A 288,358-nucleotide genomic window follows, 5' to 3' on the forward strand; every position below is an offset into this window, starting at 1 on the left:
AGAAATGACTGCCCTATGGGGGCTGAGAAGACGCCCCTTGTGCTCCATGGTTGGCATCTATCCCATCCTATGGATTGGTTGAACTTTACGCTGGTGAAAAATGTCTACCTTGTAGGGACTGAGAAGATGTTTGGCCTCTATTCTTTCCTTTGTGTTGCATGGACTTTTGGCTGATACAGAAGGCATCCCTATGGGGCTGAGAAGGAGCTCCATGGTTGGTCTCTATTCCATTCTTTGGACTGCATGAACGTTTGGCTGGTTAAGAAGGACTGGCTTATAGGGGTTGAGTAGATGCTCTTTGGTGCTTGTAACATCCCTGGCGGCGTGCTTGCATGGTGCACCACCTCCTACCATGGAAGACCGCAATCTTACCTGTCAGTCCATGCTGCACTCTTTGCTCCAGTACCTGCTGTGTCCATGTCTCTTGTCTGATTGCTTAGGGCGTCAGTGCGGCTTTCTGCTTGTTTCTTATAGCTACTGTGTGCACAGTCCTAATGCGTCCCCAGCCTATTGCTGTGAGTCACTGGATACTTAAACCCCCTCCACCCAGTAGGAGGTGCCTGAGCAACACTTTCACTCAGTTTGTCTTTTGCACCTGAGTTGCCAGGTCCTGCCCTGTATCTAGTCTGTTCTGCCACCCTGGGGGCTGAGTACCCAGGGCCGCTACCTGTATCTCTGACTTCTAGTCTGTTTCCGCCACCCTGGGGGCCGAGTTCCTAGGCTCGTTCCTGTATCTTGTTCCCAGTTCAGTTCCTGTCTGAACAGTGTCCTAGCCCGTTACTTGTTTCTCTCTATGTCCGTACCTTCCCTTTGCCTGCAGTGTCTGAAGCTGCACCTAACACCAACTCGTTGTCTCTGTACTTCTGTTTGTGAGTTTTGTGTCCACTCGCTACTTCATTGTAAGTACCTTGTGTGTATCTTGTTCTGCTTGTCCCCTTTCCCTGCCTCCGTATCTACCTCCTGTGTTCTAACCATCTTCCTGCATTTTCCAGTCTGTTCCATGTGAACAGAGCCCTGTCCTGTCTGCCTTCACCTTCTGCTCTGTTCTGCTCTGCTTGTTCACCACTCCGGCAGTTCCGCTCTTCCTGCTTGTTTACCGCACCTGCGGTTCTGTTCTGCCCTGCTTGTTCACCGCTCCGGCAGTTCCACTCTGCTCCGCTTGTTTACCGCACCTGCGGTTCTGTTCTGCTCTGCATGTTCACCGCTCCGGCGGTTCCGCTCTGTTCCGCTTGTTTACCGCACCTGCGGTTCTGTTCTGCTCTGCTTGTTCACCGCTCTGGCGGTTCCGCTCTGCTCCACTTTTTTTACAGCACCTGCGGTTCTGTTCTTCTCTGCTTGTTCACCGCTCCGGCAGTTCCGCTCTGCTCCGCTTATTTACCACACCTGCGGTTTTGCTCCGCTCTGCTTGTTCACCGCTCCTGCAGTTTTGCTCCGCTCTGCTTGTTCACCGCACCTGCGGTTCTGCTCCGCTCTGCTTGTTCACCGCTCCTGCGGTTTTGCTCTGCTAGTCCACCGCACCTGCGGCTCTGTTCCTGTATCCCAGTCTGTACTGGTCCATATCCAGCCTGCGTTCATACCTGCCAGTATCTGCCTGTCTGCATTCCAGCCGTGCCTGTCAGCACCCGCCTGTCTGCATACCAGCCGTGCCTGCCAGTACCCACCTGCCTTCATAGCAGCCGTGCCTGCTAAGTACCCACCTGCCGTCATACCAGCCGTGCCTGCCAGTACCCACCTGTCTGAATACCAGCTAACCTGCCTGTTCCTGCATTCCCCGGTGTGGGTCAACAGCTGTGACCGGGGTCTGACCTGGAGTAGCACCTGGTCTCTCTGCTCGGTTCCTCCCTGGTTCACGGAGTCGACTGAGCCACCGTGCGACCTTGGTCGGACCGGGTTGATAGTTAGTTACGCCCCTCCAGGCACTCCTCGGTTCATGGTACAGTGGGATCACTAATCACGCTCACGCCAGTCAGTCTGGGCGCGAGCGTAACAGTGCTCCATGGTTATCCTCAATTCTTTCCTTTGTGCTATATGGAATTTAGGTTGGTACAGAAAGCTTCCATATGGGGCTGAGAACGTGGCCCCTGGTGCGCCCTGGTTGGCCTCTATTCCATCCTTTGGGCTGCATGAACGTTTGGCTGGTTAAGAAGGACTGGCTTATATGGGCTGAGTAGATGCTCTTTGGTGCTCCATGGTTATCCTCAATTCTTTCCTTCGTGTTGCATGTAATTTAGGTTGGTACAGAAGGCTTCCATATGGGGCTGAGAAGGTGGCCCCTGGTGCGCCCTGGTTGGCCTCTCTTCGATCCTTTGGATTGCATGGACTTTAGTCTGATAAAGAAGGACTGCCCTATGGGGCTGAGAAGACGCCCCTTGTGCTCCATGGTTTGCCTCTATCCCATCCTTTGGGTTGCATGAACTTTAGGCTTGTGAAGAAGGATGTCCCTAGAGGGGCTGAGTAGATGCTTCCTGGTGCTCCATGGTTGATCTCTATCCCATTCTTTTAGTTGCATGAACTTTAGGCTGGTGAAGTTCTGCTTTACAGAGCTAAGAAGAAGGTCTGTTATACAAAGGATCTTGCTACCCATGGGGAACTTCAACAGCTAATATCTGGGGCAACTATTTGCTATGGGTCCCATTGCAAAGTCAGGATCTGTTACTATGATACATAGGCGGTAAATCAAGTGGGGGTGTGAGGAGATCTGACTTTATAGGAATGGTGACCTGGATTGGGGAGGTGATAATAAATTCCTAAACTGTTTGACATTTAATCCTTCCAGTAACAGAACGGCGCTCATCCAGTTTTATGGCGCCGTCACAGCAGCTCTGAACTAGTGCTGAAGATACTCAGTGAACCTTACAGCTTCGCTCATTTACATATCATGAATAAATTATGCAAATAGTAATCATTGTTTCTTAATCTTCAAAGGGGTTTCTTGTGTTCTGTGATGTAAGGTTAAACGTGTTAATCCATTAACTTCCCTTTGCTATTCCACTTGCCGCCTGCTACATGTCCTGTGCACTCAATTAACAGCAATGGCCTGGATTCCCTTACATCTATAAAACGGATTACAAATAGGCCCGGCTTTTACACACGTGTGTTCTAAAGCAATACAAGACAATTCTTTTAATATATTAATTTATTAGTGATGTAAGCCATGGATCCATCGAGAATAAAGGGACTAAGAGAGAGGCCTAATTTTCTCCCAGAACTCCTCGATCGGGTTCCTCCCGGTCTAACCACTTACATGCCATGGCTGCTGTTCATTGAATCTAAGCGCAGTGGCATAACTAGAGCCCAAAGGGACCCGGTGCAAAATTTGGACCTGGGCCCCCTCCACATGTTGGTCAGATATATGGGTCCTTAAGCGTTCTAAATCCTATAAAGACATATGTGTTGCTCCATGCTCCCCATTATGTAGTAATGTCCCCCATCCTGTACTGATGTCCCCATCCTGGTATATAGGTTCTCCATCATGGTATACATGTCTCCCATCTTGGTATATATGTTCCCCATCCTGGTATATATAACCCCCATCCTGGTATATATGTCCCTTATCCTGGTATATATGTCCCCCATCCTGGTATATATGTTCCCCATCCTGGTATATATAACCCCCATCCTGGTATATATGTCCCTTATCCAGGTATATATGTGACACCCCAGGGGTCTGGTTGCCACAGTAATAGAGATATTATGTCTGAGAGCAAGTGGGAGGTTTCTCTGGTCAGGATCCCTAAACATGCAACACGGCCCACCCAGACCTGGGAGGGGAGGAATCTGCCCTTATAAACTGGGTCTGGGGCGGGATTAGAGAGTGAAGCTGCAGACAGAGACAGAGCCTGCAGAACAAGCAGAGCAGTCAGAGCCTGGAGTGAAGTTCCAGACAGAGGGAAAGTGAGATCAGGAGCTCTGGAGGAGCAGTAGCTGAAGTCCAGGGGCTGGAGCTGAGCAGAGCTCGCCCTGGACGAAGACACTAAAACTGGACACAGGAGTCCGAGGCTGTGGGGACTGATATACACCCAGCAGCAGAAACCAGCCGGCAGGGGATTCCAGGTCCTCTGGCCATAGAAGCCCGGAGGCTCAGTCACAGAGAAGGGACCAGCGCCGCCATCCAGGAGCGGAGGCTAACAGAAGGCCCCAAGTCACCAGCCATACGGGTGAGCACCACACGGTATACTCAGGGACGTGGGCTACTTCTACCCGCTTACAGCAAGGTAGCCAGAAAGAGTGCAGATAGACGGGGAGGCCTACAACTCCATCTGGCCAGGGGAACTCCTGCTTGCTCGCAGACTGACCAGGCCCCTTATACTAGCCAGTACTCCCGGGAGGGTCTGCCTTGTACCATCAGTAAAGACCCTGAACTGCACCTCACGTCTCTGTGATTCCTTGCCGCACCAGCACCATTAGCACTGGGACCCTCACACCATCACTCCCATCATCTTCCACATTAGCTGCCCTGAGGCAATACTCCTCCCGTGGGGAGTTATCCCATACTCGGCTGCGCAACCAACATCAGCCTCAGCGGTCGGCAGTGCAGCGGCGGTCCCCACTGACCGCAATCCACGGGTGGCGTAGTCGGACACTTATTACAACATTTAGACTGCCACTGGTTTGACCACCCTGGGCACGGACCGGGTCACCGCCACACGGAGACTACAACCCCCAGCATTCTACAACAGGCCCGGTTCCGGGTTCCCCTGCACAACACAGGCCCAGGGGGCGCTTCAACTTTGGCATAGTCGGCAGGATTTCATGCCCGCAACCACCGGGTACTGCGTGCCTGAAAAAGAGACTTTTATACTTACCTGTGGTGAAGTTTCCCGCCATCCGGAGCCGATTCCCGCCATTAGACGCCATCTTGGACCGTTTCCCGCAGTCTTCTGCCTTCTTCCCGCCATCCGCAGCTGCTTCCCGCCTTCGGACGCCATCTTCGGGACGCCGCATGGGAAGAAGAGGGGCGTGGACGCCGAAAGCGCGCGAGATCCGAAGCTCCGCCCCACGCTCCGCCCCACGCTCTGACGCTGCGCAAGGTCCTGGAAGGGAGGAAGAGCGACGCTGACGTCATCGGAGCGCGACGCCAGGTCCTCAACCCCGACGATCGACTGCGGAGCCGCGGCCTACGGAAGAAGAGCATCGCAAGGTAGGCCACGGTCCACTAGGGGGGAGGAGGATGCCGGATACCGAGGGGAGCTCCACTGCCACAGCCACCGTCAGCGCAACCGCTGCAGCAGTCATGCCATTCACCATGCCCTATATCCCGGGGGCAACCTGGCTACCCCAGTACTCAGGGGAGTCACATACTCTAAATGACTTTAGAGAAAGACTGGATAGCCTCTTCCAGGTGTACCCCCTCACAGAAGAGCAAAAAGTGAGCATCCTGGTGGCCCAATTAATCGGGGCAGCCCAAAGGGAGGTAAAGTCCTGGCCACCTGGGAGGAAGAGGACTGTCAGAGACATACTAACCCGGCTGAAAGACACATTTGACACCCGCACCTCAGCCGAAATAAAACTAAGATTTTATGGGTGCAAACAACGGGCACATGAGAGTATAAGAGACTATGCTCTAAACCTACAAGAGGCCCTGAGAGCCACTAAGCAGGCAGACCCTGACAGCGTGGGAAATGAAGACAAGCTGTTGACTGAACAATTTATTGAGGGTCTACTGTGCAATGCCCATCGAACCCAGTTGCGGGCAATGGCCTTACAGGACCCTGACCTGGACTTTGCACAGTTCAAGGACAGAGCCATCCGGGTGCTCCGAGAACCGGCACCAGGTGGCGCTGTGACCCACAGGCGCCCTGCTATCACTTACCACCAGGAGACGGCGCCCTTGTCTGCAGGGCCTGTGGGAGCTGATGCGCAGGCTTTAAACAGTGACCCGGCTACAGACCTGCACCATCAGGTCCAAGAGCTGACTAAGAGCGTTGCCACGCTAACCAGAACTGTGCAGTTTTTACAGGTCTCTTCTCCAGGAAAGATCCAGCTGGCCTCCGGACCGGAGGACGTCCCGTGGCGCCGACTGAGGAGGACCCCACCGGCCAGAGGAAGACCCAGCGACAGATACAACGAGGACGGACGACCCATCTGCCGCCGCTGCAATCAACCCGGACATGTGGCAAGGTACTGTCATTTAAACGGGCACAACCTGGGGTAGAGGGCCAACCCCCAGGCATAAGACCATCAGGCCCATCAAACTGGCGTGATAAATACGTAGGGGGACGTCCAATCTTGCCTGTGGTACTGGATGGCATTCCTATGAGTGCCCTACTAGACACCGGGTCACAGGTCACCACCATCCCGTACGTGCTCTTCAAGCAGTACTGGAATGACTCGGACATAACCCGCTACCCAGATGATGACCTGAGTATCATCGCCAGCAATGGTCAGCCCGTGCCGCAGGTGGGATTCAAAGAGGTGACCATTAAGATCGGTAAAGTCGAACTGGCGGCACAAGGACTGATAATAGTGGACATAGACCGTCATGAGAGTCACCCTAGAATAACCTTGGGAACTAATGTGATTGAAAATTGTCTTGCAGAGGTGATTCTCATTTTACAGCAGGTTGCCAAGAACGCCAGTTCCGGCCAGCAGCGTGTGCTCCAAAAAGAGATCCGGGCACTGATGAAGCGGCAACAGGTGGAACTATCTGGTGGTGAGATAGGTAGCGTGAGAATGTGTGACCCGTTCCCTATTGCCATGCCCCCAAAAAGTGAGATGATGATTTGGTGCCGGGCAGCTATTGGTCTAAGAGGTAGAGACTACCAAGCAATGGTAGAACCCGTCTACTCAGACAGTAGGCCCACCATTTTGACAGCACGGGGGGTGGTCGATGTACGCCATGGGAGGGTGCCCGTTCGCATCATAAATATCGGGGAGAGAGAAGTACACCTGCCCCGGTATGCCACGCTAGCCAAATTGTTCACCATAAACCAGAATTCTGTACAGGCCGTGGAACCCTTGCCTCCATCTCAACAAGAGGAAGGTAACGGCTCTAAGAAACCAATGGAGGACTGGTGTCAGCAACTGCATTTGGGTACTGACTCCACTCCCTCACACCAGAAACAGGGAGTCTATCGGGTGGTTCGAGAGTACGAGAGAGTGTTTAGTAAACACCCGCTAGACTTTGGGCGAGTAAAGGGGGTAGAACACCACATCCCCACGGGAGACCATCCTCCCATAAAGGAGAGATACCGACCCGTACCCCCGGCACACTACCAACACGCCAAGGGGATGCTTAGAGACATGAAGGAGGCTGGGGTAATCAGGGACAGCTGTAGCCCCTGGGCAGCTCCACTAGTCTTAGTGAAAAAGAAAGACAACACCATGAGAATGTGTGTAGACTACAGGAAGGTCAACCGTATCACACACAAAGATGCGTACCCGTTACCAAGGATAGAAGAGTCCTTAGCTGCATTAAAATCTGCTAACTTCTTCTCTACTTTGGATCTCACTAGCGGGTACTGGCAGGTTCCTGTAGCAGAGGCGGACCGGGAGAAGACCGCATTCACCACCCCGATGGGTCTCAGTGAATTTAACTGCATGCCGTTCGGGCTCTGCAACGTACCAGGAACCTTCCAACGGTTGATGGAATGCTGTCTGGGACACCGGAACTTCGAGACGGTTCTGTTATACCTGGACGATGTCATCGTCTATTCTAAGACCTACGAGGACCACCTGAAACACCTGGCAGAAGTGTTCGAAGCTCTGGCGAATTACGGCCTAAAGGTGAAACCCTCCAAGTGTCACCTCCTGAAACCAAAGGTGCAGTACCTGGGACACATGGTGAGTGCTGACGGAGTGGCTCCCGACCCTGATAAGATCACTGTGATTAAGGACTGGCCAAGACCCTCCAGCATAAAGGAAGTGCGGCAGTTCCTCGGGTTGGTAGGCTACTACCGAAGATTCATTCCCGGTTTCACCAAAATGGCAGCCCCTATGCAGGACCTCCTGATAGGCCAATCTCGGAAAGCCAAAAACCAGAAGCCGCCCTTTAGGTGGGAAAAGCTGGAAGAGGAGTCCTTTTGCCAGCTGAAGATGGCCCTCACGGGGGATGAAATCCTGGCATATCCAGACTACAGCCAGCCCTTTATCCTCCACACAGACGCAAGCAACATCGGGCTAGGAGCCGTACTGTTCCAGATCCAGCAAGGGAAAGAACGGGTAATCGCTTACGCCAGCCGAAAGCTACGGCCCACGGAGAGGAACCCTGAGAATTATAGCTCATTCAAGCTGGAGTTCCTGGCAGTAGTGTGGGCAGTGACCGAACATTTCAAGCATTACCTTGCCTCCTCCAAATTCACCGTGTATACGGATAACAACCCGTTGACACACCTGGACACTGCAAGGCTCGGTGCCCTGGAACAGAGATGGATGGCCCGCCTGTCCAACTTTGAATTCACCATCAAATACCGGGCAGGACGATCAAATGCCAACGCGGATGCCCTGTCTAGAATGCCGAACTTACCGGACGTAGGGGAAGATCCAGAAGATCTGGAAGAAGTTGAGCTCCCTGCGTTCCACCGTCATGGGATTACCCTGTATTCCCACCGTGTGAAGGACAGGCGCTCCGTGACGTTCAATCCCTTGCCCCACTACAACTGGGCGGAGACGCAAGACAGTGATCCCGCAGTCCATTTGGTGAAGGAAATGCTGACCCAGGCCGATGCCCGTCTTGACCCAGACGCTCCGGAGGAGACCAAGCAACTGTGGAAGGAGAAAAGTAAGCTGTTCCTCTACAGGGAGAAGCTGTGCCGGAGAATGGTTAACTCTCGAACACATGAGTTGACCTGGCAGGTAGTGGTCCCAAGACGAGACGCGGCTATGGTTCTGGAGGCATACCACAACGGAGCAGGGCATTTCGGATGGAAGAAGCTGGAGTTCTTGTTGCGTGAACGGTTCTACTGGGTAGGCATGAGAGGAGCCATCGAGAGGTGGTGCAGAGACTGTGGCCCGTGCCACCTGAGAAGAAAAGACCGTGCCAGCCAGAAGACTCCCCTGCAGCCCATCATCACCAGACAGCCACTGGAACTGGTAGCCCTGGACCATGTGAAACTGGCTCCAAGCAGATCTGGGTATGTCTACGCCCTCACAATCGTAGATCATTACTCCCGGTTCCTGGTGGTGGTTCCGGTCAAGGACTTAACGGCTCAAACAGCAGCTAGAGCCTTCCAGCAGCACTTCTGCCATCCACACGGGTACCCGGACCAAGTGCTGACAGACCAAGGACCAGCCTTTGAAGCGGAGGTCTTCCAGGAGTTCTGCAACCTGTATGGATGCAAGAAGATAAGAACAACGCCCTATCACCCTCAAACCAATGGACTCTGCGAGAAGATGAACCAGGTGGTGATAGATCTGCTAAAAACATTGCCCCTGGAAGAACGCAGTCTGTGGCCTGAGAAACTGCCCGATCTGGTGGACCTGTATAACCACATCCCTGTAGGTTCCACCAACTGTTTCCCGGCTTACCTAATGAGAGCAAGACCTGGTAAGCTGCCTATTGACCTGGATATGGGAGTCCTGACGCCTGAGGACACCTCGCCAGAGGCAGACTGGGATACAGAACGGCAGCAGCAGTATCGGAAAGTACAGGAGAGCGTCGAGCGAAGTCTGTCTCAAGCTAGAGAAAGGCAAGAGAAGGCTTATAACCAGTATGCTCCCGCTGTTCCCCTGGTACCTGGAGAGCAGGTCTTGAAGAGGAAGAGGCGGCTCCACAAGTTGGACGACCAGTGGGAGAAGGACCCGTACACCGTACTGCCATCAAGCCATGAGAACCCAAAAATCTGCGTAATCAGTAAGGATGGAGGAGAAACCACAGCCATTATCTCCAGAGACCACCTGAAGAAGTGTCCCGAGCAGCTGCAAAGCCCTGAAGAAGATCAAGAAAACCCTCAACCCGCAGAGGAAAGGGAAGAAATGATCAGTACCGTACTCGGAGACTTACCCCGGTCTTGGACACAAGTAAACGGCGCTGTCATAGTACCCGTCCTCACCTTTCTCCAGCCAGCCCCGCAAGTGCCTACAGAGGAACCGGTAGAGCTGGAAGAGCAGCTGGCCCAAGAGGCAGAAGAGTCCACACCAGCAGTACAGGAGGATCAACCCTCTGCTAGTAGTGAGCCTGCTGTGCCCCTAGTGAGCCAAAGAGTGCGCAGAAAGCTGCCCAGCTTGCCCATAACATCCCCTACACCCTGTAGTGCAGAACCAGTTAGTGAGCTCCGTAGGTCCACTAGAGTCACTAGAGGTCAGATGCCCGCTCGCTGGAGAATCTAAACCAATGCATTGTAAAGTTGACTGTTTATTGAAAAATGTTTATGGTTTATGTTTGTTGCCTGTTACTAATTATGTTTCTCAGTTACCCTGCAGATTTTTATGGACTAACAGGTTATGGACGCTGGATAACCGGAACAGTTTTGTAGATAGTTGCACCTTGGTGCCTCTTGCGTAGACGGCCGCGGAAGAGAAAACCTGTCTGGCGTGGCCTACTTGCGGCCCAAAGTAGCTAGCACTACCCTTGCAGCCACGCCCAAGGACAACGCAAGGGGTTTGCTTTGGACAGGTCCCCTATTCTGTGCCAAGACTTCGCCTTGTTGGGTGACATGGACACCCCCTTTGTTTTCATAAACTTCACCTTGGGTGATATGGACACCCGGTCACGGAAACGCTGTGACCTCTACAGACTAAAGTTTCTTGTGAATATGTTATTGTATTATTGTTATACCTTGTATTTATGTTTCTTTAAAAAATGTGTTTAGTCCCGGAGTACTAAAATTTACTAGGGGGGAATGTGACACCCCAGGGGTCTGGTTGCCACAGTAATAGAGATATTATGTCTGAGAGCAAGTGGGAGGTTTCTCTGGTCAGGATCCCTAAACATGCAACACGGCCCACCCAGACCTGGGAGGGGAGGAATCTGCCCTTATAAACTGGGTCTGGGGCGGGATTAGAGAGTGAAGCTGCAGACAGAGACAGAGCCTGCAGAACAAGCAGAGCAGTCAGAGCCTGGAGTGAAGTTCCAGACAGAGGGAAAGTGAGATCAGGAGCTCTGGAGGAGCAGTAGCTGAAGTCCAGGGGCTGGAGCTGAGCAGAGCTCGCCCTGGACGAAGACACTAAAACCGGACACAGGAGTCCGAGGCTGTGGGGACTGATATACACCCAGCAGCAGAAACCAGCCGGCAGGGGATTCCAGGTCCTCTGGCCATAGAAGCCCGGAGGCTCAGTCACAAAGAAGGGACCAGCACCGCCATCCAGGAGCGGAGGCTAACAGAAGGCCCCAAGTCACCAGCCATACGGGTGAGCACCACACGGTATACTCAGGGACGTGGGCTACTTGTAACCGCTGACAGCAAGGTAGCCAGGAAGAGTGCAGATAAACGGGAGGCCTACAACTCCACCTGGCCAGGGGAACTCCTGCTTGCTCGCAGACTGACCAGGCCCCTTATACTAGCCAGTACTCCCGGGAGGGTCTGCCTTGTACCATCAGTAAAGACCCTGAACTGCACCTCACGTCTCTGTGATTCCTTGCCGCACCAGCACCATTAGCACTGGGACCCTCACACCATCACTCCCATCATCTTCCACATTACCTGCCCTGAGGCAATACTCCTCCCGTGGGGAGTTATCCCATACTCGGCTGCGCAACCAACATCAGCCTCAGCGGTCGGCAGTGCAGCGGCGGTCCCCACTGACCGCAATCCACGGGTGGCGTAGTCGGACACTTATTACAACATTTAGACTGCCACTGGTTTGACCACCCTGGGCACAGACCGGGTCACCGCCACACGGAGACTACAACCCCCAGCATTCTACAACAGGCCCGGTTCTGGGTTCCCCTGCACAACACAGGCCCAGGGGGCGCTTCATATATGTCCCCCATCCTGGTATATATGTTCCCCATCCTGGTATATATGTCCCCCATCCCTGTATATATGTCCCCCATCCCTGTGTATATGTCACCCATCCTGGTATATATGTCCTCAATTCCTGCATATATGTCCCCCATCCCTGTATATATGTCACCCATCCTGGTATATATGTTCCCCATCCTGGTATATATGTTCCCCATTCTGGTATATATCACCCCCATCCTGGTATATACAGTATGTTCCCCATCCTGGTATATATGACCCCCATCCTGGTATATATGTCCCCCATCCCTGAATATGTGTCCCCCCTCCTTGTATATATCTTTTCCATCCTAGTATATATGACCCCCATTCTGCTGCGGTTCTTTCATGCATAGAAAAACCCAGATTCCCCTCTCCTTCCTCTGCCTCCACGGCGTCCTCTACTGTAGCCGGCAGCTGACTTCAGTGTTCAAGTGACAGGCAGCTGATGATGTCGCTGCCATGCACCGCCAGTAACTTTCACACTGACGTCAGCTGCTGATCTCTGATTGGCCAGCGGCATGCACTGCAGTGTAGGAACACAGCGGGTCCCTGCAGTGCAATGCATTTCAATCGAATGTGTGTACTGGTGTCAGTGGCCCCCTCCCTCATGGACCACATCCTCTGCGACCGCCATAGCTTTGCCTCTGTCTAAGCCGTTAAACTGCTGCAGTCAAGGCTAGCTCCAGTTGCAGCAGTTTCTGGTGGTGTCTGTTGTGTAAAACAGCTGCTCCCACTGGGTATGGAGTGGGCTCAGAGCGTGAACCTGCTCTCCACAGATCCTCTATACTTCTGCCTACATACACGGAAGATGTCAGAAGTGGGCTGACGTCCGGCAGGTTGTGTGAGTTAATATTTATAATCCTTGTAAGGTGCCCCAGTGAGGTAGTCGTGGGCGAGCTGTAGCCCCTGCTCGCTCTGTTACCCTACAGACAATATGTGTCCTCCCTCTGATGTGCTGCACTGTATGTAGTGCTTTCCGCTTACTTTAGACCAGCCGGTCGCGTCTGTCTCCAGGCATTTCTCTTCTGGAACCAGGGCAGCAATAAATTCAGAGGACACAAGGTTCATAACCATAACTGGGACTTTACTTGGGGAAGAGGACTATGTACAATATTTACAGGCAGATATAATGGATATGGCCCAACAGGTTGTCATCTTTCCCACTGGTGCTTGATACAACTTCAGCCCTGGTTCCCAATTTAAGTGAAGCATCTCTGTTGCTCTATTCTCTAGCCCTAGAGAATCTTCCTCACCAGTGACAGTATATCCGGATCCTAGTTCTCCCCACATCTTAGGTTTGAGTCCTAGCTTCTTCTGCAGCCTGCAGACAGAATGTGCCCCGGGTCCTCGATACCTCTGTTAAGTTTCCCAGGCCTGCTAAGGGGACTCTTGTGGAGGGATTCTTCTCCTTTGGGATCCACTGTCTGGGGTATGGGGCTCACGTCTGCCCTAGCAGCCACAATACCGAGTCTGCCCGTACTGTCCCAAGTACTATCTCACACTGAACTAATCACTTCCTGCTCCTGGAAAATAACCAGAGATTTCCCTAATGTGCCCACCCTCTATGGGCTGTCCTCACGCACAGTTAACTCCCTCACTGCCCTAAATGCCTGCATTGCTACTGGCAGACTTAACCTGTCATCTGCATCCGGGACAGTGGCATCTTGAGGCTGGATTCCAATACTACAGCCCACAAGGAAACATATTAGAAACAAAGCATTTATTCACATCCTGTGCCTAACCATAGCACTGGGTTCCCCTTTCCTCTACTGGGCTGGATTATCACAGCTAACCCCTTAGCTGGACCTAACTGCAGCCCAGAGAGATCTAAGTGTCAGGAACATACTCTTTAACTCTTTTAGTGCCAGAGGGAAGCTACTTCCTTCCCAACTACTACATCCTCTTGAAAGAACAATGTCGGAGTAACTTTTATTAGAACTCTACATTGCTCTGATCCTCTGTTATTCCTCCTGGAAATGTATGAATAAATCCAGCCCTAGTTGTATAAATCCCTACCCAGTTTATTTATTGGGTATATGCAAAATAGCATATGTTTCTCCTTAGGCAACAAGCCCTTTAATGTAATTCTATATACAAATCTACTCTAAATAGGAGTGTGTATATGAGTATATTTACATCCCTAGCGGTGGAGCCATTAGCCTGTGCGCTCCCATAATATTATTCATTTTAGTCACTCTGATGTATGCATAACGGATCCGCTTTAATCAGCCACATATACATATGTATGAAGGCAAATAGTCAGAGATGTGATTTTCCTGCTTATGAGAAATTATGCTCAGATCTTATAGTAAATATATGGATGTGAGAACAGAGGACGCTCTCTGCTCGTAGCTCAGTAACTGGTTGCATTTTCCTGATTTCATTTGATGAAGTTGGTCTTAGATGCCGCAATTGGTCCATAATCACATTGTGGGGGGAGATAAATGTTACAGAATCTCGGAATTAATGCAAGAATCTCAGTGATGGCAATGAATGTTTGCTTGTTGTCAAGTGATGTTGTCCTCGAAGAGGCTGGGTGAGCAAAAAAGACGCTCTTCTCCTGCTAACCGCATCTCCTTCAAGAGAGAAGAGCTCGTTGAGCCTTTCTGCCCCATAAAGGCAGATTTTCTTTTTATTGCTCATTTGCTGCCTAAGAGAACAACTTTCTAAATAGCCTTCAGTAAAAATCTTCTAGCGTTTTGCTGCTACAATATGATCTGCAAAAAAAGATACAAATCAATCAAAGCTTCTGCTCCTGGTTCTGTCTGCGCTCTCTGCTCTCCTCCTCCCTTCTCTCAGTGTTAGTGATAGCAGCAGGGAGGGGACAAGGGAGAGAGTATCTCAGAGGGCACAGAAAACGGGTTATAGACCAGGATAAAAGCACACGTTGTGTTAATACATCAAGACCCTGGATACACAAGCCTCACATCCAGCCTATATTACTGGGAGAAACGCTCCCCTCAAAAGTAAAATCAAAATCTTGGATTTGGCTGCAAACTGCATATTAGCGGGTCTGAAAATGAAGATTGCAGACAGAAACTTAGTATAATTTTATTAAGAAAAAGGTATCCACTTACAAGGGTCATACATAGAAATTACAGGAACAAATAGCAAAAATCCTAATATGTATTCAGGCATGAACATTGTAATTGTGTCCCTACTGAAGCCCATTAATGTTCTCACTCACTATGATTCCCCTTTAATTGCCCACATAGAATATGATGCCAGCAAAAATGCCCTCCACACATAGTATAATACCCCCATAGTGAATTCCATCACACAATTTGACCCCCCCCCCACAGTATCACGGACATGCAGAGTATGATGACCTCACAGTGCCCCCTGCAAAGTATAATCCTGCCACAGTGCCCCCAACATAGTATAATTCTTCCACAGTAGCTCCAACACATGATACCCCACAGTGACCCCCAACAAGGTATAATGCCCCTAAATTGCCCCCCACATAGTATGTCAACATAGTTACCCCACACACAGTATAATTGCCCTTATAATCATCCCTCACCTGATATAATGCCCCCATAGTTCCCCCACACACTATTATGGCCCACACAACATCGACACACATTATCATGGCACCCACACACAGTGTGATGCCCCCTACAGTCACCCCCACATAATAAGAAGGCTCATACATATCCCACACACAGTATAATGCCCCCCACAGTTACCTCCCCAGAGCATGAAGACCCCTACAGCCCCCTACACAGAATGATATCTCCACAGCACACCACACACAGAATGATGCTCCAACATCTCTCCACAAAGAATGATGCCCCCCCAAGAGAATAATGTCCCCACAGCCCCCCACACACAGTATGATGTCCCCTACATGCAGTATCATGCCCCTCACAGCTCATTACACACTATGATGTTCCCCAAAAACTGTATATTTGCCCCAAAAGCCCTCTCACAGACAATATAATGGCCCCCAAAACACCCACACAGAGTACCATGGACTCCACAGCTCCCCCTATAGACTGTATCTTGGCCCCCCACACGTGGTATGATGCCCCCACAAGTACTGACAACATTAAACAAACTACTTAGCCTATCTCGTTCCCCCGATGCTCCGCTCTGTGCACTGTGTGGACTGAAGCTCTGTAAAGCAGGGGCGATCTAGCGATGTCTTTGTGCCTGACGCAGTGAGACTGATGAACTCCCCCTGCACCATTGTTTTCAATAATGAAGCGGACAGGGGCTTGGTGCACTTCAGCAGTGGACCCCTCCAACTCACTGGCCCCATAGTGGTCTGCTGCTATTAGTGGTACGTCATTGCCGCTAACCTATGTAAAAATATTTTTTTCATGTCAAAGGAGTTCATAGCCTTTATTAGTAGCCATCGCTTGGGGTCTTAGTATCCGCACCACCACCAAGCAGAACTTCTGACATGCCGCAAAAGTTTTTTGAAAGTGCAGTTACTTTCTAAGTGGTCTCTGTTCATGTATTACTCCTAAAAAATCACTCCAAAGTGCGGAGGCTAGGTGGCACCCTTCTGTCCATCTGCTGATGCCGCCTGTTGTCAAGTCTAATCCGCTCCAGCACCAGTGACTCAGAGACAGATTACAGGGAAACAACATTTTCTGATGACTTCTACTGGTGGTTAAGGTCTAGAGAGGCAATTTTCCATCCTTGCCTCATAAAATGGCATTTACCAATATCCATTACATTATATTGGTTGTATTGTACTGGTTGCTTTGTTTATGGACGTTTTTTTGTCATTATTACTTGTTTAAGTTGTTTGTTTTGAAACTTTCTATACATTTTTGTACTTCTTTTTCATTATGGTAATTATGTTTATGCCGTACAGAATATGTTATTTTAGGAGGTAACCAAACAGCATGAGAAGGTATTTTTTTAAAATGCTATTATTTGGATATACATGAAAGTATGCAACAACTACTTTTTGGAATATTGTATATCCATTGAGTAATTGATTTGATTTTCCCACTACAGAACTTTATACTGATACATGAGATAGCAGAATCCCGGATGCACACAAACCTCACATCCAGCCTATATTACTTAGAGAGACGCTCCCACGGAAGAAAAATCTGAAGCAAGGATCAGGCCTGCGAATGAAATCAGGGAAATTGGAAATGAATGAATTAATGTAGATTGCAGATTGATACTTAATGCAATTTGATTATTATTAATAATAATAACCACTAACTTGGGTAAAAATATTTAGAGATAGATTTTAATCTTAGTAAAATGTCTGATTGGTATGGCATAAAATGGTCCCTCTCTTATACCACATGGGAGATACAGAATTAGGGGGCAGACAGACGACCATATTTCTCGCATTGCAATCCTCGGACTGACTGTTGGCTATCCTGACCTGAGCGTGACAGCTGCATAGAAATACATCACGCCATCACGCGCAGGTCAGGCCGCCAACTACAATGCGATCCTCACACGATAAATACGGCCTCCTGTCTACGCCCTAAGTCAATCATACTCAACTATGTTCTCAGGATCGGAGGTGATCCAAAACTAGAGCCATTGATATAGAGGTGCAGGGGTAGCAGTCACACCCTGATCACAGAACCGTACGCCCCTCTATCACATAAAAAAGTATGATAAATGTACATTGGAAGTTGGGGTCCTTGTTAAGATTTTGCAGCAGGGCAAAATACATTGATATCAAGGGGTTGTCCAAGACTTTGATGGTCTTTCATCAGATCAGTTGGGGTGGCGTCAGACATCTGGTGTGCCCACCTGAGCTCAAGGACCGGAGAGCGGCCACCACATAGTGAATGAAGCAGTTCCGTGCCGCTTCCGGATCTGGGGGTGCGATTGTCCCAGCCCCCGCTGATCTGATATTGATGACCATCAACCATTCTAGTATTGGACAACCCCTTTATGTTTGACCCCCACCAATCAGACATTTATAGCATATTATTAAGTCTGGGGGGCTTTTATAGCAATATTATGCAGGGTGCACTACCTCGCTGACAACGGCCCCATGGCTGGAAGGGTCTGATATACAGAATAGTTCACATATGAATGTTATGCAGTTTGATGCAATAAATCATTAAATGCTCCATGCTGGTAATTGGCCGGCTAGGGATGTGGGCATCGAGCCTGGCGCTCCTGTCTTCTCCATTCTTTGAAGTTGCTGAATTCACAAACACTCGAATCTTACTCGCATATAAGCTGCACACCGCTGAGAAGCAACCCTGCGCCTTCTGTCTATAGTAAGTGTATATCGCAGGGAGGCAATGGAATACTTTGTCATATATAAAAAGAAATTAATTGGATGGAAGGTTTTAATGGTGGGCAGATGGAGGAGGGGGCTGTCTGTAGCTCTGGGTATATATAGTAATAGTCACAGGATTTTGCGCCCCCCCGTGCATATTACATTAGCTTTTTTTTTTTAATAATTACATGTTTCGCATGTTTTTTGAATGTTTCTGCCATTACCAGCTACAGATTAGCAGCCTTAGGTGGTCTACTAGTTTATATGTTGAGGACGGATGTAGGGGGTTTACTTATTTTTTTAATACATGGAAAATGAGATTCATGAAAGATGGACGAGCAGAAGAACGTAAGAGATAGTTTAGGAAACAGAACTAACAATAACGGGCACGGGGGAGGCTGTAGAGGGTGCAAACATGGCACTTGCATCTGGGTTGCTCAAAGGCCACATAAGAATGACAAGTGCTAGGTGGGGGGCCCTTTTGCTAATTTTACATAGAGGCTCAGGAGCTTGTGTCTTGCCATTCCTTCATGGACCCTGCAGTAGATCTCTATACCAGTTGTGCAATCAGTGCTGACAATAATATAAATTCACCATAATGGGTATGCTTACCTCTCCTCCCTCATCTCCATCTACTACCCTACATGTGCTCTCCACAGTTCAGCACCGCCCCACATCTCCTCCCTCTTCTCTTTCTATAACCCTACCTGTGCTCTCCACAGCGCTGCACCACCCCACATCTCCTCCTCATCTGTCTACCAACCTACCTCTGCTCTTCTCAGAGCTGCAACAACCTACATCTCCTACTACCATCCTACCTGTGCTCTCCACAGTGCTACACCGCCCTACATCTCTTCCTCATCTGACTACAACCCTGCCCATGCTCTCCTCAGTGCTGCACCTCCCTACATCTCCTCCCTCATCTCTGTCCACCACCCTACCTGTGCTCTCCACAGTGCTGCACCGCCCAAATCTCCTCCCTCATCTCTGTCCACCACCCTACCTATGCTCTCCACAGTGCTGCACCTCTCTACATCTCCTCTCTCATCTCTGTCCACCACCCTACCTGTGCTCTCCACAGTGCTGCACCATCTAACATCTCCTCTATCATCTCCTTCTACCACCCTAGCTGTTCTCTCCACAGTGCTGCACCACCCTACATCTCTTCCATCATCCCCTCATCCCTGTCTAGCACCTTAGCTGTGCTCTTCATTCTGCTAATGATCTAAGATAAACACCCTCCATAATCCGAACATCCTACTCCAGTCTTCAAGTCGTCTCTTGTGCTGCCTCAGCTCTCTGAAATGCGCTATCCAAGACAATCAGATTCATTTCCAATGCCTCCAGTTTTGTGTGTTCCTTGAAAACGCATCTTTTAGCCAGTCCTCTCTCTAATTTTACTCCTTTCCTTTTGCCTCCTCCCTCTCACATTATCCCTTAAAAACTGACCTCCTCATTCAACAGTCTCCCTCACACTCCTTGTGCATAAATGCATGCATAGTTATTGGCTTGCTGTAGTACCCTATGTTGTAAAGTGCTTTAAACTTTGTTGGTGCTAGATAAAAAAAAAAAAAAATTATTGATAAGGTTATCCAAGGCATAATTATTATTTTTTTAACCATATCAGGTTGATGACATTCAGTGAAGAGGAACTTTCAGGCTCCATATCTCACCATCCACTACAGCTTCCAACATGACACTACCATCATTTTATAGACAATCATCTTGGCTATCTCATACATAAATTGGGACTATTTAGCATATGATTAGTTCTGCAGATTCTTGTCATGTCTCTGCATTGTTACTGTTTTACTCCTGATAGTATAAAAATCTTTTTCTTCCTGTATATTACAAAATACAACCTGTTCTCACATTCTCTACTAGCTCAGTGTGTTATCAGGTTGATTCCCAAGCGAAAGGTCACTGGTTCTAATTGAGGAGCAGCCATGAAGAAGATTTCCCAAGAAAAGAGAAGCAGCATCATCCAGCTCATCGATAGCGGTCTATCGGCCAAGAAAATTGCCAAGCTGCATCATATGAGTGCCATGACAGTAGGAAGAATACGAAATGAAGTCCGTCTATCCATCCAAAAGCCAAGAGGTGGACGTCCAGGTAAAATATCGGAGTCAACAAGTCGGCTCATCACAAGGTCTATCAGTTCTGGCGCGACAAACACAGTAGTGGAGGAGACTCGTATGCTTCGTAATAGTGAGATCACAGACGTCCATCTATGCATTGTGCAATGCTCGTTACATAAGACTGGAATGGTGGCCCAAAAAAACATGAAATCTCAGCTTCAATATAGTTTATAATATCGAGTTTACAAAAAAGTATGAAAAGTGGACAGTAGAAGATTGGAAACGGGTGATTTGGAACGATGAGATGAAAGTCCATAGACTAGGCTCTGATGGGTGCAAAGGGATCTGGAAGAAATAAGGGAAAATGGGCTAACAGATCGAGATATTGAAGGAAGTGTCAAGTTCGGTGGAGGAAGCCTGATGATATGGGGTTGTTTCACAGCCAAAGGCGTTGGATACTTGACCAGGATCGATGGTGGTCTTAATGCTGAGCTATATGTGACTATCCTACAAGAGGAGTTACTTCGTACACTCGAGTATTATGGCTATGAAAAGGATGACATAGTGTTCCAGCAGGACAATGACTCGAAGCATACGTCAAGATTGGCGAAGAAATGGTTCAATGACAATGAAGTAGAGGAGCTGGATTGGCCCCACAGTCCTCAGACCCCAACCCAATCCAAAACTTGTGGGTAGACTTGAAGAAAAAGCTGTATACATACCCAAGTGAGGCAACCACTATGCACCAACTTTGGGAACGTGCAGAAGAGACCTGGGATCAGATGTCGGTCGAGACAAGTTTGAATCTGATTGAGAGCAGGAAGGATTCAGACAGTATTGAAAGCCAAAGGTGGATTTACAAAATACTAACAAAATAATAAAAATTACAATTTTTAGGAACAAAACAGTACAATGCAGAGACATGACAAGAATCTGCATAACTCATCATATGCTAAATATATCCAAGTCAAATTTATGTATGAGATAGCCAAGATGATTGTCTATAAAATGATGGTAGTCTCATGTTTGAAGCTGTAGTGGATGGTGAGATATGAGCCTGAAAGTCAGAAGTGCAAAACTTTGTTACCCTTTTGCTCATCACTGTATATTAACATGCAGGGGACGAGCACAGACATTGGTTTTCCAGATAATGGAGAAGTGCCCAAACATTGAATACCCTTGTTATTTCTTGCTTCTTTTTTAAGAAACCATTAAAGGATCACTATTAGTCCTTTCTGTTCCCAGATCGGGCATCAGATATGGAGAGGCATTAGCTACATGGTACATTTGCCGGGGCACCTGCACCAGGGGTGGATAAAGACTGAAGACGACCCCTGTGAAAGAACAATATAAGGGCCCTTTGCAGTCCAATATCTCATCATAATGCACAATTTCTCCTGCTTTGGTGCTGGATGTGGCCCCCGAGCTCTTGGGCTCCTGGGCGGCTGCACAGGTTGCACCAATGATATGCCCGACCCTGGTCTGCTGGTCAGCACGAAGCTAATAAGTAGGAGCAGCGCAGAAGACTCTCCAGGTATCTGGCGGTTCCAGCGTGTTCCTTGTGCCGCTCTCCATCCCATATCAGATCCTGGTGGACAACAGTCTAACACTGACCCTTTTATGGGCGTGCACATCACATGGCGTCATGACCTGGAGTGGAAAGCCAGTGGGGACGGAGCTCCATCTGAATTTGCTTGAGACTCTCAGGACTTTCATTATCAGCATTGTGTTTTATAATGAGTTTTAGACCAGATAAGAGAAGTATAATGACGGCCAGGATCCGATACATTTCTGGGTGCTGACGTGATGGCTATAATGAGTAATATATCTAATATGTGGTCTTTTAATTACTTGGATTAAGTGACCTTCTGTCATTTCGCATCCACAACTGGAAAAGTAACATGTCAGCAATAGATGTGTGTATCTGATATGTGTCACATTACTATATTACCATATATATCAGCAAGAAAGCAATTATCTCTTTGTATGACGCTATGACGTTAGTCTTGTATGGCTTTGGGCAGTGGTCTTGGCTGCGTTGTATGTTATGTTGCCATTTCATCCAGATTTTACTTTTTTATTGGATTCAAAACTAATTCCATGTTCTGTGTTTTTTAGCCCTGTTATTTGTATCTGTGGGTTGATTTTTGGGATCCTTTTGGCTCTGACGTCTACTGAGCCCAATGATTGGCGGCAGCACTCTTGACAAGACGTCACCAATGCAGCCAGTAACAATCATCGGGGCAGCATCGGAGATGGACCTGGGGAGGGTGAGTATCAGATGATTTTATCATTTATGACATACACTAAGACCGGTGTCAGTAAGCGATAGGAATCGGGCGGCTGAAGTCACATAGATCTGAAGTATTAAAACTCCTTCCTCTCATTCTTTCTCATCTTGAATAGAGTAACGCACTATTAATCGATCTACACGTCATTAAAGGGGACCTGTCACCAGGTCAAAAGTTGTCAGTTTTTATCCATATTTTATTCCAGTTGCTCCCCTGGATATTACATTATTTGTTGTTGTTTTTTTTACAATCTACCATTGTAGATCCAAAGATATGAACCCTTTTATTTTTTGCTAATTTTTATGGTCTTTACAAAGGAGGAGTTGCTCATAGGGTAATTATGCAGATCAGCCTAAAGACACGCCCCAGAGCATCATAAAAATGAGCACTAAATAAAAAGCCCCTATCTCTGGAAACGTATCGTGTCTTTAAAAAAAAACAAAAACAAATTGGATACTCAGGGGAGCAGCAGGAATAAAATAAGAGCAAAAACTGTCCACTTTTGACCTAGTAACAGGTCTCATTTAAAGTCTCTGTCCAGTCGCTACACTGTTGCCTCCATCCTGTGCCAGTCATTGCACTGGTTGCCTATTCGCTATGAAGTACAATATAAACTTATCAATCTCATCCACAAAGATTTCCACAGTGCTGCACTGCCCTAAATCTCCTCCAACATCTTTGTCTACCAGCTACCACCCTACCTATGCTCTCCACAGTGCTGCACCATCTTACATCTCCTCATCCCTGTCTACCACCCTACCTGTCCTCTCCACAGTGCTGTACTGCCCTACATCTCCTCCCTCATCTCTGTATGCCAGCTACCACCCTACCTATGCTCTCCACAGTGCTTCACAGTCCTACATCTCCTCATCCCTGTCTACCATCTTACCTGTGCTCTCCACAGTGCTGCACCATCCTACATCTCCTCATCCCTGTCTATCACCCTACCTGTCCTCTCCACAGTGCTGCACCATCCTACATCTCCTCATCCCTGTCTACCACCCTACCTGTCCTCTCCACAGTGCTGTACTGCCCTACATCTCCTCCCTCATCTCTGTATACCAGCTACCACCCTACCTATGCTCTCCACAGTGCTTCACCATCCTACATCTCCTCATCCCTGTCTACCACCTTACCTGTGCTCTCCACAGTGCTGCACCATCCTACATCTCCTCATCCCTGTCTATCACCCTACCTGTCCTCTCCACAGTGCTGCACCATCCTACATCTCCTCATCCCTGTCTACCACCCTACCTGTGCTCTCCACAGTGCTACACCGCCCTACATCTCCTCATCTTTCTACCAACCTACCTGTGCTCTCCACAGTGCTGCACCATCCTACATCTCCTCATCCCTGTCTACCACCCTACCTGTGCTCTCCACAGTGCTGCACCGCCCTACATCTCCTCACTCATCTCTGTCTACCAGCTACCACCCTACCTGTGCTCTCCACAGTGCTGCACCATCCTACATCTCCTCATCCCTGTCTACCACCCTACCTGTCCTCTCCACAGTGCTGCACTGTCCTACATCTCCTCATCCCTGTCTACCACCCTACCTGTACTCTCCACAGTGCTGCACTGCCCTACATCTCTTCATCCCTGTTTACCACCCTACCTGTGCTCTCCATAGTGCTGCACCGCTCAACATCTCCTCATCCCTGTCTACCACCCCCACCTTACCTGTGCTCTCCACAGTGCTGCACCGCCCTACATCTCATCATCCCTGTCTACCACCCTACCTGTGCTCTCCACAGTCCTGCACCGCCCTACATCTTGTCATCCCTGTCTACCACCCTACCTGTGCTCTTCTCAGTTCTGCACCGCCCTACATCTCCTCCCTCATCTCTGTCTACCAGCTACCACCCTATCTGTGCTCTCCACAGTGCTGCACCACCCTACATCTCCTCATCCCTGTCTATCACCTTACTTGTGCTCTCCACAGTGCTACACTACCCTACATCTCCTCATCACTGCCTACCACCTTACCTGTGCTCTCCACAGTCCTACACCACCCTACATCTCCTTATCCCTGTCTACCACCCTACCTATGCTCTCCACAGTGCTACACCACCCTACATCTCCTGATCCCTGTCTACCACCTCACCTTTGCTCTCCACAGTGCTACACTACCCTACATCTCCTTATCCCTGTCTACCACCCTACCTATGCTCTCCACAGTGCTACACCACCCTACATCTCCTCATCCCTGTCTACCACCTCACCTTTTCTCTCCACAGTGCTACACCACCCTACATCTCCTCATCCCAGTCTACCACCTTACCTATGCTCTCCACACGGCTACACCACCCTACATCTCCTCATCCCTGTCTACCACCCTACCTATGCTCTCCACAGTGCTACACCACCCTACATCTCCTCATCCCTGTCTACCACCTCACCTGTGCTCTCCACAGTCCTGCACCGCCCTACATCTTGTCATCCCTGTCTACCACCCTACCTGTGCTCTTCTCAGTTCTGCACCGCCCTACATCTCCTCCCTCATCTCTGTCTACCAGCTACCACCCTATCTGTGCTCTCCACAGTGCTGCACCACCCTACATCTCCTCATCCCTGTCTATCACCTTACTTGTGCTCTCCACAGTGCTACACTACCCTACATCTCCTCATCACTGCCTACCACCTTACCTGTGCTCTCCACAGTCCTACACCACCCTACATCTCCTTATCCCTGTCTACCACCCTACCTATGCTCTCCACAGTGCTACACCACCCTACATCTCCTGATCCCTGTCTACCACCTCACCTTTGCTCTCCACAGTGCTACACTACCCTACATCTCCTTATCCCTGTCTACCACCCTACCTATGCTCTCCACAGTGCTACACCACCCTACATCTCCTCATCCCTGTCTACCACCTCACCTTTTCTCTCCACAGTGCTACACCACCCTACATCTCCTCATCCCAGTCTACCACCTTACCTATGCTCTCCACACGGCTACACCACCCTACATCTCCTCATCCCTGTCTACCACCCTACCTATGCTCTCCACAGTGCTACACCACCCTACATCTCCTCATCCCTGTCTACCACCTCACCTTTGCTCTCCACAGTGCTACACTACTCTACATCTCCTTATCCCTGTCTACCACCCTACCTATGCTCTCCACAGTGCTACACCACCCTACATCTCCTCATCCCTGTCTACCACCTCACCTTTTCTCTCCACAGTGCTACACCACCCTACATCTCCTCATCCCAGTCTACCACCTTACCTATGCTCTCCACAGTGCTACACCACCCTACATCTCCTCATCCATGTCTACCACCTTACCTGTGCTCTCCACAGTGCTACACCACCCTACATCACCTTATCCCTGTCTACCACCCTACCTATGCTCTCCACAGTGCTACACCACCCTACATCTCCTCATCCCTGTCTACCACCTTACCTGTGCTCTCCACAGTGCTACACCACCCTACATCTCCTTATCCCTGTCTACCACCATACCTATGCTCTCCACAGTGCTACACCACCCTACATCTCCTCATCCCTGTCTACCACCCTACCTATGCTCTCCACAGTGCTACACCACCCTACATCTCCTCATCCCTGTCTACCACCTTACCTGTGCTCTCCACAGTGCTACACCACCCTACATCTCCTCATCCCTGTCTACCACCTTACCTATGCTCTCCACACTGCTACACCACCCTACATCTCCTCATCCCTGTCTATCACCTTACCTGTGCTCTCCACAGTGCTACACCACCCTACATCTCCTCATCACTGCCTACCACCTTACCTGTGCTCTCCACAGTCCTACACCACCCTACATCTCCTTATCCCTGTCTACCACCCTACCTATGCTCTCCACAGTGCTACACCACTCTACATCTCCTCATCCCTGTCTACCATCTCACCTTTGCTCTCCACAGTGCTACACTACCCTACATCTCCTTATCCCTGTTTACCACCCTACCTATGCTCTCCACAGTGCTACACCACCCTACATCTCCTCATCCCTGTCTACCACCTCACCTTTTCTCTCCACAGTGCTACACCACCCTACATCTCCTCATCCCAGTCTACCACCTTACCTATGCTCTCCACAGTGCTACACCACCCTACATCTCCTCATCCCTGTCTACCACCTTACCTGTGCTCTCCACAGTGCTACACCACCCTACATCACCTTATCCCTGTCTAACACCCTACCTATGCTCTCCACAGTGCTACACTACCCTACATCTCCTCATCCCTGTCTACCACCTTACCTGTGCTCTCCACAGTGCTACACCACCCTACATCACCTTATCCCTGTCTACCACCCTACCTATGCTCTCCACAGTGCTACACCACTTTACATCTCCTCATCCCTGTCTACCACCTTATCTGTGCTCTCCACAGTGCTACACCACCCTACATCTCCTTATCCCTGTCTACCACCCTATCTGTGCTCTCCACAGTGCTGCACCACCCTACATCTCCTCATCCCTGTCTATCACCTTACCTGTGCTCTCCACAGTGCTACACCACCCTACATCTCCTCATCACTGCCTACCACCTTACCTGTGCTCTCCACAGTCCTACACCACCCTACATCTCCTTATCCCTGTCTACCACCCTACCTATGCTCTCCACAGTGCTACACCACCCTACATCTCCTGATCCCTGTCTACCACCTCACCTTTGCTCTCCACAGTGCTACACTACCCTACATCTCCTTATCCCTGTCTACCACCCTACCTATGCTCTCCACAGTGCTACACCACCCTACATCTCCTCATCCCTGTCTACCACCTCACCTTTTCTCTCCACAGTGCTACACCACCCTACATCTCCTCATCCCAGTCTATCACCTTACCTATGCTCTCCACACGGCTACACCACCCTACATCTCCACATCCCTGTCTACCACCCTACCTATGCTCTCCACAGTGCTACACCACCCTACATCTCCTCATCCCTGTCTACCACCTTACCTGTGCTCTCCACAGTGCTACACCACCCTACATCTCCTTATCCCTGTCTACCACCCTACCTATGCTCTCCACAGTGCTACACCACCCTACATCTCCTCATCCCTGTCTACCACCTCACCTTTGCTCTCCACAGTGCTACACTACCCTACATCTCCTTATGCCTGTCTACCACCCTACCTATGCTCTCCACAGTGCTACACCACCCTACATCTCCTCATCCCTGTCTACCACCTCACCTTTTCTCTCCACAGTGCTACACCACCCTACATCTCCTCATCCCAGTCTACCACCTTACCTATGCTCTCCACACGGCTACACCACCCTACATCTCCTCATCCCTGTCTACCACCCTACCTATGCTCTCCACAGTGCTACACCACCCTACATCTCCTCATCCCTGTCTACCACCTTACCTGTGCTCTCCACAGTGCTACACCACCCTACATCTCCTCATCCCTGTCTACCACCTTACCTATGCTCTCCACACTGCTACACCACCCTACATCTCCTCATCCCTGTCTATCACCTTACCTGTGCTCTCCACAGTGCTACACCACCCTACATCTCCTCATCACTGCCTACCACCTTACCTGTGCTCTCCACAGTCCTACACCACCCTACATCTCCCTATCCCTGTCTACCACCCTACCTATGCTCTCCACAGTGCTACACCACCCTACATCTCCTCATCCCTGTCTACCACCTCACCTTTGCTCTCCACAGTGCTACACTACCCTACATCTCCTTATCCCTGTCTACCACCCTACCTATGCTCTCCACAGTGCTACACCACCCTACATCTCCTCATCCCTGTCTACCACCTCACCTTTTCTCTCCACAGTGCTACACCACCCTACATCTCCTCATCCCAGTCTACCACCTTACCTATGCTCTCCACAGTGCTACACCACCCTACATCTCCTCATCCCTGTCTACCACCTTACCTGTGCTCTCCACAGTGCTACACCACCCTACATCACCTTATCCCTGTCTACCACCCTACCTATGCTCTCCACAGTGCTACACCACCCTACATCTCCTCATCCCTGTCTACCACCTTACCTGTGCTCTCCACAGTGCTACACCACCCTACATCTCCTTATCCCCGTCTACCACCCTACCTATGCTCTCCACAGTGCTACACCACCCTACATCTCCTCATCCCTGTCTACCACCTTACCTGTGCTCTCCACAGTGCTACACCACCCAACATCTTCTCATCCCTGTCTACCACCTTACCTTTGCTCTCCAAAGTGCTACACCACCCTACATCTCCTCATCCCTGTCTACCACCCTACCTATGCTCTCCACAGTGCTACACCACCCTACATCTCCTCATCCCTGTCTACCACCTTACCTGTGCTCTCCACAGTGCTACACCACCCAACATCTCCTCATCCCTGTCTACCACCTTACCTTTGCTCTCCAAAGTGCTACACCACCCTACATCACCTTATCCCTGTCTACCACCCTACCTATGCTCTCCACAGTGCTACACCACCCTTCATCTCCTCATCCCTGTCTACCACCTCACCTTTTCTCTCCACAGTGCTACACCACCCTACCTCTCCTCATCCCAGTCTACCACCTTACCTATGCTCTCCACAGTGCTACACCACCCTACATCTCCTCATCCCTGTCTACCACCTTACCTGTGCTCTCCACAGTGCTACACTACCCTACATCACTTTATCCCTGTCTAGCACCCTACCTATGCTCTCCACAGTGCTACACCACCCTACATCTCCTCATCCCTGTCTACCACCTTACCTGTGCTCTCCACAGTGCTACACCACCCTACATCTCCTTATCCCTGTCTACCACCCTACCTATGCTCTCCACAGTGCTACACTACCCTACATCTCCTCATCCCTGTCTACCACCTTACCTGTGCTCTCCACAGTGCTACACCACCCTACATCTCCTCATCCCTGTCTACCACCTTACCTTTGCTTTCCAAAGTGCTACACCACCCTACATCTCCTCATCCCTGTCTACCACCTTATCTGTGCTTTCCACAGTGCTGCACCGCCCTACATCTCCTCATCTCTGTGTACCACCTTACCTGTGCTCTCCACCATGCTTCACCGCCCTCCATCTCCTCATCTGTGTGTACCACCCTACCTGTACTCTCCACCATGCTTCACCGCCCTCCATCTCCTCATCTCTGTGTACCACCCTACCTGTACTCTCCACCATGCTTCACCGCCCTCCATCTCCTCATCTCTGCGTACCACCCTACCTGTGCTCTCCACCATGCTTCACCGCCCTCCATCTCCTCATCTCTGTGTACCACCCTACCTGTACTCTCCACCATGCTTCACCGCCCTCCATCTCCTCATCTCTGCGTACCACCCTACCTGTGCTCTCCACCATGCTTCACCGCCCTCCATCTCCTCATCTCTGTGTACCACCCTACCTGTACTCTCCACCATGCTTCACCGCCCTCCATCTCCTCATCTCTGTGTACCACCCTACCTGTGCTCTCCACCATGCTTCACCGCCCTCCATCTCCTCATCTCTGTGTACCACCCTACCTGTACTCTCCACCATGCTTCACCGCCCTCCATCTCCTCATCTCTGTCTACCACCCTACCTATGCTCTCCACAGTGCTACACCACCCTACATCTCCTCATCTCTGTGTACCACCCTACCTGTACTCTCCACCATGCTTCACCGCCCTACATCTACTCCCTCATCCCTGTCTATCACTTTACACCTGCTCTTCATTCTGCTAATGATCTAAGACTAACACACTACATAATCTGAACCTCCTACTCTCATCTCCAAGACTTCTCTCGTGTCACGGCTTATGCATATGTCCATATAGAGGAACTATGTATGTTTATCTATATTATCATTGATGATACCATTCATTTTCAAGATTCCAGCTGTCAGGAACAGACTCTATATAAAACTTTTTGATGTATTGTTAAATGCCCATCTTTGGCTGAGTGAAATGAATAAATGACAACCCGACACCATTTCCCTCCTATAAGAAAGGTAAAAGTTTATTAAGATTCTCGACCCAGTAGCAGAGAAGATGAGACACAGTAACAATGGAGATTGAAAGAAAGTCAAACAGACAACCCACAAGAGAAATCAAACACAAGTCTTTCAGCCCCCATCTACTCACTGAGCCTGAGAGGTGGACCTGGAAGGCACCACTGCAATGAAGGATGGATGCTGAACTGGAAGGACATTTGTGGGAGCGCTCATTAGGGGTAAGAGTTCCTTCTCCTCATTCATGGTGGTAGGTATGGCGTTACACGCGTTTGTGGAATTAGCATTTCTCTGTATTTTACATTTTCGAATGACATTAATAATTGCGGAAGTTCAATTAATTTCAATTATTGAACTTGTTAACTTGTATGTACCTTGCTTCGGAGAAACCCCCAACATTAATCTAATCTCAGCGATTGGCTGTAATCATCTGATAGCTGTTCAGTTTCCCTACAGCACCACCGCAGGAGAAATCAGGCATTGCACGGTACCTACTTTATTAAAATCAATAAGGCTGTGTGTCTAAAGAATGGAAACGGTGGGTCCTTCAAGGCAAGAGATAGTTTTTCTTTTGTAGTTCGTGACCGTGAGATGTCTCCATATAAAGGTATATGTTTTATGTTAATGTCAAGTTCCTTTCTATGTCTAAATCTAATTAATACGGTAAAAATATTTTTTAAATAAATTTGTGTGGTCCAAGGGTTTGGGAAAACTTAACGAGGACCTGACACCTTCAATAAATATAATTTTTTTTTAAACCTGGTGTAAAGGCCGCTGATCTCCTGAATCCAGTGATGTTTTTCTTTTGATTCTGCTCCTCTTCATTCCTGAGATATGGCCTTTATTCCGTGTATATAAATCTAGTAGTCTCCTTGGCCAACAGTGTGTGGTCCTCAACTCTTCTTCATAGGTGTCTTCTTGAGGACCACACCCAGTTACTTAAAAGACTATATTATATACAACAAATAAGGGGTCATATCTCAGGAACGGAGAGGCGCAGGAAGAAAAGAAGAACATCGCCAGATTCAGGAGAACCATGACATTTACACCAGGTAAAAATTATATGTATTTTATAAAGATTATATAATAAATACATATTTATGGCAAGTGACAGGTCCTCCTAGTGGCAGTGAATACCGTGAGGCTAAAAGATTCATCTTTCAAGAAATCTCAAAATATTTTGCAAAATTTTTAGCACAAAAATTCCACTTATAATATTATAAGTACATACGAAAGATATTTTATTAATGCAGGGCTTATATTCTGCCTTATTGAAATATCATTTAATTATGGTATTTCATTCAATGAACAGAACATCGAAACAAAATGAAACTGGTCCCATCTCCTCACATGCATATTTTTTGGCTATCAGGGGGAATATTATGAAAGTTTGTGCTAATGTTGTAATTTACCTATTTTTGTCTATGACAAATGACAAAAATGACAAATTGTTGTTTTTTTGCTGTACGTATTTGTTCGGAAAGGCACTGTCCCTTTGCTTCCTCCACTCGTCCTATCAAGTAAATCAAGTGGTGGATTCAAAGCTGAGAAGAGTAAAAAGCCCAGCAGGGTAGAGTCATTCAATGAGGGAGTGAAATTATGAATTAATTAGTAGTGAGCAAAATTTTATTTTTGAAATGTAGTTTTTTGAAAATGATAGGAATAGTTTAGGAATTTTTTAATTCTATTGATTTTGCTGAAGGGGATATCCCACAATTACAACTTATCGCCTGTTGACAAGATGGGGGTTCCTCCACCTTTTGGGAGAACTTGTGTCCTGTTGTCCTACTTTAATCAAGCAGTGGTCACGCATGAGCGTTGCCCCTCTATGATGGAGATTACCGAGTACAACGCAGTCCCATAAACTATGAATGGGCACAAAAACCTCCATTCTCATGATGATTGGTGAGGGTACCAGCAGTGGGATCTCCACCGATCAAACACTTATTACCTAGCCTATGGATAGATGACAATTTATAATTGTGGGACAAACCCTTTGAGTTTTCAGAAACACCATGGCCAGAACTGACACATAGTGTTGTGTATTGATTCCCTGTGTCAGTCAACGCCTCTTAAGGTCCTTAGTGGTCCTTAGATAAAATTTTAAAGGAAATGATACTTAGAAGTAAAAAGATTTGCAGGATCGTGGTTCAGTGGCCTCGTAGGAAGTCCACGGCCACCGAACCAGAGCTCTGCAGACCTCCTACATGTCGGCATTCCTGCTGCCTCTTCTGATTAGTAGGACAGGCACAACTTTATGTGGGCATCACACCTATTAATCAGAAGATACGCTGGGGATACTGACGGGTGGCAAGAGATTCACAGGACTACTGGCGTGCCCGCCGAACCGGGGTCCTATGAATCTTTTCACTCAACTCTCATAGTTGACAGAACTTCAATGGTCGTAAGTTGCAATAATTGACACAACCTATTGACCAGCGTTGTGATTTTTCTGGGGAAAAAAGATATGTGTATATATATATATATATATATATATATATATATATATATACCGTACACATTTTTTGTATCACAGGCAACATAATTTACTTAGAATAAGAGTTGTTTGGGCACAATGAACCAACAATATTACTCCATTTTTAAGGTTGCTCATCTTTCACAGTGCTAACGGCTTGTAAGCTTTGCCTTCGGATGGAATTAATCATCAGAAAATGACTTATTGTTTAAATGTTTTTTTTTGTTAGATGCCTTTTCATTTTTTTTTTTTCAGATCACAATCTCTATTAAAAGACAAAATTATTAATCCTGAAATTTTGACATTGCTTTTCACTAGACTCCTACTTTCTGTCCTTTCAGGAAGTGTTTTCCGCAGGCTCCTCCTCATCATCGGCAGGATTACAATAACCTCTAGACACTGCTGATAACACAGGATCCACCAATTACAATAGGCAATGTCACAGCTGAAGTGAAGGGATAATCCTGCCGTTTTTTGGGATAAAAAATGTACAAAAAACTTTGTTCCAATTCAATTAAAATGAGACATTACTGATACTTGTAAATTTATATATGAGTTTTTCTTACGCGTTTTCAGGCTACTAAAACCCTGTCCTTGCTCATGGATAACGCAAACGGATATTATCCTTCACACCAGACCCGGCTACCCCTGCCTTCACAATGAAGTTTGCACACACTCATTAGATACTTCAGTTTCAGGGTATGACAATTGTGGCTGTGTACATGTGTTGTTTCCTGAAACAGGAAGTTAGAATCTAAAAAGCCCGAGTAGCCAGTGTGAGAATTGCATGATTTCTATTTTTTATTTTTAATACAGATTGTGATATGCAAAAAAACCCAAAACATTGCCCCCTCCAACCCTCCAAAAAATCCATTCAATGCTAAAACCTGATTTAGACAGTAGGTCATTTTTTTGTGATAGCTTCCTTTTAACAAACACTAATTTGTTCACGTAAGGGATTTTTTTCTGTCTACAGCATCCTGCAATGAGATCTCATTTTCTCAGTAGTGCTTTTAAAATGAGTGACCTAGAGGACACCAGCTGATGGCGGTGAGATGAAGATCACATTTATTGTCACGTCTCATCTTCGAGAGCCATCGTGGAATCTCCAGATTAAAAAAAAAAAATGGACAAAGAAAGACCTTCTGCTCCCAGCAAAAATACCTCCATGTCATGCACCTTTTGTACCAGACTCACCACTTTCCTCTCTCTCAGGCTCGCACATTCAATGTCAAACAGAATCGTGGAAACAGAAACAGTTTTTAAAATCAGATCCCGAGATCACAATCACGTTGGAAACAATAGACAATTAAATCCTCTAAGACGTGAGCCTGCACAACGCCTTGTAACGAGCAGTTGTGTCCACAAGATAAAAGGCAGATTCTTTATCCAAATCTCGTAACGACCTCCATCCCTGTGCTATTATTATTGTTCTTCATCAACAAATTGGACATTGTCGATGTTGCTATGTTCTCTTTCACCACCAGGGGGCAGCGTTTAGTCTCTCTCTTTTTTTTCTTTTTTTTTCGTATTTAACCAGTTCCGTAACCATATTTTTCAACAAAGCCATGTAGAGGGACCACACCTTTTAGAAAGAAATAGCCTTGGCAAATGCAAATGGTATTCATTCACCCATTGGATTTTAAAAAGTAAATTGTGCTGTTTTTCATTCCAAGCTGGATGATGGATTGACTTATCCGCCTAGTTGCTTTTACGTTTTTTTGTTTTTTTTTAATTTGTATTTTTTTCTCCACCGCTGGACCAGTCCAGAATCGAGAAACTTTAAAAATGTCTTTGAAGTTGTGAAATCTACAAGCAAGAGCTGGTTTGAAAGTTAACCCTGTGTTTTAAGTACCTCTTAGATATCCCCCAAAAGACTGAGGAAAGAAAAAAAAAAAAAAAAAGATCTAAGAAAATGGAACTGAATGGGAAAACATAAAGAGTAAGCGAGTCTCCAAGGATGGTTGGTGTGGCACACAGACAGAAAGTAGAGAGGTTCTGATTTGGCAAGGATTGCTTGGCGTTTTGGATGCTCCTCAGACTGTGGTAACGGAGAGCAGGGGATTGTAAACCCGTTTTCCATCAGCTGAGCGTGTCCCATGAGCCAGCATTTCTTGGATGGTGATCCAGTTATCCAAGATCTTCTTATTACGCTTCTTCATAGTCTTGCGGTGGCTGAGGGCAATGATGCTCATCTCGCCTTTGCCGTCTGCACCCTGCTGCTGTTGCTGCTCTCTCAGGCAGTCCAACCTGCTCTGCATCATGAATTCCCTTCTCTTCCTTTGCTCCCGAGCTCTCATGAGATGTCTTTTCCTGTCTTCCTTACTCCAGTAACGCCCCATCTTCATCTCGCTTACAGCATCGTCATCGGTGGTCATCCCGCTACGCTCTTCTTTAATCTTCATTGCTCTTGCTTTCAGGAGGCGATCTCTGACTGGACGTTTGGCCACATAACGGGTACCATCACTTCTTACTTTTACTTTCCATTCCATTCTCGGCTCTATATGGGAGTGATTGCCTTGGGAAGCCCCCATAGTTTTTGTACACGTGGGGTCTATATCTAGTTCATCAAGACTTCTTGGTTGGGCCAATTGGAGGCAGCTTCGGTAACGTTCTCCACTTTGGGAGCGTTGGCGTCTGCTGAGATATGGGCTGTTCTCACGACTTCCCCGTTCTAACTCGCTCCCTTGTTTTGTTGCTCTTCTTAACCTTTCCTCTGTTGTATGCCTCCCTTCCCGACACAAGGATCGAAATTTTGGTGGCACAGGCTCAGGACTACCGGGATATGGAGGCACTTTCTTGCCATGTCCTCTGTTCATGTTAGCATTAGGTGATATTCCTTCTGCTGCTTGGGAAAATGCACCAGAGGGATCATTAATCCTCCGTAAGGGACTGTCTAGTGGTAATGGCGGTTCCATCATTAGTGGAGTACTCCGGCAACTCTCGCCAGTGTTATATGCACTGGTACTGTCCTTATCTGACCTTTCAGGGAGTTCTGTGATATCTGGAAGTTTTGTGGAACCATCAATGTTCCCACTTCCCCCACCCACAAACTCATAAAGACTCTCCTCTTCCTCTAAGAGCCAGGCTTTCATGCACCGTTCCCGTAATTGTTGCATCTTTTGGGCTCTTAGGACATTACGAAACTTGAACTCCAGGTGCCGCAGCTCTTCCTCTAGTACCGCCATCTCACGTAAAACACTTTCATTGCGATTCACATCTAGACCACCCTGTCGTGAAGCATAAAGAAAAGCAGGACCATTTCCATTCTCCATGTGGCAAGTAATTTCCAGCAGTTCTCGATATCTCTCATACTCCTCATCAGTTAATCCAGCACCTGGTGGAAGAACCTCATTGTAAGGTGCAGATCCATCAGCTGCCAGCAAAGAGTCCAAGCTATGGTGAAATTCACGACACTGAAGAGGATGCTGTGCGTCCGCCCGTAGGAAGCGTAGACGACGTTGACTGCCTGGTGTATTTGCGCTGCTGGTTTGGTCGTCACCCAAAATATCGTGTTCCGAACTTTCATCATTACGTGTGCTTTCATCTGTCCTCCCTACACCACTGTCCAGTTCCTGACTACGGCTTAAACCTGCTGGATGAGGAAAAGGTCGAGGAGACTTAGGGCTACCTTCAACTTCATCATTCTCAACCTAAAATAAAAAGAAAACTCATCATAGTAAGGAGACAATAAAACAAATATGAAATATTTAAAGGGGTATTTTAATTTTCATTTCCCCAGGTCTGGCGCCAAGTTTGCACCAGGGGACATGGGTTTTTTTGACACCAGAAAAGCCCTTTAAGGTGTCCATACACATGAAAATAGACTAGTTATGTTTGTTGGGTGAAATTAAGGAAATTCTAGTTTTGACTAACTGATGACACACTAGTTATGGCTGGCCATACACATCACATAGCTGTCAGCTAAATGATACCTCAGCCAACAATAATCTTTACCAAGCCCCCAATCCCATATCGAAGCGCATTCAGGTGGGCCGAACATGCATGTGTTCTCTCATTAGAAAAAAGGGAGTAAGTCGCTGGGTGAAATCTCTCTTAGTGGCTTATCTCCCAAAGAATGAAAGGAAATCCAACAGTCCTATGCTTTATCTCCCCCAACATCCTTCATCGGGAAGAGTCAGAAGGCTTCTGCTTCCACATATGTCGGATTGAAAAACTTTTTAACGATTTCAGACTTGATACCACAATGTTGTACATCTGTACCTGTTGTTGAGGTGGAGAGTTTAGCCTTTGTGCTTGTAGTTCCTGTTCATTTTCAGATACCAAATCATCCAAGAAGTCCTCTCTGTCACTATCCTTCCATCTTCTGTCCATCTAAAAGAACCAGAGGAGAATAATGGAGACTTATCTTCCCTTGAATCCCAGTAAGCAATGTTTCATATACGCATTCTTTGCCCTGTGATATGCCAATGAACTTTCAGAGGATGCCATGACTAGTAGCAATATTAGGGGGCAGTATGGAGGCACAATAATATGTTATCATAATTTTACAATGTAATCATTCTGATTTGAGGTGATGACGAGCTCAAGTTATTTCTTAGACACTGCTTGTCCATAGCATCAGCTGTGTCCAGTGTAAAGCCCGCCATACACAACAGATGGCTGGTGGCCGAATGGTGGTTCAGCCGATCAATCAGCTAGCAGCTGTAAGAAATATTCCCTGGTGACAAATCATTAACTATAAAATCAGTTCCAAATAAGATGGTGTTCTACTAGACCTTGAAGTCCATTTTTGTGTAAGAACTTGGCCAGTCCGACCTGGGTACAACCTTGGACTATCTATTATTGGGGATTCAAATGACTCAAGACAAGAGAAGATCTCAGCTCATATGTAAGAAGAAACCAACAAGCTAAGAGTTTTCATGATTGTTACCAAAGACTGGAGTGACTTCTACTTTCCAAATTACACAGAGCCTTAGGGACTGATGGAAACTGGAAGGAACAATCTTACCTCTGTCTCTGGACGGGCAACAAGCAAAGAAATATTTGTGCTTTCCTCTTGTGTTAGAATTGCGACTGCTTCTTCCCTGTTTTGCACATCCATTCCATTAATCTGTGGGAAAGGAAGAAAATACATGTAATTCACGTTGCCAGTAACTTTTTGTTAAAATCTTGATGTTGTTTAAATACTAGAAGGAGGTTTTCTAGTTTACACAGTTTTGGTCCCATAACTATAGTCAGAACAAGGAACCCTGACATTCATTTGGATGCCAGGAATGACCAAATGCGATGGTGACTGTACAAATGCAGGGAATTACAAGTGTGCAGTGTGTAGATATGCTGCACATGTCTGAAATAAATGCACCACCAAAAGTGGCTTCTTTTTTTCTTCAATTGTTTCCTTATTTGGAAAATGATTATGCTTATTGCTGTTGAGCTCTATTATAGAGATTAGGAGTAGTAGCTGACAAAAAAGACCAGAAAGACCAGACAGCGGTTCTTGAGTAGATCACTAGACCATCTATTACAGTGCATGCGTCCTTTCCATTGACATTTCACAATAAGATGTCGTGTGTATACATTTCTGCCTTTTATATGACTTGTATCGCACATTTTTCATTAGTTTTTCTCTATGCAGGCTCTAGGTTGGATTTTCAGTTGTTTCTGAGCTTGTGAGTTGAGACAGGAGAGAAAACATGAGGGATTCCTGCTCTTCTGTTTTCTATGTAGCACATATTTAGATGCTATAGCTATATGGAGGACGATTATACAGCATTACTGAGCAGTAAGGGCCTCAGGTGAGAAAAACACTTACTAGGAAGCTGCAGTATCAATTTTCTGTGTAACTGTGCGTCTCCCTCTCACTCTGCTTCTCATTTTACTCTTCCCTCCCTTCCTATCTGCGTAGACTTAAATTGGAAGCAGTAAACTAATCTCTCAAGTCAGCAGAAAGTCTGTCTTGTTTTGACCAATTTTGCATTCAATTCCATAGCGTATATCATACAAAGAGAAAGACAGTGATCTTAAAGGTGTATTCTCAAGTTTGGAAGTTGTCCTCTATCCCTGAGATAGGGCATGACATCACGATCGCTGGTAATAATCAGGCCACTGGGACCCCTACTGATCTCAAGAATCGGGGCACATGATAGACCTCAGTTGAAAATGCTCCACCAAACGTCACCAAGCATCTGAAAGGCTTTTCTCACTAAGGAAGCCATTCAACAAAAAATCAAAAGGAGCCACTTCAAAGTGGTACTCTTTAGAGCCCCGGTTGCCTTGATCGGTTGGATCCCAAGCGATAGGGAAGTTATCCCCTATCTAATTGGTAGGGAATAACTTCCAAACTTTTGAATACCCCTTTAAATAAAATTTCCAATACTATATTGATATTTCTCAGATCATAAATTAATAGTTGCTTGTCTACGTCACATGGTCCAAAAAATGTTGATTTGTTGGGGCAGATCAAGATGAGTCGATGAGTCTTTAAAAAAAATGAGCTGGAGCTTACCATCTGTAATGTGATGCTGGGTATGTACTATGCTCACCCATTCCTGTTTCTCATATTGCAAATTCTCCATCAACCCTAACCTCAGATTTGTATACCTAGTCTTCTTCCTATCATCTCTGGTACCATTCTACAAATCTACAAATCTCCATGCTGGTCAGATGATGCCATAAAAAACTACTCTGGGGGAACAACTTGAGCATTACCTTCAAGAAACTCTCTAACTTCTTGTTTTAATGGTGAATAACTGAGAATTTGTTGTCAAACCAGTGGGGTCCACAACCAGATTTCTGGACAGTCATGACATTATAAGTCCACATTTTAGCAATAGGATTGTAATCCCATATTGCGATCACACATCTTATTTTGTAGACACTTTCTTCATTATTACTCCTGGTGGACTCATCCTTTAAACTCGGCAAAGCAATAAAATGGTCCATGTTATATATGGTCTATGTCGCCATTACCTGTAGAATTCTGTCCCCTTCCCTTATCCTCCCATCTCTTGCCGCAATGCTGTTTGGATTCACCTTTAAGAGAGAAGAGAAAGATAAAAAAAAAAACATTAAGATGAGATATATAACCTTTCTGTTTCTTTAGCTGCATAACGACTCAACGTTCTATCAACTTCTGCAAATCATGTACTTGTTCTTAAAACTCCCACAACCTGCATAGATAAAAGTCTGGTGACAGATGAAACTCTTAGCAAGCTTGGAAGAGTAAAATACTAAAAGGCTGAGATGAAAGGAATTAACTCAATAGAGTAAATGTGGTAAGAGCAGAAGTAACACAGTTTGAGGAGGATTCACAGTTTCCTACCTCTCCGACATATATTCCCAAGTCTTCTTCATCATCAGTGCGATAGCAAACGGTTAGGCCGAGCTTGTCTTGATGGTTTATTTTACACAGCTCTACCTCCTGGTGGAGAGAAAAAGATGACCAGCAACTTAATCAAGTCATTTACTTTGGGTACAATGGTGTCTCTGCACTAGAGATCTTAGATGGCCACTTTCTGAAGGACCTGTCATTTATGGTTGGTCTGTCAAGGTTTCCGTCAACTATTGGCCGATTGAATACTTTGCACTGATAATGATATGAATATTTGTAAACTCATTTCACACCATATATGATCAACTTAATCAAGTCATTTGCTTTGGGTGCAATGGTGGCCCTACACTAAAGATCTTAGATGGCCACTTTCTGAAGGACTTGTCATTTATGGTTGGTCTGTCAAGGTTTCCGTCAACTATTGGCCGATTGAATACTTTGCACTGATAATGATATGAATATTTGTAAACTCATTTCACGCCATATATGATCATGCCCAATGGAGCATATCTTAGGTCATGAACGAATGTCCAAGAATGCCAACGACAGCACACGACAAAGATCAAACAAATCCAAGGCAGCAGATCATCTCTTCCATCAATATCTGTCCAAATTGGCATCTGTTATTCTCTTTCATGTCACAAAAAGCAGTGACCAATGACAAATTATGGCTTAAATCAACCTGCTAAAATTTCTAGTAAATGGCCAAAGTAAATCCTAATGTTGGGTTCCAATTATTGGACTAAGGTGGGTCATAAAAAAGCAACGATCATAGTCAACCAGAGTACAGAAGACAATAAAAATAGTCACGTTTTCAAGAAACATGGACATTAAAAAAATGGAAGTTATCCATTGAATAGATTAGACTGAAGATCACATATTATGACATATAGAGGGGGTCTCAGAACAGAACGGCTTGTAGAGCTTCTATTCTGGTGGACGCTAGTTGTCCAATGTATAACATGGATGGGCACTGTAGGGAAATGTATGGTTGATGCAGCTTTTCTTCCTTGGGGATGTTGGATTGATATTACACACTCTTGAAATCCTGATAGAAAAAGATGAGCTCACTAACATGCTGGCTGTTCAGGGAAGGAGGGAAGGGAAGGAGGGAAGACCACAAAGAACCAAGAAGAACATATGGTGGTCTGAGGGGAGCAGTGGGAAGAGTTAGCCATAGAATTCATGTAGAAAGAGGTGATGATGCACCAGGACCAATATATAATCAAGACCCAAGCGAATGCTCGATATCTACCAAAATCTGTGGCATTGAATAGAGTTAATCTTATTTACCGCTACCATAATCCCTAAATAAACAAATAAAAGTCAAATAAATAGTCAAATTTAGAGATTTGTTCAAAGGCCAAAGTACAAATTAGATGAAAGCAAAGGTCTCATCATAAAACCCCTATATCCGTCATATCATAAAGGAGGACCCTTTACCTGGGATCCCCAGAATGAAGACTCTCGCTCTGGAAGATTTGACTGATCCATGGACTGTCATGTTATTCTAATGGTATCAATATATAAAATGGATGTAAAGCACTATAAGGAAACTCACTTCATACTCCAGCTCGTCCGTGCGCTCTCCCTCGGGTTGTACTCCATCCATGAACTCAGACTGCTCGTAGAACTCGTTTCCAATTGGTGGCCTGTAAAATGGAGAAAAATTCACTCAGTAAGTCCCTGTGCTGTAATGCCTAAATATACCGGTCTATAATAATATACTTATTTATTACATTTCAACTATTAGCATTTGCTCACTGACACCAGATCGTTTCTCATGGTCATTTTTTCACCCATTAGGATTCTGGATGTCTATCTTACTTTTGGTTCCTTGTTCAGACCTATCATCTGCTCAGTGGGGCTACAAACAGTGCTTCTTTGGAGCACTAACATACTGTATCTATGCATTGCACAGACAGCCTACTAACTTCATTAGAAACTCTGTAATACTTCATTTCCCCTGCGGAGGTGCTATGAGGAAATCGAGATCTAGCTGCCAAATTCCCCAACTGATTACTGAAGCGAATATTGGAGCTAACTGTTGGGCAACTCCAAGTGATAACCATTTTCTTTGACAATGACCTACAGATATATGTAGCGTCGGCGTCCCTGCCTCCTGCTAGGCAGGGACGCTGTTCCCCTCACCTCTCCACTCCGTGCCCGGCGTCCTCCTCCCGCTCTGCTGGCAGCGCGCGCTGCTTCCCGGCCACTGTGCTTAGGGCGCGCGCGCGCTGCCCCTCTCTTAAAGGGGCCGCGCACGCCGTCCTAAGGAGTCCCCGGCCAATGGCCGGAGGACCTCACCATATATAAGGCACCTCCTCCAAAATGGAGGTGCCCGAGCAATGTTGTTGCAAAGCCTTCACTCTGCTTCAGCCCTCAGGTCCCGTTACCAGTTCCTGCCAGTCACCTGCCAGATTCCTGCTTGATACCTGCCTGATATCCGTTTACCTGCTTGCAAGCCTGCGGTCCGACGGTCTGCCTTCCGACACCTGTCAGTCTGTCTATGGACCAGCCTGCCCGCTCACCTGGGAGCGCTCGCCTGCTACCTGTCTGCTAGCCTACCTGGAGGCTCCGCCGTCACTTGCCGTGACCACCTGCCTGCCCAGAGACTCTTGCCTGCTCACCTGGGAGCGCTCACCTGCTACCTGTCTGCTAGCCTACCTGGAGGCTCTGCCATCACTTGCCGTGACCACCTGCCTGTCCAGAGACTCTTGCCTGCTCACCTGGGAGCGCTCACCTGCTACCTGTCTGCTAGCCTACCTGGAGGCTCCGCCGTCACTTGCCGTGACCACCTGCCTGTCCAGAGACTCTTGCCTGCTCACCTGGGAGCGCTCACCTGCTACCTGTCTGCTAGCCTACCTGGAGGCTCTGCCGTCACTTGCCGTGACCACCTGCCTGTCCAGAGACTCTTGCCTGCTCACCTGGGAGCGCTCACCTGCTACCTGTCTGCTAGCCTACCTGGAGGCTCTGCGGTCACTTGCCGTGACCACCTGCCTGTCCAAAGACTCTCGCCCGCTCACCTGGGAGCGCTCACCAGCCACCTGCCTGCTGTCCTTCTACCCAGAGACTGTCCCTGTCACTTGCCGTGAGAACCCGTCCTTCTACCCAGAGACTGTCCCTGTCACTTGCCGTGAGTACCCGTCCTTCTACTCAGAGACTGTCCCTGTCACTTGCCGTGACTACCTGCCCTTCTACCCAGAGACTGTCCCTGTCACTTGCCGTGACTACCTGCCCGTCTTCCCTGGGAGCCACCCGCTTCCTTACAAGGACCGCCCCCTTGTATAGTTGCTCAGAGGTTCCGCCTCCCAGACCCGTTACAGTTTGCTCGGGCCATGGAACCCGGTGGCACCCAAACTCCCTCGCTCTCGGACCTATGTCATGAACTGTCCCGTCAGAGGTCCCAACAGGAGTCCATCCTGAGTCATCTGTGGAATGTCAACTCTCGCCTGGACACTCTGACTGCTCCACCAGCAACCACCGCTAGTGTCATGACTCGCAGCCCGGCAGCGCCGCTGCCCACCAATACCATGGCTTCCTGCCCTGGACCCCGGCTTTCTGCACCTCCACGCTTCGGAGGCGACCCCGCTCAAGCTCAGGGCTTCATAAACCAGTGCACCCTGCACTTTGAACTCCTGTCCCACCAGTTTATCTCCGACCGGGCCAAAGTAGCCTTCATCATGTCCCATCTCACGGGGGAGGCACTGGCTTGGCTAAATCCTCTATGGGAGAGAGGAGACCCCCTGGTGTCCAACCTGCCAGCCTTTCTCACGGCTTTCCGGAAAGTCTTCGACGAACCCGGACGGAAGACCTCATCCGCATCATCTCTGCTACGCCTCCATCAAGGAAATCTCACCGTGGGCCAATATGCCATACGGTTCCGTACCCTTGCTTCGGAGCTGGCCTGGGATAACGACGCCCTGGTGTCTGTCTTTTGGGAGGGTCTGTCCGGCCGTATTAAAGATGAACTCGCCGGTCAGGACATACCTACCACTCTCGACGACTTAATAACTCTTGCCACCCGGATTGACATCCGGTTCCAGGAACGCGCCAAAGAGGTCACCCGTGAGAGGAGGTTTCCACGTCTAGCGTCTACCTTTCAGAAACCTGTCACTTCTCCCGCTACTCCCCAGGCGCACTCACCTGAGCCTATGCAGGTCGACCAGACCAAGATGGTCAAAACCCGTCAAGAGCTACGCCGTGCCGAGGGGAGCTGCTTCTACTGTGGCAGTAAGGAGCACCGGATCCGTTCCTGCCCGGAGAGGTCGGGAATCGCCTGTGTCTAGGATCGCTCAGAGAGGTCGTCCTAGACAAGAGTAAACCCTCTCCATCTCTGTTGCTGTCGGTCTCTATCATCTGCGGGGAGAACCGTTATTTTGAACTAGCCCAACTTGACTCTGGAGCTGCCGGAAATCTCATTTCTCAGTCTCTGGTAGAGAAATACCGCATTCCCACCAAACCTCTAGCTGTACCCTTATCTGTCGCTGCCGTGGATGGGGGCCTCTTACCACATCCCATCCAACTCATCACCGAATCCATAACCCTGCAGGTGGGAATGCTGCACTCTGAGAGCATCTTCTTTCATGTTCTGCCTGGACTCTCTCACGCTCTCTTACTAGGCCTACCTTGGCTTCAGAGACATGCACCCATGCTTGATTGGCTGACTGGAGAAGTCCTTCGCTGGGGACAGGACTGCCATAAGACTTGTTTAGTTCCCGTCCATCCTGTCCGTCCTTCTCCTACTCCAGCCAATCTACCTGGTCTTCCGGCTCCTTATTGGTCGCATGCGGACGTCTTTAATAAAAAGGAGGCAGAGACATTACCCCCTCATAGACCATACGACTGCCCAATCTACCTGATGCCCGGCGCTACTCCTCCCCGTGGGCGCATTTACCCTTTGTCCGCTGCTGAGACCCGATCCATGTCAGAATATATTGAGGAGAATCTGGCCCGGGGATTCATCTGGAAATCTACTTCCCCGGCGGGAGCAGGCTTCTTCTTCATCAAAAAGAAGGATGGCTCACTCCGTCCCTGTATAGACTATAGAGGCCTTAACCAGATCACGGTGAAGAATAAATACCCCCTTCCGCTCATTTCGGAATTATTTGACCGTCTGAGGGGGGCTAGAATCTTCACCAAGCTGGACCTCCGTGGGGCGTATAACCTGGTCCGTATCCGTCAGGGGGATGAATGGAAGACGGCATTCAACACCCGGGACGGCCACTATGAATACCTGGTAATGCCCTTCGGTCTCTGTAACGCTCCCGCCATCTTTCAAGAGTTGGTCAATGACATCTTCCGGGACCTTCTCTACTCCTGCGTAGTGGTGTACCTGGACGACATCTTGGTCTTCTCTCCGGATCTCCCCACACACCGGAGGGATGTTCGTCAAGTTCTGCTCAGGCTCAGGCAGAACCACCTCTGCGCTAAATATGAGAAGTGCCTCTTTGAGCAGACCTCGCTTCCGTTTTTGGGCTACATAATTTCTCAGACCGGCCTACGAATGGATCCTGAGAAACTGTCTGCCATCGAGAAGTGGCCTCGACCAGAGGGGTTGAAGGCTATTCAGCGGTTCCTGGGCTTCGCCAACTACTACCGCCTCTTCATACCGCACTTCTCTTCCCGGACCGCCCCAATCTCTGCGCTCACCCGTAAGGGCACTAATCCCAGAGAATGGCCGCCCGAAGATGAGGAAGCCTTTCTTTCCTTAAAACAGGCTTTCTCTTCCGCCCCGGTGCTGCATCGCCCGGACGGCAACAAGCAATTCTTCCTAGAAGTTGACGCCTCCTCCTCTGGAGCCGGAGCGGTACTTACCCAAAAATCGTCTTCCGGGAGAATGGTAACATGCGGCTTCTTCTCCAAACTCTTCTCCTCTTCCGAGCGCAACTATTCTATAGGAGACAGAGAGTTATTGGCCATTAAGCTGGCATTGGAGGAGTGGCGTTACCTGCTCGAGGGGGCTCTTCACCCGGTAATAATTTACACGGACCACAAGAACTTGGCTTACCTCCAGAGTGCCCAGAGACTTAACCCGCGCCAAGCCCGGTGGTCCTTGTTTTTTGCTCGCTTTGATTTTGTTCTTCATTTTCGCCCGGCTGACAAAAACATCAAAGCTGACGCCTTGTCCCGATCCTTCCTGGTGTCTGATCTTGAGGAGGAACCTAAACACATCATCGATCCCGCCAGAGTAATGCAGGTGGCCCCCGTGAGTCTAAATCGTCTCCCTCCCGGTAAGACGTTCGTAACGGTACCTGATCGGGAGAAGATCCTACACTGGGGTCACTCGTCTAAGCTTGCTGGCCATGCCGGTCAGAAAAAGACCCTCCAGCTTATCACCCGGCACTACTGGTGGCCTACCCTGCACAAGGACTTAATAGACTTTGTTTCTGCCTGTGTGTCCTGCGCCCGCAACAAGGTTCCGAGACACCTGCCAGCCGGTCGCCTCCTTCCTCTTCCAGTACCTGCTGCCCCCTGGCAGCATATAGCTATGGACTTCATAACAGATCTCCCTGTCTCTGCCGGTTGTACGGTCATTTGGGTGGTTGCTGACCGCTTTTCCAAAATGGCTCATTTCATTCCCCTGCCAGGCCTCCCGTCTGCACCCGAGCTGGCTAAAGACTTTATTCGCCACATCTTCCGTCTCCATGGCCTGCCCCTCCACATCGTGTCGGATCGTGGGGTTCAGTTCACCTCACGCTTCTGGAGAGCCACATGTAAGCTGCTAGACGTCACCCTGGACTTCTCCTCCGCATACCATCCACAGTCCAATGGTCAAGTGGAGCGGATCAATCAGATCCTGACCAGTTACCTCCGGCACTTCGTTAATGCCCACCATTCAGACTGGGTGGATCTCCTGCCATGGGCCGAATTCTCTTACAATAATTACGAGAGCGAATCTTCCTCCAAATCCCCGTTTTTTGTAGTCTTCGGTCAGCATCCTCGGATCCCATTTCCCGTCTCCACCTCGGTGGACAATCCGGCTGCAGAATCTCTCGTTAGCAAATTTTCCTCCATTTGGGAGAGTACCCGATCCGCACTCCTTCAGTCGTCTGAGCGGATGAAAAAACACGCTTGTAACGGGTCTGGGAGACGGAACCTCTGAGCTACTATACAAGGGGGCGGTCCTTGTAAGGGAGCGGGTGGCGACCAGGCAGGCAGTCACAGCAGGTGACCGGGACAGTCTCTAGAAGAACGGGCAGGAGGTCACGGCAAGTGACCGGGGCAGTCTCTGGATGAACGGGCAGATGGTCACGGCAAGTGACCGGGGCAGTCTCTGGGTGAACGGGCAGATGGTCACGGCAAGTGACCGGGGCAGTCTCTGGGTAAAGGGTTGGTACGACCTGTGGCGGCTGATGGTAGACGTGAGCTCCCAGGTGAGCAGGCGAGAGTCTCTGGATAAACGGGTGGTCACAGCATGTGACGGCGGAGCCTCCAGGAAGACCAACAGACAGGCGACAGATGAGCGCTCCCAGGTGAGCGGGCAGAAGTCTCTGGACAGGCGGGTGGTCACAGCACGTGACGGCAGAGCCTCCAGGTAGGCTAGCAGACAGGCAGCAGATGAGCGCTCCCAGGTGAGCGGGCAGGAGTCACTGGACAGGCAGGTGGTCACAGCACGTGACGGCAGAGCCTCCAGGTAGGCTAGCAGGCAGGTAGCAGATGTGCGCTCCCAGGTGAGCGGGCAAGCTGGTCCATAGACAGACTGACAAGAGTTGGAAGGCAGACCGTCGGACCTCAGGCAAGCAGGCAGGTAGTTGATGTGTGCTCCCAGGTGAGCGGGCAAGCTGGTCCTTAGACAGACTGACAGGAGTAGTAAGGCAGACCGTCGGACCTCAGGCTAGCAGGCAGGTAGCAGAATATCAGGCAGGAATAAGACAGCAAGCTGGCAGGAATCTGGCAGGTATCTGGCAGGTAACTGGCAACGGGACCTGAGGGCTGAAGCAGAGTAGTGAACAGTGCAACAACATTGCTCGGGCACCTCCATTTTGGAGGAGGTGCCTTATATATGGTGAAGTCCTCCGGCCATTGGCCGGGGACTCCTTAGGACGGCGCGCGCGGCCCCTTTAAGAGGGAGGGAGAGCGCGCGCGCCCTAAGCACAGTGGCCGGGAAGGAGCGCGCGCTGCCAGCAGAGCGGGAGGAGGACGCCGGGCACGGAGCAGAGAGGTGAGGGGAACAGCGTCCCTGCCTAGCAGAGGGCAGGGACGCCGGCGCTACAGTACCCCCCCCTTTAGGCCCCCCCTTTTTTAGGCCAGACAGAAATTTAGCAAGGATGAGCGGGGCATGGATGTTCTCCCGGGGCTCCCACGTTCTCTCCTCAGGACCAAACCCCTTCCAATCTACTAGAAAAAAGGTCTTTCCTCTTACCCTTTTGGTGGCAAGAATTTTCTCTACCTCAAACTCGTCCTCAGCAGAAACCGGAGCAGGAGGCGTACCTGTAGACTTGGAAAAAGAGTTAAGTACCACAGGTTTGAGGAGAGATACATGGAAGGAGTTAGGGATCCGTAAGTTGGCCGGGAGTTTCAATTTATAGGCCACCGGGTTGATCTGACTGATGACCTCCAGAGGACCGATGAACCGAGGCCCTAACTTGTAAGAAGGTATCTTGAGTCGGACATATTTAGATGAGAGCCAGACTTTATCTCCAGGACGAAATTGTGGAGGATCCAGGCGTTTTTTGTCAGCGTGTCTTTTCATCCGTTCGGACGACTGAAGGAGTGCGGATCGGGTACTCTCCCAAATGGAGGAAAATTTGCTAACGAGAGTTTCCGCAGCCGGGTTGTCCACAGAGGTGGAGACAGGAAAAGGAATCCGAGGATGCTGACCGAAGACTACAAAAAACGGGGATTTGGAGGAGGATTCGCTCTCGTGATTGTTATAAGAGAACTCGGCCCATGGTAGGAGATCCACCCAGTCTGAATGATGGGCATTAACGAAGTGCCGGAGGTAACTGGTCAGGTTCTGATTGATCCGCTCCACTTGACCATTGGACTGTGGGTGGTAAGCGGAAGAGAAGTCCAGGGTGACGTCTAGCAGTTTACAAGTGGCTCTCCAGAAGCGTGAGGTGAACTGTACCCCACAATCCGACACGATGTGGAGGGGCAGGCCATGAAGACGAAAGATGTGACGAATAAAGTCTTTAGCTAGCTCGGGTGCAGACGGGAGGCCTGGCAGGGGAACGAAATGAGCCATCTTGGAGAAGCGGTCAGCGACCACCCAAATGACCGTACAACCGGCAGAGACTGGGAGGTCAGTTATAAAGTCCATTGCTATATGCTGCCAGGGGGCAGCAGGTACAGAAAGCGGAAGGAGGCGACCGGCTGGCAGATGTCTCGGAACCTTGTTGCGGGCGCAGGACACACAGGCAGAAACAAAGTCTATTACGTCCTTGTGCAGGGTAGGCCACCAGTAGTGCCGGGTAATAAGCTGGAGGGTCTTTTTCTGACCGGCGTGGCCAGCCAGTTTAGACGAGTGACCCCAGTGAAGGATCTTCTCCCGATCAGGTACTGATACGAACGTCTTTCCGGGAGGGAGACGATTTAGACTCACGGGAGCCACCTGCATTACTCTGACGGGATCGATGATGTGTTTCGGATCTTCCTCGAGATCAGACACCAGAAAGGATCGAGACAAGGCGTCCGCCTTGACGTTTTTGTCAGCCGGGCGAAAATGAAGAACAAAATCAAAGCGAGCAAAAAACAAGGACCACCGGGCTTGGCGCGGTTTAAGTCTCTGGGCATGCTGGAGGTAAGCCAAGTTCTTGTGGTCAGTGTAAATTATTACCGGGTGAAGAGCCCCCTCGAGCAGGTAACGCCACTCCTCCAATGCCAGTTTGATAGCCAATAACTCTCGGTCTCCTATGGAATAATTGCGCTCTGAGGAGGAGAAGAGTTTAGAGAAGAAGCCGCAAGTTACCATCCTCCCGGAAGATGATTTTTGAGTAAGTACCGCTCCGGCTCCAGAGGAGGAGGCGTCAACTTCCAGGAAGAACTGCTTGTTGCCGTCCGGGCGATGCAGCACCGGGGCGGAAGAGAAGGCCTGTTTTAAGGAAAGAAAGGCCTCCTCTGCTTCGGGCGGCCACTCTTTGGGATTAGTACCCTTACGGGTGAGCGCGGAAATTGGGGCAGTCCGGGAAGAGAAGTGCGGTATGAAGAGGCGGTAGTAGTTGGCGAAGCCCAGGAACCGCTGAATGGCCTTCAACCCCTCCGGTCGAGGCCATTTCTCGATGGCAGACAGTTTCTCTGGATCCATTCGTAGGCCGGTCTGAGAAATAATGTAGCCCAAAAACGGAAGCGAGGTCTGCTCAAAGAGGCACTTCTCGTATTTAGCGAAGAGGTGATTCTGCCTGAGCCTGAGCAGGACCTGACGAACGTCCCTCCGGTGAGTCTGGAGATCCGGAGAGAAGACCAAGATGTCGTCCAGGTACACCACTACGCAGGAGTAGAGAAGGTCCCGGAAGATGTCATTGACCAACTCTTGAAAGACGGCAGGAGCGTTACAGAGACCAAAGGGCATTACCAGATATTCATAGTGGCCGTCCCGGGTGTTGAATGCCGTCTTCCATTCATCCCCCTGACGGATACGAACCAGGTTGTACGCCCCACGGAGGTCCAGTTTGGTGAAGATTCTAGCCCCCCTCAGACGATCAAATAACTCCGGAATGAGCGGAAGGGGGTACTTATTCTTCACCGTGATCTGGTTAAGGCCTCTATAGTCTATACAGGGACGGAGAGAGCCGTCCTTCTTTTTGACGAAAAAGAAGCCTGCTCCCGCCGGGGAGGTAGATTTCCGGATGAATCCCCTGGCCAGATTCTCCTCAATATATTCGGACATCGACCGGGTCTCAGCAGCGGATAATGGATAAATACGCCCACGGGGAGGAGTAGTACCAGGTAACAGGTCGATAGGGCAGTCGTATGGTCTATGAGGGGGTAGTGTCTCAGCCTCCTTTTTATTAAAGACATCAGCATAAGACCAATAAGGAATCGGAAGTCCAGGTAGATTAGCTGGGGTAGGAGAAGGACGGACGGGATGGACGGGAACCAGACAGGTCTTATGGCAGTCCTGTCCCCAGCGAAGGACTTCTCCGGTCTGCCAGTCAAGCACGGGTGCATGTCTCTGGAGCCAAGGTAGACCTAGCAAGAGGGCGTGAGAGAGTCCAGGCAGAACATGAAAGGAGATACTCTCAGAATGCAGCATTCCCACCTGCAGAGTAATGGATTCGGTGATGAGTTGGATGGGGCGTGGTAAGAGACCCCCATCCACGGCAGCAACAGACAAGGGTACAGCCAGAGGTTTGGTGGGGATGCGGTATTTCTCTACCAGGGACTGTGAAATAAGATTCCCGGCTGCTCCAGAGTCAAGTTGGGCTAGTTCGAAATAACGGTTCTCCCCGCAGACGATTGAGACTGACAGCAGCAGAGATGGAGAGGATTTATTCTTGTCTAGGTCGACCTCTCTGAGCGAACCTAGACACAGGCGTTTCCCGACCTCTCCGGGCAGGCACGGATCCGGTGCTCCTTACTGCCACAGTAGAAGCAGCTCCCCTCGGCACGGCGTAAGTCCTGACGGGTTTTGACCATCTTGGTCTGGTCGACCTGCATAGGCTCAGGAGAGTGTACCTGGGGAGAGACGGATTTCTGAAAAGTAGGAGCTAGACGTGGAAACCTCCTCTCACGGGTGACCTCTTTGGCACGCTCCTGGAACCGTAGGTCAATCCGGGTGGCAAGAGTTATTAGGTCATCGAGAGTGGTAGGAATGTCCCGACCGGCAAGTTCATCTTTAATACGGCCGGACAGACCCTCCCAGAAGACGGATACCAGAGCGTCGTTATCCCAGGCCAGCTCCGAGGCAAGGGTACGGAACCGTATGGCATATTGGCCCACGGTGAGACTTCCCTGACGGAGGCGTAGCAGTGATGATGCGGATGAGGTCTTCCGTCCAGGTTCGTCGAAGACTTTCCGGAAAGCCATGAGAAAGGCAGGCAAGTCGGACACCAGGGGGTCTCCTCTCTCCCATAGAGGATTTAGCCAGGCCAGGGCCTCCCCGGTGAGATGGGACATGATGAAGGCAATTTTGGCCCGGTCGGAGTTAAACTGGTGGGACAGGAGTTCAAAGTGCAGGGTGCACTGATTTATGAAGCCCCGAGCCTGGGCGGAGTCGCCTCCGAAGCGAGGAGGTGCAGAAAGCCGGGGTCCGGGGTAGGATACCATGGTATTAGTGGACAGCGGAGCTGCCGGATTGCGAGTCATGGCACTGGCGGAGGTTGCTGGCGGAGCAGTCAGAGTGTCCAGGCGAGAATTGACTTTCCGCAGGTGACCCAGGATGGACTCCTGTTGGGACCTCTGACGGGACAGTTCATGACACAGGTCCGAGAGCGAGGGAGCTTGGGTGCCACCGGGTTCCATGGCCTGAGCAAACTGTAACGGGTCTGGGAGGCGGAACCTCTGAGCTACTATACAAGGGGGCGGTCCTTGTAAAGGAGCGGGTGGCGACCAGGCAGGCAGTCACAGCAGGTGACCGGGACAGTCTCTAGAAGAACGGGCAGGAGGTCACGGCAAGTGACCGGGGCAGTCTCTGGATGAACGGGCAGATGGTCACGGCAAGTGACCGGGGCAGTTTCTGGGTGAACGGGCAGATGGTCACGGCAAGTGACCGGGGCAGTCTCTGGGTGAACGGGCAGATGGTCACGGCAAGTGACCGGGGCAGTCTCTGGGTAAAGGGTTGGTACGACCTGTGGCGGCTGATGGTAGACGTGAGCTCCCAGGTGAGCAGGCGAGAGTCTCTGGATAAACGGGTGGTCACAGCATGTGACGGCGGAGCCTCCAGGAAGACCAACAGACAGGCGGCAGATGAGCGCTCCCAGGTGAGCGGGCAGAAGTCTCTGGACAGGCGGGTGGTCACAGCACGTGACGGCAGAGCCTCCAGGTAGGCTAGCAGACAGGCAGCAGATGAGCGCTCCCAGGTGAGCGGGCAGGAGTCACTGGACAGGCAGGTGGTCACAGCACGTGACGGCAGAGCCTCCAGGTAGGCTAGCAGGCAGGTAGCAGATGTGCGCTCCCAGGTGAGCGGGCAAGCTGGTCCATAGACAGACTGACAAGAGTTGGAAGGCAGACCGTCGGACCTCAGGCAAGCAGGCAGGTAGTTGATGTGCGCTCCCAGGTGAGCGGGCAAGCTGGTCCTTAGACAGACTGACAGGAGTAGTAAGGCAGACCGTCGGACCTCAGGCTAGCAGGCAGGTAGCAGAATATCAGGCAGGAATAAGACAGCAAGCTGGCAGGAATCTGGCAGGTATCTGGCAGGTAACTGGCAACGGGACCTGAGGGCTGAAGCAGAGTAGTGAACAGTGCAACAACATTGCTCGGGCACCTCCATTTTGGAGGAGGTGCCTTATATATGGTGAAGTCCTCCGGCCAGTGGCCGGGGACTCCTTAGGACGGCGCGCGCGGCCCCTTTAAGAGGGAGGGAGAGCGCGCGCGCGCGCGCCCTAAGCACAGTGGCCGGGAAGGAGCGCGCGCTGCCAGCAGAGCGGGAGGAGGACGCCGGGCACGGAGCAGAGAGGTGAGGGGAACAGCGTCCCTGCCTAGCAGAGGGCAGGGACGCCGGCGCTACAACGCTGACAAAAAACGCCTGGATCCTCCACAATTCCGTCCTGGAGATAAAGTCTGGCTCTCGTCCAAGTATGTCCGGCTCAAGATTCCTTCCTACAAGTTAGGGCCTCGGTTCATCGGCCCACTGGAAGTTATCAAACAAATCAACCCGGTGGCCTATAAATTGAAACTCCCGGCCAACTTGCGGATCCCTAACTCCTTCCATGTATCTCTCCTCAAACCCGTGGTACTTAACTCTTTTTCCAAGTCTACAGATACGCCTCCTGCTCCGGTTTCCGCTGAAAACGAGTTTGAGGTAGAGAACATTCTGGCCACCAAAAGGGTAAGAGGAAAAACCTTTTTTCTGGTAGATTGGAAGGGGTTTGGTCCTGAGGAGAGAACGTGGGAGCCCCGGGAGAACATCCATGCCCCTCTTATCCTTGATAAATTCCTGTCTGGCCTAAAAAAGGGGGGGCCTAAAGGGGGGAATACTGTAGCGTCGGCGTCCCTGCCTCCTGCTAGGCAGGGACGCTGTTCCCCTCACCTCTCCACTCCGTGCCCGGCGTCCTCCTACCGCTCTGCTGGCAGCGCGCGCTGCTTCCCGGCCACTGTGCTTAGGGCGCGCGCGCTCCCCCTCTCTTAAAGGGGCCGCGCGCGCCGTCCTAAGGAGTCCCCGGCCAATGGCCGGAGGACCTCACCATATATAAGGCACCTCCTCCAAAATGGAGGTGCCCGAGCAATGTTGCTGCAAAGCCTTCACTCTGCTTCATCCCTCAGGTCCCGTTACCAGTTCCTGCCAGTCACCTGCCAGATTCCTGCTTGATACCTGCCTGATATCCGTTTACCTGCTTGCAAGCCTGCGGTCCGACGGTCTGCCTTCCGACACCTGTCAGTCTGTCTATGGACCAGCCTGCCCGCTCACCTGGGAGCGCTCGCCTGCTACCTGTCTGCTAGCCTACCTGGAGGCTCCGCCGTCACTTGCCGTGACCACCTGCCTGCCCAGAGACTCTTGCCTGCTCACCTGGGAGCGCTCACCTGCTACCTGTCTGCTAGCCTACCTGGAGGCTCCGCCGTCACTTGCCGTGACCACCTGCCTGTCCAGAGACTCTTGCCTGTTCACCTGGGAGCGCTCACTTGCTACCTGTCTGCTAGCCTACCTGGAGGCTCTGCCGTCACTTGCTGTGACCACCTGCCTGTCCAGAGACTCTTGCCTGCTCACCTGGGAGTGCTCACCTGCTACCTGTCTGCTAGCCTACCTGGAGGCTCCGCCGTCACTTGCCGTGACCACCTGCCTGTCCAGAGACTCTTGCCTGTTCACCTGGGAGCGCTCACCTGCTACCTGTCTGCTAGCCTACCTGGAGGCTCTGCCGTCACTTGCCGTGACCACCTGCCTGTCCAGAGACTCTTGCCTGCTCACCTGGGAGCGCTCACCAGCCACCTGCCTGCTGTCCTTCTACCCAGAGACTGTCCCTGTCACTTGCCGTGAGAACCCGTCCTTCTACCCAGAGACTGTCCCTGTCACTTGCCGTGAGTACCCGTCCTTCTACCCAGAGACTGTCCCTGTCACTTGCCGTGACTACCTGCCCTTCTACCCAGAGACTGTCCCTGTCACTTGCCGTGACTACCTGCCCGTCTTCCCTGGGAGCCACCCGCTTCCTTACAAGGACCGCCCCCTTGTATAGTTGCTCAGAGGTTCCACTTCCCAGACCCGTTACATTATAGACCTACTACTCTATTAGAGAACCCTTAGATGGTTAAAAGGGTAGAGGTGGTGTGTTACGTCGCTACAGACAAACAGACACGTTAGCAGCCGAGTCTCTACTCACAGCTCTGATAGTACATACGGTTCTAGAACGACCATGGCAGGGCTTGGAGGTCGAGCTTTGCCCATTGTCATGATGTGCTCAAAGGTGATATCTGTTTGGGTTCCACTGTCCACAAATTGTAGGTCATGGGAAGAAGCTGTCAATGTCGCTCCCTTCATACGGGGACTGCGTCTCAGCACTTGAATCAGTAGAGGATCTTTACTGGCTCGTAAGGTATCAAGTGTCTGCTCTTGGGAGAGTCTCGAAAGTTCTTTTCCATTCACCTGTAGAAAAACAGAAATGGAAGCATCATGTCAACTTTTCTTCCTGAATAGTTTCTAACACTTCATAAAGTTTGTTGTTGAGTTAGATTTTCATAAAGGTTTGAGAAAGAACTCAACAAAATTAGACCCATATGACTGCATGAATCTTACCACGGCCATATCTATAGGGAGTTTCAATGTTCTTCCCATTGGGTTTTCTCCTTGATATCCTTCCATGCTAGAAAAGTGACATATTTATATGGAGTTTGGATTTTCTCCCAATGGTTAATTGGGTTTCCTCTGTGTATTCTCATATACCCACACACCGCCTGTTCCAAAGGGGCCATATTTATAGGGAATTTGGTTGTTCTCCATATGGATCACTGGGATTTCTCTGGGTCTAATGATTTTTTCAATGTTCTGAAAAGGCCATAAATAAAGGGAGTTTTCATTTCTCCCTATGGGTTATTAGCTTTCTACTAAATACTCTGATGTCCTTCCAAGATATAAAAGGACCCGAGCCTGAGACATAATTTGAACTCCTTGAGCCACAACGCTTAATCTATTACAGGACCCCATAAACTATCATATGTCACTTATAATACTAGTCTCATCATATCGACTTGAGGAACCTTTTGACAGTCTCTAAGTCCTGGGTGAGACTGCAACCTCCTCACCCTCTTTAGTTATGAACATAAAGCTGTAAAAATATGATTTTTCTTGTCAACCTTAGATGAGCCAATTGGAAAAAAATACAATATTGCATGTGAATAGGAGACAGCTTGGGGGCATAACTTTTGAAATATTCACCCTCAAGTTTTTTTTAGTTCTGGTTCAGATTAGAACAATTAATTAAATACTTCCATTCATATAGAGAGTTCTCTTATAAAACTCAATCACTGCTGGTATGGCATTGAGTTGGCACTTCTATAATTGCAAACCAATTACCCAATTAATTTCCATTGTTTAGAAGTCTGTTTTTTCTTAGAGTAAAAGGGTTAAGAATGAGCAGTGGAGCACTAATGGAAATAAAACATTAGTAGGAGAACGTTCCATGGAAAATCAGTGCTGTAATTTAATTAGGGCTATACAATATCATGCAGAGAAATTAATATTGCAGTTGGCAAAGTTTGGCGGAACATTACAAACAGCCGAAGAAGCTCGAGGTAGTTGGCACCCGATAGTGCCCTGAGTTTTTAGAGGAGGGACAAAACATTCTGTGAAAACCTGTTAGGATTTTTTGGCATAGGGTAGAGTATGATGTGATATGAATGCATCCTGCCTGGATCGTATCTGCATTATAACACTCTGAATTCTTTCTGTATTCTATAAATCTAGTTCCATCTACATGGCATGTATCCCCGGCAAACACACTCCTACAAGCTGAGAACTTAAGAGTCCCCGAGAATAGGGCTGAGCTGCAATACCATGTACAGCAATGTGTCTGGTAAAAGCTATAGGAGTAAAGATCTTTCCTGAGCACAATAGTCTGTGTTCTCATGATCTATCCATCATCTATTTATTATCTATCTATCTATCTATCTATCTATCTATCTATCTATCTATCTATCTATCATCTATCTATCTATTATCTATTATCTATCTATCATCTATCTATTATCTATCTATTATCTATCTATCTATTATCTATCTATTCAATATGTATTTATCCATTTATTTCATATCTAGCTAACATTTATCCATCTAGAGATAGCTAGATAGAAGCAGGACTTTTCCATGCAAAGATAGGTGGCAAAGCTCCCAAGGTTATCACCAACTCCTCTTGCATGCAAAAACTCAAAAAAATCCACCTATCCATCCATTCACACACCCACCCATCTATTTACCTATCTATCCATCCATTAAACCATCCAGCCACCCACCCACCTATCCATCCATTCATCCACATATCCATCCATTCATCCACCCACCCACACACCAATCCATCCATTCATTCATCCACTCACCCATCCATCTATAAATCCAACCATCCATCTACCCACCCACCTATCCATCCACTCACCCACCCACCTATCCATCCACTCACCCATCTACTCACCCATTCACCCACCCATCCACCCACTCATCCATTTGTCCACCCATACACCCACCCACCCATCCATCCACCCACCCACCTACCCATCCATCCACACACCTATCCATTCATTCATCCACCTACCCATCCATCCATAAATCCACAAATCCACCCATCCAACAATCCATCCATCCACCCACCCACCCACCTATCCATCCACTCACCCACCTATCCATCCACTCACCCATCCACCCACCCATCCACCCACCCATCCATCCACCCACCCATCCATCCATCCACCCATCCATCCATCCATCCATTTATCCACCCTTCCACCCACCCATCCATCCATCCAAAACCCACCTACCCATCCACCCACCCACCTATCCATCCATTCATCCACCCACCCACACACAAATCCATCGATTCATTTATCCACCCACCTACCCATCCACCCACCTATCCATCCATTCATTCATACACCCATCCATCCATAAATCCACCCCTCCAACCATCCATTCACCCACCCACCTATCCATCCACTCACCCACCCACCTATCCATCCACTCACCCACCCACCTATCCATCCACCCACCCACCCATCCATCCATTTATCCACTTATCCATCCATCCACCCACCCATCCAAAAACCCATCCACCAAACCACCCATCCATCTATCCAGAAAAAAAGATAAAATAATAAATTTATTTTTTAACACAGAAGAAATCCTGTTATTTTATTGCACAATTTCTATAAATATTTAACTGCAAAACCAGCAAATATTTCTAGGACACAGCAACATTTACAGCCGGAAATTCTGGTTTTATTTTAATTACAACTGAATGCTTGAAAGTCTTGGTAGGCGAAACCAAACAACATATGTATTCTGCCACAACACGCGCTATTACTGAAATGACTCATCAATTACAATGAACAAAGCTGCTAATGCATCTCGCCATCATCAGCCATCTTTACTACAGGATACGGGACCGGGAGGACTGGTGAAGGAGGGGGAGGGGAGCACATGGGGAAAGGTAGATAATAATGAGCTCTTTAAGGTTGTCAGTGGCTTCTCCACTACTGGAAATGACCCTGCACTGCATAGTAAGACAATTACTGCAGCCATGACTACCGTGAACTAAGATCTTTTCTTTGTGCTGCCATTTAAAGAGGTTGTCCAGCGCTGGGGAAATTTGCAGCAAACACTGCGGCTTGCCAATTCCTAACAGTGTGCAATGCACACACTGTTAGGATTTAGCTTTGCTTGCCCATTCGAGCGGTCATCTTATGATTGCAAGTTTTCGATTTTCTTGCAGTCCTCTGCAGAGTAACTTCTCTTCCTACTTCTCTTAATGTGCAATTGAGAGAAGCGGATGAGAAGCGGAAGAGATTCATCACTTGACCATAAGTATGCAAATTGGAGCTAAATCCTAACAGTGTTTATATTGCACAGTGTTAAGATCCGGCAAGCTGCACTGCTTGCCAAAAAATTTTCCTTTTTTTTTTTCCATAAGCAGTGTTATTCCTGTTCATTTTTAGGGTTTTTGTTGATCAGTTGTCCTGATGTGTGAAAACTTATCTCTGTTTTCTCTATTATATTTATATTCTTTACTACATACTAACATTTTAGTAGCAAAATTTAGGACATTTATATCTTGACCTGAGACATCCTATATGCACCTGGATTCACACTTTTGGGCAGGGATTGCCTACACCTGCCCCCTTTTAACTTCGGATGCATGGGACTATCCTGGCAATATCAGGGATTTTGCTATATATACTTATAGGGTGTGCAGTATACAGTGTTGGACTATACAACATCTGCAGGCTTATTCTACGGCAGATTGTGCTGTTACAGCCTGAAGATATGTGTGTAGTTCCTCTATATACTGTATTGTATGATCTTCTTTGCTCCTTATTAATTGTGCCTTATAGTCAAAGGCTATGTTCACACATCATGGTTTTTTTTTGCGTCACAAATCTGCAGCAAAACTTTATCTTCAGGGGCATTTTGTTCAGTATTTTTCTTGCAGTTTTGGTGCTTTTTTGATGCGTTTTTGGTGCGTTTTTTCTGAGCTTTTTTCACTGCCTTCTGTCTCTATTTAAGCATGTACATAAAGTTCTGTGGAAAAAAAAAAATCTATTTTGCCATCAAAAACAGTGAAAAAACGCTGATGCAAATTTTGATGCGTTTTTTCAGCATTTTTTTCACCACCCATTACTTCCTATAGATGAAAAAACCCTGAAAAACACTGAAAGAAGTGACATGCTCTATTTTCCGAAAAACCATGCAAGGCACAAAATACTCAACAACAAAAAAGCCATGACGTGTGAACAGAGAATTCTGGTTTCTCATAGACTTTGCTGGTACTGCAAAAGGCAGATGAAAATTTGCATAAAAATCTGCAGCAAAAAAATGCTGAAAAAAACATGATGTGTGAACATGGCCTAAACCTTTTTTTTTATTTTACCAATTTTTAGGCTTTTTTTAAGTCTTATTTTTTTTTTCTCAAAAACTTTGCTTATCCAGATTTTTTAGACAAACTCATGAAATGTGACTTTAACCAAATTTCGCTTTTTTTTTTTTTTGTTGCACATTTTACTCCAGTCTACCCTGCCTGGAGTAAGGTTTCTGGAAGAATTTTTCAATTTGTCATATTTTTCTGACTTTTTAAAGGGTTTGAAACTTTTGGTTCCTAAAAATTCGCAAACACTGGTTAAAGGAAAATATATAAAGATATTTTTTATTTCATAAACTGCATGTACCATTTTGATTAGAATTTCGTGCAAAAAGACATCAAAGACATAAGCTGAGCCCGCATCTTTCCCAGCAGATGATGACTATGTTATTCACCCATCATCTGCCTCTAACAGAGCCTGTTAAACTGTTAAATGCTGCACTTAATGTGCGCTGGCAGGGGTGCGCGTCATTTTATGCGCCTATCAGCATGCCCATGACGTGATCGCGGGGCTCTGATGGGCTTCCATGACAGCCAGTAGTCTACTGAAGACCCCCATGCCTGTCATAAAGGTTCTCCTGTGAAAGCCATCCCATAGCTGGCGTTCATAAAAGACTGTATTTTTGCTATATATAGTGTGGTATTGCTGTGTATAGTACAAGTAGTCAGATGATCGCGGCTTCAAGTCCCCTAAGAGGACCAACAAATACAGGAAAAAGTGAACCAAAAAATAAAAAATGACCAAAAATGACCAAAAATATACATAAAAGTTCAATTCCCCCATTAAAAATAAAGAAATAAAAATGCACATATTTGGTATCGCTGCATTCGTAAATTTTCAATTTATCAAATATAAAATAAATTAACCCAATTGGTAAATGATGTAACGAGAATAAGAATTGAAAAGACAGAATTACAATTTTTTTGCCCGCCGCAGCATTGCAATAAAATGCAATAAGAGGCCATCAAAACATTGTATCTACCACAAAATAGTACTAACAAAAACATTGGTTTAGGGCGCAAAAAATAAGCTTTCATCACAGCCCTATCAACCAAAAACTGAAAATGTTATGGCTCTTGAAAAATGGTGACAAGTGAAAATTTTTTATTTTTTTTTTACAAGTTTCCAATTTTTTTTCAACACTTAATTAAAAAATAAACTAGACATGTTTGATATCTGTGTACTCGTACTGACTTGGAGAATTATATTGCCTGGTCAGTTTTACCATATAGTGAACATGGTAAATAAAAAACTCGAAAAAATTATTGCAAAATTGCGCTTTTTTCACTATTTTGCCACACATGGAATTTTTTTTTTTGCTTTCCAGTGCATTACATGATAAGATGGATGGTGTCATTCAAAAGTATAACTCGTCCCGCAAAAAAACAAGCCCTCATACGGCCATGTGGACAGAAACATAAAAAAGTTATGGCTTTTGGAAGAAGTGGAGGAAAAACAAAAAAGGAAAATCGCCCCATCAGGAAGGGGTCAATGATCATCGAATATATTTCTATATGTCCATGACGCGCCCCCTGGGCCAGCGCTGTTAGGGATACCCGGAGCCGGATCAGATGGGGGTTGTAGTCTCCGAGTGGCTGTGACCCGGTCCGTGCCCAGGGTGTCAAACTCAGTGTGTGGCAGTCCTTATAGATGTTACTAGATGTTCTTTTATGTCGACTACGCCACCCGTTGATTTGCGGTCACTACGGCCGCCGCTGCAGCAGGGTCCGCTGAGGCTGGTGGTGTGTGTGCAGCTTTGGGTAGTATAACCCCCAACGGGAGGGGTATAGCCTCAGGGCGTCAGCCGTGGAGGATGGTGGTTGTGAAGGTGCAGCAAAGAGACTCAGAGGCATAAAATGCAGTTCCAGGGTTTTACTTACTGGTGTTGCTCGGGTCACTGTGTACAGCAGTGACCACCCGAGCCGTGCTGCGTCCACCAGGTCCTGGACTCGGTCAACTCCCAGGCAACTCCGGAGTGTGGTCCTGAGCTCCTTTCTGACTCTCCCTTCTTCTGGCCGTTCCCACCAGGGATCCACCTAAGTCCGGCTCCCTCGGGCCTCTTGTTGGTAAACCCTTGTCTCTGGGTTCCCTGACCCTATTCTTGGTCTGCCTTCCGGGTGGATTTAGTGGGTGGTCGTGGCAGATCCTGCCCACGACCTCCGGTCTCTGGCTGAGGATTAGTGCTGTAGCCTCCACCAGCTTGGGATCCGGTACCCTGTTGCCGACCCTTCACCCTATTAGCTCTCTTATGGGCTCTTGGGGTCCCCTCTTCCTGCGCCTCTGGGTCCCTCTTCCTTCTCCTCTGCTCTGCTTCTCAGGCTCTCAGACAAACTGACCCTGATCTCAGATGGTGCCCACCTTATATACTCCCTCTATGTGTGAGCTCAGGTGACCAGCACCCAATGAGCTCCTAGCTTTACCCAGGCTGCTCCCCCTATCTGCCCCTACACTACTGGGATGTTCCACCCCCCCTCCCACTCCAGCCAAGGACAGACTCGGTCGTACCTGCACATTTATTAAGTGGGAGTACCGTCGGTCTGTCCCCCGGAAATGGGATGTGTGTAGTGCATGCAGCTAACTGAGCTCAGTTCCACACTCCATCCTTACCCGGGAGTGGAATATCACACCTCTGGGTTGAGGTGCAATACCCCTGTAGCAGCCGAATCCTCAGGGTGCTACATTCCCCCCTGGTAAATCACAGCACGTCCTCGGGCTGTAAAATAACAAAACATCCAAAAACATACACATTTTTTTCATAAGCATCATAAACATATAAAACAATATATATATATCATAAAACTTTTCATATAAAACTCCTCATTAGAAACATTCTTGTTCCTCCGGCCACGGTGCAACTTGTGACCGGGTAAAGTGCGACAGTCTCTCTTGGAAGAAAACAGTTTCCTATAAAACCGGTAGGGGGCGCTTTAGGAAGCGCAACTATATACAAGGGAATTATGGCCGCTCTCAGTCCTCGGCCAGGTATTAGGGAGGATTGACCGCTCTCAGTCCTCGGTCAGTGGGAATAGGGACACACGGGTTTCAGTTCAATCTGCTGGTCCCAACGGGGACTATATTTTAACTAGAACAGTTCTTATACCCTGACGGGTAACTATGTACAGTCTCTCTCTACCGTACTTCAACGACGGCGTCCTCCTGCTCCTTCTTTAGATTCTTCAGACCCGTCCGGGTCCTCTTGCTCCTCCTCACACCGCAGCTCCTCCTCCGTCAGGCGATGCACATGGAGGGCGTAGGGTCCTTTGGCACACTTGTGCCGGGTGAAGGTGACCTCGTCCCCTACGTACAGGTCACGACCTCTGTGTCCCTCCGGCAGATGGCTTTCTACGTCTCTGCGGGTTACAAAGACGTCGCCGGGGGTCTGATGGTCTCTAATAAAGCCCCATCCGTGCTGCATATTGAATTTTATCACAGTCCCGGTGGCACGGGGACCATGAGCTGCACGGGGTTTCCTCCTGGTCCGGCTCTTCTGCTCCGCGCTCCTTATCTGCATTTGCTGTTCCCGGACCCGCCTCTCTCTCCGCTCCCTCTCGAAGACCTCGAGCTGCTGCCGGCAGCACTCTGCACGCTCCGCTGCGGCCGCCCGAGTCTCCTGAGTGAACCCCATGAGGTCTTCTCCGGTGGGGTCCCACTTGAACTGGATCTCCTCCAGTGGGGGCGAGGTCCTCCTTACGGGCTTCGGAGCCGGAATCAGGGACTCGAACATGGGCCTTGCTCTCTGGAGTTCCAGCTGAATATACTCCTGGGGCCATACAAAGGGCTGCCCATCCGGGCACGTATGCTGGGCAAATAGATTTTCACCCAGGTGCGGCACTCTAGATGTTGAGGGCGCGTTGATGGTAGCGGCGCCCGGGTCGACCAGGCCTTGCGACCAGGCTTGGGGCACCCTAAAGGCAAAGGGCACCGTAAGAACGGCGGCGCCCTGGGTTACTCGGCCCTGCGACCAGGCCGGTGGCTCCGCGGAGGTAGGGGGCGCTGTTGGTATTGCGGCGCCCGGAGGTACTAGGCCTTGCGACCAGGCCGGTGGTATTTCCTGCTTTGCCACGCTCGAGGTCGAGGCGTGTGACGTCACAGGGGTCGCGGCCGCGGTTTCCGGTTGAGGCCTAGTCGGCGGCGGTGACGATGCAGCGACGGGCACGGCAGGGGGAATTTCGGGCTCTGCGACGGGGAGCTGGGGCAGGCGCGCGGTTTCCCGGCTCGGGGTAGAGACGTCCCCTTTACCTGCCTCCGTCCGTTCAGCTCCCTTCTCGGCGCCGTCTCCTGCCTTCATTCCTCCTGCGCCATCCTCAGAGGCGGTCTGTCTCCTCGTCTCGGGCGGCGTGCTCCGCTGACGGGTGCCGGTCTGCTGGGCCATCTCTCGGCTCCACTCCGCCAACGTCTCCCGCTGCACCCGGGCCATCCTCCGTGCGAGGCCCTCCAGCGCGGTCTGTGCACACTCCCGGTCTCGGGGGAGCTGTGCCAGGACCTCCACTAAGCCTAGTGGGGTTGTTGCTTGCAGCAGGCTCCTGACCACTGGGTCGGTGCTGCCTGTCTCTCCCTCCATCTCCGGGTACGCTTTCTCTGGACTCTCTTCCAGACGTCTTGTCTCCGGGTGCGCTCTCTCCAGACTGCTCCAGGCGACACCCATCTTTGTTCTCTTGTTCTGTCTCCGCCCACATTTAGGGTGGTCCCGGGGCAACTTTGTGATTGTCAGTTCCAGGGGCAGTTCTCTTACGCTGATGGACACTTCCAGCATCACAGTCTCTGTTGGTGGGCGCGGTTTCCGCTTTTGGCGCCATTCTTCGACCTGGCCCACGATGGGAGGTGGCCTCTTGCCACCCTCTGGCACGCCCATAATGGCGTCCGCTCTTCCAAGGCGGGAAATCTTCGGAAATGGCGGGAATCGTCTCCCAGTGGCGGGAAACTCCATGGATGGCGGGAAAAAGCTGCAAATGGCGGACAACCGGCGGGAAACGACCTGTGATGGGGTCCGTTGGCGGGGACCCTCCGGAACCGGCGGGAGACTTCTTTTTGAGGTAACGGTGAACTTTTCTTCAGGCACGCAGTACCCGGTTGTTGCGGGCACGTTATCCTGCCGACTACGCCAAAGTTGACGCGCCCCCTGGGCCAGCGCTGTTAGGGATACCCGGAGCCGGATCAGATGGGGGTTGTAGTCTCCGAGTGGCTGTGACCCGGTCCGTGCCCAGGGTGTCAAACTCAGTGTGTGGCAGTCCTTATAGATGTTACTAGATGTTCTTTTATGTCGACTACGCCACCCGTTGATTTGCGGTCACTACGGCCGCCGCTGCAGCAGGGTCCGCTGAGGCTGGTGGTGTGTGTGCAGCTTTGGGTAGTATAACCCCCAACGGGAGGGGTATAGCCTCAGGGGGTCAGCCGTGGAGGATGGTGGTTGTGAAGGTGCAGCAAAGAGACTCAGAGGCATAAAATGCAGTTCCAGGGTTTTACTTACTGGTGTTGCTCGGGTCACTGTGTACAGCAGTGACCACCCGAGCCGTGCTGCGTCCACCAGGTCCTGGACTCGGTCAACTCCCAGGCAACTCCGGAGTGTGGTCCTGAGCTCCTTTCTGACTCTCCCTTCTTCTGGCCGTTCCCACCAGGGATCCACCTAAGTCCGGCTCCCTCGGGCCTCTTGTTGGTAAACCCTTGTCTCTGGGTTCCCTGACCCTATTCTTGGTCTGCCTTCCGGGTGGATTTAGTGGGTGGTCGTGGCAGATCCTGCCCACGACCTCCGGTCTCTGGCTGAGGATTAGTGCTGTAGCCTCCACCAGCTTGGGATCCGGTACCCTGTTGCCGACCCTTCACCCTATTAGCTCTCTTATGGGCTCTTGGGGTCCCCTCTTCCTGCGCCTCTGGGTCCCTCTTCCTTCTCCTCTGCTCTGCTTCTCAGGCTCTCAGACAGACTGACCCTGACCTCAGATGGTGCCCACCTTATATACTCCCTCTATGTGTGAGCTCAGGTGACCAGCACCCAATGAGCTCCTAGCTTTACCCAGGCTGCTCCCCCTATCTGCCCCTACACTACTGGGATGTTCCACCCCCCCTCCCACTCCAGCCAAGGACAGACTCGGTCGTACCTGCACATTTATTAAGTGGGAGTACCGTCGGTCTGTCCCCCGGAAATGGGATGTGTGTAGTGCATACAGCTAACTGAGCTCAGTTCCACACTCCATCCTTACCCGGGAGTGGAATATCACACCTCTGGGTTGAGGTGCAATACCCCTGTAGCAGCCGAATCCTCAGGGTGCTACATCCAGATTTGGTTTCTCTCGTGCATTGGACCCAGACCTAAAATTTAAAAGACTATGATCACGTTAATATTCTGTGGGTATAAGCTCCAATCTGTCCCATATTTGGTTACAAAGGGTCATCATTATCCTTCATTTACCCCCTCGAGCTTCAGTTGTTACCGGCCGCCCCCTCACGGCTCGCTCATCACACCCCAATCTGCCATTAGACTGTGACTCTATCAGAGACCGATCAATGGCGTTCTTGCTTACTGCATCTTATTGATACACAGCAGCCGTTGCCATGGAAACTGGGCCTTCGCTGAAGGAACGAAACACAGTCGGGAGGCAACAAGGAGGATATTTTCTTCTCTTTTTCTGTGGGGGGATGGGGGACACGAGACGAGACTTGGGCCGAGGTGTGTGGCGGACAAGGGAAGGATGAGGGCACTCTGGTTGTGTAATTATTAGAAGAAACCGTGTAACACTGACAGCTTCAGGACACCGGGAAGAGGAACAGTGACAGAGAGAGTTAATGAGCACGCAGGAGAGGGGGGAAGAAAGACGAAAAGATTGAAGAGAAGACAGCAAGGACACTGGAGGCAGAGAGAAGAGAAAACAGAAGAAAGGCAAGACGGGAATCCTGGAGATTTCTAGGACTTGAGAGCAATTTTACCTCCGTCTGAGGTCGTATCTCATCCTTGCTTGTCTGGAAGTTATTTTTTAAAAATAAGGTTTTAGGTTAAGACTTTAGTGTTAAACATATGGGCTTCTATAGGATGAGGACATTCGAGATGAACACATAAGTGTATGGCGCTTCAACCCTCTCAAGAAGGTGATGGAAGATACGGTCATCAGAAGGTGACCTCTGACTTATCAAGCAATCCTCTTTCTACGAGCTGGAGAATGGAGACATCTGGTTTGGTAGAACGTAGAAATGATGACCAAAGTGTTCACGGGTATGGGCTTTACACCTCATTTAATGAAGTAGTCTGAAAAAAAAAAGGGTCTGAAAAAACTGTCCTGTCCATTGTTCTGTCCATTACGGCTCAGTCCTATTCATCAGAAGGTGACCTCTGACTTATCAAGCAATCCTATTTCTATAAAGTGGAGAATGGAGACATCTGGTTTGGTAGACCGTAGAAATGATGACCAAATTGTTCACGGGTATGGGCTTTACACCTCATTTAATGAAGTAGTCTGAAAAAAAAGGGTCTGAAAAAACTGTCCTGTCCATTGTTCTGTCCATTACGGCTCAGCCCTATTCACTTGAATGGCACTAAGCGGCAATAGTGGGCACAACATGTAAATGCGTAGGAACGGGAGAACTAGAAGCCATTAAGCTAATTCAAAATATACCCTCCCCTACACTGAAATTGTAAACACCAAGAAGGAAAAGTTTTGTAATGATGGAAAGCATAGGATGGATAGACATGTTAAGGATCTGCAAATGATGAAAAAACAGAATCAATATTTTCAAAACATCTCAATTTATTCAGTATGGAGTATGAGCCACATGCATAAATCCCGGCATCTACAGCCTTTTCTGCTATCACTGAGGTTATTAATTGTTATCTGAGGAACGTTCTGCAGCACTGAATGCACTTGGACAAATCATCAAGCTCCGCTGCTGGCAGCTCCTTGTGAAATTGTCAACCGATGACGTCCTAGATGTGCTTGATGGGAGACACTGCAGACCATGGTAGCATATTTAGACCACGCAGGCTGCTCACAGTAGCACAAGCAACATGCGGCCTGGCTTTGTTGTGTTGAAAAATGGCTCCTGGGACGCTTTGGAGAAATGGCCGGGGCACTGGTTCCACCAACAAATCAATGTAATGCTGGAATAAAGACTAGAGATGTCCTGCTACCGTACATTATGTCACTACAAACCATAATCCCGGGAGTAGGACCAGTGTAACTTTCCCTCGTGAAGATATCCTAATGATGTTGCCCATGTGATCTTCAGACCAATTTCCTGCAATGATTGTCGGATGAATTTAGTTGAAGAGGACAGACCTTCACTCTAGCTTCCATTGCTCCATTGATAGTACATAAGTGCAGGGATTTCTGTATGTGGCGCTCATACGCAATACGTAAAGGGGTTGTCCACTACTTGGACAACCCCTTCTCATTCCTTATCTTTGGCCCTGTTAAAATAAAAACACTTATACTCTCCTCTGGTGGCGGTGCCGTACCAGTGGTGTCGGCACTCATGTTCCCGGGACTGTGCCCAATCAGCGCTGGCGTCACGTACCCGCCTTCGGACAAATAGAACATCAAGAGGAAGATAGAAAGCAGCCGTAGCCTTGATTTCCTGTTAATGTTCAATGCGTCCGAAGGTGGGGATAGTGAAGCCAGAGCTGATTGGGCTCAGGGCTCGTGTGATGTAACAACCTCACGTGAGACCCGGGAGTGCAAATGCCGACACCACTGGAATGGCGACAGCACCAGGGGTTAATATAAGTGTTTTTATTATAACGGGGGCAAACATGAGGAATGAGAAGGGGATGCCCAAAGTAGTGGACAACCTCTTTAATACATTAATATGTTTTAAACATTTTATTTTTTTCAGCATTTGCACATCATTAACATGTCTATCCATTGTGTCTTTTCCACAATTCTACTTCTACGGACTTTTCCTTCTTGGTTCTACAATTTCAATGTTGAGGAGTGCACATTATAAAAAAAAGTATCACAAAAGGCCAAAGTGGTTAAATTAAGACTTAAGCAATAAAAAAGCAACTGGTTACAGTAGAGACTGGGCAATAATTCCACTTTTATAAAGGCATTCACAAAAATGCATGCATTAAAGTGTGCGGAGACTACTAATACAGAGAACAAATGCATCATACCAATATATCGATTGCCTTACTCGCTATATGCTTGGCAATTTCTCACCTGCCACTGACCTGAACACATGTTTCGCATATGTAGCTTCATCAGGTGATAGGATTATCTTAAGTAGTGCCCCACTCCAAATCACATGATCAGAGGTAGACCAACTGCAGAACCAATATCGGCACATGTGCGCTGGACCTCTGATGCACACTGCCCCGCTTCCATCAGTCAAGTTGAACTGTGCATGCTTGGGTTGTGGACAGTTTAAATCCTAATCAAACATGCACAGACACCATAGAAACAACAGATCTGGGCAGGGGAGCATGCATGTCCACTGATTACCATGACCTTCTAACTATTACAGCGGTAGCACTGGATCCTACACTTAAGTGACAGACTAAAGTGGGAGTAATAAAAGACATGAATCAATGGAAATGAGGGAAAAAAATAATATAAGACAATGGTATATAAATAATAATGTGACCATGGTTAGCATCTATAACCTAAAGACAAGAGAGAGAAAATATGTGGTTTAAAGACTTACAATACAGGACTATTAGTACGATACTTTGAAAAAGTATTCAATTGCCATGCAGATGTCAACTGTTTTGGCTGGTGTCCACAGTTCGAGACCCCGTCCTTTGTCTGCCTTATTCACACAGAGGTCAACTTTGACACATGGTAAGGTTTTTAACATAAGACAGAGTAGGACTATCCTGAACGGGTTCACCTTGTCATGGTGGTATAGCTTTCATACTATTTTGGATCAAAAACAGTGTTACTAAGAACCCTATTTTATTTAAGTGCACTTTTGCTTTTTATTTATTTACAGCAGGGTTTCTGTTCATTTTGCTTCTTGTAGTTTTTTTTGTTTTTGCATATTTGTTGCACTTAATGGTTACTGATCCCTAAAAAGAGGAACTTTTGGATTGGCCCAATCAGTATCCTGACTTGACCTCAACGGAGATTTTGTGGAAGAAATAGAGCCACCTCCAAAAATATCTAAGCTTCAAACGTCCACATAACCCCAATTGTGGTCATCTTCTCTATTACATACATTTTGGTGGACATTTAATGAGGGTATTATCTTTCTTCTCAAGCATTGATTCGCTAACTTTGAAATGTAGAATATTATTATCTTCATTCAGTCCCCAAGGGCCCTATCACATATCTATATGAGTCCATTGGGAGGAGGAAAAAAATACTAATTGGGACTTATATATTTGCACCTTTGTGAAGTGAAGGACACTACGTTGGGAACCAGGTTTGCCCACTATTACGTTTACTAATTAGCGCCCCTTCAATTAATGAGCTAAATTTTTTCTAAATACTTGGAGGCAGCAAGATAAGTATGTTTGCCTGGGACCATAAATGTACTTAAGTGGCACTGGACAGAACCTTAAAATGACATGAATTTCAAAATTGAATCCAATCTGAAGAAAAGTGGTCTACGGAGTCAATGGAAGGGTGCAATATTCCTGCTATTATAGCTCAACTGTCTTGAATCCTCTTCATAATGATCATCTTAAATCAGACTCTGTTATTAGAGACGATGGAAAAAATAACCATCAAGATGTGACCACTGCTAGCGATGGCTGTTGAATTCAGTAACCAATCTACTGGAAGATTGGAATGGGCGATGAGCAGAGATGAGCAATTTTTGCAGCTTACTGTCATTCAGTTCTTGACTTGAGTGACAGAATTCCTCTATCTCAAGATGATTTGGCCTGCAATTTAGTCAACCCAAACATCCATAATTGCGTATGTCAAACCTGCACATTAATCTCTATGAAGGGTAGTCTATTGACTGCTAATATTTGGTGAGATGTCCCGCAAGAAATGGTGGCAACCATCGACATTAACCTAATTTTACTAACGGTTCAAGAACAGTTTTTATCCAAACTTGCTTTGGGTGTATTGTGGTGAGGGTATACTTGGACAATAAGGTGGCAGAGAGTGTGTAGGATCATCCAAGAATAAAAATTCATGGGACCTCCAAAAGCAGTAAAGGGATGGAAGAGTTGAGTTGGGTTTCTCCTCACTTTCAGACATTTAGGGCTTATTCTATCTAATGTTTACCAAGGTGCTGTGGGACATTACTGTCAATAGACTCCATGGCACAGCTCTATAGCCAGGATAGTCAAAATATCACTGCATTCTTAATTCGTTTCTGCTGCTCTCAGCACAATTTAGCTATACTATGTTCCTGTGCTGTCTTGTTTCATATGCACATGGCCACCACATCTTGCTCTGACAGGCAAAGCAATGTCTAATCCTTCCAGAATCTCAACTTCTGTTATATAACTATAGAATAGCTAGATCCATTTATTAACTTCCCAAAGGTCACTGTACAGTGCACAGAACAGCACCTGTACCTGCTCTCATCTGGCTCTCTGTCCTTGTGGACCCTGCTTCAAGTCAGTTTGTTCCAAATGTGTTCCCAAGTTGTACCTGATTCTAAACTGTTCTTGACTACACTCCTAATTTCTTCCCTGGATAATACTTGATATTCTCTCCCTGTGATGACTCTTGGCTAAGTATTAGACCACTGTCTCTATTGTGACCTCAATCCAACTCTTGGGCTTGCTCCTGATTCTGAGCAAGACCTATTCTTGGTCAACACTATTGGTATACATTGGTGTCATCAGAGTCCTGGTGCTTGTCACTGCTCTGGTAATTCTTGGTTCCAACCAAGTCCTGCCTCTGGACATTGCTCAGGGTAACACCTGGTTCCAACCAAGTCCTGTTCCTGGACACTGCTTCTGTCATCTCCTGGCTCCAATTTCCATTTCAGCAATCATGTTCTGGCCCCCTGACCAACCAATGGTGCTGTGGTCATTCTCTGGTCCTGTGATTACCATCCAGACCTGTTTTCCTGTCAACCAGTTGTCGCCACAAGGATCTGCATCTCATGCCACAAGAAATGTTACCATATTAACATTAAGACCTGATGGCTCTCTTATGTTATCATAATCCATTTTTTCCAGACCCTAGACAGAAAATTGATAAATTGATGAAGTGAAGAATGAAGAATGTATTAGGATTGTTTGTTAGAATGGTTTGCCATTCATCAGCAGGGGAAAGCTGGGTGAAAACCACTAGACCAGTCTCTTTAACAAGGTTCTCCCTTTTGATCAATGCTTTTTTTGTTAGAAGGACCATCAGTGATAAGTGTTAGAATGTATGTTGTTTTTCTTTCGCCATCTTGTTGTGGTTTGCTTGCTCCTAGTCTTTTCCTCTGGTGCTGGGTTTCTTGGTCACGTGATCTCTGCACTCTTTATTACCCAGCACCTGGCCCCCATTCCCTGCTGAACATCAGTGTTGTAACGCTCGTGCTCTGGCTAAGCCTGGCTTAGTTCTTCTTGCTTTGGACTATTGTTATCCTGGGACTTCCACCAGTTTTGTTTCCTTTAATTTTTGTTTCTGCAACTAACTTTTCTGTTAGGAGGTCTCCTGCTTTTGCTCCCAGTCCTTAGATCTTTTAGGGACCCCTTTCCCTTTCCTACAGGTCTTCGTTTGAGTTCAGTGCAGGAGTTTCAGTGGGGCTATTCACAAGGAATAGGGCACCCACCCCAGCGTAGGGTAAAGCTGAGTCTCAATGCAGGGACAGCTTTTCCCTCCTATTCCTTAGTTCTGAGTTGCAGAACATAACAATAAGATGATCACAAGGTGTCTGCTCATATACTCAACAATCAGCTGTAATCAGGGGCGATCATTGGCACTAAGTGTTCCGTTTTTCTGTATCGCCAACACTGGGGACATTAAGTATCACATAGTTCATAATGAAATCAAACCCCACATATACTTGGTTCGCCAATCATTTGGCCGGCAGCTGTCCCACATACAGGAGCGCTCGCTTTGTTGAACGATCCTGTGTTCTCTATGAGAGAGCTGCTCCTAGACTCCTCTGATGGTGGCTTATCTCTTAGAGAACAAAAGGATCCCTCAGTCCAAAATCGGACATGTCAGATCTTTCTATCCCTCAACATCCTTTATTGGGGAACCGTAGGGTGGCCCCATACACACTAGTCTGTTAGCCAAGCCAGTCGATTTCAGCTGATTTTTCTGAAATAAGCCTAATTTGTATGGGGGCCTTAAATATGCAACTTTCCTCTTCAGAGAGGAAGAAGACTTGAACTCTAATGCCACCTATTGGGGGGTAACAATCCTAAAAGTCAATATTGTCCCTTTAACAAGCCTTGCCACATGACTTAGGATAAAAGACAGACCAGAAGCTCCATTTGCAGACACATGTTTAGGGGTGTTTGCCTCTCATCAGTGGAAAGCAAGAGGTCTGTTTTGGCTGGATTAGAGTCTAAAGGGTAATGTCTCTCCTTGTGGAAAGTTTGAACTCTAGCGCCACGTATTGGAGGTAGGCAGTATTTGACAGACACTTTATAAGACTATATGACTTACAGAGGAAAGGTATTTTATCTACATATAGATTAAATTGTCTTTAAGAAATAAAAACACATACGATGCCACAATTTTCTGTGAATGGTTCCTAAAATTATCCAATGCCCTATTAAAGGGAGTACAGTGTACACCCATAAACATGAAATAGCAAACATGGCAGGGAACGTTATCCAGCGGCACGGGATCGCCGTGTATTATAACAACAGGCCGAGTGACATTTATGGTGATGACATTTTTCCGTAAGGATCCTAACTGAAGTGTGCGGCTGACAAGATAGAAAGGTATAATAATACAGGAATAAACCAGGACCCCATCAACTGAAACAAATTGATCAAGCAGCAAAAACTGAAAAATTGTAATCATAAGGGTCTACATCACATGCGGGACCGACAGAGCATTAAAATAGTTTATAGTCAGCTTATAATACGGAAACCGAATTTAAATAATATGTACAGTAAAAATGTAGGAGACAAGGAAAATGTGAGATTTACAAGTACATTAGGAACCCCATAAATAATATTAAAAAGGGCCCCTTATGGCACAATCCTAACCATGTGGAATCAGAGGACTTTGTTTTTGTATGTCACCTCCATCCTTCTATATAAAAGGCAAGTAGAGAGGGGACACCTGCACAGTCTCTCACCAGAGGTGGCCCCTACTCTCCCAAGAGTGGTGCCCAGTGCAATCTGGACAAGCTCTTTTGGTGTCCATCAACACTGGATATGGAATTCCCACTCAGCCAATCACTGGCCAGAGCAGTGACCCGCCTCTGACAGTGATTGGCTGAGCAGGAAATTCCATCCAATTAAAGTGTTCTGAGGACAGGACCAGGAAGCACAGACCAGCGAGGATCAAAAACAGCACCAAAAACAGGTCCTGTAAGGAATCAACAAGGATAATAATCATTTATTTTTGATTTTTAACCAATCTGAGGCCTCTCAAGAATATGTCTCAATGCCTAGAAAACCCACTTAAGTGATTTTATGCTGCACTAATAATAGGTTACATAGTCTTCTTTTGGGTCTATTTTAGTAGGTTCCGGAGATGAGATTTAACATACATGGAGGTAATTTTTTAAATTTGGCTAAAGCCAATGATGATCACCATGTTCCGGCTGGTGAAGCCCTAGTAGGAAAAGATGTAGAAGCCACGCTCTAATCTATGATTTTATGTTTATTAATGCATTGATAATTATTTTGCCTCCTTCCAGATTTATGTGTCATCTTGCAAAAAAAAAAGAATGAAACTTGTGCTCAGTAATAGCTAAGAATAAATCTAGCATGAACATACCAGCATGTGTGACCTCCACCCACGACGGAGGTCAAAGAGGACACCGAGCAAAGTGGTGTAAAACCCTATTGTGGAGCGGCATTTGGAACAAATCTGTTTGGGATATGATCACTAACTCCTCTCCCTAAAAAGAAACTCTCTGCAACTATTTGTCCCAAAAAAGATAATACTCAGAAAGAAGCTCGATGTTTAGACCAAATACAACATAAGGCAAAATGATTGGAATCTGTAAAGCTTCACCGTATGGCGCCTGTTTTATCCCATAATTAAAAACAAACCCCAATAAAATAAATTTCCTATCATGCCTCAGGTCACTATCCTATAAGGCTGGAATCCCCTAAACTTGTGGCTCCAATGCAATCTGGGTAGACATGCTCTATAATTGTCAAGGCCAGGACAGGTTAGATGGACGCCCAGTATGAACTTGTCTCTACCAAGAGCCCAGAAATCCTTGGAATTGGATATGAGTTAATAGGGTATTTCCACCTCATACATTTATGGCATATCCCCAGGAAAAGTAGATAATAAGGATCCCCCATTAATGGGACTGTGATGTGTGCTGCTCTCAATGGAGAGATGGTCAAAATTCCCATTTATGTATATAAGAATTCAAATCAATGACAGAAGCGCACAACATGGCCCTTGTTACGCACCTGTCCCTGATCTGTGCCTTGCTTCCCTCCACATCAGTGACCCTTACAAAAAAGGCCTCCACCATTGACCTGGCACCCAAGACTTGAAACTCAGGCTGATCTTAATAATAATAATAATAATAATGTTGCACCCATGTTAATTAGGCTGTCCTGAGTCTCCTAAGCCGAAAGGGAGCTGGTTTCATACAAAATCTTGCCCCAAAGTGGATGTTCCCGGATGGATCCGAGGCGTTCCGGACAGAACTGTGGGCACGGTTTGGGCATGACTGAAATATTCTTAGAAATGTTTCCAAATATTTGAGACTCAACTTAGTCTGGACCATATTAGACACCAAGTATTTAGAGCTAAGAATTTACTGGCCTTCACCTGCTGTGATAAGAGGATGGTTTTCGGGACTGTAGGTCACTGAAGTCTCTCATTACAAATAATGGAGCCTATGGGTTGATATGCTTTATTCTCCTGCCACGGATTCTCCCACGGAAACCACTGAGGGCTGCGTGCTATCACCTAGTCTCAATGGACCCTCAGGGTGAATATGACATGTCATAGAGAGACAAGTTCTGTTAATATTCATAGTACAAGTGTGTAATGACCATGATATTGACTTAGAAGAACATCGAAACCCTACATAGATCTGCATTGGACAAATGTTTAATGACAAAAGAATTAATGTGGAAAAATCTACAGAAAGTAATGATGATCTGAGCGTCTCTGCACATCCCGGCTGATCTGGGGTAAATGAGGGTCTACGTTATTAAACCGGATTATAGATATTTCTATCACGTCCGGGCGGCGGCAGCTCCCCCAGGTCTCTTCTCAATGAGGCATTTCAATAGCTGGGAAACACTAATGACTGCCGCTCAGCCTGCTGCATTCGCTCCATCTCTGCTGCCATTTTACTAATGATTTTATTTCATCAAAGTACCTTAACATTACAAACACAAGGATGAATTTTCTGTTGTGCCTGTGACATCTCCATACACCGGCACATGATGTACCCAAATTCATCACAAGGGGAGTGGAGGACATTTAATGATGTTTTTATCTCCCAGCACAGAAACACTGAGAGGGTGTATGGGTACATTTCATTCACTTAAATATTAAGTCACTATATGGTCAAAAGTGTTTCATGTAGACCCATTGCCCTCGATGTATAACATTTGGTCACTTGGTTCCAGGAAAGGGAAACTTTAATGTTTCAGCACAAGACATATTGGACAATAGTAGCTTTCAGCTTTGCGGGAACAGTTTGGGGAAGGTCCTTTTCTGCCCTCCATGACTGTGCCCAGTGCACAAGGTCCATAAAGACATGGAGGGGGAGTTTGGTTTGGAACAACGTGACCGGCCTTACAGAACCCCAAGCCCAGCCCCATCCAAAACCTTTAAGCTGAAATAGAATGGAGACTGTGATCCCGGCCTCTCCCCAACATCACTGTCTGACCTCACAAATGCTCTTCTGGATGAATGGGCGATAATCGCCACATACGCCTCCAAAATCTTGTAGAAATCCTTTGTGGAAACTGTAATAGCGGCAAAGGGACCAACTCCATATCAATGTCTATGGATTTATAATGGAAGATCATAAAAGCTCCTGTAGATGGAATGTGTAGGTGTCCTAATACTCCCGTAGATTGGACTGAGATCACATGCGCAGCCCCCCTCAATTCAGAGCAGTGCCAGACAGGTATAAATGAGACATACTGTATATGTTTAATATAGGAATACCCCTTTAGCTGTTTGCAATATGGTTCCCATTACTCTGCTTCCAAGATTAGTAAACTTATAACTCAACTTTCTTACATCCCACACTGCTGTATATTAGACATATATGCCTGTACTAGGTCCAATTTCATAGGAAGCCAATGAATCTATTTCTATTTTTTTAAAATGTGGTTGGAAAACAGAGTGCCCATAGGAAACCCAGCCAAACATGGGGAGATTATACAAACTTTCTGCCAATTGTGTTTTTGATCAGATTGGAAATCGATTGTCTGCGCCGTGACTGCTAATAGCATCTATTACATCTTGACTGAAGCAGTCAACGCTAGGATTTTAGCAGGCAATGTTCTTTGTCTAAAGGTTGCAAAGAAATAACTAAACTAAAAACTAAAAATGATACAAATGATTCAATGAAAACAAAAAATGCCAAGGACTTTACTGAACATTCAACTTCACTGGGAACTTTTTGACTATGCATGTATATTGTCCTCCAAGGCTGGACTTAGCCACCCAAGTAGAAAGATTAAGGGCCCTGTGACGAATCCGCACCTCGCCACCCTGCCTAATGTCACTATTACGTCAGACGGGTCACGTGACACGGATCCGCACTTTGCACCAACGTGACATTCCGCACCCTTCAGGGACACGTAAAGTCAGATTGGTACAGTTTTACACAGGCACCCCCAGTCCACATGGGCCCAGGAAGGCACAGGGAGTGAGAAGAGGTGGCCCAGTCAGTCACTGATGTGGCACCACACTTGCTCACACACGGGACAGCCGGAGAGGAGAGACCCCTTTCACTAGCCCCAGTAAAACAGAACCTTATCAGCCTGGTAGAGCCGCCACCAGTTCCTTGTTCAAAATAATTCCGGTCTGTTAACGGGAATTATATCGGGCCAGAAACCAGCCACGTTAGCATGAAAAATTAAACCAAGCAACAGACGTGTGGATATGTGGATCAAGATAAAAGAGCAGCCCAAGGTTAAATTATATATTTAATCACCTTAAGAGCACACTAGACAATACACTATATGCACAAGGGTTATATATATATATAATGGTCAGATATTCAAATACAATAGTGATAGGACAAAAGATATAAGCAGATGAATTATGTCAATTACTGGTGCGACGTCCGACTTTGTGTGTGGGTTCCTAGGTCCTCCACAGCACTTTACCTGACATGAGCCCCCCTGTTGGAAGTGGACTGCATGCATCAGAGAGAGAGCCACATGGCCTTACTCTAGCTTATATCTCCCTTGGGTAACTCCCCTCCTGCCCTCTGGGCTGAACCTGAGTCCCCTCCCCGTGCCCATGGCAGATAATAATTCAAAAACTTCAGATGGGTCATAACTCCTTAATGGACGGTCCTAGGGAGGCAGTTTTGGTGACATCGGATCCAGCTGGACCCCTGCTATGCGTGGAGACTAAACAAGCTGTACTATTTGTTTCCTACTAGCTATTCTATGTATCTACCCACCCTGTGAGACCAGAACAGATCGATACACTGGACGGTGTGCGGTCTGAGGATCTCGAAAATATACACGATGTATGGCTAGGACATATAGTATTTCCATAACTCCTTATGAAATCATAGCTGTCTGAAATAAAGGACTAAGATCGCATGGCTTGGATCTACAGGGGGTCTTCCTGTAGAAGCACAGATTCCAGCTGGCTGGTGGGGGTGTGAATCCATCGTTTGAAGCTGGCCAGCTGTCTTGTGACAGCTGCACATGCTGAAAGGGGATTGTAAGCTGCCATTACATCCCCCCATCCGTCACAGGCCCAATTCATCAATGCTTTCACACCGAAATTCTTGTGTAAAAGCTTTGAAAAATTGCAAAATTTAGGCGCAACTCAGAGCTGCACCTGAATTTTGCGACTTTTAACATCTTCACGCTGAAATGGATGGAACTGGGGTGGAACGGGGCGTGACACCACAGCTCGTCTTATTCATGACAAGCTGTGTGGTTCCCTACTCCAGAAATCTCACTCCAGCATCTGAGTGGAGTGAGATTTCTGGAGTAGCTCACTGAAGCGCACGCCACTTGTCAGACGCTCCAGATTCATGTCGAGGCGGGCACCGCTTCATGAATCAGGAGGGTCTGACTCCAGCACATCCCCTCATCGTGAACAACACCAGTCTTGTTGACTTGGGTCCTAAGTTTTCTTCTTTAGAAACATGGCAGAATGTAAACACTTTTGATATGCATCTGGCCTCCGGGAGAGTCATGGCTTTCAAATGATTGTGATCTGATTACCTGACAGTCCATCCTCTCATGGCATGGCCTGTTTGCCTAGATATGACCTCAAACCTCAAGTCCCATCCTGGCAGCAAAGCTGAGATAACAATTCAGAGATCCCATGAGATGAAGAATGGAACCAATGAAGACACTAAAACCATCTACGTAAGCATAAGTCTTGGTTATAACAGCTTAAGCAAGTACACTTTCCTTTCCAATAGAGTTATAAAAAGAACTTGTAAATACATAACAGGTGTGAAAATGATCAGCTTCTGCTCTGCACTTCACAAAATTTCCTGCCTACACAATAGATGAAGATTTCACGCTGAACCTTCAGATGACATTTTTTCCCACACAGTAAATTGCTTCTGTTATAAGTACATCCTTCAGTAAAACGCACCCATCAGCCTCGATGGAAAAATAGCAACGTATTGGAAAGCCATCAAAACAAGGGTTTTACAAAACAGCAGTAGACCATAGCAAAAGGAGATGTATCTCGCGAAGACGACCTCCTCCTATTATTGAACTATAACCCCATAACCATTTTCTTATTATGGGATGGGATGGGAGATCAGGAAGTACCTAAAAAAATCATAGGGTCAAGAATGTGTTTGTCCACCTGATATAATATTGGCACGGTCACCTTGGATCGGAGTGGCTCCAGAAAACTTCCTAATCTGAGAGAATCGGGTCGATTATGCTAATAACACTCTGGTCCGATTTTCTTGGATGAGGAGAAGATGGAGAAAAAAAATGTTTCCATCTTCTCCATTCTGTCTTTCCATGGAAATAGCATTCAGATGTCAACCTGGTGGTTCCCACAGATTCATTGACTTGCATGGCTGACTGCGATTTGAATATTGGATCAAACTCGGGCATGCAGCGATTTTTTCCTCGGAAAAATTGGACATGTGCACCTCCCCATAGAATATCATTGATCTGAGTACGATCCAATGTTTTGTTGGATCGCACTTGGTCCGAAAATACCCTCATCTGCACTTGCCCTTAATTTTAGCGGTCAGTGGTGGTCCCAGGATCAGACACCCAAGATCAGCGAGTAATGGTGAACTTTGGAACATGTAGGATATTACTTTTGGATCATCAATTAAGATTTCACACCTTGTTAATAAACTTAACGGGGTTGTCCCCTTTTATGAAAATCTGGGTCTCCTGGTGGAGGTTGTTATAATTACTTCTCCTTCTCTGGGTCCACCAGGTGTCTGATATTGGCTGCATTGCTGATGTCAGCGCTCATCTTCATTAAATACATCTATGTAAAGCATGTCATCCAATTGTTCCATCTTTATTTCATTCCTTTCCCACTTTTCCAGACTTCTGATCCACCATTTTCTGGGATGTAATATGGACAGATGTAGACGGCCCACCACACTTTAGCTCCTCCATCTGCCATCACCTCTAACCAGATCGGTCGCTCCCAGCAATATCTACAGAGCTCCATGTAACTGACAGGTTCTCCGATGTAAAAACTCAATACAGTTACAAGACAGGGAACCCTCGGGCTAAATGCATCATTAATCTTAATATGTTAATTTTTGTCTCTTTCTGCCACTCAAAACGTCCGCATGAGTGACAGGCGAGGAAGATGAGCATCGCTTGCTCAACGTCTTCCTCCTCCATGTCTTCTGCTCCATTTCTTCTCGAGCTAAACCCAACAATTGTCGATTGTATTACCAGATTATTGTTTAAGGAATGCAATATTTGTGCTTTCCTTATTATCTTATAAAAACACATTTGTTATTTTCTAAGATTCCCCCTAAAGAGAACCTGTCAGTTTCTAGATAATTTATTCTTTACATAACGCAGCACAAAAGGTGCATGATAATGAAATGCGGAGAAATACATGAATAGAGCTTTACGTGTCCTCTACGTGAAGATTGCTTCCAAAGTGCATCGCGCAATACACAACAAGCTATAAAATGATGATAAAATAATTCATTCCTTTAACTTAATAACATAAATTTCATATTGTAACATGTTCATATTCATTCAATGCAAAAAGTTGAGTAACTCGGCGCCTCGTTTGCATGGATGTTCAGCTGCTTTGTGCCTTGTATAGCCCAGAGCTCTAATAATACTGCACATTACTAGTGAAACCATTCAATGGATCGTCGATGCAAATCCAAGCTCCAACATCACATCACTTCTACTCTACAAAGAAAGTCCGTCAATAGAGAGATCGTCTCCAAAGACCCCAAACAAGCAATGGATGTTGGAACATTCATATTTGGGCATAACTATAGTAGATAACATGGAGCCCATGGTTGCCCAAAAGGTACCTTTGACCCCTTTAAGACTAGTACTATTTAAGGGAATCTGTCACCAGCTTTTTGCTACCCCATCTGAGAGCAACATAATGTAGCGGCAGAGACCCTAATTAAAGCAATGTATTACTTACTGGGCTGCTTGCTGTAGTTTTGATAAAAATCTGCTGCAGGTCTACCAGTTCACTGAATGCTGAGCTGTGTATAAGCCCGTCCACACCACTGATTGGCTGCTTTCTGTGTGCAGAAGGCCGCCAATCAGGGTTGAGGGTGGGGTTGGACTACCAGGCAAAACGTTTACGAGTCCTCTTAGTAATAATCTTCTGCTGATAAAACAGTAATTTTATAAAAAATACAGCAAGCATCCCAGTAAGTCTGGAATCAGGGTCTCTAGCGCTACTTAATGCTCCTCTCAGATTACATATCAAAAACCCTGCTGACGGATTCCCTTTAAATGGAATTTGTCAGTAGGTGTTTGCCACCTAATCTGAGAGCAGCATAATGTAGAGACAGAGACCGTGAATCCAGCGACGTGTCATTTATTAGGCTGTGTGCTGTTGTTTCCATACAATGAATGTTTTATCACCAGAAGATTATCAATGCCTGGACTTCAGCTCATGTGAGCACTGGTCCGACCACGCCCCCTCCTGTGACAAGCAGCTCACTGACGATATACAATGTACACATAGAGCCTGGTGTGAGCGGGGGTAGCTTTCTTAGCTCTGTTTCATCCTTAAAACTCTGATTGTGTCACAGTTGCTGCACCCAGTAAACTAAGTAATACATCGTTGGAATCAGGGTCTTTTTTCCTTCGTTATGCTGCTCTCAAATGAGGTGGGAAAAACCTGGTGACAGATTCCCTTTAAGGACCCGGTTGGAGATTTTGCATTGGGAACCACAAGGTTTAAGTTACACTACTGCTGCAGAATGTACACCAGATGCATAATGTGTCCCAATGCAAAGTCAGGACCCCTTTCCTATCATGTGCCATTTATAATACTCCTCTAGACCCCCCGAGGCATCAATGGCGGTACCTCTGCATTGCCTATAGCTACCCCATAGCTGTAGTCCGTAATATAGGATTCATCTAATTAATGTAATTTATCTACAAAGCTCCTTAGCTTTCTAATGGGAATTTATGTAATGCACCCTATAGAGGCATTCCTAGACAATAGAGATAACAGATTTTATCTCTTCCTTTGGAAGACCTGACTTGGCTTTTCATGGATGACAGGTTGATTTCCAAGGACACCAAGCAATGCTCTGTATCCTCTGGTGTATGGCTGCAGAATGGACCACTGAAGGTCCTAGCAAGGGAAAACCCTGTGATCGACTTCTATTGGTAGACACTTCCAATATAATGGGATGAAGGGACATTTAGTGGGAAGTCTGTGAAAGTGGAATTTTATCTTGCAAACAAGTTAAGGTAGAGTGAAAGTGGTCAGCTAAATTCAGAAACAAAATGACGGAACATAAGTAGTGAAGATTTTGCCTCCAGAAAAGCTTAAAGGGAACCCATCACATTGAAAAGAAGTCTGATCTGTGGCAACATAAAGTAGAGAAGGAACTAAGCAGATTGATACACTTATTTGTGAAAAACAATTCATTATATTTCTTTTATTTAAACCTTTTGATCATTCTTGGCTTAAGAGTCCAGGGGGCGGTGTAGCTTACTGATTGACAGCCTTCCCAGTATAACTGTGCATGTGGAAACAGCTGTCACAGAGGAGGACCACCCTTGTGACTCCTAAGCTTAAAATGAGAAGAGGTTTAAATATAAAAAACAACTACACTCCTTAACATTGAAATTGCAATATCAAGAAGGAAAAGTCGCAGAATAAAGTAAATCCCAGGATGGTTAGACATTGATCTGCAAATGATGGAAAAATGGAAACTAAATTTTCAAAACATCTTGATTTATTCCGCATTGAGTATGAGCAGAAATCCCGCACTTATAGCCTTTTCTGCTATCAGTGAGATTATTTATGGAGGAAAATTCTGCCACTGAATGAACAAAGATCATCAAGATCCGCTGCTGGCAACTTCCTTTGCAGTTTCTTATAAATGACATCCTAGATGCTACTGTGCTACTGGGTACAGCCTGCGTGGCCTAAACATGCTACCATGGTCTGCAGCGTCTCCGGACTTGTCTTCCATCGTCCCATCGAGAAGATCTGGGATGTCATTGGTCGGCAATTGCAGCGGGAGCTGCCAGCAGTGTACCTTGATGATTTTCCCAAGTACATTCAGTGCGGCAGAACGTTCCTCAGACAACCGTTAATAACCTCATTAATTGCAGCCAAGGCAGTAAGTGCAGGGATTTCTGCCTGTGGCGCTGATACTCCATACTGAATAAATTGGGATGTGTTGAAAATTTCGTTTTTGTTTTTCACCATTTGATATTGGTAACTTTTTTTTCTTGGTGTTGCAATTTCAATGTTGAGGAGTGTAGATATATTGAATATTTTCCTACAAATATATGCTGAAATTACTTTTGATCTAAAACAATTTGCCTGCTGATTGGATTGCAGGTTCAGCTCAGAAATCAGATGGATCCCCTAATCTTCATCATATTTTCTTTAATGAAGAGGCACTGGAAATGTAATTCCAATAATTTACTTGACATATTTAAAAGTCAAACTGTTTGCAAGATCCGTGAAGTTATGACTGGTTCGCTAAACACCGGTATTTGCAAGGTGGTGCCACACATTGCCCTTTTACGAATTCTTGATAGGTCATTACATTACCTACATTATCATTACATCACTGACATGTGTAATCAAAACAGGTTGTTTGGATGATTGGAGTCACTCTGTATCCTACTTACTTTTAATTAGTCACCTAACATATATCATTTAATTTTGTCGGTAATTAAAAAATCGCACCAGATTTTTATGCACCTTTAAATACTTTACCTGACCTTGTTTCACTACCAAAATAAAGTACCTTGAAGCCGTAAAATATTTATGTTGTGGTTCATACTAAATCAAGGGAACTAACATTTTCCAACAGATAATACTTTTTCAATTCATATTCTACCAATCTAACTCTCCCGAATTAATCTACGGCAATACATCACAACCATGAACAAGTCCATGGATGGGTTTTAAAGGAGTTCTCTGAACCCACGGTCATCTTCTCTCTCAACCTCCAAGTATTGTAATATCTTACACATCACATATCTTTTATGATCAATGCTCCCTGGCTCTCACTCCCTTTATCTGGAGGGATCATGTTTCACATGCTGGGCAGCAGGTAATACAGTCAGTGAGCAAAAGGATAGTACATTAGATATGGTGTAATTACAGCACTTTTCTACTAATTCTAGGCACAAATCAATTTTGGAACAAATCAAGTCAGACATGTCACTTGAAGCAAGGATCACCAAGATACGATTTGCCTACTTTGGACACATCATATGAAGAGAGCAATCACTGCAGAAGGACATCATGGTTAGAAGAATAGAAGGAACAAGAAGAAGAGGAAGACCGGCATACGAAGAGAGCAATCACTGGAGAAGGACACCATGATGAGAAGAATAGAAGGAACAAGTGACGCGCCCCCGGGGCAATGGGGTACTCTGCAGCCGGGCCTATGGATGCTGGGGGGGCGGGTATGTCACAGTGGCTGGCCCGGTCCGAGCCCCAGGGCGGTCAACCAAAAAAGGGGATTGGAACTTGGATAGAGATAAAAATAAAATAAATAGTTCTTGACGCCACCTGTGGTACCTGGTAAGGATTACCAGCGCTGCTGCAGACCTCCGGGGGGTGATAGGATGGCAGCCGAGGTGTTTCTGCTCCCCACAGGTGGAGCGGGCCCCTGGGGCAGTGTGGAGTTTGATGGTGGGTGGTGATGCCAGGGCTTGTAGTGCAGGTGGGATGGCGCAGCAGGAGTAACTGACAGAGACAGGGGATTCGCTTCAATACCTTTACTGGTGCGGATGTCAGGTACGGTCCAGGGTACTCAGTAGGATGGGTGCACTTCAGGACTTCTCCCCAGTGAGCGGGTATAAGGCCTCCTGGTCCGTGTCTGCCTCTCTGTATGCTCCTGGCCAGCCTGCAACTGGGCCTAGCTTATGTGTCGTGCTGTTCCTTCACCTGTCGCTAGTAGGACCTTCTGCTGGCAACCACTCTCCCTGGACGCTGGGGCCTTGTGGTTCCTGGTCCTGTAATGGGTCTAGCTTCAGGTCAGCCAGGGACTTGTAGTCCTCCTGGAATGCCGGTGATCCCTACTGGGTATAAAGGGACCCTGTAGGCGCGGACCCGGTGTCCGGTTTGTATATCGGGGTGAGCCTATGATGCTCCTCTGCCCCCTAAAGTCCTCTCTCCTTTCTCCTCTTGCCTTCAGCCACACTCGGGGCCCTCAGAACTCAACTCGTGCTGTAGGCCTTGGCTCGCTCTCAGCGTCAGCACACTCTCCAACAACTAACTCTCTGACTGAGCTGCCTGGCTCCACCCTCCATATATATGTCCCTAACAGGCTCCCTCTGGTGGTATGAGGTGGAAGGGTGGAGGTGTTTGTATGTAATGAGGGCCTCTTGTGGAGAAGTCCGTCCATGCACCCTGGGTCCTGTGTTACCTGTGCGCAGCAGGGTGCCACACAAGAAGAAGAGGAAGACCAGCAACCCGATGGCTTGACAGAATCAAGATAACAGCGGAGAAGACCTTGGTGGACCTAGCTAGGCTGGCACTAGATCGATCTTTCTACAGATTATTCATCCATCAAGTCACCATGGCTTGAGATCGAGCCAAATACTAATAATGATAATAATAAAAGAGGTAAGCTTACCATAAACATTAGTTGACCGTTAGATGGCTGTTGGCCAAAAGATTGTTTGGTCAACAGCCATCTGAGCCGACACCCCAAACACAGGAGCTCTTGTTCGGCCGAGCGCTCTTGTGCTCTCTATGAGAAAGCTGCTGGCCGACGTGTTACAACAAGTCTTGGATTCTAGGAGACCGGTAGTGCCCCCTTCATTAAATACAGCTGGTTAACAAAGACCACTAAAATTAAAATGACCCAGGCCTGATGGCATTTAAGGGACAAAATGCCAAATACAAAGTATCCTACTCTGTAGTAGCTTCAGGTGCCTTCTTGAAGTATTAGAAGATAAAGTATCTACAATCTGGAACTCTTCGAGCTCTTGCTGGGTTTCACAAGTATGCTAGTGTTCAATCTACTGTATCGTCAGCTGTTTGGGTTGACGGCAACTTATTGCTATTCTTTTTCTGTATGCAACTGCTCCCCACAGGGACTGTGTTATGGGTGTTTTACAAGACCACAATTTTCTAACCAGGAATCCTGATATCCTAAAGTGATGATATGCCCATTCAGCATATCCTGAGAGTGAATTGCACTTGCCATTTTCTAGTGTGACAGGGATGCAATGATTTCCATTCATTCCTGATAGATGCTGACTGAGTGTATATTCTCTTTAGAATTGCCTGACTTTCTGGAAGGGCTCATTTACTTAGATCGCTTTGCATAAATCTTCACAACCAATAAAATACTTGCTAGCAGGCCAGATTTATATCAGCTAGAGCTACCATAGCTAGAAGTATACTACTTTATACAATTAAATAGAGCCTGCAACCAGTAGATACTGTATCACCTAAACCCTTAATGAACAATTTTTATTTTCATTTTTCCCTCTCCGCTTTTCAGCAGCCATAACTTTTTCATTTTTTTACTGACGTAGCCGCAGTGTTTTATGCATGACAAATTGGATTATTATTTTACCACTTCTTCGGGATACAAACAAATTCATATAATTATATTTTGTGATACATATATATAAAAAAGCTCATTTTGATTTACTTTTTAAATTCTTTTTTTACTGTTTATATTTCACACTAAATAACCTGTTGAATAAATTCTCCAGGTTTTTACAATTATGTGGATACCTAATATGTGTAGTTTTTTTCCTTACAAGTATGTAGTAAAATGTATTTTAGATGAAAGAATTAGATTTTTTTCTTGTATTATTATTATTTTTATCATTTTTTTTAACTTTATTTATCAGTTGTTTCCACTATAACTTGGTAGCCCCAGTTACAGGGGAAAACAACACACTACAGTGTCATAAGTCATTGGCAGAGCTGAACTAGTTCCTACAACATCTGATATCCAGGTCCTACAGAAGTATGGGCACTCAGTGCCGATGCCTCTGTACACTACTCATTGAGCGCTATGTAGCCGACAAAATAGAAGACAGAAGCAATAATAAACCACTCCTGTCTTCTATCAAGGGTCAACGGTAGTGTCTGACAACCAGAGACCTGACCTGCTCCTGATAGATTACAGGAGCTTTAAAAAGGTTGTCTGGTCTTCTGTCTGCAGTCACTCTAACAGGATTATCCGGTATTGCCGACGAGAACGGGTGGTCATGTGACCACAATTATACGATTTGCATGTTTGAAGCCACATTTCAAATTTTATCAGAAGACTGGACAACACCTTTAATCCTGCACCATTAATTTTCATTACAGCGGGGTTAAAGCCCAAGACAAAGCCCCACAAATATACGGCAATTGACAGTGGCGTAACTTGAACCTCGTTGTAGTCTGTAACGGTAGAAACACATCAGACTGCTTAGGAATTGTATACACATAACTGTAAAATATTTTGCATTAATTCGATTTTCAACGTTTTTTTTTTTAAATTTTAGACACTTAAAGCACTGCTTAAGTGTTTTGTTTTCAGCGCTGGAGTGGCGCTTTAAATGTAAGTCCACTGCCCCCGGCCATATACTCACCCTTTGGCATCTTCACTGTTTTTCACCACAGCTCCGGTCCCATGCTGCCATTTTGTGAAGCTCTCATAGACTTGTACTGAAAAGTGATCTCCGCCCCGCTCCATGAAACACTGGATCTGCCGGCAGGTCACTTTTCCCCCGGAGACTTATGGGAGCAATGCTGGAAAACGATGAAGGCGGTGGCAGGTGAGTATGAGACCGGTGGCAGGGGAATTACATTTAAAGCACCACTCCAACGGTGCAATAAAAAAAAAAGCTGGAGTGGCGCTTTAAGCAATTAAAAATGTTTGCGAAGATGGATATACCCTTTGTAAAAACTGCATGGCTCCCAAAAAAGCCAACAGGGTACTAAACTAAAGTGTACCCTGTATGCCTATACCCCTCTAAATGAATTTTGCCCTTTATGTTAATGCCATTCTCTACCCCTCAGTGAGCTAAGATATCAGAATCTCTCTCCCCTTAGATCTTATAGAAAATGTATTGCTTTCAGAGAGTATTGAGAGATTGATAAGTCACCATTGACGTAGAAAGACTCAGATGCCTAGAGCAGCACTAGGCTGGAGGATACATAGGCAATTGATTGTGGCAATCGTTGACAATAGGAGACCCAAGAGACTGGGGAAAAATGGTGCATGTACCTCTTGTGCCCAACGCTGGCAACATCAGTGCATGCACCCAACTGGCATGTCCGAGTGATTTAGAAATATAACAATGGAAGGGACCTTCAATATTATATGAGACACAGTTAAACCAAAGGGTCTCTTGTTTTTTTTTGGCTTTTTTTTTGTTTTTAGAAACAAACTGCTTCACAGATCCATGGGATGTGTTTGGTGTTGTAGCTCACTGGCATGGAGATGAGATGCAACACTAGATCCATTAATGGCATGATGTAATTTCTGGAAACGAATCTTCAACAACCATTTTTAGTTTGCCACTTTAGGCTCCTGGGTGCAGTTTCATTTCACCAGCTTTGTTAGGTCTTACAGATGGCATATTTTAAAAGGGACCATTCAGTCAACAGAAGCGATTGTATGTCATCTATTTTGCTCAGTACCATAGGCATGATTTTTACATGATGTAATTACGTTCTTTTTTTTTGTTGAATTAGATAAATGGAGTAGATTAGAATGTGGAACTGCTGTGACAGGTTTTTCAGATCTGATCTAATGATAGAGAGGAGACGAGCATATGGAGAAGGTGGGCTTTGAATAATGAAGAGTAATAATGTATGGAGAGCTGAACGATAGAAATGTGAGGAAGTTTATGCAAAATTTGTGAGCATAAGGAGTGAAAGAGTTTAATTGGCATCGGATAATTCTTTATGGATTGTTTTGCAATTAAAGGGACATTCCAGTAGAGTAAAGTCAAGATACTAGCTACTAGATCAATGGGGTTCAGATTGCTGAGACCCCCTTTGTTAGCCACAACAGGGGACTTTGCCCCATTTGAACATAGTGGGGGGTCATGCATAAGCAATGATGCTCCTTTCTATTTAAATATAGCAGCAGCTGCAAATATTTACGCATGTCTGAATGGAAAGACAGCGCATGTGCGAGAGCGCCACTTCATTCAAGTTAGAGACTCAAGCCCTGTGCTTAAGATCAGTCAGAATCTTAAGCTGGCCATAAATCTTAAATGTCCATTAGATGGCTGTCGGACCAAAGATTGTTCATCTGACAGCCATCTCAGTCGACTTTCTCAGCCGAGTTCTCCTGTGTTCTCTTTGAGAAAGCCCCCGAGTGACAAGTCGGGCTGTTGCTTATCTCAAGGAAAACATTGAGATCGGCAGTTCGCAATCGGACATGTGTGATCGACATCTTTCCGACCATAATTTGGCCAGCTTCCCCATACACTTTAGACCAGGGGTGGGTAACCTTTTTTCTGCCAGGGGCCATTTCGATATTTATAGCCTCCATTTGAAGGCCGTACAAAGTTATCTGGTCAAACAATTAATTAACTCAACCTTATTCTGATGGCTGGAGCTTCTTCTCTTTGGTGCTGCTATGATGTTAGGTGGTAATGATGATGTTGCTACTCACAACTGCTTTTCCAGATTTGCGTCGGTCTGGAGCGCAGGCGGCTCTTTACAATGACTTTTGAAAAGAAGTCCCACCAGTAAGTTCTGAACACAGATGCATATTACACTCTGGGTTTCCTTACAGGGGGAAATCACTACTCACATTACATTTATAGAACTCAAGCAGTGGGGGTTTTCCGTATACATCACATAAGAGACACCGAGACTGCTCTATATACATCACTTAGGAAACACTGGGGAATATACATCACATAGGAGACACCGAGACTGCTCTATCTACATCACTTAGGAAACACTGGGGAATATACATCACATAGGAGACACCGAGACTGCTCTATCTACATCACTTAGGAGACACTGGGGCTCCAGCATTTACATCACATAGGAGACACCGAGACTGCTCTATATACATCACTTAGGAAACACTGGGGAATATACATCACATAGGAGACACCGAGACTGCTCTATCTACATCACTTAGGAGACACTGGGGCTCCAGCATTTACATCACATAGGAGACACCGAGACTGCTCTATATACATCACTTAGGAGACACTGGGGAATATACATCACATAGGAGACACCGAGACTGCTCTATATACATCACTTAGGAGACACTGGGGCCCCAGCATTTACAATCACATAGGAGACACTGGGACTGGAGCATATACATCACTTAGGAAACACTGGGGAATATACATCACATAGGAGACACCGAGACTGCTCTATCTACATCACTTAGGAGACACTGGGGCTCCAGCATTTACATCACATAGGAGACACCGAGACTGCTCTATATACATCACTTAGGAGACACTGGGGAATATACATCACATAGGAGACACCGAGACTGCTCTATATACATCACTTAGGAAACACTGGGGAATATACATCACATAGGAGACACCGAGACTGCTCTATCTACATCACTTAGGAGACACTGGGGCTCCAGCATTTACATCACATAGGAGACACCGAGACTGCTCTATATACATCACTTAGGAGACACTGGGGCCCCAGCATTTACAATCACATAGGAGACACTGGGACTGGAGCATATACATCACTTAGGAAACACTGGGGAATATACATCACATAGGAGACACCGAGACTGCTCTATCTACATCACTTAGGAGACACTGGGGCTCCAGCATTTACATCACATAGGAGACACCGAGACTGCTCTATATACATCACTTAGGAGACACTGGGGAATATACATCACATAGGAGACACCGAGACTGCTCTATATACATCACTTAGGAGACACTGGGGCCCCAGCATTTACAATCACATAGGAGACACTGGGACTGGAGCATATACATCACATAGGACACGCTGGGGCTGAAGCATATACATTACACAGGAAACGCTGGGATATATATATCACAGGAGACGTTGGGGCATATACATCACAGGAAATTCTGGTGCATATACATCACAGGAGACACTGGAACTGAGGCTGGAGTACATACATCACATGAGACACTGGGGCATATACACCACAGGAGGAGCTGGGGCTGCCACTGTTGTTGTCATAGGTGGAACTGGAGCGCAGAGCTGCTCCACTGAGTATTCCTCTTTTAATTTTTTGTAAATCTGGTATTTGGTTCTAGAGATATGGGCCTTTTTATCTAGTCTAGCCTTTTCTGTCCAAGGGGGAGGGGCTCATGGGATCCTCTGGGGTGTTTCTTTAGACTGCTTGTTACTTTTTTACCCTGTGAGTCATGCTTCCTTGTACAAACTATTAAAACTAGTACCAAATAAAAAAGGACAATATCTCTGGAACCCTATGGTGGATTTAAAAAGATCCGTAATAATCACGGGAGTAACGGGAATAAAATAAGAGCAAACACTGGCCACTTTTCACCTAGTGATTGATCCCTTTTAAAAGGCATGTATGGTTTTATATTTATAGCACTATTATACTTGTTTTGATATAATCTAACAATAAATATAGGAAGAAATGATAGCAGTTAATAGCCACAAAAATGCAAAAAAAATACCTCTTCTTTCTTACTCTATTGCTAACGTCCCTAAGTTCAGAGCTAATATTTAACACATGGTGTTATAACAAAAAAAAACATGAACAACATAAATTCTTTAAATTGACTGGAACTAATCTTGAAGCTGTAGTCAATAGGGATCATGAATTTCCATACAGCAGCTTACCCCCGGTGTATGCAATCCATCTGTCCAAATTAGGGAAGCGCCACTGCTGTATTATATCAGATATGAGTAGATACACTGCATAATAGAATACAATGTAAGACCCTCAACACTTCACGAAAATGTAATTGCCAGCCACCGTGAGTCTACCCCACTGAATATCAATGGTGACCAATTTAAGCCGGCCGTACACAATAGATGGCTGTCAGTTGAACGAAGCTTTGCTCGATCTATCGGCCATCGGTCATCTCGGTTGGAACTCCCTTACCTCCAACAGACATCTCTGCCGGCTACTTATCTCCAGAGGACAAAGCGATCGGCAGTTCGAAACCGGAATGGAACGCCTGGTCGACATCTCTCCCGACAATCCGGCGCCCCCATACTCATTAGACTGTCACCTAAACTTGTCAATATCAACAGGTTCGGATGACATTATCCTAATTTCTAGGGGTGGCTTAAAGGGGTTGTCCAGTCTTGGGGTACAAGTCTGCAGTCACTCTATGTCACAGCGTGCTGTCAGGATTCTCCGGTGCCAGCGCCGGGAGCAGGCAGACATATAACCACAAGTATGCAATTTTCATACTTCCGGTCACATTCCAACTAGACATGTCCGGCCTTGCTCAATATGCTTGTATTGAGCAAAGCCTCGCAAGTCTAGTTGGCATGTGACTGAGTGTGCGTAAATCACATACTTGTGGCCACGCATCCACCTGCTGACTGCAGACTTATACCCCAAGCCTGGACAACCCTTTTAAGTCTGAACATACTGTACATCTTTCCCTTTTATGCAAAACTCCTGATGAAAAGCAAATATTGCCATCAAGACACCTATAAGAGCAAAACCTCTTCCTTCCAGCCACTTCTCTTAGAAGTCAACGACTGTGTCTACAGTAAGATAAATCCGCCCGTATCTTCCTAGTATGGGTTACTATGGGGCCATCACTCCTTCATACTAATCTAGCTAAGAAATCTGTCCTCTCACCGACAATCAATTGCTCCATTCACCACTAACCTTCAGCATAATGAGCGAGTCTTCCCAGCCACTGAGATACCAGAATAGATTCTCTAATTACAACAAGACCTTTCTTACCCTCAATAAATTAAAATCCCCCGTCATCAGCCTCATCTCTACTGGGTGAATATTGGAGAATTCCCATTCCAGGGTAATAAATAACATACCCAAGTGGTTTAGCCGCTCGAGGAAATGAAACGCAATCAACACCTTCTTCCCCAAATCATTTGCAAGAGATGGCCTAAATCTTTCTAAAAACTGTTAGCTATATCACGGGCGCACATTACAGTCACTTATTACTGTGGGGGGGGGCAAAAATCCCACCAGTAATTAGATGCATGCTGAATGTCTCATATCGGGCAGATAATATCATTTATACTATATCTAATGCTCCCTCATCAGTCACGGAAATGCATCTCTGGAGATAATCATGGGATGAAGATGTCTGAAGCCTAGCAGACATCTAAAGTTCTCCAAAGGAAACGTACCACCACAGTCTTCACTAAGCATCTACACGGAGGGCATGTATAGTGGTGCCATGCTCAGGTCATCTGCTCTTTATAGAGGTAAATCACCTTTCAAACACCAGATTCTCCGGCTTATTGTTGTCCACCATTATTCTGAGACAGTAATGGGCTCTGTACTGGCTGCAATATGAAGCCTCATTGAAGTGTAACCATCGTGTTTGAGTACCTCTTTGGAGAAAAAGTAAAACTAGTTCAAAAAGGACCAGTCACCAGGTCAAAAGTGCAAATCAGGCTGAAGAGCTATGGTAGATCTGAAGCCTTTGTCACTCCAGCTCTATTCCTTACTCAGTGCCACCTCCTTCTGCTTAGGAGGGCTGTGCGGCGTCTTTATCAAGTGAGAAAACCAAATGTCTCCTTCTGCTTGACTGACAGCTGTGTGACTTCAGGCAAAGGAGCTGACAGTCAAGCAGGATGGGGTGGTGTTATGTGGGGAATAGAGCTGGAGTGACGGAGGCTTCGACTTCAGTTGTATATCAATCCAAATACTGATTTCTCAGTAACAGGACTGGACTGGCCATGTAAAGGTTTTGCTGAGCTTGCTTTTGTGCATATAAATAGTCTGGAGTATGAAATCCTCATGACAGATTCCCTTTAAAGTGTAACAGGACTTTATGGTGACTTTTTACAAAATGTTGTCATATGTGTGTGCATGAGGAATAATACCGTTTCTGGTCATTGTATTTTTACATCATTCTCCATGAGTCATGTCTACCTATATAAGAAAAGCCCTTCACCACAATGGCTGTGATACTATGAAAAAAAGGGAAAGAAAAAGAGTTCTGTGTGAATTACCACATATCCCCTTCTTATACGTTCTCCCGTTCTTGGATGGAGGGATGTTTTCTGAATGTTGTCAGTGGCAATCATTTTTAAGGTAGAAATGGCTATTGCTCCCGAATGGAAGCTTGCGAACAGCCTTACAATTATAAATTAGCAAGAAAATATACCGGAATACATGATAAAGAAGCAAGGAAGCTGTAAGAACTATAAAAACTCTAGAAGAACCATAGACAAGATCTAGAGAATGAGGGCTCCATTTCCAGATGTTCCAGTCCTTCCTGTTCACGAACTATGTGAAACTTTGGAACTTTCTGTCAACACAATTCTAAACTCTTTAACCCCATTCCTTGAAGATTCACCCAACTTTGGAAGAATAGACGGCTGGAGATATTATGATCTTGAACCCATTGATATTTTTGCTATCAATACAGCACGCTATCCTGAGGAATTTGCACCAGATGAAACCATATCAATCTCAAAGTTTTGAAACTTTTTATGTTTTATTTTTTAATGATATATTATGAGTGCAAAGGATTCATAACTTTGTTTGATGTGTCCCCCGGAGTAGCATTCCAAAGGTTACTTACCACCTAAGATTTTGATAGGAAAAATCCTTATTGTTTGTATCCTTCAATACGTGGAGACGTTTCCTATTTCTCATAGATGAAAGAAACACTCTACTTAGACATGGGGCACCGAGGGATTCGACACATAAAATGGGAAAAAAGGACGCCACTCTGAGAAGTACTGGTACAATTTATCAGACTCAGCGTGAAATAAAGGTCCTTATATCCAGGGAATAGTCTTCTCTACTGTCCTTAGCCCAGTTATATTCTTCTAATTTATAATTTAATGGAAATCTCTTCAATTAAAACTCTTCTTCTCTTCTTCTCTTTACACTGAGATCCACAGAGACGTAAACAGAGCCGAGAAGACTTTTAACTCAGGACTTTAAGATGCATGGAGATTGTATGTAGGGAGCATCCTAATGGTGGCTTGGCCCATCAACATGTAGACCATCACCTCCAAATTAAGTCTGTTCTTACATAGGAAAGTTCAGAGGTTACCAGGATCTTCAGCAATTATTTGGAATATGGGGTCAATACTGCCAAGATCCAACCACAATGTCAGTGCTGTATACTGTATACCACCATACAGTACATAATAACACTACCACAAATAGTGCCAACTGTAGCGCCGGCGTCCCTGCCCTCTGCTAGGCAGGGACGCTGTTCCCCTCACCTCCCTGCTCCGTGCCCGGCGTCCTCCTCCCGCTCTGCTGGCAGCGCGCGCTCCTTCCCGCCCACTGTGCTTAGGGCGCGCGCGCGCGCTCTCCCTCCCTCTTAAAGGGGCCGCGCGCGCCGTCCTAAGGAGTCCCAGGCCAATGGCCGGAGGACTTCACCATATTTAAGGCACCTCCTCCAAAATGGAGGTGCCCGAGCAATGTTGTTGCACTGTTCACTACTCTGCTTCAGCCCTCAGGTCCCGTTGCCAGTTACCTGCCAGTTACCTGCCAGTTACCTGCCAGATTCCTGCCTGATTATCTGCTACCTGCCTGCTAGTCTGAGGTCCGACGGTCTGCCTTACTACTCCTGTCAGTCTGTCTAAGGACCAGCCTGCCCGCTCACCTGGGAGCGCACATCAGCCACCTGCCTGCTTGCCTGAGGTCCGACGGTCTGCCTTCCATCTCCTGTCAGTCTGTCTATGGACCAGCTTGCCCGCTCACCTGGGAGCACACACCAGCTACCTGCCTGCTAGTCTACCTGGAGGCTCCGCCGTCACGTGCTGTGACCACCTGCCTGTCCAGTGACTCCTGCCCGCTCACCTGGGAGCGCTCATCTGCTGCCTGTCTGCTAGCCTACCTGGAGGCTCTGCCGTCACGTGCTGTGACCACCCTCCTGTCCAGAGACTTCTGCCCGCTCACCTGGGAGCGCTCATCTGCCGCCTGTCTGTTGGTCTTCCTGGAGGCTCCGCCGTCACATGCTGTGACCACCCGTTCATCCAGAGACTCTCGCCTGCTCACCTGGAAGCTCACGTCTATCATCAGCCGCCACAGGTCGTACCAACCCTTTACCTAGAGACTGCCCCGGTCACTTGCCGTGACCATCTGCCCGTTCATCCAGAGACTGCCCCGGTCACTTGCCGTGACCATCTGCCCGTTCATCCAGAGACTGCCCCGGTCACTTGCCGTGACCATCTGCCCGTTCATTCTGAGACTGCCCCGGTCACTTGCCGTGACCTCCAGCCCGTTCACTCAGAGACTGTCCCGGTCACCTGCTGTGACCTCCTGCCCGTCTTCCCTGGTCGCCACCCGCTCCCTTACAAGGACTGCCCCCTTGTATAGTAGCTCAGAGGTTCCGCCTCCCAGACCCGTTACAGTTTGCTCGGGCCATGGAACCCGGTGGCACCCAAGCTCCCTCGCTCTCGGACCTGTGTCATGAACTGTCCCGTCAAAGGTCCCAACAGGAGTCCATCCTGGGTCACCTGCGGAATGTCAATACTCGCCTGGACACTCTGACTGCTCCACCAGCAACCTCCGCCAGTGCCATGTCTCGCAATCCGGCAGCTCCGCTGCCCACTAATACCATGGCATCCTACCCCGGACCCCGGCTTTCTGCACCTCCTCGCTTCGGAGGCGACTCCGCCCAGGCTCGGGGCTTCATAAATCAGTGCACCCTGCACTTTGAACTATTGTCCCACCAGTTTAACTCCGACCGGGCCAAAATTGCATTCATCATGTCCCATCTCACCGGGGAGGCCCTGGCCTGGCTAAATCCTCTATGGGAGAGAGGAGACCCCCTGGTGTCCAACTTGCCTGCTTTTCTCACGGCTTTCCGGAAAGTCTTCGACGAACCCGGACGGAAGACCTCATCCGCATCATCACTGCTACGCCTCCGTCAGGGAAGTCTCACCGTGGGCCAATATGCCATACGGTTCCGTACCCTTGCCTCGGAGCTGGCCTGGGATAACGACGCTCTGGTATCCGTCTTCTGGGAGGGTCTGTCCGGCCGTATTAAAGATGAACTTGCCGGTCGGGACATTCCTACCACTCTCGATGACCTAATAACTCTTGCCACCCGGATTGACCTACGGTTCCAGGAGCGTGCCAAAGAGGTCACCCGTGAGAGGAGGTTACCATGTCTAGCTCCTACTTTTCAGAAACCCGTCACTCCCTCCGTCTCTACCCAGGTACACTCTCCTGAGTCTATGCAGGTTGACCAGACCAAGATGGTCAAAACCCGTCAGGACTTACGCCGTGCCGAAGGGAGCTGCTTCTACTGTGGCAGTAGGGAGCACCGGATCCGTGCCTGCCCGGAGAGGTCGGGAAACGCCTGTGTCTAGGTTCGCTCAGAGAGGTCAACCTAGACAAGAATAAATCCTCTCCATCTCTGCTGCTGTCAGTCTCAATCGTCTGCGGGGAGAACCGTTATTTCGAACTAGCCCAACTTGACTCTGGAGCAGCCGGGAATCTTATTTCACAGTCCCTGGTAGAGAAATACCGCATCCCCACCAAACCTCTGGCTGTGCCCTTGTCTGTTGCTGCCGTGGATGGGGGTCTCTTACCACGCCCCATCCAACTCATCACCGAATCCATTACTCTGCAGGTGGGAATGCTGCATTCTGAGAGTATCTCCTTTCATGTTCTGCCTGGACTCTCTCACGCCCTCTTGCTAGGCCTACCTTGGCTCCAGAGACATGCACCCGTGCTTGACTGGCAGATCGGAGAAGTCCTTCGCTGGGGACAGGACTGCCATAATACCTGTCTGGTTCCCGTCCATCCCGTCCGTCCTTCTCCTACCCCAGCTAATCTACCTGGACTTCCGATTCCTTATTGGTCTTATGCTGATGTCTTTAATAAAAAGGAAGCAGAGACACTACCTCCTCATAGACCATACGACTGCCCTATCGACCTGTTACCTGGTACTACTCCTCCCCGTGGGCGTATTTATCCTTTATCCGCTGCTGAGACCCGGTCGATGTCCGAATATATTGAGGAGAATCTGGCCAGGGGATTCATCTGGAAATCTACCTCCCCGGCGGGAGCAGGCTTCTTTTTCATCAAAAAGAAGGACGGCTCTCTCCGTCCCTGTATAGACTATAGAGGCCTTAACCAGATCACGGTGAAGAATAAGTACCCCCTTCCGCTCATTCCGGAGTTATTTGATCGTCTGAGGGGGGCTAGAATCTTCACCAAACTGGACCTCCGTGGGGCGTACAACCTGGTTCGTATCCGTCAGGGGGATGAATGGAAGACGGCATTCAACACCCGGGACGGCCACTATGAATATCTGGTAATGCCCTTTGGTCTCTGTAACGCTCCTGCCGTCTTTCAAGAGTTGGTCAATGACATCTTCCGGGACCTTCTCTACTCCTGCGTAGTGGTGTACCTGGACGACATCTTGGTCTTCTCTCCGGATCTCCAGACTCACCGGAGGGACGTTCGTCAGGTCCTGCTCAGGCTCAGGCAGAATCACCTCTTCGCTAAATACGAGAAATGCCTCTTTGAGCAGACCTCGCTTCCGTTTTTGGGCTACATTATTTCTCAGACCGGCCTACGAATGGATCCAGAGAAACTGTCTGCCATCGAGAAATGGCCTCGACCGGAGGGGTTGAAGGCCATTCAGCGATTCCTGGGCTTTGCCAACTACTACCGCCTCTTCATACCACACTTCTCTTCCCGGACTGCCCCAATTTCCGCGCTCACCCGTAAAGGCACTAATCCCAAAGAGTGGCCGCCCGAAGCAGAGAAGGCCTTTCTTTCCCTAAAACAGGCCTTCTCTTCCGCCCCGGTGCTGCATCGCCCGGACGGCAACAAGCAGTTCTTCCTGGAAGTTGACGCCTCCTCCTCTGGAGCCGGAGCGGTACTTACTCAAAAATCATCTTCCGGGAGAATGGTAACTTGTGGCTTCTTCTCCAAACTCTTCTCCTCTTCTGAGCGCAACTACTCCATAGGAGACCGAGAGTTATTGGCCATCAAACTGGCATTGGAGGAGTGGCGTTACCTACTCGAGGGGGCTCTTCACCCGGTAATAATTTACACTGACCACAAGAACTTGGCTTACCTCCAGCATGCCCAGAGACTTAACCCGCGCCAAGCCCGGTGGTCCTTGTTTTTTGCTCGCTTTGATTTTGTTCTTCATTTTCGCCCGGCTGACAAAAACGTCAAAGCAGATGCCTTGTCCCGATCCTTTCTGGTGTCCGATCTCGAGGAAGAACCTAAACATATCATCGATTCCGCCAGAGTAATGCAGGTGGCTCCCGTGAGCCTAAATCGTCTCCCTCCCGGTAAGACGTTCGTATCAGTACCTGATCGGGAGAAGATCCTACACTGGGGTCACTCGTCTAAACTAGCTGGCCACGCCGGTCAGAAAAAGACCCTCCAGCTTATTGCCCGGCACTACTGGTGGCCTACCCTGCACAAGGACGTAATAGACTTTGTTTCTGCCTGTGTGTCCTGCGCCCGCAACAAAGTCCCGAGACACCTGCCAGCCGATCGCCTTCTTCCGCTTCCTGTGCCTGCTGCCCCCTGGCAGCATATTGCTATGGACTTCATAACTGATCTCCCCGTCTCTGCCGGTTGTACGGTCATTTGGGTGGTCGCTGACCGCTTTTCCAAGATGGCTCACTTTATTCCCCTGCCTGGTCTCCCGTCTGCACCCGAGCTGGCTAAAGACTTTATCTGCCACATCTTCCATCTTCATGGCCTGCCCCTCCACATCGTGTCGGATCGTGGGGTACAATTCACCTCACGTTTCTGGAGAGCCACTTGTAAACTGCTAGACGTCACCCTGGACTTCTCTTCCGCTTACCACCCACAGTCTAATGGTCAAGTGGAGCGGATCAATCAGAACCTGACCAGTTACCTCCGGCACTTCGTTAATGCCCATCATTCTGACTGGGTGGATCTCCTACCATGGGCCGAGTTCTCCTATAACAATCACGAGAGCGAATCCTCTTCCAAATCCCCGTTTTTTGTAGTCTTCGGTCAGCATCCTCGGATTCCTTTTCCTGTCTCCACCTCTGTGGACAACCCAGCTGCGGAATCTCTCGTTAGCAAATTTTCCTCCATTTGGGAGAGTACCCGATCCGCACTCCTCCAGTCGTCCGAACGGATGAAAAGACACGCTGACAAAAAACGCCTGGATCCTCCACAATTTCGTCCTGGAGATAAAGTCTGGCTCTCATCTAAATATGTCCGACTCAAGATACCTTCTTACAAGTTAGGGCCTCGGTTCATCGGTCCTCTGGAGGTCATCAGTCAGATCAACCCGGTGGCCTATAAATTAAAACTCCCGGCCAACTTACGGATCCCTAACTCCTTCCATGTATCTCTCCTCAAACCTGTGGTACTTAACTCTTTTTCCAAGTCTACAGGTACGCCTCCTGCTCCGGTTTCTGCTGAGGACGAGTTTGAGGTAGAGAACATTCTTGCCACCAAAAGGGTAAGAGGAAAGACCTTTTTTCTAGTAGATTGGAGGGGGTTTGGTCCTGAGGAGAGAACGTGGGAGCCCCGGGAGAACATCCATGCCCCTCTTATCCTAGCTAAATTTCTGTCTGGCCTAAAAAAGGGGGGGCCTAAAGGGGGGGGGTACTGTAGCGCCGGCGTCCCTGCCCTCTGCTAGGCAGGGACGCTGTTCCCCTCACCTCCCTGCTCCGTGCCCGGCGTCCTCCTCCCGCTCTGCTGGCAGCGCGCGCTCCTTCCCGTCCACTGTGCTTAGGGCGCGCGCGCTCTCCCTCCCTCTTAAAGGGGCCGCGCGCGCCGTCCTAAGGAGTCCCCGGCCAATGGCCGGAGGACTTCACCATATTTAAGGCACCTCCTTCAAAATGGAGGTGCCCGAGCAATGTTGTTGCACTGTTCACTACTCTGCTTCAGCCCTCAGGTCCCGTTGCCAGTTACCTGCCAGTTACCTGCCAGATTCCTGCCTGATTATCTGCTACCTGCCTGCTAGTCTGAGGTCCGACGGTCTGCCTTACTACTCCTGTCAGTCTGTCTAAGGACCAGCCTGCCCGCTCACCTGGGAGCGCACATCAGCCACCTGCCTGCTTGCCTGAGGTCCGACGGTCTGCCTTCCATCTCCTGTCAGTCTGTCTATGGACCAGCTTGCCCGCTCACCTGGGAGCACACACCAGCTACCTGCCTGCTAGTCTACCTGGAGGCTCCGCCGTCACGTGCTGTGACCACCTGCCTGTCCAGTGACTCCTGCCCGCTCACCTGGGAGCGCTCATCTGCTGCCTGTCTGCTAGCCTACCTGGAGGCTCTGCCGTCACGTGCTGTGACCACCCTCCTGTCCAGAGACTTCTGCCCGCTCACCTGGGAGCGCTCATCTGCCGCCTGTCTGTTGGTCTTCCTGGAGGCTCCGCCGTCACATGCTGTGACCACCCGTTCATCCAGAGACTCTCGCCTGCTCACCTGGGAGCTCACGTCTATCATCAGCCGCCACAGGTCGTACCAACCCTTTACCTAGAGACTGCCCCGGTCACTTGCCGTGTCCATCTGCCCGTTCATCCAGAGACTGCCCCGGTCACTTGCCGTGACCATCTGCCCGTTCATCCAGAGACTGCCCCGGTCACTTGCCGTGACCATCTGCCCGTTCATTCTGAGACTGCCCCGGTCACTTGCCGTGACCTCCAGCCCGTTCACTCAGAGACTGTCCCGGTCACCTGCTGTGACCTCCTGCCCGTCTTCCCTGGTCGCCACCCGCTTCCTTAAAAGGACTGCCCCCTTGTATAGTAGCTCAGAGGTTCCGCCTCCCAGACCCGTTACACCAACATAGTAATGCCATGCTGCAAAGACATAATATTACCAAATTCTGCCAAAACAAAAGTTCTATAAAGTGCCCAACTAATGATACTCTATCGTTTCTAAATAATACCATAGTGTCATTGGACCATTAGATGAGTAGTCAAGGCCCTTAAAGCGGACCAGTCACATTAAACTTGCGGTCGGATCCGTGGGTGGCAAGCCATAAAGCTGGAGGGACTAATCAGATTGATATCCTTATAGCTTCTGTGGGAAATGATTCAGTATGCCTTAAAGGGAAATTCTCAAGTTTGGAAGTTATCTTCTACCCATGGGATAACTTCTCATTCTCTGGAGGTCCGACTGATGGGACCTCCACCGATCCGGAGCACCAGAGCCCCATGTAAAAGGAGTGGTGGTTGAACATGCTCCATTCATTCTTATAGGTGTGCCGAAGACCAGCTGAGAGCAACGCTTGGCTATTTCCAGTGGTCCTATGTTATTGGAATCGATTAGGTGTCCCAGCTACCGGACCCCCAGCGATCTATCAGGTTTTAATAGGGATAACTTCCAAAGTTGAGAATATTTGAGAAAACTTGAGAATAACCCTTTAGCCTTGAATTCCTGCTCATTCTGGTTTTCGGAGAAGGGTTTTATCGGTGATTGAGAATTTGTGTAAATGTACATATAGATATGTGTTCATAAGATACAAAAACTAGAGGAAACTGAGTACATGGCATCAAATAGAAAAAACTTTATTAAGAAAAAGAGTCACATTAAAAAATACATATCTCAAGTATATGTGAGTTGCAGAACATGTCAAGGTAGAGAGACATATGAAGAAATGGCCATAGTCATGCTTCAGCCATGGGGGAAAACGTACCTATACACATAAGTGGTCAGGAGATGATCCTGATATATACACTAAATGAAAAGGTCTTCCCAAAGCACCGGGTTAGCCAAGTTTCCATACATGGTAAGACATTGGGGTGGGAGCAAAGAGTGGGTTATTTAAAGAGTCAATAACATTCTGGAAGTACAAAGTATATATATATATATATATAAGCTGCTACAAACATCAAACATTAGGAGGAATAACCCAGATATGTATTGCTTCAGACATAAGTAACTCACCCGTATAAATATCAATAATAATTAAAGAAGAGGGGAAGAGAGAGGTAAGGAAGTGGACCAACGGAGCAGGAGCGAGCAGATGTAGGGCCCGCAAGCCTCGACGCGCGTTTCGCGTGATATGTGTTCATAAGATAGTAGAACCGCCCACTGGACTCCTAGCCAAGAATGAACAGGAATAAAAGTGAAAAAAATACAAGTTGCATTATTTCTTTCCCAAAAACTATTTGTTAATTTTCTACGGTCTTTCTGCTCTACAACATACTCTACCTTTAATACCCTTTAATTCATGAAAGCCCCAGCTATGATCCAACTTTATGAAGAGAGGAAACAAGGTCTGACATTTAAAAGTTTCTTTAATGGGTTTGGTGCTGATACACAATCAGGTTTATTCGTGTTTACACCTGTAATATGGTGGGGAAAGATCTTCCAGCCGTGAGCGCCTTGAGTAAGCAGCTCCATCCTTGCAGCCGACTACATGACTGAGGCAGGCTAACTATGCAGATTCAGTTCCTCTTAGGATTCCCTACAAAAATATAACTGATAAAAGAAAATAAAAAGACAACTGAACTGTGATCTAGTCATATCAGCCCAATCATTGAGAGAACTGCTGTACAGTTGTTTATATTCTTTTCTGCTCCTGTCTAGAATTGAAACCAAGTGCCTCTTATAAAATAAATTACATCCAAGTACCCCTAGAGCTATCATTATGTCATGTATTGCACATTTAGTGGAGCATGTGGATAGTAAAAATACCCATTGAAGACATGGCGTGGAGTCCTCTGGATTAAACATGGTTGACAATCTAGGTTGTAGACCACCAAGGATGGAGATCTCACTTTGGACCACCTAGAACTTGTATAATAAACCAATCTTCTACCTTAGACCACAAGGGACTCAAAAATTAAACTCTTTTGATACCCTAGATTACAATGTAATCAAATATTGACTCAATTTTTTACCCTAGACCATCAAGGAAGGGAGGATTACCTTAGATCACCAGGAAATCCCATATTAACCCCTTTAGACTACCAAAAGAAAGACAAATACCCTGCTCTTCTGCAGGTCATGTGATCATGACATCCTGGCGTCCTCCCATGAGGTCACATTCCCTGGACGGGTAGGTTGGCTCAGGTGGCTGCACACTGACTGAGTAGTCAGGCCATTGGCTTCCACACTGTTACTATGGACTGTTTCCTTGATTAGAACTTCCCGACAAACACAGCTCTGTTACATCACAGGGTAATTCTGCTATACTAATGGCCTGTTTTTCTTTAAACAAAGTTTAGTTTTGCCTTACCTTGTGAAAAACCCAGCTCTGCTATATTCTGCTATACAACTGGCCAACAGTGCTAACAGTTCAGCTTTGGACTTTGTGGCAAACGTATCTCTACTATATTGCTGATTTACTCTGCTTTATTTCTGGCCAGTTCAGATTTGGACTCAGTGACAAACTCAGCTCTACTATGTCGCTGATTCATCTCTGCTGTACCTCTGCCAGCTCTGCATTGGACTCTATGCCAAACTCAGCTCAGCAATATTCTGCTATACCACTGGCCAACAGTGCTAACAGTTCCGCCTTGGACTTTGTGACCAACTCAGCTCTGCTATATCGCTAAATCATCTCTGCTGTACCTCTGCCAGCTCTGCATTGGACTATCGGACAAACTCAGCTCTGCTGTAATGCTGAAGCAACTCTGCCCTACCACTGCCAACTATGCATTGGACTCTGTGACAAACAAAGCTTTGCTATCTTGCTGAGCCAACTCAGTTATGCTCCACTAATTCCCCATTGTTGAGTCTACTCTGCTTCCTAGTGGATTACAACTCTGCTACATGTGTGTAGACATAATCACAACTTGCTTCATCAGATCCTGTTTGCTCCTCAACTTCCTTTGTTCCATCTGGATCTCCCTGTTGCACCAACATCATCTATCCGTGCTGCATAGGAACAATTTATATGGATCAAGGGCTTCAAGGGTCCACCTCATCAGGGAAGACATATCCGTCACAAATATTTATCTCCTTTTTTGAATTATTTTGTCTTGTTTGTATTTTGCTCAAGCATAGGCAATTTTTATTTTTTTTTATTTTAATTTTGTTTATTATTATTTATTTTATTTGCCTTTGTCGTGAAAGAGAATGTATCTATATCACATTGTGTTTTCTATATTTCTCTTCTTACTGTTGTCACACGCCGTGCCAGAGGTCACAAATGGATCCATAGTCTGAAGAAAATCAGAAAAATCCATTATCCAGCCCTCGGTCTGCAGTCACACAAGGTTTTCTTTTCCTTTTAAGAAACACCACCTCCTCAGAGGTTACACTTTCTGACCTTTTCCAAGTTATTTTTGTTCATGGCGCAAAATTAGATTTGGCCGTAGTTTTTTGGGATTAATTACAATTGCGTTTCTCCAGGATGGAACCCAGTGATAGATCATATCAAGACCCCCTGTGTTATCCTTGTGGGATTCTTTCCTCGAGCACTGATTAGTCAGAGATGTTTGATGAATTATACTTACAGTAATGTGCCATGAAGGAATGGCGCGTCACCATTTCTTTATTAATCACAGCGGAACAATGAATATTCTGTTTGTCTTTTCTTGGAAAAACGAGGGTGGGATCGGGACAATGATTGATTCTTAAAAAACGAAGGGGAGCGAATTGACGGTAAAAGGCTACAAGGATTAAAAATAATGGAGGAAAATGTGAAATGTAAATGGAATGTTTCATTCGAAAAAGATCTCCGGTCTAAATTAATGTTTTATGTGACATGTATTGTATTATGATAAATATTAAAAATACGGAAAAGAAGAACAGAACCGGAGATAGAGAAACAGCGGGGGACCAAGCGGGGAGCTGCAATTCCAAGGCAGGTAAAGGGTGAGATGAGTATAATGCTTTTGGATTTTTTAACCCTATCCCAGCCCTAAAACGAATTAAACAAAATGGCAGCCATCAGTCCAGAATTTTTGTTTGATTCGAGCAAATCAGATTTTTTTGCGACATTGGAAGTGACTTCAATTCGAGACCTTTCTTTGAAACCTTGTCTGGTGGGGGGATAATGAGAGATCCGAAAAGTCTTCTGTAAGGAACACGAGGAAAGGACTATAATATACGTCTCTAGTTACCTTTCATTTAAACCCTGTCTGTGAGGATAGTGAGACATCTGAAAAGTTGTCTATAAAGAACAAGAAAAGATGGTAATATACATCTTTAGTTGTATTTCATTGAAACCCTGTCTGTGACGATAATGAGAATTCTGAAAAGGTTTCTATAAAGAACAAGAAAGGATGGTAATATACATCTCTAGGTGCCTTTCAATAAAACCCTGTCTGTGAGGATAATGAGACATCTGTACGTTTGTCTGTAAAGAACAAGAAAGGATATGTGATATACATTTCGCGTTGCCTTTCATTGAAACCCTGTCTGTGAGGATAGTGAGACTTCTGAAAAGTCTTCTGTAAAGAACAAGAAAGGATGGTAATATACATCTCTAAGTGTCTTTCATTGGAACCCTGTCTGTGAGTATAGTGAGACTTCTGAAAAGTCTTCTGTAAAGAACAAGAAAGGATCTAATATATATAATCGTCTTATCCCGTCTGTCTGTCTGTCTGTCCTTCTGTCCAGGAAATCCCGCGTCGCTGATTCTTCCGGCCGCGGCCAATCAGCGACGCGGGATTTCAGAAAAAGATGGCGGCCGTTAGCGGCTCATCTGCCGCACAGAGGTCAGCGGCGATGCAGCCGGGAGATGACTGGTGCTAGCCAGTCATCTCCCGGCTGCTCGCAGCAGAAGTACCCCGACCGGCGGCGCCGCTGACCTCCATGCAGCTACCGTCGGGAGCGGCTAGGGCCGCTGATCTCCCGACGGCAAGTGTGAAGGGTGGACCGCGGAGCGGCGCCGCCGATCGGGATACTTCTGCTGCGAGCAGCCGGTCATCTCCCGGCTACTCGCAGCGGAAGTACCCACACAGGCAGCGCCGCTCCCCGGTCCTCACTAATACGATTCGCGCCAAATTTAAACACCGCTCTGCTGATTGGTCGCGACTGCCGGCCGCGACCTATCAGCGATATTGGCACCAAATTTAAACACCGCTTTGCTGATTGCGCCCGGTCGGCCGCATACATATTCTAGAATACCCGATACGTTAGAATCGGGCCACCATCTAGTGGTAATATAAATCTCTAAGTGTCTTTCATTGAAACCCTGTCTGTGAGGATAGTGAAACTTCTGAAAAGTTGTCTGTAAAAAACAAGAAAGGATGGTAATATACATCTCTAATTAACTTTCATTGAAACCCTGTCTATGGTGATAATGATATTTAAGGCCCAAGCCATATGTTTATTTTTTGAGAATCTTCATCCAACATTGATCATTTAATAGGACTGCTAAAATATAGACCCTTTTACAGTATGATAGACAGTGATTCAGTGCCATGCTTTATTTGTTAATGGCCTCGTCACCGAAAAAGAAAACAAGGACTGTTGTCTTACTTATTAAAGGTAACAATTCTAAAAGTCAATATCCACCCTTTAAGGAGCTTTGTCACATGACGTAGGAACTTGAAGTTCCATTTGCAGACACGTGCTTCGGGTTTTTGCCCCTCATCAGTGCAATGAACTAGACCTGTGACACAAGGGTTTGGTCTTCTAGTAGATCTTCCTGTTGTGATCATGGACAAGAATTCACATAGAGACATAGAGATAGAGAACAGAACAGGGAGGCTCCACCGATGAAGCAAGGAGCAGTTATGGGTGATGGCCACCACTTCCGGTCTACGTTAGAAGGATGTGGACTTGAACAATGGGACAGAAGACATGGTAAGATACGGAGCGTTGGATGAGTCGGTTTATTGGATTGGGAAAGGGAATCAATGAGGGGGAATTAAATTCTAATTTTTTGTAAGATTGTCAAAAAGACACTGCAGTTTATAGGGGGGTTGGCAAATCTTGTGCCTCAGATGTTCAGTGATAGCGAGCCATAGGAACAAGCCAACATGACTAAGGTATGTAGATACTGGGCTAGGGCAATCTCTGCGCCAGGTAAAGAAAAGCACAGGTGGCACACTGATTCTGATCTTTTATAAAGGGAATCAGTTGCCAGGTTTTTGATACCTAATCTGAGAGCAGCATGATGTAGAGACCGAGACCCTGATTCCAGTGATGCGTCACTTACTGGGCTGCTTGCTGCAGTTTTTACAAAATCACTGTTTTATCAGAAGGAGATTATCACTAGAGGACTACTAAATCTGCTGCCATGTAGTGCAACCCCGACCCCACCACTGATAGGCAGCTTTCTGCCTATGCACAGTGTACACAGAAATCTGCCAATCAGTGGTGTGGGCGGGGCTTATACAGAGCTCAGCATTCAGAGAACTGCTAGATCTGCAGCAGAGAAAACAGTTTTTAGCTAAAACTGAAGCAAGCAGCCCAGTAATGTAAGTGATACATCACTGAAATCAGGGTTTCTGCCCCTACATCATACTGCTCTCAGATAGAGTAGCAAAACCCCGGTGACAGATTCCCTTTAAGATGGCATACAGCAAAGCTTTATGGGTTTTCAACTAAACTATTATCAAGTTAAGCTCGGAAAATGGAAATCATAATAATAATGTGTAATATTGACTTTTACCTACAGAAATAATATTATATCTGGATGAATGGAGCTAGGGGACAATGCAGCGGGGCACTGAATATTCACAGAATGTACTGATGCTTATTAGTCTGTAGATTTGGTGTCGCGCAGTCACGAATTTCAAGGCACTTTGCTTCTATTTATATTTATCATGCAAAAATACTGAAATATTCAAAGCTTTCCCCAAACTGTGGTGTCTCTAATTGAATGCAAATGTATAGCACTTATGTGGAGTGGTATAAGCAATGAAACAGTGACTGAATCACTTTGACTGTAATGAATGAACCCTTTAAAAATAATGGACTACAGCTGCGGAGCGGTGGACTTAATCTATTTGGGTAGACTTTATGGGGTTATGTTTCATTTCGCTTTCTGGAATTTTAATAAAGCACAATGTATTTTTTTTTTCAAAATATATTGCATTTTGTAAGAATAATCAGCTGGTATTAAATGGGAGAAAAAATAAATATATTTCACTACTGAAACTTTTTTAGCAAATCACATCCATGGGAACAGCAACTCATCAGCCAGTGAATATGGCAGCTCTCTCTCCCCTCTCATAGCGGAAAGTCATCATTCACAGACTGTCCATATCCTACAATTTTAGCCTAGCTTCAGGTCACAGTGGAGCATATCAGACCCCATTCTCTTGAAAAGTAAGATTCCTACGCCCATGCATTTAATGCTTTTCCTTGAAACCCCCAAAATCAATGAAGAATCAGATTTTATCACAAAGCCTCTTCATAATTAACAAAACCTTTATCCGAGTAGAGGCAGGGACAATACGCCATTGGCCATAAGGCTAAATTCTCACTATTCACCACCAACAACCACATAGATGATAAATAACTCACAACAACATATGTTTGACATAAAATATTATTGGTTAGCTGCTCCCTTTATTAATCATGATCAACGCCGATAGAGCAGATGCAAGGAGTCTGACCCAAACGATGACTTGAGCCAGTGCCAGCCTGCCATTGACTCATATCTTAGGCCAGGTCTGCCAAAAAAGCCATACGGCCTTGATGACTGCCAGGCCCAAACCTTGGACCCGCCATTAATCTCCTGTCCCCCATCCAGAATGTCTCAGGGCTAGTCCTTAAAGAGGTTGTCCACTACTCTTTCATTGATGACCTATCCTAAGGATAGGTTCTCAATGTCTGATAGGTCGGGGTCCGACACCCGGCACATCTGCCGATCAGTGTTGGCGGCAGCTGGAACGGCTAGATTGCGGATTTGCTCCGTCTTCTGGTAGTGGCCGCGGCAGGGTACTGTACTTCCGCCTCCTATTGATTTGAATAGGAGGTGGATGTGTAGTACCCTGCCGCGGCCACTACCAGAAGACGGAGCAAATCCGCAATCGAGCAGTTCCAGTCGGCGCCCTCCACCATCAACAGCGAGAACAGCTAATTGGCAGACGTCCTGGGTATGGGACCCCAGATGAAAAGTAGAGTTTGCTTTCCCCCTCCAGACTACCTGACACCATTGGCCACGTGGCTGGCTCCACAACAACTCCTCTTCCAGCTGTACTAGTATCGATAAACTATATCCCCCACCCCAAAAAAGCAATCCTTGTAATCACCCTGGCCCTCCCTAGGTCTATTTGAGCTACAGTATATCCTAATAATAATAATAATAATAATAATAATCTGCATTTATATAGCGCCAACATATTCTGTAGCGCTTTCTCCTATGTCGCTAGCTAGAAAGGCTGCGTACCAGTCCTCCATATATGCCATTAATCTAAAACCTCGGGTACATTTTCGGCAATCATGCCCCATTTTAGGCTGATAGATAAAAGAGATCAACATAGACAGGGAACGTTACAAAGACACTTTAAAAAAGATTTGTTGTTATAGAAAAGACAGAAACCAAGCTGTGAAAAAAAGTCACCGGGGAAGGCGAGGCGGGTGCTGGGAACGCAGAACGGAGCACATCAGAAAGACAGGTTGTCATTAGGGAACTGAGGACGAGACAGGAGAAGTGGCGGCTTCAGATATAGGGGGGGGGGGGGGGGATTACCAGCCTTGAGTTACATGTGAATAATTACCCAATTTTAAAAAATACCATGAAAATATTTACTCATCCCCCTGAGCTCCTATGGTGGTTATGCCACAGTACCGTCCCCGTACCCGATGCTTTGCACTCACGTAGCGATCCCCTTGAGGCCTGAGACTGCAACGAACATACAAACACGAAGGTAAAACACAGATCACACGTATTATTAACAACAATGGCATTGGAGACGTGCTGCGGCGCAGAGACCTATCACACACAGACTCCTTCCTCGCATCGCTCTCTCCCAGACATTACACCGCTCGGCTGCTCAGGCTCTAAGCATGTAATCCATTTAGGACACTTTAGGAAATGAAGATAATCGGTAATGAGATTTAATAGCTGTGTTTGATTGTTTGCTTTTCTTTTTCCAATAAAGAGCCCCCTTCCCCCCCGTCCGGAGCCCCGCGAGAGTACACAGTGCAGGGCAAAAGCAGAGCTTTATCATCTCGTGCAATGCTATAGCTGGCACTAGTTCAATTTATTTTTTTCTAGGCGCTGTAGATTTTATTATTTTTTTTACATGAAACTGATTGTGGCTTTTTAAAACCTTTATCTTTTTCTAAATCTTTATTCTATCCATTGTACAGTGATTGCACATTGGGATAGCCCCATCCACATTCCCTATTAAAGTCAATGGGTGCATTAGAGGGTGGTTAGGATTTGCCCTCTGGTAGAAAAAATTGCAAATGTGTTGGAAAGACTAGGACTTACTGCAGGATTCTACATGACATGTAGCAAGAGAGTCCATTCATGTGCATGCAATACCATGTTTCTCCTACAGTGGGCGCTGCAGAAGAAATGTGCATCTACCAGCGCATCACCAGCGGGATTGTATTTTTGGAGCACTATAGACTGCATTGAAAGTTTACCGGCAAAGTGCACTTCAGTCTCTGCTCCACATTGGCCAGGAACGTTCAAGAGCTTGCAGGCACCATCTGTTATTTGTCATGAACTGATTTATCAATTACGCCAATGACCTCAATCGACCAATATAGAAAAATGGCCTTATTGTACTTTTTCTTATGTAGACTGTTACTAGTTTTGCCCTCTGCTTTGGAGGTCTGAGCCTTAAAGTTTCATACAACACTTACATGCACTTACTATGGAGTCATAATTGGACACCCATGGAAGTCTACATGGCCATATGGTACCTCTGCGTGTCTACAATTCTGTATGGTACCTATGGGAGATGCAAGGGCATGGCTGGAAGGGGGCAGCTTGGACATCCACCCTGGGCATAGTTTGGGGTAGAGTTGTGAATGGACAGTCAGAAAATCTGGAGGTTTTGCCTTCCTTCTCTTTCATCTCTCTATGTTACTTTAAGTTACAGCAGCCGAAGCTTCTTATCAGATGTTGTAACTTGATTCAAGAATCTCTGTCAGGAAGAACAGAATAAAAAGTTGTGTTATGGGTGGAACTTGTATGTATCTCACACAGCCAAAACAGACCTTTTGCTTTGCACTGATGAGGGGCAAACCCCCCTTAGCACGTGTCTGATTTGACTTCTTCTCTAAAATAATGTGGCAAAGCTCTTTAAAGGGAATCTGTCACCTGGAAAACGCTATTAACCTGCAGATATAGGATTTATCTTCTGCTAAATGGCATTAAAATTCTGCCTCACCGCCTTACTGAAAGTGCAGCTACTGGGAAAAAGCTAACTTATTCCCTCCCGGGAGGCGCTGGTCATGAGGTCTGTGAGCGGCGGCTGTAACCACGCCCTGGCACTTTGATTGACAGCCGTCTCTGCAGAGCATCTGTGCACAGTGAGCTATCAATCAATGTTTCGGGCCGTGATTACAGCGGCCGCTCACAATATAATGAGCAGTGACTGTAATCGCTCAGAGCACCGCCTGCACTGAAAGCCGGTGGCTCCCAAGAGGAAATAAGTTCATTTTCTCCTAATAGCCGCACTTTCATTAAGGTGGCCGGACAGCATCGTAATGCAATTTACCTGCAGATTATCCCCAGATGTGCAGGTAAATAGCGTTTTCTAGTTTCCTAATGTGACAGGTTCCCTTTAAATGATTGACGTTGACTTCTAGTATTGCTACATCCAATAGGTGGCATAGTGTTCCCGACCTCTTCTCTTAACAGTCTATTTGCATACAGTACGCATGTCTGTGTGAAATATAAGTGTGCATTGTGCAAGCGTGTGTGTAATGTGTATATATGTGTAAGTTTATATGAGTAAAGTGTATGTATGTGTGTGTGATATATGTGTATGTATAAAAATATGTTTGTAATAACACGTGTGTGTAATGTGTTTGTGTATGGTTTCTATGTCATTTGTGCGTTACATAGCAGAACTATTGATGTGTGCAATATAGAACTATAATGCGTTTGAGCACTAGAGGTATGTTACATTACATGGGGTGACAAATTTAATTAAAGTGAACCTTCAGTCTGAAACAAAATATGACAACACATGTCATACGTGTAGCCAGCGTACCTGCGCACTCGAAGGTCCTCCATTTGCTTCATTCCAAAACGGAATGCTGCAGTCTCATGGAGAGTGTTCTGAAAAGTCTGAGACACCTCCTTTTATTACTGTCTAATACAGACAGAATCTGGCCCCTGTGCAGGGACAATATATGGGCCCTTTCCAGTCTATTAGCTCATCATAATGCATAATTTTCACCTGTTTTGGAGATGGAAATGAACCCCCTTACTTATTGGGTCCCTTTGGCTGCACAAGTTTCACCAAGGATATGTCCGACCCTGGTTCGATACATCATTTTTCTAGATGTGCTTGGGGTGGTACTGCATTGCATCTTTGCTACAGGTAAGAAAATGCATCTCTGCACCATATATTGCAAATAAGTGCAGGACATGTGCACCAAGTATCAAATATTCATGTTTTTCCTGCATTATTATGCCAACACATTAGAATATAAGCACAAAATAAAGCAAATTCTGAAACCCATAGAATTGTAGTCCATTACTATTAGAGACTGAGTAGTATTTCTTATCCATAAGCGATCTGGACAGGTTGTGAGCCTCTGGATCATCAGAAGGACCTTTGAATTTTCTTTATCTCTATTCTGACAATAAACAGATTCATGAAATTCTTCCAAGACTGAAAGAGCGATGGATACTGTATAATGTTTTATCATTTCCCAATATTGTGCCATTGTTCCTTTTCATAGCCAAAAGGACAAGCTATATATTCCGCTATGATGTCATTGTCTGGAATAATGCACAGTTGGATTGGCCAGTGGTGCCGTATTGCCCGATAGGCAGGGTGACACGTGATGTGGTGGATGCGCAAGGGGATTAAGCAGCACCTTCCAGCTGTTTCTCAGAAGTACCTTGAAAGGCAAAAAAATCTGTGTTTCCTTTTCCCCAGAGATTTCTGTATCCTGCAGTGAGATTTATAATAGCTTCAGTAGACCGGCACAAACAACCCACTGTAATGTGGTTACCAGATACTCAGCGGAGCTTCATGATTGCAAGGGCAAAACAAACAGGGGAATTTATGAGAAACAAAGAATTGGGGGGAAAGACTCTTTGGCAATCGTGTTATTTGCTACATAATATCCAACAATGAATATTTATTTTTTGTATTGACAAGTCTGTAAATAATATTTGTATAAATATCACAATCTGATATGGACAGATCATTGGTGCAACCTGTGCAGCCGCAAAGGGGCCCAAGGGCCGAATTTGGTGGGATTTTGCATTATGATGAGTTATTGGACTGCAAAGACGCCATATATTATCCTTGCACAGGGGATCTGTTCTGTTTGTGTCCGCCATTGATAAAAAACAAGATGGTTTTACTGCTTCTCCCGTCAATTAAAGTTATCAGCTATCTACTCTGCTATCCTGGGGAGTCCCATAAAGAATGAATGGAGCGGTGGCCACTGCTTCATTTCATTGAGACATATCATAGCCTCATTCTTAGGCCACGTTCACACATTCAGTATTTGGACAGCATTTTACATCAGTGTTTGTAAGCCAAAATCAGAAGTGGAACAATCAGAGGAAAAGTATAATAGAAACACGTCACCAATTTTGTATTTTTCACCCACTCCTGGTTTTGGTCAGTATGTAAAATACTGAAAAATACTGAACGTGGCCTTAGGATCATTAAATTCTCACCAATCACAAAGTTGTTACCTTTCCTATGGATAAGTAATACTTTTCAATGCTGGGACTATCTCTTTAATTTCTGCAGTCCTTTACTTCCTCCCTGCTGGTGTCAGATAGAGAAGATGTATATGTAATAACCAGGGAGAAATAGAAAAGAAGAATCATTAGACCCCCACTAATCACAAAGCAAAGCTGTTACCTATCCTATGGATATGTGATAACTTTCAATGATGGGAAATATTCTTTCATTTCTGCAGTCCTTTACTTCCTCCCTACTGGTGTCAGACAGAGAAGAAAGATATGTAATCACCTGGAAGCAATAGAAAATAAAAGAAGAATCATTAGACCTCCACTAATCACAAAGTTGTTACCTTTTCTATGGATAGGTGATAACTTTCAATGCTAGGAATATCTCTTTAATTTCTGCAGTCCTTTACTTCCTCCCTGCTGGTGTCAGATAGAGAAGATATATATGTAATAACCAGGGAGAAATAAAAAATAAAAGAAATGTAACTACTTTACTATCTTATCTAAACAGTAAATTTCAAGCTCTCTGGGTATCTGCAGTTAACATGCTAGTTAAGAAAGTCATATTATTACAGCAGCATTGGTACTGATACAAAAAGTGTAAAGGTACTAACATAAGTGTAAATATAAAAGTGTACTAGTTGGGAGGCTGTGTCAGAATCCCTCTTGTCCTTGTACAGTTTTACCACTAGTGGCTGCTATTGTTCATCTTAATAATTGTGCTGCAATTCCACTCCTTACCACTGAAGGCTGTGGTTGTGTTCTGCAACTGCGCTTTACTAATATGGCAGATTCTGAACCTGCAGAATCCATCTTGTTTCCTGTTTGGGCCTACTTAAAGCCGCATGGATCTCTCACTCATTGCTTGAGTATTGTGCCTAGCCGTTAGCTTAGTTTCAGTCTCAAGCTCCTGACCATTCTTACCCAGACTGTTCTCATTCATCTACGGATTGTGTCCTACAACTCCTTTGCTTTTTCCAAGAACTTCTATTACTGTTCCTGCTTGTGCTCCTTCGGCCACTGGTTTATGGTACTACGCCAGTATCATAACAGGCTGGCAAGTTTATTGTGATTTAGTGGTCTTGTAGAAACAATGACTATCCACTATATTTGTGACATGGCAGCAATGACAACTTCCTGAAGTTGCTTTAATTTTTTCACTAGTGAAGGCTTTTATTAGCAACATTGGGAGCACAACCAGGTCTCCTCCATTGGAGTATTGATATCTGCATCTTCCGTTTCATCTGTTTCTTACGAGTTTACATTTTCCTTGTTTTATTATTATGTTGATGATACCAAGGCTTACATATTGAGTTTTATATAGTGACTGTATTACACCACCAAAGAGCAGCCCTGAGTCTCATCATGCCAGGCGCCAAGGAAATGTGAGCCTTGATGTTTTTCTAATTCTGGAAATCCCATTAATAAAAGAAAAAAATGCAGTTATGGGAGTCCAAGAAAACCTTCCTGTGTATGGACTCCTTTAAGAAGAAAGAAGTTGCGTAGTGATAACGACTTTCTTCAGATTCCAGTAGGAAATGGAAAAATGCTCATATGAGGAACTGACTTAAAACTGGCTTCATAAAGCAAAACTGTGCAATCACTTTGCCTTTTGTGATACACTGTACCAGCTGTGCTCATCCGTAGGGCGTTTTGGGGAATTTATTTAGCTTAAATCAATGTATTTTAGGTTAAAAACTATTTTTGCAAATGGGTTTCACTAAATATTTTGCACTTGCTGCCTTCTGTTGTCTCTGTATTGTAGGCTGCAGAATGGGATAACTGAGAATCCGTCAGTGAGCTTGTTCTGATTGGAGAATTTGTAACTCTCTTATCTGTCTTTTTCTGAGCTCCTCTCAACAGATTTATGACCACAGACTTGTAAAAGCCAAACGATGCAATATTTTTGACGAAAATGATTTTTAGCCCCCAAATACATGTATTTACTGGTCCCCAAAGGTGGACAACCCCTTTCATGTCTTATATAATTCTTGACATGCTGAGGTTAGTTTTAACCTCTTCATTACCAGGTGTACTAGTAGCTGGAAAGTCAATACCCTACCACCTGCCCCCCAACCTCACATTTATTACGAGCTCTGGCAGGTAGGATGCGTTCCCTAAGAGTGTTGTCATGCCCCAAAGCTTGCCTTTGAAATGAAGCGAGCCGCCTGCGCCGTGCATTCGAGATCAGACAAATAAACAGGAAACCGAAGAATGAAAAACTAATTTACTGCTTTCCATTGTTTGAGGATCCCAGTCTCTTCCCAGGAGCGAACAGAACATCTCATCCCATTATCGTCTGCTCCAAAATTAATCTCGGCACCGGCATCTCACGCTTTAACCTCTATATTGCTGGGAAGTCTTATTTGATACGATATCTCGTCCTATTCACCTCCTCGTTTCTCTCTTCTTGTTAACTCATCCTGATCAATTGTATTTTTCCAATCTCAGCTGAAATCTAAACGCCTTACACAGCAAAATGCTTGCAGGGTACGTGCGAAGGTTCAAGGCTCCTGACAGTCATGAATAGCGCGTCTTCACATTGAGTTGTGTTATGTTTCCCGGATAGACAAGAGCTTTCTATTCCACACGATGCATTCAGGTTTAATCTTTTCTTACTTGCTATATTGTATCCATGATGCTTTCTTTGTATATGTTGTTCACTGAGGATTGGGAGCAAAAAAAAAATAAAAAAAATGCACATGCAAACCCTTCCTAGTGCTGGTTCATGCCACCATATGCCCAATCAGGAGGCAACCAGATTCCTAAATGTGAAACAAATTGATTCATTGATTCTCTAGATTAAAGGATATGGCTTTAAATGCATGTAAAATTCTAGTAGGGATAGCAGAGGAATCACAGAACACAGAGTTATAAATCAAAAGATGCTACAAAATTATTATTATTATGGGAAGAACAATTATCTACGAAAAAGAAATGCCGGGGGGAAGTGGGGGTGAGAGGTTCCCTGTAAAGAATGAATTAGCATTGGGATTAGTGACACCATTAGGAGGTCCTTGCTTGGAAGTTTGGGGGATATTCAGTTCCTCTCATGGTCTGGAGTCTATAGGATTAGAATTGTTTGGGATATAGTATATTTTAAAGTAATGAAGGAGTAAAACCACGTAACGACACATTCAGACGTCTGGGCAAATCTGTCCTAAGTCGGACCACAATGCACAGACGGGCCGCGGGTCTAACAACCTGAGTGTGAGAGCTTTGCACTGATGTCTGAATGCGACCTTAAGGTCTCCATACACATTAGATCATCCGACCATCTCATATTTATTGGGGGTCTCTTGTCTAATCATCATCATCATTTGTAAGGATCTCACAAGGATCGGGCATCTTTATCTCAGACACTTGATCCTTTTGCTTCCTCAGAAGATAATTCACCACCCGAGGAGTCTGGCAACCAATAACCCCAATCTCCCCATACATAACACATGCTGAACATTCCTGTGAGTGTGAGAATAAGGAGATAGCTATCTGTTGACATGCATAAAAACTTTATCAAGCGATTCACTCTCCCCTTGATAAAGCAATGCTATAACCAGCGAAACGCGCGTTGGGGGTTTCCTTAGGTGTTTCTTGGGACCACTTCTGCATAATGGGTAAGAATTGGCAACTTTGGGCCTAATTTCTGACTTTTGGTTGGGTTGTTCTGTGAGGGTTACAAATACCATGGTGGTTCATATGCTTGTTTCATTTCCTCCTCCATACTTATCCACCTCATTGCCTGTGGTTCCCTTGCTGCCCTGATAAACCTCCATTTCAAATTTTTTAGTCTACAATAGTGAAATTTTAATTTAGAGGTCAAAAGCAGACTGTAGCATCGCATTAACAGCTCGGATCTGGGTGTATTCTTGCTATTATACTAAATGCTTCAGCAATCTCTTGTCTCTATGTGTCCACATCCCTGGGAAGGATCTCAGCAGGGCTTCTTACAATCCAACACCTTCCAGCTATGTGCTATGTCAGTTACATCTATTTTACCGTCTCATTCTATAATTTAGGGATGTTCTTTACAACCTGCCTGCCTTGAATAACAACAGATGCCGGCTTCAATCTTCCTACAGCTCCATATCTCAGATTGTAAGATTTCGAGCAACAAGTTACCCTGTCATGTCGCTGCCATTCCTTTTCAATACTTTTGAATTTACGTAGCTGAGATGATATCTGTATGATTTCCATAAGCTGTATACAAGAACATCGTTGTCTACAGCTTACTTGTGGGAAGTAACTTGTCAAGAAGAAGATTTTCTAATCTCAATGTTGGGATTACACGTATACTTTAGGTACTTAGGTTGCGTCAGTGGAATTTTTTGGTTTAAAGTACCTTCTTCATTCTTGATGTCCCTTCACTGGTCAAAGTCTCCTGGACCCCAAGAGTGGTCCATTAGCTATCATCTGGTCAATCATTCACTTAATTAGCATTACGTTCTCACCAAGCCCATGTTTTTATGAACCATTTACCTCCACCTTATCTACTCCACATCTGGGCAGTTCTTCAGTTGACCGATGGCCACCAACCCACGTATCTGGTGTAGGATTCATTGGCTCTTGGGGTTCTTCTGCCAGTTCTTCTCTCCAACATATAACATAGAATTCCTTGTACCAAACAATTACAATGTAGTTTTTAATACATAAGGTACCCGTACCCCTCCCTGAACAGTTCTTCAGGTGGCCGCCATCCCAGTCCTGTAGGACTAAACAAGTCAAACCAGGCTGTTCCAAAGCCATGTTCTTGAGCCATATCAACAATTTGAAGACTTTGGGCAAACTTACAGGATTTTTTTACATCCTTTGGTAGATACTAGAGAAAATAATCCAGCCTGATGGTGATAAATCTCAACATCTGACAAATTTAGTTGGTAAATGCCATGTTTTGCTACTTTTTACATCTCTAATGGTTTTAAGGTTCAGGATAATCTGAGGAATCACATGAAGAAAATGTGGCGCCAGTTGGCAGGCAACTTTAATTTATAAGATTGTAAGCCTTACCTATGCTAAAGCAAGTAATCCAAGCTTCAGTAAGTACCAGAACTGGGGTATTTGTAGCATTTGGGCTACATTGTTGCACTTTAGTGATGAAGAAAATCAGTATTGACAGCCAGTAAAGATTTTGCTATGAGATCTCTCTAATCCATCAAATCCCATCCTTCCTATAAATCACTAAAGTCTAATTAGTAAAGACCGGATTTAGTTCACAATAATATTTTTCCCTCTAACAAGGAGACCGAGGCATTGCCCAGTGTCACATATCAACATTGATTTATTAGTTTTGTCCAAATCACAGCGGGTATAAGGTGAAGGATCTGGGTGCAATGGAAATTCTGAAACATGGCCCCCTACGTACCATTTAGGTATATGTTTTGTGAGATCTAGATATATGTTATATTTTGGACAATCTCCAGCAGCTATTAATCACAAGATCTCCTGCTATAAATCCTCTTTAAAGATAGAAGGGTTTTAATTGGATAGAAATATAATTAAAAAAAAAGCTAATTTTGCGCATAAACTAAAATAGTTTAACTGACTTTAAAGGGGGCTGTCTGCTATTGGGACAACCTCGTTTTTAATCGAAGTAGTCCCCTTTGTAAAATAAGAAAAACATATACTCACTTCCCAAAGCACCAGTGCTGTATCAGTGATGTCGGACTGCCAGGGTAGTTCAGCGGAAGAAGCGAGAGTGCAGCAGCCTCTGATAGCACGTGAGCACTGCAGCCAATCAGTGGCTGCACTCTCACTTCTTCCGCTGACTGTCTGCAGGGCTCACGTGGTTGGAGTGGAGCTGTCGCAGAAAAAAAATATGTTTTTTTTTTTATTTTACAAAAGGGGTCTACTTAATTTAAAAAGGGGTTTTATCAGATAGTGGACAACCCCTTTAAATGATTTTTCTTTTCAAGGACATGTTTGTCACTGTTTTTAATTTATTGTACTTAAAATTTGTAATTGACTTAAGTTTACAAAAATGTCCCCATCAAGGCACAATGTGTCTCATGATGTCTAGCCTCTACCAATTGTGAAGGTGATGCTCATCTCTAGAGACATGCCTTGCAGAAAGTAGTCAGTTAACAGCAGGGAATGTGCATGCACAATCACAGCTGTATGTGCTATTCACCCACTATAATTTGCAAGGCAGGATGGGAAATGTAGTCTAAGCATGAAGCTGAGACAGCAGGCACACAGGTGGACAACAGAGTTGAGCAATAAGATGTACGCTGCCCTGATCCGGTGTCCGGTCCAATCCTTGTTGCAGCCGGAGCAGGGCAATCTTCACTTTAGCATCCTCAGCCTGGCATGTGTCACGCAAGGTGTGGGAAAGACTAAGTGCAACACACAAAGGGAAGAGGGGAAGAGAGCCCAGACTCTAGGGAAAGGGGGGGGGGGAGTGGAGACCCCCTAGGTTGATCTAGCGTCACCCTGTCTCTCCTAACGTCCCTGCATTGGCCCTTCACCAATCGCCCTGTCTTTTCCTGGCATTTGGCTCAGGCTAGGGAAGGGAGGAGATGAGCACTAGTTGATCTCCACTAAACATTACAGACGACAAGGAAGGACAAACAGGGGGAAATATCTTAGCTTTAGACAACTCCAGACAAATGCGCACGCGTCCTCAAGCTCCAGAGGGGACAAAATACTGCTCTTGCTAAAGCCTTCACAGGTAGTAATGAATATTGCAGCCACCTCCCTCAGGCAGACAGCAGGTATTTATACACCCAGGCGAGGGAGTTAATTAGCCAGAGAGAGGTAGCCACTAGGTCCTAGAGACAGCCTCTAAGAAGATGTCTGTAATGCTAAACGTAGAGATCTCCTGCAACCAACTGCAGGGCGACTGTCACTTTTGACACACCTGAGACAGCATGCTGGGCGCCTCTGATATTTACTAGACCGCACAATGTCATAATGTGCCGAGGATGCCTGGTCTGGCTGTCACGGAGGACCGGACGCTAGACCTGAGCAGATCTTCTTGCTAAACTCTAGCGCCAACAAACAGTTTGCAACAGGAGCTTGGATGAAAGGAGTTATCCAGTATACCAACACAAAAGGTAAAAACATATTTCTTTATATCTTTTATACACTATGGAAACACAATTTTATTTTATTTTTTCAATCTATGAAAAAACCCCTTTGAAGGAGCAAGGAGCATACATTACATATATATAGAACTATGGAGCTAATCTCAGTGGCGGTGACGAGTGATACTTGTCATTCACAGTCAGTTAGAGCCGCATTTCACTAATGTGCAGTAATAATCTCATTGTTTGGCTTATTATCAGTCACATACTCCGCAGCACTGCACCGGCTCCTTCGTATAGCCATGGAGACATAGATTATTGATCACACATAAAAGACCAATTGGTCTACCTCATTTGTCCTTTTTAATTATTAATGCCTTGGCCTTAGGTGATGTACATTTATCACAGTCATCATTACATTCATTAAGAGTTGCTTTCTCATTATTTTTTCCCCGGTTGATCCTATACCATTAATTTGATACTTTTTATACTACATTTTCACAGTGAACTCACAGTGGTGACTACTGAATAGTGATGTAGCATACCCATGGGTGCAGCCACCCAGGTATAGAGGGTGTTATAGGATTATTAGATGTTAGAATATTAATGCAAAGCTCAGAGAAGAGCACAAAAGCCACATTAGAACTAAATTTAACTTTTTAAATTTAACTTTTTTTGCTCGATGTTATATATACTACTCCATGAATAATTAGACAACATGCTATACTTCTATATTTAGGTCCCTATTCTCCGATCTGTGCATCTCCTTTGATTCCTGTTGCTTCTATCACGATCACTGATTATCCTTGTTTTCTGTGCATGTGGGACAGCCGAGCTCGCGAGAAGCATTTGGTGGAGAAGAATTGGTCTTCAAGATCTGACCTGAAACCTGGTGATTAGTGATGAGCGAACATGCTCGAATAAGGGGTTAACCGAGCATGCTCGGGTGCTTACCGAGTATCTTCGGCATGCTCGTATATTATGTTTGAGTCTCTGCGTCTGCATGATTTACGGCTGTTAGACAGCATCAACAAATGCAGGGATTGCCTGTTTGTTAGGGAATCCACATATGTGCTGAGGCTGTCCAACAGCCGCAAATCATGCAGACGCAGAGACTCGAACATAATATACGAGCACGCCGGAGATACTCGGTAAGCACCAGAGCATGCTCGGTTAACCCTTTATCTGAGCATGTTTGCTCACCACTACTGGTGATCCAAAAATTCTATATGATCCACATTATAACGTTATATTCCCACCTCTGCACATTAAACTGGGTCTCCTGAAGCAATTCATTAAATCTTTGCCAACCTAAGGAGACTGTTTCCAGGACCTCATTTTGGAATTTCCTAGCCTGTCATTTGAAAAAATAAAGGCCGGTGTGTTTGATGGTCCAGAGATTCGGCAGCTCATCACAGATGAACATTTCATGGGGACAATGTCAGAACTCCAAAATAATGCTTGGTTATCAGTCAAAGACCTTGTCAAAGACTTTCTTAGAAATACACAAGCAAACAATTACCATACGCCAAAATTGTCCAGAAACTCTTGGAGAGCTATAAAATGCTTAGTTGCAACATGAGCATCAAGGTGCATTTTCTGCATAGCCATCTTGCTAACTTCCCTGAAAACCTTGGTGCAATCATTGATGAGCAAGGTGAACGAATCCACCAAGATTTGAAGATAATGGAGGGACGGTATGTGGGATGATGGGCATCAGTCGAGATTGTCCACTATTTCAACACTCCAGGACAAGCCATAATTGTAAATTTTGACCTTAACTGCTACCTCATGTTCCTACTTGCAGACAATTGACTTACAGTAACAATATATCCTTTATATGAACAAATACATAAACATTACATTCAGGTTATTATTTTTTTGCATTATTTTCCATTGTAGGTACATTTTGTATGGTTTTAGAGACAAAGGGAGGGTATCCTATAGCTTAAAAAGTTGTGATAGAGAAAAACCGGGGTCACTTTTGGATTCAGAAACCAAAAGGTAGTCAAAAACAAGTGTCAGATCGAACTCAATAAAAATTGTGTTCCCCAGTGTATGATTGGTAACCCCAGTTCCCAAAATCAATTACATTATTTCATTGGCGATTCAAGTGGATCTTCTTCTGCACTTTACGTCTAAATTATTTAATTGGTGCTTTAGGTGGATCTTCTTCTGCATCCCTGGTATTGAAGCCTGCGGCGTCTCACTGTATATGGTGAGCATTACATAGGAAAGCGGCGCATGCCCAACCAAAAAGTCAAGAACCACTAGAGGACGGATCCAGTAGCAACAAAGAATGATCACAGCCTAGGCTCTCGTTATTTAGGAGGTTGAATGTTCATGAACAATATATTTCGTAAAATAGATCATCTTTAGAAAACATAATCATTTTACAATTAGGTCATACCGAACCACAAGGACATTTTGGAAATAACCCCTTAAGGGATTTTACAGCATGTGGTGGCCAATGGCTACACGATTTTGAAGATAATACCACTAGTTACCTGGTCATGGCTACCTGCTGCAGTTGTGGTATTGCAACTCAATCGGTCTTTAAGGTGTTGAATGTTTAAAGGGAATGTTTTAAAAAATAACCAATACTTGGTCATGTAACCTCTCCATTACTCCAGTCCCCTTCTGGGCAACTAATCACATGATGTCTAAACTCGTGGCCAATCATTGGTTTTAGTGATATAAAAGCAGAAGTCAGGAAGACAGCATGTGGTGAGATGCCCAAAAAGAAGTGGAGACGGGTGGGGGCCGAGTACTGGAGCTGGAGTGGCAGACAGATACTCCTCCAGTCTCCTCCAAAAATATTCACAATTGGCTTGACTAGTGTACATGTTTTTTCTCCATGAAAGAACTAATGGTCATGTTGGTTGAAATCCAACATGCCCGATTTTTCTTTCTTCCAACATCTGCTGTACGTTCTTCCAACATAGTCACCCATTATTCCCTTCCATTGCTCCAGTCCCCTTCCAAGCAACTAATCTTGTGATGTCTAAACCCATGACCAACCACTGGACTTTGCGACATCATTGCAGTGGTCATATCAACAGCAGCCAGAAAGAAGTGGAGACCGGTGGGGACCCAAGCATTGGAGCTGGAGTGGCAGACAGATACTCCTCCTGTCTCCATCACAAATATGTACACTTGGTTTGACTTGTGTACATACATATTTCTTCATAGGAAAAACTAATGATTGGGGAGATTGAAATCCAACATGCCCAATCTTTCTTTCCTACGGCATCTGCCATTGGGAAAGAGTCAGTAGATACCCACACACATCATATAGTCAGAGGATAGGCTGGCTTACCCAACATTTTTGTCAATTGCATGGCATGCTTCAATAAGCTAATAATACGCAGCAATACGCCATACCCAGCAGATTTAATAAACCCATCTGCTTAAAGAGTCACTGTTTTATTTTATTAGAGTAAACAGCTTCTTTCTCTTCCTGGACTGATCCTTCATTTTCAAAATTCCCAATTCATGGGTTTAATCTGTCTCTAGTGAATGCAGATTTATCCATTACTGAGATAGGAGGTGACAGTTGGTGCTCATAAAGTTCTATGGAGAACGGTAACTGTCGCTTCAGGAGAACTTGCAGTGGAATGTCTGTGTCGGCCTCTAGCTCCTCCCCCTCCATAGAATTTTCTAAGCACCAACTGTCATTTTCTATCTCAGTAATGAAAAAAATATGTCTTCACTGCATACAGATTTTACTTATGAATTTAGAGTAAGATTAATGCAAAATAAGCAAATTTCTCAGATAAGATCATTTCTTATTTTCATGTTTACTATTGATATATGAAATAAAAATTAAAACGACGGTTAGTCTTTAAGACAATGAGGGAAAAAGCACTAGAAATAAACATCCAGGTGGGACATGACAGTCTGTGGGTTTATGGCGTCGACTGTTTTCACTGCTGGCGCTCGTAGAAATATTCGAGGCTTTCATATTGTGCACCATCCACATAGTGTTTAGCACATCAAAGCGTTTCCTCGTCATATTTTCCTCTCCACAGGCGATTTCTCTCTCCCTCATTTTCTATCCTGTTTGTTCCCTTCACCGAGTCCTGGTGACTAATGAGTGCAATATCCCGGGCTCAGCAGCTGTCACCCCGCACCCCATTACCATAGGAGAGATGCATCATGTGATGACTGGGGTCAGATGTTAAATCCTCTCCTGTGGCTCCCCGGATGCCTTCACATGCAATACTCCAAATCATGGCTTCCAACGCACCGCAGAAAGCCACGCACCTCAGCAAAAAAGCAAAGCGCGGCATAGCCAAGCCGAATCCATGTACCGGGGCACCTAGAATAATCCGAGCATCCTGGCAATAAAAGACCGCATGAAGTTAACTCTTACAATTCCAGCCCTTGCAAATCTCCAGGTGCAGAAACCTGACTTTTAGGGTGGGCTTCCTTTACATGGCGGCATATGTATAATGTCACCCACCATAATAGGCTGCAAGAAGTGAGGTATCAGTAAACGTGATGTTACCTGCCCGCCCGCTCACTTTTTTGATGCAGAAGTGAACGGAGCAGGACTAACCCTTTAATTCTGGAGAACCAAGCTTATTTGTACTGATTTCTATTTATTTCAATGGAACTTTGTAGGCGTTCAGTAGAGGAACCGAAATCTTGCTGCTGTGATACAATTCATTTGGGTGGGGGGCGCCTTGGAAGTAAATAACACATGTTTAAGGGCCTCTTTTATCAAAACCTGTTTTGTTTCCCATAGCAACCAATCAAAGCTCAGCTTTCATCTCTTAAACTGCTTTGGTGAAATGAAAGCTGCACTGTGATTGGTTGCTATGGGCAACAAAGATGTTTTTCTTCTGGACAGCTTAGATAAACCTGCCCCTAGGGCCTTAGTGCTTATGGTATCATTCACACTACAAAGAAAATTGGTCTTGGGCTCAGTTACTTCAGCTACGTTTAGTTTGTCAGCTCCAGTTAAGCCCTCTGTCATATGCTCCCAAGACAGTAGAATTTGTTCAAATTGGGTAACCCTGCAAATGTTGTTTTCCTTATGCCCCATCTATTTATATAGGCCAGACCCCTTTTTATGTAAATGTGGCACCCCAGGGGTCTGGTTTTCCACAGTAATGTAATGTTATGTCTGTGAGCAGGTGGGAGGTCCTTTGGTCAGGGATCCTGTGCATGCCACACCTCCTGCCCAGTCTTGGGAGGGGAAGAGCTTCCCCTGTAAAAACCCGGGGCTGAGGCAGGGAGAGCCAGACAAGGAGAGTGGAGACAAGAAGCAGCATAGGAAACAGCAGAGTTCCAAGGAGTCAGGGGCTGGCAGCTGCAGCGCTCGCCCTGACTAAGAAGATTCTTTACCGGACCCGGAGTCCGAGGCTGTGGGGACTAACTCCTACCCAGCAGCAGAATCCGTCAGGCAGGGGATTTCAGGTCCTCTGGCCCAGAAGCCCGAAGGCACGGTCACACGCGTGGGACCAGCACCGCCATCGTGGAGCGGAAGCCATTAGAAGGCCCCGAGTCACCGGCCATACGGGTGAGCACCACACGGTACACTCAGGGACGTGGGCTACTTACATCAGCTTCTAGCAAGGTAGCCAGAAGAGTACAGTCAGTTTGGGAGGCCTACAACTACGCCTGGCCAGGGGAGATCCCATCTGCTCAAAGACTGACCAGGCCCCGTTTGCTAGCAAGTACTCCGGGAGGGTCTGTCGTTGTTACCAGTAAAGACCCCGAACTACACCGTACCGTCTCTGAGTGGTTCCTGCTACCCCCATCATCCACGTCGGCTGCCCTGAGGCCATACCCCTCCCGTTGGGGGTTATACTATCACGCTGCACAATCCTACCACCGGCCTCAGCGGTCTGCCCTGCAGCAGCAGCTTCCTGGCTGCACTCAACGGGTGGCGTAGTCATCAACTATTTACTACTAATAGACTGCCGTCTAGTTTGACTCCCTGGGCACGGACCGGGTCACCGCCACGAGACTACGACCCTCCACTGATCCGGCTCCGGGTAGGCTCCCGCGTGCGCAACGCAGCGCGACACAGGCCCAGGGGCGCGTCAACTTTGGCGTAGTCGGCAGGATTTCGTGCCCGCAACCACCGGGTACTGCGTGCCTGAAAAGCAAAGACTGTTCAAACTTACCAGTGGTGAAGATTCCCGCTATCCGTGGAGGTTTCCCGCCATCCGGCGCCATCTTCTACCTTCTTCCCGCTATCGGTGAAGTTTCCCGCCATCCGGCGCCATCTTCGGCCTTCTTCCCGCCATCCGTGGAGTTTTCCCGCCGTTGGACGCCATCTTGGGGACGCCGCGCGGGAAGAAGAGGGGCGTGGACTCCGAAAGCGCGCGAGAACTGAAACCCCGCCTCACGTCCGGACGTTGCGTAAGGTCCTGGAAGGAGCCCAGCAGACGCCGACGTCACAGGAGCGCGACGGAAGGTCCTCAACCCTGACGATCCACTGCGGAGCCGCGGCCTACGGAAGAGGATCATCGCAAGGTAGGCCACGGTCCACTAGGGGGGAGGAAGATGTCGGATACGGAGGAGAGCTTCACTGCCCCAACCCCCGCCAGCGCTACCGCTGCTGCAGTTATGCCCTTCACCATGCCCTATATCCCGGGAGCAGCTTGGCTACCCCAGTATTCAGGGGAGTCACATACCCTGCATGACTTTAGAGAAAAGCTGGATAGCCTCTTCCAGGTGTACCCCCTCACAGAAGAGCAAAAAGTGAGTATCCTGGTGGCCCAACTAACCGGGGCAGCCAAAAGGGAAGTAAAATCCTGGCCACCTGGGAGGAAGACTGTCGCAGGGATACTAACCCGGCTGAAGGACACCTTTGATACCCGCACCTCAGCCGAGATTAAGCTTAGATTCTACGGGTGCAAGCAGCGAGCGCATGAGAGTATAAGGGACTATGCACTAAACCTACAAGAGGCCCTGAGGGCCATAAAGCAGACCGACCCTGATGGGGTGGGAAACGAGGACAGGCTGTTGACTGAACAATTTATAGAGGGTTTATATTGCAATGCCCACCGAACCCAGTTGCGGGCAATGGCCTTACAGGATCCCCATCTGGACTTTGCACAGTTCAAGGACAGAGCCATCCGGGTGCTCCGAGAACCGGCACCAGGTGGCGTTGTGACCCACAGACGCCCCACTACCACTTACTACCAGGAGGCGGCGCCCTTGTCAGCAGGGCCTGTGGGAGCTGATGCGCAGGCTTTGGACAATGACCCGGCTCCAGACCTACACCATCAGGTCCAAGAGCTAGTTAAGAGCGTTGCTGCGCTAACCCGAACTGTGCAGTCTTTACAGGTTTCCACCCCAGGGAAGATCCAGCTGGCATCCGGACCGGAGGACATCCCGTGGCGTCGACCAAGGAGGACCCCACCGGCCAGAGGAAGACCCAGTGACCGATACAGCGAGGACGGACGACCCATTTGCCGCCGCTGCAATCAACCCGGACATATGGAAAGGTACTGTTCTTTAAACGGGCACAACCTGGGGTAGAGGGCCAACCCCCAGGAAAAAGATCACCAGGCCCATCGAACTGGCGCGACAGATATGTGGGAGGACGTCCAGTCTTGCCTGTGGTACTGGATGGCATTCCCATGAGTGCCCTACTGGATACCGGGTCACAGGTCACCACCATCCCGTACGTGCTCTTCAAGCAGTACTGGAATGACTCGGATATTACCCACTACCCTGACGACGACTTGAGTATCATCGCCAGCAATGGCCAGCCCGTGCCACAGATCGGATTTAAGGAGGTGGCCCTCAAAATCGGTAGAGTCGAACTGGCCGCACAGGGACTGATCATTGTAGATATTGATAAACATGAGAGTCACCCAAAAATAACTCTAGGAACTAACGTAATTGAAAATTGTCTTGCAGAGGTGATTTTCCTTTTACAGCAGGTTGCCAAGAACGCCAGCTCCGGCGAGCAGCGGGTGCTCCAGAAAGAGATCCGGGCACTGATGCAACGGCAACAAGTGGAACTCTCCGGCGGTGAGATTGGTAGCGTAAGAATGTGTGACCCTTTTCCTATTGCCATGCCCCCAAAAAGTGAAATGATGATTTGGTGCCGGGCAGCTATTGGTCTGAGAGGAAGAGATTACCAGGCAATGGTAGAACCAGTTTACTCAGACAGTAGGCCCACCATTTTGACAGCACGGGGGGTGGTCAATGTACGCCATGGGAGGGTGCCCATTCGCATAATAAATATCGGGGAGAGGGAAGTGTACCTGCCCTGGTATGCCACGCTAGCCAAATTATATACCACTAATCAAAATTCTATACAATCTGTGGAACCCTTGCCTCCATCTCACCCGGAGGAAGGTAACGGCTCTAAGAAAGACATGGAGGACTGGTGTCAGCAACTACATTTGGGTACTGATTCCACTCCCTCACATCAGAAACAAGGAGTCTATCGGGTGGTTCAAGAGTATGAGAGAGTGTTTAGTAAACACCCGTTAGACTTCGGGCGAGTCAAGGGGGTAGAACACCGCATCCCCACGGGAGATCATCCTCCCATAAAAGAGAGGTATCGACCCGTACCCCCTGCACATTACCAACACGCCAAGGGGATGCTTAGAGACATGAAGGAGGCTGGGGTAATCCGGGATAGCTGTAGCCCCTGGGCAGCCCCACTAGTTTTAGTCAAAAAGAAAGACAACACCATGAGGATGTGTGTAGATTACCGGAAAATCAACCGTATCACACACAAGGATGCGTACCCCTTACCAAGGATAGAGGAGTCATTGGCTGCTTTAAGATCTGCTAACTTCTTCTCTACCTTGGATCTCACTAGCGGGTACTGGCAGGTTCCTGTAGCAGAGGCGGACCGGGAGAAGACCGCATTCACCACCCCGATGGGACTTAGCGAGTTCACCTGCATGCCGTTCGGACTCTGCAACGCCCCAGGAACCTTCCAACGATTAATGGAGTGCTGTCTGGGCCACAGAAACTTCGAGACGGTCCTGTTGTACCTGGACGATGTCATCGTATACTCCAAAACTTATGAGGACCACCTGAAACACCTGGCGGAGGTGTTCGAAGCTCTGGCGAGTTACAGCCTAAAGGTGAAACCCTCCAAGTGTCACCTCCTGAAACCAAAGGTGCAATACCTGGGACACGTGGTGAGCGCTGACGGAGTGGCTCCCGACCCCGATAAGATCACCGCAATTAAGGGATGACCAAGCCCCTCCAGCGTAAAAGAAGTGCGGCAGTTCCTAGGGTTGGTAGGCTACTACCGAAGGTTTATTCCCGGTTTCACCAAAAAGGCAGCGCCTATGCAGGACCTCCTGATAGGCCAGTCCCGGAAGGCCAAGAACCAGAAGCCGCCCTTCAAATGGGAAGAGCCAGAAGAAGAGTCCTTCCGCCAGCTGAAGATGGCCCTCACGGGGGATGAAATCTTGGCGTACCCAGACTATAGCCAGCCCTTCATCCTCTACACCGACGCCAGTAACATCGGGCTAGGAGCCGTACTATCCCAGATTCAGCAGGGGAGAGAACGAGTGATCTCCTATGCCAGCCGAAAACTGCGACCCACCGAAAGGAACCCCGAGAATTACAGCTCATTTAAGCTAGAGTTCCTGGCCGTGGTATGGGCAGTCACCGAGCGCTTTAGGCATTACCTCGCTTCTTCCCGGTTTACCGTATACACGGATAACAACCCGTTGATACACCTGGACACGGCAAGACTCGGTGCCCTGGAGCAGAGGTGGATGGCCCGTCTGTCCAACTACGAGTTCACAATCAAATACCGGGCAGGACGCTCCAATACTAACGCGGATGCCCTGTCCAGGATGCCCAACCTGCCGGACGAAGGAGAAGATCCGGAGGGACTGGAAGAAGTTGAACTCCCTGCGTTCCACCGTCATGGGACTATCCAGTATTCCCACCGGGTAAGGGGTAAACAGGCTGCTACGTTGAACCCCTTACCCCACTACAACTGGGCGGAAACGCAAGACAGCGACCCTGCCGTCCGACTGGTGAAGGAGATGCTGACTCGGCCGGAGGCTCGACTTGAACCAGACGCTCCGGAGGAAGCCAAACAACTATGGGCGGAGAAGAGTCGACTATTCCTTTACAAGGGGAAGTTGTGCCGCAGAATGGTCAACTCCCGGACGCATGAACTACTCTGGCAAGTAGTGGTGCCACGAAGAGACGCAGCCATGGTGATGGAGGCATACCACGACGGAGCTGGACACTTCGGGTGGAAAAAGCTGGAGTTCCTGCTGCGCGAGCGGTTCCACTGGGTAGGCATGAGGGGAACCATCGAGAAGTGGTGCAGAGACTGTGGCCCGTGCAATCTGAGAAGGAAGGACCGGGCCAGCCAGAAGACTCCCCTGCAAGCCATCGTCACCCGGCAACCGTTGGAACTGGTAGCCTTGGATCATGTAAAACTGACCCCAAGCAGAAGTGGCTACGTCTACGCGTTAACCATCGTGGATCATTACTCCCGGTTCTTGGTTGTCGTCCCCGTCAAGGACTTAACGGCTCAAACAGCAGCTAGAGCCTTCCAGCAGCACTTCTGCCGTCCACACGGGTACCCGGACCAAGTGCTGACGGACCAGGGACCTGCCTTTGAAGCGGAGGTCTTCCAGGAATTCTGCAATCTGTATGGCTGCCGGAAGATAAGGACGACACCCTACCATCCGCAAACTAATGGACTTTGTGAAAAAATGAACCAGGTGGTAATGGATCTGCTAAAAACATTGCCCCTGGAAGAACGCAGTCTGTGGCCTGAGAAGTTGCCCGATCTGGTGGACCTATACAACCACATCCCGGTAGGTTCCACCAACTGTACCCCGGCTTACCTAATGAGGGCGAGACCTGGTAAGTTACCTGTTGACCTGGAAATGGGAGTCCTGACGCCTGAGGACACTTCACCAGAAACAGACTGGGACACAGAGAGGCAGCAGCAGTACCGGAGAGTACAAGAGAGCGTGGAGCGAAGTCTCTGTCAGGCTAGGGAAAGACAAGAGAAGACTTACAACCAGTATGCTCCCGCTGTTCCCCTGGTACCCGGAGAGCAGGTCTTGAAGAGGAAAAGACGGCTCCACAAGTTGGATGACCAGTGGGAGGAGGACCCGTACACCGTACTGCCCTCAAGCCACGAGAACCCGAAGGTCTGTACCATCAGTAAAGACGGAGGGGAAACCACAGCCATTGTATCCCGGGACCACCTGAAGAAGTGTCCCGAACAACTGAGGAACCCTGAAGAGGAACAAGAAGACCATCGACCCATGGAAGAAAGGGAAGATATGGTTAGTACCGTGCTCGGGGACTTCCCTCAGTCTTGGACTCAAGTCAATGGTGCAGTTGTGGTACCCGTACTCACCTTCCTCCAACCATCATCCCAAGAACCTACGGAGCAACGGGTAGAGCTGGAAGAACAGCCGGTCCAGGAGGCAGAAGACTCCACACAAGCAGAACAGGAGAATCAACCCTCTGCTTATAGTGAGCCTGCCGTACCCCTAGTGAGACAAAGAGCCGGTAGACAGCTGCCCAGTTTACCCTTGACAGCTCCTACACCCTGTAGTTCAGGGCCAGACAGTCAGCTCCGTAGGTCCACTCGGGCCACTAGAGGCCAGTTACCCGCACGCTGGAGAATTTAAAGTGTATAAATTGTTTTATTTATGTTTTTTTTTTCTGTGTATTGTTGCTTGTGAATAATTTTGTGTTTCCAGTTGTTTTTAGGAAACCTTGGTGGATTTACCGGGAATCCTTGTATATAGTTGGAGCGTAACCCAGGATGGACTAGAGACTGTTAAGGACTCGGGGTAGGACAGACCCCTACCTGGTTACGTCTCCCTGTGTTGGTGAAATGGACACCTTTGCTTTTCTTCAAAGACTGCACCCGGTTGCGGACACGCCGCAACCATCTTATGTGTTTTTCTTATTGTGTTGTTATTGTTATACTTTGTTATGTTTTTCTAAATGTGTTTAGTCCCGGAGTACTAAATTTCACTAGGGGGGAATGTGGCACCCCAGGGGTCTGGTTTTCCACAGTAATGTAATGTTATGTCTGAGAGCAGGTGGGAGGTCCTTTGGTCAGGGATCCTGTGCATGCCACACCTCCTGCCCAGTCTTGGGAGGGGAAGAGCTTCCCCTGTAAAAACCCGGGGCTGAGGCAGGGAGAGCCAGACAAGGAGAGTGGAGACAAGAAGCAGCATAGGAAACAGCAGAGTTCCAAGGAGTCAGGGGCTGGCAGCTGCAGCGCTCGCCCTGACTAAGAAGATTCTTTACCGGACCCGGAGTCCGAGGCTGTGGGGACTAACTCCTACCCAGCAGCAGAATCCGTCAGGCAGGGGATTTCAGGTCCTCTGGCCCAGAAGCCCGAAGGCACGGTCACACGCGTGGGACCAGCACTGCCATCGTGGAGCGGAAGCCATTAGAAGGCCCCGAGTCACCGGCCATACGGGTGAGCACCACACGGTACACTCAGGGACGTGGGCTACTTACATCAGCTTCTAGCAAGGTAGCCAGAAGAGTACAGTCAGTTTGGGAGGCCTACAACTACGCCTGGCCAGGGGAGATCCCATCTGCTCAAAGACTGACCAGGCCCCGTTTGCTAGCAAGTACTCCGGGAGGGTCTGTCGTTGTTACCAGTAAAGACCCTGAACTACACCGTACCGTCTCTGAGTGGTTCCTGCTACCCCCATCATCCACGTCGGCTGCCCTGAGGCCATACCCCTCCCGTTGGGGGTTATACTATCACGCTGCACAATCCTACCACCGGCCTCAGCGGTCTGCCCTGCAGCAGCAGCTTCCTGGCTGCACTCAACGGGTGGCGTAGTCATCAACTATTTACTACTAATAGACTGCCGTCTAGTTTGACTCCCTGGGCACGGACCGGGTCACCGCCACGAGACTACGACCCTCCACTGATCCGGCTCCGGGTAGGCTCCCGCGTGCGCAACGCAGCGCGACACAGGCCCAGGGGCGCGTCATAAATATATATATATATATATATATATATATATATATATATATATAGTATATTTATATAGTATAAGATTTACAGTTGTATCCAGGCCACCCTGTACACAGACCCCAAACCAGAACCCTCTGTGTAGACCTTAGATTAGACCCTTCATATACAGTGATTGCAGACCAGAACTCTTTGCATACAGTCCTCAAACCAGATCCTTCCAATGGAATAACCCTCTATATACACACACCTCAAACCAGACCCTTCCTCTATAATGACAGCAGACCAAAGCCCTCTCTATACAGATCTTAGACCCCACCCCTCCTATATAGTGACCCTAGACCAGAATACTCGGTATACAAACCTCAGACCAGACCCTTCCTATATATTGACCCCAGACCAGAACCTTATTTATACACACCTCAGATCAGACCCTTCCTATATAGTGACTCCAGACCAAAACCCTCTATATATAGACCTCAGATCAGACCCTTCCTATATAGTGACCCCAGACCAAAACCCTCTATATATAGACCTCAGTCCAAACCTTTCCTATATAGTAACCCCAGAACAGAACCCTCCTTTATACATACTTTTCCCATTTAACCCCCCCCAGACCAGAACTCTCTTTTACACCGACTGCTAGTGTTGAGCCACCCCGTAGTGTTCGAGTTCGGTTCGATTCGTCGAACACCCGTGTGTTCGCCGAACTGTTCGTCGAACACCTTCGAACACCGTTAAAACCAATGGCAGGCAAACAAAAACACATAGAAACACATAGAAAACACCTTCAAAGGTGTCCAAAAGCTGACAAACTGCTCAGAAGACACAACTAACACATGGAAAAGTGACAAGTACATATAGTCATGCGAAAAGAAAAGAGGTGGAGGAGTAAAAGGAGGGGGAGATACAGATATAGGCATGTCATGCCCTTCTAAAATCCAAAAAGTGAGAAGCCGACACGTTCAGTCCGCTCCTGCCCGTGCCACCTCCGTGTCGCCGGGTTTGTGCCAGAGCCGCGGTGAACCCTGACGGCCAGCCCCCCTCTCCCAATACTGGTGCCTGTCCGCTGGTGGGTCGAGCGAGCCCCCCTGTGGTGGAGGCAGCTCTAAGCTTTTTAATTTAAATTGTCTCTCTAATTTGAATGAATACACTTTAAATCCATTTACAAGGATCTATTGGAGGGCAAGTCTCATGCCAGCAGCCGCGTAATTCCAGCTCCAGTAGCGTCCACTAAAGCTGCTGCAGTTAAAAAGCTTTTATAAGGATCGAGCTCGGCTGTCCACCGCAAGGCATCCTACTGCCAGTCCCAGCCCCTATGCCTTGGGGTGCCTCCTGATGCTCTTCACTGAGTATCCCGTGGTCCCGAAGCATTTCCTTTGAAAAAATTAAGTGTCCAAACTACAGGTGGTGTAGCTTGCTTAACAGCCGGGATAATCCACTGACTAGCAGACACTGCTACTAGGCACAAAGTATTTCCTGGGCTAGATGCAGTTAAAAATTTGTAATTAGATACTCTCGTTGGATGCTGAGAAAGCATTCCATAGAGTCTCCTGGCACGCCATATATGATTCTCTTAAAAAGCTTGGGGTAGGGGTCTAGGGGACCCTTTTATAGCCAAAATCACGGCCCTGTATCGCAATACGTCACCTAGGCTGAAGATAAATGGAACTGTAGCACCCTGAGGGCTCGGTTGCTACAGAGGTATTGCACCTCACCCAGAGGTGTGATATCTCACTCTCAGGTAAGGATGTAGTGTGGATCAGGACCCGACACCTGCATGCATTACACCACATTGCCGTGGGGCAGGGCGACCAATATGCCCCTGAGATGGGCACGACAGTCCCTGTCCCTGGCTGGAGTGGGGGGAGGGAACACTGAGGAAGGGGAACCCTGTAGTGCAGGAGCAGGGAGGAAGCAGTTCCTGGGTGCATTGAGAAGGGAGTATAAAAGGTGGGCACCATCTTAGTTCAGTGCAGAGAAGTCTGAGCAGAAGTGGCAGGGAGCAGGGGCTCTGCATGAGCTCTGCTCCGGAGGCGGGCCTAGTAACAGAGGCCCAGGCCTGGAAGAGGGAGAAGGAAGGAAGAGGAGCGGAGAAGGCTCCAGGAATGAGGAACGAAGGGATCCCAGGGGTGCGGACGGGCGAGTCGCCACTGCACGCCCGAATCCACCTGCGTGGAGGGGTCAGGCCAAAGGGGGAGACCGGTCCCCGAAACTAGTGGAGGCAGGAAACGACCCTCAGCTAGAAACAGGAGGCTGTGACATTTTATGTGGCGCAGCCCCTCGCTACACCCGCTAGGAAGGCACCACATAGGGTCAGGGAAACTGGCGCCAAGTTTACCAAGAGGAGGCCCGAGGCAGCCGGACAGAAGGGTTGGTAAGAAAGGCCAGACCAAGGACACACAAAGGGGGTCCTGTGAAGCGCTCCAAAGTTATCTGGGAGTTGTCTGAGCCCCTCACCTGGTGAGCACAGTACGACGAGGGCAGCCGTTACCTGCAGACGTGGTCTGGATAATAAGAACTGTGAGTAAAGGCCCTGGACTGCATCACTGACTCCGTGTCGTTACTGCTGCTGCCCTGCACCATCACCCCCATCCTCCGCATACACTGCCCTGAGGCTATACTCCTCCCGTGGGGAGTTATGCTACGCTCTGCTGCACCCACAACACCAGCCTCAGCGGTCTGCCCTGGAGTGGCGGTTCACTCTGACCGCAATCCACGGGTGGCGTAGTCGGACATTTAAACATCAAAACCATATAAATAGTTCCGCCACTGGTTTGACCGCCCTGAGCCACGGAACCGGATCGCCGCCACGGAGACTACAACCACCAGCATCCACCAAAAAGGGTCCGGCTCCGGGTGTCCCAAGGCCCAGGGGGTGCGTCAGAACATTTTCATCACCTTTCACAATCACCAATGGGACAAGGCAGGGATGTCCTCTGTCCCCTCTCTTATACATCCTAGTGACGGAGCACCTGCTCTCATCAATTCGCCATAACCCCAATATTAGGTGGATTGAGGTGGGAGGCACCGAGTACAAGTGCTCTCTATTTGCTGATGATGTCCTAGTATATATCACTCAATCACATATATCCATCCATGCTGTTATGGCTGAAATAGATCACTTTGTTACATGGTCAAATTTTAAAATCAATGCAGCGAAGTCTGAGGCCCTCGATGTCTCCCTCCCCAAATCCATATAGGATTCCATCCAGTCCAACTTTCCCTTTGCCTGGCCCTCACAGGGTATCAAATACTTAGGAATTCCTATTCATAGAGACCTCTCCCATCTATGTTATCTTAATTTTGGGCCCTTTATTGAACAACTCCATACAGACCACGGTTGGCAAGTTAGAACTGTAAGATTCACTACGTGAACCACTGGTGTTTTGTGGAAAAGCACATGTACACTGTGTTCCAAATTATTATGCAAAAAGTGTTTAGGAGTGATAAGGGAAGAATTTGTTTGTTTGTCAGTTAAACTCATTGATGGTGATGTGTGTCAGGGCTCTTTATATCACTGTAAGCAATTGCAGACACCTGTGCTAATTAGTTTGGCAGGTGTGTCCAATGAAAGGCAAGACTACTTAAGAAGGCTGTCTCACATTATTAAGCAGCCTACATTTTCTGCCAAAATGGGAAAGAAAAAGGATGTGTCGGCTGCTGAGAAGCAACAAATTGTGGAGTGTTTAGGTCAAGGCATGACTACAGTCAACATTGTGCGATGATCAGGATGAAGTGTCTTGGCAATCAAGAAGTATGTAGCTGATTCACAGTACACACGTGTGCGTGCTGATAAGGGCAAATTGAGGACTCTTTCCTACAGGCAATTACGTCAGGTTGAAAGAGCAGCGCAAAAAAGCCTTGTCATAGCAGCAGACAAGTTTTTGAAGCTGCTGGTGCCTCCAACGTCCCCCGAACAACAAGATGCAGGGTCCTTCAGAGGTTTGCAGCTGTGCATACGCCATCCTGTCGACCTCCTCTATCCACTTCACACAAGCAGAAACGGCTCCAGTGGGCCAAACATTACATGAAGACTGATTTCAAAACTGTTTTGTTCACGGATGAGTGCCGTGCAGCGCTCGATGGTCCAGATGGATGGAGTAGAGGATGGCTGGTTGATGGACACCCCATGCAAACACGGCTACAGCGCCAACAAGGAGGAGGTGGAGTAATGTTTTGGGCTGGAATCATGGGGAGAGAGATTGTCGGCCCCTTTAGGATCCCTGAAGGCGCTAAAGATGAACTCCATAATGTATGTGGATTTTCTCAAACAGCACTTCCTGCCATGGTTCAAGAAGAAGAACCGTGTATTTCACAGCAAGATCATTTTTTTGCATGATAATGCACCATCTCATGCTGCACATAAAACATCTGCATCTCTGGCTGATATGGGCATAAAAGGGGACAAACTTATGGTGTGACCCCCATGCTCCCCTGACCTCTACCCCATTCAGAACCTTTGGAGCATCATTAAAAGGAGTGTCTATGATGGCGGGAGGCAGTTCACATCTAAGCAACAGCTCTGGGAGGGTATTCTGTCCTCATGCAAAACAATTGAAGCAGAAACCATCCAAAACCTGACAAATTCAATGGACGAGAGAGTTCAGAAGCTCCTTTCGAACAAGGGGTCCTATGTGAAAATGTAACATCACCTAGAATAAAGTTTTCAGTTGAAAACTGTTTGATTTCAGTTTCTAACAACCTGCTAATGCTTATAATTTAAAAAATGACCATTTTTTTGGTCTTTATTAAAATGAAAAGGTTGATCGAAAAGTTTGGGGGATCTAAGAGTGTGGCAACCCAGTAGTCATGATTACTTCGAATTCTGACAATATGAGGGTCATGCTGCAGGTAGTGCAGCAAGAAGGCTCTTATGTGTCTTGCGCATCTCGGAGCCCCAAAATTATTTTCCGGGCTAGATGCAGCTAAAAATTATTATTAATTTTAAATCTGGTGAAGCTTTAGTATAGATGGCCTAATAGGATCAGTGCTGCACACTGCTACAAAGCCCAAATTATTTTCCAGTCAAGATACAGATAAACATGATTAGTAATTTTAAATCTGGTGGAGCTTATTATAGATGGCCTAATAGAATCAGTGCTGCACACTGCTACAAAGCCCAAATTATTTTCCAGCCAAGATACAGATAAACATGATTAGTAATTTGAAAGCTTAAAACGGTTGGTAGGGTGATTTTAACCAATCATCAAGCTTTTACTCTCCCCAGGATGACACAGGGGTAGAAAAGTCATTTCGGATCCATGATTTGTTCATCTTTATGAACGTGAGTCTGTCTACATTATCAGTGGAGAGCCGCGTGCGCTTATCTGTCAGCACACCACCAGCAGCGCTGAACACACGTTCAGACAGAACGCTGGCTGCGGGGCATGACAAGATCTCCAAGGCGTAAGTGGCTAGCTCCGGCCATTTATCCAGATTGGAAGCCCAAAAAGAGCAAGGGTCCAGTGACACAGTCATGGCTTCAATGTTTACTTGGAGATACTCCTGTAGCATCGTCTCTAGGCGTTGACTATGTGTCAGACTTCTTGTCTCCTGTGGCCTTGCAAAGGATGGGCTAAAAAAGTGGTGAAATGATTCCGCAAAATTGATGTTACCAGAAGATACTGTGGTTCTGTTACGGTTTGAGTGCTGAACACTTGACGGTCCCACGGTTGGCAAGTTGGAACTGTGAGATTCACTACGTGCACCACTGGTATTTTGTGGAAAAGCACATGTAAGATTCTGCAACAGTCTCTGCTGATACTCCTACATGCGTGCATCCCTTTCTATGGCAGGAATAATTTCTGCAAATTTACTTTTGGACCGGGGATCTAACAGTGTGGCAACCCAGTAGTCAGGATTATTTCTAATTCTCACAATTCGAGGGTCATGTTGCAGGTAGTGCAGCAAGAAGGCACTCATGTGTGTTGCGCATCCAGGAGCACCAAGTCCCTGTTGTGTTGGTGGCGAGGTAACAATCATGCTTCCTTCCTCTGTCCTCTCCCCCCAACCTCGCACAACAGAAATGTGATCAAGGTCTCCCTCATCTGATGAGTCTTCCATCAGTTCGTCCTCCACTTCTTCCTGGGCTCCTGCACCTTCCTCACTAGTTTGGCTGCTACCATGCGCCCTGGTAAAACCATCTCCCCCACCCTCACATGCCTGCCGCCTTGGTGCTGCCGACCGTCTGGACCTTGCAGATGTTAGCCCTTCCGCATACAACTCCTCCTCCTCTACTTCCTCCACCTCCTCTTGTGCCACCACCTGACTCCGAATTCTGTTTAACATGTGCTCCAGCATGTAAATCACCGGAATAGTCATGCTGATAATGGCATCGTCAGCACTAAACATCTTCGTCGCCATTTCAAAACTGTGCAGAAGGGTGCATAGGTCCCTGATCTGAGACCACTCCTCCAGCGTGATTTGTCCCACCTCTGGATCTCGTTGGCCCAGGCTATACGTCAGAAAGTATTGCACCAGGGCTTGTCGGTGCTGCCACAGTCGCTGCAACATGTGCAGAGTTGAATTCCACCGGGTAGGCACATCGCATTTTAGCCGGTGAAGTGGCAGGCCCAACGACTTCTGTAGAGATGTAAGTCGCTGAGCTGCGGGATGCAAACGGCGGAAGTGAGCACACAGCGACCGTGCCCTCTGCAGAAGGCCATCTAGTCTGGGATAGTGGGCTAAAAATTGCTGGACAACCAGGTTCAACACGTGAGCCATACAAGGCACGTGTGTGACATTGCCCCGGCGAAGGGCCGCACCCAGGTTTGCAGCATTGTCGCACACGGCCTTCCCTGGTTTCAGGTCCAGTGGAGACAATCATTCATGAAATTGGTTCTCCAGAGCTGACCACAACTCCTCAGCTGTGTGACTCACATTTCCCAGACATTTCAATGTAAAAACCGCCTGATGACGTTGAACCCTACTGCCAGCATAGTAAGGAGGTGTGCAGGATCCCTTCTGCGCAGTTAGAAAGATTGTGGCATGACCAGACAGGCTTTGGGTGCTGGTGGAAGACCGAGAGGAGGTTGAGGAGGCAGAAGCAGTGGAGGAACTTTGACATAAAGAGGATTGACGCACAACTCGTGGGGACGGCAAGACTTGGACAGCAGCCCCTTGTCCTGCTGTCACCATAGTTACCCAGTGCCCAGTCAGCGACATGTAACGCCCCTGTCCATGCCTACTCGTCCAAGTGTCTGTGGTGAAATGCACCCTGTCACACACAGAGTTTCTCAAAGAAGCGGTGATGTTGTGTGCGACATGCTGGTGGAGCGCAGGCACACCTTTCTTTGAGAAGTAGTGCCGACTGGGCATCTGGTACTGGGGCACTACGACGGACATAAGGTCTCGAAAATCCTCTGTGTCCACCAGGCGGAAAGGCAGCATTTCTGTAGCCAAGAGCTTGCAGATGGTGAAATTCAACCTCTTAGCTTTCTCATGGCTAGGAGGAAATGGTCTTTTACTTGTCCACATCTGAGGGACCGAGGGCTGGCTATTGTGCTTAGACGGGGTTGATAAGGGTGTCCCCGGCAAACTGCCGGTCTGTGAGGAAGATGCAGGCGGACATGTTAGGTTGCCTTGATCCAAAGGTGGTGCTATCGATGTCGGACAGCGCTCAACACCAGCTGGTGTTACCACCTCCAAAGAAAATGATGACCTGCCAATCACGCTGGCTGTTGCGGGTAAAGAGGTGGCAGGTCTGCGCCCCAAAACAGGTGTGACTGCTGTCCCCCCAGTCACAGAGGATGAAGAGGCCGCGGATGCACAAGATATGGCAGACGGTGGTTGGCCCGGCCGGCTAGGCCGCATTGTAGCACACTGAGCTTCCCACTGCAACTTATGCTTCATGTCCATGTGCCGGTTCATGCATGAAGTACTCAAACTATGTATTTTTTGGCCTCTACTTAGCTTTTGCTGACAAATGTTACAGATAACACGAGTTGGGTCATCTTTATCGATCTGAAAAAATGCCCAGGCTATGCAAGGCTTAGCACCCATGCGACCTGAAGAGCCACCACGACTTGTGGTGAGAGGCAGAGTTGTGTTTGAGGATGCAGTTGTTGACGTGCTTCCAGTACTACGTCTCTGTCCAGGAAGGCGCAACCTGACCTCGTCGTCACTAGCATCTTCCTCCACCTCCTCTGCTGACCTCATCTCTTGGCTGACTGTGGGTTGACAGTAAGTGGGATCTCCAACCTCATCATCATCACCCTGTGCGTTATCACACCCGTCGTCCTCAGAGCCAACCTGTTCCTGCCCTGACAAAAAACTAAAGTTGTCGCTCCAATCAGGTATTTGAGTCTTATCATCGTCTTCCTCATTGTCTCCACCAACAGGAGTTACAGTTTGGGAATGAGGGTCTACATTATGGTCAGAACCTTCTGCGTCTGGTCCTGGATCCGACTCATAAAGATTCTGGGCATCAGTGCAGATCATTTCCTCGTTTGGATTCACAGAAGTGCTGGAGTCGACCTCTGATTCCCAGGCTATAGTATGAGTAAACAGCTCTGCAGACTCAACCATCTGTTCTACCTCATACTCAGACGGGCAGCTGGAGATTTGGGAGCTGTGAGGAAGCAAATGCGATTGGGGTGACATCTTTGAGGACTGGAGTATTTGTGATGTTGAAGTTGATGTGGAGGAGAGCCCACTTAAAGGAGCACTTGATATCCGTTGAAGCACCTGCTGTTTTTGTGCCTCATCTGGAATTTGTAGCGATTGGCGTGGCCGTAACAAAGGGATCTTATCACATTGTCCGCTAAAAGAAGTAGACATTTTAGTTTGGCTGGAAGATGGTCTTTCTTCTGCAGATGTTACTGTTGCTTTAACACCTACCCCACGGACACAACCTTTTTTCCCCTTCCCAACACGCCTATTCCCCTTTCCACCAGCAGCAGGCCTTTTTCCACTCATTTTGGTGGTTAACTAATTCACAACTCTGGAGTTGTTTGCACAAAAAAACAATGGATGGTAACCGAGCAGAGCTGAGTGGCCAAACTGTGGTATTAGGCCAAAACTATTGGCTGGGTTAGATGCAGAAAAAAATTATATTCAATTTGCAACCTGATGGAGGTCAGTATAGATGGACTAATAGAACAAGTCCCACACACAGCTAGAAGCCCAAATATTTTTTCAGAGGTAGATGCAGAAAATTTTTTTATTCAGTTTGCAACCTGATGGAGGTCTGTATAGATGGATTAATAGAACAAGTCCCACACACAGCTACAAGCCCAATATTTTTTCAGAGGTAGATGCAGAAAAAAAATATATTCAGTTTGCAACCTGATGGAGGTCAGTATAGATGGACTAATAGAGAAAGTCCCACACACTGCTAGAAGGCCAAATATTTTTTCAGAGCTAGATGCAGACAAAAAATTATTTTGAATTTGCAACCTGATGGAGGTCAGTATAGGTGGACTAATAGAACAAGTCCCACACACTGCTAGAAGGCCAAATATTTTTTCAGAGCTAGATGCAGAAAAAAATTATATTCAGTTTGCAACCTGATGGAGGTCTGTATAGATGGATTAATAGAACAAGTCCCACACACAGCTAGAAGCCCAAATATTTTTTCAGAGGTACTGTAGATGCAGATAAAAATTATTTTTAATTTGCAACCTGATGGAGGTCAGTATAGATGGACTAATACAACAAGTCCCACACACAGCTAGAAGCCCAATATTTTTTCAGAGGTAGATGCAGAAAAAAATATATTCAGTTTGCAACCTGATGGAGGTCAGTATAGATGGAGTAATAGAACAAGTCCCACACACTGCTAGAAGGCCAAATATTTTTTCAGAGCTAGATGCAGATAAAAATTATTTTTAATTTGCAACCTGATGGAGGTCAGTATAGATGGACTAATAGAGAAAGTCCCACACACTGCTAGAAGGCCAAATATTTTTTCAGAGCTAGATACAGATAAAAATTATATTCAATTTGCAACCTTATGGAGGTCAGTATAGATGGACTAATAGAACAAGTCCCACACACAGCTAGAAGCCCAAATATTTTTTCAGAGGTACTGTAGATGCAGATAAAAATTATTTTTAATTTGCAACCTGATGGAGGTCAGTATAGATGGACTAATACAACAAGTCCCACACACAGCTAGAAGCCCAATATTTTTTCAGAGGTAGATGCAGAAAAAAATATATTCAGTTTGCAACCTGATGGAGGTCAGTATAGATGGATTAATAGAACAAGTCCCACACACAGCTAGAAGCCCAATATTTTTTCAGAGGTAGATGCAGAAAAAAATATATTCAGTTTGCAACCTGATAGAGGTCAGTATAGATGGATTAATAGAACAAGTCCCACACACAGCTAGAAGCCCAATATTTTTTCAGAGCTAGATGCAGAAAAAAATTATATTCAATTTGCAACCTGATGGAGGTCAGTATAGATGGACTAATAGAATGATGCTATGCCCAAAAGATTTTACTTCACTAGGTGCAGTAAAAAAATTGGTATTCTATACACAGGTGGTATATCTTGCAACACAGATAGGCTACTCCACTGACTAACACACTCTGCAATAGGCCAAAAAGGATTAGCTTTGCTAGATTCAGCCAAATGCTGTGAAAAAAACTTGCACAGCACTGGCACAGACCTGCCTGGCAAAAACTGATAGGAACTGATGTAACTTAGTCCTGAAAAGGACTCCAATTACAATTAGTCTTTACTCCCACAATCTATCTATTTAAGAGCACAGACCTGCCTGATAAAAGTCGTAGGAAATGCTGTAACCTAGTCCTTAAAAGGACTGCAATCACAACTATTCCCTACTCCCAAGCTATCTGTAGATTTGTGCGAAAATTGGCTTGAAATTAACAAGGTATAGCGCACACAGCAACAGCGGTGCCGTCTAACACGCAGCTGCAGCAATGAGAAAATGGTGGCGACGGGGAAAATGGCTGGGTCTTATAGGGCAAGGACATGTGACATACACTGCCAAAGACACATGCCCTTGCTTGTGTGAAAAACAGCAGTTCGCTCCGTGTGTGCGCTGCTGATAGGCTGACAGATTGCACCTCCCCACTGTAAATGCGGGAAAGAGGAAAGAAAATGGAGATCTTCATTGTTCCTGCAGAGATCCATCCCCTGCCCCTCCCCCCACCCCGCTGTACACTCAAACTGCGTATTAACATTAATTTTCATCATTACTGAGAAAAAATCCAGTTATGATTTTGGTGCACGAACAGTTATCGAACATAACCTCGAACAGCCGAATTTTTCTCAAATTGTTCGTGTTCGCCGAACGGCTCGAACACCGCCCAAAACAGCTCGAATTTGAGATTGGCGAACAGTTCGAGTAGAACAACGCTCATCTCTACCGACTGCACACTGCAGAACATTGCAGAGCTTTAAAGTAACACATAACTCTCTGTATTATAGTACTGCCAGAGGTTCGGTCAGTATGAAACTGGTTCCCTTTAAAAAAAAGACCTGACACCTGGTTTTGTTTCTTTTTAAATTTTTTTAATTAAATTTTTTTTTTAAATATACCATAAATTTCTAGAGCTATAGGACTTTTCATTTTACCAAAGGGTGTGGTTCACAGGATCCTCTGGGGCATGTCTCATTAGGCTGATCACACCCCCTTTCTAAATCCTATAAAGAATTACACTACATAAAAAGGTCCATATCTCTGGAGCCATATGGCAGATTTTATTTTTTTTTTTTTTAAAGTGAAATACTCGAGAACAACGGGAATAAAATAAGAGCACATCCTGGCCATTCTTTACATGGTGACAGATTTTCTTCAAATGACCATAGAAGTATCTTGCAAAAATATAAGCTGTCAGTAAGTAATTGTAAGTAGGTATAAAAAGAGATACCCATGGGCTAGTATAAAATATTACACAGTGTGGATTATTCTCAATTATCCTTGAAATAAAGTGCTTATGCACCAATAAAGAGATTTTGTCTAAGGCTACTTTTTTTTGTATCCTATTGCATTAATAGAAGTAACATATTGTCCCTGCTTTCTGAGATTAGACACAATTTGTCACATGTCATGGATCTGACACTATAAAATTGCACTATAATACAACTTTATTGGACTGTCATACGCCTGTATGGCAGGTGCCACCAGGGACCACCGATGACAGTTTATACAACATGTCAGTTGCAATTTGCTGTGCCGCAAAATCCATCTGATCAACACTACACCTCGCCATTAACCTAAGGAGGTTTATCAGGGGGTGCATCAATAATCATAAAAAGGATAAAGGATTTTCTGAATTTGACTGTCTTTTTCATGGCGCATAAACTCAACAGTCTTCAATGACCATGTAATAAATATTTTATTGCCATTCTGACGTCTCAATCTGATCACGAGATATTGAGGCTGGGTCACTTTGTTAGGACGGTCTAAGCTTTTCTGCAGTTGGGACTATGTCATTTTGGTATTAAGAAAATAGCTTAGAACAATGGACCATAAGTTTTAAGCTTTCCATCGAAATTTTGAAAATATATGGTGATGGAGCCGTGAGCCATAAAGAAATACTGTTTTTTTTCTTATTTATGTAGCACCTACGTATGCCACAATACTGTATAGAGATTACAGATTCAGAATCCACTCACAACCAGACTCAGGTGTTCTTATCGTCTGTTAAGGGGTCTGATAAGATAGATGTCTCCACTTAGACCACCATGGATCGGTGTCAGCTCCTCCACAATACACACCATCCTGGGGAGTAATCTTCCAGTACTTCTACTATAGGACAAGCAGACATCTAACCATAGTGTGAAACAGTAAGGATAGATTTAAAAGGTCCAAAGTACTGCAGATAGATAAAACAGCATTTTAAGATAAAAGTCCATAAAGCAACGCGCCTCATATCTTACCCGACCCACGGTTTCGCCCTTCTGACTTTGATGAGAGCATTTTTGATGTTGATGCTCTTGTCGAAGCCAGAAGGGCGAAACCCTGGATCTGGCAAGATATGAGGCGCGCTGCTTTATGGACTTTTAAAGATCAGAAAGAGAATCTGTCAGCAGGATTTCACCCCCTAAACTATTTATATGTGTGTGGTGCCCCTGAGGGTTCAGTCACCACAGAGGTACTACATCTAGTGGTGCCTCACTCTCAGGTAAGGAAAGGGTACTGCCCGGGACCCCAACACCCGCATTCAACACTACACTACTCCAGGCTGGCTGGAAGGGCAAGATGCGCTGTGTTCTGCTGAGTCCTGCCCCTGGCTGGAGTGGGGGGAACCAGAGTGAGGGGGAACCAGTAGTGGGTGTGGGTGGAGGACGTAGAACAGGGGAGCACTTGAATAGTAGGTGTATATAAAGAGAAGCCCTCTTAGTTAGTTAGGTCAGTGCAGTGCGGTAAGCAAGTGCAGAAAGAGGAGAGGAGGGGAGCAGAGTCTCTTCAGGAGCTCTGCTCCATAAGTGGGGCCTAGTAAGAGAGGCCCAGGAGGGGAGCAGAGGAGAAAGGCTCCGGTAACTGAAGGGATCTCAGGGGGTACGGTGAGTGCAGGATGGCACCCGTACACCCAAATCTGTCAAGAGTCAGAGAGATCAGACTGCAAGAAGGGAACCGGTCCATGGACTAGTCGTGTTACTCCATGTCTCGACTAGAAAACCGGAGGCTTCTGACCTTTATGGTGCAGTTGCCACACTCGCATCCGAGTGGCCAAGAAAGGTAGCCATTTAGGACCAGGGAACTCTAGGTTGCCCTGAAGGATCCGAGGACACCATCTTGGGACTTAGTTTGCGAGGCGCAGGGCAGGAGGGAGAGTCCCAGCGCGGGAAGTCAGCTGAGAAAAGGAACATAAAGAAAAGGGGGTCCCGCCAAGTATTCTTGAATAGCCTGAGGGACTGCTGAACCCCTGCCTGGCAAACGCAGTGCGACGCGGGAGTCTGACACCTGGACAGTGTCCCGAGGAGCCTAAAAAGAACTGTGAGTAAACTCGAATGACTGCACTCCACTGTCTCTGTCCGTTATTGCCGCTGCGCTATCATCACTCCTGCACTACAACGCCCAGCATTCCACCTACAACTTTGACACTGCCCTGGAGCTCAGCCCTACCTGTGGAGGGCTACACCAACACTGCTGCCCTAACATCAGCCCCAGAGGACCTACTCCGCAGCGGCGGCTCCCTTTTGGCCGCATACCACAGGTGGCGTCACAAACTCTTTATACCAAAACCATCAATTCCCCTGTAAATAATATCCCCATTTTGATTGACCGCCCTGGGTCACGGACCAGGTCACTGCCACTGTGACATCACCCTTAGCAACGACCGGCCCGGCACCGAGTACCCCACGACCCAGGGGGCGCGTCATGTGCTTGTAGTTCTTTTAAAGACAAGCCCAGCAATAACTTTACATTGCCAGTCCGTCCCTCCGTTATGGAGAAGTCACCGTTTGAATTGATTTGCAAATGAGGCTGCACTGCTATTATAGATCTGAAGCCTCTGTCACTCCAGCTCTCTACTCTGCCCAGCACTGCCTCTTCCTGCTTGACTGATAGTTCCTTTGCCTGACGTCACACAGCATACAGGCTGTCAGTCAAGTAGGAAGAGGCGGTGCTGGGCTGGGAATAGAGCTGGAGTGACAGTGGCTTCAGATCTACCATAGCTGTTCAGCCTCATTTGATGTCAATATATACTCTGATTTCTCAGTATCAGAGTAACCGCTATCTATTTTTCCCCTTATTGGGCATATAGATGTCATAGCGATGGATCTCCAAGTTGAGACCTCCTTTTAGGAGCCAAGGCAACAACATCTCTCTGACATTTCTGATCTGGATGGCCATTAATTTGAATGACCAACATGTCATATATTTCTCTTGTTGCTGCCAAAAAGTTAGCGTGAGTAAATGTGGATAAAGAAATACATAGGACTTTACCTCCGAAAGTACCTATCCCCTAATTCAGGACCGGATTAAAGTACAAAACCTGCAACAGTATATAAGGTTCTGATCTTAATTACAAATATATATATATATATATATATATATATATATATATAAATCCCAGGACATACACAGAAATCACTGCTGCCTTCATGTTCCCGGTAAAGTGTAGACACTGACATCTCTATAAATCATACTGTAATTATGGTTGTTCTCTGCTTCTATTTGTGGAAAGTGTGTTCTCTGTGGAAGGTGACCGACTTTTGGAATAACCTTTAAAAAAGCCATATATTGTGTGATGAAAACCATTCCCATAATGTCTGGATCGTACAAGCAACGACTTGCCAAAATTTAATGAGAAAGAGCAAAATTGCAATTCAATTAGCAAGGTTACACTCTAGAAATGCATTAGATGAAAATATTAAAAAAAATGCTAGATTTTTTTATTTTTTTTTAAAACACCTAAAAGTCCATGAGCTTTTCTCTTCTGTGTATCGGAGGGGCTCTGTGCAAGTCGGAGGGGTTATTTGGAAGGATCCAAAGCTGGGACCACATATCTTGTTTGTCGATGGACTACTTGACAAGGACTCCCGCATCATTGTTTTCAATGCTTTTTGGTCTGCCTCGGATAGTCCAACCACAGTGTCAGAAAATCCCAGGCAATCCAACTATAGAAAGCAATCCAAGCAACCAATGGGTCCCAAGCATCCGGCAATAGACATCTGGAGCCCAACATTTATAGGTTTGGGCAATTCTTATAATTTTACGGATGCACAACTTACTAATAGTTTCATAGTCTTAATGTTGAAGGTAGACTTAAGTCTATCGAGCTCACCTATAGCCTAACATTTTGATCCAGAGGAAGGCAAAAAACCCATGTGGCAGATGATAATAACTCCATATTGGGAAAAAAGTATTTCCCAACTCCACATACGGCAATCAGTTCCATGGATCAACGCCCCAGCACAGAATCTAATGCCCAGAACCTGTAATATTATATTTATCAAGAAAGGCATCCAGACCCATCTTGAATTTTAGTAGTGAATCAACCATTACAACATCAATGATATAATATATAATTCATAGTGAACATGTATAGGTTGATAGTAGACCCTTATAACCTATTACCATAGTGGTCAGTCTGACACTATTGTGGTTTCAAGTTTATGAAGGAGGTCCTACGTTAGGGTCTTCCTATAAGCTTGGCTTAACCTGCCGAGGCATCCTCTGGAACGGAGAACTTATTTTGGAAAAGCCATATTAACACCGAAAGAAGTTTACTTTTCCACATATGGTGGACATGCCCCAATGATACGCCCCCTTGGTTTGAAGTTTTTATATTCTGGCTTTTTATTGTACTATCTATTTGACCTTTGGCCACTATAAATCATATGTGTACAATAACTTATTAAAGGTGGTGATAAACATTATTAAAAATTATTTTGATGGTTCAACAATCATTGAAGAACAATACCCCGGTACGCCGCCGCAGCTTAGATGTTTTAGTCCATGTTGGCCTCTACATTTTCTCAAACTGGACATACAATTTCAGTGACACTGGGAAAAGAAACTAATGATCTTCCCTGGAAAACTTTTTGAACAAAAAAATAATTCATGGATGATAGTTCTTTCTTCTGACTTTTGGCCCCCAAAAAATAAAATACAGCCGACCCCATTTCAGACAATAACAGTCTGTGATCTGTTGGCTAAGACGATAGTTGGTTCTTACGTTTAAAGTTGGCCATAAACAAGAGATAGTCGTCGGCTGAACAGTCATTTGACAGAAAGCTGCCACGCCTAAAGGAAATTTCAACTGTCCGATACGTATCTCTCCCGCCATCTCCTTGGTTAGAGTCAGGAGGTCCACAGACTTTCACCTAAAATGATGAGGTCTTTTACCCAAAGAATGATTGTTTGCTTGATATTGGTGATTTCCATCAGCTAATGTCTAAGTACAGCCCAACAGATGTTCTTGCCAAAATCTCAGGCAAACTTTCGGGTTGAAATCCAACCTCCTAGGCATCAAAGAACTATGGTACCACCTCAATACAAATTAGATCATGAATTGAACCCACCAAAATTGAGAAGATCAGCTGAGCTGCAACCAAAAAGCGTGACCACATTTAAATAAGCAAATCCTCAAACTATTCTGTTATTGAAATGATATTTTATGGATTTTGTATTTCTTTACTCAATAAAAGGCCCTTCACGGTAGGCCCATATGTACACAGGGAGAACATACAAGGGCTCCCTAGATCTGTGTAGTGTTACCTTCAGTGACTGGCTCCATGAAGAGCAGGTCTACAATGCATTTACTTCATATTTTATTTTTTCATGGTATCGGTACTTATTATTCTGCTGTTATATTAGCCCTATCATGAAATTATTCGGAAGAAAAAGACTCAGGATATATAACCATGCACACCCAATGTTGGAAAAGTGAAAAAAATCTTTATTACATGATTACATTTAGACAACAAAAGAAATTTTTTTTAAAAGCATTTAAAACAGACAAAAACATGTGCAATCTTCATATGGGGGAATTCATGATAATATGCATAAAAATAGCAATAAACCCCACTATGTTATGTGCCACAGGTATATTTTACATCACTTATATAACATTCGATTAATGTAGACCAACTAAGCAACCCTGGCTATAAATAGCAGGGCACAACCAGTCAAAATATGTGTTTATGACAAACCAAACCCCCCTAAATAATATAAGTGAATCAAGGAATGAGTAGGAGAGATGGTCTATTGGCAATGGGGGCCCATATTTTAGAGGTATTGGCCAGATTGTGTCACCAAAGTCATATATGACGTGGCACAGTTGATCCACATATAAATAACAGGCCAGGCATTCCTGAGGGGTCAAGTCAAGAAAATAAGTAAATAAAAAATATATGGAAGAATAATGACCTACTGGCACCAGAGACCCTACGCGTTACGCTGCTCAGACGCAGCTTCGTCAGGGGTATGTTGTCTAAGAGCACATGTGTGTGTTATATAGTTGATCCCAAATGGTGTGACTAGTTTCAGGTGAGTGTTTGACTCCCTATGGTGTGTAGACAGGCCTGTTCTCATCAGAATGTGTTCCACCCAGTCCACGTGGAACGCAAACGGTTTGTCATAAACACATATTTTGACTGGTTGTGCCCTGCTATTTATAGCCAGGGTTGCTTAGTTGGTCTACATTAATCGAATGTTATATAAGTGATGTAAAATATACCTGTGGCACATAACATAGTGGGGTTTATTGCTATTTTTATGCATATTATTATCATGAATTCCCCCATATGAAGATTGCACATGTTTTTGTCTGTTTTAAATGCTTTTAAAAAAATTTCCTTTTGTTGTCTAAATGTAATCATGTAATAAAGATTTTTTTCACTTTTCCAACATTGGGTGTGCATGGTTATATATCCTGAGTCTTTTTCTTCTGAATAATTTTGTGTCTTTACATCAGGTTACTGTTGCACCCCTTTCTATTTGTGATTATTATTCCCCAGCAGTGCCCACTTTTTCTTTTTGTGTATTAGCCCTATCATGCTTTCTTTTAGATGTTGGTTTCCATCTACTAATCCGGTAGTGAGTTACAGATTTCCACAGATCTTGAACGGCATCCAACATTATCTTCCCTTTTGTACTACTCTGTCCACCAGTAAGCAATACTACATCTGTATCTACAGTCTATGAAGGGGGTTCTTTAAATAGTCCTTTAAATGATCCCAAAGGGGTTCATTGGTGTTCCAGTCAATAATAAAGAAGACATGATGTATTAAAACCATTAATCAAACCCATAACCTGTATACAGTATGTCACCGAAACCTTAAACAGTCAGTTACCAATAATCCATAACCAGGATCCACAGCGTGAACCTCTAGAACAATTAGTACGGGGGTCAATGATTAGCTGATTTTATTGCACTTTTGCACTACAGTACAGCAGTCGGACTTTATTGATACAGTTCTGGGGTTAATTCTGCTCTTCTCCAATAATATCCTCATTTTTTAATGTCAGTGACTGAAGTGCTGAAATCTATACCTGCCTCCATTAAAACGTGCTAATAGAAGATGGAATGGTGGTAAAACTGGAGAGGAAAACAAAAAACAGTGATATCCTGATCAGCAGACGACTCCAGGAATTGGGGAGTATAACAAATGGATCACAAATGACTATCTGAACACACAACTTTTAGGTGATTAGCCGCAAAATAGATGAGATTTTTTTCCGAATCTCATTCAAATGCTGCCGAAATTGACGGGTGTTACAGATTGTAAACCCTGGAAACCTTACAGATCCCATCAAAATTTTGTCATCTCCAAAATGCAAATTAAAACTACTTATACAGTTATATAGAGGACATAGCAGCCTATAAAAGTTATTCCTGCAGTATAGGTTTCATGTTTTAGTGGCTGAGAAAAAGCGTTTTATAACATTTGTAAATGAAAGCGCTTTGGTACACCCTTGAACATGGCCAAAGACTTGGTGCACCTTTGTGACCAGTAAATCTGCATTCTGAACACTTCCGCTTATCCTGATTGACAGCACTTGCTTGACCAGAGTGAGTGCCGCTTGAACTTAATCCACAGCCCTGTGCATGAGCATTAACAATCCTGGAGCACAGCAGTATGCACACATTGTCAGGGTGGGCGCGTACAAAGTCTGGTTGCGCTCTCCTCCCTCGCTCCTGTCTGCGGCTGCAACTTTCTACACTTCCGGAAGCATCAGTGTAGCAAGTTGCGGCAGCAGATAGGAGCGAGGTGTAAGAGCACGCCCGCACCCACTCTGTGTGTGTGCTGCTGAATTGTCAGTGCATACGCACAGGACCGTGGATTAAAACCAATCAGGGTAGCGGGAAGTGCCCAGAATGCAAAATGAGGGGGCGCAATGGTGCACTGAGCCGTTAGCTACTCTAAGGGTGCAACAAAGCCCCTTCAGTTGCATGTGAAAAAAAAACACTAAAACATTGAATTCTATACTGCCGGTATGATTTTTATAGGGGCAAATATTACTATATAACTATAGAAATAGTTTAATTTGAATTTTGAGAGGTGACAGAATCCCCTTTAAGTCCAGTTGCAAAATGGATCAATTAATATAGAAACATGACACCAGGTTGCAAGTGTGATCTGAGCCTAAAGGGTTGTTCTCCTCATCCTTTCTTCAGGAGCACACCGCTCCCAGCCCCACAGCTTCCTGCTTGACGGGAAGTTTTTTGCACCTGGAGATTGACAGTTCAGGTCCGCGGCATGGCTCATTAATGGCCCAAACTGAGCGCTCACTCAGGCTTATAGCTTCTGCAGTATGGGAGAAGTGCATGGTTTCTGAAGCTGGTCTTATCCAGTGGTCCGGCCAGCTTCAGAGTGCCATGAGCAGGATCTAGCGGCATGCAATTCTTACCTAACTAACTGGCCACCTTGAGACCACAGGGTGGCCAGTAACCTAGGCAATGAGCTGTATACTATAGAATAAAAAATCTCTCCATTCTTGAGAACGGAGAGGATTTATTAATAATAGGTAAATTGCAAAGTTGTTTGTTTTAACTATTTAAGAACTCAGACAACCCCTTGTGGGAAAAATAAATATTTGATACACTGGCTATTTTGCAAGTTTTTCCACCTGCAAAGCATGGAGAGGTCTGTAATTTTTATCGTAGGTCACTTCACCTGTGAGAGACAGAATCTAAAAAAAAAAAACAGAAAATCACTTTGTATGATTTTTACATAATTAAATTACATTTTATTGCATGAAATAAGTATTTGATCACCGACCAATCAGCAAGAATTCTGCCTCTCACAGACATGTTAGTTTTCTTTAAGAAGCCCTCTTACTCTGCACTCATTACCTGCATTAATTGCACTTGTTTGAACTCATTACCTGTATAAAAGACACGTGTCCACACACTCAATCAATCACACTTCAACCTCTCCACCATGGCCAAGACCAAAGAGCAGTCTAAGGACACTAGGGACAAAAGTCTAGACCTGCACAAGGCTGGGATGGGCTACAGGACAATAGGCAAGCAGCTTGTTGAGAAGGAAACAACTGTTGGCACAATTAGTAGAAAATGGAAGAAACAAAAGATGACTGTCAATCTTCCTCGGTCTGGGGGCTCCATGCAAGATCTCGCCTCATGGGGTAAGGATAATTTTGTGAAAGGTTTGGAATCAGCCCAGAACTACATGGGAAGACCTGGTCAATGACCAGAAGAGAGCTGGGACCACAGTCTCAAACATTACCATTAGTAACACATTAAGCCATCATGGATTAAAATCCTCCAGAGCACGCAAGGTCTCCCTGCTCACACCAGCACATGTCCTGGCCCATTTGAAGTTTGCCAATGAACATCTGGATGATCCAGAGGAAGCATGGGAGAAGGTCATGTGGTCAGATGAGACCAAAATAGAATTTTTGGTATCAACTCCACTCGCTGTGTTTGGGGGAAGAAGAAGGATGAATACAACCCCAAGAAGACTGTCCCAACCGTGAAGCATGGTGGGGGAAACATCAAACTTTGGGGGTGCTTTTTTGCAAAGGGGACAAGACGACTGCACTGTATTGAAGGGAGGATGGATAGGGTCATGTATCGTGAGATTTTGGCCAGCAACCTCCTTCACTCAGTAAGAGCATTAAAAATAGGTCATGGCTGGGTCTTCCAGCATGACAATGACCCGAAACACACAACAGGAGTAACTAAGGTGTGGCTCCGTAAGAAGCATTTCAAGGTTCTTCAGTGGCCTAGCCAGTCTACCAGACCTGAGCCCAATAGAAAATCTTTGGACGGAGCTGAAACTCAATGTTGCCCAGCGACAGCCCCGAAACCTGAAAGATCTGGAGAAGATCTGTATGGAGGAGGGAGCCAAAATCCCTGCTGCAGTGTGTGCAAACCTGGTCAAGAACTACAGGAAACGCCTGACCTCTGTAATTACAAACAAAGGTTTCTGTGCCAAATTTTAAGTTTTGTTTTTCTATTGTATCAAATACTTATTTCATGCAATAAAATGCAAATTAATTATGTAAAAATCATACAATGTGTTTTTTTAGATTCTGTCTCTCATAGGTGAAGTGTATCCACGATAAAAATTACAGACGTTTCCATTCTTTGCAGGTGGGAAGACTTGCAAAATCGGGGGAGTATCAAATACTTATTTTCCCCACTGTATATGACTCGCCCCCTGGGCCGTGGGGGGGATACCCGGAGCCTGGCGTTGTGGACGCTGGGGGTTGCAGTCTCCGTGGCGGCGACCCGGTCCGTGACCAAGGGCGGTCAAACCAGTGGCAGTCTGTGTATAGGTTATATAGTCCGACTATGCCACCTGTGGATTGCGGTTATGAAGAACCGCCGCTGCGGAGCAGACCGCTGAAGCTGATGGTGTGTGCAGCTAGATGATGTGACTCCCCACAGGAGAAGTGTAGCTTCAGGGCAGTGGGAGTGGATGGTGATGGTTGTGGTTGTACAGGGGCGTCCCAGTGCAGTTAGTGCAGGCGCAGTAAGAAACACGGAGACAAGGTATTGCAGTCCCAGGGTCTTTACTCACAGTTGTTAATCCAGATTATTACGGCCGGTCATAATCTCCCGCGTCGTACTGCGTTCACCAAGTGAGGGGCTTGGCCGACTCCCAGATATCTTTGGAGTACTTATCAGGACCCCCTTCATATGTCCTTTCTCTGGCCCTTCGTGCCTCACACCTTACACCGCTTCTGTCCAGCTGCCTCGGGTCTTGGCGGGCGACGTGTGTTCCGTCCCCTGGACCCTATGTGGTGCCTTCCTAGCGTGGGATGTGAGTGGCCGGTAGCACATGTAATGCCACAGCCTCCGGTGACTAGCTGAATGTGGTTTCTGCCTCCACTAGTTAAGGGATCCGGTTCCCTGTCTTGGTCTGACCCCCCTAACTCCTGGTAGCGGCGGGCGTACGGGTGGCCTTCTGCACGGCCCGCACCCCTAAGGTCTCTTCTTGACTCCTGGAGCCTTCCTGCTCCCCTTTCTCTCTCTCTCAGGCTCAGGCCTCCTGGATAGGCCCGCCTGTGGAGCAGAGCTCTTACAGAGCCTCTGCTCCTGTCACTTCTCCTCAGGCTGAACTGAACTGAACTGAACTCCACTTGTTCCTAAGATGGCTACTCTCTTTTATATCCCTGACTATGTGCTCCTCTTAACTACTTCCTCCACCCACACCCACTACATGGTTCCCCTAACTAGGTGGTTCCCCCCACTCCAGCCAGGGATCAGGAACAGTTGTGCTCTCCCTTAGGAGCATTGTCGCCCTGTCCCCCGGAAATGTGGTGTAGTGAATGCAGTGCTATGGTCCTGAGCCATACTCCTTCCTTACCTGAGAGTGAGATACCACACCTCTGGGTGAGATGCAGTACCTCTGTGGCGACCGAACCCTCAGGGGCGCCACATATATGTAAAGCGTCATTAAATATGTTAGAGTTTTATCCGTTACATGCTCGTTACTCGAGATTTACGAGCATGCTCGAGTGTTTTCTGAGGATCTTCGGCGTGCTCGAATGTTATGTTTTAGTCACTCCGTGAGCATGATTTGCGACTGTTTGACAGCTTTAATACATGTGAGGAATGCCGGTTTGTTAGGCATTCCTCACATGTATTAAAGCTTTCAAACAGTCGCAAATCATGCACAGGGAGTGACTAAAACATAACATTTGAGCACGCCGCAAATACTCGGCGAGCACCAGAGCATGCTTGTCGAAAGGGTTAACAGAACACCCTTGCTCATCACTAGTTATTATCTGTTACACTGCTTTTGTAGGTTCAATGAATTCTCTTATAGGACTTTCTGATAAAGAGAAAACTCCAATACTTGAGGGCCAGAAGGCAGACTCAATAATTCATATCAGATAGCCCGAACTGCGAGGATCTCCCAGACACTACATCTTGGCTGGCAGCGGTTCTTTGGCAGCTCAATCTTTAACAGAAGCTCATAAGAAACATATTAGAAAGCAGAAATACTAGACTGCTCGTATACAGAAAAGTGCAAGGCTGTATCCCACGCGCTCTATATGGGTATCCCGGAGTCTCGCAGAATATAGGATTAATTACACGACTTGCCATGGGGGAGTCTACACTACGCTCATATCCTCATAATCTTATCTGTATTGTGGGCGCTGTAAGGTCGTAAGCCTCACGGCTGGCGCTGGGGTCACTTTGTTTCAAATATTACGTTCCTTTTGGAAATCCATACAAATAACTTTAACTGAATATATAGCAATATCCCAATCTACTTTTTTTTCTAATAATAATTCTCTTTATAGTGTTGGCTTGATAATAAAGCAAAGTAGGAAATGAATCCCCTGTGTCTTTCCAATGCGCCCATCGGCAGGTTTACAAGTCTTAGTAGGATGTGCCATAGACAGAATACAGTCTTCCCTAATAGCAATCAGCAGCGTGATATTATTGTGTGATCGATAAATTATACATCGGGGTATTGTAGGATCTCATCACTTCACTTTTCAGCCTTCCAGAGGACGTAAAGATCAGCAATTCTGACACACAACTCCGACTTATGCCGCCGAATGGAAACATACCGTTGTCTAAAATGTCTTTGTATGCTATTGTGTTATCATTGCTCTTCACTGGAAGTAAGAGGCCGAACCCTAAAAAACAGACCCTTCCTTCATCAAATCTGACAATAGTCACTATGCATTCTGATAGGAAACAGTTTCTGCCTCCATTGTGAAAACCCCCCACACACAGACTAACCTCAGCCTACGCCACCAATACTGACCGGCTCCCCCCACACAGACTAACCTCAGACGAAGCCGCCAATACTGACCGGCTCCCCCCACACAGACTAACCTCAGCCAAAGCCGCCAATACTGACCGGCTCCCCCCACACAGACTAACCTCAGCCGAAGCCGCCAATACTGACCGGCTCCCCCCACACAGACTAACCTCAGCCAAAGCCACCAATACTGACCAGCTCCCCACACACAGACTAACCTCAGCTGACGTCACCAATACTGACCAGCTCCCCACACACAGACTAAAGCCAAAGCCACCAATACTGACTGGCTCCCCCCACACAGACTAACCTCAGCCGAAGCCGCCAATACTGACCGGCTCCCCCCACACAGACTAACCTCAGCTTACGCCACCAATACTGACCGGCTCCCCCCACACAGACTAACCTCAGCCGAAGCCGCCAATACTGACCGGCTCCCCCCACACAGACTAACCTCAGCCGAAGCCGCCAATACTGACCGGCTCCCCCCACACAGACTAACCTCAGCCGAAGCCGCCAATACTGACCGGCTCCCCCCACACAGACTAACCTCAGCCAAAGCCACCAATACTGACCGGCTCCCCACACACAGACTAACCTCAGCTGACGTCACCAATACTGACCAGCAACCCACACAAAGACTAAAGCCAAAGCCACCAATACTGACCGGCTCCCCCCACACAGACTAACCTCAGCTGAAGCCGCCAATACTGACCGGCTCCCCCCACACAGACTAACCTCAGCCGAAGCCGCCAATACTGACCGGCTCCCCCCACACAGACTAACCTCAGCCGAAGCCGCCAATACTGACCGGCTCCCCACACACAGACTAACCTCAGCCAAAGCCACCAATACTGACCGGCTCCCCACACACAGACTAAACTCAGCTGACGTCACCAATACTGACCAGCAACCCACACAAAGACTAAAGCCAAAGCCACCAATACTGACTGGCTCCCCCCACACAGACTAACCTCAGCCTACGCCACCAATACTGACTGGCTCCCCCCAGACACAGACTAACCTCAGCTGAAGCCGCCAATACTGACCGGCTCCCCCCACACAGACTAACCTCAGCCGAAGCCGCCAATACTGACCGGCTCCCCCCACACAGACTAACCTCAGCCAAAGCCGCCAATACTGACCGGCTTCCCCCACACAGACTAACCTCAGCCAAAGCCACCAATACTGACCGGCTCCCCTCACACAGACTAACCTCAGCTGACGTCACCAATACTGACCAGCTCCCCACACACAGACTAAAGCCAAAGCCACCAATACTGACCGGCTCGCCCCACACAGACTAACCTCAGCCCAAGCCGCCAATACTGACTGGCTACCCCCACACACAGACTAACCTCAGCCTACGCCACCAATACTGACCGGCTCCCCCCACGCAGACTAACCTCAGCTGACGTCACCAATACTGACCAGCTCCCCACACACAGACTAAAGCCAAAGCCACAAAGCCACCAATACTGACCGGCTCCCCCCACACAGACTAACCTCAGCCCAAGCCGCCAATACTGACTGGCTACCCCCCACACAGACTAACCTCAGCCTACGCCACCAATACTGACCGGCTCCCCCCACACAGACTAACCTCAGCTGAAGCCGCCAATACTGACCGGCTCCCCCCACACAGACTAACCTCAGCCGAAGCCGCCAATACTGACCGGCTCCCCCCACACAGACTAACCTCAGCCGAAGCCGCCAATACTGACCGGCTCCCCCCACACAGACTAACCTCAGCCAAAGCCACCAATACTGACCGGCTCCCCCCACACAGACTAACCTCAGCTGACGTCACCAATACTGACCAGCTCCCCACACACAGACTAAAGCCAAAGCCACCAATACTGACTGGCTCCCCCCACACAGACTAACCTCAGCCTACGCCACCAATACTGACTGGCTCCCCCCAGACACAGACTAACCTCAGCTGAAGCCGCCAATACTGACCGGCTCCCCCCACACAGACTAATCTCAGCCTAAGCCACCAATACTGACCGGCTCCCCCCATACAGACTAACCTCAGCCGAAGCTGCCAATACTGACTGGCTCCCCCCACACAGACTAACCTCAGCCGTAGCCGCCAATACTGACTGGCTCCCTCCACACAGACTAATCTCAGCCTAAGCCGCCAATACTGACTGGCTACCCCCACACAGACTAACCTCAGCCGTAGCCGCCAATACTGACCGGCTCCCCCCACACAGACTAATCTCAGCCTAAGCCACCAATACTGACCGGTTCCCCCCACACAGACTAACCTCAGCCGAAGCTGCCAATACTGACTGGCTCCCCCCACACAGACTAACCTCAGCCATAGCCGCCAATACTGACTGGCTCCCCCCACACAGACTAATCTCAGCCTAAGCCGCCAATACTGACAGGCTCCCCCCACACAGACTAACCTCAGCCAAAGCCGCCAATACTGACCGGCTCCCCCCACACAGACTAACCTCAGCTGAAGCCACCAATACTGACCAGCTCCCCACACATTGACTAACCTCAGCCGAAACCTCCAATACTGACCGGCTCCCCCCCCACACAGACTAACCTCAGCCGAAGCCGCCAATACTGACCAGCTCCCCCCACACACAGACTAACCTCAGCCGAAGCCGCCAATATTGACCGGCTCAGACAACAGTGTAGGGCTGGCTATATAAACTAGATGGCTGTTGACCGAAATATCATTCGGCTGAGCGCTTCTGTGATTTCTACGACAAAGTCGCCGACTGATACTTTGGCAGGCGATTTTATCCCTGGGAGAACAATGCAATCGTCAGTCTGAAAATTGGACATCCCTGATCGACATCACCTCCAACTATTATTTGGCTAGCACCCCTATACATATTAGACCTTCATTTGAACCTGTCGCTGGTTCAGCCGACATAAGTCTAATGTGTATGGCCTGCTTGATGTGTATGGAGACCTCTCAACATTCCCCGACAGATGATGTGTGGGGAGATAAGGATCAGGCATGTCCAATTTCGGACTGCCAATCTTTTAGTTCTCAGTAAGAAAAGCCACCAGAAACCAGGAGCCCTCAGCAGAGGGAGTGTTCCTGTATATGGTAGAACTGAATGAGACAGCGAAGGATCACATGACCTCAGGTGTAGCCGTGTGAGATTCCTCATAATGCTACTTTCACATCACATGGTGTAGCACAACTAATCAGGAGGGGCTATAGTAGCCTGTGTAAAAGCAGAGGCGGGGAGTACAGCAGCCATTATGTGATGGATCTGTATAGTGAGTGGTGGTCACAGTTTACAGCTTAGCAAGATAAAGAGCGAAAGCCATGAAATACTGAAACATGGTGGTGGCAGCATCATGCTATGGGGGTGTTTTTCAGCTGCAGGGACAGGACAATTGGTTGCAATTGAAGGAAACATGAATGCGGCCAAGTACAGAGATATCCTGGATGAAAACCTCTTCCAGAGTGCTCTGGACCTCAGACTTGGCCGAAGGTTCACCTTCCAACAAGACAATGACCCTAATCACACAGTTAAAATAACAAAGGAGTGGCTTCAGAACAACTCTGTGACCATTCTTGACTGGCCCAGCCAGAGCCCTGACCTAAACCCAACTGAGCATCTCTGGAGAGACCTGAAAATGTCTGTCCACCAACGTTCACCATCCAACCTGACGGAACTGGAGAGGATCTGCAAGGAAGAATGGCAGAGGATCCCCAAATCCAGGTGTGAAAAACTTGTGGCATCATTCCCAAGAAGACTCATGGCTGTACTAGCTCAAAAGGGGGCTTCTACTCAATACTGAGCAAAGGGTCTGAATACTTATGACCATGTGATATTGCAGTTTTTCTTTTTTAATAAATTTGCAAAAATTTCTACATTTCTGTTTTTTTTCAGTCATGATGGGGTGCAGATTGTACTTTAATGAGAAAAAAATGAACTTTTTAGAATTTACCAAATGGCTGCAATGAAACAAAGAGTGAAAAAATTAAAGGGGTCTGAATACTTTCCGTACTCACTGTATATAAATTATGCAGTGCACACACAGTTCTGGTGGCTCTATACCGTAAACACAACTACACAGTTCTGTTGACAACACATTATACAAACACAGCTCTGCTATACATACATGTTTTGTCTACACATTGCAATCACACCTATGTTGCGCACATGTTACTTTCTTTCCTATTCCCCACCTAGTTTGCCAGTAGAGATTTGGTGCATGTAATGTAAGTATAGTAGACCAGAGCGAGCTGCCCACTGCAGGGATCTGCCCGATCATCCGTCCAGTCCTGCAAAGAAAACTTGAGCCTAGATGAGACTGAGAAAGTCTGCAGAGGATAAAGCCTACCCTTATTGGATGATTTCATCAGGGAGTCCCTTGTATGAAATTTTGGAGGCTCAGTATAATGTACAATGTGTTGTTCCATGTCTTGATGATATACCATTAGTATTATCTGTATGTATCTTTTTATCGTCTTGTAGGTAGCTGTTTATATCTTTTGACATTTTGTATGTTTTGACTTTTTTCTCTTAAGTAAACTCCATTATTTCACTCAACCATTGTGTGTTAACCTAGTTATTCTTGCATCTTTGAATCCACTGTGAAACACTGGATCAGACTGACAGATATTAAAATATGATTATTCACTCCAGAGAACACGTTTCCCGTGTTGGTATTTACACCACGTTTGCCGACGATTGACACTGAACGTGGTGTGCTCAGTGGATCAACCATGGAACCAAGCTCTTGAGTTGATGTCACTTCCAGTTTACAACTCTGTAGTTGCTATAGACAAGTAAGGCATGCCACGCGTTTCAGATATGACTGTGAGCGACCTACCTCTTTATGGCTAAGCTTATTTTATTCTAAGGCGTCTCAAGTTCACAATAGTAGACAAAGGGTGCATCTTTTTAAAGTCATTGAGCTCTTCAGTACGACCTATAGTACTACCAATGTTTGCCTTCGGAGATTGCATGGCTTTGTGCGTAATATTAAATTGCCTGTTCTTCTGCCTCTTCTTCGACGTCGACACTTTATTAGACTCATAGTTTTATTTTAATCAAAGAACGGAGACTTACAACCACTGTGTGGTCTGATACGCTCCTCACATACAAAGCAGCATGGCTAGAGGCTGGAGCGCTGCCAAGACGGAATCAAGATGCACAAGAAAGCGGTTGATTACTTGTCCTTGTCCTTTTATTTTCTATATGGAGCGGTGAAGGTCATGGAGAATAGATGAAAATATCATTTCAAATACACATGGAATATATTGTTCAAGACACAAAGTAGGAATATTCCTTCTCCTCAGATTGCCACCACAATATATAGAGATACGGTCATTTTTTCGTGGAGCAATTTCCCAGTTGAATTTACCAAATGACTGTAAGGAGTCAGGAAAAAATAAATAAAATATTACTGAGCTGAACTTAAAAGTCATACTGGTATTCTACAATATCATTCTGCAGATGTTCTTCTATGGAAAAAAGGACAAAGGAACAAATGACACTGGAAATGGATCAAGAGAAAATGGGCCATACAGTAAAAAATGAAATGGGACTTCTTCCTGATGCCAATTCATGCCATCTTGTAGCCCAATACTTTAAAGGACAGAAGTATGGCATTGGTTGGTTGACAGCCAAAGAGAAAATCGATGATCCAGCATGGGTACTTGTATGTATAACTTCCAATTTTATTCCATCCTCGTTAAAAACACATGGTGGAAAATGCTAAAAGTGGAACATATGGCGTACACGCTTCCAACACATTACGTCTATGATGAAGAACACGTAATGGTTTGGAAAGGTATAGGCTGTAACAGGTCTGGGAGGTGGAACCTCTAAGCTACTATACAAAGGGGCAGTCCTTGTAAGGAAGCGGGTGGCTCCCAGGGAAGGCGGGCAGGTAGTCACGGTAAGTGACAGGAACAGTCTCTGGGTAGAAGGGCAGGAGGTCACGGCAAGTGACGGGGACAGTCTCTAGACAGGCGGGTGGTCACGGCAAGTGACGGGGACAGTCTCTGGGTAGAAGGGCAGGAGGTCACGGCAAGTGACGGGGACAGTCTCTTGACAGGTGGAAGGTCACGGCAAGAGACAGCAGGATAAGAGTCACTAGACTGGCAGGTGGTCACGGCAAGTGACGGCAGAGCCTCCAGGTAGGCTAGCAGGCGGGTAGCGGGTGAGCGCTCCCAGGTGAGCGGGTAAGAGTCTCTCGGCTGGCTGGCAGGTGGTCACGGCAAGTGACGGCAGAGCCTCCAGGTAGGCTAGCTGGTGGGTAGCAGGTGGGCGCTCCCAGGTGAGCGGGGAAGAGTCTCTCGGCTGGCTGGCAGGTGATCTCAGGCAGGTATCAGGCAGGTAACAGGCAGGTATCAGGCAGGTGTCAGGCAGGTATCAGGCAGGTATCAGGCAGGTGTCAGGCAGGTATCAGGCAGGTATCAGGCAGGTGCTTCCTGAACCGCAGGCGGACTGGTCCATAGACAGACTGGTGGATGCTGGTAGGCAGACTGTCGGACCGCAGGGAAAGCAAGCAGGTAGACAGAGCTGGAAAACAGACTGGCAACGGAACCTGAGGGCTGAAGCAGAGGTGAAAGGCTTTGCAACAACTTTGCTCGGGCACCTCCATTTTGGAGGAGGTGCCTTATATATGGGAGCTCCACCGGCAATTGGCCAGGGACTCCTTAGGACGGCGCGCGCGGCCCCTTTAAGAGAGAGGGAGCGCGTGCGCGCGCCCTAAGCACAGTGCCCGGGAAGCGCCGAGCGCTGCCAGCAGCGCGGGAAGAGGACGCCGAGGACGGAGCAGGGAGGTGAGAGGAATGGCTTCTCTGCCTAGCAGGAGGCAGGGACGCCGACGCTACAGTACCCCCCCCCCTTTAGGCCCCCCCTTTTTTAGGCCGGAGAGAAATTTATCAAGGATGAGCGGGGCATGGATGTTCTCCCGGGGCTCCCACGTTCTCTCGTCAGGACCAAACCCCTTCCAATCCACTAGAAAAAAGGTCTTTCCTCTTACCCTTTTGGTGGCCAGAAGGCTCTCTACCTCAAACTCGTCTTCAGCGGAAACCGGAGCAGGAGGCGTACCTGTAGACTTGGAAAAAGAGTTAAGTACCACAGGTTTGAGGAGAGATACATGGAAGGAGTTAGGAATCCGCAAGTTGGCCGGGAGTTTCAATTTATAGGCCACCGGGTTGATTTGCTTGATAACTTCCAGTGGGCCGATGAGCCGAGGCCCTAACTTGTAGGAAGGAATCTTGAGCCGGACATACTTGGACGAGAACCAGACTTTATCTCCAGGATGGAATTGGGGCGGATCCAGACGTCTTTTGTCAGCCTGTTTCTTCATTCGCTCGGAGGACTGAAGAAGTGCGGATCTGGTACTCTCCCAAATGGAGGAGAATTCGCTAACAAGAGATTCCGCGGCCGGATTATCCACCGAGGCGGAGACGGGAAACGGGATCCGAGGATGTTGACCGTAGACAATAAAAAACGGGGACTTGGAGGAAGACTCGCTCTCGTGATTGTTATAGGAAAATTCAGCCCACGGTAAAAGATCCACCCAGTCGGAATGGTGGACATTAACAAAGTGCCGGAGGTAATTGGTTAAACTTTGGTTGATCCGCTCTACTTGACCATTGGACTGTGGGTGATAAGCAGAGGAGAAGTCCAAGGTGACCCCCAGCAGTTTACACATGGTTCTCCAGAAGCGAGAGGTGAACTGAACTCCTCGGTCGGATACGATGTGGAGAGGGAGACCATGAAGACGGAAAATATGATGGATAAAGTCTTTAGCCAATTCAGATGCAGACGGAAGACCCGGCATGGGAATGAAGTAAGCCATCTTAGAGAAGCGGTCAGCGACCACCCAGATGACCGTACAACCAGCAGAGACAGGGAGATCCGTTATAAAGTCCATGGCTATATGCTGCCACGGGGCAGCAGGTATGGGAAGAGGCAGAAGGCGGCCGGCTGGCAGATGTCTAGGAACCTTGTTGCCGGCGCAGGACGCACAGGCTGAAACAAAGTCTATTACGTCCTTGTGCAGGGTAGGCCACCAGTAATGCCGGGTAATAAGCAGGAGGGTCTTTTTCTGGCCAGCATGGCCAGCTAGCTTAGACGAATGTCCCCAGTGTAGGACTCTCTCATGATCAGGTACTGTTACGAACGTATAACCGGGTGGAAGATGATTTAGATCCACAGGAGCCACCAGCATTACCTTGGGGGGTCGATGATGTGCTTTGGCTCCTCCTCTAGATCGGAGAACAAAAAGGATCGGGACAAGGCATCTGCTTTGATATTTTTGTCTGCCGGGCGAAAATGAAGAATGAAATCAAAGCGGGCGAAGAACAAGGACCACCGGGCTTGGCGCGGGTTAAGTCTTTGGGCACTCTGGAGATAAGCCAAGTTTTTGTGATCCGTGTAGATTATTACCGGGTGAAGAGCCCCCTCGAGCAGGTAACGCCACTCCTCCAATGCCAACTTAATGGCTAACAAGTCTCGGTCTCCTATAGAATAATTGCGCTCAGATGAGGAGAAGAGTTTGGAGAATAAGCCGCAGGTTGCCATTCTTCCGGAAGATGACTTTTGGGTGAGCACCGCTCCAGCTACGGAGGAGGAAGCGTCTACTTCTAATAAGAATTGTTTGTTGCTGTCCGGACGGTGCAGCACAGGAGCGGAGGAGAAAGCTTGTTTCAAAGACAGGAAGGCCTCCTCTGCCTCGGGCGGCCATTCTTTGGGATTAGCGCGCTTACGGGTGAGCGCAGAGATAGAGGCAGTCCGGGAAGAGAAGTGCGGAATGAAGAGGCGGTAGTAGTTGGTGAAGCCCAGGAACCGCTGGATAGCCTTCAACCCCTCCGGTCGGGGCCATCTCTGGATAGTAGAAAGTTTCTCAGGATCCATTCGTAGACCGGTCTGAGAGATGATGTAGCCCAGAAATGGAAGCGAGGTCTGCTCAAAGAGGCACTTCTCAAATTTTGCGTAGAGGTGGTTTTGCCTGAGCCTGAGCAGGACCTGACGAATGTCCCTCCGGTGTGTGGGGAGATCCGGAGAGAAGACCAAGATGTCGTCTAGGTATACCCCCACGTGGAGTAGAGAAGGTCACGGAAGATATCATTGACCAACTCTTGAAAGACGGCGGGAGCATTACAGAGACCGAAGGGCATTACGAGGTATTCATAGTGGCCGTCCCGGGTGTTGAAGGCCATCTTCCATTCATCCCCCTGACGGATACGAACCAGGTTATAGGCCCCACTGAGATCCAGCTTGGTGAAGATTCTAGCACCCCTCAGATGGTCAAATAATTCGGGAATGAGCGGAAGGGGGTATTTATTCTTCACCGTGATCTGGTTAAGGCCTCTATAGTCTATGCAGGGACGGAGTGAGCCGTCCTTCTTTTTAACAAAGAAGAAGCCTGCTCCCGCCGGGGAGGTAGATTTCCGGATAAATCCCCGGGCCAGGTTCTCCTCGATATATTCAGACATGGACCGGGTCTCAGCAGCGGACAAAGGGTAGATACGCCCTCGGGGCGGAGTAGCGCCAGGTACCAAGTCGACGGGGCAATCGTATGGTCTATGAGGAGGTAATGTCTCTGCTTCCTTTTTATTAAAGACATCAGCATAAGACCAATAGGGTACCAGCAGGCCGGGTAGATTGGCTGGGGGAGGAGAAGGACGGACAGGACGAACGGGAACTAAACAAGTCTTATGGCAGTCCTGTCCCCAGCGAAGGACTTCTCCGGTCTGCCAATCAAGCACGGGTGCATGTCTCTGGAGCCAAGGTAGGCCAAGCAAAAGGGCATGAGAAAGTCCAGGTAGAACATGAAAGAAGATGCTCTCAGAGTGCAGCATTCCCACCTGCAGAGTTATGGGTTCGGTGATAAGTTGGATGGGATGCGGTAAGAGACCCCCGTCCACGGAGGCGACAGATAAGGGTTCGGCCAGAGGTTTGGTGGGAATGCAGTATTTCTCTACCAGGGACTGAGAAATGAGATTTCCGGCAGCTCCAGAATCAAGTTGAGCTTGTTCAAAGTAACGGTTCTCCCCGCAGATGATAGAGACCGACAGCATCAGAGATGGAGAGGGTTTACTCTTGTCTAGGACGACCTCTCTGAGCGATCCTAGACACAGGCGTTTCCCGACCTCTCCGGGCAGGAACGGATCCGGTGCTCCTTACTGCCACAGTAGAAGCAGCTCCCCTCGGCACGGCGTGACTCTTGACGGGTTTTGACCATCTTGGTCTGGTCGACCTGCATAGGCTCGGGTGAGTGCGCCTGAGGAGTAACAGAGGAAGTGACGGGATTCTGGAAGGTAGAAGCAAGGCGAGGAAACCTCCTCTCACGGGTGACCTCTTTGGTACGCTCCTGGAACCGGATGTCAATCCGGGTGGCAAGTGTTATTAAGTTGTCGAGAGTGGTAGGAATGTCCCGACCGGCAAGTTCATCGTTAATCCGGCCGGATAGACCTTCCCTGAAGACGGACACCAGGGCGTCGTTATCCCAGGCAAGCTCAGAAGCAAGGGTACGGAACTGTATGGCATATTGATGGAGGCGTAGCAGAGATGAGGCGGATGAGGTCTTTCGTCCTGGTTCGTCGAAGACTTTCCGGAAGGCCGTGAGAAAGGCTGGCAGGTTGGAAACCAGGGAGTCTCCTCTCTCCCATAGAGGATTTAGCCAGGCCAGCGCCTCCCCAGTGAGATGGGACATGATGAAGGCCACTTTGGCTCGGTCGGTGGAAAACTGGTGTGCCAAAAGTTCGAAGTGCAGGGTGCACTGGTTAATGAAGCCCCGTGCCTGGCCGGGATCTCCACCAAAACGAGGCGGGGCGGAAAGGCGGGGACCGGGAAGGGATGCCATGGTATTGATGGGCAGCGGCGCTGCCGGGGTAGTAGTTGTGCGAGTGGAAGCAGCTCCCGACGAGGTAGTCAGTGTGTCCAGGTGGGAGTGAACACTACGCAGGTGGCCCAAGATGGAGTCCTGTTGGGACCTCTGACGGGAAAGTTCATGACATAGGTCCGAGAGCGAGGGAGCTTGGGTGCCACCGGGTTCCATGGCCCGAGCAAACTGTAACGGGTCTGGGAGGTGGAACGTCTGAGCTACTATACAAAGGGGCAGTCCTTGTAAGGAAGCGGGTGGCTCCCAGGGAAGGCGGGCAGGTAGTCACGGCAAGTGACAGGAACAGTCTCTGGGTAGAAGGGCAGGAGGTCACAGCAAGTGACGGGGACAGTCTCTAGACAGGCGGGTGGTCACGGCAAGTGACGGGGACAGTCTCTGGGTAGAAGGGCAGGAGGTCATGGCAAGTGACGGGGACAGTCTCTTGACAGGCGGAAGGTCACGGCAAGAGACAGCAGGATAAGAGTCACTAGACTGGCAGGTGGTCACGGCAAGTGACGGCAGAGCCTCCAGGTAGGCTAGCAGGCGGGTAGCGGGTGAGCGCTCCCAGGTGAGCGGGTAAGAGTCTCTCGGCTGGCTGGCAGGTGGTCACAGCAAATGACGGCAGAGCCTCCAGGTAGGCTAGCTGGCGGGTAGCAGGTGGGCGCTCCCAGGTGAGTGGGGAAGAGTCTCTCGGCTGGCTGGCAGATGATCTCAGGCAGGTATCAAGCAGGTAACAGGCAGGTATCAGGCAGGTGTCAGGCAGGTATCAGGCAGGTATCAGGCATGTGTCAGGCAGGTATCAGGCAGGTATCAGGCAGGTGCTTCCTGAACCGCAGGCGGACTGGTCCATAGACAAACTGGCGGATGCTGGTAGGCAGACTGTCGGACCGCAGGGAAAGCAAGCAGGTAGACAGAGCTGGAAAACAGACTGGCAACGGAACCTGAGGGCTGAAGCAGAGGTGAAAGGCTTTGCAACAACTTTGCTCGGGCACCTCCATTTTGGAGGAGGTGCCTTATATATGGGAGCTCCACCGGCAATTGGCCGGGGACTCCTTAGGACGGCGCGCGCGGCCCCTTTAAGAGTGAGGGAGCTTCCCTAAGCACAGTGCCCGGGAAGCAGCGAGTGCTGCCAGCAGCGCGGGAAGAGGACGCCGAGGACGGAGCAGGGAGGTGAGAGGAACGGCGTCTCTGCCTAGCAGGAGGCAGGGACGCCGACGCTACATAGGCCATGTGTTCCACTTTTAAGATTTTCCGCCATGTGTTTTTAACAAGGATGGAATAAAATTGGATTTTTATATACAAGTACCGGCACTGGATCATCCATTTTCTTTTTGCCTGTTTACAAGTTTGAGAATTGGTCCAATAATCCGTGCACAATGTAAGCTAACAAACAGATTAAAGACCACAAGTACCTTGCTTTGGTGAGCTAATTCAACATTTTTCTGCCAAAAATTGTAATAGTTGGTTGACCTTTACCTTGAAGGTTGTTGGTGTGATGTAGGTGGAGTGCAGAAAACTCTGGCTAATGGAGAACCCAACTGGTGCCCTACTGTAGGGCACGAATCTCATATCAAGAGTCGTGTCTTGACTTTTTTATTGTCAGCATCAAAATCATAGTATTCAAGAGAGACCATGACTGGTTGGTAGGAGGAAGAATTGACCCATAATGTAAAGCAACACAGATCAGTCAACTTTCGGGGTGCACATCCCCAGTCATGTATAATAACGCCAAATGAAGCACGTAGGTTAAGTTGACCACCTCCTTGACAGTCAATTTGGATTCTTATGGTGTTGGATAACTGTAAATTTTGCTGACCAATAGGTAATGACTTTAGGTGATGGGCTTGAATAAGGCTCGTGAATCTACTCGGCATGGACCATATAGCAGTGACCATGTCTTGACTTTGCATTATCATCATTTTTGGTTTTCTTAGTCTATACACTAACAGCATATGAATCCTTATAGTGAAGCACTGACTGTTGATGGCCATGGTGTGTAACTCATTCAATTCAACTTCAACCCTTCTATGGCTGTAGATGAGATTTTTCGAGGAGGGGGGGTGCAGTGAAGCCGATGTATAGAGACTTTTCAAAAGCTGACTGCATCCAAGTAGTCTTCGCAGTAAGTCACTGATGATTTACTCCATAAATGGAGCTCCATTTTCAAGTTGAGCAAGGCATATGGAAATAAGAAGCAAATAAGTAAATAAGGGTAGAAACAAATAATAATAATAATAATAGTAGGACAAGGGATCAAATATGAAGTAGAAAAGAGACTGGAAAATAAGAACGGGTTAAGATTATAAATTGAAGCGAAATGTCCTCATTGGATTTAGAGAGGAAGATCATAACAAATGGACAGAGTGGGCGAAGAATCAAAGCAGTACCGGAAAAGGTCACGGTGATACAGTGAGTGGGCTGTGATGAATAAGACCGTGCTGGAAAATGTGTGGTGAAGATAAAGAGAGCGCCCTGGACATGAAGGGCAAAAATGATCAAGTAATAGCAAGGTAGAAAGACTCAATCTATGGTGTGAAGGTTTGAGGAGGACAACACAAAAAGTCAGAGTGGTCTCTAACTTGGGATACTCTAGTTGTTGAGAAACTACAATTCCCAACATAGCACATTGGAAGTTGTAGTTTTTGAACAGCTGGAGAACCATAGAAGCCATTGTTCTAGCGTATCAAACTCTATAAACTATTCCACCATAAATTAGGAAAGCCCAGAATGTGGATTAACAAGGAGACACTTCTTTGATCTTGGCTTGGATCACACGACAGCTGGAGATGATTATAGACCAGAGGATCATTAATCCGTATAGAAAGAGGAAATAGAAAGACGAAAAAGAAGTGAACCAGAGATTCATTGCAGAGAGCACTAAATTGGGGAGCATGGAATGGAAAAACCCCCAAAGAATTACGAAGGTAGATTGTGGTGGTGCCATCACTTGGAGTCCATAGTAGTTCTCCCAGTGGGCAATCAACGTGATTAGTTTACATTGGAAATATATACAGTATCTGTCTTAATGATGTTGCTTTCTTCTAAAAACAGCACCTCACCTGCCCACATCTTGTATTGCAACACTAATTTCGATGAAGCTAAGCTGGAATTTAAACCAAGGACAGGTGTGCCAATGGATTTAGAAGAAAGCAGACATGTTTTTTCTAATCCTATACTACCCTTTTAAGTCTTAATCTTTGACTCTTATGCGTTCCTGTGCCTTATTCATTCGTTCCATCTATTATTCACAGTTATTACACGAGGAGCCGCTGGTGACCAGAGACATGATATACATTCCTATGTCACATTTTATGGTTGCATCACCATTAATCTACTATAGCTACTTTGTGCTGCCGATGGGATGAATTTAACCCATGAATTGTAAAAGCCCCCCATTCCGGTTGTAAGGGGCGTTGCTGTGTACATCTCCATTATGGCATCAAAACAGGCCATAACGAATCGGTTGTGAAGGTGTTGAGGTAGAGATGGGGGGTATTTCTTGCCTGAAACCTGTTTTCTGTGTCACTGCATTTTGTTAAAAGAAAATTGCTTGGACTTTCGGGGATTTACAGTCCCTGATTTTTTCCATAAAGACGCCTGCTATTTCGGGCAAAATGAGTTGGAATACATAAAGACGGATATTAACCTGCAAAGGGCAGCAGGAGTGCGGTAGTTCTGTAGCTTAAAATGCAGAGCTCTGTGTCACTGCGGAGAGGGAGGGAAGGGGGAAGGAAAGACGGAGAGAACAAGGGGGAGAGGTGGAAACAAGTGACGGGGGTAAAGGACAAGCTCAATTGTAGCCGAATAATGGAAACACTGGAGGGGGTAGAGCGTTGAATGGTGGGTTGTGGTGGAAAGCAGGGATTTTTATTGCTAATGAAGACACCTAGACAACTAAACAAAAGCCATGTTCCTTCTGGGATGAAAAGCTGCTTTATTGGCTACAAATAATGATGGAGACCATTAACCTCTACATAGCATCACACCAACGTCACTGTGAGCATCAAAGCAAATGTGGAGAAGACAGGAGGACGGAGAATAGCAAGTAACAGCAAGCGACAGCCATGCCATGAGTATCTGGAACCGTAGGCTGTCAATGGTCTCAATCATGGAGACCAGGTGCACATTTCCGGGACACTTGTGTTATTTCTTTGATGAACTCCTTATTCCCACCATGACTGAATGTTTTTGTATTGTAAGCCATACTGCCTTTTGCAGATGGTTATTTTCACACACAAAAAGACCCGATATTGACTTTTTTAACCCAAGTGCATCCTCCATTGCTTTAGTTGATCCTTGGTGTGCCTTTGCCACTTGATGAGTGTGCCTCGGGATATAATTGATTCCAATGTTACCTAATGGAACATAGATTTTAGCCATACTTTTAAGTAAGATTATGCTCAGCTCTCCATGGTCCAAAAGGAGATGTTCTCCAGGTTAAGGGTTTTTCTACCCGAAGCGCGTAAGCCTTATGGGTTTTTTTTAATATGTGCACATTCTGCTAATTTTTTTTTATCCTATATGATTAAAGACTAAGTTTTCACTCCTTTCCTTTGGTGCTGGAGAACATTCCCTTTTGGAAAATTGAGACCTGAAAGCCAGACCAGTGCATACTCCATGCTCCCAACCCAGACCACAGATGGTCTACTCTGGAAGTCTCCTGGGATACTTTTCTCTAACAGGAGTAGTGAGCTGAATTTAAACTTTTTTTATTTTAAAATTATGTTCACACCGCATTCAGTGTTTTGGAACCAGGGCATAGTCCTAATGAATATGTTAAACGGTACAATGACACCAGGAGACCCAAGTGTATTTTTTGGTATCTTCTTGGTAGGTATGGACTGCTATATCTAAGTCTCTGTCCTCATGAGCAGAGGAAGCTTATCCATCACAAATCTGGTCAAAAATAACCAGACTAAAAGTGGTGGAACCATCATGGGCACCCAACAAAGCCTGTTATAGGCAATAGTGTCTCAAGGGCGTCATTGGAGTTCATCGTGTGAAGGATTCACCTCTTCTGATGACCAAAGCAGAATAATAGAAATTATAACTCAGATGTGAACAGAGCTTGTTCTTTACTTCTCTGCTTTCCTAAACAGCTGACCATTGCAAAAATAAAAGAAATGTATATAAATCAATGTTTATTTTTGCATGAGGGTCACTGGATGATCCATACATCCCCATTACAATATAAAGTGTCCTATCTTTGTCCTTTGCAGAAAAGTGGAGATGTCTAGAGATTTGCAAACTTCTAACCATGACATGAAAAGAGCCTTAATAATTCCAATATGTCATGTACGTACCTGTTAGTCCTCCAACTGGTGGTCTACAGCGGGAAAGAGAAGTTTTGGACTATGAGAGCCCTTTTTTTAAGCTTAACATTGCAGCAATTATTATGCTGTAGTCACCCTATAGTGTTGCAGAAATTAGAAGGTTTAGAAAACTTTCTATTTCATAGAGATATGCAGAGAATTTTCTGGCAGGTGGTCGGGAGCCCAGAAGAAATAAAGTTGTGTTATGTTTAGATTAAGGAGAATTTGTACTAAGGAGTTGAACAGAGATACAGTATAAAGCTTCAGAGGAGCTACAGAAACTCTATGTGCCTCCATGCACTTCTCATGTACATTATTTTTCACTGTGTGCAAATTAGGTCTTTTGCAGAAAGAAAAACAACTTCATCGCAAGTACCACCGAAGAGAGGTAGCTAGCTACGCTATGGCTGGGGCTAAATAATGACCACATGTTGTGCGGCAAAAGATCGCTCTCTGCAGCTACATTATAGTGTAGCACCGGCGAATGAGGTGGCTTTGTGACCCAAAAGGTTCTGCAATCGCGTCAAGAAAGGTGCAAAACATTGGAATCAATTGGATTTTTTTAACTTGCTTGTTGAGGTACTTTTAGAGAGTCAATGTGTTGAGGTCTAATCACCATCTGGCCACAACCTGTCATGGGTGTGTCATGTGTGACAGACAGTTGTGGCACCCCAGGGGTCTGGTTTCCACGGTAACAGCAATGTTATGTCTGAGAGCAGGTGGGAGGTCTCTTGGTCAGGGATCCTATGCATGCCACACCTCCTGCCCAGTCCTGGGAGGGGAAGAACTTCCCCTATATAAACCTAGGGCTGAGGCAGGGTTAGTGAGTAGAGAAGAAGTAGAGACAGAGAAGAGAAGCAGATATAGGAAAAGAACATCAGGAGCTCTGTGGGAGCAGTGCTATAAGGAGTCAGGGGCTGGCAGCTGCAGAGCTCGCCCTGACTGAGAAGCTATCACCGGACCCGGAGTCCGAGGCTGTGGGGACTAATCTTTACCCAGCAGCAGAAACCGCCCGGCAGGGGATTTCAGGTCCTCTGGCCAAGAAACCCGAAGGCACGGTCACACGCGTGGGACCAGCACCGCCGTCGTGGAGCGGACGCCACAAGAAGGCCCCGAGTCACCGGCCATACGGGTGAGCACCACACGGTACACTCAGGGACGTGGGCTACTTTTACCTGCCTCTAGCAAGGTAGCCAGAAGAGTACAATTAGTTGGGGAGGCCTACAACTCCGCCTGGCCAGGGGAAATCCCATCTGCTCAAAGACTGACCAGGCCCCGATCGCTAGCCAGTACTCCGGGAGGGTCAATCTTTACCACCAGTAAAGACCCTGAACTACACCGCATCGTCTCTGAGTGATTCCTGCTTCCCCCATCAGCCACGTCGGCTGCCCTGAGGCCATACCCCTCCCGTTGGGGGTGATACTATCACGCTGCACAATCCTACCACCGGCCTCAGCGGTCTGCCCTGCAGTGGCAGCTCCTTCGCTGCATTCAACGGGTGGCGTAGTCGTCCAACATCTACCGCTAATACATCGCCGCTCAGTTTGACTCCCTGGGCACGGACCGGGTCACCGCCACGAGACTACAACCCTCAATAGATCCGGCTCCGGGTAAGCTCCCGTGCGCGCGATGCCGTGCGACGAAGGCCCAGGGGCGCGTCAACTTTTGGCGTAGTCGACAGGATCTCGTGCCCGCAACCACCGGGTACTGCGTGCCTGAAAAAGAATGTTCAAACTTACCAGTGGTGAAGATTCCCGCCATCCGTGGAGGTTTCCCGCCATCCGGCGCCATCTTCTACCTTCTTCCCGCCATCCGCGAAGTTTTCCCGCCATCCGGCGCCATCTTCTGCCTTCTTCCCGCCATCCGTGGAGTTTTCCCGCCGTTGGGCGCCATCTTGAAGACGCCGCGCGGGAAGAAGAGGGGCGTGGACTCCGAAAGCGCGCGAGAACCGAAGCCCCGCCTCACGTCCGGACGTTGCGTAAGGTCCTGGAAGGAGTCCAGCAGACGCCGACGTCACAGGAGCGCGACGGAAGGTCCTCAACCCTGACGATCCACTGCGGAGCCGCGGCCTACGGAAGAGGATCATCGCAAGGTAGGACACGGTCCACTAGGGGGGAGGAAGATGTCGGATACGGAGGAGAGCTTCACTGTCTCAACCCCCGCCAGCGCCACCGCTGCTGCAGTCATGCCTTTCACCATGCCCTATATCCCGGGAGCGGCCTGGCTACCCCAGTACTCTGGGGAGTCACATACCCTGCATGACTTTAGAGAAAAGCTGGATAGCCTCTTCCAGGTGTATCCCCTCACAGAAGAGCAAAAAGTGAGCATCCTGGTGGCCCAATTAACCGGGGCAGCCCAAAGGGAGGTAAAGTCCTGGCCACCTGGGGGGAGGACTGTTGCAGGGATACTAACCCGGCTGAGGGACACCTTTGATACCCGCACCTCAGCCGAGATCAAGCTTAGATTCTACGGGTGCAAGCAGCGAGCACACGAGAGTATAAGGGACTATGCCCTGAACCTACAAGAGGCCCTGAGAGCCATTAAGCAGAGCGACCCTGACGGCGTGGGAGACGAGGACAGGCTGTTGACTGAACAATTTATAGAGGGTTTATATTGCAATGCCCACCGAACCCAGTTGCGGGCAATGGCCTTACAGGACCCTCATCTGGGATTTGCACAGTTCAAGGACAGAGCCATCCGGGTGCTCCGAGAACCGGCACCAGGTGGCGTTGTGACCCACAGACGCCCCACTACCACTTACCACCAGGAGGCGGCGCCCTTGTCGGCAGGGCCTGTGGGAGCTGATGCGCAGGCTTTGAACAATGACCCGGCTCCAGACCTGCACCATCAGGTCCAAAAGCTAGCTAAAAGCGTTGCCGCGCTAACCCGAACTGTGCAGTCTTTACAGGTTTCCACTCCAGGGAAGATCCAGCTGGCATCCGGACCGGAGGACATCCCGTGGCATCAACCAAGGAGGACCCCGCCGGCCAGAGGAAGACCCAGCGACCGATACAACGAGGACGGACAACCCATCTGCCGCCGCTGCAATCAACCCGGACATATGGCAAGGTACTGTCCTTTAAACTGGCACAACCTGGGGTAGAGGGCCAAACCCCAGGAAAAAGATCATCAGGCCCATCGAACTGGCGCGACAAATATGTGGGAGGACGTCCAGTCTTGCCTGTGGTACTGGATGGCATCCCTATGAGTGCCCTACTGGACACCAGGTCACAGGTTACCACTATCCCGTACGTGCTCTTCAAGCAGTACTGGAATGACTCGGATATCACCCGCTACCCTGACGATGATTTGAGTATCATCGCCAGCAATGGTCAGCCCGTGCCACAGATTGGATTTAAAGAGGTGACCATTAAAATCGGTAGAGTTGAACTGGCGGCACAGGGACTGATCATTGTAGACATTGACAAGCACGAGAGTCACCCAAAGATAACTCTAGGAACTAATGTAATTGAAAATTGTCTTGCAGAGGTGATTTTCCTTTTACAGCAGGTTGCCAAGAACGCCAGCTCCGGCCAGCAGCGAGTGCTCCAGAAAGAGATCCGGGCACTGATGCGACGGCAACAGATAGAACTCTCCGGTGGTGAGATTGGTAGCGTAAGAATGTGTGACCCTTTCCCTATTGCCATGCCCCCAAAAAGTGAAATGATGATTTGGTGCCGGGCAGCTATTGGTCTGAGGGGTAGAGATTACCAGGCAATGGTAGAACCAGTTTACTCAGACAGTAGGCCCACCATTTTGACAGCACGGGGGGTGGTCAATGTACGCCATGGGAGGGTGCCCGTTCGCATAATAAATATCGGGAAGAGGGAAGTGTACCTGCCCCGGTATGCCACGCTAGCCAAATTGTATACCATCAATCAAAACTCCATACAGTCCGTAGAACCCTTGCCTCCATCTTCCCCGGAGGAAAGTAACGGCTCTAAGGAAACAATGGAGGACTGGTGTCAGCAACTACATTTGGGTACTGACTCCACTCCCTCACACCAGAGACAGGGAGTCTATCGGGTGGTTCAAGAGTACGAGAGAGTGTTTAGTAAACACCCGTTAGACTTCGGGCGAGTCAAGGGGGTAGAACACCGCATCCCCACGGGAGACCATCTTCCCATAAAAGAGAGGTATCGACCCGTACCCCCTGCACACTACCAACACGCCAAGGGGATGCTTAGGGACATGAAGGAGGCTGGGGTGATCAGGGATAGCTGTAGCCCCTGGGCAGCTCCACTAGTCTTAGTCAAAAAGAAAGACAACACCATGAGGATGTGTGTAGATTACCGGAAAATCAACCGTATCACACACAAGGATGCGTACCCCTTACCAAGGATAGAGGAGTCTTTGGCTGCTTTAAGATATGCTAACTTCTTCTCTACCTTGGATCTCACTAGTGGGTACTGGCAGGTTCCTGTAGCAGAGGCGGACCGGGAGAAGACCGCATTCACCACCCCGATGGGACTTAGCGAGTTTACCTGCATGCCGTTCGGACTCTGTAACGCACCAGGAACCTTCCAACGATTAATGGAGTGCTGTCTGGGCCACAAAAACTTCGAGACGGTCCTGTTGTACCTGGACGATGTCATCGTATATTCCAAGACTTATGAGGACCACCTGAAACACCTGGCGGAAGTGTTCGAAGCTCTGGCAAACTACGGCCTAAAGGTAAAACCCTCCAAGTGTCACCTCCTAAAACCAAAGGTGCAGTACCTGGGACACGTGGTGAGCGCTGACGGAGTGGCTCCCGACCCTGATAAGATCACCGCAATTAAGGAATGGCCAAGTCCCTCCAGTGTAAAGGAAGTGCGGCAGTTCCTCGGGTTGGTAGGCTATTACCGCAGATTCATCCCCGGTTTCACCAAAAAGGCAGCTCCTATGCAGGACCTCCTGATAGGCCAGTCCCGGAAGGCCAAGAACCAGAAGCCGCCCTTCAAATGGGAGAAGTTAGAAGAAGAGTCCTTCCGCCAGCTGAAGATGGCCCTCACGGGGGATGAAATCCTGGCGTACCCTGATTACAGCCAGCCCTTTATCCTCTACACCGACGCAAGTAACATCGGGCTAGGAGCCGTACTGTCCCAGATCCAGCAGGGGAAAGAACGGGTAATCGCTTACCCCAGTCGAAAACTGCGACCCACCGAAAGAAACCCTGAGAATTACAGCTCATTTAAGCTAGAGTTCCTGGCAGTGGTGTGGGCAGTCACCGAACGCTTTAAGCACTACCTCGCTTCTTCCCGGTTCACCGTGTACACGGATAACAACCCGTTGACACACCTGGACACGGCAAGACTCGGTGCCTTAGAGCAGAGATGGATGGCCCGTCTGTCCAACTACGAGTTCACAATCAAATACCGGGCAGGACGCTCCAATACCAACGCGGACGCCCTGTCCAGGATGCCAAACCTACCGGACGTAGGAGAAGATTCAGAGGGACTGGAAGAAGTCGAACTCCCCGCATTCCACCGTCATGGGACTATCCAGTATTCCCATCGGGTAAGGAGTAAGCAAGCCGCTACGTTTAACCCCTTGCCTCACTACAACTGGGAGGAAACGCAAGACAGTGACCCTGCCGTCCGACTGGTGAAGGAGATGCTGACTCGGCCAGAGGCTCGCCTTGACCCAGACGCTCCGGAGGAAGCCAAACAACTGTGGGCTGAGAAGAGTCGACTGTTCCTTTACAAGGGGAAGTTGTGCCGCAGAATGGTTAACTCCCGGACGCATGAACTAATCTGGCAAGTAGTGGTGCCACGAAGAGACGCAGCCATGGTGATGGAGGCATACCACGACGGGGCTGGACACTTCGGATGGAAGAAGCTGGAGTTCCTGCTGCGCGGGCGGTTCCACTGGGTAGGCATGAGGGGAACCATCGAGAGGTGGTGCAGAGACTGTGGCCCGTGCAACCTAAGAAGGAAGGACCGTGCCAGCCAGAAGACCCCCCTTCAGTCCATCGTCACCAAGCAGCCGTTGGAACTGGTAGCCTTGGATCATGTAAAACTGACCCCAAGCAGAAGTGGCTACGTCTACGCGTTAACCATTGTGGATCATTACTCCCGGTTCTTGGTTGTCGTCCCCGTTAAGGACTTAACAGCTCAAACGGCAGCTAGAGCCTTCCAGCAGCACTTCTGCCGTCCACACGGGTACCCGGACCAAGTGCTGACGGATCAGGGACCTGCCTTTGAAGCGGAGGTCTTCCAGGAATTCTGCAATCTGTATGGCTGCCGGAAGATAAGGACGACACCCTATCATCCGCAAACTAATGGACTTTGTGAGAAAATGAACCAGGTAGTAATGGATCTTCTGAAAACGTTGCCCCTGGAAGAACGCAGTCTGTGGCCTGAGAAGCTGCCCGACCTGGTGGACCTATACAACTACATCCCTGTAGGTTCCACCAACTGTACCCCGGCTTACCTAATGAGGGCAAGGCCTGGTAAGCTACCTGTTGACCTGGAGATGGGAGTCCTGACACCCGAGGACACTTCACCGGAAGCAGACTGGGACACAGAGAGGCAGCAGCAGTACCGAAAAGTACAGGAGAGCGTGGAGCGAAGTCTCTGTCTCGCTAGGGAAAGACAAGAGAAAACTTACAACCGGTATGCTCCCGCTGTTCCCCTGGTACCCAGAGAGCAGGTCTTGAAGAGAAAGAGACGGCTCCACAAGTTGGACGACCAGTGGGAGAAGGACCCGTACACCGTACTGCCCTCAAGCCACGACAACCCGAAGGTTTGTACCATCAGTAAAGACGGAGGGGAAACCACAGCCATTGTATCCCGGGATCACCTGAAGAAGTGTCCCGAACAGCTACGGAACCCAGAAGGAGAGCAAGAAGACCCTCGACCCGTAGAGGAAAGGGAAGATATGGTTAGTACTGTGCTCGGAGACTTCCCTCGGTCCTGGACTCAAGTCAATGGTGCAGTTGTGGTACCCGTCCTCACGTTCCTCCAACCAGCATCCCAAGTGCCTACGGAGCAACAGGTAGAGCTGGAAGAGCAGCCGGTCCAGGAGGCAGCAGACTCCACACCAGCAGAACAGGAGGATCAACCCTCTGCTCATAGTGAGCCTGCCGTACCCCTAGTGAGCCAAAGAGCCCGAAGACAGCTGCCCAGTTTACCCTTGACAGCTCCTACACCCTGTAGTTCAGGGCCAGACAGTCAGCTCCGTAGGTCCACTAGGGCCACTAGAGGCCAGTTACCCGCTCGTTGGAGGATTTGAAGTGTTTAAATTGTTTTATTTGGGGTCACCTGTCTGTTACTTGTAAATAATTATGTGTTTCTAGTTATTTTTAGGAGTCCTTGGTGGATTTACCGGGAATCCTTGTACAATTTGTTGGAGCGTAACCTAGGAATGGACTAAAGACTGTTAAGGACTCGGGGCAGGACAGACCCCTAACTGGTTACGTCTCCCTGTTTTGGTGAAATGGACACCTTGCTTTTCTTCAAAATTGCACCCGGTTGCGGACACGCCGTAACCATCTTTATGTGTTTTTCTTATTGTATTATAATTGGTTATACCTTGTTATGTTTTTCTAAAAAAAAAAAAACATGTTTAGTCCCGGAGTACTAAATTTCACTAGGGGGGGAATGTGGCACCCCAGGGGTCTGGTTTCCACGGTAACAGCAATGTTATGTCTGAGAGCAGGTGGGAGGTCTCTTGGTCAGGGATCCTATGCATGCCACACCTCCTGCCCAGTCCTGGGAGGGGAAGAACTTCCCCTATATAAAGCTAGGGCTGAGGCAGGGTTAGTGAGTAGAGAAGAAGTAGAGACAGAGAAGAGAAGCAGATATAGGAAAAGAACATCAGGAGCTCTGTGGGAGCAGTGCTATAAGGAGTCAGGGGCTGGCAGCTGCAGAGCTCGCCCTGACTGAGAAGCTATCACCGGACCCGGAGTCCGAGGCTGTGGGGACTAATCTTTACCCAGCAGCAGAAACCGCCCGGCAGGGGATTTCAGGTCCTCTGGCCAAGAAACCCGAAGGCACGGTCACACGCGTGGGACCAGCACCGCCGTCGTGGAGCGGACGCCACAAGAAGGCCCCGAGTCACCGGCCATACGGGTGAGCACCACACGGTACACTCAGGGACGTGGGCTACTTTTACCTGCCTCTAGCAAGGTAGCCAGAAGAGTACAATTAGTTGGGGAGGCCTACAACTCCGCCTGGCCAGGGGAAATCCCATCTGCTCAAAGACTGACCAGGCCCCAATCGCTAGCCAGTACTCCGGGAGGGTCAATCTTTATCACCAGTAAAGACCCTGAACTACACCGCATCGTCTCTGAGTGATTCCTGCTTCCCCCATCAGCCACGTCGGCTGCCCTGAGGCCATACCCCTCCCGTTGGGGGTGATACTATCACGCTGCACAATCCTACCACCGGCCTCAGCGGTCTGCCCTGCAGCGGCAGCTCCTTCGCTGCATTCAATGGGTGGCGTAGTCGTCCAACATCTACCGCTAATACATCGCCGCTCAGTTTGACTCCCTGGGCACGGACCGGGTCACCACCACGATACTACAACCCTCAATAGATCCGGCTCCGGGTAAGCTCCCGTGCGCGCGATGCCGTGCGACGAAGGCCCAGGGGCGCGTCACAGTCACTCTGGATCCAACTGTAGAAGGTCATTGCGCTTGGCTCTGCAGGTACCTTCTTGAGCTTTTCATCTCTGTAGTGTAGTGATATCACTCTCCTTCTAGGACCTAGCAGTGACCTCCACCTTTTGCTGCTAATTGACACACCCTTGCTGGATGTTTAAATACCTTCAGTCTCTCCAGAGAGTCACTGGTGATAGCTCTATTTTCCTCTGTCCAGGCTTGAAGTACTAGTAGTCAGCTAGTGTCTTCCTGGAGTTCCCTTGGAGGATAGTTGGAGTGATCTCTCTGGTGTCTTCTCAAGCTAAGCGTTTCCCTTGTCTGTTTACCTGTTTGTCTTTAGTTGCAGTGGGGGCTGACTAGTGCTCACCCCTTCCCCTCCCTACCTAGGGCCTAGCTCTAGGGACAGATAGGGATTAAGTATCCTGCTCGGCGATAGGTGGGAACCTATTTAGGGACGTTAGGGGGAGCCAGGGCGTTGTCAGATCTGCCTAGGAGGTCTCCACTCCCCCTTTCCCTAGTGTTTGGGCTTCCTCCCCCTCTTCCCGTTGTTGTGCACTTAGTCTTTCCCTCACGTTGCGTGACACAACCAATAAATCAATGTCGAACCCCTTAATAAACCTTGCAACAAGACCATGGTAAATGTCAAGCTGGAAGCTTATCAGCTTACAGCCTGTTTTGGCGTGTTTGCCCCTCATTAGCATAGAGCACAGCTTGGCTGGCAACTCTACACTGATGAGGGGCAAACATCCTGAAACAATCTATCTGTTGAGCTTGTGACTTGCCATTTACCCAGGTCATGTTTCAAGGCTCATTATAGGGTCAGGCATGATAGGGCTGTTCCCTCTGCTAGATGGTACTTGCAAAATAGTTTCTTTCATTCTGCGAGAGGAATCATTTTCAGACTTTTCTCCCATTGAGCATTGCCTGTCAGACTCCATACTCAGCTGCTCTCTTTCTAAGAAGATCCAATACTTCTCTTTCATTGTCAGTCAGCATGTTATAAGATGTATTTAGAAGACACTGCAAAGCAATACAGTTCTTTAGGTAAGTTGATTTACATGATGTCTTTAAATTATAATGAACTTTAGACTTGTATATTAACGAAAATATGGTTTCAAAAACGATGAATGATTGTGAAGATTTGGCAGTGATTCAACCTACATGGAGAAATGATGATGTCTTGCGTACACTCCATTTGCAATCTAGTAAGGACAAAAATAATGAAACCATGTCTATCTATCACACTCCCAGCCCTGTGTGATACAAGCAGAGCGCTGTTACTGATCATCAACAGATACATAGATGGATAGATAGTAAGATAGATAATAGATAGATAGACAGATACATAGATAGATAGATAGATAGTCAGTCTATCCATCCTTCAATTCTACAACATACTAAGTTTCAACACAATGCAAAAAATAACAACAAAGTCAAAATACCCCAATGGTTAATGCATGGTGCAAATGAATGATATTTGCTGTACGGATTTGGCAGAGGCAGCTCTTGAACACGGCAGGAGATTGCTGGCATGAAAAAATGTCTTTAAGACCATCCAAGCTTAAGCTCAGATGGGTTGATGAAATGACATGACCCCGTTGGCTTCTAAAAGTGGATGTGCATTATTATTTGTAAGTAATTGAGTGATTCAAAACCCTAACCATGACATACAAAGCCATCCACAACCTGTCTCCTCCATATATCTGTGACCTAGTCTCCCAGTACATACCTGCACGCAACCTCTGATCCTCACAAGATCTCCTTCTCTACTCCCCTCTTATCTCCTCTTCCCACAATCGTATACAAGATTTCTCCCGAGCTTCCCCCCTACTCTGGAACTCTCTACCCCAACACCTCAGACTCTCGCCTACCATGGAAACCTTCAAAAGAAACCTGAAGATCGACCTCTTCCGACAACCTGCAGTAGCCCTCGCTCCACCACATTACTGCATGACCTCCTCTACCCTCACCTACTGTATCCTCACCCATCCCTTGTAGACTGTGAGCCCTCGCGGGCAGGGTCCTCGCTCCTCCTGTACCAGTCGCTGACTTGTATTGCTCAAGATTATTGTAAGTGTTTTTGCTATGTATTCCCCTTTTCACATGTAAAGCACCATGGAATAAATGGCGCTATAATAACAATAATGCTGTCGTTTCAATAAGCTGTACTCACATTACCTGCTCCATCACTGGCACTCCACCACAGCTCCTGGTGATTGTTTACCAGCGTCACAACTACAGAACATGTGACTGCTGCAACCAATTACTGAGCTCCGAAACTGCCACCTGCACTAACATCAGCACAAAAATTGTGCGCTGTGAGATTCATGGCATTGGTTTCCATGGCTGAGCAGCTGCATGCAGCCATACATCACCAAGCACAATGCCAAGCATCGGATGGAGTAGTGTAAAGCCGTCACCATTGGACTCTGAAGCAGTGCAAATGTGGCCTGTGGAGAAACAGATCGCGCTGCTCTGCTGTCTGATGGAGGGGTCTGGATTTGGTGAATGCCAGAAGAACGTTACCCCCCCATCTGCATTGTGCCCGGATGTACAGTGTGGTAGAGGAGGGATAAGGATATAGGTTATTTTTCAGGGGTCGTCTAGGCTCCTTAATTCCATTAAAGGGAAATTTTAATGCTTCAACATTCAAGACATTGTGGAATATTGTACGTGTTCAATGTTTTGGTAACAATTTGGAGAAGACCCTTTTCTGTTCCCCATGACGGTGTCCCAGTGCACAAGGTCCATATAGACACGGTTAGGGAAGCTTGGTGTGGAAGAATAGAGCCCTGACCTTTTATCCAATGTCAGTGTCCAACCACCCCACAAAATTCTCATTTCCACCTCCGAAATCATATAGAAAACCTTCCCGAAAGAATGGAAGCTGTTATAGCACCAAAGAGGAGGGTGAGGGAGGGTGGGGGCAGCTGCTTATTAATAGCTATGGATTCAGAAGGGGTTGTCATAAAATCTATAGGTGTAACGTGTAGGCTTCCCAATACTTTTGCCAGTAATATAGATGCAACAATATATCATATATAGTGTAGTTTGACTTTCATCCACCAATATTTTTGTTTGGTGCTATGGAAACTGCAAAACTCCCAAAAAAGAAGATGGAGGTTAGCGTGGAGTGTTACGTTGTTTCCATAACTCCCATTGACTAATACTGGAGTTACTTAAAGGGGTTATCTGTCACTTGGTTTATTTTTCTTATAGGGCTAAGAATTTATAAGCAGGTGGTTGCTAACTACCTGCCTGTTCTGCCCGGCGCCGATCTCTGAGCAGTCACGGACGGCTCCTGACGAAGATTCTGTGGCTTCCAGTGACGTCACATCGACAGAGCAGCTTCTCCTCTTCTGCTCTGGTCTGTCCACAGGGCATCAATGCCAATGTCACGTTAATTGACAACTGGCTCCCCGCTGCCAAACTGCGGGGAGCAGGCTATCATTCAGTATGACATCAGCAGTGACGCCCCATTGTCAGAGCAAACAAAAAGAGAAAGAGCTCCTCTGTTGACGTAGGAGGTCTGGAAGGAGCGTTCTGTGACCACCCCGAATTGGCAGAGATCAAGTCCTGGATGACCCCTTTAAACAATGTAGCTCAGCACACCTTCCTCTCCCCAATCCAGCAACCAGGCTATTCCAAATTTTGACCCCCAACTCAATGCCGAAAAAGACCTTTTTTTTCATGCTGAACGCAAACCTTAAATATGACACAAATACGCCCCATTAGTAACATTGTATCTGAGATATATTGTAGCTGCTGGAATAAGTAATTCTATTCTCACGTAGTGTTGCCATTCAATCGCTGACGTTGCTGTGGAGGATTGGGCCCCTCTTGAGTTGTCAGCCATGCTGATTGTGCTGTTATCTGTGCACGCTCTCCCCCCGTCACTCACTTTAATGCTCGCTCGCCCGCCATCAATGACAGCCGGTTATGTATAAGTGTTCTATCAGCATTTAACCCTGACTGTCACAACACTGCTTCAGGTGGGGGGAAGAGATTCTTCATAGAGTTGCATGCTTATATGCTGACATTTCCAGACCCCTGCTGCAACATTATACCCTCTATGCCCTTGTGAAGCCCCCATATCACTAACGCAAGCCATTGGGCTCCAGCTAGTCTTGTATGAAGACTACAGCAAGGCTGTTCTCCTATCTTACCTAAACCACCTTAAATGTTACAGAGGTGATCAGCCTGCAGGGAGTTTGCCGTAATAAAATTAGCTCACCTCTTAATTAAAGAATTGAGTTATTGTTTTACACTTAAAATAGCGCCAGCGGTGAGTCCTCGGCAGGGTGTTCGCGAGTTAACTCCTTCTTTCCCTTAGGATTTTGAGTTGTTGCTAAGCAAAAGATGTCGTGAACGGAGAGTTTCTGGAGCGGTGTGCGGCCGGCCCTATTGTTAGAGCATTTCAGCACTGCGGACAGCTCCCCGGGTGCAAGAATGGGATTTTCTCTAAGACGGAAGAACAAGCTATGGAAAAACTGCAAGCTTAGGGGGCCAAATTCTAAGATGATACACTGCAAAAGTCGATCCGAAATCCACACTATTCCGATTCTGTTCCATTTTCTGTTTTAGGAATAAAGCGCCGAATATACTCATAGTTATAAGAATAATATATGGATCTTTGCAGTCCAATAGCTCATAGAAATACATAATTCCACCTGCTTTGGAAGTAGAAGTGAACCCCCTTACCTCTTGGACCCCTGGTTGCATCAATGATATGTCCGCCCCTGGAAATGGGGTATATGGGTCTGGAATTCAACAAATCCGATTGTCTCCCACATTTGGAACTTTCAGACGTAACCTGAAAAGTCATCTCTTCCGGAAAACCTCCAGCCTGCAATAACCCCACTGCCACCTCAGCTGCTGCAACCCTCCCACCTACCTGTAGATTGTAGGCAGATCCTCTACCCCTCTATACCAATCTGTCAGTTTGTTTCAATAATTTTATATATTTTATATGCATGTAACCCTTTTCACATGCGCAGAACCCTGGAATTAATGGTGCTTTAAAAATAAATAATAATAATAATAATAATATATGTACATCCGTAATGCATGATTCAGTCTACACTGAAAGGTCAACGTTTTCCTTCCTGATCCCAAGTGTCGATCAACTGGATCAATATTCAGAAGCAGAATTTATGTTATGTTCTTCTAAAACAGCATCTAAGCCCATTAAAATACTTTTCCACCTAAAATCAAGCAATAGGTTCCTAATGTGTCTTCTCCAGTGAAGTCTTTGACTACTCTATACAGCCAATTCTTAGTTGTCCCAGTATTCTATTCATGATCCAGAAGGATCAGGATAAATAGTGATATAGATCTCTCCTAAACAGTCATATCAATGGTACATCCACAGTGCAAGTCTCCGGAAATAAGTCTAAAATAGCTCCTTAAAGGGACTTTGTCAGGAGTTTTTTGCTATGTAATCTAAGAGTAATATAATGTTGGGGCAGAGACCCTGATTCCAGCGATGTGTCACTTACTGGGTTGTGTGTTGTTGTTTCAAGAAAATCAGCGTTTTATCAGCAGGAGATTATCACTACAGGACTAGTGATTCTTAATCCAACCACGCCCCCCACCATTGATTGGCAGCATTCTGCTCAGTGCATACAGGAAGCATCCAATCAGTGGTGTGGGTGGGGCTATACAGAGCTCAGCATTCCAAGCTCTGCTAGATCTGCAGCAGAGAAAACGGTGATTGTATCAAAATGACAGCAAGCAGCCCAATAAGTGACACATCGCTGGAATCGGGATATCTGCCCCTACATCATGCTGATCTCAGATTACATAGCAAAAAGCTGGTGACAGATTCCCTTTAAGCGGAGAATGACAATAGATGGCCTTTTAGTTTGAAGACGCAGCCATTTGTGGTGAGATCCTGTGCAGGACTTCCTTCTTTGGAGGAAATGCCATGTTACCAAGATAAAAGGGTTTTTTTGGAATGGGTGTAAAGGTGGAAATTAACCCTTCACAGTCACTATAATAAGAGTCCATTTAAATTTTTGCAATGTATAAGGGCGAAGTTTAGAGAGTGTAAATAAACTGTATCCACCGATAAAAATATTTTCCTTTTTCTGAATTCTAGAACTCCGGAAGAGACACATCCGTTCCTACCCTTTGATGTGTGTATATGCAGTTTCTATGGTAGCAGTGCATGCAGAGCTTTATAATGAGGGAGATACCAGGCATCAGAGCATACAGATAAAATATATATATATATCCAGTATGAGGGAAGCAATATCAATAGAGCAGAGGTTATTTCTATAGTTCTTATCTATGTTTTTAGAAGGTCATGCTATGCGGTTGGCTTTATTAATTTCAAATACGGCTGGAATAGCTGAGCGAATCTTTACATATCTCTTTCTCCATTGATTCTCAGACCAAATTAGCTGCAAATCTCAAAGCTGGCAAATCGATTCTATCAGTTTTAATTGCCAGTTTTGGATTTCCAAATGAAGCAAAAGGCGTAAAATAGTTTCTACCAAGTCGATCTCAGTAACCTCTGGCTTCATTAAGTTCGCATTTTGTGTGACCGTTATAATTCATTCATTGAAATGTATCAGACTTCTGTAAATAAAAACGAAAAAAATTAAAGGGGTTTTCCCAAAATGAACACTTATTACCACCTATCCCCAGATCTTTGCAAGGGGTTGTAACTTACCTTAAAGCTTGTGGACCTCAATGCAAAATCTCCAACAGAACACCAAACTATCAAAGATCTTTAAAGGGGTTGTCCGGGACTTTAACGTCTGATCGGTGGGTGTGTGACATCAATGTCTGATCGGTGGGGATGTGACATCAATGTCTGATCGGTGGGGGTGTGACATCAACGTCTGATCGGTGGGGGTGTGACATCAATGTCTGATTGGTGGGGGTGTGACATCAATATCTGATCGGTGGGGGTGTGACATCAACGTCTGGGCGGTGGGGGTGTGACATCAATGCCTGATTGATGAGGGTGTGACATCATTTTCTGATCGGTGGGGGTGTGACCGCAATGTCTGGTCGGTGGAGGTGTGACATTAATGTCTGATTGTGGGGGTGAGACATCAAAGTCTGACAGGTGGGGATGTGACATCAATGTTTGATCGATAGGGTTGTGACACCAATGTGTGATCGTTGGGGGTGTGACATTAATGTCTGAACGCTAGGGGTGTGACATCAATGTCTGATCGGTGGGGGTGTGAAAGCAATGTCTGGTCGGTATTGGTGTGACATCAATGTCTGATTGGTGGGGGTGTGACACCAATGTGTGATCGGTGGGGGTGTAACATTAATGTCTGATCGGTAGGGGTGTGACATCAATGTCTAATCAGTGGGTGTGTGATATCAATGTCTGATCGGTGGGGGTGTGACATCAATGTCTGATCGGTGGGGGTGTGAAAGCAATGTCTGGTCGGTATTGGTGTGACATCAATGTCTGATTGGTGGGGGTGTGACACCAATGTGGGATCGGTGGGGGTGTAACATTAATGTCTGATCGGTAGGGGTGTGACATCAATGTCTAATCAGTGGGTGTGTGAAATCAACGTCTGATCGGTGGGGGTGTGACAGCAATCTCTGGTCGGTGGAGGTGTGACATCAATGTCTGATTGTGGGGGTGAGACATCAATGTCTGGGGATGTGACAGCTGGGGATGTGACATCAATGTTTGATCGGTAGGGGTGGGACAGCAATGTCTGGTTGGTATTGGTGTGACATCATTGTCTGAATGGTTGGGGTGTGACACCAATGTGTGATTGTTGGGGGTGTGGCATCAATGTCTAATCAGTGGGTGTGTGATATCAATGTCTGATCGGTGTGGGTGTGACATCAATGTCTAATCGTGGGGATGTGACATCAATGTCTGATCGGTGATCGGTGGGGGTGTGACATCAATGTCTGATCGTTGGGGGTGTGATATCAATGTCTGATCGGTGGGGGTGTGACATCAATGTCTGATCGTTGGGGGGTGTGATATCAATGTCTGATCGGTGGGGGTGTGACATCAATATCTGATCGTGGGGGTGTGACATCAATGCCTGATCGTGGGGGTTGTGACATCAATGTCTGATCCGTGGGGGTGTGACATCAATATCTGATCGTGGGGGTGTGACATCAATGCCTGATCGTGGGGGTTGTGACATCAATGTCTGATCCGTGGGGGTTGTGACATCAATGTCTGATCCGTGGGGGTGTGACATCAATGTCTGATCGGTGGGGGTGTGACATCAATGTCTGATCGGTGGGGGTGTGACACCAATGTCTGATCCGTGGGGGTGTGACATCAATGTCTGATCGGGGGGGTGTGACATCAATGTCTGATCGGTGGGGGTGTGACATCAATGTCTGATCGGTGGGGGTGTGACATCAACGTCTGATCGGTGGGGGTGTGACATCAATATCTGATCGGTGGGGGTGTGACATCAACATCTGATCAGTGGGGGTGTGACATCAATGTCTGATCGGTGGGAATGTGACATCAACGTCTGACCGGTGGGGGTGTGACATCAACATCTGATTGGTGGGGGTGTGACATCAATGTCTGATTGATGGGGGTGTGACATCTACATCTGATCGGTGTGGGTGTGACATCAACGTCTGGACAGTGGGGGTGTGACATCAATGTCTGATTGGTGGAGGTGTGACATCAATGTCTGATTGATGGGGGTGTGACATCTACATCTGATCGGTGTGGGTGTGACATCAACGTTTGGACAGTGGGGGTGTGACATCAATGTCTGATCGGTAGGGGTGTGACACCAATGTTTGATCGGTGGGGGTGTGACATCAATGTCTGATCGGTGGGGGTGTGACATCAATGTCTGATCGGTGGGGATGTGATATCAATGTCTGATCGGTAGGGGTGTGATACCAATGTGTGATCGGTGGGGGTGTGACATCAATGTCTGATCGGTGGGGGGGTGGCATCAATGTCTGATTGGTAGGTGTGTGATATCAATGTCTGATTGGTGAGGATGTGATATCAATGTCTGATCGGTGGGGATGTGACATCAATGTTTGATCGGTGGGGGTGTGACATTAATGTCTGATCGGTGAATGTGTGGCACCCTGTACCCCACTGATTGGCTGTTCACGGTGTCGGCTGGAACTGCTCAGTTATGGAGCTGCACAGCTCCTATGACCGAGTGGTCGTGGCCGGTTACAGCACAAATTCAAATCAATAGGGGTCGGATGTGCAGTACACGGCCGCGGATACTATTCTGTCAATGGAGCTCCGTAACTGAGCAGTTCCAGCTGATAGGCGGAGATGCTGTGTGTCGCACCCTAACTGATCAGACATTGATGACCTATCCTAAATATTAAAGTACTGGACAACCCCTTTAATAGTAATAGTCTTTTCCTATGGGGCAAAGGGACCTTTTGGGGCCCGCTAGTCTCCAGGGCACAGTTGCATTTGCAACCCTTGCACTGATTATAATTACTCCCCTGGCGAATGGCCCAAACATTGGGGCCACTAGTGATTATGAGAATGGGGGACCCTGTTAGAATAGAGTGCAAGTGCTCAACCGCTGCTTTATTCATTTTGTAAGGGGACTGATAGAGAAAATGAATGCATGCACTACCTGCCGGGACTGGAGGACTCCCATACTCATGATTGCTTGTGTTCTCAGTGGTCTGAATCTCCGTGATCAGGAACATATTACTTTTGGATTTTGGCACAACCCATATAAAAGATGTTGTAAGAGGGTCTCCCTCTCGGGTAGCTGCTAAGTAAAATGGGCTCCAGCTTTGACAAATCCAGCCTTGATTTACCCTTTCCTTGGAAGGAGTTTTCAGAAGCTGATCATTTCTTAGAAGAATTTTTGTAGACAAGTCCCATATTCATAGCTATGCAAAGCCATTCATACCAGTCAAACCTAAGACCCATCAGTGCCCGGTTGGGTTGATATGAGTCACTTTGCATCATCACAGTTCTGGGATGCATTAACAAAAGCATAGATTCTAGATCACGTGAAGTAATTATCCCCCTCTACTCCTCTTTGGTCAGACCTCATCTGGAATACTGCGTCCAGTTCTGGGAGCCACATTTTAAAAAAGACATCGACAAACTGGAGCAAGTTCGGAGAAGAGCTACCATGATGGTAACCAGTCTGCAAACGATGTCCTACGAGGAACAGTTAGAGGATCTGGGAATGTTTAGCTTGCAAAAGAGAAGACTGAGAGGAGACTTAATAGCTGTCTACAAATATCTGAAGGGCTGTCACAGTGTAGAGGGATCATCCTTATTCTCATTTGCACAAGGAAAGACTAGAAGCAATGGGATGGAACTCAAAAGATACAGATTAGATATTAGAGAAAACTTTTTGTCAGTGAGGATGATCAATGAGTGGAACAGGCGGCCACGAGAGGTGGTGAGTTCTCCTTCAATGGAAGTCTTCAAACAGAGGCTGGACAGACATCTGTCTGAGATGGTTTAGTGACTCCTGCATTGAGCCGGGGGTTGGACATGAGGACCCTGGAGATCCCCTCCAACTCTAACATTCTAGGATTCTAGGATTTTTTTTCCTACATGGATCATTGCCTTTAAAAAAAATAACGTCTCCATACATAACTGGGTCTCTCCAATGAGAGCTGCACGCTCGTAGCACAGGCTTTGGCACGTTCTCTATTGCCGTCCCTCGGCAGAGTATCTTTCTACCTGTGGTAGGTATTACATAGGTAATTCACGTCATGGATTTCCAACCAAGTGGCGGCAAACGAGAAATGCTAAAACCAGCAGTTCCTGATTGCCGCCTGCTAGGAAGCAAAACATTGCCTTCACCTTCCTTGTGTGGCTACCGATATAGAGGACGCGATGCTCTCCTGGTGTCGGACGCCTGTCTACTATAGATGTAGCAGAGCTGTTTATGCCAGTTGGAACAGTCCTTTATCACGATGGTCCACGATGGGATCGTTTATTGGATTGTACGGTGTGTTGTAGCTCGCAGACCCTTTGCACCCTGGTCGGACGCCCCGATGATAACGGCACGGGTTGGCTCCTTACCAATGATAATACAAGTGCGTGACTTGATAAGGCGAAATCACAGTTGTCATAGCAGCAGCGCGCAAGAAACGACAGCGATGGACGGGTACTTCAGGCTTAGGTTATATCGGGGACATATACTAGATGCAATAAATACACCAGGATGGACCATAGATGTACAGCATGTCATTATACATTCATCATAATACCCGGCATTATTGTCAGTCAGGAATGGTCACCGCACTCCATCATCTCCGGCTCCCGCTCATCTTCCTCACACGTTGTCTGGATCTAGCTTTCTATTCCAGTCACACAGCGCTCCGGGACCCGGATCACAAGATTCATTATTATGGGCTGTAGCCGGCAGAATCTCAGGGAAGATTTAAGGAGGCTTTAAATGGATAATAAAACCCTCGTCTCACTGCCAGAAAAACCTCACAAGCAGCCGCAAAGCCATGACGACAAGACGAAGAGGAAGAAGAGGAGCAAAAACAAAGGGAATCCGCAAAGTGACAGCACAACAAAGTACAAAGATAGAGAGATAGATAATAGATAGATAGATAATAGATAGATAGATAATAGATAGATAGATAGATAGATAAATAATAGATAGATAGATAATAGATAGATAGATAATAGATAGATAATAGATAGATAGATAATAGATAGATAATAGATAGATAATAGATAGATAGATATAATATATAGATAGATAGATAGATAATAGATAGATAGATAATATATAGATAATAGATAGATAGATAGATAGATAATAGATAGATAGATATAATATATAGATAGATAGATAATAGATAATAGATAGATAGATAATATATAGATAGATATTAGATAGATAATAGATAGATAGATAGATAATTGATAGATAATAGATGATAGATAATAGATAGATAGATAATAGATAATAGAAAGATAGATGATAGATAATAGATAGATAATAGATGATAGATAGATAATAGATAGATGATAGATAATAGATAGATGATAGATAGATAATAGATAGAAAATATATATATAATAGATAGATAATAGATATGAGATGATAGATAGATATGAGATGATAGATAATAGATAGATAGATAGATAGATAATAGGTAGATAATAGATAGATAGATAATAAATAGATAGATAATAAATAGATATGAGATAGATAGATAGATGATAGATAGATGATAGATAGATGATAGATAGATAGATAGATAGATAATAGATAGATAGATGATAGATAGATAATAGATAGATAGATAGATAGATAGATAGATAGATAGATAGATAGATAGATGATAGATAAATACCGGGGTAACATCCTCAATAACAGAAGGTATTATTACAGATTCCATTCCACCCACAAAATTAATTAAGTGGTAAATTTACCTCCTCCTTCATTTTTATAATTTTCACCCCCTTCTTGGCGCACTCAATAGCCACATTTTCCTGTCTCCCTCTACGTATAAGCCTACATACCGATAACCAACAATAAGCAGCTATATTATGGACTCCTGGTCGCCCCTGAGGATGCCTATGACTTTTCTATGCCACACGTGTAATATTTTCTATGGTGTTTATATATCTAGATAATATGATGTATATATATATGTATACTTCTATACGCAGCCCCACTGGTTTCACAAGGTGAGTGGTTCCGCGTGACACGTGAGTGTTTTTGTCGCACGTGTATGCATGCACGCCAGTGTGGGAATGTGTACACGTGTAGCGTGTGGACATATGATGACAGGTTAGGCTGCAGACATGATATACAGCGTATACTGCCCACATACACACAGGTTACAGCTCTCTACATGCATTGTTTGCATTTTCTCCCCATCTTTTACACATCATCCGATTCCGATACCAATGTCCGGCATGTCAGCCTTCACCATGCACCACATTGCCTTTATTTACTGCATCACGTAATGAGTGATCATTTGTAGATCCCCCTCTATTCTCCACACTGCGCCCCTCTTCACACCCCTCGCCGGCACCTGTATCACCCTAAGGCGTCCTTAATTTTTAGCTTTTAGTTTATTCCATTGTCTTTTACGCTATTACCTCCGCCATGCACTTTTCCGTCAGCCCTTCTGCACACCCTTTGCTTTCTGCTTCATCCGGCCCCATTTTCATGCCTTTAACCCAATAATCTTGGCTGCCATTAACCATTTAGATGCCCTGGTAAACTGAGCATTTCTTACCTGCAGCATCACTTTGTAATGCTCCTCTGGTTTCCGAACCACACACATGTTACATCCCATGTTAGCTTGAAGAGGGTGCAAGTCTGTGATGGAAGGGGGCTGGATACCCCCCAATCTTGTATGATCTCCAGTCAAAGATGTCTATTCAATTCCCTGTCTACTGGATCCGAATGTAATTGAGGGGGACCCAGATGAGAAGTGTAATATCCGTTAATTATCCATCCAAAGGGACCAGGTAATCCATGGCGGGCACAGACTGGCAGACAGGGGGGAGGTTTGACATTGGGAGGATAAGACCAATAGCTGCCCCCCTCATCTTCCAAAAAAGGGGTGCACCTTCTCCTCCCCTCCCCCCTATGAAGTAGTCTCTTCTCCAGGGCTGCCTTCCAATGCTACCCAAGAAAATGGGGTACCAGGACATAAATACCTGTGAAGAATAAGGTCCTTTTTCCAGATGCTATGGAGCTGGCGTACACGGAGTATGGCACATATACTAGATCTTCATGCCACCTCCAGGCACACACATAGGACTGTGAAGGCACCTGTGCTTAATGAGGCTGCTGCAGAACGCATACACATGCGTTCTCTCCTATGAGTATCTCCGAGCATCAGCATTGCTGGGAAGGAGGGAGGGAGAGAAGAAGAGGGAAGGAAGGGGGAGCGAGAGGGAGGGAGAGCGGGAAAGGTAGCTAATAAATATGGATGGTCTTTGGTGTAACACTCAGAGCCAATCTGTTAGACAGCCACGAAAACTGCTGAGAGTATTTCATCAGCAGCTCCGAGCAGTGGCCATGTAAGACATGGATGGAGGGGGTTCCAGGATGAAGGAATGTAAGACGCCGAGGTAAATAGATAGCCAAGGAGCAAAGGTGCAGTATAGATCCGTGGACAATAGAAGAAAAGAGAGCGTAGAAGCATAGTCAAAACATTCCTACAAATGGGAAAAAATTTAAAAATGTCATAAAGTCATTGATGCAAGGAAAAAGATTGGGTTCACTGCCCCATTCCTGTATCTAAACACCATGGCGGAAGTAGAGTGGACAATCGGTGCCCAACCTGGCATGTAGTGCCCAACCACCCACCCCCTGCAAAGTGCCCAGTCAAATGAATAATGGATCTGATGATTGTCCATGATTATCACATGCATCATGGTTTATTATATTATTCATATATATACATATATATATATATATATATATATATATATATATATATATATATGAGGGCGGCTGTATACCTGTGTACCCGAAACAGCTGTGCTATCCCCACCGTGTAAACTGATGTATATGGGACAGTGATGTGATTGATATGTCTGCGGCCAGGTTAGGAAAGTAGGGATAGAGACTGCATGAACGATGGATGGGGCACATCCCAAGTGGGTGCTATGGAAGTCCATGGCATATCATAGTTCTCTTTCTCACAGCCTATGGCATATGCTCACATACTGCGCTGCTCTCTCCCCCACGCTCACATACTGCACTGCTCTCTCCTCCACGCTCACATACTGCACTGCTCTCTCCCCCGCGCTCACATACTGCACTGCTCTCTCCCCCACGCTCACATACTGCACTGCTCTCTCCTCCACGCTCACATACTGCACTGCTCTCTCCTCCACGCTCACATACTCCACTGCTCTCTCCCCCGCGCTCACATACTGCACTGCTCTCTCCCCCACGCTCACATACTGCACTGCTCTCTCCCCCACGCTCACATACTGCACTGCTCTCTCCTCCACGCTCACATACTGCGCTGCTCTCTCCCCCGCACTCACATACTGCACTGCTCTCTCTCCCGCACTCACATACTGCACTGCTCTCTCCTCCACGCTCACATATTGCGCTGCTCTCTCCCCCGCACTCACATACTGCACTGCTCTCTCCCCCGCACTCACATACTGCGCTGCTCTCTCCTCCGCACTCACATACTGCGCTGCTCTCTCCTCCACGCTCACATGTTGCGCTGCTCTCCCCACACTCACATACTGCACTGCTCTCTCCTCCACGCTCACATACTGCACAGCTCTCTCCTCCACGCTCATGTAATACACTGCTCTCTCCCGCCCGCTCACATACTGCACTGCTCTCTCCCACGCTCACATACTGCACTGCTCTCTCCCCCACGTTCACATACTGCACAGCTCTCTCCTTCACGCTCACATACTGTGCTGCTCGCTCCTCCATGCTCATATAATACACTGCTCTCTCCCCCCCACTCACATACTGCACTGCTCTCTCTCCCACGCTCATGTACTGTGCTGCTCTCTCCTGCGCGCTCACATACTGCACTGCTCTCTCCCCCGCGCTCACATACTGCACTGTTCTCTCCTCCGCACTCACATACTGCGCTGCTTTCTCCCCCGTGCTCACATATTGCGCTGCTCTCCCCACACTCACATACTGCACTGCTCTCTCCTCCATGCTCACATACTGCACTGCTCACTCCTCCACGCTCATATAATACACTGCTCTCTCCCGCCCGCTCACATACTGCACTGCTCTCTCTCCCACACTCACATACTGCACTGCTCTCTCCCCCACGCTCACATACTGCACTGCTCTCTCCCCCACGCTCACATACTGCACTGTTCTCTCCTCCATGCTCACATACTGCACTGCTCTCTCCTCCACGCTCACATACTGCACTGCTCTCTCCTCCACGCTCACATACTGCGCTGCTCTCTCCCCCGCGCTCACATACTGCACTGCTCTCTCCCCCACGCTCACATACTGCACTGCTCTCTCCTCCACGCTCACATACTGCACTGCTCTCTCCCGCCCGCTCACATACTGCACTGCTCTCTCTCCCACACTCACATACTGCACTGCTCTCTCCCCCACGCTCACATACTGCACTGCTCTCTCCCCCACGCTCACATACTGCACTGTTCTCTCCTCCATGCTCACATACTGCGCTGCTCTCTCCCCCATGTTCACATATTGCGCTGCTCTCTGCCCCGCATTCACATACTGCACTGCTCTCTGCCCCGCATTCACATACTGCACTGCTCTCTCCTCCGCACTCACATACTGCGCTGCTCTCTCCTCCACGCTCACATATTGCGCTGCTCTCCCCACACTCACATACTGCACTGCTCTCTCCTCCACGCTCACATACTGCACAGCTCTCTCCTCCATGCTCATATAATACACTGCTCTCTCCCCCCACTCACATACTGCACTGCTCTCTCTCCCACGCTCATGTACTGTGCTGCTCTCTCCTGCACACTCACATACTGCACTGCTCTCTCCCCCGCACTCACATACTGCACTGTTCTTTCCTCCGCACTCACATACTGTGCTGCTTTCTCCCCCATGCTCACATATTGCGCTGCTCTCCCCACACTCACATACTGCACTGCTTTCTCCTCCACACTAGCATACTGCACTGCTCTCTCCTCCACGCTCACATAATACACTGCTCTCTCCCCCACACTCACATAATGCACTGCTCTCCCCCACTCTCACATACTGCACTGCTCTCTTCCCCGCGCTCACATACTGCACTGTTCTCTTTTCCGCACTCACATACTGCGCTGCTTTCTCCCCCATGCTCACATATTGCGCTGCTCTCCCCACACTCACATACTGCACTGCTCTCTCCTCCACGCTCACATACTGCACTGCTCTCTCATCCACACTCGCATACTGCACTGCTCTCTCCTCTACGCTCACATAATACACTGCTCTCTCCCCCACGCTCACATAATGCACTGCTCTCCCCCACTCTCACATACTGCACTGCTCTCTTCCCCGCGCTCACATACTGCACTGTTCTCTTTTCCGCACTCACATACTGCGCTGCTTTCTCCCCCATGCTCACATATTGCGCTGCTCTCCCCACACTCACATACTGCACTGCTCTCTCCCCCACGCTCACATACTGCACTGCTCTCTCATCTATGCTCACATACTGCACTGCTCTCTCCTCCACGCTCACATAACACACTGCTCTCTCCCCCACACTCACATAATGCACTGCTCTCCCCCACTCTCACATACTGCACTGCTCACTCCCCCACGCTCACATACTGCACTGCTCTCCGCCGCGCTCACATACTGCGCTGCTCTCTCCCACGCTCATGACTCGCCCCCTGGGCAGTGGGGTACCCGGAACCAGGCCTTCTAGTGTACGGTGCTGATGGGGGTAGTAGTGGCAACCCGATCCCGTGGCTCAGGGTGGTCAGACCAAATGCTGTGGCAGTCTATTTGTAGAGCTATGAATGTCCGACTACGCCACCCGTGGATTGCGGTCAGGGATGACCGCCGTTGCAAGGCAGACCGCTGAGGCTGGTGTTGGTGTGCAGCACAGGGATAGGATAACTCCCCACGGGAAGAGTGTAACCTCAGGGCAATGTAGGTGGATGCTAGGGGTGATGGTGTAGGCCGCAATAATCAGAGTTCAGAGACCGCTTCAAACAGTCCAGGGTCTTTATTGTTGGTATTACTAATGACAAAACAGGAGTACTGGGTAGGAATGGGCCTGGGTGTCTGAGAGCATTCGGGCGAGCCCCACTGATCAGGGTGAGTGTGAAGGCCTACCGTTCTCTCTCTGCCCTTGCTGACTATCCCCCTTTTCGTGATGTAATAGCCCACGTCCCTGAACTGGCCGTGTACTTCGCCTGTATGGCTTGCGACTCGGGCCTTAGGTACCTGTTGCTTCTCCGTGCTGTACTGGTCCCTCTGTGTGGCGGAGCCTCCAGGCTTCTTAGGCCAAGGAACCTGAAATCCCTTGCGGGTTGGTTATCTGCTGCAGGGCTTGCAACCCTGACAGCCTCGGACCCCAATGTCCGGTGGTGATTCTCTCAGCCAGGACCGGCTCTCGTCGCCTCTGTCCCTGGCCTGCAGCTTCTCCACTGCTTCACGGACTCCTTGGCTACAGCTGAACTGTCCCTCCTTCTCTGGGACTAGTCTCAGTCCTGAACTAGGTCGTCCAGTTCTCTCTAACCCTGCCCTCAGTTCCAGCTTTTATAGGGGCAGCCTGCTCCCCCTACTGGCCTGGGACAGGAGGTGCTGTATGCTAATTGTCCCTGACCAGGGAACCTCCTTCCTGCTCTCAGACACAGCCTTTAATAATTTGTGGCATCCAGGCCTGGGGTGATACATTCCCCCCTAGTAAAATTTAGTACTCCGGGACTAAACAGGAAACACAAATACAGGGTATAAATGCATGACCATAAACACAACAGGGAAGGAAATAACGAACAACATCACATATTGACTTCTTTAGGTCACAGTGTGGTCTGTGACCGGGTGTCCATATCACCAACAAAAGAAGAGGGTCACAGTATGATCCGTGACCAGGTGTCCATTTCACCAACACAACGGAAGCCTTAACCAGGTGGGGGTCTGTCCTTGCCCCGAGTCCTTGACAGTCTTTATTCATTCCTTTGGTTAGGCTCCGAACATATTTACAAGGAAGTCCCGTTTACTCAAAGTTCATAACCTGTTAGTCCATGTATCTAGAAAAACTGGGAAAACAGTATTAATAAACAGGGTACAAACAGAAAACATTAAATATATACATTGTGCATTTAGATCTTCCATCGAGCTGGCATTTGACCCCTAGTGCTCCGGGTTGACCTGCGTAACCCACTGTCTGGTGGTGGTCTAACCTGGTTTTCCCCACTATCATTTAGGGTACAGCTACTAGCTGGGTTTACAGGCAGGGCAGGCAGCTATCTGTGGGTCCTTTGGCTTACCGCAGGCATGGCAGGCTCACTGTCAGCAGAGGGTTGACTCTCCTGGGCTGCTGGCATGGGTTCTTCTGCCTCCGGAGCTGCTTGTTCTTCTTGTTCTTCCTGCTCTCCTGTAGGCTCCTGCTGGGTAGGTTGAAGGAAGTGTAGGACGGGTACCACTATGGCATCATTTATCCGAGTCCAGGTCCGGGGGAACTCTCCGAGAACTGTGCTGATCATTTCTTCCTTGTCCTCTGCAGGTTCAAGGTCATCTTGATCTTCACTTGGACTCTGTAGCTGCTCGGGGCACCGTTTTAGGTGGTCTCTGGAGACGGTGCTAGTGGTTTCTCCTCCATCCTTGGTAATCACACATACCTTCGGGTTGTTGTGGTCGGACTGCAGTACTGTGTACGGGTCTCTCTCCCACTGGTCGTCCAGCTTGTGAAGCCTTCTCTTCCGCTTCAGGACCTGCTCACCAGGATCCAGGGGACCAGCAGGGGTGTGTTGGTTGAAGAGCCTCTCTTGCTTTTCTCTCGCTTGAGCCAGACTCCTCTCCACACTCTCCTGTACCTTCTTGTACTGTAGCCGCCGTTCCGTATCCCAGTCCGCGTCTGGGGAGGTGTCCTCGGGTGTCAGGACTCCCATCTCCAGGTCTATCGGCAGCTTACCTGGTCTTGTGCGCATCAGGTAAGCCGGGGTGCAATTTGTAGCATTCACCGGGATATGGTTGTACAAGTAAATCAGGTCTGGCAACTTCTCCGGCCACAGGCTGCGTTCCTCCAGGGGCAACGTCTTGAGGAGATCAATGACGATATTGTTCATTTTCTCACACAGCCCGTTGGTTTGTGGGTGGTAAGGCGTTGTCCGAATCTTCCTACAGCCGTAGAGGTTGCAGAGCTCCTGGAAGACTTCCGCCTCAAACGCTGGACCTTGATCTGTCAAGACCTGTTCCGGATACCCGTGTGGACGGCAGAAGTGTTGCTGGAAGGCTCTGGCCGCTGTTTGGGCTGTCAGGTCTTTAACAGGAACCACCACCAGGAACCGGGAGTAATGGTCCACAATCGTGAGGGCATAGCTGTAGCCGGACCGGCTTGGAGCCAACTTCACATGGTCCAGAGCTACCAGCTCAAGAGGCTGCCTGGTGACGATGGGCCTCAAGGGTGTCTTCTGGTGGGTACTGTCCTTCCTTCTGAGGTGGCATGGGCTGCAGTCCCTGCTCCACTTCTCTATGGCCCCTCTCATACCGACCCAGTAGAACCGCTTTCTCAGTAGGAACTCCAGTTTCTTCCACCCGAAGTGTCCCGCTCTGTCATGGTAGGCCTCCAGGACTATTGCTGCATCTCGCCTCGGGACCACTACCTGCCAGGTCAGCTCGTGCGTCCGGTGGTTGACAAGCCTTCTGCACAGCTTGCCCTCGTAGAGGAATAGCCTGCTTTTCTTCTTTCATAACTGCTTGGCTTCCTCTGGAGCGTCCGGGCCAGGGCTAGCGTCAGCCTGGGTTAACATGTCTTTCACCAGGCGAATCGCAGGGTCACTATCTTGTGTTTCGGACCAGCCGTGGTGGGGTAAGGGCTTGAACATGATGGTGGTTAGGCCTTTGTCTCTTACCCGGTGAGAATACTGAGTGGCCCCATACCGGTGGAACGCAGGGAGCTCTACTTCCTCCAGCTCTTCCGAGTCTTCTTCTCCTTCAGGTAGGTGGGGCATTCTTGATAAGGCGTCTGCGTTGGTGTTGGTTCTGCCTGCCCGGTATTTGATGGTGAAGTCATAATTTGATAGCCGGGCCATCCACCGCTGTTCTAGGGCACCTAGTCTGGCATTGTCCAGGTGTGTCAATGGGTTGTTGTACACGGTGAACTTTGCGGAGGACAGGTAATGCTTAAACCGTTCTGTGACGGCCCACACCACTGCCAAGAATTCTAGCTTGAAGGAGCTGTAATTCTCCGGGTTTCTTTCAGTGGGCCTCAGCTTCTGGCTGGCGTACGCGATCACCCTTTCTCTGCCCTGTTGGTTTTGGGACAGTACGGCTCCTAGCCCCACATTACTGGCGTCTGTGTGGAGGATAAAAGGCTGGCCATAATCCGGGTAGGCCAGGATCTCATCCCCCGTGAGGGCCATCTTCAACTGGCGGAAGGACTCCTCTTCCGGCTTGTCCCACTTGAAGGGTGGCTTGTGACTTCTGGATTTAGACTGACCTATCAGGAGGTCCTGCATTGGAGCTGCCATCTTAGTGAACCCGGGGATGAACCTTCGGTAGTAGCCTACCAACCTGAGGAATTGCCTCACTTCTTTGATGTTAGAGGGGCTTGGCCAGCTCTTGATGGCTGTAACCTTGTCGGGGTCGGGGGCTACTCCCTCAGCACTCACCACATGCCCTAGGTACTGTATCTTCGGTTTTAACAGGTAACACTTTGAGGGCTTCACTTTCAGGCCATAGCCTGCCAGGGCTTCGAACACCTCGGCCAGGTGCTTTAGATGGGCCTCGTAAGTCTTCGAATAGATGATCACGTCGTCCAGGTAAAGTAGGACCGTCTCGAAGTTTCGGTGCCCTAGACAGCATTTCATCAGCCTTTGGAAGGTCCCAGGTGCATTGCAGAGCCCGAATGGCATACAGTTGAATTCACTCAATCCCATCGGGGTGGTGAAGGCGGTCTTCTCCTTGTCAGCCTCTGCCACAGGAACCTGCCAGTACCCGCTAGTAAGGTCCAAAGTAGAGAAGAAATTAGCTGATTTTAGTGCGGCTAAAGACTCCTCTATCCTAGGTAACGGGTACGCGTCTTTATGGGTGATACGATTGATTTGTCTATAGTCCACGCACATTCTCATGGTACCGTCTTTCTTTTTTTCCAGAACCAAGGGGGCTGCCGAGGGGCTACAGCTGTCTCTAATGACCCCGGCTTCTTTCATTTCTCTCAGCATGCCCTTTGCATTCTGATAATGTGCAGGGGGTACAGGTCTGTATCTCTCTTTTATTGGTGGGTGGCTCCCCGTGGGGATGTGGTGTTCTACCCCTTTCACCCTGCCGAAGTCTAGCGGGTGCTTACTAAAGATTCTCTCGTACTCCTGAACCACCCAGTAGACTCCTTGTTTTTGGTGCAGGGGAGTGGAGTCAGCACCCACATGGAGTTTCTGGCACCAGTCCTCCTTGTGTTTCTGGGAGCCATTACCCTCCACCAGGGGAGATGGAGACAAGGGTTCCATGACCTTGATAGCATTGTGTTCGACGGCAAACAATTTGACTAGTGTAGCGTACCGGGGCAAGTGTACTTCCCTTTCCCCGATGTTTAAGATCCTGACGGGCACCCTTCCTGGCGGACATCAACCACCCCCCGGGCTGTCAAAATGGTGGGCCTGCTGTCTGAGTACACGGGTTCTACCATGGCTTGGTAGTCTCTCCCTCTTAACCCGTTTGCAGTCCGATACCAGATCATCATTTCACTTTTGGGAGGCATGGCAATGGGGAACGGGTCGCTCATCCTCACGCTACCGATCTCACCACCAGACAGTTCTACCTGTTGCCGTCTCATCAGGGCTCTTATCTCTTTCTGGAGGACCCTCTGTTGGCTGGAGCTCGCATTCATCGCCACCTGCTGCAAAATTACAATTACTTCTGAAAGACAGTTTTCAATCACATTAGTTCCCAAGGTTATTTTAGGGTGACTTTCACGACGGTCAATGTCCACAATGATCACTCCCTGTGCCGGCAGTTCAACCTTACCAATCTTGATAGTCATCTCTCTGAACCCCACCTGCGGCACGGGTTGGCCATTGCTGGCGATGATGCTTAAGTCATCGTCTGGATAACGTGTTATATCAGTGTCACTACAGTACTGCTTGAAAAGTACATAGGGGATGGTAGTCACTTGGGACCCGGTGTCCAGCAGTGCACTCATGGGGATATCGTCCAGCACTACGGGTAAGACCGGGCGTCCCCCTACGTACTTATCACGCTAATTAGACGGGCCTGAAGACCTTATGCCTGGGGGTTGGCCCTCTGCCCAAGGTCGGACCCATTTAAAGTACAATACCTGGCTATGTGTCCTGGCTGGCTACAACAGCGACAAATCGGCTGTCCATCCTCGGTGTAACGGTCGGCGGGCCTCCCTCTGAACGACGGGGTCCTCCTCTGGGTCCTTCTCCCACGTTGGTGGAACCTATAGTTGACATTGCCAACCTTTTCAACCACTTCATAGGGGCCCTGCCACTTGGCCAGGAATTTGCTCTCCACTGTAGGTACCAGTACCCGATACCCAGGGTTGAAGTGTCTCACCCTCGCAGATCTATTGTACACCCTCGACTGTGCCTCTTGTGCTTTGAGGAGGTGTTCTTTCACAATGGGCATCACCTCTGCAATCCTCTCTTGCATCTGGGCCACGTGTTCGATTACACTCTGGTATGGTGTAGACTCGGCCTCCTAGGTCTCCTTTGCTACATCCAGGAGTCCGTGGGGGTGTCGATCATATAACAGCTCAAACTGGGAGAATCCAGTAGAGGTCTGTGGGACTTCTCTAATGGAAAATAGAAGGCATGGCTGTAGGCAGTCACAGTCCCCGCTGTCTTTTTCCATGACCTTCTTCAACATGGCCTTCAAGGTTTTATTAAACCTCTCCACCAAGCCGTCTGTCTGTGGGTGGTAGACTGAGGTCCTGAGTTGTGTGATTTGCAGGGTTTTGCACAACTCCCTCGTCACCCTTGACATAAATGGGATCCCTTGGTCCGTTAGGATCTCCTTAGACAACCCCGTTCTCGAAAAAATGTGAACCAGCAACCGGGCTATGCACATGGCAGAGGAGCTTCGTAGTGGTACAGCCTCCGATTACCAGGTAGCGTAGTCCAGTACCACCAGGATATAATGATGTCATCTGGTGGACTTGACCAGGGACCCTACTAGATCCATGGCGATGAGATCGAATGGGACTTCAATGATGGGTAGTGTCACTAAGGGGCTGCGGAAGTGAGCCACAGGTGAGGTCAGCTGACAAGTGGGACAGGATCTACAATAATTCATGATCTCTTGGTGACAACCGGGCCAGTAGAACCTCTGGAGGATCCTTTCCTGAGTTTTTTCTACCCCTAGATGCCCACCTAAGACATGTGTATGGGCCATATCTAACACCCTGCGTCTGTATGGCCCTGGCACTAGTAACTGCTCGATTACTTCCCCTCTGAGCTTGGTGACCCAATATAGCAACTTCCCATTCACAGCAAAGTATGGATATCGGGTGTCAGCTCCCGGCTCTTGAGCAACACCATTCAGAACAGTGACATTATCAAATGCCCCTTTTAGAGTTAGGTCCATGAGTTGGGCGGTTCCAAAGTTTCCCCTCAAGCTCACGGATATTGGCCTCTGGGGATGCTGCCTCATCCTCATCGCCAACAAGCACACAAAAAGGCAACCCGTCGGCGGTGCCCTGCGATGAGGTTTCTTCAGGAGCAACCTGGTTGTTGTCCGGACAACTTTGCTTCCTCCCTTTCTCCCACAAGTCCCAAAACAAGGCAAAGTCCCGCCCTATTATCACAGGGTGCAGCAGGTCCTTGACTACGCTGACCTCATGGGACTCGGTGCCACAGTTTGTGTCTATGACTACCCGGGCCACAGGGTAGTCCTTAGTGTCACCATGGATACAACGGACGCCAACCTTTTTCCCCGGAACCAGCTGAGGAGAATGTGCACCCCTTACGAGGGTTACCAAACTCCCCGAGTCTAACAAAGCAGTCACTTGCATGCCATTCATCGACACGAGGCATGCTTGCGGTCCCTCGCCTGGTTGAGGGACAGCACTGCAGGCAGGATATGCGAAATATGAGCAACGCCATCCTGCGCTGCAGTCCATATTGGCTCAGTTGTCATGGGGCACCGGGTGGCTATGTGACCTGGGGTGTGACATCGCCAACATACTATGTTTAGGGGCGGAATCTTGGCAGCAACTCAGACCCCTCCTGGGCTCTAGGGTGTCCCCCAGATGTGGCTCTAGTTCCCCTCTTTTGGATACGCCAGTATGGAGATGCTACAACCCCGGGCTTTCCCAAGGAACTTTCCACCGCCTGGTATCTTTCCACCAACCCCACCAGATCTTCGGCATTATGGGGATCTGCTTGGGCAACCCAGGCTTTCACCGACCTCGAAAGGGAGTGGATGAACCTTTCCATGACGACCCTTTCCACCATCTGTGCTGGGGAGGAGGATTCAGGTTGCAACCACTTTTGAACCAGGTGCAGGAGGTCGAACATCTGGGACCTGGGAGGTTTGTCACTGCGCCCTGACAGTCAGAGTCACTCCCAAGCGCGCCAAAATTTGCTTTTAATTTGGCGTACTCCTTTGCGTCCAGCAGTGCCAAGTCACAATAGGCTTTCTGCGGCTCGCCCGTTAAATATGGCGCCAGCACCTCCGTCTACTGCTCCGGAGGCAATCTCTCCCACTCCGCCACCCTCTCAAAGACCATCAGGAATGCCTCAACGTCATCACCCGGAGTCATCTTTTGCCAGGCTCTCCTTACCATCTTCCTGACGTGCGAATCATCACCTACAGTTGGGGGAGGGGCGGCCTCTCTGCTGCAAACTTCCCCTGCTAGAAGTTCCATCTGCCGTTGTTGCTGCTGAATCTGCTACATCAGGAGTTTATTAATCTCTTGCTGCATCTGTTGCTTCTCCCGGAGCTGCTGTTGCAGGCTTTGCTGGCCCTGCAAGTGCTGTTGATGTTGCTGCTGTTGGCTTTGCAGCAGGTGTTTGAGGAGCTCCTCCATGGTGCCGGACATCTCTGGCTGGCTGGCGGCCTTTACCCAGGACATCCACCGATCTCTGTAGCAGAAACACGTTTTCCTGGAATCTTGCCCGCACTTCTAGCACCAAATGTAGGGGTTTGGTACTCACTCAGCCACGGTTCAGATAGGAACAAGAAACGTTTTCATAAAAATGTTCAGGCAAACAAAAAGACAAAGACAAAGGGAAAGCACAAGCTCATAAAAACCGGCCCTCATACGCCTTATTAACCTTCTCAGCCCTATGTGTACTGGAGCATGCTTTCCCGGCTTTACATCACTGAAGCTACCAACCTCAGTGATACATATCTCCTTCCAAGGACATGTCTGGCAGCCATCTTACACTATCTAACAGTCATCTATCTATTATCTATCAATCATCTATCTATCATCTATCTATTATCTATTATCTATCAGTCATCTATCTATTATCTATCATTATATATTATTTATCTATTATCTATCAATAATCTATTATCTATTATCTATCATTATATATTATCTGTCTATTATCTATCATTATATATTATCTGTCTATTATCTATCAATCTATCATCTATCTATTATCTATCTATTATCTATCTATCTATCATCTATCTATCATCTATCTATTATCTATCTATTATCTATCATCTATCTATCATCTATCTATTATCAATCTATTATCAATCTATTATCTATCTATTATCTATCTATTATCAATCTAAAAACCAAGCAATGTGAACTGAGGTCTAAGATGGTAGACATGCAAGAAATAGGAGCATGTTCACACTAGCAAAAAGAAGCAAAACCTACAAAAGACAAAAATATATCTCATACCCTACCATCATTATATATAAATGTAAAGCAAAGTTGCATAATAAATATAGGGTACTTAGTGAACTATTTTTGATCAAAAAAAGTATACAAGCCGTCCCACCAGCGGCAAGGTGACCCTAAATTGGGACGGTACCTATACTGCCTATATTAAAAACCTTACTGTATATCAAAGTTGAAGTATCAATCTATCATCTATCTATTATCTATCTATCTATTATCTATCTATTATCTATCTATTATCTATCATCTATCTATTATCTATCTATTATCAATCTATTATCTATCATCTATCTATTATCTATCTATCTATTATCTATCTATTATCTATCTATTATCTATCTATTATCTATCTATTATCTATCATCTATCTATTATCTATCTATTATCTATTTATCTATCATCTATCTATCATCTATCTATTATCAATCTATTATCTATCTATTATCTATCTATTATCAATCTATTATCTATCTATCATCTATCTATTATCTATCTATCTATTATCTATCTATTATCTATCTATCTATTATCTATCATCTATCTATTATCTATCTATTATCAATCTATTATCTATCTATTATCTATCTATTATCTATCTATCATCTCATTATCTATCTATCTAGTATCTATCTATCTATCTATTATCTATCTATCATCTATCTATCATCTATCTATTATCTATCTATTATCTATCTATCTATTATCTATATATTCTCTATCTATTATCTATCATCTATCTATTATCTATCTATTATCTATCTATCTATTATCTATATATTATCTATCTATTATCTATCTATCATCTATCTATCTCATATCTATTTAACCATCTGCCTACTGATCTCTGCACTTTAGAGGGGTTTTATGGGAATAACCTTTTTTATTCTAAATGCTTACATATGTTAAAAACTCCAATACTCACCCTCCCCAAGCCCAGGGCCGCCTCGCAGCTGCTTAGTGTTTGTTTACTGTCTGCAGCGGTAACATCACATCAACAGTACAAATCACTGGATCAGCCAATCACTGGGCTCAGCAGGTCGCACCATCTACATCGTCGGAGCCGTTGAGCTCAGCGATTGGTTACAGTGGTCATGTGCGCTGTTCATGTGACGTCATCGCTGCAGACAGTAAACAAACACCAAACCAGCAGCGGCGAGGCGGTGCTGTATCCCTAGAGGGTGAGTATTGGCGTTTACTGAATACCACCATACCATTTCGGAATACCATCTCTATATCATGACCAAATATTATTATTATGGTGAATAAATAACATCACAGTTAGATAGTTACCACATAATGCTACACTACAATGATCAAATAATAGTTTTACACCAAGACCACATAAAGCTGCCACAAAGACCAATGTAATAAAAAAAACTCACGTACAGTGCCCATATTGTGGTCAGATTCCAGTACAGTATTGAGTTTGGCAAGTTATATTCACACTGTAGACCTTATATACTGTAGGTGAATACAATGCAGTTATATCTTGTGACTCACAGGTGACATCTTGGCTGACTGTATCCTCTCACTTGCCTTTGTCTTCTCTATCTGGCCCTGACCGTCATGATGACTTTTCCCACCCTGACTAGTCTTTGTACAGTTGGCTGCCTTTCCAGTGCGCCACACAATAGTTGTGTCTTACAGAGTAATAGTGACTCCTTAGTGAACCTACAGTGGGAACGGAATGTATTCAGACCCCTTTAAATTTTTCACGCTTTGTTTCATTGCAGCCATTTGGTAAATTCTAAAAAGTTCATTTTTTATCATTAAAGTACACTCTGCACCCCATGTTGACTGACAAAAAACAGAAATGTAGAAATTTTTGAAAATGTATTAAAAAAGAAAAACTGAAATATCACATGGTCATAAGTATTCAGACCCTATGCTCAGACACTCATACATAAGTCACATGCTGTCCATTTCCTTGTGATCCTCCTTGAGATGGTTCTACGCCTTCATTGGAGTCCAGCTGCGTTTAATTAAACTGATAGGACTTGATTTGGAAAGGCACACACCTGTCTATATAAGACCTCACACCTGTCTATATAAGACCTCACAGCTCACAGTGCATGTCAGACCAAATGAGAATCATGAGCTCAAAGGAACTGCCCAAGGAGCTCAGAGACAGAATTGTGGCAATTCACAGATCTGGCCAAGGTTACAAAAGAATTTCTGCATTACTAAAGGTTCCTAAGAGCACAGTGGCCTCCATAATCCTTAAATGGAAGAAGTTTGGGACCACCAGAAGTCTTCCTAGACCTGGCCGCCCACCCAAACTGAGCAATCCTGGGAGAAGAGCCTTGGTGAGAGAGGTGAAGAAGAACTGCAAGATCACTGTGGCTGAGCTCCAGAGATGCAGTAGGAAGATAGGAGAAAGATCCAAAAAGTCAACTATCACTGCAGCCCTCCACCAGTCGGGCCTTTATGGCAGAGTGGCCCGACGGAAGCCTCTCCTCAGTGCAAGACATATGAAAGCCTGCATAGAGTTTGCTCAAAAACACATGAAGGAGTCCCAGACTATGAGAAATAAGATTCTCTGGTCTGATGAGGCGAAGATAGAACTTTTTGGTGATAATTCTAAGCGGTATGTGTGGAGAAAACCAGGCATTGCTCATCACCTGCCCAATACAATCCCAACAGTGAAACATGGTGGTGGCAGCATCATGCTATGGGGGTGTTTTTTCAGCTGCAGGGACAGGACGACTGGTTGCAATTGAAGGAAACATGAATGGTGCCAAGTACAGAGATATCCTGGATGAAAACCTCTTCCAGAGTGCTCTGGACCTCAGACTTGGCCGAAGGTTCACCTTCCAACAAGACAATGACCCTAAGCACACAGCTAAAATAACAAAGGAGTGGCTTCAGAACAACTCTGTGACCATTCTTGACTGGCCCAGCCAGAGCCCTGACCTAAACCCAATTGAGCATCTCTGGAGAGACCTGAAAATGGCCGTCCACCAACGTTCACCATCCAACCTGACGGAACTGGAGAGGATCATCAGGGAAGAATGGCAGAGCATCCCCAAATCCAGGTGTGAAAAACTTGTTGCATCATTCCCAAGAAGACTCATGGCTGTACTATCTCAAAAGGGAGCTTCAACTCAATACTCAGCAAAGGGTCTGAATACTTATGACCATGTGATATTGCAGTTTTTCTTTTTTAATAAATTTGCAAAAATTTCTACATTTCTGTTTTTTTTCAGTCAAGATGGGGTGCAGAGTGAACTTTAATGAGACAAAAAATGAACTTTTTAAAATTTACCAAATGGCTGCAATGAAACAAAGAGTGAAAAATTTAAAGGGGTCTGAATACTTTCTGTACCCACTGTATAATAGTGGTGTCCTCTTTTATTTTATGCACAGTAATAATGCCACCCAGGGTGCCGGCGCCCCCTCTATACCTCTCACACAGTAATGGTGTACCCTAGGTAGTATAGCACTCATGCCCCCTTTACCGTTCTCACTCAAAAATAGCTTCCCTTAGTGTGGTGCAAAGTAAAAAAAAAGAAAAAGTTGACAACTAAAATGCAATCTTGGCTTGATGTACAGGAAGTGAAAACATCGCGGCTCAGTTATTATTGCTTTTATGGCAGCAATGACACCAATATTTCAAAAATTACAATATCTAGGGTATCACAGAATTGTGGGTTTCATCAGGATGGAGAGTTTGTCAAGGTTGGGAATAGATGGGGATGGTGGTAGAAATGTGAAAACTGAAATGTGAAATGTGTCTGTGTTGCAAACTCTGCATGTGAGTTGTGCCTGGAAGAAGTCATTATCATGGTCTGGGTCAGATGGAAAAGATAAGAAAAGTGAAGGTTAGTCATTTATGAGTCACATCACTGTACTGTAATCACACAGTCTGCAGAACTGCTATCTACCAATGTATGGTCGCTGTATGTTGATGGACAGGCAAACTGAATTATTGCTTGTAGAGAAGATACACACTGTTAAAGCAAGGTCTGTAGTGTGAACAGCACCAGTGAAGAGTTTGTTATGCTTATAGCAGATGAATGGTAAAAGGAAGTCTGTTAGCATGTTTTTGTTTTCAAATCTGAGAGATGCATGATGTAGGGACAAAGAGCCTGATTCCAGTGATGTATCACTTACTGGTCTACTTGGTGCAGTTTTGATACTATCTCTGTTTTCTCTGCTGCAGATGTAGCAGTGCTTTAAATGCTGAGCTGTGTATAACCCCGCCCACACCACTGCTTGTCAGCTGCCTGTATACAGGCGTGGGGGCGGGGCTACGCAAATTAGGTCGACTGTCTGGCACCAGACATCTAGTCCTGCAGTGATAATCTCCTGCTGAAAAAAACATGATTGTATTAAAACTACAGCAAGCTACTGAGCAAGTGACACATCCCTGGAATCAGGATCTCTGCCCCTACACCATGCTGCTCTCAGATTACATAGAAAAACCTGCTGACCGATTCCGATTAATCAGCAGCACATCTGAGCCAGGAAGTAAATGCAGATAGCTGAGAAACAAGCAGGAATTTGCTGAAGACATGATTGTCAGATGGAAGAAACTAATGATGAGGCAAACTCCAAATCACACAGTAACTGTGTGTAAAGCTTACTGAACACTCACACACTGCCATATAAGGCCTAGAGTGATGATGTCACAGGAGTTCGCTGGGTTTATGAGGTAGAGAAGAGAGCAGGACCCGGCCCAGAATCTGGGACAGGGGAGTCAGAACCCCTTCAATTAGGGAGCGCCTTCGTCACTGTAAACATACAATGTTACTTGATTTGAGCGTGAGCCCGGAGCATGGAGGGTAAATATATAGTCTGGTCTGGGGTCCAAAAAAGGAATCTGTCAGCGGCTACTGAATCTGAGAGCAGTATGATCTTTGAATTGTAAAGTGTTGTGGAATAAGGTGGTGACCCTGATTCCAACTACGTGTCACTTACTGGGCTGCTTGGTGCAGTTTTGATATATTCCTTGTTTTCTCTGCTGTAGATGTAGCAGTGCTCTGAATGCTGAGCTCTGCATAACCCCACCCACACCACTGATTGGCAGCTTCCTGTGTAGATTGTCAGTAAGCTACCAATCAGTGGTGGGGGCGGAGTTACACAGGGCAGGAGGACTACCAGACACGTGACACCTAATCCTGCAGTGATGATCTCCTGCTGATAAAACACTGATTGTACTGAAACTACAGAAAACTTCTAAGTAAGTGACACATCCCTGGAATCAGGGCCACTGCCCCTACATTATGCTTCTTTCAGATTACATATCAAAAACCTGCTGATAGAGTTGTAGCGCCCCTGAGGGTTCGACCGCCACAGGGATGCTGCACTTCTCTAATGGAGTGTGGTGTTCCTCCTCTGAGGTAAGGCCAGTGTGATAGTCGTGACCCAACCTTTTGCATCTGTGGCGCCCCGAGGGTTCGGTTGCCACAGGGGTATTGCACCTCAACCAGAGGTGTGATATTCCACTCCCAGGTAAGGATGGAGTGTGGACCAGGGCTCAGTTAGCTGCATACACACACTCACCCCATTTCCGGGGGACAGCTCGACGGTGCTCCCATTTATGCAGGCACGACTGACTAGGCTCGATGGTGCTCCCATTTATGCAGGCACAACTGACCATGTCCCTGGCTGGAGTGGGGAGGGGGGTGAGAACTCAGTGATGTAGGAGCAGAAGGGGACGGTTTCTGGAGCATAGGAAGGAGCTCATTGGGTGCAGGTCACCTGAGCTCAGACACAGAGAAGCAGATAAAAGGTGGGAGCCATCTTTAGTGAGGGTTCTGAGTTCTGAGAGAAGCAGAGTAGCAGTTCAGCCAGAGCTGACAGGGAGCTGTGGCTCAGCCTGAGCTCAGCTCCATGAGGCAGGCCTGGAGAGAAGGCCGGGGCCAGAGAGGAGAAGAGGAGAAGGAGAAGGAAGGAAAGAGGAGAGACAGAGGAGTAGAAAGGCTCCAGAAACAAGAAGGCAGAAGGGACCCTAAGAGAGCAGAACGGACAGCAACCGCTGCTAGCCCGCGTTATATCGAGTGAAGGGTCAGGCCGCGGAAGGGTACCGGATTCCCAAGTTGGTGGAGGTAAATCATCCCTCCTCCAAGAACCGGAGGTCGTGATCATTTATTGGTGCGACCCCTTGCTACACCCGCTAGGAAGGCACCACATAGGGTCAGGGAAACTGGCGCCAAGTTTTACCAGAGAAGGCCCGAGGCAGCCGGACAGAAGCGTGGTCACTGGTGGGGCACGAAAGGCCAGAGAAAGGATAGAAGGGGGTCCTGTGCCATACTCCTGAATTGCCTGGGGGTTGACCGAGCCCCTCACCTGGTGGACGCAGCACGGCTCGGGCAGTCATTGCTGACAGAAGTGACTTGGATATCAACTGTGAGTAAAAGGCCTGAACTGCACCATTGGACTCTGTGTGATTTATGCTGTGCCTGCACCATCACCCCCAGCATCCACCTACATTGCCCTGAGGCTACACTCTTCCCGTGGGGAGTTATCCTATCCCTGTGCTGCACCCCAACACCAGCCTCAGCGGTCTGCCTTGCAGCGGCGGTCATCCCTGACCGCAATCCACGGGTGGCGTAGTCGGACATTCAAAACACTGATAAATAGACTGCCACAATTTGGTCTGACCACCCTGAGCCACGGGATCGGGTTGCCACTACTACCCCCATCAGCACCGTACACCAGAAGGCCCGGTTCCGGGTACCCCACGGCCCAGGGGGCGAGTCACATCCAACACCACACTTCTCCACCAGAGGGAGCTAGTATGCACTAGGTGCTGCTCCCCTGGTTACAGGGAGACTGGGGAACACAAAGTGGTAGGAACCAGTTAGTTGGTGTGGGTGGAGAACTTACAAGTTAGTTACACTTTAGATTTCATATTTAATTCATAGCCATCTTTGATCTTGGTCTTTTGCTGGTTCTTGTTGGTCGGTCTCTCTTTTAGTGGTCGTACTGTGCTGTCAGACTACTGTGTGTAATGTGACCTCCCTCCGGGAGCGCAGATCCTGTGTGGGCCTGCACCGGCAAGGGACACAGCCCTCGTACCCTGGCCTTGGGACGAGAAGTACGTTGTAGACGAGGAATGTCTCAATCCGGCCAATGACCAGGATCAAGAAGGCCCGGAGCTTAATAGTGTGGCTCCGTAGCAAATGGATCCCAGGCAGGATGCAGACGGAGCGGTGTACGCCACCTGTCCTCGCCATGCTGATATATTCAGAGGGACTCCGGCTGCAAGAGGGGTACCGGCCCCCGACACCCGACCTTGCTACTCTATGTCCTGGACGGGAAAGCCCAGTTAGGCCCTGAGGATACCCACCGGGTAACGGAAGGAGCGGAGCTGCCACCCGTGCCCTTGTTCTGAGAGGAGTTCAGAGGAAGTCCCGGCCTATTTGCACACACCCGGCAGGAAGGAATTGGTCTGTAGTGCAGTAACACTCTGGTGTAGGGTCCCGACTGAATGCTGGACTTACTCGGAGGTAGTCGGACCCCGTCCCTGGTGACCGCAGGACTCCGCGGGGAGCAGGGAGTCGCCTTCCCGCTGTCATCTCTAAGTGAGTAAAGCCTTGGAAGATCACCCCTATGGCCTCCGGACTGTTCATTATGCTACATACCACACGACGCGGTGCCCGTACTCCCCGCACTACTACTTCCCCCCCTTGATCCGGTGTGCCTGCCCCGAGGCCTTGCTCTGCCTGTGAGGAGCAGTGAGAACTTAGGCCGCCATGACAGCGGGCCTCAGCGGACTGCAGCGGCGCTGGTGTCCCTTCACCAGGCACCACAGGTGGCGTAGTCGTTAATCAGCCACTCAACCCGGACAAGCCCATACCATCTCTTTCTAATGTGACGGCCCTGAGCACGGGTCGGGCCCGGGCCACGGCTGCATCCCACCTCTCCATCACGGGGCCCGACACCGAGTCCCCCAACACCCAGGGTAAAACACGGGCTTTACGAGTAGAGGCGTCACAGAGTCGCTTTAAGTTAGGGGCCTTTGATATAAACCTCTCCTTGACCTGCTGTTCGTTTATCACTCTGGGAAGTTTCTCCCAGGTTGAAATCCCTGTAAATGTTAATGACCCATCTCCTAATCCGGCATAAACCCATTTTGGAGGCATGCTGACCACAGAACATCGATGCTGTCCGTATTATTGTAGCCCTAATGGGATCTTCATTTAGAAGCTTCTTTGCCTCATTGTCAAAACTGTCTCAAAAGAAGCCAATAGGAGCTCAGCTTAAACGGCTGGGGTTAAATGAAAGCTGTGCCGTGATTTGCATAAAACAGTTTTTTTCTTACTTTTCATCTACTTTACATGGCATGTGCATCAAGTTTTCTTAAAGCCTTCTTTTTTTTTGGAGATTGTGGGGCACGTTAGTTGCAGTCCCACACATATGACCATCAATGGTGTCTGCCTTGTTCTGCTGGCTCGCGGTGCCTCATAATAGACCCCTGTAATCTCTCTGTCTCTATTGTAGAAGAATTAACCTCTGTAATAGGCTAATGCTATGTGTAATGGTAGTCAATAGGGTCGTCTGGCGCAGGGGCCGTCAGACCTTTCCTCCAGATTCTTTTGCATTATTTAGTATCTCTCTGCAGGATGCTCGAGATAAGTGATGTCCTGCGGGTCCCCTCTCTGGTTGGATGGAGATGTCTGTGTTTTCGTGCCTGGAGTATGGGGGGCTGTGCTGTGATAGTTAATGTACCGTGTAGATATCTTTATTCTGATGGACCAATGATGAGGGGACAAGGACAATACTCTTAAATTCATTATACTCCCCCATTAATAGGATTCTTGTTACCTCTTATATTAACCACGCGGTCTTTTCATTTGGATGCCTTTGCTTAGAAATCATAACCGAGTGGTGGGTTCAATTTTGGTTTCCTACAAGAACATGTTAGTTTATTGCTCTTGTCTTAATATAATAGTATCAGTATAGTTCCTACAGGCATTGCAGTGAATGACATGCTCCAATGGGTGGCGCTAGAAAGCCAACGTTCATCCTCTTGGAAGAGAGCTAATTTGCATACCCCAGGAAGCATGTATATTTCTCTTTATTCCCTCCTAAGTATGTAAGTGTAGCACCCTGAGGACTCGGCTGCTACAGGGGTATTGCACCTCGACCCAGAGGTGTGGTATTCCACTCCCGGGTAAGGATGGAGTGTGGGACTGAGCTCAGTAGGCTGCATGCACTACATACATCCCATTTCCGGGGGACAGAACTACGGTACTCCCACCAAGTATATGTGCAGGTACGACAGCGTCTGTCCCTGGCTGGAGTGGGAGGGGGGTGGAACATCCCAGTAGTGTAGGGGCAGATAGGGGGAGTACTCTGGGTAAAGCTAGGAGCTCATTGGGTGCTAGTCACCTGGGCTCACACATAGAGGGAGTATATAAGGTGGGCACCATCTTAGGACAGGGTCAGTCAGTCAGTCTGAGGAGGAGCAGAGCAGAGGAGCTCAGCCAGGAGGGCTGACAGGGAGCTGTGGCTCCGGCTGGGCCCAGCTCCAGAGCCAAGCCTGCAGAGGAGAGAGGAGAAAGAAAGGCCCAGAGTGGAAGACCAGAGGGAACCCTAAGAACCCAGAATCAGACCAAAAAGGGTGAAGGGTTGGCGGACACGGGTACCGGAACCCGAACTGGTGGAGGCCACTTATCCTCAGCCAGGAACCGGAGGTCGTGGTCAAGATTTGCCACGACCCTCACCAAATCCACCAGAAAGGCACACCAAGCATAGGGTCAGGGAACCCAGAGGAGGTTTGACCACTAAGAGACCCGAGGGAGCCGGCCAAAGGTGGATCCCTGGTGGGAATGGCCAGAGACAGAGAGGGAGAAGGGAGCTCAGGACCACGCTCCAGAACTGCCTGGGGGTTAGCCGAGTCCAGGACCTGGTGGACGCAGCACGGCTCGGGTGGTCACTCAAGGCCAGAGTGACTGAGAGAACACTTGTGAGTAAAACCCCTGAAACTGCATCTCCTGACTCTGACTCTTCTTACTGCACCGTCACAACCCCCCTCATCTTCACCTGCTGCCCTGAGGCCATACCCCTCCCGTTGGGGGTTATACCACCACGCTGCACATCCTTATACACCTGGCCTCAGTGGACTGTTCTGCAGCGGCGGCTTCAAAGCCGCACTCAACGGGTGGCGTAGTCGATCAAGTTAACATCTACTGCCATAGACTGCCACTTAGTTTGACACCCTGGGCACGGACCGGGTCACCGCCACAAGGACTACTACCCCTACCCAGATCCGGCTCCGGGTATCCCCTGAACATGGCCCAGGGGGCGCGTCAACTTTGGCGTAGTCGGCAGGATAACGTGCCCGCAACCACCGGGTACTGCGTGCCTGAAGAAAAGTTTATCTGTACCGTAAAAAGAAGTCTCCCGCCAATTCCGGAGGGTCACCGCCATCGGACGCCATCACGGGTCGTTTCCCGCCGGTTGCCCGCCATCTGCAGCTTTTTCCCGCCATCCACAGAGTTTCCCGCCACTGGGAGACGATTCCCGCCATCTGGGAAGATTTCCCGCCCTGGCAGAGCGGACGCCATTATGGGCGTGCCAGAGGGTGGCAAGAGGCCACCTCCCATCGTGGGCCAGGACCAAGAATGGCGCCAAAAACGAAGACTGCCCCCACCAGCAGAGACTGCAATGATTGAGATGTCCATCAGCGTGGGGGGTCTGCCCCTGGAACTGACAATCACCAAGTTGCCCCAGGACCGCCCTCAATGGGGGCGGATACAGAACAAAACAGAGAAGATGGGTGCAGCCTGGAGGAGTCTAGAGAAGCCATACCCGGAGATGGAGGGAGAGTCAGGCAGCACCGACCCTGTGGTCAGGAGCCTGTTGCAAGCTACCACTCCACAAGACCTGGTGGAGATCCTGGCACAGCTCCCCCGAGACCGGGAGCGTGCACAGACCGCGCTGGAGGGCCTCGCACGGAGGATGGCCCAGGTGCAGCGAGAAACGCTGACGGAATGGAGCAGGGAGATGGCCCAGCAGGCTGGAACCCGCCAGCGGAGCACACCACCCGCAACGAGGAGCACGCCTGCCCCTGAAGAGGATGCAGAAGGGACGGAGGCCGGAGACGACGCCGCAGAGGGAGCTGAAGAGACGGAGGCAAGTAAAGGGGACGTCACTACCCCAAGCCCAGCCACCGTAAGCCTACCCCCGCTCCCCGTCGCAGAGCCCGAAATCCCACCGATCGTGCCCGTTGCCGCACCGCTACCGCTCCAGACTAGGCCCCAAGCAGGAGCCGCGACCACGCCCCTTGTGACGTCACGCGCCTCAACCCTGAGCGCGGCCAAGCAGGAGACGCCACCGGCCTGGTCGCAGGGCCGAGTGCCCCCGGGCGCCGCAGTACCAACAGCGCCCTCTACTGAGCCACCGGCCTGGTCGCAAAGTCAAGTAACCCCGGGCGCCGCCGTCTTCACGGTGCCCTTTACCTTCAGGGTACCCCAAGCCTGGTCGCAAGGCCTAGTGATCCCGGGTGCCGCTGCCACCACCGCGCCCTCAACCTCCACAGTGCCGCACCTGGGTGAAGACTTGGTAACCCAACATATTTGCCCGGATGGGCAGCCTTTTGAGTGGCCACCGGAGTACTACCATCCCCGACTCCGGAAGGAAAAGCCCCTGGATGAGCCCCTGATCCCGGCTCCGGCGCCCGCCAAGATCACCCCACTCTCGCTGGAGGAAGCGCAGTTTGCGTGGGACCCCACTGGAGGAGACCTCATCGGGTTCACTCAAGAGACCCGGGCGGCTGCAGCGGAGCGTGCAGAGTGCTGCCGGCAGCAGTTAGAGGTTTTCGACCGGGAACGGCGAGAGAGGCGGGTCCGCGAGGAGCGGCTGCAAGTGAAGAGTGCAGAGCAGAAGAGCCGGACCCGACGGAACCCCCGTGCAGCTCACGGTCCCCGTGCCACCGGGACTGTATTCAAATTCCAACTGCAGCACGGTTGGGGCTTCATCCGGGATCACCACACGCCAGGCGACGTCTTCGTGACCCGCAGAGATGTCGAGTCCCACCTGCCGGAGGGACACAGAGGTAGTGACCTATACCTGGGTGACGAGGTCACCTTTACCCGGCACCAATGTGCCAAAGGACCCTATGCCCTTCATGTACACCGGTTGACAGAGGAAGAGCTGAGGTGTCAGGAGGAGCAAGGGGACCCGGACGGGTCTGAAGAATACAGGGAGGAAGCATCAGGAGGACGCCGTTATTAGAGTACGGTAAAAAAAGAACTGTATATAGTTACCCGTCGGGGTATGAGAACTGTTATAAGTACTGCTGCTAGTTAAAATATAGTCCCCGTTGGGACCAGCGAACTGTTACCCGTGTGTCCCTATCCCTTAACAGGCTGAGGACTGTGAACAGCCATTCCTTTTCCCCACTGGCCGAGGACTGAGAGCGGCCACCTCCCCTTGTATATAGTTGCGCTTTCTAAGGCGCCCCCTACTGGTTTTATAGGAAAACTGTTTTTTTTCTTAAACTGACTGTTGCACTTTTACCTGGTCACAAGCGCACAGTGGCCAGTAACTCAAAGAACATTATTATGAAAGAGTTTTATATGAAAGAAAAAGTTTATCTTGTTTAAATCTGATAATGTTTAATGTTTGATATGTTCTTGTATGTTTTGAAAAAAAATTGTATGTTTTTGGATATTTTATTCTTTTACAGCCCGAGGACGTGCTGTGATTTACCAGGGGGGAATGTAGCACCCTGAGGACTCGGCTGCTACAGGGGTATTGCACCTCGACCCAGAGGTGTGGTATTCCACTCCCGGGTAAGGATGGAGTGTGGGACTGAGCTCAGTAGGCTGCATGCACTACATACATCCCATTTCCGGGGGACAGAACTACGGTACTCCCACCAAATATATGTGCAGGTACGACAGCGTCTGTCCCTGGCTGGAGTGGGAGGGGGGTGGAACATCCCAGTAGTGTAGGGGCAGATAGGGGGAGTACTCTGGGTAAAGCTAGGAGCTCATTGGGTGCTAGTCACCTGGGCTCACACATAGAGGGAGTATATAAGGTGGGCACCATCTTAGGACAGGGTCAGTCAGTCAGTCTGAGGAGGAGCAGAGCAGAGGAGCTCAGCCAGGAGGGCTGACAGGGAGCTGTGGCTCCGGCTGGGCCCAGCTCCAGAGCCAAGCCTGCAGAGGAGAGAGGAGAAAGAAAGGCCCAGAGTGGAAGACCAGAGGGAACCCTAAGAACCCAGAATCAGACCAAAAAGGGTGAAGGGTTGGCGGACACGGGTACCGGAACCCGAACTGGTGGAGGCCACTTATCCTCAGCCAGGAACCGGAGGTCGTGGTCAAGATTTGCCACGACCCTCACCAAATCCACCAGAAAGGCACACCAAGCATAGGGTCAGGGAACCCAGAGGAGGTTTGACCACTAAGAGACCCGAGGGAGCCGGCCAAAGGTGGATCCCTGGTGGGAATGGCCAGAGACAGAGAGGGAGAAGGGAGCTCAGGACCATGCTCCAGAACTGCCTGGGGGTTAGCCGAGTCCAGGACCTGGTGGACGCAGCACGGCTCGGGTGGTCACTCAAGGCCAGAGTGACTGAGAGAACACTTGTGAGTAAAACCCCTGAAACTGCATCTCCTGACTCTGACTCTTCTTACTGCACCGTCACAACCCCCCTCATCTTCACCTGCTGCCCTGAGGCCATACCCCTCCCGTTGGGGGTTATACCACCACGCTGCACATCCTTATACACCTGGCCTCAGTGGACTGTTCTGCAGCGGCGGCTTCAAAGCCGCACTCAACGGGTGGCGTAGTCGATCAAGTTAACATCTACTGCCATAGACTGCCACTTAGTTTGACACCCTGGGCACGGACCGGGTCACCGCCACAAGGACTACTACCCCTACCCAGATCCGGCTCCGGGTATCCCCTGAACATGGCCCAGGGGGCGCGTCATAAGCAGAAGACAGACTACTGTTTTTGGCAGCCTGTACTCTATTAAAGATGAACAGTCTTGATCATTGTAGGTTCTCTAAAATTAGCAGATGTCAGTAAAAGGAAGCAGCATGCCAGGAAAGTATATTATGGTGCTCATTCAAAACAATGGGAATATCCAGGGGCGGACATATGACTGGTGCAACCTGGGCAACCTCTGGCCCAAGAGGTAAGGGGCCACTACCACCTCCAGAGCAGGGGGAATTGTGCATCATGGTGGGCTATCAGACTGTAAAGGGCTCATATATTGTTATTGTACATGTGCCGAGTTCTGTCTGTGTCCGCCAGTGGGAACTGCTGTGGTCTGGTTACTTCTGCCAAAGTAGGAGCTGCTCTTTCTAATGGCATTCTACTCTAGCATGGAAGGGGCTATTTTGAGTGTTGGAAATAGAGAAAGGGATATTCTAAGAGGGATGACCCCAAAAATGAAATATTGGCTCCTGCTTCAATATGAGCTAGAGAAGAACAAAAAGCGAAAAGGAAAGAGGAAAAGAAATAAAAAGAGAGATAAGGGAAGGGCAGGGAATGGAAGGACATGGCAGGGAAAGGAAGAAAAAGAAGGGCAGGGAAGGGAAGGAAATGGCAGGGAACGGAAGAAAAAGAAGGGCAGGGAAGGGAAGGAAATGGCAGGGAACGGAAGAAAGAGAAGGGCAGAGAAGAAAGGGCCTGAAAGAGAAGGAAATGGGAGAAAGGGAAGGAAGGAAAGAAAGAAGGAAAGGGGAGGAAATGGAAGAAAGGGAAGGAAGGAAAGGTAAGGAAAGGGGAGGAAAGGGAAGGAAAGGCAATGGAAAATAAGGGAAAGAAAATGAAGTAAAGGGAAAGGACAGTGAAGGGAAGGAAAGGCAGTGGAAGGAAAGGGAAGATAAGGGACGGGAAAGAAAGGCAATGAGGGGGAAAGGAAGGGATGGAAATGGAAGAAAGGGAAGAGAAGGAAAGAGAAGGAATAAAGGAAGGGAAGAAATAAGAAAGCGAAAGAAAGGAAAGAAAGAAGAGAAAGACATAGAAAAATAAAAGCAGCACTTTTCCATACAAAGATGGGTGCAAAGCCTCCGAAGTTATGAACAAAAACTTCATACATATAGAAAACTCCAAAAGATGGGGAAAAGAAAGGTGATGAAAATATGGATTTCAATTGGTCCATGCTACGTTTTGGCTCATTGTTTGAGAAAAGTTCTGCCATTTTGAGCCGAAACGTTGTATGGGCTAATTTAAATCTGTGTTTTCATTATCTGGATTTTGAGTGCTAACCCCATTTTTTTCAGAAATTTCTAGATCAATATAGATAGATGATAGATAGATAATAGATAGATAGATGATTGATAGATAGATAGATAATAGATAGATAATAGATAGATAATAATTAGATGATAGATAGATAATAGATAGATAGATAATAATTAGATGATAGATAATATAGATAATAGATAGACAGATAATAGATAGATAATAGATAATAGATAGATAATAGATAGATAGATAATAGATAGATAGATAATAGATAGATAATAAATAGATAATAGATAGATAATAGTGAGATAGATAATAGATAGATAATAGATAGATAGATAATAATTAGATGATAGATAGATATAGATAGATAATAGATAGATGATAGATAGATAATAGATAGATAATAGATAGATGATAGATAGATAGATAGATAGATAGATAGATAGATAGATATATAGATAGATTATACATTGACTGGTTCCATTGAGCTGAGCCAATAGGTCGCACACTTAGGTGAATAAATTACTTTATATTAATCACCTGTTTGGTCGGAGTGCTGCTTTTTTGCTGGTTGTAGATAGATAGATGTAAAAGCCAATACCTATTATAGTGTGTAACATCCTGTAGGACTCTCGCTGCGGTTTTGTCACCATGCCATCTCTGTTTGCTCTTGCAGGGATCCCTTGTGGCCACTAAGTGCCAATGTGTAGCATGGCATGTCTGGCGCGGCAGGCTCTGTTGCTGTCTGTGATTACATAGGGTACAGAGCAGCTGGTACGGAGACATTTATGTGCCATGCTGTATGAACCGATTAATTTCCTCTTTTGAATATCACTCAGAACATTACACTAAAACATTTAAAGGGATATTGACCCTCATTTGCCAAAAAATGTCTTAGTACAGCAAGGTCGGTTGTACTGTGCTCTCTGTGGCCATTTCTAGCTGGAATGGCAGATTATCGGCTAACACTGTGTGATCTCAAAATGAATCTTTTATCGTCTCTCCAGGCATCGCGAAGGACTAGTGACTGAAAAAAAGAAAGTAGGGCATCAAGAGGCATGCAATGCAGTTGGTTCCGGCTGCTGCTTTCTTTCTCCTTGCTGCAGCTCGGCCTCTTTAACTTGGCTGCGATGTGTAAACAGAAGCTCAGCAGAAATTGCATAGACACCGTAAGCCAGCGCTGTACTGACCGGCTTTGTTCAGCTGAGCTTCAGTCCCTCTTTGCTGCAGAGGTAACGTTACCTCTGCTTACAGCATCAGCACAATGTGAGCCAGTGGCTCCGCCATGCTGCTGGTCCAAACTGTCAGTCATCAGCAGCACACCGCCCCTGGCAAACAGGAATTTGGGAATAAGGGGAGCAGTGTGCTTCTGAATCCTGAAGACACAAGATAAAACACACCTTTTAACTCACTTTATTATGCGATCATCAATCATATGTTATCATAATATTATAAATTCTTACAATGACTTGTTATCCTTTTCCTTGCAAAGCCCTTGCTTTGTCCCCATATACGTTCCCAATAATCCCAAGTATTATTTCAACTAATCACTTCCAACAAACCTATACTCTACATGTTGATGTAAGAAGATTCAATACTACTTTATTGCGCTTCTTTCGTACCAAATTCGCTTTCTTTCAGACCATGCCTCCATAGAACTATAGGACTACCGGATTAAAGCTAGAGGCATCTGAAAGCTTGGGAAAAACTCCAGGCATCTGTATTGCCGTTGGCACAATCAATAACTCGAAGGCAGTGAGTGCATAAGACGTGATGGGTGATGCATTTAATGAGATGGATGTGATAAACTCAGAGTCTGGGTCAAGTATCTCAATGTGCGGGACTTAACAAGGATTTGTGGGCTTTAAGCCAAGTAGACTTGTATGGTCAGTTCCAGACTCCAGAGACTCCAAAGGAATTGGATGAAAAAATATATATATATCGGTCTGTTTTATTAATGTAATCAAGGAGAAAATCAATAACAATAAGATTTTGATGCATTATGAAATCCAAAGACAAAACTTTCCTGGAAATACAGTTATTAAGGAGAGGTTCCAGTTCTGAGAAATTATATGTATTCGTGAGTTGTTTAAATAAAAAAAGACATCTATCATGTTATAAATAATATTATTATTTGCATTTGCGTTAATTAATTCCATTAACTTCAATGGGACTGAAAGGTAATACCAAACATATCCTGTAGACAAGAGGGGCGCTGTTCGTGGGTGAAAGAAAGACACTTGTTTTTGATCATCATAATCCCTTTTAACCTTTTCCTTTACATACTAGCTAGGACAGAGCAATGCTCCTGTTGTAATATTTAAGCATTATAATCACTGCCCTGCGCATTTTTTTTTAGAATTCATCCTTCTTTCTATTTCCTGATTTGGGCTCAAATGAAGTTGAAAAAAAAAATCTTAAAATATATATATTTATTTTTAGTTAAATGATAAAATGGTAACTTCTAAACTTCTAGATGTCTGCAGCCTCAATAACAGGAACTTAAAGTGTAAATAACGTGACTTTTTTTTTTATACCTCTTTATAAAGTTTAGGAGGACCTGTCACCAGGTGAAGCGTTTGTGCTTTCATTTTATTCCCAGCTGCTTCCCTGAGTATTCCTCTCTTCTTTTTTTTTTTTAAATCCGGTTCCAAAGATATGACATGGCGTCTTTTACAGCTTTAAAATATATATGGGTGAATGGCTCCAGTTCCTTTCAATCATCTCTGAACCCAACGGAAAAGTGTTCAATTTCCCTGCAGTGCCTCCACAGGAGAAATGAAGAATTACAAGATACCAAAGGGTATTTTTTTTTCTATAAAGCTATGACTATAAAGGGTTTGGTAATGTCGTAGTAGCCCCTTCAAAGAAGAGTTAATTTGGATTGAGATACAAATTATCTCCAAATCTGCCATTTTTATTTCAAATTAAATAAAATAAAATAAATACGATGCATCGGAGAAAAGAAAGTAACACACAGCCAGTGTCTGAGTGTACAATTCTTGTCTGCCATCATATCCCAAGCAACGAGTATTTTGTTACACCACCCAGAAGAAAGGGGATGGCTACGTACATTACCTTACACAAAAAGTATTTGAATTGGAAATAACTACGTTGTAAATTATGGAAACTGATGCAGATACCCTTGAACTAAACTAGCTCTGTCCAATTAACTATACTTAAAAAAAAAAAAAAAACAGAGGAAAGCGTAACATAAAGACAGCACTATATAAGATTCAACACAATCTAATATTAAAATACAAAACTATCAAAGATATATGAATTGTTTAAGTAATAAAGCAAAGTATAAATATTTACCATAATAGTATTGTGTTAGTCAGTTGCTCTCAGTGGGAAAAACAAGATCATTTTGTTGTTATGATACCTAATGGCTAACAAAAAAATAAAATAAATGACGTTACAAAGCAAGCTTTCGAGACTTCTTAGGTCTATTCCTCAGGCATATATTTTTTTTTTGGTGCATATATTTGTGTTTCTTCAGATACTTTGTCTGAGGAAGAGACCTAAGAAGTCTCGAAAGCTTGCTTCGTAACGTCATTTATTTTATTTTTTTGTTAGCCATTAGGTATCATAACAACAGAATGATCTTGTTTCTCCCACTGAGCTCAAGCTTTTTTTCAACTGGCTAACACGGTACCATACCCTTTTTTTTGTTTTAACAGCTATAATCATAGCCTTATACAAAATACCCTTTGGTATTGTGTAATTCTTCATTTCTCCTGCAGAGGCACTGCAGGGAAATTGAACACTTGCCGCTGGGTTCAGAGATGATTGAAAGTAACTGGAGCCATTCAGCCGTATACATTTAAGAGCTATCAGGCGATTTAGGTGATACTATGTGCGCATTCATCTGACGACTACTCATTCTGGAACCCCATAATAGATTCTCTAATATATATAGTAGGTAAGGGTTTAATAAGCCTAAACTTTTACTTTAAGCGATTGCTACATATGCAGTTTCTTAATATATCTCAAGATAAAAAGCACTTGCCCATCCAGCGAGCTCGCCGGTGGCTGCAGGAAGGGGTTAAAAGCGTGGCGGCCACTTTGGCAGTGATAATTTAATTGTGATGTGGATGAAGTAATGCTCGAAGCTGTTGCTCTAATTCACCTGCAGTATCACGGTCTCAGCCCCTTCCACTTCTCTCAATCAATCGATATCTCATCAAAGCCGCGTTCGCTGCCTTTATTTATGGGACCCCCCCCCCGCCCGGCCCCCCGCTGCACGCTGCTCTTAGAAGAATAAATGGTCAATGCAGGCCGAGCAAATAACACGGTGGGGATGAAGGGGACATCTCTACACACAATGAGAGCATCGAGGAGGCAGAAAAAGGGGCCAATAAAACAAATGCCCTGCAGCGGTGTGTGTATGAGGCTCTAGCGGGGGATTTGTGCATAGGACACAGCTAAAGATCAAAATGTAGGATCAGTGGGCACTGCTGTATTTACAGGCCGAACTAGGGCAGCGAATGCATTATTTGCTCTTCTAGTGCTAGTCATTTTTTTTTTCTTCCTCCAAAACAGCGCTACTCTTGTTCAAAGTCTGTGCCTGGTATTGCAGCTCAAATCTGGTGAAGAGCTGCAATACCAGACACCGTCACAAGAGCAGGAGGGGCGCTACTTTGGGGAAAAAAAAAAGAACCTATAAAGGGGTATTCCCATCTTCAAGATCCTATCCTAATATGTAGTAGGTGTAATAATAATAATAATATTAGCATAAACCTCCAATTAGAAATGTAGTATAGTTCTTCTGATTCGCTATGTCGCTTACCCTATGTGCAGGGCATTGCAGTAGTGGTTACGACCACTCACATAGTGACAGTTAGTTAGTTGTTAGTGGTCGTAGTCATGGATACCTAAGCTACTGCAATGCCCTGCACATGGGGTAAGCGACACAGCGAATCAGAATAACTATACTACATTTCTAATTGGAGGTATATGCTAATATTATTATTATTACACCTTCTACATATTGTGATAGGATTTTGAAGATGGGAATACCCCTTTAATTTCTTTTAATACATATAGTCCTGGGTCTGGTGTGTAATGAAATACTATGCTGGATTGAGATGGCATTGGAATTGGTTCTAAATGTTGTGTCTATGAGCTGGGTATTCTGTAAATGTCCAATAATCTAGAAAACCTGATACCAATGACATCACTAGCACCGAAGATCTGGGGCATATGCCGGGGGTTCTTATCTGGGGTCTTTGATCTCCAGCAAGCGTTTTTTCAGCGTTTTTTTCACTGTCCTTTTGTCTCTGTTATGCATGTACATAAAGTTCAGTGAAAATAAAAAATCTTATTCTGGTTTAGGCACAAAAAACGCTGAAAACTTGACACCTGCATTTTTTGGTGCGTTTTTTTTCAGCGTTGAAAAGACGATGAAAAAACGCTGAAAGAAGTGACATGCTCTATTTTGCAAAAAAAAAAAATTGCAAAGCACAAAATCCTGAATAAAAAAAAAAAACATGATGTGTGCATGGTGTGCATGAGATTTCTGGAATCTCATACACTTTGCTGGTACTGTAAAACGCAGCTGAAAATGAAAAAAACATTGAAAAAACCATTATGTGTGAACACAGCCTTAATCAATATGTATAACTGTACTGTAATATGTTCTGCAATATTGGCCTCCATCACTATATGGTCACTGTATGGGGATAACATTGGCCTTTTTATTATTTAGCTATATTTTGCAGGTGTATTTCAGTGACTATGTAGTGGTAGGTATATAGCGGTATTATTAGTCGTTATACAGAGTGTTTTGATTAGTGGACGTATGGAAATGTCATTTATTCACTGTGTGGTGGTAATGATAGTGGTCATGGTTATTGATATTAATGGTTGTTTGTATAGTGTGATCTGTTTGGAATAATATATAGCACAAACACTTTGATAACTACATCAGCACTGTGCAAAAGTTTTAGGCAGATGTGGGAAAAAAATCCTCCAAATTAAGAATCATTTAAATAAATAAATGTGTTAATAGTTTATTTTTATATCAATTAACAAAATGCAAATTGAATAAATAAAAGATTAATCAAATATTTGTTGCAACAGCCCTTCGCCTTCATCACTTTTTCATGGTACACTTGCACAAAGTTTGCGAAGGAATTTGAAAGTTGTTCCAAACATCTCGGAGAACTGACCCCAGATCTTCTGTGTATGAGGATTGTACTAATCCTTCTGTGCCTTCCTGTGATCCCAGACTGGATGATGTGAGATCGGGGATCTGTGGGGGCCGGATCATCACTTTCAGGACTCCTGGGGGCGTTTAGGGCTTGTGACCCTGATCTTTAAAGACTGTACTAAAGCCAGTGCCTGGTACTAGTCTGTCGCTGTGATGGAGGAGTTATTTTACCATTACTGTAACTTCCAAGGCTGGCAGAATATTATTAAGGAAAATGAGTGGGTAGATTTCTAAACTATACAATAGTCATGGAGGAAAGTGAAAAGTGTTCAGAAATCACTCAGAAGTTTATTACATTCTTCCACATTTCAGTGAACACATCGGTCCGGCTTGTTGACTTTGATGAATTAAGTGCACTCATAGATTTTTTTTTAAAGCTGCTTTTTTCTGTTTATCGATCACTTTTAGAAAACATCTCCTCTCAATTGTAGAAAAAAAATAGATGCCGCACCGGGTAGAATTGATTCTCCAGGTTTGACTTTCAAAGTGACTTACACTCATGTGAATTTTGGAAAAAAAGAAAGTAACTTTTATAACCGGCGACAGATCAGTCCACAGGATATTTCTCGTACTGCGGCTGAGTGCTGGGGGCTGGGCTGCAATTCTTCCCGAAACGCGTTTTTACTCCTTGTACGATTCTTCATCTTCATCTGGAAATCCTAGATGATGTTTCCAAACGTTTTATTGCTTATAGGTCAGTTGATTAAGAATATACAGAACCGTAGATTACAAAACATGTTTTTATCTTAAAAGGGTTTTGCAAAACATTATTATTGATTGTCTATCCTTAGGGCAGGTGCAGGCCAGCGTGTATTTTCTCATGCGAGAGAATGGGGTAGATCATGCAAATCACGCTCTGATCAAACTTCGATCACTGCTTGATCAGAGTGTGAGAATAGTGTGATCCAATTCTCTCGGATGAACAGAAGATGGAGGAAAAAATGTCTCCATCTTCTCCATTCTGTGAGGCCGCGGAAATTGGACTGCACTCAGATGTCATCAAAGTGCAGTCCGATGTTTTCCACTGACTCATTCACTTGAATGGCTGAGTGCGATCTGAATATCGGATCAAACTCGGGCATGCAGCAAGTTTTTCCTCGGATGACATCCGTGTGCCCCATCAGTGTGACATGTACCAGTGCCTGGGAAAAGCCGTACAGTTCGCGCTGTTCCCAGGCGCCGGGTGCTGAAGGCAGCTCTAATCATTATCGCCTAGTCTCCCTGAGATCAGCACGAGCAGGCAACAATAATGGGAGTTGTATTCAGCACCCGCTGTGTACATCCTGTATGAAATAAATCATTTAAAAAAAATGGTGTGTGCTTCCTTGTAATTTTCATAAACAGCAGAGGGAAAGCCCACTGATGTTAATAATCTGGTAAAAGGGGCAATATGTCTAAAGGTTCCCAGGCTATTAATATCAGTTCACAGCTGTTTGCTTAGCCTTTACTGGTTAGTTTATGGAGGACCCCAGAAAAAAATTACATAGGGTCCTCCTATAATTTCTAACCAGCAAAGGTTAAACAGACAGCTGTGGGCTGATATTAATAGCCAGGGAAGGGGTCATGGATATTGGCTAAGAACATCTGCCCTCAGGGGCCCCAGAAATGGCTCATCAATAAGATGCGCCATTTCTGGCACTTAGCCTTGCTCTTCCCACTTGCCCTGGTGTGGTGGCAAGTGGGGTAATGGGGTTGGGGTTGATATCATCTATTTTGTGGCCACTGACATTAAGCCCAGAAGTTAGTAATGGAGAGGCGTCTATAAAACGCCCCCATTACTAACCCCATAGTCTAATGTAATAAAGACACAGAGTAAAGTCCTTTATTTGAAATAAACACACCAAGTTTTTTATTTGAAACACTCCCGCTAGCACCATCACCACTAGCACCATCAGAAATCATGCCACCGCTCAGCCATGCAATCCAGATGAAGCAGAATTGGGCTCTTTGTGGGACAAATGGATTATCGGCGGACAGGTTAGGAATATGGTGTTTTATTATTTTAAATTTTACAGTAATAAATGTGAAGAAGAGGGAGGGGATGTTTATTTCAAATAAAGGACTTTACTCTGTGTCTGTGTCTTTATTACATTTGATTATGGGATTAGTAATGGACGTGTCTTATAGACGCCTCTCCATTACTAACCCCTTGGCTTGATGTCAGCGGACATAAAACAGCTGACATCAACCCCAACCCTATTACCCCACTTGCCACCGCACCAGAACAAGTGGGAAGAGCGGAGGCTAAGCGCCAAATTCATCTTATGGATGTGACATTTCAGGGGCTGCTGAGTGCTGATCTTCTTAGCCTAGGAGGGGGGCCAATATCCATGGCCCCTTCCCTGGCTATTAATATCAACCTGTTATGATCTGCAACAAGTACTAAGGAAAGAGAGTGGAAATCTATCCCTACAGTAAGACTAAGCTGAATCCCTACGATGTAGCGGGCTGCCTCTTCCTTGCGAACAGACCCGCCTTAGTCCTCGGCTAGTCTGAACGAAGACCTATAGCATAAGGGGAGGGGTCCCTAAAAGAACTAAAGACTGGAACAAAAATGGGACACCTCCTGAACAGAGAAGTTGTTGCAGGACACAAAAAGATAAACTGACAAAAAGGTACTAGAGGTCCCAGAAGGACCAAGCGAACTGACAGAGAAAGGCACCGAAGCACCTGGCTAGCAAAACAGTCAAACACTGAAGTCCAGCAAAGCCAAAAGGGCTTTGCTGGAATATATAGGCAGATGGTCACGTGACCGCAAAATACAAGATGGAAAAAACAAACAGGAGGGTTCTATAATAATAATAATAATTTTTATTTTTATAGCGCCAACATATTCCGCAGCACTTTACAATTTTAGGGGGGGACTTATACAGACAATACAGAATAAGCATATCTCATATCGAACGGAGTGAGGGCCCTGCTCGCAAGCTTACAGTCTATGAGGAAATGGGGGAGACACAAAAGGTAAAATGTACATATATTGTATAATGCAGCCTTGATATACTAAATAGAATAAATAATACATGGACTGGTCGCCAGCAAGTATGTGTACAGTCCTGACAGAGGCTATTAAGTACATGGTTGGTATGAACCTGAATTTGAAGAAGATTTTAATATGGGGGAAAACTGGGACGGACAGATAGTGTGTGGAGGCGATACGCCAGTCTAAAGTAATGGGTTTTTAGGGTCCGCTTGAAACTGTGGATATTGGGAATTAATCGTACTGTCCTGGGTAATGCATTCCAAAGAATTGGCGCAGCACGCGAGAAATCTTGGAGACGGGAGTGGGAAGTTTGGATTATAGAGGATTTTAGTTTTAAGTCATTGGCAGAATGGAGGGCAGGGCCGGCTCCAGGTTTTTCTGGGCCCCGGGAGAAAGAGTCTCAGTGGGCCCCTTTAACACATACCACGATTCATGATGAACAGATACCGCAGAGAAATATATATATAGTACAATGCCGAAGATTTCACTTCTTACATTACATGAGTGATATCTATTGTAAATTCCACAATAGCTCAGAAACCGGCGAATCGCTCCACACAGTATACTGGCCCCCATATAAGGCCCCATACGAAATACTGGCCCCCATATAAGGCCCCATACGGAATACTGGCCCCATATAAGGCTCCATACGGAATACTGGCCCCCATATAAGGCTCCATACGGAATACTGCCCCCCATATAAGGCTCCATACCGAATACTGGCCCCCACATAAGACTCCATACGGAATACTCGCCCCCATATAAGGCCCCATACAGAATACTGGCCCCCATATAAGGCTCCATACGGAATACTGGCCCCCATATAAGGCTCCATATGGAATACTGGCCCCCATATAAGGCCCCATACGGAATACTGGCCCCCATATAAGGCTCCATACGGAATACTGGCCCCCATATAAGGCTCCATATGGAATACTGGCCCCCATATAAGGCTCCATACGGAATACTGGCCCCCATATAACGCTCCATACGGAATACTGGCCCCCATATAAGGCTCCATACGGAATACCGGCCCCCATATAAGGCTCCATACGGAATACTGGCCCCCATATAAGGCTCCATACGGAATACTGCCCCCCATATAAGGCTCCATACCGAATACTGGCCCCCACATAAGACTCCATACGGAATACTCGCCCCCATATAAGGCCCCATACAGAATACTGGCCCCCATATAAGGCTCCATACGGAATACTGGCCCCCATATAAGGCTCCATACGGAATACTGGCCCCCATATAAGGCCCCATACGGAATACTGGCCCCCATATAAGGCTCCATACGGAATACTGGCCCCCATATAAGGCTCCATATGGAATACTGGCCCCATATAAGGCTCCATACGGAATACTGGCCCCCATATAACGCTCCATACGGAATACTGGCCCCCATATAAGGCTCCATACGGAATACTGGCCCCCATATAAGGCTCGATACGGAATACTGGCCCCCATATAAGGCTCCATACGGAATACTGGCCCCCATATAAGGCTCCATGCGGAATACTGGCCCCCATATAAGGCTCCATACGGAATACTGGCCCCCATATAAGGCTCCATGCGGAATAATGGCCTCCATATAAGGCTCCATACGGAATACTGGCCCCCATATAATGCTCCATACAGGATACTGGTCCCCTTATAAAGCTTCATACAGGATACTGGCCCCCATATAACACTCCATACAGGATACTGGTCCCCTTATAACGCTCCATACAGGATACTGGCCCCCATATAATGCTCCATGCAGGCTGTTACCCCCCACATAATGCCCCATACAGGCTGTCCCCCCCCTTATAATGCTCCATGCAGGCTGTTACCCCCCACATAATGCCCCATACAGGCTGTCCCCCCCCTTATAATGCTCCATGCAGGCTGTTCCCCACACATAAAGCACTATGCAGGCTGTCCCCCCCCTTATAATGTCCCATGCAGGCTGTTCCCCCCCTTATAATGCCCCATGCAGGCTGTCACCCCTCCTCTTTATAATGCCCCATGCAGGATATACCCCCCTTCTTTATAAGGCCCCATGCAGGATGTCACCCCCCCTCTTTATAATGCCCCATGCAGGATGTCACCCCTCTCTCTTTATAATGCCCCATGCAGGATGTCACCCCTTCTCTTTATAATGCCCCTTGCAGGATGTCACCCCCTCTCTTTATAATGCTCCATGCAGGATGTCACCCCCCTCTCTTTATAATGCCCCATGCAGGATGTCACCACCCTCTCTTTATAATGCCCCATGCAGGATGTCACCCCCTCTCTTTATAATGCCCCATGCAGGATGTCACCCCCCCTCTCTTTATAATGCCCCATGCAGGATGTCACCCCCCCTCTCTTTATAATGCCCCATGCAGGATGTCACCCCCTCTCTTTATAATGCCCCATGCAGGCTGTCACCCCCTCTCTCTATAATGCCCCATGCAGGATGTCACCCCCTCTCTCTATAATGCCCCATGCAGGATGTCACCCCACCTCCTCTCTTTATAATGCCCCATGCAGGATGTCAAACCCCCCTCTCTTTATAATGCCCCATGCAGGATGTCACCCCCCCTCTCTTTATAATGCCCCATGCAGGATGTCACCCCCCTCTCTTTATAATGCCCCATGCAGGATGTCACCCCCTCTTTTTATAAGGTCCCATGCAGGATGTCTCCCCCCCCTTTATAATGCCCCATTCAGGATGTCACCCCCCATATTATGCCCCATGCAGGATGTCACCCCCCCCATATTATGCCCCATGCCTCCATACATTAAAAAAAAAAATCAAATACTCACCTCACTCCTCCTCACCTGCTGCAGCTGCTCGGGTCCGGACTCCAGCGTCGCCGGTATCTTTCCGTTCTGCGCTCCCTGTGACGGCTTAGGGGGAGGGCGCGGTGGAAAGACGTCACCGCACCCTCTGACCTGAGACGTCACAGGGAGCGCAAAGCAGGAAGACAGCGGATCTGCAGAGGCACGGGGAGAGGTAAGTATCCGGCTGCCGGGGCCCTGATCAAGCGGGAGAGAAGGGCGGGCGCTGACACCGCTCTCCCCCGCCCATAGCCCGGCGGGGTGCGCGACCGCCAGTGGGCCCCTCTGCCTGCTCAGGGCCCCGGCACTTGCCCAGGTGCGCCGGGTGCTGACGCCGTCCCTGATGGAGGGCACGTGTAGGGTGGTAGACTGAGACAAGGGAGGAGATGTAGGGGGGTGCTGAAGCATGGAGTGCTTTGTGGGTAAGAGTGATAAGTTTAAATTGAACTCTATATTGGATGGGCAACCAATGTGTGGCGCCTCGCTCCCGCTCGCTGGCCCTACCCTGAGAGGTGGGGGTACTCGGAAATGGGCCTCCTGGTGCACGGTGGATGCAGTCGTGGCCTAGGCCCGGCCCGTGCCCAGGGTCATCACAGTAAAAATAAGGGCCAGTAGGGACGGTGGTAATCGAGTGGATGTAATGTCTATGCCACCTGTGGTGCCTGGTGATTCGCCACCAGCGCTGCGGCAGTCCTCTGAGGCGGGATGTCGTGGCAGCAGAAGATGGTACTACTCCCCACAGGCAGAGCAGGGCCTCAGGGCAGAGAAGACGGATCGGGGGGGGGTCGTAGTGGGTGGTGCGGTGTGGTGTCGCGCTGAAATGAGGAACCGGAGGCAATGGATGCAGGCTTCCAAACTTTACTCACATTGTTAGGTGTCAGCTGCAAGGCGTCTCCTTGCTCCTCACGGCGCGCTGCGGCCACCAGGAAGGGGTTCAGCACACTCCGGGTAGTTCGGGTGCATCAATCAGGACCCCCTGCACCAGAGTGTTCCTAGACTTTCCACTAGGTACTCTCCAGTCCGTATGTGGTGCGTATTACAAGGCTGGGACTCCCTCTGGCTATACACAGAACAAGGGTACGGGTGGCGACTCCGCTCCGTCCGTTACCTGGTGGGATCCTCTAAGCCTCCGAGCTTTTCTGACTAGGACATGAAGTAGCAATGCCAGATATCGGGGGCCGGTACCCCTTTTGCAGCAGGAGTCCCTCTGACTAGGCCAGAATAGTGAGGACAGGTGGTGTATGCCGCTCCGTCTGCATCCCCCTGGGATCCTTTTGCCTGTGGAGCTTGTCTCCTCTGCTCCCCTCCAGGCCTTCTTAGGTAGGGACCTTGACCGGGTAGAGACAGCCGTTAACTCTAGCCCGCTCCTCGCCTCAAGGCCAGAGAACGAGGACCGTGTATCTTCAATCAGCTGCAGGTTCCACCGGAAAGCCACGTTCAGTGATGAAGACCACAATCAAAGGACCTTGAACCTAAGATGGCCGTTGATTAAATATGATTGAATGAGTGTAACCTAAAGTGCGTCCTCCACCCTCACCCACTACATGGTTCCCCCTATCTTTTGGTTCCCCCCATCTCCTCTATCCCGGCTGGGGCAGCACTATGGTGCCTAAAAGTCCCCCTCAGGACAAGAGTGGTGTAGTGTTGAATGGATGGCTGAGTCCTGAGAGGTGCTCCACCCTTACCTCGGGGAGGAGATACCACACCTCGGTCTGAGGTGCAGTACCCCTGTGGCGACTGAACCCTCAGGGGCGCCACATTCCCCCCCTAGTGAAACACAGCACGTCCGCGGGCTGAAAAGAGAGCAAAGCATTGGTAGAGACTTTTTTTTAAATTTTTGTATAACAGTAAAACCATCTTCCCTTTATGGGAGGCTCAATTCTTGAACGTTGCAATAATATATATACAATATAAATATAGAAAAACATTAAGTGACATTATGCATGTATAAAAGACATTATGCACACATGGGAGACATTGAAGAGACATTATGCAAGTAGACAGTTCTGTAGAAAATATTGTAGAAAAGAGTCAGTTCAGGAGCATGAGGGATCTGTCCCAAACCCTCAACGTAGGTCCTGGGGTGGCTGCAGGGCATGGAGATCCAGGGTTGGACCTCCAGGAGAGCCACTCCAGACAGGTTTTGTTTCTGAGGTCTGAGGTAGTAGTAGAGCGGTTTTGCATAAAACCAATAGGGAGCACCTAAAGATATGCAGAGCTATTTACAAATTGAGTCTGTCTACTGCTTAGCGTCCGCAGGGACAAATGTCTCTTTAAACCGGGAGGAAAAACAACATAACAACTTAAAACAGTAACTTAGTCAACAGGGAAGTACAACGTCCGGGGCTGCTCAGAAACGGTATCCCCACTTAGGAAAAGGCTCATTCTTGCCAACTGAGCCTGACCGGTCCTCTGTGGGCAGGGGAGTGGGGGCATCCTCTTTGAACACCCTGTGGACGTCCAGGGCGTACTACCCACGCTCCCCGTGGTGGCGAGTGTAGGACACCAAGTCGCCCGGGTAGAGGTTCTGGTCAGGGTGGCCTTGCTCCAGTTGCGGCTCGACGTCCCGCCGATTCACGAAAATGTCCCGGTGGAACTGGGGGCTGCGAATGAAGCCCCATCCGGCCTCCTGGTGGAATCTGACTATCAGGCCTTCCTCCCGGGGGCTTGGACGGGCGGCCTCTGCCTGGCGGGCCCGTGACTTTGCGGCCTTGGTCCGCACCTCCAGGCGCTCACAGCGAACCTCCGTTTGGCGTCGCTCTTTATCAAATTGGAGGAGCTGCCTTCTGCACATCTCCTCTCTCCTCCGCGCTGCAGCCCGGGTCTCCTGGGAGAAGCCCATCAGGTCCCCCCCTTGGTTGTCCCAGGCCATCTCTTCCGCCGCCGGGCAGGTGACCGGGGGCGCGGGTAGCGGCTTCAGCAGGGGTTGCTGCTGGTCCTCGACCAGTACAGACCAGTCCGGGTTGGAGCTGGGAGTCTTCTCAGTAAGGGCAGGAGGTTGGCCGGGAGTCGGGAGACACAGCAGGCCTCCGGTGGTGGCAGTAACTTGGGCCTCCAGCTCCGGAGCTAGAAGCTGCTCCCACTGGATGGCGCCCGGGGACAGGGGTGCCGGCAGGATACTCAGGAGAGGTACAGTACTCCCTGCGCCTGGGACGGGGGTTTCTTGCTTACCCGCTCCTGGGCTGCACGAGGCCTCCTGGGTTTCTTCTGTCTGGGATACGGTTCCGCTGGACAGGCTTGCAGAGCTCTGGCGGCGGGCCTGAATCTTGCGGAGCACCTCCTCTCGCCACTCTCCAGAGACCAATCGTTGCGCCTCCGCGATCCTCCTGGTGAGGTTCTGCGCTTCCTCGCAGAGGAACTCGGCTTCCTCCGGGGTCAAGCGGATTCCTCCCATGCCACGGAAGGTAGTAGCTTGTGGGCCAGCGCTGGAGGATTCGGGATAACTCTCCTCGGCGGCGGCCATCACTGCTGCCGGGTGCGGCGAGTCTGGGATTGTTGCGGCCACACCTCGTTGTTGCTTTCGTCTCCTCCTCTTTTCGGAGCGGCTCCAGGGCGGCGGCTGATGGGCACTCCCAGGGACATCCCATCTGCTTTGACGGACATTACCTTGCGGAGTGTCTCCACTGCAGGGGGCGGTCTGCACTTTTGGCGCCATGAGGGAGCCAGGCCCACGATGGGAGGTGCTGGGTTGCTGTCCTTTCTGCACATAATGGCGTCCGTTCTTCTTAGGTGGGCGCCACATGGAATGTGAAACGACAGTCTTTCTGTAAAGGCACACAGTACCCGGTAGCAATGGGGACAACTTCTTCCGTTGCTGCGGGTACGCAATCCTGCCGACTACGCCAGGTCTGTGACGCCTCGCTCCCGCTCGCTGGCCCTACCCTGAGAGATGGGGGGTACTCGGAACCGGGCCTCATGGTGTACGGTGGATGCAGTCGTGGCCTAGGCCCGGCCCGTGCCCAGTGTCGTCACAGTAAAAATAAGGGCCAGGAGGGACGGTGGTAATCGAGTGGATGAAATGACTATGCCACCTGTGGTGCCTGGTGATTCGCCACCAGCGCTGTGGCAGTCCTCTGAGGCGGGATGTCGTGGCAGCAGAAAATGGTACTACTCCCAACAGGTGGAGCAGGGCCTCAGGGCAGAGAAGACGGATCAGGGGGGTCGTAGTGGGTGGTGTAGTGCGGTGTCGCGCTGAAATAAGGAACCGGAGGCAATGGATGCAGTCTTCCAAGCTTTACTCACGTTGTTAGGTGTCAGCTGCAAGGCTTCTCCTTGCTCCTCATGGCGCGCTGCGGCCACCAGCAAGGGGTTCAGCACACTCCGGGTAGTTCAGGTGCATCAATCAGGACCTCCTGCACCAGAGTGTTCCTAGACTTTCCCACTAGGTCCTCTCCTGTCCGTATGTGGTGCGTGTTACAAGGCTGGGTCTCCCTCTGGCTATACACAGAACAAGGGTACGGGTGGCGACTCTGCTCCGTCCGTTACCCGGTGGGATCCTCTAAGCCTCCGGGCTTTTCTGACTAGGACATGAAGTAGCAATGCCAGATATCGGGGGCCGGTACCCCTTTTGCAGCAGGAGTCCCTCTGAGTAGGCCAGAATAGCGAGGACAGGTGGCGTATGCCGCTCCGTCTGCATCCCCCTGGGATCCTTTTGCCTATGGAGCTTGTCTCCTCTGCCCCCCTCCAGGCCTTCTTAGGTAGGGACCTTGACCGGGTAGAGACAGCCGTTAACTCTAGCCTGATCCTCGCCTCAAGGCCAGAGAACAAGGACCGGGTATCTTCAATCAGCTGCAGGTTCCACCGGAAAGACACGTTCAGTGATGAAGACCACAATCAAAGGACCTTGAACCTAAGATGGCCGTTGATTAAATATGATTGAATGAGTGTAACCTAAAGTGCGTCCTCCACCCTCACCCACTACATGGTTCCCCCTATCTTTTGGTTCTCCCCATCTCCTCTATCCCGGCTGGGGCAGCACTATGGTGCCTAAAAGCCCCCCTCAGGACAGGAGTGGTGTAGTGTTGAATGGATGGCTGAGTCCTGAGAGGTGCTCCACCTTTACCTCGGGGAGGAGATACCACACCTCAGTCTGAGGTGCAGTACCCTTGTGGCGACTGAACCCTCAGGGGCGCCACAAATGCAATGACTGGCACAGGGAAGAGGCATCGGTGTAGTGGTTGGCGAGGAATATGATCCTGGCTGCTGCGTTAAGGACGGATTGGAGAGGGGAAAGTTTAGTAAGAGGGAGCCCGATTAGTAGAGAGTTGCAGTAGTCCAGACGAGAATGAATAAGAGCTACAGTAAGAGTTATTGCCGAGTCAAAGGTGAGAAACGTCCTGATTCTTGAGATGTTTTTGAGGTGTAGATGACATGAATGAGCGAGTGATTTGATGTGAGGAGTGAAGGAAAGATCTGAGTCAAAAATGACCCCAAGACAGCGGGCTTGTTGCTGGGGAGTAATGGTTGAGCCACAAACGGAAATGGCAATATCGGGCACAGGTAGGTTAGTGGAGGGAGGAAATACGAGTAGTTCAATTTTTGACAGATTCAGTTTTAGACAGAGGGAGTACATAATGTTAGTCACAGCAGAAAGACAATCACTGGTCTTTTGTAGTAATGCAGGGGTGATGTCGGAGCAGAGGTGTATAATTGGGTGTCATCAGCATAGAGATGGTACTGAAAACCGAATCTGCTGATTGTTTGTCCGATAGGAGCGGTGTATAAGGAGAAAAGAAGGGGGCCTAGGACTGATCCTTGAGGAACCCCAACAGTAAGGGGAAGGAGAGAGGAGGAGGAGCCGGCAAAAGACACAGAGAAGGAGCGGTCAGAGAGATAGGAGGAGAGCCAGGAGAGAACAGTGTCCTTGAGGCCAATAGTGCAGAGCATAGAGAGGAGGAGCTGGTGATCCACAGTGTCGAATGCTGCAGAGAGATCCAGGAGAATCAGCAGGAAGCAGTGACCATTAGATTTAGCTGTTAGTAGATCATTAGAGACTTTAGTGAGGGCAGTTTCAGTAGAATGTAAAGAGTGAAAACCAGATTGTAAAGGGTCAAGAAGAGAGTTGTCTGAGAGATAGCGGATTAGACGGGAATGAACCAGGCGTTCCAGGAGTTTCGAGATAAAGGGAAGATTAGAAACAGGTCTGTAGTTGGCCGTGCAGTTCTGGTCAAGGGATGGTTTTTTAAGTAATGGATGTATGCTGGCATGTTTAAAAGAAGAGTGAAAGATACCAGAAGAGAGGGAGAGGTTGAAAATTTTAGTTAGGTGAGTTAGGTGAGTTCTAACAGTACCCCCTCTTTTATGAGGATCCTCCGGATCCTACAGGCCCAGGCCTATCCGGAAACCTCCTGTGGAAAGCTCTAACAAGCCTAGGAGCAGAGACATCATCCGCCCTTACCCAGGAGTTATCTTTGGGACCGAAAGCCTTCCAGGAGACGAGATACTGTAATCTCCCTCTATGCCATCTAGAATTCAAGATACGATAAATTTCATATTCGCCGTCTTCCACCACAGGAGGAACTGTGACAGTGGTGTCCCTATCAGATACATCAGCCTTTTTCAACAAAGAAACATGAAACACAGGATTAATCTTCCAGGAAGTAGGGACATCCAACCTAACAGCAGATGGGTTAACAACCTGAAGCACTTTAAATGGACCCACAAACTTAGGACCCAGTTTTTTAGAGGGAATCCTCAGACGCAAGTTCCTTGAGGACAACCAAACCAAGTCACCCACAGTAAACAAAACCTCCTTACGTTTCCTGTCAAAATACTTCTTGGACTTCTTGTTAGCCTCTTGAAGGTTGCAACGTACATTAGTCCAAACTCTCTCCAAATCACCGGAAAAATTCTCCTCCTCCGGCACCGCCGACCCCAATTTGGAGAACGAACCAAAAGACGGATGTCTCCAGTACAACAAAAAAAAAGGAGAACACCCAGCTGAGGAGGATGTATGATTGTTAAGAGCAAATTCTGCGGGGAGGCAGAAACTCAGACCATCCCTCTTGATTGTCCGCCACAAAACAACGCAAAAACTGTTCTACATCCTGGTTCTTTCTTTCAGTCTGTCCATTAGACTCAGGATGATAACCAGACGAAAATGACAAATGGACTCCCAACCTGTCACAAAAAGCACGCCAAAAGCGAGCCACAAACTGAGGTTCTCTATCAGAAACAATATCCGTGGGAACACAATGAAGCTTGACAATCTCATTAAAAAACGCCTTAGCGAGAGTCTTGACGCAGGGCAACTTAATGAATGGAAACAAATGACACATCTTACTAAAATGGTCCACGACCACCCAGATGACAGTAAAACCCTCGGACACAGGCAGATCAGTAATAAAATCCATTGTGAGATGCGTCCAAGACGCACTAGGAACCTCCAGAGGGCAAAGCAACCCCGAAGCAGGAGTATGTGAAGCCTTTGACCTAGCACACACAGTACATTGATGCACCCACTTGATGACTTCCTTCTGTCATCCAGGCCACCAAAAACTGCGACTGATAAGTCTCTTAGTCTCAGAAATTCCTGCACGACCTGCCAACCGAGACTCATGACACTCCACAAACAAATCTCTCCTAAAGGCTCTAGGCACGAACAACCTCCCATGGGGAGTGTTAGATGGAGCATCATCTTCAGCTTTCAGAATCCCATTCTCCAAAACGGAGTCCAATGCCGCCACCACAACTCCTTTCTGTAAAATGCTCTCCTCCTCCTCGGCACCAACCGTAGGAGAGAAGCTGCGAGATAAAGCATCGGCTTTAACATTCTTAGTACCAGGGATATAGGTAACAGAAAAATGAAACCGAGAAAAGAAAAGTGCCCACCTAGCTTGACGGGCATTTAAGCGCTTGGCAGCATCCAGATAGATCAAATTCTTATGATCTGTGAAAACCTGAATAGGAAATCTAGCGCCTTCCAAAAAATTACGCCAATGTTCAAACGCGAGTTTAATAGCCAACAACTCCCGATTTCCAACATCTTAATTCAGTTCGGTTTCCGAAAATTTTTTCTAAAAAAAGGCACAAGGATGTACTTCATCCCTGTTCTCCTGAGACAAAACTGCTCCGACTCCCACCGATGAAGTATCGACCTCGACCAAAAAAGGCTTGGTCTCATCAGGCTGCATAAGGATAGGGGCAGAGCTGAACCTCTCTTTGAGATAGTCAAACGCTTCAATGGCCTCAGTAGTCCACTGGACCGTATTCGCACCTTTCCTGGTGAGATTGGTTAGAGGTTTAACAATTACAGAAAAATTCTTGATGAATTTCCTGTAATAATTGGCAAAACCCAAAAATCTCTGTATAGATTTCAAACCAATAGGCCTAGGCCATTCCTGCACAGCCTGAACCTTCACAGGGTCCATCTCAAAGCCCTCGCTGGAGACAATGCAGCCTAAAAAACGAATTTTCTGCACAGCGAACTCACATTTCTCCAGCTTAGCAAAGAGTGAATTATCACTCAATAACTGCAAAACTTCACGTACACTCTGCCAATGGGACTCCAGATCTGGTGAATAAATCAAAATGTCATCCAAACACACAACCACATTCTTACCAATCAAAGGTCTCAGGATGTCATTAATAAGGTTCTGAAAAAATGCAGGTGCATTGGTAAGACCAAAAGGCATCACCAGATTCTCAAAATGACCTACCGGAGTGTTAAAAGCAGTTTTCCATTCATCACCCTCCTTCACTCGTAAAAAATTGTATGCCCCCCGGAGATCAATCTTAGAAACCCACTTGGCTCCCACTATCTGGTTAAACAAGTCAGGAATTAACGGCAATGGGTAGGAATTGCGTACGGTAATCTTATTAATTTCACGAAAATCCAGACATGGATGTAAACCCCCGTCCTTTTTTTTTAACAAAGAAGAATCCGACTGCCACAGGCGACTTAGAAGGTCTAATGTGACCAGCATCCAGGCTAGTCTCTATGTACTACTCCAAGGCCTTTCTGTCAGGGATAGTCAGATTAAACAAGCGACTCTTGGGAAGAGTAGCTCCCGGAACAAACTCAATGGCGCAATCATAATCCCTATGAGGAGGTAAAACTTGCGACTCCTCCTCTGAAAAACCCTCCAAAAATCTTGAATAAGTACAGGTAATTCCCCTTTTTCCACAGCCACAATGCGACCATTACAACATTTATCATAGCACTTCGGACTCCAAGACTTTATCATATTAGTAGACCAGTCCAGTAAAGGATTGTGCAGTTTCAACCAAGGCAATCCTAGAACAACTGGAGAGGGTAAATTATCTAATACAACCAAGTCCAAAACTTCTTGGTGAACTCCATTGATAGTGAGGGGAAATGCAGAAATCTTGTGAGTAATACATTTCAAGGGAGTGTTATCAAGTGCAATCACAGAAATAGGTGATGACAAAGGTTTGGATTTCAATTTAAGGTTTTCCAAAAACCCTTTATCAATCACATTAAGTGTTGAACCACAATCCACAAATACCTGAAATTCAATCAAATGTTTCTGCAAAGTAGTACTCCCAGAAAGAAATACTCCTGCAGAGCGTAAACAAGCTATACGGGCGTAGCTGACCGTTTTTTTTTTCTTTTCTTAAACGAAGCTCACAATACTTAATCAAATGGTCAGCTTTACCACAATAAAGTCACAATCCCTCGGCAAACCTCTGGTCTCTTTCCTGAGAGCAGAGTGACATCGTCCCAACCTCCATCGGTTCTCCGCCGTCAGAGCAGATTTTCTGGGGACTAGGAACTGACATTACAGGAGTCTTTACCTCATTCACCCTGGACCTTAGTTTCCTGTCCACACGAACAGCTAATTGCATGGCATCCTGCAGAGTCTCAGGTGCGGGGAATGCAATTAGCAAATCCTTAATCCTTTCACTCAGACCAGCAAGAAATAGACATTTCAGAGCAGAATCATTCCATCTGACTTCAGAAACCCACCTTCTAAAGTGTGTGCAATAAATCTCAGCATCATCTGACCCCTGATTCAAACGCCTGAGTTCTGCCTCAGCAGATGAGATTCGATCAGGATCATTATATAATAGACCCATAGCAGAAAAAAATTCTTCTACAGACCTTAAGCATGGATCATTAGGTTGGAAAGAAAAGGCCCTCCCCTGTGGTTCATTGCGCAAAAGTGACATAATAAAACCAATGCGCTGTGATTCATTCCCAGAGGACCTTGGTCTCAAACGAAAATATAACAAACAAGCATTTTTAAAGCAAAAAAAATCTTGCTGTTTACCATAAAAAGCATCAGGCAGTCCTACCTTGGGTTCCACAAAATGCGCTCCAGAACAGCTACTCACGTGTTGCTGAAGCTCAGCCACCTCCAGAGACAATCCCTGCAAGCATTGAGCCAAAACTTGGATGGAAGCCATACTGATCCCCGAATTTCTTTCCTTTAGTTTTTTTTTCGGCTGGACTTACTGTTATGATCTGCAACAAATACTAAGGAAAGAAAGGGGAAATCTATCCCTACAGTAAGACTAAGCTGAATCCCTACGATGTAGCGGGCTGCCTGTTCCTTGCGAACAGACCCGCCTTAGTCCTCGGCTAGTCTGAACGAAGACCTATAGCATAAGGGGAGGGGTCCTTAAAAGAACTAAAGACTGGAACAAAAATGGGACACCTCCTAAACAGAGAAGTTGTTGCAGGGCACAAAAAGATAAACTGACAAAAGGTACTAGAGGTCCCAGAAGGACCAAGCGAACTGACAGAGAAAGGCACCGATGCACCTGGCTAGCAAAACAGTCTAACAACACTGAAGTCCAGCACAGCCAAAAGGGCGGAGCTGGAATATAAAGGCAGATGGTCATGTGACCGCAAAACACAAGATGTAAAAAACAAACAGGAGGGTTCTAACACAACCCCCAGCTGTCTGTTTAGCCTTTGCTGGTTAGAAATTATAGTTTTTCTGGGATCCCCCCGTAAACTAACCAGTAAAGGCTAAGCAAACAGCTGTGGGCTGTTATTAATAGCCTGTGAACCTTTAGAAATATTGTCAACTTTCCCAGATTATTAACATCAGCCCTCAGCGATCGGCTTTCCCTGTGCAGGTTATGAAAATGACAACATTTTTTAAAATTATTTATTTATTTAAAAAGAAAACAAAAAAAGCACTGTATATAAAGCACACTGACATATTTATATCTATCTATATATCTATCATCTATCTTTCATGTTCTTCACTGATATCTATCTCTCTTTTTGAACATCTTTAATACCTAACACTCTTTCATTTCTATTCTGCATTTCATTCCATACGTGTCACACTGACAGCACACAGACACACGGAGATGGACAGCACACGGACACACGGATGTGGATGGCACACGGACATGGACCACAGATCACACCGGTACTGTTTTTTCCAGTACAGGAATCACGAGGACGTGTGAAGGAGGCATAAGATGTACAATGAATGTTGGATGAGTGTTTGGTGAGCAGGCTCAGTAGCTGAGCCTGCATCATATACCATGGGTGCCAGCTCTACTTCTAACAGCAGTGATTGGAGCAAGCTCTGATCTCTGCAGTTTCAGTACACAATCTCGGTCATGGATCCGTTCTAATGTGCGTTGTGCCCCACGGCGTGATCGTGGTGTGACAATAGGTTGACATGGCAGCCAGGGATCAACTGAAGGCCCTTGTTATCCCCATTTTTGTTCTACTTTTAAAATCATAAAAGTCCAGTCCATGAAAATATAAAATGAATTAACCCATAATGAAAACAACATATAGAAAACGAAAAAAAAAAAAGAATTGCTGTTTTTCTGTCACCACCCACACCTCCCCCCAATAATGCTATAGAGAGCAATCGAAACATTGTATATACCCCAAAAATGGTCCCATTTAAAAAGACAGCAAATTAATGAGCCCTGATGACAGCTCAATCAACAGAAAAATAAAAAAAAAGTTATGGGTCTTAGAAAATGGTGACGTTAATCAAATTTTTATTTTACAATATTATGACATTTTCTCACCACTAAAATATAAAAACAAAACCTATACAAGTCTGATATCACCGTAATCGTACTGAGCTGGAAATACCGTAAATATTATCAGGTTATTTTTTCCTGCACACTGAACGATCACAAAAACAGATGTCAAAAAACAATGGCGGAATTGCCTTTTGTTTTTTTTTACCGTTTCAAACCACTTCAAATCTTTTCCCATTTTTAAGTACATTATATGGTAAAAAAAAAACGACAACTCGTCATGTAAAAAAAGCCTTCATACAGCATGTCGAAGTAAAAATAAAAGTTATGTTTCGTGCAAAAAGGTGAGGAAAAAATAGAAATGAAAAAAAAGAAAATTAACTCCATCAAGAATGGGTTAACTTTGTGATCTTTGTGTTTTTTTTCAATCATAATTTTACTTTGAGCCATAAGGAGAATGGATTCCATTGGCGACATTTTTTAAAATCACTGCAGAAATGTGGATTTATTAATAATTATGCAGCTGAAAGTCTGTGGCTATGTTCACACGTTGCTTTTTTGCTGCTTTTTTTTTCAGCAGGCAAAATCTGCTCTCTTGGAAGTAAAGAAGCTGCTTATAATAGGCAGGTTTTGCTGTGTTTTTACTGCTTTTTTTGGTGCAGATTACATGCTTTATTTGTCTACAGTACAGGTTTTGTTTAAGGCCACGTTCACACGTTCAGTATTCGGTCAGTATTTTCCATCAGTGTTTGTAAGCCAAAACCAGGAGTGGGTGATAAATGCAGAAGTGGTGATGTGTTTCTATTATACTTTTCCTCTGATTGTTCCACTTCTGATTTTGGCTTACAAATACTGGTGTAAAATACTGACCAAATACTGAATGTGTGAACGTGGCCTTATTCGCAAAATCACAACAAAATGCAGGGTTCCGTTGTTTCTCATAGGAATAAAAAGCATGTGTGTGCATGAAATTTCGGAAATCTCATAGCTTTTGCTGGTAGTGTAAAAAGAAGCTTTTAATTTGCATAAAAAAAACTCAGCAAAAACGCAACATGTGAACATAGCCTGCCAGTGACTGCTGTCCGCCATAGAGGATTGCTTCTCCACAGTGCTACCAAGAGCTTACACTTTTATAGCTAACTCATTTTCGCCAATAATGTGTGTCATGGGGAAGGGGGGTAGACAGGGCATTCAAAATACCACGGTCATCACCATGCAGCAAAAAATGGGTCTTTTTTTTGCCTCCAGCAACCAATCAGAGATCAAGTTACATTTCTTAAACTGCTCTGGTAAAATGAAAGCTGTGCTGTGATTGGTTGCTATGGGCAACTAACACAGTTTCACTAAATTTGAAGTAAAATATGACAGAACTTGGCCATGTATTATAGTAGTAATATAGGATAAAATAATAAAAAAACACACAAACCTTTCTCCTCACTTACTCTCAGGCCTCTGCGGTCACCTGCGTCTGTCTTCTGTTCTTTTGTCTTTCTCGTCTGCCTCCATTCCAGAACTTCAATCCAATCTGAGGCCTGTGAGTGACCCCAGGAAGAGACATACGTCATGGTGTGTGTCACCCCCCATGGGACAGCGTGAGGCCACTCACAGGCCTCAGATTGACCTCAAGGCCTAATGGAGGACAAAAGACTGGAATAACAGAAGACCAGCATAGAGGACCGGGGAGCTGTGGTGATGGCAGAAAGGGTGATGAAAGCGGAGTATAAAGTTATTTTTTTTTATTTTACCCGGCCCCTATTTTGCTGAATTTGAGTTAATTTTGGAGTCGGTAGCTGGGTCGCCAACCGTCCAGAAACTCCAGGACCCTCAGTAAAAATAAGGCACATTTTTGCCCGGTCTGTAAAAAATAATTGAAGGGCGTCCGTGATATTTTTGAAGCTGAAGAAATTTATACAGATTATTTTGACTGCAATTATCATCATTTTACACTTCCCAGTGAAGGCAGCTGATAAAAATAAAAAATATTGTCCGTCCATTTTTTTTTATAAACTGTCCAAAAAATGTGAAAAAAAGTAAAAAGTCCAGTTGGCAACGCTGATCAGTAGAATCCAAATTGTGGGGGAAATTTGTAGCAAAATTGATTAATCTAGAATCGATTCTCTCATCTCTAATGGCCATCATAGGTAGCGAAAAGACAGAAGATCCCAAAACTGATCCCTTAGATCAGGGGTGTCAAACACGCGGCCCCTGAGGTTGCTTAATGCAGCCCGCAGGCACAGACCCCTTGATGATCCCGACCAGGTCCAGGAGGAGCCGCCGACAGCAGCGCTGCATTGCCGCACAGAGACTGTCTCCCAGCACAGCATTTCCAATGTCAGCCACCGGCCAATCAGAGGCCAGCAGCTGATATCTGCGTGTCGGCGCAGCGAGTATGACGTCATTGCCATATGCAGATGTCAGCTGCTGGCCTCTGATTGGCCGGCGGCTGACATTGGAAATGCTGTGCTGGGAGACAGTCTCTGTGCGGCAATGCAGCGCTGCTGTCGGCGGCTCCTCCTGGACCAGGTCGGGATCGTCAAGGGGTCTGACTCTGTGGTGCCTGCGGGCCACATCTGCAGGAAGGCCGCCGAGGGAACGGAGGACAGGTGAGAATCATCTTTTTTTTTCTATTTTATGTGTGTGAAGAACAGGGGGCACATAGCCACAAGAGGGGACCTGGATGGGGCACATAGCCACAAGATGGGGACTGGGATGGGGCACATAGCCACAAGATGGGGACCTGGATGGGGCACATAGCCACAAGATGGGGACCGGGATGGGGCACATAGCCACAAGATGGAGACCGGGATGGGGCACATAGCCACAAGATGGGGACCGGGATGGGGCACATAGCCACAAGATGGGGACCGGGATGGGGCACATAGCCACAAGATGGGGACCTGGATGGGGCACATAGCCACAAGATGGGGACCGGGATGGGGCACATAGCCACAAGATGGGGACCTGGATGGGGCACATAGCCACAAGATGGGGACCTGGATGGGGCACATAGCCACAAGATGGGGACCTGGATGGGGCACATAGCCACAAGATGGGGACCTGGATCGGGAACATTGCCACAGGATGGGGACCTGGATGGGGCACATAGCCACAAGATGGGGACCTGGATGGGGCACATAGCCACAAGATGGGGACCGGGATGGGGCACATAGCCACAAGATGGGGACCGGGATGGGGCACATAGCCACAAGATGGGGACCTGGATGGGGCACATAGCCACAAGATGGGGACCGGGATGGGGCACATAGCCACAAGATGGGGACCTGGATGGGGCACATAGCCACAAGATGGGGACCTGGATGGGGCACATAGCCACAAGATGAGGACCTGGATGGGGCACATAGCCACAAGATGGGGACCTGGATCGGGAACATTGCCACAGGATGGGGACCTGGATGGGGCACATAGCCACAAGATGGGGATCTGGATGGGGCAAATAGCCACAGGATGGGGACCTGGATGGGCTACATAGCCACAAGATGGGGACCTGGGTGGGGCACATAGCCACAAGATGGGGATCTGGATGGGGCAAATAGCCACAGGATGGGGACCTGGATGGGGTACATAGCCACAAGATGGAGACCTGGATCGGGAACATTGCCACAGGATGGGGACCTGGATGGGGCACATAGCCACAAGATGGGGATCTGGATGGGGCAAATAGCCACAGGATGGGGACCTGGATGGGGTACATAGCCACAAGATGGAGACCTGGATGGGGCACATAGCCACAAGATGGAGACCTGGATGGGGCACATAGCCACAAGATGGAGACCTGGATGGGGCACATAGCCACAGGATGGGGACCTGGATGGGGCACATTAGTACAAGATGGGGACTTGGATGGGGCACATTACTACAAGATGTTTGCCATTATTACTATATGATGCTAATTGTAAGACAATATTACTTAATGTGGCCAATTGGGGGAAACAAAATTGTAAAAATAAAAAAAATAAAAATAAAGCATGAAAAAATATTGGGCACTAAAAATGCTGTTTTATATGTAAACTAAAGTAAACACAAAAAAGTGCACGTTTATTATCGCCACATCCATAACGACCCAAGCCATAAAAAAATAAACACGGAAAAAATGTTCAAAAGGTGTATACAAAAAAAATGGTATCACTAAAAATGTCACATTGAACAAAGAATGCGGCCCCCCAAATTCAAATTTTTTCCATGTGCGGCCCATATACCCAGCCGAGTTTGAGACCCCTGCCTTAGATCATTTCCGGCCAGTTGTTGTACCAAGAAGTAGAAAGCCTTTGGGCCCTATCTGGCCCCAGAACCCCGGTGTGACTGCGGCCTCTGCACTCCCAGTGCACCCTATGGCACAATCGATAAGGTTCCCCAATAAGTGCAGTCATAAGCCATAGGGTCACTGGGTCACCTTGTAGATCTCATCGCTATTGCGTCTTACTAGATCGACCATGATTATGACCAATGTTATAATAGGGTGCTGGGTACCTCTGTAATGGCTTGCACAGGGAATCTGGTGCATCTATAACCCTTCTCCAGCCATGACACCTATGTAGATTGAAGTCCAAGATTTAACCTTTCTCCTTGCGGAGAGTGACATGTTAAGCATGTCAAGGTGAGGAGACTTTTAAGCTGCAATGTTTCACTGGGAAATATGCAAATTGTCTCTTCAGAGGGATAGAGCTAGAACTCTAGTCAACCTAAGGTAATTAGCAATCCTCTAGCTGGGCAGCACGGTGGCTCAGTGGTTAGCACTGCAGCCTTGCAGCACAGGGATCCTGGGTTCAAATCCCACCAAAGACAATATCTGCAAGGAGTTTGTATGTTCTCCCTGTGTTTGCATGGGTTTCCTCCCACACTCCAAAGACACACTGATAGGGAATGTAGATTGTGAGCCCCAATGAGGACAGTGCTAATAATGTCTGTAAGTTGTCTGAATTGTAAAGTGCTGCAGAATATATAAATAAAAAGATTATTATTAAAAGATTATTAATCTTAAAAGTCAATATCAACCCTTTAACGAGCCTTTGTCATATGACTTGAGATAATAGCCAAAACCAAAATATCAATTTGCTGACACTGTGTTTTGGGGTAGTGCCCCTCGTCAGGGCAAAGTGTGAGATATGGTTTGGTCGCCTCTCACCCAGCCAAACCATATCTCACACTTTGTACTGACGAGTGGCACTACCCCAAAAGACAGTGTCTGCAAATTGATATTTTGGTTTTGGCTATTATCTCAAGTCATATGACAAAGGCTCGTTAAAGGGTGGATATTGACTTTTAGGATTGCTACTTCCAAAAGGTGACAGTAGAGTTCTAGTCCTCTTCCTCTCTGAAGAGACAATTTGTAGATTGAAGTTGGAACCTGTAGGTTTTGCAACAGTGTTAATTTATTTTAATCCGACAAGGAGTCAAAAACAGATATGGTCCAACGTTTCAACTGAGAGCGATCTTTGTCAAGGACATCTGTGTATATCAAGAGCCTGGAAATGCTGTGGCCCACACCCTTTCCCTTGCTACATGCAGATGTCCTTGACAAAGACCTCTCTCGGTCGAAACATTGGACCTTGACTCCTTGTCGGAGTCCCTTCCTGCACACTATTTTTTTTTTAAGGACAGTGTTGCTGGTCTTTTTCCTTCACCTATGTTGGTAGAGCACCAATTTAACATAGGGTTCATGCATGTATATGGCGGCATAGTGGTTGCCCCCTCTTCTCTATACTCTGTCGGGTGATAATTCTTTAACTTCCCTTGTGACTCTTTAACTACTTGAGCAAAGAAATGGCTTGTTGTACTGTAAATAAATGATCGCCTGCCACTAAACTGGAGGATGAGCAAGACGTGGAAAAGCTGCTCGGCTGCCATATGATGCATTGACTGACTGTGCAGACAGGGGGTGGCTGATGGTTTTATTACTGCCTCCTTCCACAGGACATTACTGTTGATTTAATGCATCTGACTGCCAGGATTTATCGGTCCTTCGCTCAAGACGCTACATAGGTACAAACACTCCAAGAAATTTACATAGGACTGCTACAGTGCAAACATTGCATTACCACCTAATGGATTACTAGGACGTATCAATCATGGCATGGATTTAGATGTCACAGGGTTTCATGTGTCAGTGCTGTTTTTTTTATTAAAGGGGTTGTCCACAGTTGTCTGTCGGAATTTTTTTTGTTTATTTAAATACTAAATTATTTTGGGCTAAAAAGTAATTTTGCAATTGAGTTTCATTGAAAATGTTGCATTTTTGGACTCTTATTGGCACACTAGACCATCGTTTGTGGTCATAAATCAACTGCGAGGAGATGAGATAAAAGATCTACAAACTTTGTCATAAGAATGCCAGAACAAGCTCACTGATGGATTCTCAGTTAACTCATAGATAGTGCAGAGCAGAGGCTAAAGAAGATAAATGGTGCAAAATATTTAACAAAGCCTAATTGCAAAAATAGTAAAAAAAAAATCCTCAAAAGTGGACAACCCCTTTAAGAATATATCAATGTCTACAGCCAGGGTTATTTTCATCTAAGCAAGTTATCTCCCATTCTCAACATAGGACATAACTTGCTGGTATTTTGGGATCTGATTAGAAGGACCCACATAATCGCACTCTGAACCACCCAATTAAAAGGTGCTATGGCTGAACATGCGCACCAACACTCTCCATCCACTGTCTGTCGGAGACGAAGTGCATCCACTGTAGTCAGCTCTCTCCAGCACACCCGTAGACAATGAATTGAGCGGGGAGTGCGAATGTGTCGCCGACTCAGCATCGCTACATTCAAATATGGAGATTTAGGGCCTTGTTCTCTGGATTGGTGGGGAAATCAGAATGTTATTGCTTATCCTGTGGATGGATTATAACTTGCAACATTGGAATAATCCTTTAAGACTTGGGTGGTATTTAGGCTACAGAGATTTTTAATTATTCAGAATATAGGTGATATATACTATAAAGACAAAAGTATTGAGCCCCATGTCCTAATTGTTGAATTCAGGCTTTTCATTCAGGCCCATTTCCACAGGTGTATAACATCCGGCCCCTCGCCCCCAGTGTATAACATCCGGCCCCACACCCCCAGTGTATAACATCCAGCCCCTCACTCCCAGTGTATAACACCGGCCCCTCGCCCCCAGTGTATAACATGTGGCCACCCACTCCCAGTGTATAACATCTGGCCCTTCGCCTCCCAATGTATAACATCCGGCCCCTCACCCCCAGTGTATAACATCTGGCCCTTCGCCCCCCAGTGTATAACATCCAGCCCCTCTACCCCCAGTGTATAGCATCTGGCTCTTCGCCCTCCGGTGTATAACATCTGGCCCCTCGCCCCCAGTGTATAACATGTGGCCCCTCACTCCCAGTGTATAACAAACTGGCCCTTCGCCCCCCCGGTGTATAACATCCAGCCCCTTGCCCCCAGTGTATAACATCTGGCCGCTCGCCCCCAGTGTGTAACATCTGGCCCCTCACCCCTGGTGTATAACATCTGGCTCCTCACCCCCGGTGTATAACATTCAGCCCCTCGCTCCCCCATGTATAATATCCAGCCCCTCTCCCCCGGTGTATAATATCCGGCCCCTCGCCCCAGTGTATAACATCTGGCCCCTCACCCCCCCCCCAATGTATAACATTGAGCTTCCTCGCCCCCAGTGTATAACATCTGGCCCCGTGCCCCCCAGTGTATAACATCCGGCCCCTCACCCCCAGTGTATAACATCTGGCCCTTCGCCCCCTGGTGTATAACATCCAGCCCCTTGCCCTCAGTGTGTAACATCTGGCCCCTCACCACTAGTGTATAACATCCGGCCCCTCACCCCCAGTGTGTATCATCTGGCCCCTCACCCCTAGTGTATAACATTCAGCCCCTCGCTCCCCCATGTATAATATCCAGCCCCTCTCCCCCGGTGTATAATATCCGGCCCCTCGCCCCAGTGTATAACATCTGGCCCCTCACCCCCAGTGTATAACATCTGGCCCCTCACCCCCCCCCCCCAATGTATAACATTCAGCTTCCTCGCCCCCATTGTATAACATCCTGGCCCCTCGCCCCCAGTGTATAACATCTGGCCCCTTGCCCCCAATCTATAACATGTGGCCCCTCACTCCCAGTGTATAACATCTGGCCCTTCGCCCCCCGGTGTACAACATCCAGCCCCTTGCCCCCAGTGTGTAACATCTGGCCCCTCACCGCTAGTGTATAACATCTGGCTCCTCACCCCCGGTGTATAACATTCAGCCCCTCGCTCCCCCATGTATAATATCCAGCCCCTCTCCCCCAATGTATAATATCCGGCCCCTCGCCCCAGTGTATAACATCTGGCCCCTTGCCCCCCAGTGTATAACATCCGGTTCCTCGCCCCCAGTGTATAACATCTTGCCCCTCACCCCCACGGTGTATAACATTCAGCCTCCTCACCCCCGGTGTATAACATCTGGCCCCTCACCCCCACGGTGTATAACATTCAGCCTCCTCGCCCCCAGTGTATAACATCCAGCCCCTCACCCCCAGTGTATAACATTCAGCCCCTTGCTCCCCCACATATAATATCCAGCCCCTCTCCCCCAAGTGTATAAGATCTGGCCCCTCACTCCCAGTGTATAACATCTAGCCCCTCACTTCCAGTGTATAACATCCGGCCCCTCACCCCAAGTGTATAACATCCGGCCCCTCACCCCAAGTGTATAACATCCGGCCCCTCGCCCCAAGTGTATAACATCTGGCCCCTCGCCCCAAGTGTATAACATCCGACCCCTCACTTCCTGTGTATAACATTCAGCCCCTTGCTCACCTACGTATAATATCCAGCCCCTCTCCCCCCAGTATATAAGATCTGGCCCCTCACTCCCAGTGTGTAACATCTAGCCCCCGGTGTATAATATCCGGCCCCCCGCCATGCCATCTGCCTTTACTAACATGTGACGGAATGGTCGATGGTGCAGAGCTCACTGTTGTGGTAAATATTTATACTTTGCTTTGATTATTATTTAGACAATTAAATCTACCTATATATCTTTGATAATTTACTATTTTTAAATTAGCTTTATAAGTGTTATTCATAAAAGCAATAACACAGGGCATTGTCTCTGATATAGAGGTGTCTTTGTATTAAGTTTTCTTTCTTACAGAAGGCATAGGAAAACTGGTAACAGCCAATTTCAAGGACGACTTTGTTATTCCCAATTAAAATACTTTCTTTCCCCCATTAAAATATTTTCTTCCTTAGGTAATGTAAAGTCATGCCCCTTTTCATATCTCTGTGGTTGTAATAAAGACTTGTGACTGGGCATCTGAGAGTCAGACAAGTCCGTACACTAACAGACACTGGTTGTGTGCGCTTGTCTCCGATCGATCGACTCTCTGATTTGATCAAAACTGGCAAATGTGTGAAACCTTTTGAGTTTCTCCTAAAGTTTTCCATACAGGTTTCCACATCATTGCTGATACCAGCGTAGTCCTACCGTGCTTACAAGTCCGTTCATGACATTTCTTCCCTCCTAAATCATTGTGCCCACTGTACAGTTTAGTGGAGGAGGGATAATGCTATGAGCTTGTTATCGGGGGTCTGCCTCAACCCCTTCTCTCCAGTGAATGGTCTTATGCCTCAGCACTCAAGATGTTTTGGACAATTGTAGCTTTCAACTTTGTGGCTACAATTTGAGGAGACCCTTTCCTGCTCCCCATGATTGTGTTCCAGTGCACAAAACAAGGTCCAAAAAGACATGGTTGGAGGGAAGAACATGACTGGCCACACAGAGCCCGGACCTCAGCCCCATCCAACACCTTTGGGAAGAACTAGAACGGAGACTGTGATCCCGGCCTCTCCCCAACATCCGGGTCTGACTTCAAAAATGCTCTTCTGGAAGAATCGGCAAAAATTCCCACAAGGAAAGCCTTCCAGGAGGTGGAAGCACTATAGCTGCAAAGTAGGCACAGACTCCATATTAGTGCCAATGGATTTAGAATGGGAGGTCATAAAAGCTCCTGTAGGTGGAATGTGGAGGTGTCACAATTTGAGTTGTTGCGAATCGATGTGCATGACCCGGTCCATCGGCAGTTATATGTGGCTGCTGTATGGGAGCCCCGAGAACCGTCTCTTACCTGACCGCATGGGTGGCTCTTCTTTTGATTATCCGGTCTGGTGCGATGTCATCGTTGCAGCGTGACGCACATCGAAAGAAGAGCGGTGGATACCGCCATGTACGAGGCGGTTCTCAGAGATCCCATGCAACAGCCCCATATTACTGACGTGGCCACTGGACCTGGTCCTTCGAATCGATTTGCACCAACACTTGCTCCGATACTTTTGTCCATTTAAAGCATGTTAGATTGGTACATTGTTACAATGCAGCTCTTGGATATCTCTATTTTCCTCATAGAGTTTGAATGGAGCAGCAGCGCGGATGCCTAACGTCACCCCATTTCTCTTTAGACTAGGGCTAACTGTTGGCTTATTAATGCAGCTTATTTATCAAAGCAATTGTGGCTTTAGAATTTTTGCATTTGCATTAAAAAGAATGATGGCATGCATGGTGAAGAAAATGAATTCCGGTACACCAGTGCCTGGATATACTCTTCTAAATGGTGCTATGCTCTAAATATTGACTTATGGTTAATGGAAAAATGACTATGCTGCCAATTTTTGCAAGACATTTCAGTCCAGCTGGCACTCCAAAACCCTGATCCATATGTGCCTAAAACTGCCCCCCCCCACACCTCCTGCTATAAACAGTCTGTTCCAGTTGGAATAAAGGTTATACGGCATCTGTATAAAGTAGCAGAATCTTCATATTTACCAAGAGCTAAGCATGTCTACTCTATATGTAAAGCGTTCCATTACAGAAATCCCTCTCGTCTAGGATACAGCAAATTGAACCGCCAACCTCCCTATCTGCACGCTCTCCAATCACTGGAGAAACTCAATAAATGGAATATCTGGAACCACCAGAATGTAAACCCACCGGGGAGATCTGCACACAGCTAATATTCTCAGGAATACTTGGCCAGGGCTGATTACTTGACGGGATTATGCAATGCAAACAGTCTCCATCTCCGTTGGCGCACACAAAGGAGCAGCGTGGCACTCTTGTATTGGAACGTTTCCTAACAGATATTAATAGACCGAGGGGTTTATTTAAAGATTGCAGTCTGTGCTGGCAGAACGATGATGATGGAAATAAACCCAATCCTTCTGCTGATAAATATTCTCCGCACATCCAGAATGGGATATATTTAGACATCCTCCAACATATCACGATCTGGTGATATGGCGTCAGCGATGTCATCTCCATAGCTAAAAAATGCAGACAAAGATGAAGTATGGAAACTCTGCAAGCAGGAACGCAACCTGTCTCCCTCTATATGAGAATAATCAGCAGTCCAGGGTGTACATTTAGGGTTTTAAACTGTGAGAAGATTGGATAGGAGGGTACAATGCAACAGATTTTGCACCATTGATGAAACAGAAACTATTTGAGACAATGAAGTAAGAATAACATAATAGATTAAATCCGTATCAATTTATTGTATGAGGCACCACATGACAAACAAGTTAAAAACCATACAAGACACAATAAAATACAGAAATGATAAAATGGAGAGGCAAGGAACATAGAATAGTAAATGCAGTGCTGGGTCAGAGATAAGAATATAATTATATATATAAGAATGTAAAGTGCTAGTGCACATAAAGTGTCAATTGCAAAAATAAAAGGTGTACTTAGGTACGTGACTGAGTACTTGAAAACAGGTAATAAATGGCACCTAAGTGTACATAAGAGAAAGTAACTGACCCAAATTCATGCTGGAGATGTGTCCACGCTGCCCCTCCAACGCGTGTTTCACACATGCTTCCTCAGGGAGTGATGATTTTGCACCATATTGGACACTCTTAAAGGGAACCCATGGAGACAATTTTACTAGTGAAACTGGTGGTCCTGGTGCAATAAAAATAATGAAGTAGAAAATAGGGAGAATCCAGTTGTTTTTTGGATATAAAATATGCAAAAACGTTATTGTAGACGCAGATAAAACAGGACTTTCTCAGTACTGAAAAAATATCATCTTTTCCTATGTGTTTCGAACTAAAACATACTCAAGGGAAAACCTCTTTTGAAACGCATAGGAAAAGCTCATACATTTTCTTAGTACTGGGAATGTCCCGTTTTACCTCAGTCTACAATAAGGTTTTTGCACATTTTTTATCCAAAAAACGTCTGGATTTTCCCTACTTTATACTTCAATGTTACCACCATGCAGGAGTGGTCTTTTATCCGAGGATCTCTGGCAACTTCAACTTGGGTGAGCTGGATCGCAACTTCTTTGGTACAATAATAATGATACCTGATTTGTAGTGCCAGTGCAGGGGAATCAAGCCTTGAAGCTACATACCAAATATCCTGAAAGTGCATTGTAGGCGGGGTGATGCACTCTGAGTGCATTGACACCCCCACTGCACTTTCAGGCAACCCTCTTCTCCCACTCTTGACACACTGATAGCAACACCGCAGAAGAAATGCTAGCACAGGCTTCCAGTATCCGTTGTTTCAGATGCTGCAACCCCCTGCTCAATGCAGGATTAACTAAACCATCTCAGACAGATGTTTGTCCAGCCTCTGTATGAAGACTTCCATTGAAGGAGAACTCACCACCTTTCGTGGCCGACTGTTCCACTCATTGATCACCATCACAGTCAAAAAGTGTCTTCTAATATCTAATCTGTATCTTTTCAGTTTCATCCCATTGCTTCTTGTTGCTTAAGAACACTATGCTTCTCTGTGTCTGCGACTAAGGATGCTCCATGCATCTGAAACGCGTTAACTAATTTGAATCTCACATCTGCTTTGGATTTTAAAATGGAATCGTGAATAAAAGTTAAAATTATTATTTTTTACACTTGATCCAATGTTGCTTCGTACGTTTGATTCTTCTTGCAAATACGATTCTTTCTACTTATGAGCCACTTCTTCCCCCCACCCCACCTCCTGAACTCAACATTCACTAAGAAATATCACCAAAATATGTTCGTCAAAACAAGAGAAACTTCCAAAATACTGAGGCGCCAGATTACAGTTTCCTATTTCGGTCTGAGAAAGGGGAAGGGGGGAGATTGAGGAACCAGCAGTAAGAAGCACTTATATTTGGGTGTCCCATTGCTTGTGACGCGCCCCCTGGGCCGAGTGTGCACGTGTGTGGGATACCCGGAGCCGGGTCTCTGGGGGTTGTAGTCTCCGTGGCGGCGACCTGGTCCCGTGGCTCAGGGTGGTCAAACCAGTGGCACTCTTTATAGGGTTTTTGTGGTTTAATGTCCGACTACGCCACCCGTGGATTGCGGTCAGGGTGTACCGCCGCTGCGAGGCAGACCGCTGAGGCTGGTGTTGTGTGCGCAGCAAAGGATGGGATAACTCCCCACGGGAAGAGTATAGCCTCAGGGCAGGGTATGTGGATGATGGGAGTGATGGCGCGCGGGCGTCCCAGTACTAGTAGTGCTGTATGCGGTGAGAAAGCAGGAACGACTCAGAGTCTTTTCAGTGCAGTTCAGGGTCTTTACTTATGATATTAAGGCAGACCCTCCCGGGAGTACTGGCTAGCATAAGGGGCCTGGTCAGTCTGCAAGCAAGCAGGAGTTCCCCTGGCCAGGTGGAGTTGTAGGCCTCCACGTCTATCTGCACTCTTCCTGGCTACCTTGCTGTAAGCGAGTGGAAGTAGCCCACGTCCCTGAGTATACCGTGTGGTGCTCACCCGTATGGCTGGTGACTTGGGGCCTTCTGATAGCCTCCGCTCCTCGATGGCGGTGCTGGTCCCTTCTTTGTGACTGAGCCTCCTGGCTTCTATGGTCAGAGGACCTGGAATCCCCTGCCGGCTGGGTTCTGCTGCTGGGCTTAGAGGTTCCCACAGCCTCGGACTCAGTTGTCCGGTAGTAGTCTCTTCAGCCAGGACGAGCAATATATCTGCTTCCAGTCCCTGGCACTCAGCTCCTGCTCCTACAGAGCTCCTAGCTGTCTCTTGCCCTCTGTCTGGAACTTCACTCCAGGCTCTGACTCCCAGACTCTGACTGTCTAACCCCGCCCCAGACCCAGTTTATAAGGGCAGATTCCTCCCCTCCCAGGACTGGGCAGGAGGTGTTGCTTGCTTAAGGGCTCCTGACCAGGAAACCTCCCACTTGCTCTCAGACGTAATATTTCTATTACTGTGGTAACCAGACCCCTGGGGTGCCACACTTGGGCACCCAATGATCAGCTTATCTTCACAGGGTCATTCTAGCAATTTAGGACTATCCAAAATAGGAATTAAGCAGTGCTTATCACAGCTACAATTTTGATTTTGATATATTCCAGGACTATACAGATCAGCAGATTTTGTTCCATATTAGACACTGATAAGATTTTTTTCAGGCTATATATAGAGAGGAGACATCTTTTTAGTAATATAGGATAATACACCTACCTTGATATGACCATTTGTGACCATTAGTATGAAACATCTGAAAGTATAGAACCAGTTAGGAAGAAATGGACCAGGCACCACGCGTCCTACCACATAAGAGTAGAAGGGAACAACAATGTTAATTTATTTCAAAGGCTTTGGTGCCAACAATGCTTTGTCACATCCTTCATGTGATGGACACCAGTTGTACCTGGCCAACATCATTGACTTATAGTGTGGTCTTTCAAGTAGTCTGCCAATTGAGCTTATGCAAAGCTAATATTTTGGCCAAGAATGACGGTCAAGAGTCTGCAATTTAGAAGCTGAAAATGCCAGAAAATCTAAAGGTTTTGGGGTCAAACAGAAGCTTAGAGTTTACATAAGTCATATGCATAAAGCTGGCCATACACGTTCGTTTAGCAGAGAGCTAACTATTCCTATTCCCCCATATACAAGAACTCTTGACTCGGTTGAGCATTCATGTGTTTTCAATGGATTTAGAGGAGAAAGCCGCTGCCAGACCCTTGTGGCAGAAGCTTATCTACCCTGAAAACCACATGCTCAGATGTTTAAAGTTCAATTGTCCAATTCTTCTCTCTCCCGACAACAGTGTCAGGAGAAGCTTCTACACATCAGATGGTTTACCGGTGCCACCAAGATCTAAAGTCTATGGTGGCCTTTATTAAAGAGAAGTAGTGGTCAATCTATCACTTCATGGGGGCTTCACACATGGTGTTTGACTCAGAAGGGACCTCGTGACACCAGATTGAATATCCAAGACCAGACAGATGCCCCCTACTCTTATGGGACCACCCTTTATTAAGTAGTAATACTATTATAAACCACTATGGCATTGATTTTTCAGCCATATAAAAGAACAAAGCTATAAAATACTGGTGAAATGTAAAAATCCCAATGTGTAGTGTGTGCTGTGACCAAATGTCACTGATGAAACATATATCTAGCCTGTGCTATGTTATTTAGATAGTCGTCTAGGTTGGATAGTCATTTATTTTCAGATTTCCTTTTCTTATAGAGATCAGTCCTGGTATTCTGTCATCAAGAACTAGTTTACTCTTACGCTAAATTATGCATGGATGGTATTTGGAGTATGGGCTGGAAAAGGTCTGCAATTTATTAGTGTCAATTAGCCGGTACCCGGCGATCATGCCTTGGTTTGGCATAAGGTGTGACATTTTAGAATAGAAGTTCATGAAGTTGACGATGTCCTTGGTTAATATGGTGATTGCTACTTTCATACCCAACAGATACACGAAAACTACACGATACAACATAATAGGAATCTTACCCTGGATAGGTCGTGTATAATGCATTCTGCTTCGATTCTAAGTCTTCTCAAGTTTTTTCAACCAGCATTTTGCCCATTGGACACTTAGGAAAGTGCATAAACTAGATATGATCTGCACGGAAACCATTTTTTTTTTATAAGTGTGAAGATCCAGATTTGCTAACGATATGCTATCACTTACTAAGATCTGGATAAATCCTCAGGGAATCTGGTATAAGGATCAACCCTCCTAAACTGTCTATAAGGACATGAAGGTCATAGAAAGTTGAATAAAATGACACCTTAATATTTCCGATCCGAAGTCTTATTCCAGAGAAATCCAAGTTTTTTTTTTAAATATGTAAATGAGCTGTTAAGATCTATGGGTTAGACATAGATCTGAGAATTTGCCTTAAGAGCTTATTTTAAATGAAAGGAGGTGAGGGGGCATTACCAGTGTGAGACATGTAGATCAGGAGAGCAGACTGTCAGTCATTACATGTCTCACACTGGTAACTCCTCCTTTCAGTTACAATAATCTCTGGAGGCAGATTCTCAGGGAGATCTATGTCCGGCCCAGAGATCTTAACAGCTCATTTACATATTAATAAAGCCGTGAATTTCTCTGGAATAAGACATCAGATTGCAGATATCAAGGTGTCATTTCATTCAGCTTCCAGTGACCTACATGCCCCTATAGACGGCTTAAGGGGTTTGAATCTACTAATAGATTCCCTTTAATATGAATTGGAAAAACTATCACTAAGGTTTATACAGTTGCTATAACATGGATTTTCAAAGTAAACCAGCCTCATCAGGTCTAAGAGATCTTCTTCACAATGCATGAAGTTTGCATTGTAAAATCTGGTGACAGATACGTTTTAAAGATCAATACTGGTTTATATTCAGGTTTTGTCTTATCGGTTGGCAAACCAAGAAGTCAGCCAGTGGGGATCAACACATGATATCTCTTTTAACCTGCTGTTAAGTGGAAGACCTTAAATTATTAAATGGAAAGGGGTTTTACATCAGTAGAAAACATAGATGCTATTTTTTTTTTCAAAAAAGAGTGCCACACCTGTAAACAGGTTGTATATGGTATTGCAGCTTAGAGCCATTCACTTTATTGAAAGTGTGGCTCTTTTTTTGGAAGAAAGTAGCCATGTTTTTATAATTCTAAATATTCATTTTTATTAGGTTTTTATCAGATAAGGGATCCATTTTCTATTCGTTCTGAGCATACAACATTATCGAAATCACCCCCACGATATAAAATACTATCTATTGAACCCGTTCTAGCTATTGAACCTGGTATATGCTCCCCCATCCTGGTCCATGCTCCCCCATCCTGGTATATGTGCCCCCATCCTGTTATATGCTCCCCCATCCTGGTATATGCTCCCCCATCCTGGTATATGTGCCCCCATCCTGGTCCCCCATGCTGGTATATGCTCCCCCATCCTGGTATATGTGCCCCCATTCTGGTATATGCTCCCCCATCCTGGTATATGCTCCTCCATCCTGGTATATGTGCCCCCATCCTGGTCCCCCATGCTGGTATATGCTCCCCCATCCTGGTATATGCTCCCCCATCCTGGTATATGTGCCCCCATCCTGGTCTTCCATGCTGGTATATGCTCCCCCATCCTGGTCCATGTTCCCCCATCCTGGTATTTGTGCCCCCATCTTGGTCCTCCATCCTGATCTCTCATCCTGGTATGTGCTCCCCTATCTTGCTCCCCCCATTCTGGTATTTGTGCCCCCATCCTGGTATATGCTCCCCCATCCTGGTATTTGTGGCGCCCCTGCGGGTTCAGTCGACACAGAGGTACTGCATCTCACCCAGAGGTGTGGTACCCCACTCTCAGGTAAGGATGGAGTACTACCCGGGACCCACACATTTGCATCCATTACACTTCAGGAGGGAAGGGCAAGATTGCTCCTAAGAGAAAGCACAGTCCCTGGTCCCTGGCTGGAGGGTGGAACCATGTAGTGGGTGTGGGTGGAGGAAGAAGGCAGGGGAGCACTTCAGTAGGAGTATATAAAGAGGGAACCATCTTGGGAGAGGTCAGTCAGGGAGTCCAGTCAGAGAAGACAGTCTGAGGAGAAGGAGTGGGAGCAGGAGCTCTGTAGGAGCTCTACTCAGAGGAGAGGGTCTAAGTTGAGAGGCCCAGGAGGACTGGCTGGACGAGGAATGGAGCAGAGGAAGGCTCCAGGAGTGAGGGGATCCCAGGGGCACAGCGAGTGCGGAAGCCACCCGTGCGCCCGAATCTGCAGGAACGTGGAGGGATCAGGCCGCAAAGGGGACCGGCCCCTAACTAGTGGAGAACTACAAGGCTCAGCTAGAAACAGGAGTCTTCTATACTTTCAGGGTGCAGTTGCTCACAGCCGCAATTATATAGCCGAAAAGGTAGCCATATAGGATTCAGGGGACTGCAGGTTGCCCGCCAAGATCCGAGGTTACCGGCTTGGGACACTGGTTGCGAGGCGCAGGGCAGGAGGGTGAGAGCCAGCGCAGGAAGACTGCCAAGGAAGGCACACAGAATGGGGTCCCGTTATGTACTCCTGAAACACTTGGGAGTTTGCTGAATCCCTGCGTTGGTAAACACAGGACAGCGTGGGAGGTTACCCTGGTCCTAGTAACCTGGAGTTCAACAACTGTGAGTAAACCTTGAAGACTGCACCCCACTGTGTCCTAGAGTTATTATCTGCGCCATCCCCTGCACTACACCGCACAGCAACATCTACCAAGTCACCATCTACACAGCCCTGGAGCTAAGCTCTGCCTGTGGAGAGCTGAACCAACTCTGCTGCGTCACCATCAGCTCCAGAGGATCTACTCCGCAGCGGCGGCCCCATATAACCGCATACCACAGGAGGCGTCACGAACATTATATATAGAAACTCTATTCCCTTTTCTTTAAAACCCCTTTTATTGACCGCCCTGGGTCACGGACCGGGTCACCGCCACTGTGACATCCCCTGCACCGACCGGCCCGGCTACCGAGTACCCCACGGCCCAGGAGGCGCGTCATATTTGTGCCCTCATCCTGGTATATGTTCCCCCATCCTGGTATATGCTCCGCTATCCTGCTCCCCCATCCTGATATTTGCGCTCCCCTTCTGGTATTTGCGCCCCATCGTGGTATATGCCTTCCCATCCTGGTATTTGTGCCCCCATCCTGGTATATAGTCCCCTATCCTGGTCCCCCATCCTGTTATGTGCTCCCCCATCCATCCCTCCATCCATAAATGAAATAAAAAAAACACTCCTACTCAACTTTCCATCGCTCCCCTGCAGCACGTCTCTCGTGTGATTTTACTAATATGACGCCGGAATCAGAGACTGCATAGCGCGATATCTGGTGCCATTTTATTGAAGACAAATGTAAATTGTGCAGTGTCTTCAAAAAATTGGCGCCGGAGTACGCGCATGCACATACTGCACTGTCCGGCGCCATTTTGTTGAAGACACACTGCAAATGAGTCTTCACTAAAATGGCGTCGGATATTGCGCTATGCTCAGGCGCCGATTCCAAAGCCACACTCCTCCCCCGGCCTCTGGCCTGAACAGAGGCGCCGCGGCCACATTCCTCCCGGGCAGGTATACACCGGAGATCACAGTATGCATACCGCGATCCCCGGCACCACACTTCTCATCCCTGTCTGGGATGTGGATGTGTTTTCCTGTCCTAGCCAGACTGCACAGGCGCAGTTTATTGAGGCTTCGGACAAACGGACACATCCCTGATTATATTATAGATGCCCCCTTTATACCTGACCAGCTCTGGACCTAAACCTTAACAGCGAGGAATTCTGCTCTGGCCCAAACCTTCCTGTGGAGATATAAGACTGGGTACAACATCTCTGTAAGGAAAATAGGATCCAGAGCAGCTGTTAAATTACCTTTCTATCCCTGCTAAGGTAACTTATTCCCCCCCACACTCACCTTTTTCATTTTAATACATTTCTTCTTCCAATGTAAGCCATGACAATACCATCATACTACAATTTCAAAGATGATTCTGCTATATAGCGCCCTCATAATATTACCATATAGTGTCTGCTTTATATGCAGTAAGCAAAAAATGCTCCTTTTTAGAGCCTACGAAACAGTGCCATACAGATCCCCATTCCAAAGCAATACCATCACACCCTGCTAATAATACTTTGCGGTTTTATTATGTCCCTTGGATTCCTACCCAGATTGCCTCCACGCAAATACCAACCATTTTCATTGCTTATTGCAGCAGCCATAGTTTTTAGATGACTCAATGGGTTTCATTAAAAAAGAAAACCTGTCAATTGTTATAAATATGCACATTTTTAATTTAGTGTAAAAGCCGCCGTTCTCCTGAATCCGGCGATGTTTTTCTTTTCTTCCTGCTCCTCTCCGTTCCAGAGATATGGCCTCCTCTTCCCGGTATAAAAATCTGTTGTTTTTTTTTTAGTCAACTGGGTGTGGTCCTCATCTGTTCTTTGTGGGCCACACCTAGTTGACTAAAAGACTAGATTTATATACCAGAAACAGAGGACCATATTTCAAGAATGGAGAGACGCAGAAACAAAGGAAAAACAGCGCCAGATACAGCAGAATAGCGGTATTTATGTAACATGGCTCAGGGCAGTAGCCATGGGAAAGGTACTCGTCTTCCATGCCTCAGCACACTGCATGAAAATGGGGGTCCTGGCTGTGTGTGTGGACTTTGTCTACAGGGGTGCTACGCCCTTGCAGGCCGCATGATGCCAGTGACTTTGGCTGGCCAGGAGCAGATGTTGAAAAGTTAAATGAAGGAGACCACTTAACAAGGAACTTTCTTTTACTGAACAATAGCTTGGTGGGAATTATATACAACAGATAGCGGGTGCATAACTTCATTAACGTTTCTCTTAATACATGGAGCATCTTCATACATATTTTCTCTATCCTTTTTTACATAGTCCTCTATCTTCACCACCACCCAGCACGGCACTTCAAGAACTTCCCTCGTCCCAAACAACGGTACTACAGTCAGTAAGTGAGAGTCCCGTACTTCAACCTGCGATTCCGCATCGTTTTACCCTTAGGGGAGCTACTTGGCCACTATGGCCATTACTCAGCTTCTCTGCTGACCGACGCCTTGGAACTACTGCCCAGGGCAGGAACTCTCTTCACCTCACATTCCCTGCTCTTATCCGTCCCGGTACCTCCTGGACTTGCAAGCTCGATATTGCGTTACTAGGTTTCCTGCCTTAGGTCCCATCTCTGGAGAACCACTCAGACCGTCTGTCACTTTCTCTTGCCTCAACTAGAGCCCTTCCAGCTTCTGTCTCACCTGGGTATCGTTCATTTATCTTGGGGAGTTCCTCCTTTTCCTTCCTCTAGGGAATGCAGGAACAACCTTTCTCTTCCTTCTGAGTCTCCTTCTCTTTGCTCCTGCTCTAGAGGCTGTCCAGCTTCCAGCACTATCAAGGCATGAATGTATGAACTTGAGCCACTGCCCCAGGCATAACATGGACCACAACCGACCCTTGTGACAATGATGGCAACCTCCAATGCTCCCCTGTCATGATAGGTGTTGTATCTCCAGGTAGGCAGGTCTCTAGGGTTCTCTTCCACCTACTCGCGGCTGCTGCTGTACACTCATGCACCACACTGACCTTGTACCAACCTCACGGGCCATATACCTTGAAGAACACTACTCATGTACCCGGCGAGAGATCGTGCTCAGGGGCAGATGTTCAGTCTCTACCATCTTCTTCTCCACAAAGATGTGATGACTGGTTCCATACTCGTGGATCAATCTGATCCCCTGCTGTGTGTCGTAGCTGATGACCTCTCCATAGGAAGCCTGCTTCTTGTATCGTGCGGCTAAATGGCCCACCAACATTTCTCTGGCCCGGGACACGGCCTTCCTCCTCTCAGCTGTCGACAGATCCAAGCCACGTAGGTCCCTAATGAGCTAGCACACTCTCTCTCTATCTTCCTCATTCTGCAGAAAGCCACTGGTCCCGGTATGTGGGCCGAGGCGTCTCTTTCCAAACCCCTGGGGCAGGTCCCCACTTTTTCAGTGAGAAAGTTCGCCAGCCCAGAGTCCTCTACACCCCCATCCGCTCCTTAAAGTGAGTGTAATGGCCCCGCCATGCTCCCTCACAAGTCTTGTTCATTGGCCATGAGATGCTGCTTCCTCTCTGACTCTAAGCAGATGAATGACGCTGGCCTCCTTGTCGCTCAGCGTCCTACTTCACTACTCTACTTTTCGCTTGGTGTGGTCTCCTTTGGAGACCATGCCATTTTTCCAGCGTCTCCATCTGTTTTCCTTCGTCATACTTCACTGGGGGGGCCTTCTCCTCCTACTTCACCTTACTCGGGTGGACATATCTCACTCCTGGCTGGCGTTTCCTGCTAAGACATTCCCTTCAGTAGGCGAAACCTTTGGAGGGCTCGACAGCTCTTCGCACACTTTCGTGCCTTCTTGTTGTACTGCGCCACTAACCACCACCTTAGAGTTGGTGCTCAGCGCCATTTTAGACCATGTTGTGGTTGCCATCCTCTGTGTAACTCACGCACCACACTGACCCCACATCACTTCATTCCTCTGGTTGCGAGACTCGATCCTGTCAACTATGCTAAGTGTAAGGTGGCATGGGGTGGTAGCCATGGGCGAGGTACTGGTTTTCCACGCCCTGACACGCTACCACCACTTAACAAGGAACTGTCTTTTATCGAACAATAACTTAGTGGGAATTATGTACAACAGATAGCGGTTGCATAGCTTCATGAACGTTTCTCTTAATACATGGAACATCTTCATACATATTTTCTCTATCCTTCCTTACTTAGTCCTCTATCTTCACCACCACCCAACATGGCACTTCAGGAACTTCCCTCATCCCCAACAACTGTACTATAGTTAGTAAGTGACTGCACTTCAACCCTTTTCCCCTATGGCCGTTACTCAGCTTCTCTGCTTGGAACTACTGCTCAGGGCACTCTCTTCATCTTACGTTCCCTGCTCTCATCCATCCCATTTCCTCCTGGACTTGCAAGCTAGGTATTGCGTTGCTAGGTTTCCTGCCCCAGGTCCCATCTCCGGAGAACGATTCACACCTTCTGCCACTTTCTCTTGCCTCTTTCCTGGATCTCGCTATCTGTTCCCTCGGTTTACAGCCACTCCAGGGACACCCATGCCATGCGACTCTATTTACTTATCAGACCGTAGGTCTGCTTCTCCAGCAGGCTGGGCCCTATCTGACATCTTGACAGGAAACTGTCTCTGTCCCTTACCTTTTTATCTCCTCCCACTCTGGGCTAGTCTCAATCATTAACCCTAATGCTCTTTACTGACGGAAAAATTACAACATAGTCACTAATAATACATGTCACAAAACGCATTACGACAATACATGTGTCTTCAAGGGGGAGTGTGGGCAGCTTGTCCATCTCCTTACATTTACATCAGGTATAAAATTACATATTTATGGCAAGTGACCCGTCTTCTTGAATTTAAGCTTAATTATTCTGTTTTTTTTTGTATTTATAATGCTAATTTATGCAGATGCATTAGTGATTTGAGACAGATAAATATGGGTTAATACAGTACAGGGTTTGCAAAAAGATGCGGCGTTCTCTTCCATTATGCATAGTAAAATGACACTAAGTATTTTAACCCATTCCCAGCGTCTGATCCTGATAATCAGCCAGGTTGAGATTTTATTACACACCGGGTAAGGTTCCAAGCATGGTTCTCAGAGCATCTAAAATCAATCCGAGTACCACCGATTATTCACCCCTCTGCAGCCCAACTAATTGTTATTGGAAAGTCATTTGTGTGTGCTGGACCGTGTCCTGACCCCACAAGTCTCTATCTGCCTCCTGCAGGGTGTACTGTCACTGGCATGACCCAATGACTTCTTGGAGGAGGGGAAAGCTATAAGAGTTGAGTGGATCCAGGGTTGGAAATGATTTTACTTCTTCACGCTTTAGTTATTTTTGGGTTGAAATTGTAGAATAGCCAAGGTGACCATATATTTCATTTACAAATCCTTATGAAAAATAGATTCTGTGGGGTCAGGTCTGCTAATGCTCAACAAAAAGAGACGGAATTCTCAAAATCTTACATATTTTAAAAGCAACTTTAAAATGGATGAATGTGCGATGAATGTTCCCCTTCCGTTAGTCTTCTGTTATAGTTAGCACTTCTGGACAGCTCTTCCTGCTGTAACTAGAAACAGTAGCTTGCCGCTGTCTTTTGTCACCCGGTCACCAAGCACTCAAGTATATGCATATGTGAGGGGTACAGGGTGGTAGTTGTGGTGAGGGGCTGCTGCTGTGCTCTCACACCCTGACTCCCCACAAATAAAAGCTAATGTTTAGTCTGTCTTATAGTTTGCATGTACTCACAGTTTTCCATGCGAGTCCCATCTGCTCCAGAGTTCCAGCTTCAGCTGCAGACAGTCAAGCACAGACTCTTGCTCCTTTTTCAACAGAACAACTTTACTTAACTCTTCCAATTCAGTTTTGGTCACAGCACATTGTGATACAGCAGTCACAGTTTCAATAGCAGATACAGTACAGCCCATGTTCTGTTGCTCATCCAGAGCTCTTCCTGCATTCTCTATTACCTCAGGCTCTGCGATGCCTTCCTCTTCCAATACAGTTTTCATGCTTCCTGACCCACTATTCTGCTGGTTCAGCATCCCACTGAACAAAGTGGCGGACGTCCGCATACTGTATATCCTACTCTTCAGCGTGCTCCTCGTACTTTCTTAGGCTCCAGGCCTAGTCTGCTTCTCCTGGGTCCTCTCTTCTCCCGGCATGTCTGCTGACCTTCAGCCCCCAAGGGCCCTGAACTTCCCCACTTCTCTCAGTTATCCCTCCTGCACATGCTTAAATGTTCCAACTTTTTCAACTCTATTTCCCTCTCTGACTAAACCAGGAAGTAGTCCTTCTATTTACAACTTCACTCCCCCTCCCAACTGGGAAAACCCCTGGACCCAACAACTACAACTTCTACCTATTCCTCACACTACAGTGTCCCCTGTCTTCTACTGAACCACTGGTACCTAGCTAACCTTATCTTATTCCTACACTTATACCCTATTCTTTCCCTATATTATTTTGTTACAGTATACTAACACACTTTAGATATTTCACCATAATGTACATATTACACATTACACATGTACCTGTTTTATCAGGAAGAGACGCAGAGCATGTGCAGGCGTCCACACACCCTTACACATACAGTCCGGTGGTCTTTTCTTCTTTCGGCTCCTCTTTTCATGACATCTCTTATGCCTGTTACTCCTATAGTAATACCCCTATGCTAGAAAGGGAAGCAGGCATGGATGTATTGCCTGTCCAGCTGGTTTAGGGGCTCTGAAATTGTCCCCCAAAAGCAATCTGAGATCACATCCTGGAAAGAAAGATGGAGAATAAGATAGAAACTTCAGAGAGATTGTTCCTTCAAAACTGATCCTTCTGGAGGTTAATCTCATACTACCCTAGACCACCAGGGATGTTAGCATCGACTCACTAATTATTGTAAACTACCAGGAATGTTATTATTATCATTATCAATACTTAAGGCTCCAAGAGATGTTGTCAGTAACTCCATTATTGCGAAAGATCACCATGGATATGAACTTTAATTTCATCTTTACCCTAGACCACCAGGGATGTTACCTTTAATTAATTAATTACCTTAGGCCACCAGGGATGTTAGCATTATCTTCTATTATACTTAAGATAACCAAAGAAGTAAGCTTTAACTCATTCATTACACCCGATCACCAGGGATATGAGCAATAATCCCTTTTTTACCCGGGACCACCAAGGATGCACATTTTAATAAATAAATTACTCTAGACCACCAGGGATGATAGCATTAACTTCCTTATTATTCCAGACCACCAAGGATATAAGCTTTCTCTCCTTCAATACTCTAGACCACCAGGAAAGTTAGCCATAACTTCTTTATTACCCTAGACCATATTTTCAACTGAAAAATACCCTGACTATTTACAGCCATGTAGTCACGACGTATCTAAACTATAACACTTGCATCACAAATGGTGCATTTGACTCAGTCACACCGAAAAATAAATACAGTCCCTGACCAGACTACACCCCCTAAACAAGTAAAGACCCCAAATCGTTACCCTAAACAAGTGCAATGCCGGGCAAACACAGCCCCCTATATACATGCAACTTTACATGCAAAGCCTATAGCAAGTGAGTCACGTGCAACTTGCGACCGGCAGCAAAAAATCCCACACAGTTGATAGCAGTTGGTACTTTGTGTCGCAGTGGCGGTAGGTTATAGGTTGGAAAGCGACACCATAGGGAAGCATTAAATGCAGTCCTGTTCATTCCTGGTTGTCATGACTCTGCCTATTTTCAACAGTGTAGCCCAAAATTGAAGACAACTGCAGGAATAGGGGGTGAGTATATTTTCAAGAGTATATTTTCAATGGCGGCAGGCCACACGGCCGCTACGGGGCCCGTGAGCTGGGGGGGCTTGATGCCACTGCCAGCACCCCACCCCCGTCATCTCAAGTTCAACTGTATTGGCATCCTGGATACCGATACAGTTGAAAGCAATGCCGGAGGAGGAAGGTCATCATTCTTGCTCGGTGTTTGACGTCTTAGCACAGCAGGCACGATGACGTCACTACATGGCGCCCGCCGCACTGAGATGTGCAGTGCTTCAGAAAGCTCACTACAGAGATCAGAGCAGCGGGGGAACGAGGAGGAGAGGTGAGTATTGTTTTTTTTTCTTTAAATCAGTGAGAGCATTGTGGTGGCCAGAATACTATATGGAGGACTATGTGGTGCATTATACTGTATGGAGTACTATGGGGTGCATTATACTATATGGAGGACTATGGGGAGTGCAATATACTATATGGAGGACTATGGGGTGCATTACACTGTATGGGAGACTATGGTGTGCATTATACTGTATGGGGGACTACATTATACTATATGAAGGACTATGAGGAATGCATTGTATTGTATGGAGGACTATGGGGTGCATTATACTGTATGGGGGACTATGGGGTGCATGATACTATATTGATGACTATGTGGGGTGGATTATACTATGGGGAGTGCATTATACTATCTGGAGAACTATGGGGTGCATTATACTGTGTGGAGGACTATGTGGGGTGCATTATACTATATGGATCACTATGTGGAGTGCATTATACTATTTGGAGGACTATGGAGTGCATAATACTATATGGAGGACAATGGGGTGCATTATACTATATGGATGACTATGTGGGGTGCATTATACCATGGGGAGTGCATTACACTATATGAAGGACTATTCGGGGGTGTTATACTATGGGAAGTGCATTACACTATATGGAGGACTATTGGGGGTGTATTATAATATATGAAGGACTATGGGAAGTGCATTATACTGTATGGTTGACTATGGGGTGCATTATACTGTATGGGGAACTATGGGTGCATTATACTTTATGGATGACTATGTGGGTGCATTATGCTATGGGGAGTGCATTATACTGTATGGAGGACTATGAGGGTGTATTATACTATATGGAGGACTATGGAGAGTGCATTATACTGTATGGAGGACTGTGGGGGTGTATTATACCATATGGAAGACTACCGGGTGTGCAGTACACTGTATGAAGGACTATGTGGATGGCAGTATACTTTATGGAGGATTATGGGTAGTGCAGTATACCACTGTATATAGAGGACTATGAGGAGTGCAATATACTATATTGAGGACTATGGGGTGCATTATACTGTATGGGGGACTATGGGGTACATGATACTATACTGATGACTATGTGGGGTGGATTGTACTATGGCGAGTGCATTATACTATCTGGAGAACTATGGAGGGTGCATTATACTATATGGATGACTAGATGACTATGGGGAGTGCAATATACTATATGGAGGACTATGGGGTGAATTATACTGTATGGAAGACTATGTGGGGTGCATTATACTATATGGATGACTATGGGGAGTGTATTATACTATATGGAGAACTATGGAATGCATAATACTATATGGAGGACTATGGGGTGCATTATACTATATGGATGACTATGTGTGGTGCATTATACTTTGCGGAGTGCATTACACTATATGAAGGACATGGGGGGGTGTTATACTATGGGAAGTGCATTACACTATATGGAGGACTATTGGAGGTGTATTATACTACATGAAGGACTATGGGTAGTGTGATGAAAGCCGGCCGGTGGGTGCAGCTCTCTGGCGCCCCTTTACCTCTCAGGTCAGTCAAGGTACTGCACCTAGAGAAAGTATTGCCAGGTAGCTGCAACCAGCGCAGGGAACACGGTAGAGTGTTATCCCTTCAACGTCACTAAACCGTAACGTCACTACACAGCACAACTCGCTAGCGCCCTCTTAGCCTCAGGTCAGTCAAGGAACTGCACCTAGGATAAGCGGTCGCCAGAGAGACTGTCCTGTAACCTACTGGGTATCGGGGCCCTCTGTAGTGGGGGCGGTATATATATCTTCCTTGGCCGCGCCAGGAATATATATATATCTGAACCTCCGACCGTCACTACCAGCCTTCCCCAATCCCCAGTTGGTATGCTGCCACCAGTCCCTATTTTAGATATACGCCCAGTCCGTGAATGGGCCTATATCGGGTCAGGAACCAACCCTGGGTAGCGTTTTTGGCTTGAGCCGAGCTCACACGGACATGCGTTCATTATGCAGAATAAAAGGCAGGTCCACAATTACTTGAGGTAATTGATTATAATAATACACTAGATACACGATATACAACTAAATATACACAGGTATAAGGTCAGGCTAAACTATACAACAATGGAATACAACACACAGAATCACCACAGCATATCAGTTACCGGTTTCTTGATTTTCTTGTGACACAGGGAGAGGATTCTGCGGTCGCAGGCACGGTTCTTTGTTACAGGCTGAGGCCTACCACCGCATGGTCAAACTGCTCCTCCCCTTGGTGGCCTCAGCTGGTGCTCAGATGTTCAGCACCCCACTCTTGGGTCAAGACTGACTTATCTCTTGTCTGTCCTGCTATCTTACCTGCCCCGTCCCGCCCACTGCTGGTGAGGTCAGCTGGCTCAGTCTCCACCCTCAGGTCTAACTTCGATCAGAAGCCCAAATTCTAAGGAACCCAATAACTTCTTCTGGGATGGTCTCAGGATACCCCCAGGGGTTCCCATGGATTCGGGCCGCCGTAACTGACCTTTTGATATCAATTATGATACCATACGGTCCTCAGGAATGGCTCAGCGCTATATCTTGGCCTCCAGAGCACGTACCAACGTCTACCGCGGAGGCTTGTGTGCGCAATGGCTCCGGGACGCCGTGATATTTTTTATTGGCCCATCCCACGCAACATGCGTGTACTATTCATGTTTCTATATCTTATGCCTCCATGCTTGTGACAGACAAAGAAACTAGTCCTATGGGACAAATGGTCAGTTACAGATGGACGAAGCACCCCCCCCCCTGCTGGCTGTGTTTCCTCTCGAAGTCTTTGAAGCTCCTAGCATTCAAGTGTTAAGTAGGCCCTGGGGCTTCTTATCTCACAGGAGCCTGGATGGGGGAAACTATCTAGTTGACGTTTTAACAGAAGGTCCCAAGGGTGGGGGCTGCTGAAGTGTGGCCATCCCTGGATATGATTTATCATTACCAAGATGGCGGCTACGGGTTCATCACACCTCCCCCTATACGAGGGCGCGAGGGGGTAGCACATTCCTGTGCTCCCCAGTGCGTCCTTCTGCACCCTCCCCTTGCCGGGATAACCCGTCAGCGTTACCGTGGTCACGGCCTCTTCTGTGGCGAATGGAGAAGTGGTACTGCTGGAGAGCGAGGCTCCAGCGTAGCAACCTGCCATTCGACCCAGAGACCGTGTGTAACCAGCTGAGGGGGTTGTGGTCCGTCTCCACGGTGAAATGGCTCCCGTACAAGTAGGGCTGCAGACGCTGCAGGGCCCATACAATTGCCAGGCATTCTTTTTCCACCGTGGAGTAAGCCACCTCCCGGGGCAGTAGCTTCCTGCTCAGGTACAAGACAGGATGTTCCTGGCCTGTCGTGTTGACCTGACTTAGCACAGCACCGAGGCCAAAGTGACTGGCGTCGGTCTGTACCACAAACGGCCGGTCGAAGTCGGCAGCTTGCAGTACAGGGGAGCTACTTAGGGCGGCCTTGAGTGCCCCGAAAGCTGTCTCGCAGGCGACTGTCCAGTCGACTGCGACGGGCAGCTTCTTCTTGGTGAGGTCCGTCAGGGGCTTGGCCAGGGTGCTATAGTGTGGGACGAACCTCCTATAGTACCCGGCGGTCCCCAAGAAGGACATCACCTGCTTTTTGGTCCTAGGAGTGGGCCAGGATGCGATGGCATCCACTTTCCCAGGTTCTGGCTTCAGAACCCCCCCGCCTACCCGGTGACCCAGGTAGAGGACCTCACTCATGCCCAGCTGGCCCTTTTCCGGCTTGATGGTCAAGCCTGCCCGGTGGATCCGACCGAGCACCTGCCGCAGGTGCTCTAGGTGATCCTCCCAAGTGGGACTGAAGACTGCAATATCGTCCAAGTACGCAGCCGCGTACCCTTCAAGTCCCTCAAGCAGCGTATTGACCATCCGCTGAAAAGTGGCAGGGGCATTCTTCATGCCGAATGGCATCACTGTGGACTCGTACAGTCCAAAAGGGGTGATAAAGGCAGAGCGTTCCCTTGCCGCGGGGGTCAGAGGAATCTGCCAGTACCCCCGGCTCAGATCCATGATGGTCAGGTACTTAGCCCCGGCCATCCGATCGAGCAGGTCATCGATGCGTGGTATGGGGAACGCATCGGTGGCCGTTACAGCGTTGAGCCCCCGGTAGTCCACGCAGAACCGTGTAGTTCGGTCCTTTTTTGGAACGAAGACTACAGGCGAGGCCCACGCGCTGTTGGATGCCTGGATCACCCCCAGCTTCAGCATCTCGTCTATCTCTTGGCGCATGTTTCCCTGCACCTCGAAAGAGACCCGATATGCTGAACGCCGGATCGGCGGGTGATCGCCAGTGTCCACGTCGTGGACAGCCATTTCAGTCCTTCCGGGCAGGCTGCTGAACAGCCCCCGGAAGGGGTGCAGGGTGGTCCCCAGCTGCGACCGTTGGTCCTCCGTGAGCTGGTGGCCAACCCCCACATCCTCGATGGACCCACCCGCCTTGGCTTGGGTGAGCAGATCCAGGAGGGTTTCTACCTCTCCTTCCTCGGGAAGGTTGCACACTGGGTGGGCAGTCGCTTCCCGCTCATGATGAGCCTTCATCATGTTCACGTGGAAGGCCTTCCTCCTTCCACGGGCGTGATCCAGGGTGACCAGATAGGTGACGGCGTTGAGTTTCTGGTGCACGAAGTAGGGACCTTCCCAGGCTGCCTGAAGCTTGTTCTGTGGACACCTTTTGACCCACCTGGTAGGTCCTCTCACAAGCATTCTGGTCGTACCACCGCTTCTGGTCGGCCTGGGCCTGGGCCATATTGTCCTGCACCAGCTTTGCCAAGGCCATCATCCTGTCCCGGTGGCGCACGACATACTCGATGACCGACACCTCGGGGGTGGCCAAATCCCCTTCCCATGCTTCCTTCACCAGAGCCAGGGGGCCCCGTACCCGTCGCCCGTACAGGAGCTCAAAGGGGGAGAACCCCGTTGAGGCCTGCGGAACCTCCCGGTAAGCAAATAGGAGGTGTGGGAGGTAACGCTCCCAGTCTCTCCCGTGGGAGTCGACCAACATCTTAAGCATCTGCTTTAAGGTGCCATTGAACCGCTCACACAGGCCATTAGTCTGTGGGTGATACGGGCTGGCCACCAGATTTTGCACCTGCATTTGCTTACAGAGGGACTCCATCAGCCGCGACATGAACTGGGTCCCTCGGTCGGTGAGCATTTCCTGGGGGAAACCCACTCTGGAGAAGATCTCCAGTAAGGCGGTAGCCACCTTGTTGGCCCGAATGGACGACAAAGCTACCGCTTCCGGGTACCGGGTGGCATAGTCCACTACCGTGAGTATGAAGCATTTCCCGGAGTGGCTGGGAGTGGACAGAGGTCCAATAAGATCCACAGCGACCCTCGAGAAAGGCTCTTCGATGATTGGCAGAGTTACCAGTGGGGCTTTGGGGAGCGGCCCCGCCTTCCCCACCCTCTTGCAGGTGTCACACGAACGGCAGTAGGCACCCACCGTGGCTCCCATCCCAGGCCAGTAGAAATGCTGAGCTATCCTGGCCTTGGTTTTAGCGATCCCTAGGTGTCCGGCCATCGGAGTCTCGTGTGCGATCCGCAACAATTCCGCCCTGAACGGATAGGGTACCACTAACTGTCGGTCCCTGGACCACGCCTCCGGCGAACCCTGCTGGACCGTTACCCGGTACAGCCGTCCCTGGTCCCAGACCACACGCTCGCAGTCTGACTCCATGGGAGGCTGTGCCGCCTGTTCCTTGAGAGCTTTCAGGCTGTCGTCTGCTTCCAACGCAGCCTGAAATTCCTGACTTGATGTGGCCAGAATCGACGAAACTGCCACATCCTCCGTCAGCCCCTCCGGGCATGTCACCTGGCCGCTGTCTGACCCGGCAGACACTTGGTCAGAAGTGGGGAAGCCGTCGGACCTCTGCAAGGCTCCTTGGGCTCCGGCGCTCCCACTCCTGGTGACAGCGGCTATGACCGCTGTGACCGTGGGTAGTGCCCGCTTCCCCTCTGTTTCTGACCAAGCCGCCCGATCAGGCAGGCTTCCTAGGCCTTGGGACATCTCGGATGTGGGGAACTCCTGCCCTGGGGTCTTACCTGGCGGCTCCTCTCTTGGGACACCCCCACCCCCCATGGCCTGTTCCTCCCCCTGCAGTGGGCCTATACTCAGCAGCCTGGATACCCCTGGGAGCCCTACACTGCCGGTAGCTGCCCCCCTCTCCATCCCTGAGCTTCCCTCTACAGAATCCTGCCCGCCCCCTCCCTCACCAGAGGACAAGAGGTCACGGCACACCGGCTGAGCACCTCTGCAGGCATCCCCACACTCCCCACCTGCTTTCACTAACCCTGTTTGTGTTGTGTCTGTGCAGGTGTTACCCTCAGGTTTCACTCCCTCCTCCTCAGCAGGACGCACATTACATACAACATGGTTGGCATTAGCAGCAGACAAATCAATACACTCTTGGGGGGCCGAACTTGGGGGTTCAGAGGGTACATACTGCGATACTAGACGCCCCAAGTCAGTCCCTAATAAAACATTTGCGGGAATATTTAGCGTTACTCCCACCTCCCGCATCCCCCTCCCGGCACCCCAGTCCAAATACACCATGGCAACGGGAAGTGCCGGCTCCACGCCTCCAACCCCGGAGACGGAAAGAGTCTTTCCTGGTACCAAGTCCTGGGGGGACACCACCTCAGGCCGTACCAGTGTTCGTTCAGCGCCAGTGTCCCGCAGTCCCATGACCGCAGAACGGCCTATGGTGACGGGTTGGATGTTGTCCAGGTAACCTACCACCACCCCCTCCCACACACAAAACATTGGGCGCTCTCTGGGACTGGGATGGGGTCTTTTGGCGCTGGGGACACTCAGCCCTAAAGTGTCCTGGTTTGTTGTGTGTCACCCTGGCCTGGATGCCACAAAGTGTAATAAAGCTGTGTCTGAGAGCAAGGGGGAGGTTCTCTAGTCAGGGGAAGATTAGCATGCAATGCCTCCTGTCTCAGGCCAGTAGGGGGAGCTGGCTGCCCCTATAAAAGCTGGTACTGAGGGCAGGGTTAGAGAGAGCTGGACGACCTGCCTCAGCACTGAGAGGTGTCCCAGAGCAGGGACAGAAAGTTGCACTGCACCTAAGAGGAAGTGTGGCAGGAGGAGAGCCACAAGCCAGAGACAAGAGGCGAAGAGAGCCTGTCTTGGCAGAGAAAGACTTAGCTTTACCAGACTTTGGTGTCTGAGGCTGGAAGGATTCCACATCCCCCAGCAGAGAACCAGTTCGCAAGGGACTGTGTATTCCTTGGCCTAAGAAGCCTGGAGGCCCTGCCACAACCGAAGGGACCAGTAAAGCCGTACAAGGCTGGGAGCAGAAAGGAACCCACGTCGCAGGCCATACAGGCGAGAATACACGGAAAGCTCGGAAACGTGGGCTGTTACCCTATAAAGAGGAGATAGCCAGAAGGAGCGCAGAAAGCACGGTAGGCCTACACCCTCACCCTGACCAGGGCCAATTTCCCCGTTGCTCTCAGACATCCAGGTCCCCTCCTAGCTGGGACTGTTTGTGGGTCAGTTTACCTGTTTAGTAAAGACCCTGGACTGCAATCTGTTGTCTGTGTGCTCCTTGCTCCTCCAGCACTACCATCACTCCCACCATCCACTATACTGCCCTGGGGCCGCACTCTTCCCGTGGGGAGTCACACTACCATAGCTGCACACCTCATCAGCCCCAGCGGTCTGCATGCAGCGGCGGTTCCTAATAACCGCAATCCACGGGTGGCGTAGTCGGACATAATCAATATAACGGACTACCACTGGTCTGACCACCCTGAGCCACGGAACCGGGTTGCCACTACTACTCCCATCGTTTCCCTAATTGCCCGGATCCGAGTGCCCCACGGCCCAGGGGGCGAGTCAGTTGCATAGATGACAACGTCTTACGTCTGGTCCTTGCCTGGAGAGGGCAACAGGGGGATACACCCCTTGTGTTCTAGGGGCCGGGGAAACAGGGGCATGATTGGGCTTACCCCCTCTCCAGGTGCTGCTGGCAGACTTCTTCAGCTCAGGCGCCCTGTTATTGGCATACTCGTCTGCCAGGGCGGCTGTAGCAGAAGCCCCTGTTGGTTTTCGGTCACGGAGGAACTGTCGGAGGTCCTCTGGGCAGTTCCACAAGAACTGCTCCGTGACGAACAGTTCCTGGACCTCTTGGCGGGTAGTAAGCGCTAGACCCGAGGTCCAGTGCTCTGCGGCTCTCAACAGCGCCCGCATATGATCGGTCCAGGTGTCCTTGGGGCCACGCAGCAGGCTCCGGAACTTCTGGCGGTACGACTCGGGAGTGAGGTTGTACTGCCGGATCAGGGCCCGCTTGATGCAGTCGTAGTTCTGTACCTCCCCGGCAGGTAAGTCCCCCAAGGCATCCAGGGACTTACCCCTCAAACGGGGGGTCAGGTATCTGGCCCACTGATCCCGGGCCAGATGGTGCTGAAGACAGGTCCGTTCAAATGCCACCAGAAAGGAGTCCAGGTCCCCATCCTTCTCCAGTAGAGGGAAGTCCTCAGCTCGGACTTTGGACGACTTGGTCTCCTGATGGGTTAGTTGCTCTAGCGGAAGCCCCCGCTGGGCCAGGTCCAGTCGGTGCTGGCGCTCCGCAGCTCGCTCTGCACGCTCCACAGCCTCCCGGCGCTCTGCAGCTTCACGCTCCGCAGCCCGCTCCGCAGCCCGCTCTGCAGCCCGCTCTGCACGCTCCGCAGCCTCCCGGCGCTCCGCAGCTTCGCGCTCCTCCTCCGCTGCCTTCTCTGATGCTGCCAGGAGGGTTTTGTAGACGGCATCGCCATGAGACTGGAGACTTGCCATAGCCGCTTGTAAAAGGGCTTGTGATCTGGACAGGCTGGGCTGGGTAGGTGGTGGGCAGCCCACTGCGGGACCGTATACTGGGGACTGGCTCCCTGAGGTGCCCGGGCTGGACTCCTCCTCGCCATGAGTAACAATGTCCTCCCCTCCTGCCACACGGACTGTAGCATTAGCCTCCTGCAGGGTCTTGCTCCTGGTGCCGTCTGCCATCTTGGTAACCGACACCGCTGCAACCCTGAGTTTGCACACACCTTGTTATACTTTTAGCCTGACCGTCTAACGTTGGGCTGACCTTAAGACTCCAGCAGTGGAAGTTACCACTGGCAGTCTTTAGTGCCTGGGAGTAGGGGTCCCACAACACTATTATTCTGCAATCCCACCGCTCTGCCACCAATGTGATGAAAGCCGGCTGGTGGGTGCAGCTCTCTGGCGCCCCTTTACCTCTCAGGTCAGTCAAGGTACTGCACCTAGAGAAAGTAGTGCCAGGTAGCTGCAACCAGCGCAGGGAACACGGTAGAGTGTTATCCCTTCAACGTCACTAAACCGTAACGTCACTACACAGCACAACTCGCTAGCGCCCTCTTAGCCTCAGGTCAGTCAAGGAACTGCACCTAGGATAAGCGGTCGCCAGAGAGACTGTCCTGTAACCTACTGGGTATCGGGGCCCTCTGTAGTGGGGGCGGTATATATATCTTCCTTGGCCGCGCCAGGAATATATATATATCTGAACCTCCGACCGTCACTACCAGCCTTCCCCAATCCCCAGTTGGTATGCTGCCACCAGTCCCTATTTTAGATATACGCCCAGTCCGTGAATGGGCCTATATCGGGTCAGGAACCAACCCTGGGTAGCGTTTTTGGCTTGAGCCGAGCTCACACGGACGTGCGTTCATTATGCAGAATAAAAGGCAGGCCCACAATTACTTGAGGTAATTGATTATAATAATACACTAGATACACGATATACAACTAAATATACACAGGTATAAGGTCAGGCTAAACTATACAACAATGGAATACAACACACAGAATCACCACAGCATATCAGTTACCGGTTTCTTGATTTTCTTGTGACACAGGGAGAGGATTCTGCGGTCGCAGGCACGGTTCTTTGTTACAGGCTGAGGCCTACCACCGCATGGTCAAACTGCTCCTCCCCTTGGTGGCCTCAGCTGGTGCTCAGATGTTCAGCACCCCACTCTTGGGTCAAGACTGACTTATCTCTTGTCTGTCCTGCTATCTTACCTGCCCCGTCCCGCCCACTGCTGGTGAGGTCAGCTGGCTCAGTCTCCACCCTCAGGTCTAACTTCGATCAGAAGCCCAAATTCTAAGGAACCCAATAACTTCTTCTGGGATGGTCTCAGGATACCCCCAGGGGTTCCCATGGATTCGGGCCGCCGTAACTGACCTTTTGATATCAATTATGATACCATACGGTCCTCAGGAATGGCTCAGCGCTATATCTTGGCCTCCAGAGCACGTACCAACGTCTACCGCGGAGGCTTGTGTGCGCAATGGCTCCGGGACGCCGTGATATTTTTTATTGGCCCATCCCACGCAACATGCGTGTACTATTCATGTTTCTATATCTTATGCCTCCATGCTTGTGACAGACAAAGAAACTAGTCCTATGGGACAAATGGTCAGTTACAGATGGATGAAGCACCCCCCCCTGCTGGCTGTGTTTCCTCTCGAAGTCTTTGAAGCTCCTAGCATTCAAGTGTTAAGTAGGCCCTGGGGCTTCTTATCTCACAGGAGCCCAAGGGTGGGGGCTGCTGAAGTGTGGCCATCCCTGGATATGATTTATCATTACCAAGATGGCGGCTACGGGTTCATCACAGGTAGTACATTATACTATATGGAGGACTATGGGAAATGCATTATACTATATGAAGGACTATGGGTGCATTATACTGTATGGATGACTATGTGAGGTGCATTATACTATGGGGAGTGCATTATATTATATGGAGGACTATGACGGTGTATTATACTATATGGAGGACTATGGGGAGTGCATTATACTGTATGGAGGACTATTGGGGTGTATTATACTACACGGAGGACTATGGGGAGTGCATTATACTGTATGAGGGAGTATGGGGTGCATTATACTGTATGTAGGACTATAGAGGATGCATTATACTATATGGAGGACTACGGGGTGCATTATAGCATATTGATCACTATGTGGGGTGCATTATACTATATGGGGGACTGTGGGGGTGTATTATACCATATGGAAGACTATGGAGTGTGCAGTACACTATA

General features: G+C 47.4%; 1 protein-coding gene across 2 annotated transcripts; it reads right to left on the bottom strand.

The window, feature by feature from the left end:
• Positions 1 to 30,405: 30,405 nt before the first annotated feature.
• On the bottom strand, positions 30,406 to 199,117 carry PDZD4 (PDZ domain containing 4). 2 transcript variants are annotated; one of them, XM_073639822.1, is made up of 8 exons: positions 198,488 to 199,117; positions 55,626 to 55,870; positions 41,756 to 41,846; positions 40,186 to 40,284; positions 39,834 to 39,896; positions 37,873 to 37,974; positions 37,125 to 37,235; positions 30,406 to 36,553 (listed from the first exon to the last, which is right to left on the bottom strand). In XM_073639822.1, exons 1-8 carry the CDS (start codon positions 198,545 to 198,547, stop codon positions 34,937 to 34,939), a joined length of 2,388 nt encoding a protein of 795 aa, XP_073495923.1. In that variant the 5' UTR covers positions 198,548 to 199,117; the 3' UTR covers positions 30,406 to 34,936. The 2 variants fall into 2 exon arrangements, with proteins under 2 accessions (XP_073495923.1, XP_073495922.1); XM_073639821.1 differs by having other exon boundaries at positions 55,608 to 55,870.
• Positions 199,118 to 288,358: the final 89,241 nt, after the last annotated feature.

Source organism: Phyllobates terribilis, unplaced genomic scaffold (assembly GCF_046119375.1).
Source record: "Phyllobates terribilis strain yellow unplaced genomic scaffold, ASM4611937v1 Scaffold_7__3_contigs__length_470593459, whole genome shotgun sequence".
Lineage (NCBI taxonomy): Eukaryota > Metazoa > Chordata > Amphibia > Anura > Dendrobatidae > Phyllobates > Phyllobates terribilis.

Coding starts and splice junctions, on each gene's coding strand:
- PDZD4 (XM_073639821.1), bottom strand. CDS start 198,547: ATGGGATGTAACATGTGTGTGGTTCGGAAACCAGAGGAGCATTACAAA. Junction 55,871..198,487: donor ATTACAAAGTGATGCTGCAG/GTAAGAAATGCT, acceptor GTTTTTCTACAG/GTGAATGGAAAAGAACTTTC. Junction 37,236..37,872: donor TTGCCCGTCCAGAGACAGAG/GTAAGATTGTTC, acceptor TGGTTCTTTTAG/ATGGACAGAAGATGGAAGGA.